General features: G+C 43.0%; 1 protein-coding gene and 1 non-coding gene across 3 annotated transcripts; one reads left to right on the forward strand and one right to left on the reverse strand.

Annotated features, from left to right (window-relative positions):
* Positions 1 to 31,661: 31,661 nt before the first annotated feature.
* Positions 31,662 to 243,561, forward strand: LOC126475315 (facilitated trehalose transporter Tret1-like). 2 transcript variants are annotated; one of them, XM_050103093.1, is made up of 6 exons: positions 31,662 to 31,808; positions 98,182 to 98,337; positions 199,525 to 199,669; positions 209,261 to 209,520; positions 220,180 to 220,701; positions 241,730 to 243,561. In XM_050103093.1, the coding sequence occupies exons 3-6, from the start codon at positions 199,561 to 199,563 to the stop codon at positions 242,309 to 242,311; spliced, it is 1,473 nt and encodes a 490-aa protein (XP_049959050.1). In that variant the 5' UTR covers positions 31,662 to 31,808; positions 98,182 to 98,337; positions 199,525 to 199,560; the 3' UTR covers positions 242,312 to 243,561. The 2 variants fall into 2 exon arrangements, with proteins under 2 accessions (XP_049959050.1, XP_049959051.1); XM_050103094.1 differs by lacking the exon at positions 98,182 to 98,337.
* A 33,418-nt stretch (positions 243,562 to 276,979) lies between these two features.
* Trnaa-agc (transfer RNA alanine (anticodon AGC)) lies at positions 276,980 to 277,052 on the reverse strand. Its single transcript has one exon. It is a non-coding gene; the product is annotated as a tRNA-Ala (tRNA).
* Positions 277,053 to 277,497: the final 445 nt, after the last annotated feature.

Consider the following 277,497-nt stretch of genomic DNA (forward strand, 5'->3'; position numbering starts at 1 on the left):
ATCATTCCAAAGTCTGGCACGCAGCGAAAAACTTTCTGAGGGGCCGATAGTAGGGCTTCCCCAGTTCGTTTCACGAACAGGTTTTGGGCGTTATCTGTGGCTGACGATGTCTTTGAGCCGGATGCAGTTCTCCACCCTGTTCCAGAGGAACAAGGTCTGGGAATTCACAGAGGGTGGGTTTGCTGGTAGTTGGGAGCTCCAATGTTAGGCGTGTAATGGGGCCCCTTAGGAACATGGCTGCCAAGGAGGGGAAGGAAGACAGTGTGCACTCCATGTGCATTCTGGGGGAAGTAATTCCGGATGTGGAAAGGGTGCTTCCAGATGCCATGAAGAGTACAGGGTGCAGCCAACTGCAGGTGGTGGCTCATGTTGGTACCAGTGACGTGTGTCACTTTGGATTGGAGCAGATTCTGTCTGGTTTTGGGTGGCTAGCGGAAATGGTAAAGACTGCCAGTCTTGCTTCCGAGATTAAGGCAGAGCTCACCATCTGCAGCATCGCCGATTGAACCGACTGTGGTCCTTTGGTGCAGAGCTGAGTGGAGGGTCTGAATCAGAGGCTGTGACCGTGTAGGCTGCAGATTCCTTGACTTGCCCCATCAGGTGGTGGGTTTCTGGGTTCTGCTTAATAGGTAAGGAGTCCGCTACGCACAGGAGGCGGCTACACGGGTAACGGGGACTGTGTGGAAGGGACTGGGCGGTCTTTTAGGTTAGAGGGTATAAGAGAACCACAGAAGGGACGTCCGTCTAAAAGTGGGCAGGTAAAACAGAGTAAGGTAGTTATAGAAACGATTGGTATTGTAGTTGTAAATTGTTGTAGCTGTGTTGGGAAAGAACCAGAACTCCAAGCCCTAATAGAAAACACTGAAGCTCAAATACTTGTAGGTACAGAGAGCTGGCCTAAAGCAGGAAATACGTTCAGACGAAATTTTTTCAAACGATCTAACAGTGTTCAGAAAGGATAGATTAAATACAGTTGGTGGTGGAGTAATTATTGCTGTCAGAAGTAGTTTGCCTTGTAGCGACATTGAAGTAGATAGTTCGTGTGAAATTGTATGGGCAGAGGTTATACCTGACAATCGGACTAAACTATTAATTGGATCGTTTTACCGACCCCCCGACTCAGAAGATATAGCTGCTGAACAGTTCAAAGAAAACTGGAGTCTCATTTCAAATAAGTACCCCGCTCATACAATTATAGTCGGTGGTGACTTTAATCTACCTTTGACATGCTGGAAAAATTATACGTTTAAAGCCGGCGGCAGGCATAAAACGTCATCCGAATTTGTACTGAATGCTTTCTCAGAAAATTATTTTGAACAATTAGTTCATGAGCCCACTCGAAGCGTAAATGGTTGCGAAAGCATACTTGAGGGTTTAGCAACAAATAATCCTGGACAAATAGTGAGTTTTGTGACGAATACATGGATTAGCGTCCACAAGGCAGGTGCTGCTAGGCCGAATTCCGTAACACCTACAACCATCGAAAAGAAACGCAAAGTATGTCTATTTAAAAAAGCTGATAAAAATGATCTTAACGCCTTTTTAAGAGACAGTCTTCACTGCTTCCGATATGATCATGTAAGTGTAGAAAAGTTGAGGAATGTTTTCAAAGAGATAGCATCGACAGCAATTAAGAGATATATACCACATAAATTAATAAGGCCGGCCGCCGTGGTCTCGCGGTTCTAGGCGCGCAGTCCGGAACCGTGCGACTGCTACGGTCGCAGGTTCGAATCCTGTCTCGGGCATGGATGTGTGTGATGTTCTTAGGTTAGTTAGGTTTAAGTAGTTCTAAGTTCTAGGGGACTGATGACCACAGCAGTTGAGTCCCATAGTGCTCAGAGCCGTTGGAACCAAATTAATAAGTAATGGTACTGATTCCCCATGGAACACAAAACGGGTCAGATCGCTGTTGCAGAAGCAGCGAAAAAAGCATGCCAAATTTAAAAGAACACAATATCCCCAAGATTGGCAAAGTTTTACAGAAGTTCTAAATATGGCGCTTACTTCAATGCGAGATGCTTTTAATAATTTCCACACCGAAATTCTGTCTCGAAATCTGGCAGAAAACCCAAATAGATTTTGGTCATACATAAAGCACACCAGTGGCAAGACGCAATCAATACCTTCACTGCGCGATAACAAAGGTGAAGTCACTAATGACAGTGCCACTAAAGCAGAGTTATTAAACATGGTTTCCAGAAACTCCTTCACAAAAGAAGACGAAGTAAATATTCCTGAATTCCAGTCAAGAATAACTGCCAAAATGACAAACATAGAAGTAGGTATCCTCGGGTAACGAAGCAGCTTCAATCACTTAATAGAGGCAAGGCCTACGGTCCAGATTGTATACCAGTCAGGTTCCTCTTAGAGTATGCTCCATATTTAGCAATTATATACAACCACTCGCTCACAGAAAGATCCGTACCTAAAGACTGGAAAATTACTCAAGTAACACCAATACCCAAAAAGGCAAGTAGGACTAATCCGCTGAATTACAGGCCTATACCACTAACGTCGATTTGTAGTAGAGTTTTAGAACATATACTGTATTCGAGCATTATGAAGTACCTCGAAGAAAACGATTTATTGCCGGCCGAAGTGGCCGTGCGGTTCTAGGCGCTGCAGTCTGGAACCGCGAGACCGCTACGGTCGCAGGTTCGAATCCTGCCTCGGGCATGGATGTGTGTGATGTCCTTAGGTTAGTTAGGTTTAACTAGTTCTAAGTTCTAGGGGACTAATGACCTCTGGAGTTGAGTCCCATAGTGCTCAGAGCCATTTGAACCAATTTTGAAAACGATTTATTGACACATAGTCAGCACGGTTTCAGAAAATTTCGTTCTTGTGAAACACAACTAGCTCTTTATACTCATGAAGTAGTAAGTGCTATCGACAGGGGATGTCAAATTGATTCCATATTTTTAGATTTCCAGAAGGCTTTCGACACCGTCACAAGCGTCTTCTAACCAAACTGCGTGCCTACGGAGTATCGCCTTAGTTGTGCGACTGGATTCGTGATTTCCTGTCAGAAAGGTCACAGTTGGTACTAATAGACGGAAAATCAGCGAGTAAAACAGAAGTAATATCCGGCGTTCCCCAAGGAAGCGTTATAGGCCCTCTACTGTTCCTGATCTATATTAACGACATAGGAGACAATCTGAGTAGCCGTCTTAGATTGTTTGCAGATGATGCTGTCATTTACCATCTTGTAAAGTCATCAGATGATCAAAACGACTTGGAAAATGATTTAGATAAGATATGTGTGTGGTGCGAATAGTGGCAATTGACCCTGAATAAGGAAAAGTGTGAAGTTATTCACATGTGTACTAAAAGAAATCAGCTAAATTTCGATTACGCGATAAGTCACACAAATCTGAAGGCTGTAAATTCAAATAAATACTTAGGGATTGCACTTACAAATAATCTAAATTGGAACGATCACATAGACAATATTGTGGGTGGAGCAAACGAAAAGACTGCGATTCATTGGCAGAACACTTAGAAGGTGCAACAGGTCTACTAATGAGACTGCTTACACCACGCTTGTCCGCCTTATTCTGGAGTATTGCTGTGCGGTGTGGGATCCGCATCAGGTGGGACTGACGAATGACATCGAAAAAGTACAAAGAAGGGCAGCTCGTTTTGCATTATCGCGAAATAGGGGAGATAGTGTCACAGACATGATACGTGAATTGGAGTGGCAATCATTAAAACAAAGGCGTTTTTCGTTGCGACGCGATCTTCTCATGAAATTTCAATCACCAGTTTTCTCCTCTGATTGCGAAAACATTCTGTTGGCACCCACCGACATAGAGAGAAATGATCATCCCAATAAAATAAGAGAGATCAGGGCTCGCACAGAAAAATTTAAGTGCTCGTTTTTCCCGAGTGCCGTTCGGGAGTGGAACGGTAGAGAGACAGCTTGAAGGTGGTTCATTGAACCCTCTGCCAGGCACTTTATTGTGAATAGCGGAGTAATCACGTAGATGTAGAGGTAGATGCAGCTGCAATCTGAGCACAAGAGTGACACAACGAACTGTTAAAATTCGGTTACATCATGCACAACTCCGAGCCAAACGCACTGCATTCCACTTTCCCCAACCATTGACATTTGTGACTTCGCTGGTGTCAACCGAGAGCTCATTGGAGGTCAGGATGGAGGTCTCTTCCGTTTTATGACGAAACTGGTTCTGTTTCGGTGCCAGCACTGGCGAAGTGTTGGTTAGAAAGACGCTAGTTGAGGGCCTACAACCCACCTGCCTGCGTGCTACACACACTGGACCTACTCCTGGAGTTATTGTCTGGGGTGCGATTGCGATTTCGCATGACAAGCAGGAGCACCCTCGTGGTTACCCCACGCATCTTGACTGAAAAATTGTACGTCAAACAGGTGATTCGACCTGTTGTGCTGCCATACATGAACAGCATTAGAGGGTGTGTTTTGCAAGAGGATAACGCTATCCTACGTAGCGCTATTGTAAGCCAATCCGCTCTACAGGGTGTCGACATGTTGCCTTGGTGTAATCGATCATGAGAACTGTCACCAATAGCGCACATATGCGACATCGTTGGAGGACACTCCAGCACCATCCACAAACAGCATTAACCGTTCCTGTACTGATCGACCAAGTGCAACAGGCATTGAACTCCATCCCACAAACTGACAGCCACCAGCTGTACAACACAATGCAGGCACGTTTGCATGCTTGCATTCAACTTTCTGGTTGTTACATCAGTTCTTAATGTATCAAAATTTCAAATTTATTATATATTATCTCGCACTTACATTAACTTCTGATCCTGCAATGGTAATCGTTTAAATATGTTACCTAGACTAACGCATTCCCAAAATTTCGTTACTCTACATTAATTATATTTTGCTGATGCTTTGTTTCTCCGTCTGATTATAATAGCAGATTACTGTTCCTCCTAGGTATAGCAGTTTTATATGAACAGCACAACCATCAACCTTCGCAGATCTAGGATGCCCAGAAAAAGGCTTCTGAAATATTGAAAACCACCCTTCTATCTTACAGAAGTCAATATCTACGAGAGCTATCACTGCGGAAAAAGGATCATTTTTTTGTGACACATAATGTAAATTTTTAAAATACAATTTCCTCTTTGTAGAGACGGAAACATTGACAAAGGTATTCTTCAATGTTATGTTCACATAAACTAATTACGAAAATTACATGTGACGTTCAGAACTTGGCCTTGACCTAAGATGGTCGATGTCATCTGAAACAGGCAATATTGGTTAAATATTTTTGTTGTCAAATATTTTTTATTGCTCGATATTTTCACTCAACCTTGTTTTTATATGAGACTGGTAAATTATCAACATACTGTCGGAAGAATATCATCCACATAGTTCCGAAGATAGCAAGGGTAGATAAATGCGAGAATTTTCACATAATAAGCTTAACAGATCCTGTTGATGACAAGAATAGTATACAAAAGAATGGAAAAGTAAACTGAGGGCCTATTCGTTGGCGATTAGTATCGCTTGAGGTAAGGTAAAAAAAAAAAAAAAATAAAGGCGCAGTTCTGGAGGTGCGCTTGGTAATAGAGGTAAGACTGAACAGTTTCAGAGTGCTTGGCCGAGCACTGTTGGCAAGCGGGGTGTACTCAGCCCATGTGAAGAAAACTGAGGAGCTACTTGATTGAAAAGTAGCGGCTCCGGTCGCGTAAACTAAGGTACGGCCGGGAGAGCGATGTACTGACCACATGCCCCTCCATATCCGCATCCAGTGAGGCCTGTGGGCTGAGGATGACATGGTGGCCGGTCGGTATCGTTGGGCCTTCATTAACAGTTCGGGCGGAGTTTAGTTTTAGTTTTTAAATGCTCGCCAACGTGAAGTTCGAACACAAAATAAAAGAAAGATTCAGAAGTCGGATTAAAATTCAGAGTGAAAGGATGTAAATAACATTCTCTGATGGCATTGTCATATTGCTTGAAACTGACGGATATTTAGACGTGATAAACAGAAGGTACTGGCTACCGAGTACAGATGTATATTCAGAGGAAACCGTGGAAGCCGAAAGTATTAAGCCGCGGCAGAAATGAGGTAAGTGACAAACTATATATGAACCCTGAGGACCACTTAGAGAGGAGTACCTCATCATGACGCAGAGAGCTCATGGAGACAGGTGTCATGAGTGGAAAATCATTGTCTTGTTTTATAAATAGCTCCACGAAGCAGTCGCATGAGAAGTAACACATGAGGACGCAGGATGTTCGCTGCTCCGTCAGTGTTCCCTCAATCACCATCATCCGTGACCGGAAGTCGTACGTGGGAGCTTGTCACACCATGATGCCAGGAGCAACCAAAACTTTGGAAGAATGAGACTTCTCCCAGGTCACCGCCATACTTGGCGACGCTGGCCATTCGGAGTAGTGCAGAACAAGGATTCATCGCCGAAAATGCGACACCATTCATCAGCAGTCCACGACTTCCAACACAGCCGTTAGTGTTGTGCTGTGATCGGCAGCCCACGCATTGGACAGCAGTTCCAAAGTCAAGCTGATGTCAAGGTGTCACCAACGGTACGGGATGACACGGAACGTTGCACTGAGTCAGCTACTTGTTCTCGGACGGCAGGCAAAGGAGTGGAGGTGTTATGATGTGCTTGGTGCACAATACGAGGAACCTCCCTTGTGGTGGTCAGACGTGATCGACGGGAATCTTGATAATGAGTTGGCCGTACAATACAGTACAATACTGGGCCAATCCAAATGCCCCACAAACTTCAGTACTGCACGATTCGACCGCCGGCCAAATGGAGACCCACAATGAGAACCCTTTCAAACTGTCAGCAGCTGATACAGGTACCTTACACGAGTAAGAGGCACCTCGGTGTCCTTGACAGTGACCATTCAATATGTATTCACAAAAAAAAATGGTTCAAATGGCTCCAAGGACTATGGGACTTAACGGCTGACGTCCTCAGTCCCCTAGAACTCAGAACTACTTAAACCTAACTAAGCTAAGGACATCACACACATCCATGCCCGAGGCAGGATTCGAACCTGCGACCGTAGTGGTCTCGCGGTTCCAGACTGACGCGCCTAGAACCGCACGGCCACACCGGCCGGCAATATGTATTCACGCCCCTTATATTTTACCAGGCCTGGTAACAACACTGAACACTATCAACGTTATTACACTCTGGTGGTCTTCCTAACTCTCACAATGAACTACAACTCGAATCATTTTCACAATCGCCGATGGAGTGTACGTGCTCAAAGTTACAGTGACAGCTGCCCATTTCTTGTGGGTGCTTCAATTTTATTTTGTCGGGCAGTGTATAATTAGAAATTTGTAATAATTATCTATTAAATATATATGAAGATAGTAACTGCTCTCGAAAGAGTAGAAACCATTGATGACCGTTCAGCTTCTCTAGAATAAATGATAATTAATTGAAACCCTCAGCTGCCGACAGGTGTTGTTGACAAAACTCGATGGGGACAGATGAAAATGTTTGCCCCGACTGGGACTCGAACCCGGGATCTCCTGGTTATATGGTATTCGCTCCATTCATCTTTTTCTTTATTATTCTCATTTTGTTCGTTTTTTTTCGTTGTATCTGCTCGGGGCGGACGTCGCAAGACACTCGTTTCAGTTCGTTGTTGATCCATTAACTCAGTTTTTTTAATACAGAGGGCAGCTAACCCTCTGACCGAAATCTATCTGAGCCACTGAGGACACAGATGAATAGGGCGACTGCAGGCACTTATCCCTTGCACACTTCCCGTGAGACCCAACATTCCCAACTGTCCACCATCTAAATACGTAATGTACCTAATAGATATTTGCCCTCCGCTCACAGATCGTCTGCCATGTAAGCAGGAGATTCCGGGTTCGAGTCCCGGTCGGGGCAAACATTTTCATCTGTCCCCATGGAGGTATATCAACAACACCTGTCGGCAACTGAGGGTTTCAATTAATTATCATCTATTTAAAAAAACTTCTTGTCCTTCGATGATATCGATTTTCATCCGCAGCAAGAACAGTTCAGCTCCATTGCTGTTACTGATAAAGAAATATATATAAACAGAACAAATGTAAGTGTAATATTCAAGTTTCGGCCTTAGGACAAAATGTAAACTACAATGTCAGACCGATTTCATGTGATTATTGAGGTTTGATATTGACGACATGCGCAGTATTCTGTAGCTGAAAACTAAGTGAACTGATAATATACGAGGATATTTTCCTTAGAGAGGGCGTGAAGAGGAATACGTGAAAAATAATAACTAGGCCAAGGAGGGGACGGGGGGGGGGGGATATAAGAGCTTAAGGTCGCCTCTACAGTGCGGCTACGGCCAATAGAGACGGAGCAAAAGCTTAAATTGCCAAAGGATGTGGAACGAAATCGGCAAGGCCCTTCTTAAAGGAATCATCGCGGCATCTGCCTGGAGTTATTTTGGGAAGTCACGGAAAACCTAAATCTGGATGTCCAGGCAGGGATTTGATCCGCCGTCCTCCCAGGTGCGAGACCAGGTGTTAACCCCTGCACCACCCCACTCGGTAGGACTAGGTCAAGGGAATAACGTCAGCGCCACTGACGAGACTCGAAGAGAGAAAATTCTCGGGGAAGACAGAGATTGGCATATAAGTTCAAATGGCTCTGAGCACTATGGCACTTAACATCTGAGGTCGTCAGTCCCCTAGAACTTAGAACTACTTAAACCTAACTACCCCAAGGACATCACACACATCCATGCCCGAGGCAGGATTCGAACCTGCGACCGTAGTGGTAGAGCGGTTCCAGACTGAAACGCCTAGAACCTCTCGGCCACTACGGCCGGCGCCATATAAGTGACAAATAATTGAGGACATTAGTAATATACAAGGTGTTTCTGTAAAATAACGGGACTGATGCTGTCACCGAGTAAGTAGCCATGCGCCAAAAGTGACGACCAATAGCTGCGAAGCGTGAAGCTTTCTCAATCGAACGCGGCGTCTCTGATGTTCGAAGACGAATAATTGTGGCTGTGGCCTTCGTTTCTCTAAGGGCTGTTATTTTGTAGTCCCAGGAAAATGGTAAGAGTAATAAGAGATCTACTAATTGTCGTGAAGCTTCACACTAAACTTGGAAAAACTGTTGCTGAAACCTATATTTTACAAAAAGAAGTATGCGGCGAAGACTGTCTACCGTGTATGCAAGTTTTTTTAGTGGTTCGAGCGTTTCCAAGATGGCTGAGAAGACGCTGAAGATGACTATGTCCAGGACGCCCTTCAACATCAAAAAACGGTTGGAAACGTCGAAAAAGTAGGTAATCTACTTCGATTTGACCATCGGTCGAGTATTCAACCGATTGGTGATACTGTAGGAATAGACAAAGAATGTGTCAGACAAATTTTACGTATCCAATTAACATGAAAAAACATTGGAACAAAAAAGGAGCTCGTGAAAATGTTTGAGCTGACACTAAGAGTACCACTGAAAATGATCCCAAGTTCTTGGAAAGAGTGATGAGGTATGACGGTTTTTTTTTATTTTTTTTATTTATTTATGTTTCGTTCAAATGGCTCTGAGTACTATGCGACTTAACTTCTGAGGTCATCAGTCGCCTAGAACTTAGAACTAATTAAACCTAACTAACCTAAGGACATCACACACATCCATGCCCGAGGCAGGATTCGAATCTGCGACCGTAGCGGTCGCTCGGCTCCAGACTGTAGCGCCTAGAACCGCACAGCCACTCCGGCAGGCGATTTGTGTTTGTCATCAGACATCCGCCTGTTTTGATGCGGCCCGCAACGAATTTCTCTCTATGCTAACCTCCATGAATTCCTCTCCTCAGCTTGCCTCTTCAGCTCACAGTAGCACTTGCAGCCTGTTTCCTCAGTTATTTGCTGCTTGTGTTCCAATATCTGTCTTGCGCTACAGTTTTTACTCGCTGCAGCTCCCTCTAGTACCTTTGAAGTCCTATCATCCTGTCCCTTCTTATCGTCAGCGTTTTTCATATATTCCTTTCCTCCCCTATTCTGTCTAGAACCTGCTCATTCCTTTTCCTATCACTCCACCAAATTTTCGCATTCGTCTGTAGCATTTCAATTGCATGAATTCTCATCTTTTCCTGTTTCCTCACAGTCCATGCTTCACTATCATATAATGCTGTGCTCCAAACGTTCATTCTCAGAAATTTCTTCCTCAAATTAGAGCTTATATTTGATACTAGTAGACTTCTTTTGGCCAGGAACTAGCAATAGTACTAGTCTGCTTTTGACGTCCTCCTTGCTCGGTCCGTCATGGGTTCTTTTGCTACCTAGATAACAGAATTCCTTAACTTCATCTACATCATGACCATCAAGCCTGACGTGAAGTTTCTCGCTGTTCTCATTTCTGATTCTTTTCATGACGTTCGTCTTTCTGCGATTTACTCTCAATCCACATACTGTATTCATCAGATGGTTCATTCCATTCAGCAGATCATGTAATTCTTCTTTACTTTCACTCAGGATAGCAATGTCATCAGCAAATCTTATCACAAATATTGTTTCACATTGAATTTTAATTCCACTCTTGAACCTTTCTTATTTTTCCATTATTGCTTCTTTGGTGTACAGATTGATCAGAGGGGCGAAATACTACATCCGCGCCCTACATTATTTTCAAGCCGAGCACTTCGTTCTTGGTCTTCTACTCTTATTTTTTCCTCGTGGCTGCTGCACATGTTATGTATTATCCGTTCAAAACAAAATGATTCAAGTGGCTCTGAGCACCATGGGACTTAACATCTGAGGTCATCAGTCCCCTAGAACTTAGAACTACTTAAACCTAACTAACCTAAGGACATCACACACATCCATGCCTGAAGCAGGATTCGAACCTGCGACCGTAGCGGCCGCGCGGTTCCAGACATAAGCGCCTAGAACCACTCAGCCACACCGGCCGGTCTATGTATTATCCGTCTCTCCCTATAACTTACCCTTATTTTCATCAAAATTTCGAACACCATGTGACGTTGTTGATTGCTTTTTCCAATTCGACAGATCCTGTGAATGTGTCTTGATTTTTCTTTAGTCTTGGATTCATTATCAACCGCAACGACAGAATGGCATCTCTGGTGCCTTTATCTTTCCTAAAGCCAAATTACTCGTCATCTAACACATCCTCAATTTTCTTTCCTGTCCTTCTGTATATTATTCTTGTCAGCTGCTCGGCTGCATGAACTGTAAGCTGCTTGTGCGATAATTCTTGCACTTCCGTCATCTCTTGCAGTCTTTGGAATTGTGTGGATGATATTTTTCGGTAAGTCGGATGCTATATCTCCAGACTCAAACATTCTGCACACCAAGGTGAATAGCCGTTTTGTTGCCACTTCTCCCGGTGATTTTAGAAATTCAGGTGTAATCTTATCTATTCATCGTGCCTTATTTGTTCTTAAGTTTTCCAATGCTCTGTTAAATTCCGATTTTCGCTTATTATCCAGAAACTGAGCGCCAATCCATGCAATGGAAGGGCCCAACTTCACCGAGCGAAAAAGGCTGGAATGAGCAAATAAAGATTGAAAGCGATGACGACTGTTTATTTCGATATTCGAGGAATTACCTTTCTACACTGGGTTCCTGAAGGTCAGACTATTACTGCCTTGAGGTTCTTGCTCAACTCCGTAGAAAATAAGAAAAAAAGGCGCCCTGGATTGTGGAAGAACAAATCATGGGTTCTACCACAAGATATCGCACTGGCCCGTACAGCGTTGTCTTTTAAGAGGTTTTTAGCAAAGTACAGCATCCGAATGTCAGAGTACATACCTTATTTGCTTGGCCTATCGCCACGGCACTTACCTACTGCGTTAAGAGGAACAGGATTTCAGACCGTTGAAGCAGTGAAAGGAAAAGCGGTACGCATCATCAAGGAGCTCACAGAGGAAAACTCCCAGCACCGTTTGCGTCAATGAAAAATTCTCATGGAGTGTTGTAGGGATAGCAGGCGAGTATATTGAAAGTGACAATAAATATGCATGTTTTAGAAATAAAACTTTATGCAGCAGAAGTCCCCTTGTTTAATAGCTACTCCTCGTATGCAGCTCTTGAAATGAGATTCGCACTACATAGGAAATACTAAGTGGCCACAACAAATCAATCAGAAAAATAATAACAAAATACAGAAGGCTATAGTACCACTAAATAAATATTTTTAAAAGGTTTCACATCTCCTTGCGCAGACGTACAGGTTTCAAACAGCGTCGTGCTCCTAAGATACTTACTCTCGCCGAAACTGAGAAACTTACACCGAAGCTTCATATATCTTGGAGGTTCCCTAAAATACGAGCTTTAGCTGCCAGACCTTGCCGCGAAGCGGCCTAGAACCAACCGATATCCGTTGTCGATCCACTTGTTGATCGTTGAGTTTACAGCGAGTGAGTTACTGAACTACTGAAGCACTGACCTCGTGTTAGAGTGGAGTAGGTTTCGAGTTCGGGTCCTGTTAACTTGATTTACTTACACTGTTGAGCCAAAGCATAGTGACCACTGCCAACCGCGTGGCTGAATGGAGCCTAATGGCGATGTGGGCACGTGACGCATCAAAGAAGATTTATAAGCGGGGTAAATACGAATAGGGACGGTACAGGCCGCGAGATCCACTGACAGAAGCGATCTTGATAAACGATTGATATGGACCAACGCCTCAGAACGAGCATTTCGGAAACGGCGAAGCTGCTCGGCTGTTGGTGTGCTACAGTAGTCAGTATCTACGGAAAGCAGTTGAAAGGCAGGAAAATCAGGAATAGGTGACAAAGCGTTGGACCTCTACCCTACACCACAGAACATGAGGATCAGAGTCTTTCCCGCTCAGGAAAGCAAGTTAGACACCAGATATGACGACAGAGTGCAATACAGATGCAGGCACAAGTGTTCCGGAGCATGCTATCCAGCACACATTTTTGAACATGGGACTCCGCAGCAGATGACACCCACGTTTTCCCATATTGACTCAACGAAATTGTCAGTAAGGATTGTCGAGATTAGTCGGTAGCTCAGTCGAAACGTTTCGCGTGGTCGGATGAATCACATTTTGTTACACCAGGTCGATGGTCATGTTTGGATACGCCACTGTCCAGGCGACCGGCTGTCTGAAACACGCACTGCTCCATTGACACGGGCCGCTGGGAGGCAATGTTATGTTTTGGAAGACTTTCTCCTGGGCTGCACGGTATCCGTAGTATTAATACGTGAACACCTGCATTCCTTCTTACTTGTTGTCTTCCCCAACGGGCCGGCCGAAGTGGCCGTGCGGTTAAAGGCGCTGCAGTCTGGAACCGCAAGACCGCTACGGTCGCAGGTTCGAATCCTGCCTCGGGCATGGATGTTTGTGATGTCCTTAGGTTAGTTAGGTTTAACTAGTTCTAAGTTCTAGGGGACTAATGACCTCAGCAGTTGAGTCCCATCGTGCTCAGAGCCATTTGAACCATTTTTTTTTCTTCCCCAACGACCATTGTATACTCCAGAAGGACATGTGTGACACAGGGCAAGAATCGTGTTAGAGTGGTTTGAGGATCGTTAATGTCTTGGCCAATAAATTCTCCTAGTCTGAACCCGATGCAACGCATTTGTTACGCTATTTTGCATCATCTCCGCTTCCAGAAATCACTGGCCAGTAATTTACGGGAACTGCGTTACCTGCACGTAGACATCTGGTGCCGCATGGTTCCGCAAACCTCCCAAGGACTTATGGAATCCATGCTACGCAGAATCGCTGATGCGTTGTATTTGAAAGGCGGAACAACACGTTGTTAACCAGCTGACCATAAAGTTTTGGCTCTTCAGTGTAGATTTCGCCATTGATTTAATAAATCAATGTTGGGATGGGACCTTTGGAGACGCCGTGTCCTATTTTATATCTCTTCATTACGCATGCGTGATTAGGTTCCTTCTACGATGGCTTCCCTGTGTACGAGTATGGTACGTTTCGAAACACTTTTACCATTTTGCTTGGTATTTATTAGTTTTCTTGTACTATCATACAGCTTAAACGAGAATAATTTCTGAAATGTAATATTAAATGGCCGCCGGTGATCACAAATGATTAGTATTATCACATTCCAGTGATACCGTCATAAAACCCGCTTAGAAACTGGTGAACAGGCACTGTAGGATTTTTGCTGATTCGAGGCCTGCTGCTTCGGGGATGGTAGGTATGCAGATCTATAGTACTGAAGAAAATTTAATAATTTTTATTTTCAGAATGAGGATTCACTCTGCAGCGGAGTGTGCGTTGATATGAAACTTCCTGGCAGATTAAAACTGTGTGCCGGACCGAGACTCGAACTCGGGACCTTTGCCTTTCGCGGGCAAGCACGACTCACGCCCCGTCCTCACAGGTTTACTACTGCCAGTACCTCGTCTCCTAGCTTCCAAACTTTGCAGAAGCTCTCCTCCGAACCTTGCAGAACTAGCACTCCTGAAAGAAGGGATATTGCGGAGACAGAATTCTGGAAACATCCCCCAGGCTGTGGCTAAGCCATGTCTCCACAATATCATTTCTTTCAGGAGTGCTAGTTCTGCTAGGTTCGCAGGAGAACTTCTGTAAAGTTTGGAAGGTAGGAGACGAGGTACTAAAGCCGGGCACGGTAGCTCAGCGTGTTCGGTCAGAGGGTTTAGCTACCCTCTGTAATAAAAAACTGAGTAAACGGATCAACGAACAACCTGAACGAGTGTCATCGGACGTCGCCACGAACAAATTAAACGAACAATATAGAACAAAATGAGATTTAAAAAAAGATGTTAGAGCACTTGCCCGCGAAAGGCAAAGGTCCCGAGTTCGAGTCTCCGTCCGGCACACAGTTTTAATCTGCCAGGAAGTTTCAATTTTTATTTTGTCCGTCAGCAACAATAAGTTGTACATTCATGCAACTGAGACAGACAAAATGAAAACATATTAGAATTTCCCCACAGAATATTGCTCCCCACATCACCACACCAGGTTGGTGGGTTGTGCGACAGGATACCACAAACCGTCTTCATGGCGCTCTCCACTGATCCTCCAGGCATGGACCCGGTGGTTGTCGCCTGAAAGACAAACGAGACTCGTCCGCACGATGAGCCGCTGCCAGTCTGCAGGGCCCCACGCGCGTCGCTGCCGACTCCAGACTTGTCGGGTGCGAAGCTGCAGAGGTCTGAGTGGCAGGTGCCGAAACTGTCGGCGGGCCGTAAGTCCTGCGTCGTGCAACCGCCTGCCAATGGTACTAGCACTAACGGGATGTTGCAGAGAAGGTAGACCAGCCTGCTTAACGCCCGCTACCATAGCTGTTGGATCCGTTCGTTGGTGTCGGACAATTAATCGGCGCTCTCTTCTTGAGGGACGTCTATACCCTGCCTGTGCACGTTTGCCTTGCGGTGTCCACAGCCGCGAATAACAGGCAGTGGTGGTGTCCAGCGAACGGTGTGGTGCACAGTACAATGAAAGGACCAGCCTTCTACAGCCCCATGATTCGGGCCCTCTCGAACTCGTCTAGCTGGGGAAATTGCTTTCGAACGTGTCACTAAGCACAGTACTCGTACACGCTCAGGTGATATTCTAATGATATCAATATCATACTGGCTGATACAGCTGTTTGGAGCTCTCTTGTATCAATCAATGGGCTTGACATCATGGCCCAACTCACTATGCACGAGTGCACACCAAAACCATAGCTCATGGTGCCCAGCGTACCAATGCAGTTTGCAGTGGATCGGTCAAGTGCTGGTCGTAAGATTTCACGGTCCTCCTCAGTCCCTGAGACTGAATTAGCGAGGCCCTCCCAGCCGTAAAAACCTAAGGAGCAGCGAGAGAAACCTAAAAAGTAGAAGGCCCCCAATAACCCGGAAACTGCTGTGGCAGCCATACCACAGCTACCTACCAGCTCTGCATTTGAGGATGAAGTGGAGATTCTGGCTTCCGCTGAGGACTTTGTTCTCCCTGGGCCCACAGACCCAATGGATATTGATCGCATATATACTCAATCGGTGGCTGCAAGTGATCCTGAGGCGTAAATTGCCTCGTTCAGCGTTTCATGCCTTCCCTGACTCACGATAATGTCATTCACCAGTAGAATTGCGGCGTTTTTTTTCCACCACCTGGCTGTGTTACGGCAACTCTTAAGCTTTACATCTGCTTTCTGCATTGCCCTCCCGGAAACCTGCTTCCCGACAATGTGGACACCTGCCCTCTGCGACTATAGGGGACATCACAAATCGTAGCGAGTATAATAGAGTGTCAGGTGGAGTTTGTGCCTATATCCTGAACTCAGTATGCAGTGCACCTGTGCCCCTTCACATTCCTCTTTAAGCTGTGGCTGTCAGGATGAGAATGACGCAGGAAATAACTGTCTGCAACCTATATCTTTCTTCAGATGGTGCAGTACCCCTGAACGAATTAGCTGCACTGTTTCATCAATTCACTAAACCTTTCCTACTTTCGGGAGATTTTAACGCCCATAACCCCTTCTGGGGTGGCACCATGCTTACTGGCAGAGGTAGAGATGTCGAAAATTTACTGTCCCAGCTTTCCGGTGCAGCTTTGTTTAGGACGATGAATGTTGAGAGGCTAAATCCATATAATTGTGACCAGAAATTTTAAAAAACAGATGTGTCTGTGAGCGTGTGCTCAGTTGTGATGCAGTAGAGCTGACGCGAGTGTGTTCACGACTGAGGTTGTGTGGAAGCCAAGATGGGCAGATCTGAGTAGCTGCACAAGTATCACTTTGTCATCAATAGAAGGCGGCAACCTCAGTGATTGGGGGGAACTCGTGGTATGAGAATCACCAACAATGCAAGATATCGGCTAGCAGGTGAAACCATTCTTTGTCTTTGTGGTCGGGAAAATCGGGCGTCCACCCGATGGAGAGGTACATGTTTTGGTAAACGCTGTCGCTGAATTGAGTGTCCAGAATACATATACCACATAAGATCAAATCCAACGAAAACTGAACCTGACTATGACAGAAAAGCCAGTAACATGGATGAAAAGACATAAATAAGGCAACGGCGTGGATGAAAATGCGCCCTTGATCCGAAGAGGAATTTACCTCATGTTAAATTTTTTCGTGCAAATTTATATCTCGACAGCACCTCGAGTGATTTTTACATATAAAGTGTCTATGTATAGATCTCTCTGAGCACTATCGCACCAGCATATTGGATTTTTTATAAACATTATTTATTTTAAATTACAGCCTGAAATGTGCATTCAGCACTTAAAAATGTGAACTTTCACATGATGAATGGCAGGCAGTATTACTAGGTACACACAGACAGGAATGAAAGGAGGTACTTAGTTTTAATTTTTTATATACTATTAATATCTACACAATGTAAAATAATGTTTCTCTGGAGAAAATCATTATTTGTGAACAAACAATATAGCTTAGAGAAAAACAAAGAACAGCAATACATAGCTGAGGCAATTTATGTGTTTAATTGATGTAAGATACATGTATATATCATTGATGTAAGATACATGTATATCTCATTAAATTTGTAGTTTTTAAGTATGTTGCGGAAGTCGCAAATGCTTGCGTTCTACTCATAACAAGGGCTTAAATAGGGGCAGCCATCTCGCACGGGGCTCTCTTTGGTGGGCACTCGTTCAGTGGTTGTGATTGAAAGAAGACAGTAAGTACGTGCAGGAGACGGTCGTGTTTCGAGTGAGCCGAAATTATTCTAAATGATGAATCGTGGACTTGTGACATTCGCGTGTGTCGATAGCGAATACTTTGAGATATTTTCAAATTGTGGACTTGAAATATTTCAGGATGTGAAATTAAACACCTTTCGGTCGTTTAGTTTCCAAACTTATTTTATTTGGCTACCAATTTTAGCGCTTTACTACGCCATCTTCAGGCCTCTGACCGACGTTTAGGAAGATGTAGGAAGATTCTACCTCGATTCTGGTCAAAACAGGGGCCAGAATTCTGGTATTAGTAGATATTATGTTTGCTATAGATGATGCTTGAAGTGATCATATAGCAAGCGGAATATCTACTAATACCAGTATTGCTGGCCCCTGTTTTGATCAGAATCGAGGCAGAATCTTCCTACATCTTCCTAAACGTCCGTCAGAGGCCTGAAGATGGGGTAGTAAAACGTTAAAACTGGTAGCCAAATAAAACAACTTTGGAAACTGGACACCTGAAAGGTGTTTCATTTGACATCCTCTATCGAACAGCAGAGTCCCGCAACCATCTCTGAAAAGATGGACATACAGAGTCAAATAATGCACGTTAGGTGAACTAGTCGGAGCTCTGAAATTATAATGCGGATATTTTTGTCAGTCGTCTGCACTAGGATTTTAGTTAGTTTGTAGTTGTGGTATGTTAACTTTCAACTTGTGCTAAACGAACTTTGATCATTCTCCAAGATTTTTCCGGAGGTACTGTTCCGTTTCGTCTAAGCCCACGCTCAAACATTCATTTGTACAATATCATAACAAACAGCTATAAACCTGTCATGAAACTTACAGTAAATTGAATGAATTCAGTTTTATTAAAACTTTAAGGCACTGTGTGTAGTTAAAATTAATTTTCACCGCACTCTCCTGCCTACATTGATTTGAACTTTGTGATTAGATTTTTTCCGGTCTAATGCAACAAATGCTAGACAGCACTTAAAAACCAAACCACGCATTTGAAGGCCTTATAAAGAGTGTTCACCTGACTTACAATTTATTATTCACGTAGATGAACGTACGGGATAGCAAGCTAAAGTTTCTTCTTCTTTCATTATACCTGTCCTCAGACAGATATCAATTGGATGTCCTCCGTACCTCTCTTTCCCAGCCATTCTCTTTTATTTGCTTCTAACTTCGCCCTTTCTTCACATCTGTTAGCATTACAAACCAGCTTCTTTCTCATCCTCTTTTTCCTTCTACTTTTCTCTCCATGTTTCTCTACAGTAGACAATTCCTACCTAACACGTGTCCCATTCGAGAGATTTCCCTGTTTTGTATCATCATAAAGTTCCTCTCGTCTCCTACCCTGCTCAGTACCTCCATATTTCTCAATCTGTCCACCCATATCACGTTCTCCTTTCTTCTCGTACCGATATTTCAAAACTTCCTAAATATTTTTGTTCTTTCTGTCTGACTGTCAATGTTTCAGAACCATACGACACCACACTCCACACAAAATATTTAGCGAACCTCTTCCTAAGTGTAATAGGGATGCTTCTTGCACTTCACTCTGCCGAAAGCTCTCTTTCCTGTGGGGATTGTGCGTCTCACATCCCCTGCACAGTTCCCGCTGGAAGAATCAAGCTTGCCAAGTACTGGAATGAATGAACTTTTTCTAATACCATTCCATCTAGTGATATACACTGAAGAGCCAAAGAAATTGGTACACCTGCCTAATATCGTCTAGGACCCCCGCGAGCACGCAGGAGTGCCGCAACACGACGTGGCGTTGACTCGACTAATGTCCGAAGTAGTGCTGGAGGGAATTGACACCATGAATCCGTAAGATTGCGAGGAGGTAGAGATCTCTTCTGAACTGCTGGTTGAAAGGCAATCCAGATAAGCTCAATAATATTCATGTCTGGGGAGTTTGGTGGCCAGCGGAAGTGTTTAAACTCAGAAGAGTGTTCCTGGAGCCACTCTGTAGCAATTCTGGGCGTGTGGAGTGTCGCTTTGTCCTGCTGGAATTGCCCAAGTCCGTCGGAATGCACAATACATAAATAGATGCAAGTGATCAGACAGGACACTTACGTCCATGTCACCTGACAGAGTCGTTTCTACGCGTATCGCCGGCCGGGGTGGCCGAGCGGTTCTAGGCGCTACAGTCTGGAACCGCGCGACCGCTACGGTCGCAGGTTAGAATCCTGCCTCGGGCTTGGATGTGTGTGATGTCGTTAGGTTAGTTAGGTTTAATTAGTTCTAAGTTCTAGGGGACTGATGACCTCAGAAGTTAAGTTCCATAGTGCTCAGAGCCATTTGAACCATTTTTCTACGCGTATCAGCGGCCCCATATCACTCTAACTGCACACGCTCCACACCATTTCAGAGCCTCCAGCGGCTTGAACAGTTCCCTACTGACATGCAGGGTCCATGCATTCATGAGGTTGTCTCCATCCCCGCAGACGCCCATCCGCTCGACACAATTTCAAACGAGACTCGTCCGACCAGGCAACATGTTTCCAGTCATCAACAGTCCAGTGTCGGTGTTGACGTGCCCAGGCGAGGCGTCAAGCTTTGTGTCGTGCGGTCATCAAGGGTATACGAGTGCGCCTTCGGCTCCACAAGCCCGTATCGAAGATGTTTCGTTGAATGATTCGCACGCTGACACTTGGTGATGTCCCAGCATTGAAATCTGCAGCAGTTTGCGGGAGGGTTGCCCTTCTGCCACGTTGAACGATTCTCTTCAGTAGACATTGGTCCCGTTCTTGCAAGATCTTTTTCCGGCCGCAACGATGTTGGAGATTTGATGTTTCACCGGATTCTTGAAAGTCACGGCCTAGTCGTGAAATTGTCGTAAGGGAAAATCGCGACCTCGGAGGTGCTGTGTCCGATCCCTCGTGCGCCGGCTATAATACTACGTTCAAACTCACTTAAATCTTGATAACTTGTCACTCTAGCAGCAGTAGCCGATCTAACAACTGCGCCATACACTTCTTGTCTGAAATGGGCGTTGACAACCGCAGCGCCGTATTCTGCCTGTTTACATATCTCTGTATTTGAATACGCATGTCTGTACCAGTTTCTTTGGCACTTCAGTGTATTAATCATCTTGTCTTGTTTTCCGATTCTCATCACTTTGATCTTGTCAGTGTTCAGTTTCAATCCAGACTCTTTTTCCACACTTAACAATATTCTCCATCATTACCTGGAGCTCCTCCTCCATCTCTGCTAGCACAGTCATACTCTGTTATCATCGAACTTGATGGTTATTATTCTTCCTCCTCGCACTACTACAAGACCTTTTGATTTTCCAAAGCCTTATTGATTAGCTTTTCAGCACATATACTGAAAATTTTACTGAGCAGTTATTTTGTGGAATCAACAAAATAGCCACAAGCGTCATCTTCTCCATTTTTATCCGTACAGTCGCACTATACTATGACTACTGTGCGTCAAGGATCGTAGTCAATCCGTTTTACTCCTTGGAGCACCGCAATAAATTTTTAATTGAAACGAGAAAAGAATATTCCGTTCGTGTTTAGGAAGAGTCGTCGACTACGAACTTACGTGACACGTGAGACTCTGTTCCATCTCTGATATTGTGCCTATGTCGAAGGGCTACGCTGCTCCCCAGAGAGAATTATCAGACGTCTGAAGCTTAAAAGCAAGATATCTCTTTGCGAGTGATCTCAGCTGCCATTGCTGATAGCAAAATTTCCATTGTGTCGCAGAAGTACATGTAATCAGAGTAGGAAAAAATCAAGTGTTGACAAGAAAACCAGCGAACTCCGATGACGAGCATTCCTAGCTTTTTAGCTGGTTTATTGCCTCTGCATAGAGGTCACACTGGAATCCAGGAATAAGGAAAACGTACATTACATTCGTGGTATTACAAGGATGTGTTCAAAAGTAATGCCTACGAATTTTTAGTTGAAAACTCTTAAAACCTTTTAAATAAAATAAACTTTATTAACATTCTACATCTTTATTCTTCATATCTGTATACTTGCAGCACTCTGCCGATAGAGAGCTCCGAATCGTAGCGTGTAATATGGCCGTGTGTAACGCAAATGTGTCGGTGCCTCAGAAACAGCGTGCAATAATCGAGTTTCCAATTCGAAGAATGCGTCCATGCGTGGGGAACGCTTTCCTTCAACATGACAATACCAGGGCACACGCGAGTGTGGCGACATCTGCGACAGTCCGACGGCTTGGGTTCACAGTCCCTCCATACAGTCTCGACTTGGCCCCCTCTCCTTCCTAAAGTTGAAGAACACCTTTGAGGACTTCACTTTCATAGAAACGAAGCAGTGCAAGCAGAGGTGAGTTTGTGACTCCATCAACCAAGTCAAACAATCTGCACAAAAGGTATCAACAAACTGGTCTTTCGTTGTGAGAAATGTGTTCGCAACCAGGGCCACTAAGTAGAGAAAGAAATATGAAGACATGAAGAACAGAGATGTAGAGTGTAAATAACGTTCGATTTATTTAATAAGCTTCAAGAGTTTTCACATAAAAAATTCGTAGGCATTACTATTCCAGCACAACCTCGTAAATTTGCAGAATAAAATTACAGTACTAAAACACTTTGCTTATATTTCAGGCTAAATAAAGGAGCACACTGAAGATAATTTATCAACAGTTACAAAGATTAGCGCATAGAAGAAAACTCCAAACACACTAAATTCGTTGGAATAATAACCGATTAATATGTAAATTGGAATAAGCAAGTAGAAATGGTTCAAATGGCTCTGAGCACTATGGGACTCAAGTGCTGTGGTCATAAGTCCCCTACAACTTAGAACTACTTAAACCTAACTAACCTAAAGACATCACACACATCCATGCCCGAGGCAGGATTCGAACCTGCGACCGTAGCGGTCGCGCGGTTCCAGACTGTAGCGCCCATAACCGCTCGGCCACTCCGGCCGGCTAAGCAAGTAGATATTGTAAGTGGAAAACTCAGTTCAAATCAATATTTCCTGCGTAAGCTCAGCTACATAAAAGAAAGAAATAATATGTAAATGACGTACTATGCTCTAATTCATTCTACATGATGAAGAAGAGGTCCCATACTCCGAGGAGCCTAGGGAACGATGCGGGAGATCCGCACCGCCGACTAGGCGAGGTTCTAGCGGAGGTGGTTTGCCATTGCCTTCCTCCGACCGTAATAGGGATGAATGATGATGATGAAGACGACACAACAACACCCAGTCATCTCGAGGCAGGGAAAATTCCTCACCCCGCCGGGAATCGAACCCGGGACCCCGTGCGCGGGAAGCGAGAACGCTACTGCAAGATCATGAAGATGTGGAAAAAATTTGTGTGTGTGTGAGGGGGGGGGGGGGGGGGGTGGCACCTTCAAAACAAGCAGTAATAGAATTTGAAACCATAGAAAATAGCAATAAGAATGATAGCCGACCATATATGGAGAGAATCTTGTAGATCAGCATTTAGAGCATTTAACATACGAACACTTCTAAGCATATATCTATATGAGCTCTTATGCTGGACAAAATTCAAAAAAAGTTTTCGTTACTTAGGCACAACACAACCATGAAACAAGAAAACTTAAATTCTGTCACCCATGAGCCCATGCAAAAATGGTTCAAATGGCTCTAAGCACTATGGGACTTAACATCTGAGGTCATCAGTCCCCTAGACTTAGAACTACTTAAACCTAACTAACCTAAGGACAGCACACACATCCATGCCCGAGGCAGAATTCGAACCTGCGACCGTAGTAGCCGTGTGGTTCCGGACTGAAGCGCCTAGAACCGCTCGATCACAGCGGCCGGCCCGAACCCATGCACAATACTACGAAATTCGAATCAAAGCCATCCTATTCTGAACCAAAAACCCTAGAAAATCTCCCTTCAAACTTTCGAAAGATAAATAACAAAAATATTTTCGAAAAATCTTTCAAAATAGTTTTGATTGAAAACTGTCACTATACCGCAAATGATTACATGTGCATTGCAGTGCAAGACAAACTGCAATGTAATACCACGTGTAAAATGAGATATAGCTTACATAACGCACAAAATATGTTCTTAAATAAAGACAGAGGGGGTAACTCTCAAGCCACACAGACACATACAGGTTGATTTTGCTAAACGGAGACACATGCAGGAAATTATCCCTAAAAAGATAAGGAGCAAAATAGGTCATATGGACGTACGGCCGGATATGTGCTGCAAGGGAGGTACATCCTCTTGAGGGTGGAGATCTTTGACAGTTTAAGTTTAAAAGACTCAAAGCACGTGTGAGAATACACCAGGAAATTGCAAATGTTCTTCTTGTACTAGTATTCTAGTAGTATGGTGACAGCAAACCATCAACACTAGTGTAGCCTCAATGTGTGGGCGGGGATTATTGGTGACCGTCTCGTGCTACGTCATCCTTCCACATCGTCTCACAGGCGAGGTGTATCTGACTTCCTGTGGGTGACTCTGTCTCATCAGCGGAAGTCGTAACTTCGGTGGCACGAGCGGTAATGGGGCTACTACACTAATGGTGCTCCAGCTAACACCCCCATTTCCGTGAGGAGGCAGCTCGAAAACATGTACGGCGACCACTTATTGAAGCTACATCGGAGCTTATGGTTCACTGCCACCATACCACTAAAACATTAGTACAGACAGAAAATTAACACTTTCGATGTGTTCTCATGAGTGTACTCGAACTACTTTGTTAGAAATCGTTTATGTCCACCTTCAACTGGGAATATTTCACTTGAAACACATATCTGACCGTACGTCCTAAAGACCTTTTTTGCTCGTTTTCCTCTCAGGGATCATGTCATGCAGCTTGTCCATATTTAGCAAAATCACCCTGTATGTACGTATAACATAAATGACCTAATCATACTTGTAATTAAAATGATTTGGACTTAGAATATTGATGTACACAATCACAATGCTAATTATTAGACACATATATACTTTTCAGTGCTTGTGATACGAATTTGACGTGGCTCATAGAATGTACGTTGTCACGGATCCAATAAATGTAAACAAATAAAATAAACCAATAAATGTCAGCCAGTATTTGTTTCTGATACGTTTCTGGACTGTTTCCTTTTCTTCGATGAGTCCTGTATTTCGACGCACAATTTGTTTCATTATATCTTTCGAAGGTAGCGGCCGTTACTGATATTGATACCATCTAGGCCTTGAAATTAATTGTAAAGAGCAGTATTCGTTACAACTTAACTACGATGTTCAACGCATTCTACACCCGTCCCCAAGCAGTTAAAAATTGTAGCTGATATACAATGCTTACGCGAAGAAAAATACATGCTCATAAGCAGATCAGTTATAGATATCTACTCAGTAATGTATGATGCGTCATTTAGCATGAGATTTAAGATTTAGCTGAGTATCGCAGACACCGAAAGCGTTCGGCAGCCACTCTAATCCTTGACTGGTTTGATATGGGCGCTAGGTTGCGGGCATCTCGGTCGATGGTGCCCCAAGATGCTCACCTGGACTAAGACAGGGTGTCTTGGATGATCACACTGCAATCCGTGAACTGCGCCTCAACCCATTCTGACAGACGTCAGAGTGAGATACCTGGACCGGTTGAGATATCTCAATGACTGCAGAGATCAAGCGAAAGAACTTGCTCTACTTCTAGCAGAAGTTTATCGGTTGTCACTGGAACAACAGAAGGGTACCAAGCTAGTAGGAAAAAGCGAAAGTAATTCCTGTTTCCAAGAACGATCGTCAAACATACAGGCCCGCGTCGCTCACGTCTACCCGTTGTGGAATTTTGGAAAATACCTATCTCTGGATGAGTGGCAACTCTGAGAGGTGGTAGTAACTTTAATAAATTACTGTCCAACAGAAGCAGAACGCAGACAAAACAACAGACAACTCGACATCCCACCACACATAAACATGCAGCATTTAGTGCCTTGCTACACGGAGCACACTCACTTCATTTAGAATAATACAGCCTTAAGACAGAATTGGACACAATAAAAAGTGTTGCCATTAACACTGCCTACACAATCAATGCCGGCCGGGGGGTGGCCGAGCGGTTCTAGGCGCTACAGTCTGGAACCGCGCGACCGCTACGGCCGCAGGTTCGAATCTTGCATCGGGCATGGATGTGTGTGATGTCCTTAGGTTAGTTAGGTTTAAGTAGTTCTAGGTTCTAGGGGACTGATGACCTCAGAAATTAAGTCCCATAGTGCTCAGAGCCATTTGAACCATTTGAACCACAACCAAAACAATGGCTAATTTAGACACAGAAATACACAAAAATTAGACAAAATCTTGCCACACTAAGAAAGAAGACAAAATTTTTGCTAGTATCCCCTAACTAGACCCGATTTCACAAAAGTATTGCTATCGCATCTAAAAAAAAAAAAATAAAATAAAATAAAACTTTAAAAAAGCAGAGTTGCACTCTCTAGCAACAGTCAGTTGGAATACTTACTAGTCCACAACATAAAAACATATTGCCAAAAATAAGATAACAGTGCAGCATATAAAGTACCGTGTCCCAATTGTCCTGCCTACATTTAGGGGAAAACAGGCAGGAGTCTCAAAATACGTTTTCACGAACACGTGAATGCCTTCAGACATAACCACTTCAAAAGTTTGCCATACTAAGGGAGAAAACAAAATATTTGCTTGTATCTCTTACCTAGACCCCATTTCACAAAAATATCGCTGCCCTGTCTAAAAATAAAAAAAAAAAAAAAAACACAGTTGCATTCTCTAGCAACAGTAAGCTGGAGCACATACTAGTCCACAACATAAACACAATCTACGCTGGAACTAAATATATAATTAACGGGGCAGAAAACAGTTTTGTAGTACTATACAATAAAGCTACTGGTAAGAACCTAGATCTGTTACAGGAACTGTAAATGTAGCTCCATAAAATTAGAAAGGCTGATTTCATGTTAACTGAACAGCCAGATTTCGATAGCCATAGCTATTTTAGTAATTATTTTAAATTTAGTACCTTGCCTATAACAGTTTATTTTAAAACTCTGATATCTGACACTAAATAATTAACTTTATCTTTGCTCAAATCAGATTAAACAATAAACTTTATCTCTGAAGTGTTTTGAAATGTACGAACAAGTGTGCACAATGATAATAGATGTGCTATTACGGAATGGATAAATCAACGTTTACAAACATTTGCTCGTTAAAAAATATTCTTTCTGGATCTTCCGGTGAGTTCTTTTATTGTTACTCATCATCTTTTCCGTTACTTGACACGTGAATTTCGAAATTTAAATTTACATTTCTGTCCTGAACTGAGAAAGCTGTCTTTAGGTAATTTATTAACATTTAAATTTTTTTACCAAATATTTTAATGCCTAGATCGCATTTACATAAAAAAATTAAAATAAGACGATTAGCTAGTTTCGATTGTAAGTAACAACCAATTCAAATCATGCATGTACAGAATGTCGGTTGATCACTGGATATACCAGTAGTAATCATCATATTGTGACAGTGTTCGTGTAGAAAGCAACATAAATAACGATTTTTTTTTTTTTGACAGCAACAACGAGACTGAACAAGTTCATCGAAACAAGGTTTTCATGCAACGGCAAAAAACTTGAAGAAGGTTCAACATGATGGTTGCCTTTCATACAGTCACAAATTAACAGCTGGTTTGTTCAATCTGCGTCTTGCAAGAATATGGTGTGCAGTCTGGCTCACAATTAACTCCTTGACTGCAAGGTCGCAAATTCAATCTATAGTAAGGCTCATTTGTAAGTGTTGTGTTAACAAGTACGACAGAAAAAATGTTAGGTGCTAATGACTCACCGTGTGCATCAGGAGGGTGACAGAAAATGAGTGTGCGGGAGGTGCAGAGATCAGTCTTCTTTGGGACGTATCGTGACATTCAAGAAATATTCAAAACAAACCAATAACTTGTTCCATGAACACCGAATGAAAAATATCGCGTCACAGTGATCACAAAGGCTGCACCATCAAGACTGAAGGTAAGCTCCTTGGGAGTTACAAATCGAGCAGAACGTTCAGTTAGGTGTCTCGTCTTAAAGAATGCATACTGGTGTAATGGAGTGATGAGAGCTGATGGGATGTAATGGTATGCAACCGAATGTGAAACAGTCTGTAGTGCTGCAGATAGTGCGATAATATGTTTTATAGGCACGTAATAAACAAACATTCAAAGTCTGAATTTGTCCAGTGGTTCCAAGTGGTATGAATTGCAATGTCACACACTTTTCCGGAATGATAGTTTGCTCTAAAGGAGTATGACTTTTATACGCAGACCAGAAATTAAGCAAAAGCAAGTTATTTTGACCAGCTACTGGCTATTGGCCAAAAGCAATGCTGATACCACAGCTGTAGTTCTCTTACGCCCATTTTCACACTCTCGCTTTCTGTCATGTGAATATATCACGTGCAGGAGAAAGAATCTCTGAGTTCTCGTAACACAATCAATAACTTTCCAGCCAATCTACCATCCAGATTAACAGGTTGGTTGGTTGTTTTGGGGAAGGAGACCAGACAGCGAGGTCATCGATCTCATCGGATTAGGGAAGGACGCGGAAGGAAGTTGGCCGTGCTCTTTCAAAGGAACCATCGCGGCATTTCCCTGGAGCGATTTAGGGAAATCACGGAAAACCTAAATCAGGATGGCCGGACGCGGGATTGAACCGTCGTCCTCCCGAATGCGAGTCCAGTGTCTAACCACTGCGCCACCTCGCTCGGTCCCAGCTTAACAGTCGGCATAATTGTACACGAAAGCGTCAAGGCATTGATGTTAGCTGATCTTGATACAGCTTTCCCGGTACCACTATTTTCCAGCGTTCCTTTCAGGTGCGTTTCTTCTTCAAATCCCGACTGATTAAAGTTGAAAACAAATTCCTTACTGAACGATGGAATAAAACTGTTTGCCGGCCGAAGTGGCCGTGCGGTTAAAGGCGCTGCAGTCTGGAACCGCAAGACCGCTACGGTCGCAGGTTCGAATCCTGCCTCGGGCATGGATGTTTGTGATGTCCTTAGGTTAGTTAGGTTTAACTAGTTCTAAGTTCTAGGGGACTAATGACCGCAGCAGTTGAGTCCCATAGTGCTCAGAGCCATTTGACCCAACCAATAAAACTGTTTATCTCACCTACAAATTTTCGGGCCGATTCTGCAGTTTGCTACGCATCGTCAAGTTGGCGCTTTGTTTGAAATGTCGTTATCTTACATCTTCCTATTCTGTAGCAGTGTTTGCAGTTGTGTAAGCACCCGTGCTTCCCTTGATCTATGTCGCGCGCAGTTGCATGTGCACGGGCAAACATTGGCTTTTGTAACAAGTGCGCCTTGTCCTCCCTTGTATAACTGACGACCTCAGATGTTAAGTCCCATAGTGCTTAGAGCCGTTTGAACCTCCCTCGAATATCCGTAGTTTTTATTATGCTCTGCATGGTCATATTTCTGCGAACTTGTTCGAAATCTGTTCATGATTTTTATCTTTGGTTTGCTGTGGATGATCTACCATGTACGTAATTATGTTTAGTACCCTCTCCTTGGATAACGATTGTCCTTTACTACGTTTTCACAGGAGACGGGATTTGTGGCTCTCTGACCGACAGGGCTTGACACCTGTTTCACTATTAATTTGACTTGTTAAGCGCGTATCTTCATCATTGTATTCCTCATGTACATTGTCTGCACAGTCGAGGGTATACGACACCACACATTCCACTGACTGATCTTGCAGAAACGTTAATATTTCATCTGACATTTATTTCTCTTTCTCTGTGAAATTTCTTGGGATCCTTTCTGACAAAATGTGAACTCCTGCAACTGTTGTTGTAGACATAATGCATTTTTTGCTGTTTATCATTCCCATATTTCTTCTTTGTATCGACACCACTAGCACTGTAACATTGTTGTGAGTTACTCACCGACTAAGCAGTTCAGCTACGCCCCGAAGCCTCATGCTGTGCTCACCGTTGAATATCTCCAGTCCCATCCCCCGTTGTCATTAGCAGCCTGTATTATGGTTGCCAGTATTGGCCTTTTGCGACCTCGCACTCAAGGGATTTCTTGTCAGTCTTGTTATTCTGTCCGAAAACATTTTACTTGTTCACGTTGCTTTCTACACTAACAGACGTCGCAGCATGATGAATACTACTGATATATCCAGTTCGTGATCAACCCACATTTGCTATACGCAATATCTGAAAATGGTTGTTAGCTAGTCATCCTATGTTAATTTTTTTTTTTTTTTTTTTTGTTGTTTTGATAATGTAACATTCTAAGAAACAGGAACATATACTTCGCATCCTCGCTCAAGATTATAGGCGAAAAGTGTATTAAAACGATATGCATCTGATGATTGACCCATAGTGTCCGAAATGCATCGTGCAATTTAATGAAATGAGAAAATTTGTGGCTGAAGGCGTTATTATTCATTTTCCGTGTACACTGCTGGCCATTAAAATTGCTACACCAAGAAGAAATGCAGATGATAAACGGGTATTCATTGGACAAATATATTATACTAGAACTGACATGTGATTACATTTTCACGCAATTTGGGTGCATAGATCCCGAGAAATCAGTACCCAGAACAACCACCTCTGGCCATAGTAACGGCCTTGATACGCCTGGGCATTGAGTCAAACAGAGCTTGGATGAAGTGTACAGGTACAGCTGCCTATGCAGCTTCAACACGATACCACAGTTCATCAAGAGTAGTGACTGGCTTATTGTGACGAGCCAGTTGCTCGGCCACCATTGACCAGACGTTTTCAATTGGTGAGAGATCTGGAGAACATTTTCTGTATCCAGAAAGGACCGTACACGACCTGCAACATGCGGTCGTGCATTATCCTGCTGAAATGTAGGGTTTCGCAGAGGTCAAATGAGGGGTAGAGCCACGGGTTGTAACACATCTGAAATGTAACGTCCACTGTTCAAAGTGCCGTCAACGCGAACAAGAGGTGACCGAGACGTGTATGGCACCCCATACCAACACGCCGGGTGATACGCCAATATGGCGATGATGAATACACGCTTCCAATGTGCTTTCACAACGATGTCGCCAAACACGGATGCGACCATCACAATGCTGTAAACAGAACCTGGATTCATCCGAAAAAATGACGTTTTGCCATTCGTGCACCCAGGTTCGTCAATGAGTACACCATACAGGCGCTCCTGCCTGTGATGCAGCTGATAGTCCATGCTGCTGCAAACGTCGTCGAACTGTTCGTGTAGATGGCTGTTGTCTTGCAAACGTCCCCATCTGTTGACTGAGGGATCGAGACGTGGCTGCACGATCCGTTACAGCCATGCGGATGAGATGCCTGTCATCCGACTGCTAGTGATACGAGGGCGTTGGGATCCAGCACGGCGTTCCGTATTACCCTCCTGAACCCACCGATTCCATATTCTGATAACGGTCATTTCATCTCGACCAACGCGAGCAGCAATGTCGCGATACGATAAACCGCAATCGCGATAGGCTACAATCCGAACTTTATCGAAGTCGGAAACGTGATGGTACGCATTTCTCCTCCTTACAAGAGGCATCACAACAAATTTTCACCAAGCAACGCCGGTCAACTGCTGTTTGTGTATGAGAAATCGGTTGGAAACTTTCCTCATGTCAACACGTTGTAGATGTCGCCACCGGCGCCAACCTTGTGTGAATGCTCAGAAAAGCTAATCATTTGGATATCACAGCATCTTCTTCCTGTCGGTAAATTTCGCGTCTGTAGCACGTCATCTTCGTGGTGTAGCAATTTTAATGGACAGTGGTGTATATTCAATAAGTTCCGGTCCACAACCGCAAAACTTCGATTAAAGTTTTGTTTCTTTCTTTTTTTTTTAGCAAACCGGTCATGGTGACACGGAGTGGGACAGCGTGGCGCTTGATTTGACAGCCGCCGGCTGCTCGGCGCGGTGCCCGTCTGTTCGCGAGTATCGGGCCGCCGCGCGGCGAGGTGCGGGTCACGTGACCGCTGCGGACGTCGCGTGGCTTGGGAGCGCTGGAGGGGGAGGGAGGGAGGGGGCTGCTATAGCGGCCGCGCGCCTCGCTCTCGTGGACACAGTGCAGCTCGGCCATCCAGTTCTGCGCACAGCCGGTTCCGCAGCAGCAGGTAGTTTCGCTGACCGCCGCCGACCCCGAGAACGCCGCCGTTGCCGCCGCCGCCGCCGCCCACATCCCCGACATACGGTGCGCCGCCCCTCTGCCCTAGGGTGAGTGCCAGCCGCTGCTGCTCTCCTGACCACTGTCTTCCGCCGGCGCCGCGCAGAAGAACAGCGAAGTGCTGGGCACATTCCGTTGTCGCCGGCGAAGCAAACAGTGCGACGACAGAGTGCGACTTCTGTTCGAGACATCGCATAGCTTACAGTGTACCTATCGTTTCCCATTCCTTTTCCTATTACATTCCGCGCGTTTATTAGCGAGATTCGGCTGCATTCTCAGGTACTAAGGTCCTTCGGGTGTTCGTAGTAGTGTTGCTATGTTCTTTCTACATCTACAATGTATACTATGATCTGCATAGCAGACTGTACTTCCATTGTGTCAGGTACTAAAGTTTCTTACCATTTCACTTGCATATGGAGCGCTGGAAGAATGGTAAGCGTCTGTGTGTTCTGTGATTGGCCTAACGTTGCCTTCGCGGACCCTACCAGATCAATAAGCAGGTTTTTTTTAGTATGTTCCTAAACTCCTCGCTCAGTACTGTTTCTTGAAACGAAAGTAGGCCTTCACGGAATAGTCGGCGTCAATTTTAAAGCGTCTGGGAGTTCAGTCTTTTCAGCATCTCAGTGGTGCTACCCGTGGACTAAATAAACGTGTGACCATTAATTCTGCTTCTTGTACTACGTAGGTGCATAACGTAGTGTTTTTCCATATGTTTCATAAACACAACATATTCACATAACACAGATTTCAGTCATCAGTAATATATCCTCCTTCACACCTGACTTCGGTGTTACCGTACTCAGTCTGCTGGCCACTATGCGATTCTGCGGCAGTAGAAAACACTTAATTGTTGAGACGAAGAACTCGTCGAACCATGTTTGGAGAGCATTTTTATCCGCAAAGAACGTTCCTTGAAGGCTGTTCGATTGAGAGAGGAAAAGGTGAAAATCTGAGGGCGCAAGATCAGGTGAATAGCATTGGCGCCCAATGACTTCCCAACTCAACTCCTGTGTAGCGTTTTTTGTCAGTCTAGCAGAATGCAGGCCAGCGGTATCGTGATGTAGCGTCACTTCAAGGAGTCTTCCTGGTCGTTGTTCTTGGTTTTCATCTGTAACACGTCTCAGTTGTTGACAATAAATGCCGGCAGTGATAGTTATACCTCGGACAATCAGTTCGCAGTACACCACACCGTCACTGTTCCACCAGTTGCATAACGTTACCTTTCGTGGATGGGCGCAGGTTTTAGTACTGGGATTTGCTGCTTTGTTTGGGCTCAAGCATTCCATTCTTTTCCTTTTGTCAGTAAAGACGCCACTTCTCGTCACCAGTAACGATACGGGATAAGAATGATAGGTGTTGTTCACGAGCCAATTGACGACAAACAAGTAGAAATGCGCATATGGACAACCGCTCATTTCTGTGGTTTCTGTTTAGAGCACACCCAATTTTTGAACATTTTCCGGTGTATACAAATGTCGCACGATCGTGGACTGACCACAGTTCATCAATTTTCCAGTTCTCTGGTACATTGATGTGGATCGTTTTGGATTAATGCGTTTGCAGGATCTTCGTCAAACCCTGAAGGTCTTCCCGAGCGTGATGACTCACTAATGTCAAAACAATCCTCCTTAAGACGAGAAAACCAATATCTTGTCCGTGCTCTGTCCAATGGCATTATCCCCGTACACGGTGCAAATGTTCCAGGGTGCCTCCACTGCATTCACCCCTCTACTGAACTCAAACAGACGAATATGTTGGAATGTTGCAATTTCTCCACTTGGCACTCCATTTTTTAGCCTCTACAGATCAACTCACTATCTCTAAACGACAAAATGAGAATACATAAACTCACATAGCAACAGTGAACTAAAAATAATTACCATTTATAAATAAACCCATAGCAACCGGAATACCAACATGCAAAACATAAACTTTACGAACTTATGCACCAACACGATATGTAGTATCGACGATACCATTACCTTTCTTTTTTTGTGCCGGTTTTCCCGCGGAGACGCAGGTTCGGCATGGTTGATCGGATGTGGCAATGTTAGTTGAAGGGGTGGCCGGATGCCCTTCCTGCCGCCACCCCGTACTCCCCCGGGAAGGAATTAGTGTATCTCAGCTGTCTGCGACGAGTGTAATCCATGGAATAGTGCGAAAGTGTTCAGATGTCTGCGAACCGTGTAACTGAGGTGGACGTGGGGACCAGCCAGGTATTCACCTAAGGGGATGTGGAAAACCGCCTAAAAACGACATCACCTTTATATGCTGTTATATTTAACCTGTTTCGACGATACAGTACGCCAGCTTCAGGCCCCTCTGTGATTCTGGGTGATCACGTTGATGTCGGGAATCATCACAATGCTTTATGTAGAAGGTGCAGAAAGATATTGGCGTCCAGAAAACTTCTTATCGTCTGTATTGCGACTGATTCTTGATGCTGACCTTTTCAAGCAGAATCGTAGAGTGGCCAGGAGACGCAGGAAACTGTGTACGGTAACACCGAAATCGATTCCATAATAAGTAAAACCAGCAAATACATGTGATGAAGTTGTAGTTGCTACATATAAGGTACGATATCAGCTATTGTCCGAGTATCCACCAGGAGATGGATGTACGGAAATTAATTCAGTCCTTCTTTGTATGCGACCAATATTAATCCTGTTTGGTATGTATTCTTAATAAGCATCCCACAGACTTGAGCTTTATTCTAGGATGGTTCGCGCGGGTATTTTGTAAGCACTCCCTTTAGCGTAGTGACTGCCCTTCGCCAGTATCTCACCAATGAATCGCGCGTACTTGACAAACGACTGAACATATGCGATACGTCCGTTTCAGATACATTCTAGTTTTTGCACCCGGGTAGTCGTTTGAGTTGACTGATTCCGATTGACACCGTAATCGTGGAATACTTGGTTTTTGCGTTTTGTGAAGTGCACAGTTTTACATTTCTGAATATTTAAAACGAAAACGCCAATATTTGTTCACTTTGAAATCTTGTCACAGTGAATTTCTGTGCAGCATTTTTCAGAGAGTAGATCATCATAGTTAATTTCATCATCAGCCAAATATCCGAGATTCAGTCTTAACGTAGGCCGTAGTGTCCGGGCGGCTCTAGCCGCTACAGTCTGGAACCGCGCGACCGCTACGAACGCAGGTTCGAATCCTGCCTCTGGCATGGATGTGTGTGATGTCTTTAGGTTAGTTAGGTTTAAGTAGTTCTAAGTTATAGGGGACTGATGACCTCAGCAGTTAAGTCCCATAGTGCTCAGAGCCATTTGAACCTGCCGTTCCATTCAGTGACGGTATATCATCAAATTTGATACGCTTAACATACAGGCCGAGAAAGGTGATAGTAAAAGACTATTAGCGTTGTAAAGAACATATCGCGAAAACTGAAAACCTGTGTCAGGCCTGCTCTCGAACCTGTATTCATGCTTTCTGCGAGAAACCTTCTTAATCATTTGGCTACCTGAGCACCTCCATATCTGATTCAAACTCACATTGATACTAATTTTCGTTAGACACAATACGTTCATTACATTACAGGTCCAGAAATTCTTACGGGTTCTCGCTGATATAATTTCACGTCACTTCATCTTCACTGATTTCATCATCAACAATCCAGTCACTGCACTTCACTGTATTTGATTCGGGGCGTATTAGCGATGTAATACACAAGTAGTGCGAGAATAAGAGTCCGTGGTTGTGGTCAGTTTCAGTAAAATCCGTCTGGGTGTGTGATGGTGTCATGCTAAAATGTGAACGTATCCGCCAAGACTAGGACTTCGTCTCTGGAGATGTTTTAGAGTATAATTATCAACTGCGCCGAAATACTGGCTCATGTAAAACCACAATGAACAATCCAGAAGACTTTTATCGAAATTCAATTAGTGTGTCGCATTTGGCGACAGTCGCATCATAAAAATAGTGTATTGTTAAATACGTTGACCTAAAATGTATTGCTCATTTAGTAGGATCACTGAACTGGAACATCAACAATCAGTCTTTAAATTGTTTTTCATTTAATTTGGGAGGCAGCTAGGTCGCAGTACCACATGTGTCTTATGACCTGTTTCACCTGCGTCAAGTCATCTTTAGATATGCAATTATTTGATTTATATATACAAAAAACGAGACTAACTGCATTAGCGTCACGCACGCCTCGACATGTCGGTAGCAAGTGACGGAGCACCAACGATGCTAATGCGATTGGCCATACATAAATTACAAAATCAAAATTCAGTACATGGTTTCATCCAGCCAATACTAGTCGGAAAATAAAATACTGTTACGATCTATAGCGTTAATCGTTGCAGTGAAAAAAAATCACATAGATTCTCTCGTTGATAAAAAAGTAAGATACTAGAAAACTGTAATCTGTCTAATGGACATACTGGTTATAAAACTCACTCTAGAATAAAAAGTTAGAATGGTCATATGGTTAACTCGTAGCAAGTGTAACCGAAATGTTGCGACTTCTGAACTGACAAGCAAGTGTAGAGTAACGTCTAAGGTATCGCCAAAATTCGACATAGAAAACACAAAAAAATCTTGTATTCACAACCATGGGAATTGAGAAGATAAAAAAAGTTCAGTGCCACCTTGCCACCCTTATTATCACTCTCCACTTTTAATGTAGCCTCCAATAAAAATTATAGAGCTTTACTAATTGAAAAGACAGATTATATGGAAGTTGGAATTTGAACAGTACAGAGGACCTATCAGGTTTGTTGTCTTCCTTTTATTTTAGCAAGCTATCTTTGGTCTATATATGCGTATTGTGTTTTGTAATCTAGTTCATTCCATCAGCTTGTGCAGAATTAAAACCGAATTGTTTTCAAACACGAGACTTATTTGGGAGGTGTTTGTTTCAGACTGCAAATTGACAATGACCGTTATGAATTTCTATTGTTTTCATATCGCCTTAGTGGTTACACAGTGTAGAATCATTATTATTATTACTCGTCGACAACGAGGACGTAAGTGTTGTTTAAAGCAGGAATCGTTTGTGCCTTTGTTTTGATGAGGCCGTTTTCAGAGGTTTCTTAATATTTTATGGAGACTTTGACAAAACATTCGATGGCATAGCAGCTGAATACTGGTCTCGTGATCTGCTGGTGCGCGAGTAACCTCGACAAAGAAAACGAGGTATGGCTGTTACATTTTCGACCACTAGGTATCTCGCTGGAACTTATTGGTAATATTTGGAAACATAGCCTGTTAGGTTTGTGAGTAGCAGCAGAGACGTTGCTCCGCAAAGAGGTAATTCCCCGCCCGACAGACGAGCATGCATTGGCGGCTGCTTGCAGACCAATCACGACCCGAGACTACGGCCATCTGCTTCCCGACTGCGCGAAACCCTGAAAGTGGCCGCCTCCGATTTACGTAACTTGTGCGTGCGTCTTCAATGCCAGCGAATTCAGATTTAGCGCTCGCTGCGTGCGCGTTTATTTTTGAGAGGCGGGGACAGTTCACGCAGCCTACTGTTTCGGATTGCGTACGCTTGCTTCACTTATATATGACTCCAAAATAATACGCGTCTTAATATAGTAGACATGAGTATAATCTGAATAACATTTATGTATTTTTTCACACTGCTGGCCATTGAAGTTGCAACAACATGTGGGTGGCATGCTACAAACAACTGTCAACATACTTGGTTATTCAAATGATTAGCACTTCAGCGTAACCACACAATGTAGGCAAGGGTAACGCCATCCAGATTATTTGTATAAGCAAAGATTACGCAGTGGGTTTCTTATTCAGTAACAACAATTGATTGTTGGCTACTTGTGAGAAGATCATGTTATGCCTCATACACACATCAACAGAAGTTTTGTATCACCCCGATACGTCGTTCGGTGGTGTTGCTATTGTGACTATTCCTGTACCAATGGGAAGGTCATCCCTGGCGTTTGTAAACACACACACACGGTTAACATGATTGCTACATCGAGGGTTCGAACTTAAATAGTGGCAACTATTTATTCACAACCCATACAAAAGAGATACATGTTTGCACCTGTTACTGTCCTTCAAAGTAGTCACCAGCGTTGTGTAGAACCCGTTGCCAGCAATGTGGAAGGCGCAGTATACCGTTAGCAGAGCCTGTTCTGTTGGTGGTGCGAATGGAGTGGTCTATTGCCTGTCGAATCTCTGGAACAGTTCTGAAGCGAATGCCACCATCAGTGCACAATATTGATGTCCGTTTTTGGAGCATCTCCTGCGACCAGCTTTGCGGAAGATGCGGCGACACTTTCTGCCCAACCCACCCACCATTTTTCAGGAAAAGGCACGCGCGCATACAGCGCAAGCTGTGGCTGCTCTGTTCGGTCGATGGGCCTGGGAAGTAGTGTACCATCCACCATACCCCCCCCCCCCCCCGGACTTACGTCCTTCTGATTTTGGTCAGAAGATTACGAAGATAAAGGAACCACGTCGTGGCATTCGCTTCAGAACTGTTCCTGAGATTCGACAGGCAGTAGACCGCTCCATTCGCACCATCAACAGAACAGGCCCTGCTAACGGTATACTACGCCTTCCACATCGCTGGCAACGGATTCTACACAACTATGGTGACTACTCTGAAGGACAGTAACAGGTGCAAACATGTAACTCCTTTGTATCGGTTGTGAATAAATAGTTGCCACTATTTAAGTTCCAACCCTCGTACATACAGGCAGAACGCCGCACTCGAATGGATTGCAGCGTTTCAGTTGAAAGTAAAGCAACTGTAGGGACGCTTTAGAGATATCTGTGGAACAGGAGATTGAATGTCCGTCATGCCACGAAGGAGAGTCGCGACCAATTATGGGGTACGAATAAACACTTTGCGCGCAGAACGCATGTCAACCAGGGAATTTGCTCGATGTGTGCACCAGAATCAAAGTGACGTAGTGCGGACATGGAATCGGTTCCAAGAGACAGGTGGTTTTGAAGACTCGCACCGCACAGGCTGTCCACATTCGACAGGTGCAAAAGATGATCGATACCTACGAATGTAGTAGAGTCAATAGAACCGTGGGTTGAGTGCTCCAGAACTGGATTCGGTGTTTAAAGAGTCTACAGGACGTCATGTATCGCTCCAAATTGTTAGAAGACGTTTGTTTGATGTGAATCTCCATTCCCGAGGACGATGGTGAACATCACGTTGTGCACAACACATTGGACTCCGTTAAAATGAACAAGAAATCGCACAGAATAGACTCTCCAGGGTTGGCTTCGCGCAATGTTTAAGGACGAAGTTAGAGTCTATTTGTATTCTGAAAAACTTATCAGCGTGTTTGGAGATTACTCGGTAACGTCTAACGCCTCAGACATTGTTCCACACATGCAACAAGGTGGTGGCGGGGTGATGTTCTTGGTTGGCATTACACGGGGTCATCACACACTTCTCGGGGTTGTTTAGGGTAGCACACTGATGTGCGGTATAGGGACAAGTTTCTGCAACCTATAGTGGGACTGTATGGCAAACATTGTGGTGAAAATTTCATCTTGGTGGACGATAACTCGCTTGCTCATTGTATTGTGCTCGTGGACACGTTGATTCAGCGTGCTAGGGTCACCAGACGGGGTGGTATGCCTGTTCCCTAGACCTTCTCCGGACATGAACTCAATCGAACGTATGTAGAATCGATTGGCATAAGCTGTTTTCGGATGGCCACGTATTCTGCACGGCTTTGCAGAATCGCGACTGAAGAGTGGGAGCATTTGGATCAGGGATGGTTTGACGATCTCATCGATGGTGTGTCACGACGGATTCAAGCCTGCATCCTTGCAAAGGGACGTTTCACCACGTATTGACGTTGTTCAGGACTGCTGTGAAAAACCCCCCGTGGGAAACAGACGATTTTTCGTTACGCAGTGTTTTTAGTCGTATTATCCTTTTACTATTTGGCGATCTGGACACGTTGCAGATGAATATATATACACGCTCAGAGTCAATTCACCTTTCTTGTGCCTTGAATTTCGAAATAAAGGGGTGATGCAAAACTTTTGTTGATGCCTGTAAGACAAGGAGAAACTTCTATCGGTATTTGTCAGAAATCGACAGCGTCAGGACCTCTGCCTATTGAGGCTGCGGTTTTATTGTTCCTCAACTCTGCTGTATTCCCCAACCGTTATATGAATGTAGAATCGATAGGTTCAAGATGAGCATACTCACCACCACACAGGATCATATAGGCACCACGCGATTAGGGTCTGAGAGGACGGACAAACTGCTCGCTCGGCCATGCAGGATCGTGCAACCATGTCAGGCACCTTGAGTCGAGAAATGGGCTTCTTTGCAGAAAAAAAACAAGAATCCACACAAACAGAGCTCTGACGTCTGCAGCACCACTGATGTTAACAAGACGGAGATTGTTGAGGAGTCCCTTCACCAAGCAGTAGACGCTTGCCGACAGTGGCACTGCGCCCAAAGCCAACAATGGTCACAGGGTCAGCACCGCTTCGAATTTCCAGACAAGTTCCCTGTGTGGAGGCCCGAGGCCCCGAGAAGAACACCACCTTCATCACTATGATAAGGACCAGATTCTGGCGTTCTTGTTCGCAAAGCCGGTAATTTGGTCAGTAACAGTTACATTTCTAATGTGTTAAGATTGGTGGCTGTAGCTTACCTTAGAGGTCACAGTGACCTTATCTTCCAGCAACATAAAAAAAGACCAACTTAATTAAGAACCGAACGTTTCCTGTGTTGACCTATCTCGATACAGAAGATGTTCGAGTGCTACCCGCCCAGAACATTCACGAGGACCTTCACCCATTGAACTGGTCATGAGACACTGGCACGCCTCCACTCGCCAGCCACTAAGACTGAGGGCTGAAGGAGTAAGGAGTGATGTATATATATCGTCTAAGCTCAGTTTGACTCGACACCTAGTCGGGTTAGAGCCACTGTTGACACTAAAGGTGCCAGCTCTGTGTACTAACTTTCACACATTGTACATCTCCAACTACATACAAATTTGATCATCTTTTCTTCCTACTATATACTCACTATAAGTAAAATCTCAAACCGAATAGCAAGAACACTACAAGCAGCGAAGTGTGTAATTCAGCATGCTCTGTAATTCCCAATGTCCAGCAGTCTGTACACAGTGGATCAAAGACTTTTATCGTCTCCTTATACTAAAATTGCCTAGTTCTCACTTTCTTTCTTCAAATAACGCGTTTCGGCAGGCTGTCGTCATCAGATCAATAACTCAAAAAATCAATACATCGTATTACGTCATATACTATCTGACGTACTATTTGGCGTAATTTTTGGTCTGATGATGGCAGTCGGCCGTCTAGTCGGAACAATTTACAATCTGATGTAACACGATATATCGATTTGTTAACTTTTTGATCTGCTGATGGCATTATGCTGAAACTGGTTATCCGTTTAAAGAAATAAAGTGCCATCTAAACAGACAATTTTTATTTAAGTGTATCAGGGTCACCGAACTCTACGATGAGTTCCTGTTTTCCAATATCATGATATCTTGTGCCTTGGATTTCCGGTTTAACTCTCACCAGAAGTGTGTTACACCTTTGGGGGGAAAAGAGGAAATTATTTTTTTGAAGTTTTCTATTCGAAAGAATCAACAGTTATGCGACTGAAATGCAAATTAAATAAAACAACCCAGCTTGGCTCTCTTAATGGGATGATACTGGTTGGTTGGTTTTTTTGGGGGAAGGAGACCAGACAGAGTGGTCATCGGTCTCATCGAATTAGGGAAGGAAGTCGGCCATGCCCTTTCAGAGGAACCATCCCGACATTTCCCTGGAATGATTTAGGGAAATCACGGAAAACCTAAATCAGGATGGCCGGACGCGGGATTGAACCGTCGTCCTCCCGAATGCGAGTCCAGTGTCTAACCACTGCGCCACCTCGCTCGGTGGACGATACTGACAGAAGACGAATGGTCGTCTGGTGTATTTCAAATAAGAGCTATGGCATAATTACTGTGTACGAAGTATGCAGATCGGCCTAAGACTTTAGGGTCTAAATTACACAGACAGTAAAACTGAATATTATTTGAAAATGAATACTTTAGGCGATGAGAGGTCTTGACTGGGTAAGGTACGTGTTTCTAAACTAATTTTATCTGACAGCAGCCGGCCGGTGTGGCCGTGCGGTTCTAGGCGCTTCAGTCTGGAACCGCGTGACCGCTACGGTCGCAGGTTCGAATCCTGCCTCGGGCATGGATGTGTGTGATGTCCTTAGGTTAGTTAGGTTTAAGTAGTTCTAAGTTCTAGGGGACTGATGACCACAGATGTTAAGTCCCATAGTGCTCAGAGCCATTTGAACCACTTATCTGACAGCAAACAGTACCAGCCAAATCGGCATTAGTAGTGGTACCTTCAAAAACAAGCAATCAGACGTGTTATTCTCCAACTTATCCCGCCGCCATTCATGACGAAATATATTTGGGCAAGCGACAGTGTTGCTATCAGCACGTACCCTGATCATTTCGTCAAGCATTCAGTCTCCTGTAACGTCTCCATGGTAAATTTTATCACTGTCTCACGACTCTTTAAGGAAACGCTAAAATTAATTAACGTACGGAGTGCCCGGGAAACTGTCTACAAGTACAGAAAGAAATTCCAAACAGGTGTCATTCTAACTGGAACGAATTTATAGTCTTGGGAAGACACGTAAGAGGAACTGGGTTGTTCCAGCCACGGAGAACTGGCCTAGATTTTCGTAAACAATTACTTATTCATTATAATTTGAGGAGATGTTACACCAAAAAGCACTCGACAATTTGACAGTAAAATGCGCGCTTCTTAGAAAGGAGACCAACATGGAAAGCACTGGTATAGCAGTATTTAGTAACTCACTACCCAGTTCGGGGAGTGTCACTCAGTAGTTTCTGAGCACATGGCAAGTGGCCGAAAGGACATAGTGATCGACAGCGGAAACAGTACAGAAATCCGAAAGGACAAACCGAGAGGAATCCAAAACACGAAAGCCAAGAATGGTCAACAGTGTATGATCAAAACCGCAATAGGAAACAGAGAGAAATAGCCATCAGCACGCGAGTGTGTGTGTGTGTGTGTGTGTGTGTGTGTGTGTGTGTGTGTGTGTGTGTGTGTGTGTGTGCGAATAGTGATGACGACGACCGGCAAGCTTGGCATACTTCAACAGAACTGAACGAGGAAAGTCTGTCCACTTTCTTCCCAGATTACGCCACCAGAGGGACTTGCCAACTGACGCCAAGTCCACTCTGCCCGCAGTACGGCCTTGAAACCAAACACAACTTTAGACGCCCATCGCGGCCCAACGCTGTAAATTCATCTCGACATCACAGCGACGATACTAAACAGTAGTTGCATACCTACAGTAAAGAACGTTTGCAAGCAACTGGTGCAAATGATTTCGAAGCCAGTGTTCAGTTCTATAAACTGAATATGCAGTACAGTATCACAGCGATAAACTTCGTACAGTTTCTATTGTTGACGTGTAAGAGAACATTTCACTATTATGATGTTCTCAACAGCCACAATAACCGAACTTGTAGGGGTTAAAATCCAACGCCACTCTCTTCTCGTGCTGTCGCCGAATACTTTCTATTAATCTGTGGTCTTGGCTTGTTCAAAGTTAACTAAACGAACCGTGTTATACCACTGAACGGTGCAAATTAACTGGAGTTCATTCGAATTCTGCTGCCACAGAGGTTGGAGGTTGTACTTCTTTCTACATAAAAATTCGTCGTCTCTGAACTGTTCCTCTACTGTACGTAGTACACGCTGCTCTAAAATGTGTTCATATCCTTTCGCATTTAGCGTTTTCTTAATTTAAATAATGGGATCATACTATAACCACGAAAAACACGCCCCTACCGTAACACCACCTCCTCCGTACTTCGCTGTCGGCAGGTGACGTTCTTCAGGCAATCTCCAAACGCATCTGACTATCACAGGACAAAGCGTGATCAATCACTCCTATAACTCGTTTCCAGTCGTCCGCTGTCCAACGACGTAGCTCGTTGCTCCACTTCGAACGCCACATAGCGTTGATCACAGAAACGTCTGGCTTATTAGAATCTGTTCGAGGACAGTTGTATCCCATTTTTTTTAACTACCTACGCACTTTCATTGCGCTGGTTGGACTGTTGGTAGCACTTTGGAACTCATGAGTGATTCCTTTTGCTGATGTCATGCGATTTCTTTTTTACAACGAGTCTCCACAACGCTCGATGGTTTGTTCTCGTCAGTACACGAGATGCGCCTAGTATTGGTTTAGCTGTCGTTGTTCCTTCGATTTTGCACCCCACAGTCACATCGGCAACAATCGACTTCGGCAGCTTGGGAAGAGCTGAAATGTCTCTGGTTTGTTACTCAGGTGACATCCAATGACTATTAAACAGTAGAAGCGACTGACCTCTTTCAGGCGACCAATGCTGCTGTTACTGCTTCTCTGATAACTACACAGTACTCCCCTACTTCTTTTTTACTGCCCTGACGTCTAGTGGTTCATTCCGTATTACATATTGGTGTCCGGATAATTCTGATTAAATAGTATATATGCAACATATTCCGAAGCTAAGGCTCTTCATCAGGTTCCCTTGACTAAATCGAGTTCAAAGCTAGTCCAGAGTAGTAGCAGTATTCTCGATTTATTTGACTGGTTTCTCACGTCACACGCAAGTTTTCTTACATGTTATTGCCATGGTGGCGTCCATTAGTGCGTCTACATCTGCATTTGTATCCACATCTATGAACAGACGCCAGCCGACGGTGTGTGGCCATGTTCCATTGTCGAATGTCATCTGCGAAGAATAATTATCGGTGAATCTCCTTATTAGCTTTAACTGTGTGTGTTGACGATGACGTCATGCGGTGTTGGATATATGAGGGTACTCGCGTCTAATTGGTGATACTAGTCAAATAAATCAAATAGCATGCGTCAGTGGCGATTCATCAGTACGTTAGTTCAGTATCAGTTTGAAGAAAGAACCTGTAATAGATACCAACTAGAAGCAAATTTACCTGGGGCCATCGGTATGAAATCTCATAATTATTTCCAACGCGGAACGAACGAGCTCTTTCCCCGCCCCCCTCCCCTCCCCTTCAGCTCAGGCTCCGAGTAGGCTAATTCCACGTGTACATGGGCATGCATTTCAATCATTTTTGCATCCCAATCTAACGAACTGTGTCGACATACATTATATGATACTAAATGCTGCCAATTATTATATCACTCACTGTTAATAGCATTTTACTTGGTTCAGGTTTTAGCTGTCGATGCTGGCAGGTCCAGATTTAATACGTACTGTAAATTTATTTGATATTCGTCTGCCTTCCACTGTACAACGAATTTCGTCACTAATTCTGCTTCTGTCGATCGCTATGAGTCAAGAATTTATCCAGATAGTAAAATACAGAGAAAGATAGTAAACACGGCAGCATTTGATGTTACTCAAGCCACTGTGAACACGCTTGGTCTTCATTCTCAAACAGCTTAAAGTGGTCCAGAGTCTGCTCTGGACTAGCCACTTCACTGAGCTTTTTTGCATCGCACTGCTGAGCGGCAAATTAGATCCCAGTCCACTCCACAAATCGCCCGCGGCGTCTCTTATCAGTCAACACAATTGGCTTCATTATCACTCCTTGTCGGCTCTGACGGAGCAATTACCATCGCTTCTTCTGTCGGGCGCCGATAAGAGTCAAAGTTTCATCGTTTTTTTTTATCAGGAGACTCTTGAGAAGTCACATTTGAAGGGCGGCGGCATGTGTCAAAGTTCGTTACACATACAGCGTTTGTATTCAGGGGGAGAAATTGTTATACAGCTTCCCGTACCACAGCAGTTACCACTTAACACTATCAGTGAAAATTCGAAACTGCTGCCAGACTGAGGTTCGAACCTGGTAACTTTGCCTTTCGCAGTCAAATGCTCTATTGACTGAACTGTGAACCTTCCCTCATAGCTTTTCTTCCGCCAGTAGCTCATCTCTTGCCTTCGAAACTAATTTAGCTGTCAATCCGCTACAAAGTAAAAATTATTCTGAAAATAATCTCCCATCTGTGGCTAATCCATTTGTCCTCAGTATCCTTTCTTCCAAAAGTGCTAGTCCCGCAAGATACGCGAGAGAACTACTGTGAAATTTATAAGATAGGAGGTAAGTTACAGGCAGAAGTAAAGCTGTTATGGTGGACTCGTGAGTTGTTGGTGGATAGCTGAGTCGGTAGGTTTTAGTTCCCGCCCGACTCACTGTTTTGATCTGCCACGAAGTTTCATATCAGCGCAAACTCTGCTTCAGAGTGAAAATTTGTTCTGGAATTTCAGGCAACATGACATGGAGGAAAGAAATGTATGTCTGGAGAACAGGGGAGCGGAATGCAGACTTCAATGAACTCAATTAATTTTTCAGGTCTTTTATGCATAAAAGATCGTTCTCCGTTAAAACAGACAAATGACCCTCATAATCAATTGATTTCCTTTCTTCATCTTTATTGTCACCAGGAAAGGAAATCATTTCTTGCAATTTTTTATGCTACCGTGTCATTTGTACTATACAAATGCAAGGATTTGAATTGTTCTCTTCTGCTAAGCAATGATTTGAATGTACCATAGTAGCTGTACATTTCCGGGAGACTAATGGGATGCGGTTGAAATATAATAGAGCAAAATACACGTCAGCCCTTTCTGTTCTTGGAGCGGAGGTTTGTGTTTAACCTACTGCTGATGGATATGAAGCACCCCTTCATCTAGAGACTGCCTGTGGTGTGACTTTATTTGAAGTATCCTGCCCAACAACAGCATCAAATGTATTAGAGGAACCACGGTAAACCTGAGGAACTTAGGACGGGGTATCGAACTCGTGTTCAGTGCTCGCAACATTGCGGCACCTGGCTCGATGTTTTGCTCTTATTTCTATCGGTTTTCAACAGCGCGATGTAAATACATCTTTCTTTAAAGACTCAAGAGTATACGATATTTTCAGTCTGGAGTCGAACAAATGCAATCCACTGTACTATTCTACTAGCTTATCCGCATGGCACAAGTTAATGAATAACTGCGTTGAATGAGGAACTGGCATTGAAAGAGACAATCACCTACATCTGATGGAACATTTCACGATAACGGCGATGTGTAGATCTACTATATAATAATGGCGTGTGACGAGGGCCTCCCGTCGGGTAGACCGCTCGCCTGGTGCAAGTCTTTCGATTTAACACCACTTCGGCGACCTGCGCCTCGATGGGGATGAAATGATGATGATCAGGACAACACAACACCCAGTGCGCTTCAGAGACTTGGAGCTCCATATCCGGTCCATCCCTTGGTGCAACGGATCCAGCAATCCCTCCATTCTTTTGCTGATAATGGCTCTCCTGTTAGCTTTATGTGGGTTCCAGGCCATGTAGGAGTGCCTGGGATGAGGCTGCTGATGCTGCGGTCAAGGCTGCAGTCCTCCTGCCTCGCCCAGCCTCCCTTTGTGTCCTATCGTCTGACATTAGTGGGGTTGTTTGTAAGAGAATTGTGTCATTATGGTGGGATACTTGCTCGTCACTTCAAGAAAATAAGCTCCGGGCCATAAAACCGTTCCCAACAGCTTGGACAACCTCCTCCCGACCATCTCAGTGAGAGGAGGTCCTTTTGGCCAGGTTGCGGATTGGGCATTGCCTGTTTAGCCACTGCTACCTGCTATCCGGTGACCCCGCCCCGCAGTGCCCTTGTGGTCATGCATTGACAGTGCGCCATGTTTTATTGTCGTGTCCCCGTTTTAATCAATCTCGTGTTGTCCTGTCACTGCCATCTACTTTACAGGAAATTTTAGCTGATGACGCTCGAGCAGCTGCTCGTGTTCTTCGTTTTATTACTTTGACGGACTTGTCCAAAGACATCTAACTCTTTTAATTATTTTATGTGCGTCTTTGTAAGAACTTTCTGGTGTTCCTCCCCCCCCCCCCCCCCTTGCGTTTCACCAGATTATATGTGCACTTACATTTGTGACTGGGCGCTAATGACCTCAGTAGTTGAGCGCCCTAAACCCCACAAAAAAACTATCATATGTGTGAAAATAGCAGCAAGATTCATGACACGTCACGAAATTAAAGATACGCGTCATTCATAATAATAACGCACGTCAACTACAGAAGCACCGTCACATTACTCATAAGCAACGGTATCGATTTAACACCGAAATGTCACATTGGTTAAAGCAGAAGGTGTCAGTGGTTCAATCACTGTGCTCTTTCAGCAAGGTTTCCGGTTGCTTCCCCAAACCATTTAATGCGAATGCCCAGATGGTTCCTCTAATAAGCGGCACAGATTTATTGCACTGTTCTGTCACATTAATATGACCACCCATCAATAACCTGAATGACCACTTTTTCTACCGCACACCACTGCGAGACTTACCGGAAGAGAATCAGTGCTGTTCTGGAAAGTACCGACAGGTATGTGGACTCTAGCGCCGTGGCCAGGTGCGACAGATTTCTCCGTTGAGGAACCATGTTGCGAACAGCCCGATCGACATGGTACCACAATGAGGCGTAGCGCCGTATAAAGATCCTGCCTTGGAGGCGGTTAAGTGGGAGATGTGTCTCAGAGCTGGAGAGTGACAGATGGTGACGCGAGACTGGACGCGCACGTAGTTTACGTGTCAGCCGATAGAGGACAATATTGGCTAGGGGGACTGTGATTTTAGTTTCGATTGTGCCCATTAGATTGCACTAAAGTAATAGAATGTTTTTCATAAACTATTGTAATATTTTCATAGAGTGTTATTATGTCTTTTTGTGTATGTAAAATGTTATAAATGTGTTGAGCAACATGAATGATGTGTGAGTGTGGTTTAAGGTTAATATGAAGATAATTTTTTAACGAGTTGTATTGTAGGATTTAGTGTGGGAACATTTCGAAGAAGTATGGATATGGATAAAAGGGATTTTTGTAGAATAGGTTTGTAAAGTAAGTTTATGGTAAAGGGAAAGTTAATTCAGGTATAAATAACAATAGTAAATAACTTTATGCATAAGCAAAACTTCAGGACACTAGATAATTACGTCGGTAAAAAGTGCAATTGTTAGGTTTACTATTTTGCGATTGGTTATTGATGAAAATGGCGGACTGACGCGGGAGAATGTTGTTTTGCTATTGGCTGTTGAGTAAACTGACCAATGGTAAAGCAATATTCTTCGCGCGCCTTTCTCTGCTGGAAAAGAAGACTGAGAGTATTCTAGAGAAGGGTCGGAGCCTAGCCATGAAACAGTTCGGACGTGGGTAGTAGTAGTTCCGATGGAAACGATAAGTTGCCCGATCTAGCAGTGTTTCATACATCAAAAGTGTTGTAAAGTGACGGCATAATTATTCTGATGTGTGTGTAGAAATTTCGGAATTTTTGAGTGAATTTTGTGACGAGAAAAGACATATATTCCGCGTGGCGTATTGAGCAGGTCGGTGGCTAAAAAACTGTGACTGCATTTGGTACCGACAGACTTAATATTTGGCGAGTATCATCAATCAAAAACAATCAGTATTTTTGTAGCTATTAAGTTTTCGGGAAATGCAACACCATAAACTTGCTAACGTGAGTGAAAGGGATTATGTGTGCTGTGTTAAGATTAGCACGGGCTTGGCAGTGATACTTGTTCACCTAAGTTTCAGAATATATTAATTGAGGACAAAATTTCCAGCCTTTCATTTGTGTGAAAACTTTCTCCCGAAACGTAGATTAGTGACTTAAATTGCAGCCTCGTTTACGTCGAGGTACAGTAGGTTTCACTCGGCTTTCCTGCTGATGATCTGCTGAGACAATGTTCACAGGTAGGTGCAGATCCGTCGTAAAGGGACAGAAAGAACCGCGCCACCGCACGGGATTGTGTTTAAATCTTGGAAATTTGGTTCCCAGAGGCGTACGGCAAACTCATCATGGTACTTATCGAACCACGCAAGTGTACTGCGAGTTGTGTGACACATTACATTGTCCTGCTGGAAATGACATCGTTCCGAGGATGAAGAAACTGCATGTAGGGATGGACATGGTGCACAAAGATAGATGCGTACTTCTGTTGATACATTCTGCCTTTCGCGATGACGGTATCACCCAGGGAATGCCAAGAAGAGATTCACCAGACCATAATGCCCCTCCTTCCCACACTGGACTCGCATTTGGGAGGACGACGGTTCAATCCCGCGTCTGGCCTAATTTACGTTTTCCGTGATTTCACTAAATCACTCCAGGCAAATGCTGGGATGGTTCCTTTGAAAGGCCACAGCCGACGTCCTTCCCTAATCCGATGAGAACGATAACCTCGCTGTTGGGTCTCTTCCCCCAAACAATCCAATCCAATCCCCTCCCTCCAGCATGGACCCTTCTGCTGATTGTTACGGGGTCCTTTCCCGTCCTTCCCTATTCCGATGAGAACAATGACCTCGCTGTTTGGTCTCTTCCCCCAAACAATCCAATCCAATCCCCTCTCTCCAACATGGATCCTTCTGCCGATTGTTACGGGGTCCTTCCCCATCCTTCCATAATCCGATGAGAACGATGACCTCGCTGTTGGGTCTCTTCCCCCAAACAATCCAATCCAATCCCCTACCTCCAGCATGGACCCTTCTGATGATTATTACGGGGTCCTTCCCCGTCCTTCCCTAATCCAATGATAACGATGACCTTGCTGTTTGGTCTCTTCCCCCATACAATCCAATCCAATCCCCTCTCTCCAGCGTGGACCCTTCTGACAATTGTTACGGGGTGTTTGTTTTCAGTCCGATGGAGCATAAAACGTGCTTCACCTGAAAAGGTCAAATGCCGCCAATCAGTGGACGTCCAGTTGCAGTATCGTCGTCGGTGAACAGCAGTCATAATGGGTGCACGAAACAGGCGTCCGCTGCGAAGGTCCATACGCAGCAACGTTCACTGAACGGTCGTTGAGGATACATTGTTGCTAGCCTAGGTTCATCTGGGTGGTCAGTTGTTGAACAGTTGCACGTCTATTCGGCGGTACACATTACATTTCCGCAGGGGGCGATTCTAGAAGTCGGCCAAGGGCTGGCGGGATGGGGGGGGGGGGGGTGAATGGAATATGGCTTATCATAAGGAGAGTTGGGCTCCTCCACCGACAAATTGGTAAAATGTGATGTTGCCTAAAATAGTTTTTGGTAACTGTTTTGGAGTCCAGGGTAAACACGTGTCTACAGAATGTGTGTGCCCGGGAAAATAATACGATTTGATCCACATGTGCGGCGATTTCGAAGTTTTTGTCTGGGGTCAGCAATTTAAGTGTTGGTAGGCATACCAGGCAAAATTGTTAAGTCTTTCGTGGCCACTTGTTGACAAACTGGCTATTGGCTCCTGTGTCGGGTTCCTAGGCCGACGTTCACCTAATGATTTTACTGACGTTTCGCCAGCACGGGTGGCTGACATTGCAAAAGCTTTACCCTCAGATCACCACTAGCAATGGAGGGTGAAGCTTTGATAATTCCAGCCACTCGCGCTAGCGAAACGTCAGTAAAATCATTAGATGAACGTCGGCCGAAGAACTCGAGACAGAAGACAATAGGCAGTTTGTCATATTTAGATTGTGGTACTCGTACATTAATATACATCCAATGGATATTAATAAATAATAAGACGCCCATTTTAAGTTAAATGATATTTATTGGTTGAGATGGTAAGCTATTTGCCGCTCTTATTCTTTTGTTAAAATGTATTTGAAATACATTTCAGCCTATATCGCTATATAAAAAAATGAGTGAATCTGTTGAAGTAATATATTCGCTTATTTCTGAAGTCATTTTATCCAGTGTAGGCCACAGTTCTCTCCGCACTGGTTTCGTTTAGCGCCTTGTTGCTATGAACGGTATGCTTTAACCATAGTTGGATGCGAACAGTTTACAAACTTAGCCGTTTTGGAAATGCTTCCACCGGATAAATCGCTCTGTTTCGGCATTACGAGATTTTCCGTGCTCCCCTGACTCCCTCCATATACCCTCCTCTGCTAGTGCTCCCACCTTCCGTCTGTGAGTGGATATCGCAGTTATCGTACCTTGACATCGAACATAGCCGGTGGTCACATTAATGTGACTGGAATGTGTATACTATCCCTTATGTCGATGGATCACTGAGCTCTTAATTTACTTTCCTTTGAATCAGGAAGGTACCATCAAATGTGTCTCTTCACTGGGGGGGGAGGGGGGGGGGACTGAAGAACAGACCAATATTTGAATAAGAATTCATTATTTTCACGAAACTAAGTGTTAGTCTCTCTAAAATTCCAATGGACAGATGTTTGATACATCTACGAGAGATATATATGGACGAAAGTTTCTAGAATTGTCTCCGTCGGTCAAGTCATGCGGTTTCAAGAAGGAGCCTTTCTGTGATGCAGAACGAGTTTTCCTGCACTATTTCATTCTAAATTTCTTTGGCACTGTCACACAGACTAGAAAATATCGTGCAGAAATACATAACTAATCTCTGAGCATTCTGTATCTCTTTTGCTATATATGTATATGTTTTTTTACTCCAGCTTCCTAGTGGTCCCAGAATGACGACTAACAGTCGGTCAGCTTTAGTCAGTTGTTGCCTAGCTGGAAGTAACAGAAGATGTACACTGCTGGAAATGGAAAAAAGAACACATTGACACCGGTGTGTCAGACCCACCATACTTGCTCCGGACACTGCAAGAGGGCTGTACAAGCAATGATCACACGCACGGCACAGCGGACACACCAGGAACCGCGGTGTTGGCCGTCGAATGGCGCTAGCTGCGCAGCATTTGTGAACCGCCGCCGTCAGTGTCAGCCAGTTTGCCGTGGCATACGGAGCTCCATCGCAGTCTCTAACACTGGTAGCATGCCGCGACAGCGTGGACGTGAACCGTATGTGCAGTTGACGGACTTTGAGCGAGGGCGTATAGTGGGCATGCGGGAGGCCGGGTGGACGTACCGCCGAATTGCTCAACACGTGGGGCGTGAGGTCTCCACAGTACATCGATGTTGTCGCCAGTGGTCGGCGGAAGGTGCACGTGCCCGTCGACCTGGGACCGGACCGCAGTGACGCACGGATGCACGCCAAGACCGTAGGATCCTACGCAGTGCCGTAGGGGACCGCACCGCCACTTCCCAGCAAATTAGGGACACTGTTGCTCCTGGGGTATCGGCGAGGACCATTCGCAACCGTCTCCATGAAGCTGGGCTACGGTCCCGCACACCGTTAGGCCGTCTTCCGCTCACGCCCCAACATCGTGCAGCCCGCCTCCAGTGGTGTCGCGACAGGCGTGAATGGGGGGACGAATGGAGACGTGTCGTCTTCAGCGATGAGAGTCGCTTCTGCCTTGGTGCCAATGATGGTCGTATGCGTGTTTGGCGCCGTGCAGGTGAGCGCCACAATCAGGACTGCATACGACCGAGGCACACAGGGCCAACACCCGGCATCATGGTGTGGGGAGCGATCTCCTACACTGGCCGTACACCACTGGTGATCGTCGAGGGGACACAGAATAGTGCACGGTACATCCAAACCGTCATCGAACCCATCGTTCTACCATTCCTAGACCGGCAAGGGAAGTTGCTGTTCCAACAGGACAATGCACGTCCGCATGTATCCCGTGCCACCCAACGTGCTCTAGAAGGTGTAAGTCAACTACCCTGGCCAGCAAGATCTCCGGATCTGTCCCCCATTGAGCATGTTTGGGACTGGATGAAGCGTCGTCTCACGCGGTCTGCACGTCCAGCACGAACGCTGTTCCAACTGAGGCGCCAGGTGGAAATGGCATGGCAAGCCGTTCCACAGGACTACATCCAGTATCTCTACGATCGTCTCCATGGGAGAATAGCAGCCTGCATTGCTGCGAAAGGTGGATATACACTGTACTAGTGCCGACATTGTGCATGCTCTGTTGCCTGTGTCTATGTGCCTGTGGTTCTGTCAGTGTGATCATGTGATGTATCTGACCCCAGGAATGTGTCAATAAAGTTTCCCCTTCCTGGGACAATGAATTCACGGTGTTCTTATTTCAATTTCCAGGAGTGTATATGCTGGAGTAGCAGTTGAGACTACCGATAATACTATCAGCGAGTCATGTTGGTTTTAGTTATATGGACATTAGACCGTGGCCTAAGGCGTGTTTGCGTGACTAGAGATTCGTCTCTAATGGCGAAGACATCCTCAGAGGCACTTTAAAGGCCTTTATAGGCTTCACCATTATAGACGAAACGTTAAGCACAGAAATATACCATAGACCACAGCGTAATGCCCATGCAACTGAAATCATCACGAATTTTAATACCGGCCGTGAAAGCCTGCTTTGTGTTACTGTCAGCTGTTGTTTAGCAGTAGGACTCACTAAAACGTATCCTTCATTTCTGCATCAATTAATGCTTGTACAGGTGAATTATACGTCTGGGTTTGCGAACCCGAGAAACACCCGTAATTGATATCGAACTTAGACGCCCAAAAGCAAACGTACTTCGCGTAATTTGTTAACGATGTTTGACTCACGCGTACCGTCATATGTTGTAACATTGATTATTGTCAACACTCGCTGCGGATTAGGATGAGAAGAGATTCATTTCCCAAGATAACACCCCTCATCAGATTGAAATAATATGTCACCAAATTAATACCATATTTTTCTTTTTTAAAGAAAAAAAGAAGTAACCTCTGTCACTACCTGATGAATTTTGTGGTGGAGAATGCTTTCGTTACATCTTACGAATACCTTAAGTTGATGACAGAGTATGCTTTTGAAATATTTTAACAGCTGCATGTCAACGGAGAAACCAGGATAACAAATCCGTGTCTGCTATTATGTTTTGTCTTACATGACTCTTTGATACCGTTTTTTAAACACAGTTAATCATCTGTAGAGTAGATTCAGGGTAAAGGGCATACCGTCTGTCATGACACTTCACGAGGATTTTCTGATTACAGTTTTATCGTGGAAAAAATTACATGAAGAGAAACAGTGTCACAATGGCAAAATTATCTGGTCTTGAACGGCCATCAACTGTCGTCTTATCTGCAGGCTTGCTTTTCCATCCGACACCGGTTTTAAAGTTGAAACGCAAAATTAAATGTGTGTGGCAGGTCTCCTCATCGACAAGTTAAAGTCTGTATGTAACACGTAATTACGAAATTCGATCCAGTTTTGTGTATCTGTACAGGTTTGTGCATTACACACACTGACAACGGAACGGCTCGTGGAGCAAGCTAGCACTTACCAGGAATGGTTCATGAATGTCAAGCAGTGTTTCAAAACAGTCAAGGGCTGCTGATAAAATAATTATTTATTTACTACCAATTTCCATCTTCTGGGCTTCTTCAGGTACCATAAAAACTTACTTACTGTGATGCAAAAAAATAAAAAAAAGCTGTCTTGTGTCACTGCACGAAGCAACGCAAAATGACTCTTGTTTTATGTGAGATCACAGTAAGAATATCTCCATGATACCTGAAGATTACCAGAAGCTCAAAACTGTTATTAATAAAATTTTATCAGCAGATTTTAGAGATTTTGAAATACGACTTATTTAAAATACTTAAGAACTGTGATACATTACCTTCACTAAATACAAGAAGTGTGCTCGTTTCACATCATAAAGTCATGTCTTTTCGCGCTAATTGACGTAGACCGTCTGCTAATGAGCACAAATGCTTATCCGGACACTATTGGTTACGTGCCGTACGTATCACGACGTTCACGGTCACTACCTCCTTGTCTGCATTCCTCTGTTACGCAAGCCGAAATCACGAATGCCGAAAGCTGTGACACTGGACGGGTTCGCTCCAGAAGTTTCTGGGAGGTACGTAAGCACCAAGACTGTTAATAAAGAGGGCTGTGTGTGGGGGGGGGGGGGGAATAGTGATAACGGGACAGTATGCACAATTTACGAGTAATGGCTTGCTTCGACTTCTAGACGAGTTGGAGTTTCCATGCTTCTGCAAAATATTTCGACAATTAATCATCTATTTCAGGCGCTTCAGATAATGGTCTTACAAGTGGTGCCTAGATAACTTTCAGCTGGACCCTGAGGTAAAGACAGTTCGGGTACAAACTCAAAAATGTGTCACCAACGCCGAGAAAACGATAATTTATCAGGGATTGTCCGTCCAACGGGATTTGTCCGAATATCGAAGCTATGTCATTATGCTCCATTCGATCTTAACCATCGACGCAAGCAGAGGGCCTTACATGTTAAACGTGTATATTTGTCTGTGGCATCGTAGATCCCAAACTAAAGGTTCGATTTAAATGCAGATTTTCTTTATTTAAAATCAGGTTTAATCGAGATGGTTCTTAGCTACGTTCCTTGAAGGTCTGTTCGGCCGTTTAAGTTTCTTCAGCGAAATTAAATAAAAATACTCTCTTGATATATGCTTTGTAATATGTAAAAGGCACATCAAGCTACATAGTACCTGACTGTAGAGCTCAGAAACATTAAATCAAAGTTCGTGAGTACATATTTTTATCTTTTACGGTTGACTAACAACTATAATTTTTTTCTTTTGAAGTCGGCTGTTTTTAGTACCTACAAAGCAGGAAGAGGTTGACTGTGACTCAAATGACATAGGTAAACATATTCTCACGGAGACCTTTTTTGTAGTTCTTTTTGAGGTCTAAAATTCAGTACTAAATCAAATGACTTTTCCGTAGTAGTTTAGGCTGCCTATTGCAAGAGAGTGCAATGACAGCTCACTTTCTTCCGACTTGATTTACGGTTATCACCACTGTTTATTGATTATGTTACCCAATTTAGCTAAATATATACTAAAACAGTCAATGAATATATGTGTGGTTTTAAAAAAGAAACGCATAAATCACGCAAGTCATAAAGACCTCGCGTCTCAGTTTCGTTTTTCGTCCCGGAAAGTACAGGATGATTCAGAAATAACTGTACACGCTTCGTGGGTGTAATGTATGCATCAAAATAAGACTAAAACGTTAAATAATGTTTTGTCCGAAATTATTTTATTTCAGAGTTATGCAACAGAGTAGAGATCACAAGCGCAACACAAACAACACAGAATTGATTCTTCTCAAAAAGCAACTACACGAAGGGACCCGACATTCAACTCACCTACATACTGTACATTTACTCCAGGATATGTTGAAAATGATGTCCATGTAGACGAAGACAGTGACATGTTCCACGTGTTAGCGCTCTAGAAATATTGCAGGCTCCGTTCATCTCATTCCGCACGGCGGGCTGCGTCGAATCCAAGTAACCAAAGGAGTTTCTTGCCAGGATCAACGGATCAGTGTAGAGGGATGTACAAAGCAACATCAGTCGATATGCAGGTGAACACGACAAGCCGAAAGCCTCACTGGCCCATCATGTAATGCCTACCACAAATGACATTATGAATCATATCTCGGAAATAAAGCAGTTTCAGACAAAACTTCCTTTAACATATTGCTCTTATTTTGATCCATACATTATACTCACGAAGCGTGTACAGTTACTTTTGAATCACCCTGTATTTTTGTGATTGTGGTGATAGAGTGTCGATCGTACTGTATCTACTACTAAAATATAAAGTTCAAAAAGTATGAAATAAAACTCATAGTAAAATTTTAAAAAGTACACAAAAACCCTCCAGAAAGTAAAAAAAATAAAAGTAGCAATATTTTGATCCAAGCCTCGTCACGTCGGGAGACCGCTAACTAAATAAAATAAAAACGGAATATATCTAAAAATGATAAAGTATGAAATTAAAATACAAGTAGCCTACCTAGGCAACGTACATAGTAATCAAAATCGTTGAGTATAAGTATTAATTAATTTACTCCAAAAAATTTGCGGTATAGACACAAACGTCAACGACGCCTACCCTCACACGCGACTTCTCCTTCGGATTGCCACACTTGGGTCACGTCCCGCGCACCGCCCACCGAGCGACATGCGCTCGCGGTTTAATGATGCGTGAGTCAGTGAGCTATCGTCAGACCACAGTAGGACACATGCCTCGTACGATAGATTAATACATGAAACTAAGTGCGCACGTAATTGTGTAAAAAAATATGATATAAAATAAACACGTAGCTGTTCTTCAACAACGTTAGGCTAACTAAAGACGAATTGGTATTCATAATTTATATAGTAAGTAATTATAACTTCACTAGCTGTTTTGAGGTATGGACGCGGGACACGCAGCTGGAAGAGATTACACCAAACAGAAGAGGCTTATACCCTGCAATAATGAAAGAATGCTGTTCTAATTTACTTAGCGGTCCCCCCGACGCGACGACGCTTGGATCATAATATTAATACTTATATTAAAATGTCAATACATACATTTTTTTTGCTTGTTAGATGTTATTGTGTCGAGCTTTGCTTTAATTTTTGATTCAAGTTTTATATATCGTCGTCGTGGAGTTCCAAATGAAACAGGAACCTTGTACAGCGAACCAGCACACCAAACATGCGCCTTTAGCAAGCAATGTCCTTAAGATGGGACCTCGTGGTCAGATTCGGAGTTTCCGCTTGCCGCTAAAGGAGAAAAAGGAACATTTACGTTCCGTGGTAGCAAAAGGTCATATTGAATATGGGGAAGGAAATGAGTCGTGTACTTCCCAAAGGAACCACCCTGAAATTCGCCTGAAGCGATTTAGGGAAACCACGGAAAACCTAAATCAAACTGGGGGGATGGAGGATTTCAGTCGCCATCCTCGGTTGTCACTAGTTCCTTCCCAAATCTTTTCGGTCCGAGTAACGCTAAGCCACACAATTTTAAGGTTTACAACGCATCACATGATCAGCTAAGTGTGAAACTATGTTTTATGTTCGAAAATTTCGCGTACTGCAGCATAAAAACCGGAATTTCTTTCTTAAGAGCTTACCAACACGTCGGCATATTGACGATTAGGGACGGATGTATAGATCAGTCCTCTATAGGAGTTTAGTACTCCACTTCGACATCTGCCTATTTTGAATCAACCACTGGAGACATAAATGGTGTTATCATGATTTTGGTCAGGTTCTTTCCGAATAGAAAGGAAAAAGAACAGGCTAAAATAAATATTAGTTGTTGGCACACGCAGAGTGCTGTAAAGACTCTTATAGTTGCTACTAGATTTTCTGCCAAGATAGTTGTACAAACGAGATATTTGTTGCTAATAGAGAAGCAAATACGAAGCAAATACGAATGGTACACAAAATAATTTGTTCGAAAAAAGGAGAGGGGTAATGGCAAACTGAAGCCTTCATTGAGATTGTGTGACGCTGGAAGATTGCTTATATGGTACAACATTGGCTGTGAGACAAAGAGAAAGAAGTTGAAGCTGCGGTCAACACGCACTTCTCATTTTCCAGAAATGTTCATTCTAGTGCACTCGCTGCTACACGGCAGGTGTTTGACATCCTAGTAGTGCAATGTGGTTATAACTAACTTAGGTGGTCACATGCAGTGTGATTCTAGTATGTTTCCGTAACTGAGTTTGGCTTCAGTAATGATAGGGATTTGGAAGCATTACAGCTCACAGTTCTAATTTTTAAGCTATTTTCGACAATATCGCCGTATACAGTTGTATATATACGTTTACGTAAAAATAACGAATTAATGCCAGTAACTTTCAGAGTGTGACACACTACAGATACAATGTCAAGCTGTTTCCCTATTCGTGAAACAGTGAAGCAGAAATCAGGCGGAAATAGCGATGCGATTATGAAATAAAAGAGGCTCACGATGGAATCTATATCGTTGAGAACGCCAGATCTTGCCGATATTGCAGTGAAGTGTTTGTGGCGAATTTGTGAATAAACATTCGGGGTACTGTCTACGAATATATATTTTTATCATGCTGACAAATTACTTTCCTAATAACCAACAGTAACACTGTGCCAGAATACGTCTGGTCTGCAAGCCCTAATAGCTCAAATGTCGGTATAAAGTGTGTCGTCGAGATCAATACATCCCAATAATCGAACAAGTTAGCTGTAGTAGCTGTATTAAAATCAGATAATGGACATAAGTTTAATTACCAAAATACTGTGCTCCAACTCTATAATTGGGTCAAACAGTAGTTCAGGAAAAATCGTTCAGATTAGAAGCAGCTTATTAATATGGTCACTACATCAACCCACTTAAGTGCTTCACAAAGTGTCTAAAATGGGTCACGTGACTACAATTAAGGCAAAGACAGACATATGAAATGACCACACCATTTCAGCTCAACAATTGAATGTATCTCCGAGACTGAAATTCCCCAAAGAAATAGCAAATTGTATCTCGATAACACTCCCAAAACTGTAAGTACAAACTACCGAGATGTTCTCTGAGTCCATTGATTACTCTCGTGAAATTTCACAGTGCTGGTGAAATTTCCAAATCATGAGAGATACGTACTCGACACGTTGCTTAAGCTAATACACGTCCTCCCGTTACAACTTTCATAAACAGGGTGATAATTTTGTTTTAAATTTGGGGTTTTAAAGTCCTCGATCTGCAAAACGATATATGTTTATATTTTCTATTTATCCAAACATGTTTCGACACCTTTGTGTCTTCTGTTGGTTTCGATCTACTTCTGAAATTGCATTAATTGTGAACGTGGATTTGTATAATCAGCTTGCGTTTATATCTTTTTACCTCATATTTTCCGTTCCTGCTGTGCATCTTTGGTGTGTTTCCTTTTTGTATGGTTACTAAATACACTGTTACTCACACCCTTTACCCTTCACACTCACCTCGTGTACCTCAATTCCACTCACAGAAACAGATTTGTGAGAAAACTTATGTCACCATACTCATCGAGATGCGTTATGGTGTTGTTCATTATTGATTTGTGACTTTCCCCAATTAAAGCCACAGTAAAAGTCATTTATAAATAAAATACCGAAATATAATTGGGACAGCCCACTTCTGGGATATAATGTGCACCCTCATGTTGTGTTGCTTGAATTACGGTAACCAGCTCTGTTCAGAACTAGCCTACACAAGTTAATTAACTAAAAATGTGGAAGAGTCGTAATTATGGTACGTTCGTCATACAGTGTTATCTTATCCTATACACTGGACTCTCGTTACGTGGTGTTGTGCTAGGTAGTTTGCATGGATCATTCTAGGTGAAAAATAAATTGGTCTAATAAGTACTTTTCCGCCTTCGTGACTATCTAAATAATTGCACATTGCTGGAATGCAGCTCAGCTGCTAGCACTGCTCGGTGACTCACAACTGCCATGTTGTTTATCACTGTAGCACTTAGTCCATTTTAGTTTCGCAGTGATTCAGGTAACTATTTTATTTTTTTCTCTTTTATTGTTGTTTCATCCCCATCGCTTCAAATGGGTAGGGAATACGTTGTTCGCAACACAAATTTTCAGATATTAACCCAAAAAATATACATTTAAAAACTTGTGCAGGGTTTAAGAATTACTTAAAAATGTGATTTTTATTGGACACGCGTATAAAAGTAGCTATCAACCTTTTTCGAGTTTTTAAATAAAAAATTATGGAAAACCAAATTGAAGAGATGCCCCAGATGGGGAAGGTTTTGAGAACAAGCTGTGTAGAGTCCTAGACAACTGAAGAACCTTGACTCGAAAAGGATATTTATGAGACAGAAGTTTAGGGGTTCCGTGCGGTCGGTTAGTTGTAAATGTGGAAACGAGGAAACAGAAATGAAATAGTGGACTGGGGTGTGGGCTGCGCCTTGTGAAGATGGAAACGGAGGAAGCCATGATGTGGAACAGAACAGGGAGGAAAGGGAGCTGATGATGACTGAATGTCTAGATTTAATTGTGTGGGAGACAGCTGAAGTGTGGTTGAGAGGACAGTATGGAATGTGTGTGTGTGTGTGTGTGTGTGTGTGTGTGTGTGTGTGTGTGTGTGTGTGTGTGTGTGTGCGCGCGCGTGTGCGTAGGTGTAGGGCTGATGAGTGGCTTCGGGATATGTACGGTAGCATGTGAAGGTTCAATATCGGTGACTAGGGGTTAGAAAGCATTTGCACTGAATAAGAGAGATTTTTTTGGCTGGATATCCGAGAAACATTGGCGTAGAGGAAAATAGGCCCAATCATGGTTTTGCAGATGACGACTGCGGTACGAGGGGTAGGAAGTAGGTTGTTTTTAAGTATTTGGAAGCTGTAAGGCAAGAAATGCACACATTGAATCAATACACTGCTAAATTTGGCTTACAAAGAGCATTCTTGTAGTGTATCCCTTCCTGTGTGTCGTTACATTAGTTATTTTTTCCTGTGTGTAGAATATTCAGTGATTTATCGCCAGCTTCCATCGGCAACAAGTCTGCTACAGCATGGCATTCCTGTTTATACACGAGCCGGCCGAAGTGGCCGTGCGGTTAAAGGCGCTGCAGTCTGGAACCGCGAGACCGCTACGGTCGCAGGTTCGAATCCTGCCTCGGGCATGGATGTTTGTGATGTCCTTAGGTTAGTTAGGTTTAACTAGTTCTAAGTTCTAGGGGACTAATGACCTCAGCAGTTGAGTCCCATAGTGCTCAGAGCCATTTGAACCATTTTGTTTATACACGTAAGTAAAACACACCCAATACCAATGATATTTAAAACAGAAATGCCTAACGATTCAAGACGACACATGCCTTGCGTTGTTGCTTAACATGTACCAACAGAACAAAAACAAAAATTTATTGATATCATACAACGTAAGCGGTCGTGGGAGGTGTTAATTCTCTTTGCTGGCAGAGGAAGCCTTGATACGTTGTCCGCTAACAGTAGATTGTTGCCAGTACGCAGCTGCGATCGGGTGAGAGGTCCACTGACGTCTTCACTTCCTCTGGGTGAAAATAACAGCGTCCGTTTCTGGGAAGGCGCCCATCAGGCAGGCTTCTGTGAGGGGGCGGCAATTGGCTGCCATTCCTGGGGAGAAAGCGAGGCCGGGTTGCGCGGGCGGCCTACCCGCGAACAACGCAAGGCGCACTCCGCGATGCGTTGTAAACAAACGGGCTGTGGAATCCCTACCCAGCCATCTCACAACTGCTACGACGCGTGTTGGTCGCTACAGACTATCACTTTCTGATCGTTCGCACTATCATCGCTATGGTGCGGTCGTTAGGACCGTGGAGCAGTATTCTTGATGAGCCGTATTCATTCCCTGACCAGCTATCCAGATTTTGGTTTTCCATGTTTCTTTAAATCGCTGCAGGAGTGATTTACCTGGGTTGTTTAGGAAAAATGTCTCATTTGCTATACTGCTCCATTTGTCGTTGTTTTCTTCTATCAAACATAAGGACCCATCTGAACCCAGTTCCCAATTTCAGACCCCATCTTTGTCTAATTCGAGCTTAGGTTTCGTCTATAAGGACATAATCGTCCTGGGGGTAGGACAGAAGAGCATAACGTTCCGTCGACGATGAGGTCTTTAGAGACTGAGCATTCAACACTCTCCCATCTAAATAAAATGAATAATAAATTTAACTAATACAAAGGAAAAACAGCCATAGTTGCAAATTTTACTTTTATTTACTTGATGAGTATTTTCGGGTCGTAACCCATTTTCAGATCATCAAGATAGTCAAAATGGTACTTCCCAAAGTATAAGAACCATGCAACAGTAACAAATGAGCCGTTACAGAGCATACTGATAAGTGCCCAGCTGCACTTATACTGTTTGTTAGCTTGATAAGATTCTCATATTTTGGGAAATACCATTTTGACTATCTGGATGATTTGAAAATGGGTCCCGACTCAAAACTAGTCATCAAGTAAATGAAAATCAAATTTGCAACTTACCGTTGTTTTCCCGTTGTACTGGTTACCACAGGTTGCTGGCCTGCAATTGCTCCAGCATGTTGAAAGTTCGAAAATAATGTTAATGTCAGTAGAGGAATCTGGGGCGTGTTTATGAATTATGACCTCCAGAACAGCATCACACGCCACAGGTGTTAACAGTTCCTCTTTTCTTGTGTCCTTCTGTCCCGCATGGGGGCAGGGTCGACATGGTTATTAACAGATTTGGCATGTTTAGTTTAAAGGGTAGTCGGATTCCCTTCCTGTCACCACCACGCAGGACGAAATATGTGTACCCTAATAGTCTACGTGTAGTGTTGTTCATGTCAACGTGAGAGAAACTTTTCTAAATGTTTACGAATCGTATAGCTGACGTGGGACTTCGGCGCCTGCCTAGTATTCGCCTAGTCGCGTGTGTGAAACCGCCTAAAAACCACACCCAGACTGGTCGGCACACCGGCCCTCGTCGTTAATCCTCAGGGCGGATTCGCTTCGGGATCGCCGCGCCTCCCCGTCCCAGAAGCGGCGTTTTAACACAACGACTTTCCTGGAGGCTCAGAGCTGTTAACAGTTACGTTAAATTACAAGTAATTGCGATACTTACTTGCCGTATGTGCTCGTTTACGTTTTTCTTTCTTTTTCCAATCAACTTGATACTAATACTCTAATTTCATGGCGGAAACGTACAGTCCATACTTCAAACCATACTTGACATGACCGTACCCCCCTCGCCCCCCCCCCCCCAAATCTCCCTGCTCCACGGCTTCAGCCTGTAAACGATGAATATTTTTGCAGCAGTCCGCCCGCTAAGCTGAGTGGTAATGTGCTTGCTTACCATGAAGCGGGCGCGGGTTCGATTCCCGACCAGGTAGGAGATTTTCTCCGCTCGTGGACTGGATGTTGTGTTGTCATCATCATTTCATCCTCATCACCGGCACACAAGTAGCCCAATGTGGTGTCGACGGCAAAAAGACTTGAACTCGGCGGCCGAACTTCCCGGATGGGGCCTCCCGGCCAACAATGCCATACGTTCATTTCTTTTTTTTTTTTTTTTTTACAAAAATAACAGTATGACTTTTCATTGTTAGTATTTTACACAGTAATTTTATATTATTTATCGCCTTGCAAATTTATTTCCTCTTTAACGTTCCAAACGCCCTGTTTCAAAAATGGTTCAAATGGTTCTGAGCACTATGCGACTTAACTTCTGAGGTCATCAGTCGCCTAGACTTAGAACTAATTAAACCTAACTAACCTAAGGACATCACACACATCCATGCCCGAGGCAGGATTCGAACCTGCGACCGTAGCGGTCGCTCGGCTCCAGACGCCCTGTTTACTGTTACAAAATCATATTGGGTATACAGCGAAGGAGTCCCTGATTTCAAGATAAAAATATCTCGAAAACTACGATAGATAGACGAGTGCGACAAGCGGTATGTTCATTGTGAAAGCTGAAATAATTTTATACAGAAGTTTCGAAATAGATCAAAAAGTTGCTAACAGATGACGCTGTATCTACATCTTCATCTACATCCATACTCCGCTAGCCACCTGATGGTGTGTGGCGGAGGGTACTTTGAGTACCTCTATCGATTCTCCCTCCTATTCCAGTCTCGTATTGTTCGTGGAAAGAAAGACTGTCGGTATGCCTATGTGTGGGCTCTAATCTCTCTGATTTTATCCTCATGGTCTCTTCGCGAGATATACGGAGGAAGGAGCAATATACTGCTTGACTCCTCGGTGAAGGCATGTTCTCTAAACTTCAACAAAAGCCCGTGCCGAGCTACTGAGCGTCTCTCTTGCAGAGTCTCTCATTGGAGTTTATCTATCATCTCCGTAACGCTTTCGCGATAACTAAATGATCCTGTAACGAAGCGCGCTGCTCTCCGTTGGATCTTCTCTATCTCTTCTATCAACCCTATCTGGTACGGATCCAACACTGGTGAGCAGAATTCAAACAGTGGGCGAACAAGTGTACTGCAACCTATATCCTTTGTTTTCGGATTGCATTTTCTTAGGATTCTTCCACCGAATCTCAGTCTGGCATCTGCTTTACTGACGATCAACTTTATATGATCATTCTATTTTAAATCACTCCTAATGTCTACTCGCAGATAATTTATGGAAGTAACTGCTTCCTGTTGCTGACCAGCTACATTGTAACTAAATGATAAAAGATCTTTCTTTCTATGTATTCGCAGCACATTACACTTGTCTACATTGAGATTCAACTGCCATTCCCTGCACCATGCGTCAATTCGCTGCAGATCCTCCTGCATTTCAGTACAGTTTTCCATTGTTACAACCTCTCGATATACTACAGCATCATCCGCAAAAAGGCTCAGTGAACTTCCGATGTTATTCACAAGGTCATTTATGTATATTGTGAATAGCAACGGTCCTACGACACTCCCCTGCGGCACACCTGAAATCACTCTTACTTCGGAAGACTTCTCTCCATTGAGAACGACATGCTGCGTTGTGTTACCTAGGAATTGTTCAATCCAATCACATAATTGGTCTAATAGTCCATATACTCTTACATTGTTCATCAAAAGACTGTGGGGAACTGTATCGAACGCCTTGCGGAAGTCAAGAAACACGGCATCTACCTGTGAACTCGTGTCTATGGCCCTCTATAATAGCAATACTGAGTGCCTAAAAATAATGCGCCGCAGGTCAGACTGGTCGGTTTCACCGTTGAAATGAGTTTAGCACACCGAACGAAGAAGTTGAAATTGTGTATTCCATTGAATGTCGTATTTTTTATGAGAATGGAATATCCATAGCCCTACGGCAACAAGGCGCAGTTTTCAAATTTCAAAACACTAAAATAAATGTGCGATAGTGTTACAGCGCCCCAAAGCGCGGTAAAAGACAGTTGCAATACACCTACATTGAACTCTGCAGACCGCTGTGAAGTGCACGGTAGACATTACTTCGACATTACTTCCCATTGTAGAAAAATGATTGCTTAAATGCCTCGGTAGGCGCTGGAATTAATCTAATCTTGTCCTCACGATTCCTACTGGAGTGATACGTAGGGGCTTGAAACTTTATAAGCAGTTTTTTCTGGGGATTGTTTACGTCTGTCTTAAAGTGTCAGCCCACTGAGTTCCTCCACCATCTCTGTGACACTCTTACGTAGGTCACACAAACTTGTGGCCATTCGTTTTGCCTTCTCTGCATACGTTCGACATCCCCTGTTGGACCTGTTTGTTGCGGCAGGGTTTCCCAAACTGCGTTTCGCGGAACGAATGAGTTCCGCGGGAAGCGAGGAAGTATTCCGCAAAAAAACTATTAAGAGCATGCCTTTTTTCGACATTTTGACGGCTGTAATCATATTTAAAATTTTATTATGATTTCTGTGTTATTAGTTACTAATTAAAATTGACATAATCAATGAATAAATCAAATTTTCACATTTCTTAAAATTTTACAAACCCTTAAAATAACTAAGGAGTTCTACCACAGTACCAGCATTCACAAAGTGTTCCGTCAGAGGAAAGGTTTGGAAACACCTGTGCTACGGGTCCCACACACTTGAGCAATTTTCTAAGATGGGTCGCACAAGTGTTTTCTAAGCACACGCCACAGAATAGTGTTCAGTGTCCCAGTTCGACTACGCATCGTACAAGTCTCTGTCCTGCGGTATGGTGTCAGCGGTGGTACCTCGATGTCTCAACTCAACAATGTGTTCCCACGGTTCGTATGACACGCTGACACGCTGCCTCTGCCCTCTGCCCGCACTGCAGCTGTTGACATCTGTCTATTCGTCAGAACCACTCGAACAATCGTGTGCTTTTGTCGTGCGTGGTCCTACTGGAAGGACTTGTGACCACTCTTTTCCTTTTTTCCTGTTTTCCGTCTTCTGAGTGGTTTGATGCAGCCCACTACGAATTCCTCTCCTTTGCCAATCTCATCATCTCAGAGTAGTAGTCGCACCATACAGCCTCAAGTGTTTGTCGGATGTCTTGCAGTCTTCGTCTGGTGTAGCCGAGCGGTTCTAGGCGCTTCAGTCTGGAACCACGTGACCGCGACGGTCGCAGGTTCAAATCCTGCCTCGGGTATGGATGTGTGTGATGTTCTTAGGTTAGTTAAGTTTAAGAAGTTCTAAGTTCTAGGGGACTGGTGACCTCAGATGTTAAGTCACGTAGTTCTCAGAGACATTTGAACCATTGTTCTTCGTCTTCCTCCATAGCTTTGGCACGGCAGCTATTCCCTGATGTCTTAACAGATGTCCTGTCAACCTGTCCCTTCTGCTTCCAGTGCTTTCCATCTGCTCCTCGTGGAAAATCTCCTGATTCGTTACTTCATCAGTCCATTTTCTTCTTCTCTAGCATCGTATCTAAAACACTTTGAATCTCTTCCATTCCGCCTTTAAGCATTGTCCATGATCAGCTACTATACAATACTGTGTTCCAAAAGTACATTCTCAGATATTTCTTCCTCAAATTAAGGCCTGTCGGCCCTGGAACTTTACATCAGAGAGGGCTGTGCGACGACGTCAGTCAATAGTACGCTGACTAGGACTACACCAAGACAGGAGCGGCATCTACACGAAGAGAATATAAGCGCCGCGGCGCTTAGGCGCGGCCGCAATGGAAGACGAGGCGTCATACGAACGCTATAGCAGTGGCTTATGAACTATTTTGTTTTGCTTGCACTGAAATTTTATATGCCGAAGGACGTTGATTGTTATTTGTCTGTCGCCATTTGCTTGCAACTCACCTTGTGAATACGCAAAGTTAAGTATTGTCAGTTTAACTTACTGTAATAAACTCCATTAATAAGTTTTGCTTGAATTGCTGTCTAGCGATCCGAGAACACAGCTTCCTAGGCGCCCCATATTAGACGAGTGGGCAGGATACTACACTATTTGTCGCTGTGATGCTGCCACGTCTTTCACGCCAGCTATTCGAGCATTTGCGAAGACAGATATAAGTTATAGGTGCACGTCCTTTGCGCACCCTGCTTTGAGATCTCCAAATGAAAAGCTCCAGTGAAGTCAGACACAACCAATAACCATCGCGTAGTCTACTACCACGCTTCTTAATCTCTACTGAAAATACTAGCACAAAAGTGAAATTTGAGTCAGCCTATGCCACAGGCATGGAGATACTTGAACTCAGTTTGGTATCGTTCACCCAAAGTGTCTATGGTGTAACAGTACAATTTAATACGACTAAACCCATTGTGAGAGGAAGAAAGTTTTTATTTTGAAGCAATGAGTATCATTAACTGGATTTCTTATTAATGGTACGAATACGTCACTGGTTTCATTCGTGCGCGCTCGAAAATGTATTGACTATGTCGGGCACTTTACAAAAATCTAGGCGAAGAGTTGCTCCACATTTTTGGGTTACTAGAAATCAAAGGTTCAAGAGTGGAATTAAAAATGAAGGTGAAAGGATTTAACATTGCTACCATCAGTCAAAATGAAGGAGAATTACAGTTTCTGCTGAGTGGAGTTAACAGTTTAATGAGTACAGAATATGGATTGAGAGGAAATCGAAGTAAATTGAAAGTAACATGAAGTAGCAGAATTGATAACAAGGAGAAAGATAATATCAAAACTGGGGATCATGAAGTAGATGAAGTTAAGGAATTCTGCAACCTTGGCTGCAAAACAACCCGTGACAGAGGACATAAAAACTAGACTAGCACTGGCAATAAGGCAATCTCTGGCCAAGACAAATCTACTACTGTCAAATATAGGTCTTAATTTGAGAGAATTTCTGAGAAAGTACGTTTGGAGCACAGCATTGTATGGTAGTGAAATATGGACTGTAGGAAAACCGGAACAGAAGAGAATCGAAGCATTTGAATGGTGGTGCTACAGAAGAATATTAGGTAGACTGATAAGTAAGGAGATTCTCTGTAGAATTGCCGAGGAAAGGAATATATGGAAAACACTGACAAGAAGGGAGGACAGAAGAATAGGACATTTGTTAAGACATCACCGAACAACTTCCATGGTGCTAGAGGTAACTGTCGAGGGTAAAAATTGTAGAGGAAGACAGAGATTGGAATAAATCCAGCAAATAACTGAGGATGTTGTTTGCAATTGCTACTCTGAGATGGAGAGGTTGGCACAGGAGATAGGTTCGTGGTGGGGTGCAACAAACCATTCAGGAGACTGTCGTCTCAAAAAGGGAATCAAATGGTTCAAATGGCTCTGAGCACTATGGGACCTAACATCTGAGGTCATCAGTCCCCTAGAACTTAGAACTACTTAAACCTAACTAACCTAAGTACATCACACACATCCATCCCCGAGGCAGGATTCTAACCTGCGACCGTAGCGGTCGCGTGGTTCCAGACTGAAGCGCCTAGAACAGCTCGGCCACACCGACCGGCTCAAAAAGGGAATCAAAACCACCTCACGTACGGTATATCAGTTGCACGATTTGCAGTTCTCCGTCTGACAACAGATCGTGCATGGTTCTGTCGCGATGTTTGTATACACGCTACTCGCCTGTGTTTACGCCATCGCTCGGTCGAACTGAGAATGTTGCTGTGTAACGTGTCACGTAGCGCTGGCCGCTGAGGTTGCGTTCACGCGACGCCTCTTCATCGTTAGCTGTACATTGCAAAATCGATTACGTCCTGGCCCTTCTAAGTAGTAAAAAAAATGATAGTATGAGATTTCATTCACCTGACAGTGAGACGTGCTCTTTTATTTTAGTTCCCTGTCTCACTGAGTCACCTCGATATTATCAACACTCGCCCGATTCACGGTTAGTCGACAGCGTAACGCACGTCTGTATCGTCAGGCGTGGACTCGCATTCCAGAGGACGGTGGTTTGAATTCCCGTCCGATTATGCATATTACCAGCCAGACTGCCAATTCCAAGCGAGCCGAGCGAACTACACACAGTCGGCCGCGTACCCCTTCCTCTTTCCTTATACCCAACAGCGTCATTTTACGGGCGATAAAATCCAATAAATGTGAAGTCGGTGGTCTAGTGACACCGTCAGATGCACCCGCACCCCAGCAAATCGGTCTCTACCCTGCGGAAGACCGTTGCAATTCAACCGAAACGTCTGCACATTTTAGTATTTTAAGTAATTTATAAGAAGATGCGGCAATATATACAGAATGCCTTTAGTGATATTGCCACCGACCACAGAAGCCAACGCTTTTATACCCAGTTTTAGTTTTTTCCATGATTTCCCCAAGTCACTCAAAGGTACCTTTGAAAGAGATGGGCGATTCTCTTCCCCGTTCTTCCTCAACTCGAGCTTGGGATCCGTTTCCAGTGTCCTCGTCGCGATGGGACGTCAGCCCTAACCTTCCTTCCTTTACTTTCGGATCGGTGACCATTTTACTTTTGTCATTTACTTATTTACGTTATGTTTTAAATCTGAATAACGTAACTAGCTGCAGTACATTCTGCAGCAAACTTGCAGTGCAACGGAATAGTAGGTGACTTCACGGCGCCTTCCTTTTGTGACTGTAGCCCTCTAGGATAGGACCAGCGCGCTGCTCAGACAATAAATGCCACGTGTTGCCTTTTGCCTCACTTGCCTCGGTACTGAACGCCCATTTGCGCTGGGGGTCCATACGAGCAATTATTGCCGTGACGGCGAGCGTCACTAAAGTGTCAATAATATCTTTCGTGACGAATGTAAGAGACAGAGCTTTCTGAAGGACATGCGCAAGCACGTACCATCGTAACAAATGCTCCCTCTTCTTTCTGTTTGGAAAGCCAGAGAGCCCTTACAAACTGCTTCGTCAGCCCCAGTGTGATATGTAGTGGTGGAAGCAGTATTTTTTTCCCTACAAGCGTTTCATGCAAAACGCTAAGGCATAAATTTATACAATTTGGCCAAACCTTTACACTCCACTGCTTCTGATTTGCCCGGTTACGCTATCAAACTACAAGGGAGGGCATTTTCGTGTGCCAAACTTGTTGTAATAAAATTCACGTAATTGTTGTGAATGTAGTAACTGAACGCTACTGTTAATTCGGCTCAAACAGCCACAATAGCAGAAAATTGTATCCTTACGCTGGATACTTAAAGGTGGCTGATTTGCACATTTGCAAATAAACACTTAATCGATAAGCCGCACTATAACAAAGATGTGGCACACAATAAGGAATAACAACTTACATCTATTAATAATATAGTACCTTGGTACTATTTTGTGCACGGTGCATGATATCCTCAACCAGATACGGCGATATCTAAAATAACTTGGCTGTCTATTTGCAGTCCTTGATCTTGTCATTACAACTAAATGTAATATTGCAGACACTCTTGCAAGCGATACAAGTTCTCCATCAATAGAGACTGCTGAGTCAGAAGGTAGTTTCCAAGGTACTTTATTTAACTTGCTGAATTAACTCAATATACACTACTGGCCATTAAAATTGCTACACCACGAAGATGACGAGCTACAGACCAGAAATTTAACCTACAGGAAGAAGATGTTGTGATATGCAAATGATTAGCTTTTCAGAGCATTCACACAACGTGCTAACATGAGGAAAGTTTCCAACCGATTTCTCATACACAAACAACAGTTGGCCGGCGTTGCCTGGTGAAGCGTTGTTGTGATGCCTCGTGTAAGGAGGAGAAATGCATACCATCACGTATCGGACTTTGATAAAGGTCAGATTGTAGCCAATGGCGATTGCGGTTTATCATATCACGACGTCGCGTTGGTCGAGATCCAATGACTGTTAGCAGAATATGGATTCGGTGTGTTCAGGAGGGTAATACGGAACGCCGTGCTGGATCCCAACGCCCTCGAATCACTAACAGTCGATATGACAGGCATCTTATCCGCATGGCTGTAACGGATCGTACAGCCACGTCTCGATCCTTGAGTCAACAGATGAGGACGTTTGCAAGAGAATAACCATCTGCACGAGCAGTTCGACGACGTTTGCAGCAGGATGGACTATCAGCTCGGAGACCATGGCTGCGGTTACCCTTGACGCTGCATCACAGAAAGGAGCGCTTGCGATGGTGTACTCAACGACGAACTTGGGTGCACAAATGGCAAAACGTCATTTTTTCGGATGAATCCAGGTTCGGTTTACAGCATCACGATGGTCGCATCCGTGTTTGGCGACATCACGGTGAACGCACATTGGAAGCGTGTATTCATCATCGCCATACTGGAGTATCACCTGGCGTAATGGTATGGGGTGCCACTGATTACACGTCTCGGTCACCTCTTGTTCGCATTGACGGCAATTTGAACAGTGGACGTTACATTTCAGATGTGTTACGATCCCTGGCTCTACCCTTCATTCGATCCCTGCGAAACCCTACATTTCAGCAGGATAATGCATGTTGCAGGTCCTTTACGGGCCTCTCTGGATACAGAAAATGTTCGACTGCTGCCCTGGCCAGCACATACTCCAGATATCTCACCAATTGAAAACGTCTGGTCAATGGTGGCTGAGCAACTGGCTCGTCACAATACGCCAGTCACGACTGTTGATGAACTGTGGTATCGTGTTGCAGCTGAAAAGGGCAGCTGTACCTGTACACGCCATCCAAGCTCTGTTTGACTCAATGCCCAGGCGTATCAAGGCCGTTATTACGGCCAGAGGTGGTTGTTCTGGGTACTGATTTCTCAGGATCTATGTACCCAAATTGCGTGAAAATTTAGTCACATGTTAGTTCTAGTGTAATATATTTGTCCAATGAATACCCGTTTATCATCTGCATTTCTTCTTGGTGTAGCAGTTTTAATGGCCAGTAGTGTACTTTCTAACAACTGGTTCTAAAGTGTCCGATTACCTGCCCAGAACTCTGTCTGTGTATTGGACACATCGTGTTTTGTGCCTGTAGGCGAAGAATTTCAGTGTCTACTGGTTTGAGGCGGAACCCCAAAAGTCTCCTGTTATCAAAGATCCCTACTGGCTGCTGTCGGTTTAACAGATGAGTTCGACGCTGAAGGGAAAGGTGCGGAAGCAGGAAGAGGTCCTTGTTTGAGAGTGCCATCTGGAGGCTGCTGCATGGAATGGAGAGACGCCAAGTGGGTGGTTGTGTCACTGTGGTGACGGCCTCTTTCAGTATTTGTTATGTAACTCTTGCTTAAAAAACAACAATAACTAAAAATAAAATAGGTATTCCATTGTGAAAAAACTGTACATGATAGAAAAATATTGTGAATGGTTTTGAAATAAGCACAAAAATATTAGTCAAGAAAAATAGCTATTTTCAGTCTTCTAGTATCAGACAGTGATGTCACCCACTGTTCTGCACTTGTGAAGTTGGTGATGTTTCCGGTGACTACACACCACAATAACCATTCCTGAGCAATGGAAATCCATATTCCATGCTTGTTCCTGATCGCCAGCAATGATCCTCTATCTGTTTGTAGGCTTTAAATACACAACTCATACTACCTAATTTATGAAGCCCATTTCAAGGGCGCATCTTACCTTGTATTTATTCTAAATGTGCTCAAAAGTTGTCATGGGCTGTAACTTTTGTTGATTGGTAGAGTATGTCGTTTTAATAGAACGGTGCACCATCCTCACTTCGAAATTAATCTTCGTTGGGATGTGAATAAGGGATATCAGCGTCGTTGATTTCCCATGGCCAGCATGACGACTGGATCTCACCCCAATCTTTTTACTGTAGAGATATGTGGATCGTTGGTGTATGAAACCCAAATAAGAATAGAGGAGAACCTGGTTGGTAACGTCCTGGCAGCCTGTCTCGTTGCACAGAGCACACCACAGAGATATTCGACAGACTGCAATGATATTTAGCGCGCCAAGCGTTTCTGAAGAAGAGAAATTTGTTAACATCGCGCATAGATTTAAGTGTCAGAAAGTCGTTTCTGAAAGTATTTGTATGGAGTGTGGCCACGTATGGAAGTGAAACATGTACGATAAATAGTTTGGACAAGAAGGGAATAGAAGCTTTCGAGATGTGGTGCTACAGAAGAATGCTGAAGATTAGATGGGTAGGTCACATGACGAAGTATTGAACAGAACTGGGGAAAAGAGGAGTTTGTGGCACAACTTGACAAGAAGAAGGGACCGGTTGGTAGGACATGTTCTGAGGCATCAAGGGATCACAAATTTAGCTTTGGAGGGCAGCGTGGAGGGTAAAAATCGTAGAGGGAGACCAAGAGATGAATACACTAAGCAGATTCAGAAGGATGTAGGTTGCAGTAAGTACTGGGAGATGAAGAAGCTTGCACAGGATAGAGTAGCATGGAGAGCTGCATCAAACCAGTCTCAGGACTGAAGACCACAACAAAAACGTAGTAACACACACACTGGGATTGGCTATCGTCACATTGAACAGTTGAGGACTTTTTTTGTTCCTATAGGGTGTACCTTTCTTATGTTAAGAAAAAACTAGGGAATCATTTCCGAACATTTGTCTCAAAGTACTCAGTTTTTTATTCTTGAAGGAAAGAGAAGCAGATGTATGGATATCAAGAGGTCAGGTGGAAACCAGTACTAAGCAAGAAAGGAAAGCTGAAAGGCGTAAGCAGTATATGGAGGGGCCATATAAGGGAAATGAAAGCAATTCTGTAGAAAGGGAAGAGGACGTAGATGATTGTAAAATGGCAGATACGATGTTGCGAGAAGAATATGAGAGAGCAGTGAAAACTCCCCTGGAGTAGATGACATTCCCTCAAAACTACATACATCATTTGCAGAGCGAGCCATAACTTAACTATTCCACCTGGTGTACAAGGTGTATGAGACAGGCGAAACACCTTCAGGCTTCAAGGAGGACATAATAGTTACAATTTCAAGACAGCACTGTTGACTTGTGAAAATATTACGGGACTGTCAGTTTAATAGGTCATGGTTGTAAAATATTGACACGAATTTTTACGGAAGAAAGGGGAAACTGATAGAAACCGATCTCTGGGAAGATCACTTTCGTTTCCGGAGAAAAGCAGCAACATGCGAGGTAATACTGACTACGGCTTATACCAGAAGATAGGTTAAAGAAACACACACCTTTGTTTATAGCCCCTGTAGATTCAGAAACAGCTTTCAAGAATCTTGACTAGCATGCATTAAAATTCTGAAGGTAATTACAGACAACCTGAAACCAGACGGTAATCATAAAAGTCGAGAGGCATGAGAGGTAAGCACTAGTTGAGAAAGAAATGATGTTCTTCAATTTTCACAGGGATTAAGCAGGAATGTAAAACAAAGGAAAAGTTCGATAAATAGTTAAGATTTATGAAGAATAAATAAAAAATTTAGAGGTTTGCCGTGGTCATTTTAATTATGTCAGAGACCGCAAAGGACATGGAAGAGCATTTGAACGGAACGTACAATGTCTTTAAATAAGGATATAAGACGAACATCAACAAAACCAAAACAAAGGGTAATACAATGTCGTCGAATTAAATCATGCTATACTAAGGGAACCGATTAAGAATCGAAACACTAACGGCAGTACAAGAGTTTTTTGTTTGAGCTACAAAATAACTGGAGATGGTTGAAGTAGAGGGGATATAAAACTGACAACGAGAAAAAAAACATCCTGCAGAGGACAAATTGTTAACATTGAATTTATACTACGTGATCAAAAGTATCCGGACACCCCCAAAAACATACGTTTTTCATATTAGGTGCATTGTGCTGCCACCTACTGCCAGGTACTCCATATCAGCGACCTCAGTAGTCATTAGACATTGTGAGAGAGCGGAATTGGGCGCTTCGTAGAACTGACGGACTTCGAACGTGGTCAGGTGATTGGGTGTCATACGTCTGTAAAAGAGAATTCCACACTACCCTAAACATACCTAGGTTCACTGTTTGTGATGTGGTAGTGAAGTGGAATCGTGAATGGACACGTACAGCACAAAAGCATACAGGTCGAGTTCGTCTGTTGACTGACAGAGACCGCCGACAGTTGAAGAGGGTCGTAATGTGTAATAGGCTGACATCTATCCAGACCATCACACAGGAATTGCAAACTGCATCAGGATCTACTGCAAGTACTATGACAGTTAAGCGGGAGATGAGAAAACTTGGATTTCATAGTCGAGCGGCTGCTCATAAGCCACACATCACGCCGGTAAATGCCAAACGACGCCTCGCTTGGTGTAAGGAGCGTAAATATTGGACGATTGAACAGTGGAAAAACGTTGTGTGGAATAACAAATCCGGTGGCAGGGTGTGGGTATGGCGAATGCCCGGTGAAAGTCATCTGCCACCGTGTGTCGTGCCAACAGTAAAATTCGAAGGCGGTTGTGTTATGGTGTGGTCGTGATTTTCATGGAGGGTGCTTGCACCCCTTGTTGTTTTGCGTGGCACTATCACAACACAGACCTACACTGATGTTTTAAACACCTTCTTGCGTCCCACTGTTGAAGAGCCATTCGGGGATGGTGACTGCATCTTTCAACACGATCGAGCATCTGTTCATAATGCACGGCCTGTGGCGACAATAACATTCCTGTAATGGACTAGCTTGCACAAAGTCCTGACCTAAATCCTACAGAACACCTTTGAGATGTTTTGGAACACCGACTTCGTGCCAGGCCTCACCGACTGAACTCTTCTCAGTGCGGGGCTCCGTGAAGAATGTGCTAGCATTCCCCAAGAAACCTTCCAGCACCTTACTTAACGTATGCCTGCGAGAGAGGAAACTGTTATCAAGGCTAAGAGTGGGGCAACACCATATTGAATTCCACCATTACTGATGGAGGGCGCCACCAACTTGTAAGTCATTTTCAGACAGGTGTCCGGTTACTTTTGATCACATAGTGTAGATTTAAGCGTTGGAAAGTAATTTCTGAAAATATTTTTGGGTTGTAGCCTTGTGTGGAAGTGATTCATGGATGAAAAACAGTGCAGATAAGAAGAGAATAGAAGCTTTTGAAAAGTGATTCTAAAGATCAGATGAGTAGCTCATATAACCAATGAGGAGGTAATCAGTAGAATTGCCGAGAAAATAGATATGTGGCACAGCTTGATTAAACGAGAGCTCGGTTCATAGGACACATTCTGAGACATCAAAGCATCATCAATCAGCAGTTTAGTACTGGTGTGACGTGGGAGCGGGGGGGGGGGGGGGGGGGGGGGAGTGGGGTGGCGGGACGAATGAATACAGCAAGAAGGTTCTTCATAAGGATGTAGGATGCAGTAGTTCTTCAGAGATGAAGAGCCTTCCAGAGGATATAGTAGCATGGAGAGCTGCATCAAGCCAGTCTTCGAATGAAGTCCACAGCCCTAAAAGTTTGGGACAGTTTGTAAGCTCACTTGTTTATAAACACAATTGTCACGAGGATATTGAACTTGATTATGCATTACCGTACTTCATACTGAGTTGTCACTTGAGAATACTATAACTGGCTACATTCGCGCTTGTGAATAAATAAATCTAATAACACATCAGGCCGTAAATATCATTTCTAAACTATTGAAGGACTGTGGACGCTAGTAATTACAAAATAATGTCTGTAGATATACATCGAAGAAGCAATGATGGCATAAAAGGAAGGTCCAAGAGTGGAATTAAAACTCAAGGTGACAGGACATCAGTGATAAGATTCGCTGATTACATTACTATCTCCGGCCGTAGTGGCCGAGCGCTTATAGGCACTACAATCTGGAATCGTGCGACCCCTACGGTCGCGGGTTCGAATCCTGCCTCGGGCATGGTTGTGTGCGATGTCCTTAGGTTAGTTAGGTTTAAGTAGTTCTAAGTTCTAGGGGATTGATGACCTCAGATGTTAAGTCCCATAGTGCTCAGAGCCATTTGAACCATTTTTGACATTACTATCCTCAGTGAAAGTGAAGAAGAATTACAGGATCTGCTGAACGGAATGGACAGTCTAGTGAGCACAGAATATGGACTGAGAGTAAATCGGGAGAAAGACAAGTAACGAGAAATAACAGAAATTATGCTAGAGGGAGCTGCAGAAGTTAAAAACTGTAGAGGAAAACAGATTGGAATACACTTATCAATCAATTGAGGATGTAGGTTGCAAGTGTTACTCTGCGATGCAGAGGTTGACACAGGAGAGGAATTCGTAGTAAGCAGAAAAGTGGATGCTCAGAAAAGAAAATAGTTAGTTAACGTTTGGAACATCATTCATATCAAAAAATCAAGCTATTAGCAGTAGTTTTTTCGCTGATATATCTCGGTAGTCGGTGGTAGACTGATAAGGTGACACTGAAGTGCAAGAAGTGCGCTGCACGCTTCAAGTTTGCCACATTAAAAGCCGCTGAAGCGTTCTGTGGTCGCCGTCACCGCTGGTTAGTGAAGACCAGCTGAGGTGTCGTCAGCAATCAACCGACGGTATCTTTTTGCGTGACCTTGCTGCATTTTCCTGTTTAGTTAGCAACAGTCTATCGGAGTGTTAACATGGCGAGGTTCGTTAGTTGAGCATATAAGGTAACTGAAGAATAATTCTTTAGTTCTTTCTTATAGCAGTGGATTCATCACTGAAGTTATGGTTTAAGTTATCGACAAGATAAGGTTATTTAAGATAGAGTATTTAGCGCAGAAAACTGTAAGTCACAAAAATATTCCACATACGTAAACTATGGTTGTTTCTATTCTACCGATGAACCGACGTCTACCACCTGCTTCACCTGCCACTGAACCCGTACAATCATTACATTTCATTTTCGTAGAAATTGTTACACCCAGGTATTTTCGTTAGTTGACTCAGTGATATTGTAGACACAGGATACTACGTCCTTTCGATTAATAAAATCATTATGTTTTGAAAACTGTGACCAATTCAGTGTACCTCTACATGAATATGGATAACGGTATTTGCTATTAACGAGGTTATCCCGTATAGATGTACCTAGATACTGTGATAGCTGAAGCGTTCTTGGCACTGTACATTATTGAGAATAAAGTACGTTTTGCGTGTGGTGTACTGTTTCGCTGCTGAAAAATTACGTACTGTCTCTAAAGGTAGAGGACACCTGACATCCAGACTCTGAGAAATAAAGGAATGTGCAAAATATCTGTCGGTGAACTTTATTAAATACGAGGTATGTGAGAAAAGTAGTGAGATTGACAACACTGTGAGCGATCTGGCAACGCTGTGTTGTTCTATTTGTGTAAATCGTTGTGTTCATCCCTTTCAGATGCTCAGTCCGAGTTTCAGCTCCGTACAGCTATCATGTGATTTTTGAGAGAGCTATCAGTGAAGTTATGTTTTTGTTGAGTGTTACAAATGTGGAACAGCTGAATTTAGAGCACGTTATGCCATCAAGTTTGTTTTAAGCTTAGGGAATCCGCAAGAGCGACCTTTGAAAAGTTGAAACTGGCCTAAGGAGAACATTCCTTATCGAGTTTTTCGCTGGCACAAATCATTTTGGAAGGCCGTGAACACGTTGTAGATGAATCTCGCTCAGTGGGACCTTACACTTATGCCATCAAGTTTGTTTTAATCTTAGGGAATCCGCAAGTTCGACCTTTGAAAAGTTGAAACTGGCCTAAGGAGAACATTCCTTATCGAGTTTTTCGCTGGCACAAATCATTTTGGAAGCCCGAGAACACGTTGTAGATGAACCTCGCTCAGTGGGACCTTAAACTTCGAAAACCGACGAAAACGTCGAATGTGTGCTTTCTTTTGAGAGCAGACCGAAATTTAACAACAGGGAGGATGGGTGATCTATTGAACTTAAACACTTTCACTGTACATCAAATTTTGACCGGAGAAAGATTTGTGCCAACGGCCCATGTCAAATGGCCACTTTGACCTCAGAAGACATTGTTGTTCCACAGCCCGGTATTCACTTGATCTGAGTCCTCTTGACTTTTTTCTTTTCCCGATATCGAAAAACGTCTTAAAAAGACGTCATTTTGGGACCCTGGAGAACATTCAAAAGAATGCGACCCACTTGTTCAAGGCTCTACCAGTTAAAGCCTTCCAATGCGGCTACCAATACTGGGACCAACGACTCTACCGGTATATAGCTGCCGAAGGGAACTGCTTTGAAGGGGAGAGTATAGTTGAAAACGTAAAAATTTTGGTAGATAAAAAATGTCAGTCTCGTTATTTTTCTCACATACCTCGTATCTTCAGCTCATATTTGAAACGGAAATATTGTTGACACGTACGGCGTACGACAGTCGTAGTCATACGATAATTCTCTGTAACACTCTGATTTAAGTGGTCCGAATCATACACACCGACTAATAACTTGCGCCTGGTCTATCTAATGGCTACGATTTACTCGTAGATTAAAAGATTACTTACGGAATCATCTTGTGTCAAGTTACCTGCTGCTTTACAAACAGCTCCAGGTTTCACCCCGTAAAATACAAGTTTATTTGTTCCTATTGCAGTAGCACCGATTATCTACGCAGCCCACAGCCTCCAACAGAGATCTCACCTCTGACGAGACCTAATGTATTGTATGGAAGTTTAAGGCAACTTAACCGCAATGGCACTGTGTATCTCTGCAAAGCTCTGTTCCTTGGCTTTCGAAGCGTTTTCGATGAAGTTCCACGCTGTCTGGACAAAGCAGTGCGTACGGAATATTGGACCAACTTTGTGATTTGGTTCCTAGCAAATGGAGCATCGCTTATTAGAGAAATTACACAATCTGGTGAAAAATCTTCAGATGCAAAAGCAGCTAAGGGCAAGGGTGAATTATGGGATCATTGTTGGACCATTACGTTTCACAACGTAAATGACTTAACAGGTAACATCCGAAGCTCAGTGACTGTTCGCGAATGTTGCTGTTGCTGTTGCACATGGAGAAGTCGCAACGCTAGAAATTGTAGCGAAACGCAAGATGTGCAGAGCATGGACGCTTGGCAGTTGACTCCCAGCATAAACGAATGTAGAATGTTGCTCATGAAGAGGCAGAAAATTCCATTGTTTGCTTATTATATAATTGCGGAAAAATCGCTGGAAACAACCATACCCATAAAACATCTGCGATTATGTGTACGGAGCGATTTAAAGTGGGGCGCTATCATAAATCGTAGTAAAGGCAGAGGCAAGACAGAAATTGATCCCTCAGGAAGCGTAGTGCCCAAGACGGAGCTCACAAAATTCTCGTTCGATAATTACGTATTGCTTTTCAGGCTGTAATCCTTAGCAGGCTGGATCGTCAGTGAATATAGAGAACATACAAATAATAGTAGTACTTTTCTTCCCGGTTTCTATTAGTAAGTGCGAAAGAGTCATAAAGAAACTCATTCGACTCCAGTGGCGGATGTAACAAGAGAGGTGTTGTGCATCGCTGTTTAATGTTGAAATTTTGACAACTTACGTCCCTAGAAGTGTCAGCCGATACGGGGTGATTCGGAGTCTTCGCATCAAACGTCAAGGGGTGATGAGTCACATCATGGGGTACAACTTTTGTTACAGACGAAATGATCTCTGACGATTCCCGGCGACGCTACGCGTCCTTTAGTATTCACCTGCCCTGGGACGACGAGATTTCACCAAAGAAGCAGGGTGTACTGATCAGCCGTACTGCATGCTACCTCTCTCTCAGTAAACTTGCAGTGATTTTCAACAAGAAAACAGTAAGAATGAGTGTCTTCAGGTGGAGAAAGATATTTTTAAAGCAAATCAGGAACTTTAATTTTTCTCAGCCCAGCCACTTTCACACGGAGCAGATGACTGGTAGGAAACACACATTGCATATGTACGCAGCAGTGTGCCTACACCATGCGGCCTCTCAGGGGCATAGCCAGTACAAAAGGACACATAGCGCCTCCGGCAAGCGTCAGCGAACGTTTTGTCTCTAACAAAAGTTGTTCCCCGTGACATGATTCATCACCCCTAAACGTTTGATGTAAAGACTTTGAAACATCCTGTATATTGTATTTAGAGTGTAGCAAAAAATATGTGGGGCCGGCCGCGGTGGTCTCGCGGTTCTAGGCGCGCAGTCCGGAATCGTGCGACTGCTACGGTCGCAGGTTCGAATCCTGCCTCGGGCATGGATGTGTGTGATGTCCTTAGGTTAGTTAGGTTTAAGTAGTTCTAAGTTCTAGGGGACTGATGACCACAGCAGTTGAGTCCCATAGTGCTCAGAGCCGAGCCAAAAAATATGTGGCCCAACTTTTGGGAAACATTCCTCAGATACATAGAGGAATAAAATGTCGTACATGGGCGTGGGTCTGGAAGCACTTTATTTCCCTGTTAGAGTTCATATACTAATTCTCTACATAATTACATTACTCGTGGGAAATATACATAAACAGTGCGTACCAGCATTATGTTACAAGCTGGCCGGTGTGGCCAAGCGGTTCTAGGCGCTACAGTCTGGAACCACGCGACCGCTACGGTCGCAAGTTCGAATCCTGCCTTGGGCATGGATGTGTGTGATCTCCTTAGGTTAGTTAGGTTTAAGTAGTTCTAAGTTCTTGGGGACTAATGACCTGAGCAGTTAAGTCCCATAGTGCTCAGAGCCATTTTTTCTTTTTTTGTTACATTGTTGAAAGTACCCCTATGTTTGGTTAGAATGTAAGGCTACAGTAAGTTGTAATGCTTAGGCTCATTGTCTACAATAAGCTTGTAATGCTTAGGCTCACTGGCTGTGTTTATTGTTCTATCTGAATGAATGTAATGTTGACATATGACACTTCGTTCCTCTACTGACATCGAACATGTAGCATCAACTGCTTAGTGCTCCTCACGGACTTGGTTTCTGGTACAATGCAACGAAAGTGTACTGAAATGAGGAGTTGGCAGATGCCCATTTGCCGTACGTATGGGCAGATGGTCCGTGGCACCAATGTGTGTATTGGAAGAGATTTCCAGAACGACGGTCCTCCAACAAGAGGACATATGAAGCAACTGATCGTCGTCTTAGGGAGTATGGGACTTTAAGCCCACTATTCGCTACAGAGAGAGGCCTAGAAGGATGAGGACACCTCAATTAGAGGGGAACAACCTTAGTGACAGCGTAAGACGATTAGCAGCAAGAAGTAATGTTGACCACACGAAGTACCAACCACCCTACAGTGCCGGGTGACCTGTAAAGCACACAGGGCGTTTCAGCTGTCACTACCTATGAGATTTTATGTAGCCAGAAATTTTACATGTGTCCTTCAAAAACCAAGCGCGAGATTTCCACATTCTGTCGCTCACTGTGCGCAAACTTATTACTACTGAAAAAATTAACAGCACCTTTTTGTAGGAAATTTAATGTACTCGTAGTTAAATTTTGTACCGCGATACGTTTTCGATAATGGCCGTAGTTATTGAATTATACAATAAAAACGTACAAAAGTGACTTTCAAACCTACTACCACCCTTAGCCCGCCCCCCACCCCCCACGGTCAGGATTTGTGGTAAGTTGTTGATGGCACTCCCTCCTACCACTGTACAAAAATTTGCGAATGCATGAATTATTTCCCACATTCGACCTGTATGGTCTTCAATGACTGGACTTAGTAGTCATCGGCTTAGTCCAGCACGTAGTGTTTGTAAAATTGACGGTTTTGTAAATTTTACCTAACAATTTAGTAAATTTTAAGAGCATAAACAATTACATCGTTGCCGGCCATGGTGGCTGAGCGGTTCTAGGCGCTTCAGTCCGGAACCGCGCAGCTGCTACGGTCGCAGGTTCGAACCCTGCCTCGGGAATGCATGTGTGTGATGTCCTTAGGTCAGTTAGGATTAAGCAGTTCTAAGTCTAGGGGACTGATGACCTCAGATGTTGAGTCCTATAGTGCTTAGAGCCATTTGAGCCAATTACATCGTTGCATTCGTCAGGCCTTCTGACTACGAAACTATTGTAAAAAATGGCTCTGAGCACTATGGGACTCAACTGCTGTGGTCATAAGTCCCCTATAACTATTTAAACCTAACTAACCTAAGGACAGCACACAACACCCAGCCATCACGAGGCAGAGAAAATCCCTGACCCCGCCGGGAATCGAACCCGGGAACCCGGGCGTGGGAAGCGAGAACGCTACCGCACGACCACGAGATGCGGGCAAAACTATTGTAACTGTAAGGGTTAAGTTGGATCGAAATGTCAACATAATTAGTTTAGAGTAACTTTTACAACACTCGTTTTCGTTTTATTGCCCTCAGGGCACGTTTAAATAAGTAATGTTAACGAAGTAGCCAACTATGCCGGTGGAGTAACAGCTCAATCAATAGAGACCGAAAAAGGTCGAATATCGAAAACAGTTCGTGTAGTTGGAAATTTTTGTGCAGTGGCAGGAGAGATGGCCGCAAACAACATACTAGAAATCCTGACCGATGAGGAGTGAGTGTTGAGTGTGAGGGTAGAGATGCGTTTGGTCACTTTTGTACATTTTTCTTGATAAATCGAAAAGTGTGGCGAATCCCAGTACAAAATTTGACTATAATGAATTTCCTACAAGAAGGCCTCGTTAACTTTTTTTCTTTGGACTAATAGTTTACATCTACATCTACATTTATACTCCGCAAGCCACCCAACGGTGTGTGGCGGAGGGCACTTTACGTGCCACTGTCATTACCTCCGTTTCCTGTTCCAGTCGCGTATGGTTCGCGGGAAGAACGACTGCCGGAAAGCCTCCGTGCGAGCTCGAATCTCTCTAATTTTACATTCGTGATCTCCTCGGGAGGTATAAGTAGGGGGAAGCAATATATTCGATACCTCATCCAGAAACGCACCCTCTCGAAACCTGGACAGCAAGCTACATCGCGATGCAGAGCGCCTCTCTTGCAGAGTCTGCCACTTGAGTTTGCTAAACATCTCCGAAGCGCTATCACGCTTACCAAATAACCCCGTGACGAAACGCGCCGCTCTTCTTTGGATCTTCTCTATCTCCTCTGTCAACCCGACCTGGTACGGATCCCACACTGATGAGCAATACTCAAGTATGTCGAACGAGTGTTTTGTAAGCCACCTCCTTTGTTGACGGACTACATTTTCTAAGTACTCTCTCAATGAATCTCAACCTGGCACCCGCATTACCAACAATTAATGTTATGTGATCACTCCACTTCAAATCGTTCCGTACGCATACTCCCAGATATTTTACAGAAGTAATTGCTACCAGTGTTTGTTCTGCTATCATATAATCATACAATAAAGGATCCTTCTTTCTATGTATTCGCAATACATTACATTTGTCTATGTTAAGGGTCAGTTGCCACTCCCTGCACCAAGTGCCTATCCGCAGCAGATCTTCCTGCATTTCGCTGCAATTTTCTAATGCTGCAACTTCTCTGTATACTACAGCATCATCCGCGAAAAGCCGCATGGAACTTCTGACACTATCTACTAGGTCATTTATATATATTGTGAAAAGCAATGGTCCCATAACACTCCCCTGTGGCACGCCAGAGGTTACTTTAACGTCTGTAGACGTCTCTCCATTGAGAACAACATGCTGTGTTCTGTTTGCTAAAAACTCTTCAATCCAGCCACACAGCTGGTCTGATATTCCGTAGGCTCTTACTTTGTTTATCACGGACAGTGCGGAACTGTATCGAACGCCTTTCGGAAGCCAAGGAAAATAGCATCTACCTGGGAGCCTGTATCTAATATTTTCTGGGTCTCATGAACCCATAAAGCGAGTTGGGTCTCACACGATCGCTGTTTCCGGAATGCGTGTTGATTCCTACAGAGTATATTCCGGGTTTCCACAAATGACATGATACGCGAGCAAAAAACATGTTCTAAAATTCTACAACAGATCGATGTCAGAGATATAGGCCTATAGTTTTGCACGTCTGCACGACGACCGTTCTTGGAAACTAGGACTACCTGTGCTCTTTTTCAATCATTTGGAACCTTCCGTTCCTCTAGAGACTTGCGGTATACGGCTGTTAGAAGGTTAGTTTACGCGTAGCCTGGGAGAGAATATGAATATGTTGCGTGCCAGGTATAACATTGAGGGATGCATTAAACGAAGACGCTAGGTGAAGCTGAGTCACCCTGAACGTAGGAGCAGAAGCCAACTTGGGAAGGTGCCAGGACGGTTTCTGACAAGAAGTAGTGCCTCTAGTTTCACCTCGCACATCAAAAGAGGAATTCGAAGGCGGGTAATCCTCATAACAGCAGGAAGTCTTTGACGGAAGCCGCGCACCGCTGGCCACTGTGCCGCGTCCCTTATCCTACTCAGCCACGCGCGACCTTAATTGGTATGCTAGAACTCTGCGGCTGGTACGTCTCCTGCGCGTCGTTATCATAGGAATTCCTTTCTGTTGACGCTGGCCTCGGTCGGCAGATGACAGGGGGCTCACTTCCTCGGCAACCAGCAGCGGCCAACCCTTAGTCACGGCTGTCACAATCCTTGGCTGGCGAAGTCCTCTGCGCGCCAACGAGTACGACAGACACGCAGCTATTCTGGCAATCTCTAGACTGCAGAACTTCCACGAAATAACAAAAAATTGGAATAATGGCGTCACCAACTTATTACTGACGAAATGTGTAACAAAAATCACGAGACTTTAATCGAGGTCCTCACTGGAACCCGGCCGCTGTGGTCGAGCGGTTCTAGGCGCTTCAGTCCGAAACCACGCAGCTGCTACGGTCGCAGGTTCGAATCCTGCCTCGGGCATGGATGTGTATGATGTCCTTAGGTTAGTTAGGTTTAAGTAGTTCTAAGTTCTAGAGGACTGATGACCACAGTCCAATAAGTACTTACAGCCATTCCAATAGTACTTAGAGCCATTTGAACCATTTTTCCTCACTGGAAAATTTGGCATGTGTCTGTAAATAAATCTGCCCTCAACCCGAATGCTGCTTTCAGCACCACAGTTCTTTACTAACCATCGTGCTATTGAAAGTAGTATGCCCTTGCCCCCTGCTACCTTCGAACTGGCTTACCTTACCAGTTACGGGGGGTCTACATATGGGCGTCAGCAGAAATTTGTCCAAGAGGGGACAAGACTCCCAAAATTCCATTTTTGTAAATGCTGATTAGTTGAGTTTCAGAACGTGTCGTCCACCAAGAAATAAATTTAACCGTAAGTACACAAAGCCTGTTGTATCTTAAACGTTTTATAGTTTCCCAGTCAACATTTTTTGAAGATAAGTTACTGCCTTACCTGAAAGGTAAGAATATTCCATTAAGAATATTTATTATTTATGTCACTGAACTGTTTTCAAGCTGTTACTCATCATCAGCTACAAAAATAAATATATGGTCCTGTGAAACATTTGTACGATTAGAAATTAAAAACTATTGCTTCTACTGAAATATCTCAGTTACGAAAGATGAAAATCGTTAATTTTAGATTTAGGAACAAAATGAGAGGAATTGTTGCCGGGAAAATTCGGTGTAAGGTTATTTAACTAACACAAAATATGTGACACATTAACCAATGAATTATATAACAAATTACTACAATTGTTATTAGTAGAAAATAAATTGAAGGATAAACATTGTTGATATTCTCCAAGGGTGCGGCTGAACAAAATGATCTTGTCATTAACCGATCCTGGAGTACAAACAGATAAGAAGGTAAGTGAACCGGTTTGTGAAATAGATTGACGGAAAAAAATTGCAACATCAAAAAATAATTGATGTACAGTAATGAAATGTGGGGAATACATCTTTCTACGTAACATATTTAAATGAAGTACAATGCATGATCACAGGTCAGTGTAGGAGCGGGATAATCGCAACATCAAAAAATAATTGATGTACAGTAATGAAATGTGGGGAATACATCTTTCTATGTAACATATTTAAATGATGTACAATGCATGATCACAGGTCAATGTAAGAGCGGGATAAGCCATTGCAAATTTTAGATGATGGTACATTAATAACCGCTGTAACCACGAGAATCTTGAATGCAAGCATGTAGACGTGCATGCATTTTGTTATACAGGTGCCGGATGTCAGTTTGTGAGACGGAGTTCCATGTCTGTTGCACTTGGTCGGTCAGTACAAGGACGGTTAAGGCAGTTTGCAGATGATGCTGGAGTTTCCGTCCGATGGCCGGCCGCGGTGGTCTAGCGGTTCTAGGCGCGCAGTCCGGAACCGCGCGACTGCTACGGTCGCAGGTTTGAATCCTGCCTCGGGCATGGATGTGTGTGATGTCCTTAGGTTAGTTAGGTTTAAGTAGTTCTAAGTTCTAGAGGACTGATGACCTCAGATGTTAAGTCCCATAGTGCTCAGAGCCATTTGAACCATTTGAATCCGTCCGATGACATGCCATATGTGCTCGATTGCAGACAGATCTGGTGATCGAGCAAGCCAAGGTAACATTTCGACACTCCGTAGAGCGTGTTGGGTTACAACAGCGGTATGTGGGCTAGCATTATTCAGATGGAATACACTCCCTGGAATGATGTTCATGAATGGTAGCACAGCAGGTTGAATCACTTGTTTGACTTACAATTTTGCAGTCAGGATGAGTGGGATAACCACGAGAGTGTTCCTGCTGTCATATGAAATAATACCACAGACTATATCTCCAGGTGCACGTCCAGTGACTGACACGCACAAAGGTTGGTTGCACGCCCCCAACCGGCCTGCTTCTATCCAACACTCGGCTATCACTGACCCCGAGGCAGAATCAGCTTTCATCAGAAAATACAACAGATCTCCACTCTGCCGTCCAATGTGCCCTCGTTTGACACCACAGAAGTCGAAAATGGAGGTGTCAACGTGGTATCTGGCTCGGAGCCGTCCTTTTAATAAGCAATTTGTAACAGTTCGTTGTGTCACGTTGGTGCGTGGTGCCAACTGCTGCTAAAACTGCTGCCGCAGTTGCAGAAAGGCGTCCCAGAGCCGAAGATTGTTCGTGACGGCAACGATGGTCTTCCCTCTCGGTAGTGCGACGTGGCCGTTCGGAGCCCGGGCTTCTTGCGACCGTGCATTCCCGTGACCACCGCTACCAGCAAACATGTACAGTGGCTGCATTTCTGCCGAGTCCTTCTGCAGTACTGCAGGCGGAACTTCCACCTTCTCATACCCTATTACACCATCTCGTTCAAACTCAGTGATAATGGCGTCTTTGTCGCCCGAAAGGCATTCTTGAACAACATCAACTCGCCACGTCCAGTCTCAAAGGTAGCTATCGCTCGCGACCGTTACAGCGCGTACTTAAGTCAAACATACTAGCGCCACTCTTATGCGACTGGCGCGAAATTTGAATAAATATCATCTATGCATATACACTTCTGGCCATTAAAATTGCTACACCACGAAGATGACGTGCTACAGACGCCAAATTTAACCGACTGGAAGAAGATGCTGTGATATGCAAATGATAACGTGCTGACATGATGAAAGTTTCCAACCGGTTTCTTATACACAATCAGCAGTTGTCCGGCGTTGCCTGGTGAAACGTTGTTGTGATACCTCGTGTAAGGAGGAGAAATGCGTACCATCACGTTTCCGACTTTGATAAAGGTCGGACTGTAGCCTATCGCGATTGCGGTTTATCGTATCGCGACGTTGCTGCTCGCGTGGGTCGAGATCCAATGACTGTTAGCAGAATATGGAATCGGTGCGTTCAGGAGAGTAATACGGAACGCCGTGCTGGATCCCAATGGCCTCGTATCACTAGCAGTCGAAATGACAGGCATCTTATCCGCATGGCTGTAACGGATCGTGCAGCCACGTCTCGATCCCTGAGTCAACAGATGGAGACGTTTGCAAGACAACAACCATCTGCACAAACAGCTCAACGAGGTTAGCAGCAGCATAGACTATCAGCTCGGAGACCATGGCTGCGGTTACCCTTGACGCTGCAGCACAGACTGGAGCGCCTGCGATGGTGTACTCAACGACGAACGTGGGTGCACGAATGGCAAAACGTAATTTTTTCGGATTAATCCATGTTCTGTTTACAGCATCATGATGGTCGCATCCGTGTTTGGCGACATTGCCGTGAACGCACATTGGACTCGTGTATTCGTCATCGCCATATTGGCGTATCACCCGGCGTGATGGTATGGGGTGCCATTGGTTACACCTCTCGGTCACCCCTTGTTCACATTGACAATATTTCGAACAGTGGACGTTACATTCCAGATGTGTTACGACCCGTGGCTCTACCCTTCATTCGATCCCTGCGAAATCCTACATTTCAGCACGATAATGCAAGACCGCATGTTGCAGGTCCTGTACGGGCCTTTCTGTATACAGAAAATGTTCGACTGCTGCCCTAGCCAGCACATTCTCCAGATCTCTTACCAATTGAAAAAGTCCGGTAAATGGTGGCCGAGCAACTGGCTCGTCACAATACGCCAGTCACTACTATTGATGAACTGTGGTATCGTATTGAAGCTGCATGGGCAGCTGTACCTGTACACGCCATCCAAGCTCTGTTTGACTCAATGCCCAGGCGTGTCAAGGCCGTTATTACGGCCAGAGGTGATTGTTCTGGGTACTGATTTCTCAGGCTCTATTCACCCAAATTGCGTGAAAATGTAATCAAAGGTCAGTTATAGTATAATATATTTGTCCAATGAATACCTGTTTATCATCTGCATTTCTTCTTGGTGCAGCAATTTTAATGGCCAATAGTGTCGAAAAACGCCTAACGACTTCCGTTTATGTCGCATAAACCACTACAATCGCTATTGAATGAGTTCTCAGTAAGCCTTGGCGTGTAAAATGCCAACTTACTGTTGAAGTTAAGTAAGAGCAAGGCAAGAGTCTGTTCTTGTTTGAATTGGGTACCGATGTCGGATAGGTATAAGGCAACCATATTTATACTGTGCTGGGTGTTAGAACAGTCCCTTTCTGTAGCTCACTGAGACGTGTACAAGGAAGAAACAGGGGAAGGGGTGGGTATTCTACTTCGGCAAGGTTCTATAAGGATTCACATCCCCGCGATTGCAAAGCGACACCGAATACGGCGCCACGAGAAGAAAACTAGTTGTCCGTAAACAGCCTGATAACCAGCCGCCATGAGAAGGAAACTAATCTCCCGTAAACTGCCTGACAACAAAACAATGTTTACTAAAATCATTGTGTTACCCGTTGGATTTGGATGAGTAGAGTCAGAGACAATGATTTCTAGTTACACATGAAAATACCACAGATTCCAGAAGGGGCAAGTGTCCCCCACTTGCCTTGCCCGTCCTTGCAGGGCCTATGGGCCTACACTTCAATGTGTATTCTAAACCAGGGGCAAGATTTTAGTGCTCACATCCTCAAATCATTTTCAGACATGACAGAAACGTTAAGGGCTCTAGGTTCAGACGTTTGGGCTTTTAGTCTGTCGCTTCATATCTCTTTTACATAATTTTGTTCGTGTTTTAACTGACCTCACCAAACGCGGATCTCGTAGGAGAATATACCTAAATCGGAAAGTCCGATCCGACGTGTTTCTGGATACAGAACAATTGTTGCACTACTGTCTACCGTATTTGACAACTACAGTTATTTTGACCCCAAACTGGAGAAAAATCAACCTGTAGTATATGTGATAAGAAAACTATCAGGTGCTCATGAGGTGTATTATAGATATTTTTGAACAAAATCGTATTAGGCAAACAAATATCAGTGCGTGGCGAATGAAGCTCTCCTAACATTATGCTAAATCTGCGCAGTCTTCTGAACTCTGCAGCGTTCCAAATATGTAAACGCAACTCCGATTATTGTAAATCTAAGTAACCGTTGGAACACAGTGTAGCCGGCCAGTGTGACCGAACGGTTCTAGGCGTTTCCGTCTGGAACCGCGAGACCGCTACGGTCGCAGGTTCGAATCCTGCCTGGGGCATGGATGCGTGTGATGTCCTTAGGTTAGTTAGGTTTAAGTTGTTCTACGTTCTAGGGGACTGATGAACTCAGATGTTAAGTCCCATAGTGCTCAGAGACGTTTGAACCATTTTGAACACAGTGTAGAAATTACAAAAATATCTGTCATGTGTGTTTCCAGTAAGAGAAAGATGAGAGTGTTACATGGTTCGATGTGTAAGAGAATAAACTAGACTTTTGGCTGTCTCTACAGACCCGTTAACCAGGACCCTATCGCTGTTATCGAGCCAGCTGAAGTCATTGGCCGTGAAACGCAGTCCGAGCTTGGCACACGATTTTCGTCTGTCGGAAAGATTCAAAAACTACTCACACGGCGCTGCACAGTGAAAGATTCGCTCTGCACCTCTTTGTTAGTTTAATATGTTAGCCAGACGTCAAGCGCTTGACTCTCACATACACTCCTGGAAATGGAAAAAAGAACACATTGACACCGGTGTGTCAGACCCACCATACTTGCTCCGGACACTGCGAGAGGGCTGTACAAGCAATGATCACACGCACGGCACAGCGGACACACCAGGAACCGCGGTGTTGGCCGTCGAATGGCGCTAGCTGCGCAGCATTTGTGCACCGCCGCCGTCAGTGTCAGCCAGTTTGCCGTGGCATACGGAGCTCCATCGCAGTCTTTAACACTGGTAGCATGCCGCGACAGCGTGGACGTGAACCGTATGTGCAGTTGACGTACTTTGAGCGAGGGCGTACAGTGGGCATGCGGGAGGCCGGGTGGACGTACCGCCGAATTGCTCAACACGTGGGGCGTGAGGTCTCCACAGTACATCGATGTTGTCGCCAGTGGTCGGCGGAAGGTGCACGTTCCCGTCGACCTGGGACCGGACCGCAGCGACGCACGGATGCACGCCAAGACCATAGGATCCTACGCAGTGCCGTAGGGGACCGCACCGCCACTTCCCAGCAAATTAGGGACACTGTTGCTCCTGGGGTATCGGCGAGGACCATTCGCAACCGTCTCCATGAAGCTGGGCTACGGTCCCGCACACCGTTAGGCCGTCTTCCGCTCACGCCCCAACATCGTGCAGCCCGCCTCCAGTGGTGTCGCGACAGGCGTGAATGGAGGGACGAATGGAGACGTGTCGTCTTCAGCGATGAGAGTCGCTTCTGCCTTGGTGCCAATGATGGTCGTATGTGTGTTTGACGCCGTGCAGGTGAGCGCCACAATCAGGACTGCATACGACCGAGGCACACAGGGCCAACACCCGGCATCATGGTGTGGGGAGCGATCTCCTACACTGGCCGTACACCACTGGTGATCGTCGAGGGGACACTGAATAGTGCACGGTACATCCAAACCGTCATCGAACCCATCGTTCTACCATTCCTAGACCGACAAGGGAACTTGCTGTTCCAACAGGACAATGCACGTCCGCATGTATCCCGTGCCACCCAACGTGCTCTAGATGGTGTAAGTCAACTACCCTGGCCAGCAAGATCTCCGGATCTGTCCCCCATTGAGCATGTTTGGGACTGGATGAAGCGTCGTCTCACGTGGTCTGCACGTCCAGCACGAACGCTGGTCCAACTGAGGCGCCAGGTGGAAATGGCATGGCAAGCCGTTCCACAGGAGTGTAGAAGCGGGGTAACCTGGTATACAATCAATTCAGATTAAGCACAATTACATGCACATACACGAAAGGCCGCACCATCCGCTGATCGGCAAGGACAGAACATTATGAGACCCCTACCTTCAACAAATAGTGGAAATGAAACCCCTCTCCTATAATCCAAATATAAATTTTCCGCGATTTTCCTCAATTACTTGCGGTTAATGTCTAGACTGTTCCTCCGAAAAGAACACCACCATTTTCCTCCCCTAATCAATATCTGGTTTTGCTTCCTCTATAATGACTTCATCATTTTCGGAACAGATCCATAGATCTTCCTTCCACCCCCATCCTCTACTGTGCAAGTCAGAATGTACTGGATGCGCGGAAGGTACTTGACGTGATGTGAAATGAATCTAAAAACGTGCCACAGATAAAGTAAATATGGAAAGCTGCTGATTTAGGTGACCTTAACAAAAATTATGTAGTGGTGGTCGCTAAATGGAAACGATACTATGGATGTGGTGAGGCTCTTTGGATGTTCTTATGCAGCCATGAGTATATGTCGATCTTGACGACTGACGTCATACCTTTCAATACACTACAACGTATTTAGATTTGCTCATAAAGTTATATATCGTTGCCATGTAAGTTTTTATAGCAAAACGAGTGGTAGTCTATGGTGTAACCGTCAGTAGAGTATACTTCTACGAAAGATATATCGTCACAAATTCCATGACAGCCAACGCCTCACTCACGGCAAACTAAACGTGCACTGGTGTGCAAAACTTAAAACGAAAGTAACCTTCACATGATTTGTCACTGCTAAGTTACAAAACTCGATGAAACTCCGATCATGCATACGAAGAAGTGGTACAGCATAATATAGAAGGTAAGTAAAAGAAAAACGTAGTAAGACGAAGAGAAATGACTTTTTATTCAAAGGTACACTACCGGCCATTAAAATTGCTACTCCAAGAAGAAGTGCAGATGATTAACGGGTATTCATTGGACAAATATATTATACTAGAACTGACATGTGATTACATTTTCCCACAGTTTGGGTGCATAGATCCTGAGAAATCAGTACCCAGAACAATCACCTCTGACCGTAATAACGGCCTTGATAAGCCTGGGCATTGAGTCAAACAGAGCTTGGATGGCGTGTACAGGTACAGCTGCCCATGCAGATTCAACACGATACCACAGTTCATCACGAGTAGTGACTGGCGTATTGTGACGAGCCAGTTGCTCGGCCACCATTGACCAGACGTTTTCAATTGGTGAGAGATCTGAAGAATGTTCTGGCCAGGGCAGCAGTCGAACATTTTCTGTATCCAGAAAGAGCCGTACAGGACCTGCAACATGCGGTCGTGCATTATCCTGCTGAAATGTAAGGTTTCTCAGGGATCGAATGAAGGGTAGATCCACGGGTCGTAACACATCTGAAATGTAATGTCCACTGTTCAAAGTGCCGTCAATGCGAACAAGAGGTGACCGAGACGTGTAACCAATGGCACCCCACACCGCCGGGTGATACGCCAGTATGGCGATGATGAATACACGCTTCCAATGTGCGTTCACCGCGATGTCTCCAAACACGGATGCGACCATCATGATGCTGTAAACAGAACCTGGATTCATCCGAAAAAATTACGTTTTGCCATTCGTGCACCCAGGTTCGTCGTTGAGTACACCATCGCAAGAGCTCCTTTCTGTGATGCAGCGTCAAGGGTAACCGCAGCCATGGTCTCCGAGCTGATAGTCCATCCTGCTGCAAACGTCGTCGAACTGTTCGTGCAGATGGTTATTCTCTTGCAAACATCCTCATCTGCTAACTCAAGGATCGAGACGTGGCTGTACGATCCGTTACAGCCATGCGGATATGATGCCTGTCATACCGACTGTTAGTGATACGAGGGCGTTGGGATCCAGCACGGCGTTCCGTATTACCCTCCTGAACCCACCGATTCCATATTCTATTAACAGTCATTGGATCTCGACCAACGCGAGCAGCAATGTCGCGATACTATAAACCGCTATCGCGATAGGCTAAAAAGTCGGAAACGTGATGGTACACATTTATCCTCCTTACACGAGGCATCACAACAACGTTTCACCAGGCAACGCCGGTCAACTGCTTTTTGTGTATGAGAAATCGGTTGGAAACTTTCCTCAAGTCAGCACGCTGTAGGTGTCGCCACCGGCACCAACCTTGTGTGAATGCTCTGAAAAGATAATCATTTGCCTATCACAGCATCTTCTTCCTGTCGGTTAAATTTCGCGTCTGTAGCACGTCATCTTCGTGGTGTAGCAATTATAATGGCCAGTAGTGTAATAATTGCAGCGAAGTCACTGTGATTCATCATGACACCCTGTACATTACAAAAAGCGGGGCAAGGTTCTTAACACGATGAGTGAACACCACGGACGGTTGTGTATGCTCTGCGACCTCCTCTCATGATGGCCGCAATGTTGATGAGGCGTGCCGTCCCCCCACAAGCGCGTTTTGTCGTTGGTGATATGGGATCGTGGACGTGCTGCAGTACGTCTCTCCAGTGCGTTCCACAAGTGCTGATGGGATTACGTTGGGGAAGGGCAGGCCAACCCGTTCGCCGAATATCCTCTCGTTCCATGAGCATCTCCACCTGCTCTGTAGGATGCGGTCGCCCACTGTCAACCATAACAATGAAGTCAGGGCCGAATACACCCTGAACAGACGCACACATGTAAGGAGACCTGTTTCCCAAAAATGTAGACCGCCTGAGTGTTCCCACCTCTCGCCATATGTAACATTATTGTGACACTGTACTGCTCCCACTTCACGTCTTTTCACGTGTGCATTCTATCCTGACTTCATTTTCACGTACAATTATAATGTGACACAGCACGAAAGAGCGCAGGTAGATTAGCTCTTGGAAAGAGAGAATAACTGGCGAATGGACTGACCTTCCCACTCACCCAACTTAAATCCCATCGAGCACGTATAGAATGCGTTGAGGAGCAATACAGATGTGCCCAAGGTTGCTGACCAAACGATGATATCGCAGTACCACATTAAAAATACATTTTTAATATCCATTTGAGTACTGATACGCAACTTACTTCATCTACAGTTTAGACGGTATAGTTTTGTTGACTGTTCTGCTAATATGTGACAATTGGAAACAAACTCCAAATCAAAATTTTGTTTTATTGTGAGAGTATCGGTAATGAAAACTATCAACAATGACAGTTTGTTTAATTAGTAACTGTCACAATCTTCATCTGTTAGCTGTTGTTGTGGTCTTCAGTCCCGAGACTGGTTCGATGCAGCTCTCCATGCTACTCTTCCCTGTGCAAGTTGCTTCATCTCCCATTACGTACTGCAGCCTACATCCTTCTGAATCTAAAAATGGCTCTGAGCACTATGGGACTCAACTTCTCAGGTCATTAGTCCCCTAGAACTTAGAACTAGTTAAACCTAACTAACCTAAGGACATCACACACATCCATGCCCGAGGCAGGATTCGAACCTGCGACCGTAGCGGTCTCGCGGTTCCAGACCGCAGCGCCTAGAACCGCACGACCACTTCGGCCGGCTTTCTGAATGTGCTTAGTGTGTTCATCTCTTGGTCTCCCTCTACGATTTTTACCCTCCAAGCTGCCCTCCAATACTAAATTGGTGATCCCTTGATGCCTCAGAATATGTCCTACCAACCGTCCCTTCTTCTAGTCAAGTTGTGCCACAAACTCCTCTTCTCCCCAATTCTGTTCAGAACCTCCTCATTAGTTACGTGATCTACCCATCTAATCTTCAGCATTCTTCTGTAGCACCACATTTCGAAACCTTCTATTCTCTTCTTGTCCAAGCTATTTATCGTCCATGTTTCACTTCCATACATGGCTACACACCATACAAATACTTTCAGAAACGACTTCTGACACTTAAATCTATACTCGATGTTAACAAATTTCTCTTCTTCGGAAACGCTTTCCTTGCCATTGCCAGTCTACATTTTATATCATCTCTACTTCGACCATCATCAGTTATTTTGCTACCCAAATATCGAAACTCCTTTACTACTTTAAGTGTCTAATTTCCTAATCTATTTCCCTCAGCATCACCCGATTTAATTCGATTACATTCCATTATCCTCGTTTTGCTTTTGTTGATGTTCATCTTTTCAAGACACTGACCATTCCGTTCATCTGTTATCCTATTATAAATACACTCGTATATGAGTCATTATATGAATCCCTCTTTAACTTAATTGAATTTACTCAAAAAATTATAAATAATAAAATATATTAAAAATAAAAATGTTTTAGAGACAAACAGCTCAATAAGGAGGTCAAATGAAAGGAATAATGGTTCACGCTTTAGTTTTCTCAATGAGTGGACCGTCTTGTGCAAGTGCAGTGAAATTCATCTTGTTTGTTGACGCACAAGTTCATAACTGCCCAGAGTTTGTCAGTATGCTGACATATAGAATAGGTTCTTGTTATAAAAAAATATCAGAGATAGTAGACAAGACTGTTGCATCTCGTTTAAGCTCTGTATCTAACACCTACAACGTATCTGATGGGAACTTCCTCAATCAACTGCAGGTTCACCTGAGGCGAGAACATCACGCAGGCCGCTATCGGGCGACAGCTTCGCATTTGGGAGATTCCACGCAACGCCTACGTGCGCAGAAGCGCGTAATCTTCCGTTACCGGTGACACTCCACACCCTTCTGTCTCCTAGGACAGCAACAACTGTCGGTAAGCAAATTTCAATCGTCGCACATCAGCTTCTATTTTCTTATGCCTACCATCATACTCTTCTTCTTCCTTCATTCTATGAAAGATTCATCTGTACTTAATTCCATCTTTTTTTGTTCTTACTCTACTGTATCCTCCGTGGAACGATATGTCGTTGCATGCATGCCATTGTCAGTTGAAGAGGACTCTAAGTTTAGATATTATAGTGTGTCTTATTAATAAATAATTCCATATGAGTCTGTCAGTCATTTAATTAAAACTGTAATGATTTAATTTAGAGAGTGTAATGAGCGAAGACTTCGATAATAACATCGACGGCTAACATCAGTTGCTACAACGGACAAAATTTTTGTTGGATTATGACCGTATTCTCAAGAATCCATGAAATGACAATGAGCAGTACTGATACTTTCGTCTGAAGGCTTTCGTGATTCATGCAATATGTTACTTTCAGCGGAATATAATGGTATTTTAATTGTTATTGGCTGTTTTTCATAGAAAGACAAGTGCCCAGAAGTTCACCCACCATGTACTTATGTGTCTTGAGGCATCCTTTACAAACTCTGTAAAAAATGAGGTATGACATCTGATGAACTTTATCGTAAGATCAAAATATCATGGTAAAAGTCTTACTACTAATGGTAAGTAGAGGGATGATCATAACAACAATGTACAGGCTTTTAGAGGCAGGAGCTATAGTTAAGTGCGGAAATAATAGTAATATGATAAGAAGCGTGTGGCACGGCTAACCACGGCACACGAATTGCAGATGGAAACGATGGTTCGAATACAGTAATCAGGTTCATAAATGAATGTTGCAGTAGTGACACAGAGATGAGTGTTGTACAGGAGAGTATACGGAGAGCTGCATCAAACCAGCAAGAACACGAGTACTACACTACATGCTTTAAGTTGTTTCGAGGAATTGCTCAGCCTTAGAAAGAAGACCAGGTTTTAGAATACCCTGAATGACGAGGTCCTCAGAGATGGAGCCCAAAATCGTTTTGGCAAAGAATAGCTACAGTGCTATCTCGGTCAGTTGTACCGCAAGGGAATCTTTTACACTGGAATTCTGAAGTTCATTCACTTTTCCCATTTCTGGAATATGCAGGGTATTGGGAGTACAAATGCAGATATTTTTATTGGTGACTGGGAACAGTGCACTGAACAACATTACGTAAGTATTTACTTCATCTGCAGACTAATAATTACAGCTATGAGGAGTGGTATGTTTTAGGTTGGTTAGTACCTCCCAGTACATGTTGCAAGAGCAAGGCATTAATTGCTATCTCGCCTGAGCAGCAAAGCATGTTTTGAAGTATGGATGCAAAATATTGTACGGACAGGCGTAGTCCGCTTAGTCGTACAGTTACGATCGTGCAGAAAGCACCAGGTAGAAAATTATGAGGTTCACTTCAGTTCTACTAATATTTATTTAAACCATGAACGGTTTCGAGATTTTAAAATCCAGTCTTCAGGTGTATAAATTATAGTATTTGGTGAAACATAACATGCGGTCTGGCCAGTCGTGTAAGAATTCCAATCATTGCACTCTAGAAAGGCCAACCACTACTGTGTGGAGGGCAAAGTCGGAGGTGGCCCTCTACAAAGTAGTGATTGTCCTTTCTAGCGTGAACAAATATTAGTACGAGTGATGCGGATCTCTCTAAATCAATTTTCACGTCCCTCAGCTGCGGATGTCCTACGTACCAAATCTTGTGTAATTAATGAGGGCTGGTCGAGTAGTAAAGTCCGACAGATAGCGAAATGTAAACAACAGTTAAGAAGCTACGAATCTTTGCACAGATGTTTTGGGCAATGTCTCTAGCATGTCTGTAAATTGCGTCACGCCCCTCTCTTCAGTTCTGACAAGGGAAACTCCCCATGCCCCCCCCCCCAAACCCTCCACCATCAGATTTAGCGGTAAGATGGTCCAGCGGATAGCCCATCAAAAACTGAACGCAGATCAAACATGAAAACAGGAAGAAGATGTACTGAACTGTGAAAAAAGGAGCAAAATAGATACAGTGAACGGTCCAGGTTCAAGATGTGCAACATGGATCGAATTTGAGTAGCCCGAGCTTCGTGGTTACGTGTTCACGGTGTTGGACTGCGAACACAGAGATCCATAGAATGAAATTTTCACTCTACAGCGGAATGTGCGCTGATATGAAACTTCCTGGCAGGTAGGAAACGAGGTACTGGCAGAAGTAGAGCTGTGAGGACGGGGCGTGAGTCGTGCTTGGGTAGCTCAGTTGGTAGAGCACTTGCCCGCGAAAGGCAAAGCTCCCGAGTTCGAGTCTCGGTCCGGCACACATTTTTAATCTGCCAGGAAGTTTCAGAGAGATCCATGTTCAAATCTCCCTCGTGTCCCCTTTTTTTCACAAAATTATGAACTGTCCGTCCGGTCAATGACGTGTCTCTTCGCTGTATTCAAATTTGCGTATGTGTCGTTGTGTACCGTCTGGTGATTTGCAAACAGCGAGGTGCAAGGCTGGGACCTCCAGACGTACGTACTTCCTATACTTCCTATTTGTTCTACACAAATACCATATGTTATTACTTTCACTTTCCGTTTTGGAAGCTTTAATTCCTTTGTCGCAACATAGTTTACACCAGTTTATTCGTTGTTTTCATTTCTGTGAGAGATCTATGCGGCATCACGCCTGCTCTCACTATTCATCACGTTTACTTGCGAAAGTAATATACCAAATGACACATTTCTATAACCAATGTATAGTATGACAACTACCAGGACTACAGAAGGAGAACAGACACGTCAATGACCGGGCGGGAAGTTTATAATCTTGAGAAGCAGGGAAAAAAAAAATGACGCGAGGGAGATCTGAACACGGATACCTTCCTTCGCAGTCCAACACCACAACAACACAAACACGACGCGGTGGCTCTTCGAATTCGCTCGATGTTGCACATCTTGAGGTAGGACCGTTCACTGTTACTATTTTGCCTCTTTATTCACAATTCAGTAAATCTTCTTCATGTTTTCATATTTGACCTGTGATTGGTTTCTGACGGGCTATCCATTGGGGCGCTTTACCGCTAAATCCGAAAGCGGTACGCTGGGGCCCTAGCCTTGTGAGCACACAGTGAGCACGTAAAGCTGCCTACAACAGTAGTGTCTCCCGCCAAGTATGGGTGCCCGCTGCGAGGTTTCGCATGATGTCATGCAACCCCTACATAACGTACCTATCGTGCATTTCCTTCTTCATGACAGTCCTCGGTCGCACACTGTAGAGGCAATGAGGACGTCCCTGCACTTTTCTCTATGGAAAGTGTTTGATCAGCCACGATACAGCCCAGACTGGGCTCACTACGATGTTCGTCGCTGCTGACTTGTACCGCTGGCTGTGAACACAACATTTTTGGCACAGACAACGAACTGCAGGCCGACGTGGAGAAGTGGCGGAAGGCACAGGAGGCTGCCTTCTATGACGAGGTATTGGAAAGTTGGTAACGCAACGACCGATGTCTAAATCATAGCCGTGACTGTGCAGAGAAGTAGATGGAACGTGTAGCAAACTGTTGCAAATAAAATATTTTTTATTTTCACTGTCTTTTCCATTTCGCGACCGATCGGAACTTACTTCCCGAACAGCCCACGAGTGTGATGTGTTTGCAAGTAGGCTGTTAGACGCAGAGAAATAATACCAACTAACACACTGAAGCGAGTACATATAAATTTAAAAAAAAAAAAAGGCTCTGAGCACTATGGGACTTAACATCTTAGGTCATCAGTCCCCTAGAACTTAGAACTACTTAAACCTAACTGACCTAAGGACATCACACACATCCATGCCCGAGGCAGGATTCGAATCTGCGACCGTAGCAGTCCCGCGGTTCCGGACTGAGCGCCTAGAACCGCACGGCCACCGCGGCCGGCTATAAATTAAAAATTGAACCGCAGAACTAGGAACACTTTTATATGTAGTGGCTGCTGTCTGATAGCCTATGAATGTTATTTCGTGTTATGAGCAACAAATCCGATCGGGCACTACAAGTTCTGCGACTGAGTCGAGTTCCTACATACTTTTACAGTGGCCTATACGAAGTTAGCCAGCTGACGTCGCAAGTCGCGTCACGCCGCGTAAGCTAGTTGCAGTCGTAACTCTAAAACAATGTTTTACTAACGTCAGCGATATGCCAGCCTTGCTCTCTCGTGCAACGCTACAGAGCAGGATTCGAGATGTTCCAGCATGCATGCAATGGTGGTTGGCTAGTAATTGCACTCACACTTTTCGTAGTTGAGGAAAACCTTACTGATCATGAGTTGACATTCTACAGTTGAACAGTGAAGGAGAAAAGCTGTTAGCTTGCCTTAGGCCCTTTTTTATCAGAACGCATCTCAGTTTATCTTTGATTCTCATAACATTTTCGTAACCACAAAAATTTTTAGAATGAAGAAACAGGTTCTCAATCCTTACTTCACACACTTCTGTGAAGTGAAATTCTTGACTCACTGGGTTTGATCGCATCCCAGCGACAACAATTTTTATAATAAATAACCTATTGAATATTTTTACTCGAAAAGTTTTATGACATCTCGAAAGCTTAATTTTTGTAGTTGTATGAGTCATATAACCAAAACATAAGATCGAACAATTCAAATATCGGAAATATTGAAGAACATTGCTTTTTGAAAACCATAACTTTTTGTCTTTTCATATAATGGCAAAAATTTAACTGAGTTGCTTAAGATATAGCACAATAAGAAAAAAATAGTATATTACTGAACTATGAAAAATTATATTTATTCTGGAAAATAAAAACGGATGACTATCGCGAAAAAGTGATAATTCTGGCATTATCAAAATAAGCAAAGTTTTTGTCTTGTATTTTATAGACTGCAGCAATCAGTCGTCCTTTTTAAATTTTATTATGCGGATCTAGATTTCAGCTAGAAGCTAGCCATTCTCAAAGCACTATTATTTTCGCTCAAAGCACGTAAGTCCCTGTTCATCGGGCTTCACCCACAGTTTATTGAATATTATGCTTTGAGCGAAAATAATAGTGCATTGAGAATGGCTAGCTTCTCGCCGAAATCTAAATCTGCATAATAAAATTTAAAAAGTACGACTGATTGCTGCAGTCTATAATTTACAACTCAATGTAACAGTCGCTGAGTGCAACTGCTTTCCGAATGGAAGGTAACCTGATGAAGCAAAGTTTTTATTGTTGAAACATAATATTCATGCGGTTTTGATTAGAAAATAAAAGAAACATGTTCGTAATAACGAAGTGCTCTTTCAAAGTAGCGTCCTCCATTTTACTATCATCATCTGTATCCTCTTCCTCTCCTGTACTGTAGGTAGATTCTTCTTCTTCATTTGGACCATTCTCCTCACCTCTTTGTTCAACAAACTCCTCATGATTTTAAGCCACTGTCATTCCTCGCATGTACTTCGAGTTCACACATTATACGTCATATAATTATGTGAATAAAATATTATCTATCATACAAAAACTTAGATATGATGAAACATGGAATACTCTCTTTATTTTTCATTCTAGTGCAAAGTATACGTGAAATAAATTGCACTTAAATTTCAGACACTCGACCTTGCTTCAGGGTGGGGTGTAGGCAATCCCAATCGACTGTAAACGGCTGCCGTAGATCGATTGGCGCTTTCAGCATGATGCCACTGATTCCACAAGTCGTGGTACTAACTCATAACAGGTGGCGCCATAAACTTGCTTTTCTCAAGTTTGCAAACGTATTAACGAACAGTGGGCATGAGATGTACTACACCTCCCTGTGTAAAAAAAAAACTGGATCAAATTAATTTTGGAGTGGGCCCGTAATTCATCGACTTACGTGCCCTGAAACTAGCGGGGCGTGGAAGTCTGATGCTGCAGTTCCGACCCTGTTGACGGAATCGGCCGTAATCTCTGTGTTGTGCTGCGGAAAGGGGCGGAGCCGGGAAAACACGAGAGCTTTCCCTGTGGCAGGCGGCGAGTTAATTACGCGCGGCTGCTGTCCGGCGAGCGATACGCTCTCACCGCAGGAGCCGCCGCTGTTTACGCCGAGTAACACACCCAGCGTTATCGACAGTCGTCGACAGCAGCACTGATAACTGCTCCGCAGCCTGATGGTATGGAAGCTGCGGCGCAGTGTCTTTCCTGCCGACACCTGGCGGCGCCCTGTGCGCTCGAACCGCCTGATTGCTCCTCAACTGGTTTCGACACCTTGTTTGTCTCTCTCTCTCTCTCTCTCTCTCCCTCTCTCTCTCTCGCCCTACAACAGAATGCAACATTATGCGAGGTTAAAGCAATGGACACATTAAGTGCCTGACTGTTTTGGAGTGACTGCCGATACGGAACTTGGACAACTTTCCGATTACCCCACTCTTCTGTTTCCTGACATTTCTGTACCACGGTCTACCGAGCGAGGTGGCGCAGTGGCTAGCACACTGGACTCGCATTCGAGAGGACGACGGTTCAATCCCGCGTCCGGCCATCCTGATTTAGGTTTTCCGTGATTTCCCTAAAACGCTCCAGGCAAATGCCGGGATGTTTCCTTTGAAAGGGCACGTCCGACTTCCTTCCCCGTCCTTCCCCAATCCGATGAGACCGATGACCTCGCTGTCTGGTCTTCCCCAAACAACCCAACCCTGTACCACGGTCTACAATTGGATGCATGTTCGTTAGATCCATTGAAGGCACAAGTCCATCATTATTTATTCTAATCGTGTTTCCCTATTACGTCAATATGAAGTTCAAACACTGTAGTCTCCCAGGATACCTTCACCTTGTTGAAGTGGATCCAACTCCCCTCTGTGATACCACAAACACAACAAAATCCGCGAATATTGTTCGCCTGCACAAAATGGGAAAGAAACAACTAAGCATTTTTGTAATGATTACGTCGCTTGAGCATGGAATTTCCCCGCAGTCTCTCTCCTAATCAGCTCTCTTGGCACAATCGGGATACGTAAAGAGATAATTTATTAAAAGTGTTTCCAGCACGTGGTGCCTCACAGCTTATACGTATCAAAAATCGTATTATGCCAACATCAGTTGCTATGCGAGAAATGTTATTATTACTAAGCGTTTTGATTGACACAAATCATCCTCAGGCATAGGAAGTTTTCAGTGGATACTTACGTAAGGCTTAACCACAGTCTATACAATTTTCGTACGTCCATCTTCGGGCAGATCGAAGGACTCGAAATTTTACTACAATTTTTTTGTAATATAAATTAATCCTTCCGCAGTATTGAAAGGTTTTGATTTATTTGCTGCAATGCACTATACTGACGTCTCTGAATACAATAAACACATTTTTGTCGCATCAATATATAAATGCATAATCTATAATTGCTCTAAAAAAATCACACATTAACACATTAAACTGAAATAATTTCACTTTCTATGTGTATCACGAAATCAGCAAAGTGGTGAAAACGAAAATTATGGATCAGTGATTATCACTCACTACATTTATAGATACTGTACTAAAATCATTGGTCTCAAAAACTAACTATATTACTAGGAGGGAGAAACTAAAATGAATTTTAGTGCAAACTCTACAAATATGATGTATTGTAGACACTAAACCATAGCTTTCGCTTTTCGTTTTTACCACTTATGTAAAAACTTATTTTACGATTTTGCTTCAGTCTAGAACCGCGCGACCGCTACGGTCGCAGGTTCGAATCCTGCTTCGGGCATGGATGTGTGTGATGTCCTTAGGTTAGTTAGGTTTAAGTAGTTTTAAGTTCTAAGGGATTGATGACCTCAGATATTAAGTCCTATAGTGCTCAGAGCCATTTGAATCATTTGAACCATTTTGCTTATCTCACAGTGCATATGGAAACTGATTTATTTTAATGAAATTAATATCCAGTCGGTTTTATGAATAATTACAGATAATTTGGTTCAGTGCATTTACAGGTATGACAAAAATGTGCGTTTTGAATTCAGGGGTGTGGACATGCACTGTAGCGCCAGATCACTAAAAAATAAATCAGAACCTTTAATGCAACTGAAGGATTCATGTATATTATAAAAATAAATACATAATCTACGCAATTCCAAAAACGCAAACTGAACACCAAAACTCGATACGTAATAGCTAAACGCTGTTCAGTTAGATCCATTGAATCAAAAATAAAGTAGCAGGCCCTTAGTCCACCAAACTTCTGAATACTTGTGAAACGCAACAGGTCTACAGAAATTGGATGCGTCGTGGTATTTTATAATTAGTAATACTATTCCTATTGCCTTCAGTCAACGCTCTCGAGGCTGTATTCCGATTTCCTCAGTTCTCATTCCCAGAGTACATACTACAACGTACGCCACTAAGGCGTTTTAGCACTGCGCATAGATCGAACGTTCTCTTATATCTTACAAAGCCATGTCGACAACCACTGTTACCAAGCCTCACACGGTAAGCAAAAGCGTGAAGCTTTCCCTTTGTCGATGAACCTCCAAATCTCGCAAACATGATCTTTTAGTGTCCAGTCTGACAGACATTAACTGACCGTAATGAGCAAGCAACAATTTTGTGCAAAATACACACGCATTTGTATATAGGCTGACGTGATTATTATCGCCTGAACAGATCAGCCTGCTCAGACTCAAAACAATTGAAAACGTCTGCCAAAAACGGAATCACATAGTCGGTAGAATGTGCCGAGCTAAAAAATTCCAAGAAAAACGGTGTTTCACTGACTCTAAAGCTAGTCCAGCCACATTAATGTGACCACCCGTCAAAGGCTTGAATAACCACCTTTTGCACAGATGGTAGACGTGGAGGAAGGGAGTCGCTGAGGTTCTGAAAGGTACCGACATGGATGTGGAGCGACGCCGACACCAGTACCATGGCCAGCTGTGCTAAATTTCTACATCTACATCTACATCTACATTTATACTCCGCAAGCCACCCAACGGTGTGTGGAGGAGGGCACTTTACGTGCCACTGTCATTACCTCCCTTTCCTGTTCCAGTCGCGTATGGTTCGCGGGAAGAACGACTGCCGGAAAGCCTCCGTGCGCGCTCGAATCTCACTAATTTTACATTCGTGATCTCCTCGGGTGGTATAAGTACGAGGAAGCAATATATTCGATACCTCACCCAGAAACGCACCCTCTTGAAACCTGGACAGCAAGCTACATCGCGATGCAGAGCGCCTCTCTTGCAGAGTCCGCCACTTGAGTTTGCTAAACATCTCCGTAACGCTATCACGCTTACCAAATAACCCTGTGACGAAACGCGGCGCTCTTCTTTGGATCTTCTCTATCTCCTCCGTCAACCCGATCTGGTACGGATCCCACACTGATGAGCAATACTCAAGTATAGGTCGAACGAGTGTTTTGTAAGCCACCTCCTTTGTTGATGGACTACATTTTCTAAGGACTCTCCCAATGAATCTCAACCTGGTACCCGCATTACCAACAATTAATTTTATATGATCATTCCACTTCAAATCGTTCCGTACGCATACTCCCAGATATTTTACAGAAGTAACTGCTACCAGTGTTTGTTCCGCTATCATATAATCATACAATAAAGGATCCTTCTTTCTATGTATTCGCAATACATTACATTTGTCTATGTTAAGGGTCAGTTGCCACTCCCTGCACCAAGTGCCTATCCGCTGCAGATCTTCTTGCATGTCGCTGCAGTTTTCTAATGCTGCAACTTCTCTGTATACTACAGCATCATCCGCGAAAAGCCGCGTGGAACTTCCGACACTATCTACTAGGTCATTTATATATATTGTGAAAAGCAATGGTCCCATAACACTCCCCTGTGGCACGCCAAAGGTTACTTTAACGTCTGTAGACGTCTCTCCATTGATAACAACATGCTGTGTTCTGTTTGCTAAAAACTCTTCAATCCATCCACACAGCTGGTCTGATATTCCGTAGGCTCTTACTTTGTTTATCAGGCGACAGTGCGGAACTGTATCAAAAGCCTTCCGGAAGCCAAGGAAAATGGCATCTACCTGGGAGCCTGGAAAACCTCGGTTAAGGATCCATGGCACGAATATCACGACTGAGGTTGTCCAACAGATTCTCGATTGCTTTAAATCAGTGGAGTCTGGTGGCCAAGGGAGTACGGTAAAATCGTCTTGGTGCTCTGCGAACCACGCATGCACACTGCGAGCTGTGTGACACGTTGCACTGTCTTGATGGCAGATGACATCGTGCCGAGGAAAAAAACAAACTGCATGTAGGGCTGGTTGTGGGCCTTGAGGATAGAAGCACGCTTGTGTTGATCCACTGTGTCTTCCAGAAAGAAGAGATCGCCCAGAGAATGCCATTCCTCAAACCGTAACACAAGCTGGGATTTGCTTCCAGAGTTTCACGCGGCGTATGCCAATGGCCATCTGTCCGATAGAGCTTTAAATTGATTCATCTTAAAACGCCATTTGTTGCCATTCAGGGCACATACAGTTGCGATACTGGCGTGCAAGGTGCCGGCCGAAGTGGCCGTGCGGTTAAAGGCGCTGCAGTCTGGAACCGCAAGACCGCTACGGTCGCAGGTTCGAATCCTGCCTCGGGCATGGATGTTTGTGATGTCCTTAGGTTAGTTAGGTTTCACTAGTTCTAAGTTCTAGGGGACTAATGACCTCAGCAGTTGAGTCCCATAGTGCTCAGAGCCATTTGAACCATTTGGCGTGCAAATTCCAGCCTTGTCTCCGATGGAAAACATCTATCATGGATGCATCAGCCGCCTGCTCCATACACGGCAATGTTCGATGAATGTTAGTTGAGAAGACACTGTTGGTAGCTTCGTGGTTCATCTGGGCGGCCAGATGTCAATAGTTGCACGACTATTCGTCCGAATTCATCTCCGCAACCGTCTTTCACCTCTATCATCTGTGGCCCGTGGTGCACCAAGTTGACTCGGTGCCAGTTTTGGGTAGTGCCATTTTGCCAATCACGGTTTACTTTAACCACGGCAGCAGTTTACAGACTTAGCCGTTTCGGAATTCTTCCACCCTTGGCCGAATGCCAATGATAATACCGTTCTGTTTCCGCTTCACGACAGCGACTGCACTGTTTCCCGCTTCCCTGCGACACGCCTTATATACCCTCCGCTGTTAGTGATGCCATCTGCCGTCTATGTGTGGTTACTCCATGTTGACGTCGAACATAAGCAGTGGTCACATTAATGTGGCTGGTCCGTTGTACAATCATTATCTGCTGAGCAGTTCAACCTACTCAGACTCAAAGCAACTTTCGAAGTATGTAAATAAACGAATGACACACCCCATGGAACATGTCGAACAGCCGGCCGGAGTGGCCGAGCGGTTCTAGGCACTTCAGTCTGGAACCGCGGGACCGCTGCGGTCGCAGGTTCGAATCCTACCTCGGGCATGGGTGTGTGTGATGTCCTTAGGTTAGTTAGGTTTAATTAGTCCTAAGTTCTAGGGGACTGATGACCACAGCAGTGGTGTATCGGTTCTGACTGGCCGACGTGTCTTCAAGGAATGGTGCACCAGTCGCAGCTACGTAATGCGGCCTTTGAACAGTGATAGTAAAAAGATCCTAACCTATAAGGACCGGAGACGAGCGCAATGCACAGTCAATGTCAACGATTTGAAAACCGACGGGAATTGTCGTTATGAGTCAATGCAGGACCATCTCAACCAGTTTCCGAGTGAAATGGACGCCGATTGTAAAAGCTACTGGAAACTGTCACCAAACCCTTTTTGTGGAACTGCTGGAAGCACAGTGGTCACGCGTTGTGGGATATCCTAATCATTAGACGAGAAGAGACCGTTTACTACCAATGCTATCCGGAGGGTAAGCGACAGTCTGTGACATAGCGTTCGTCGGCTTCCTCACTTCCTAAAATGTCGCCTGACGAAATCCAAGTTTAAGGCCAACTTTATGGCCTTTTTTGACACCGAGGGCTTAATTTGTCATAAATTTCTACCGAAGGGAGGCAGGGAAGACGATGAACACCATGCCATTGACCGTAGCTTGGTCTCCGATCGTATTAGTGGCACCTTTAATGATGCAAATATGCAACAATGCGTGACCACGGTGCTTGCAGCGATTCCACAAAATGTGTTACAACCAGTGTCAGAAGTGTGTTGTAGCTAATGGTGACAGAAGGGGCCAGTAAAGGTATTTTGGTTGTAACTCTTATTTCCCTTATTTTATGAGACCAGTCGACGGAGTTTTCAGAAGCACCATGTTTATTCTGTGTGTATGCATATTTTGAGCGATCTGTTTTCATTGTGTTATTATGACAAATGCTATTGTGAGATGATCCCTGGATGAAGAAATAAAGAAACATTAGCGTGATGTCACCTGAGGGTGCTTATTTATAGACTTTGCGAACTGACGCAGTGGTTCAGGCACTGGATTCTAATTAGGGAGGAGCGAATTTAAATCCCCATCCGGCCTCCCTGATTTATGTTTTCTGTGGTGTTCCTAAATTGGTTGAGATAGATGTCAGGAGAGTCGTCCAAATAGATAAAAGCAGCAGCTAGCAAATGCTCTTTCTCGAATAACCACGCTATCGACCGCAAGCACAGCTCTTCCAGGCCTTCTTCCATGAGTTCTGTATACATTCAAGATTTCTGTGAGTGTTATACTGACATATTATTAAAAGACAAAGTTAGACAAAGCAGCTGCCCGTCAAGTTGGCACCTGCTACTATCGCGATCGGCTCACACACGCGGACGGTCGGCGCCCTCGCTGATTCCGCCTGCAGCTTCCGGCCGCGAACAAATGAGACGCGGCGTTCCGTTCCGCTAGTGCATGGGTGGTGGCCGCACAGAACAACCGCTTCGGCTATAGTAGTGAAGTCTAGCAGTGTGCGACACCTGAACTGAAGCCGGATTTCCCGCTGGCGTGTTGCAAAAGCGTGTAGCTACAGCTTCCCACGCCTTCATGCGCTGCCACTAAAACATCACATGCGTCTGATTGGTCGTCCTTCTGACGTACGTTACCCTACTTTCCGACAAAGTATAGCAGAAATTTTACGTAGAGCTTATGAGATTCTGTTCACTTGTGCAACAATATTCTCTGATTTTTTTAGAGTTCCGTACTACCTCAATCGGTAAAAACGGAACCTTTATAGGATCACTGTGCTGTCCGTCTGTTAAGACCACTTGTTCACAGGGACTGGTAGAGCATCAAAGTGAAAATTACGTCATATACAAATGTCTACTGTGCCTTGGCAGCGTAAAAAATGTAAGCATCTGAGTCAAAGCAATCAAAATAAACAGGCCAGTCACATTAGTCATATCACTGCCTCTGGTGCAAGGTGTAATGACCACTCACAGACGGTAGGTGGCAACACTAGCAGTGGAGGGTAAACAAAGCATGCCTTGGGGACGCGGAAAACAGTACAGTCGTTGTTGTAATATGGAAACGGAGCAATCTGCGTAACGTCCAAAAGGGCACGATCATTGGCTTTCGGACCAAGGGTGGGAAAACTTCCGAAACGGCTAAGTTTGAAAACTGTTCGCGTTCCGCCATCCTGAAGTATACAGTGGATGGCAAAATGCGCTTTACAAAACCAGCCCCGAGGTAACTATGATGCACCACTGGGCATAGATGACCAGTGTGAAGCAAGGCTGTGGAGATTTGTACGGGCGAACAGACGTGGAGCTGTTTAGCAGCTGACCGCCCAGATGATGCACGGAGGCACCAACAATGTCTCCTCAACGAGCGTTCAGCGAAGCGTTGCTGCGTATGGGTCTCCGCAGCAATCGGCTAGTTTCATGTACTCATGCAGACTGCTGTTCATACGGGACAGAGGTTGGAATTTGCGCCAATACAGCAACTAGATGTCCACTGAGTGGAGATAGATGGATTTTTCAGATGAACCACGTTTTATGCTCAATCAGACAGAGATCATTTGGCATGTACAGCGTGAAACGTCTGAAGGTAAACACTCTGCATGCACTATGGTCTGGGAAATGTTCTTGTGCAATTTCCTGGGAAATCTCGTCATTCTGGGATGCACAATAGGTCAACACAAGTGTGCTATCTGTCCCTGCGGACCAAGTCCACCCCAACATGAAGTTTGTTTTCCTCGGCACTATGGCATCTACCAGCAGGATCACGCAACGTGTCACACAGCTCGCAGTGGTGCGTGGTTCGAAGGACACCAAGCTGTCAAACTTCCGAATTTAAACCCAGTCGAGAATCTGTGGGACCACCTCGGTCAAGCTCTTCCCTCCATGGATCCTCAACCGAGAAATCTAGCCGAGCTGGCCATGGCATTGGAGTCGCCTTGGCTCCTCAGACCTGTCGGTACCTTTCAGAAGTTCATTGACTCTTATTGCACGTATCGTAGCGGTCTGCACTGTAAAAGGTGGTTATTCAGGCTTTGGACAGGTAGTCCTATTACTTTGACTAGACATTGTACACGTCATTCTGTTAAGATCATTTTTCTCAGGAACACGTAGCGGAAGCTAGTTGAAATTTATATCAAAGGGTCTACAGTCCCTTGGCGGACTATCTCTGTATGCCTCACGGCCGATCCACTCTCCACCGAGGAACAGACACCTCGCATTCACATAGCTGATAAGCCTGACTGGGCTATGGATCCACTTTACTCAGTGCGAATGCACGAAAAGACGTCCAATCTCCTGTTTGCACAGAAAACTCATAGCGTGTGTCCTACTAACAATTATATTGTGTTTTTTTTATTTATTTCGGTCTGATCTCAGTACAGCCGTCACTGGGTGATAAGCTCACAAGGCTCGGTGTCTTTCACTGGAAGAATGTTTCGTATGGCCGGCCGGTGTGACCGGGCGGTTCTCGGCGCTACAGTCTGGAACCGCGTGACCGCTACGGTCGCAAGTGCGAATTCTGCCTCGGGCATAGATGTGTGTGATCTCCTTAGGTTAGTTAGGTTTAAGTAGTTCTAAGTTCTAGGGGACTGTTGACCTCAGAAGTTAAGTCCCATAGTGCTCAGAGCCATTTGAACCGTTTGTTTCGTATGCTTCTTTTTTGTGATTTCAAGCAGTATGTCACTCGCCTGTTCCGATCTCAGTCTAGTCATCTTCCTTGGTCTACCTGGATCTCATTTTCCTTGTAATTTGTGGTTAAATACAAACTTTCGCGTTTCGAATGCCCTTTTCGAACTTAAACGTGACGCACAGTGGTCTGTTTGGAGGTACCTGGCTCCTCAAGGACAGTTGCTAAGGACTGTGGAACCAAACGTGAAAACACTGTTTTTCTTTCTTTCAGAGTTTTGTTTCACTTAATTCCTAAATTTTGTTCTAAAATAATCACTCTAATCAGTTTGCCTTGTAGGGGGTCCCAGTGTATACTTAATTTGAGATCCCGAGATAGGAAGAGCATTTGAAAATTTTGTATGTATGGGCTCCGCAACTTGTAAGCATTTATTTAAGTCTGGTGTCCGAAAGAACAGATACCACACATATATAAACATATACGGCTTGACGGTCATTAAGATCATTTCCGTGCGGATGCACTCTTTCTTTCCCACGAACTTTTCTGATAATGAGCATGAGGCTGCGAGCAATGGGTATGGTCGACAGGGGGGCGCTAGCTGAGTAGTGTTGCAACAAGTTGGGAATGTGGGTTAGATGGGAAGCGTGCTCGGATAGCCGAAGCGGTTAAGACGACCGCTCTCTTAATGGGGAAATCCGATTTCGAGTCTCGCTCTGGCAGGAATTTTCGCTTGTCGCCATTGAGTTCATTTCAATGCCCAATTGCGGCCGTTGTCAGAATTTCTATTTCATTTCATCATTGCAAGTATTTATTGAAGACGTTTTGCTGTACACTATCATCTACACGTAAAACGATAATTAAATGTTTTACATGAAGCTCACGGTGTATGTCAAGCCTTCTTTAACAGCAAGAGAATTTGTATGCCGGTGTGCATTTTTCCCCCTCTTGACAACATCCTCCTAGAGAATCCCTCTCCGGCGATCCGAATGGAGAGTACTTTACTTGCGAATATTTTACCCAAGACGATGTGTGATCATAAAGCTACAAGTCGTCGGGAAATAAAGCAGCTGTAGTTTCGCACTGCGCTCAGCTGTACACAGTACCAGAGGCACAAGACCATCACGCGAGACCAGATCCGTCAACCACCCAGAGTGATCCCCGTGCAACTACTGAAAAGGCTGCTGCCCCTCTTCAGGAACCACTTGTTACTTTTAGCTCTCCGATGTCCTTGCACCTACTGATCTTCCTTTATTGTTGAAACGTACAGGCTACTCCACTCGTACAAGCATTTAGCGCTTTATCAAACCACTCTTTGAACTGAATAACACAACAACAAAATGCAAATATCGTCACATTTTCAGATCTACCTCAGCTAGTCTGCCGACCTATTGGGCATTTCATAGGAAATGCTGTAATGTGTGGCTTAATAAATGAAATGAAGTATACAGGAAACCTAGAAATTACGACGCAAAAGGGCTCTCATTAAAAAAAAACATTCGACCTGAAAAGCACTCTCGTCTTGCGATACAACGCAGTCTTGGACCACGTCTCAGTTTGATAATATTACTTCATAAGCACTGACAATAATGACCGAGCAACAAGTGCTTAATTAAGAAAACATTCGTTTCAGTTATCTGTATCGAGTGTGAATATGTGCCACTTATCAGTAGAAAACAAACGGAAAAACAAATGGTGTGCAAAGTCTGAAGGGAAAAAACCTCGACTCGTTGAATCCCACCTTACACTACTTGTGAGTTGTGTAACATCCTTTATTACAACCTACTGCTGCACTTTCTCCTCTTTAATAACTGATTTTGTTCGGTTACGGAACATCTTCAGATCAATATTAGTTGCAGAGCAATCTTGGGTTCCGGTGCTGTACATTGTTCGGGGAGTTATTTACACTAGGCTATCCCGTGCCCCAGAGCTCCCTCTCCCCATTTCCCCACAAGAGTATTGAGTAAAAAAAGTCTTTGTTTTAATACTATGATGAAGACTCCCTCATAATGGTGAACGACGTACAGGTAATTAGCCTATATCGTAGGGGATTATTAGGCTGAATTTTCCTGAATTTTCTAGTGAATAGGTCATGTGAATTAAGCCAACATTCACCTCTCAATCTTCTCGGTCCGTCGCGTCAAATTCCCAGTGGCGCTCGGACGGATGCGTGGCACACTAGTCAGCATAGCCGCCAAGACTGTTGAAAGAGTGGTTAATAGACTTTTTTCAGTTTGAAATTATTTCGGTTGCATTGAAGACCGATACGTTCCATTCCTATTTTCATCCAGTCCATGTCTGATAAAATGTGAAAGCTTCTCTTTCCAATATCGAGATCACGCTAAACAGCGTGTTTGCCTCTTCAAACAGCAGTGAAAAAGGTCGAATTCAAAACTGAATTTGATCAAACACAGGCTTAGAAGTTCCATGTTAAAAGAGAGGCTGTGCGTTTTGGTTTCGCTCAGTACTGAAAGTGATATTTCAAGACAAGTTACGAAGACATTATAATTAGCTTCGTTTGCATGAAGTCTAGGCGCAAACCAATTAGCTAATAAGATTTTTTTAAACTTTCCTTTTGGAAACTGATTATTTCGGAAAGTACTGAATTTGAATTACACAAAGCAAAATTTGCTTGGTTGATACATTTCTGTTTTTATCTAAATTTGTCTAACAGATACATTTACTTCTACTTAAAATAGGTTTTTTGTAAATCTAACGTACTGATTTTTGTGTGGTCAAGGATCAATTCTTTGTTCTTTTTTTAAATATAGTTATTCATAACGTGGTTTAGAAATCGTGTTAAGTACCTCACGATTTCAATTATGTATTTTATTTTAGCACCTCATTCAGCCATAAATTGTGTAGTAAAATTTTATTCGATTAAAAATATATTTTTAATCCTTCTTTATATGTTTCTTGTTGGCAAAACACACAAAAGTTCAACACTGCCCAAAGAAGTATCAGTTTTTCGAAACCTCGTAATTGCGAGTTTCAAAAGCCCCTACAACCTTCTTCTGCAAGGGTATAAAAGCGAGGCGCCCTGTGACGTCACCCTCGGTCTCAGTGACGCTTCAAACAGCAAGGTGTCGTCGAAACATGCGACAAATAAGGCCACAGCTCATAAGATCGTGCGACCTGTAAGGTGGGTTAATGATGTCACCTGGGCACGAAATTTACAACTACTCTGTCCAGCACCGTCGTGGACATTCACGCGGTGGCACCTCCTCTTACCCACATTCCATCCCTTCATTGCCGCGATGGACTTCAGAGCCGCGACAGCCAGCGTTGACATGACGCGGTATTGTTATGGGTGTCCGAGGAAAGCATTTCAGACACACCACCACTCAGAATCGACACAGAGAGCCCTCACTAAGTGGCATAAAGGGCGTCAATGGGGCCACACTTTCCCTTTGGGCGTTGATTTCGCCGTCGAAAACCACAGTTCGCACTGTGCTGAGCTGCAGGGCCAACATTCGACGCGTCTGACAGCTCCTCTGGACGATTCAATCCTACACTGAGGACATAGTGGGGCTGCAGCCCCAATGAACGCAATCTGACGCCTCTGGAGTGTGATGAGACCGCGGTTTTTGTTCTGGTATGGAGGGTGAAACTACTAGGGACCGTTCAAAATCATTCGACGAAATCTGAACGTGACCCGAAGCGACAAAGGGTGTTTATTCTTTTTCAGCTTCCTGCGGCGTTATCACGAAGGGATGCAAGATTGACATGTTGCATGGGGCCTTAATTAAAAATATTAATTAATAAATGCAATAACTTTAGTAGCTGTGTGACTGGTTACAAAGTCTCGTAACCGGTTGGCCCTGACTAGTATTAGCACGCAGTCTGACTGCATAAAATAAAAATAAAGAATGACAAGGAATTTCCATTAACACAATAGATTAATTAAGTCCCCTGCAACTATAAAAGCTACGAAACAACAAAGCACAAGTGTAACTGTTCTGTGTGTGGTAGTGTGACTCAACGTACATGTATCTGGCGCGGTTCTTTCTCAATACGACAAAATATTTTAAACACCATTTACAATGAACTAGTTGAAAAACCAGAAATACTATAATTGCACATAGAAACCAGAACTACAAGTCTAATAAATGAACACGAGCCAGATGCTTTGTTGACTGTACCTGTGAGCAAGAGGCATTGTCATTAAAGAAAACTGTAATACCTTTTTACCTCATTATAGATTGACGAAAATTTTCCATTACACCAGCATCATAAATCAAAAGCCCATCTCCTTTCTCAGATACACTGTGACAATTGCAACTTCTTCCATCTATACATTACACCAACCGAACAGCATCTACTCTCTCCCCCAATGGAACAACAGCAGCCCTCGACATCCTCTCAACTACTACTGCACCGGTGGAGGCGACGGAATAATAATCTTTGGCGCAATCTCTGGCGCTGTGACTCAGTGTAACCACCTTTCAATATGCGTGAGTAAAATGGCAGAGGGTCCGTCTAAGAACCCCCCCCCCTCCCACTCCCAAGTTCAACAACATTCTCAGTGACACCCACTCACCTTTGTTGAGCACGTTAAAAATGTACCTGTCATAGACTTCGACACTCATTCAGCCGATTGCTGCCTCGTGGTTCCTCTAGCGGTAGAGGACAGGCAAGTCCTTCTATACCCCTTAGTTGGGGCTGTACCGTGTAATACGACTACATCTCATTATCCTTCTATTACTTTTGTTGATATTCATCTTGTAACCTGTTTTCAAGACACTTCTTATTCCGTTTCACGGCTGTACCTATCCTTTCTCTGATAGAATTACGGCGTTATTTTGCAGGACAAATAGTGAAAAGAGGAGTTAACTGAAGCGTCAAATACCTCTTCGTTAACTTAAAAGCAAACTGTTGCTTTACAGCGTAACCTATAATTGGGGAATTAACTGAGCGTTCGCTACTGCTTCACCAACTTCAAGCAAACCCGTCATCCTAACCTAGATCTCGCACTATGTTACAGATTAGTATGTGATAATTCACATTATTATTCTGTCATAGTCGCAGATTTTTAATGAAATGACATGTTTCGATCACCCTGGATCATCTTCATATCTAAGTAGTTGCGTCAGCAACCCGCCTTGTCTACTCAGAACCACACATCAGAGTAGCAGTGGCAGTCCAAATAAGAATTATCTTAATTAGATAAACAGTTGCTGGGTCCCACAAGACGATTGTGTCGACTATTATGCAATTTCTTTATTACGTTAATGGACGAAGCTGACATCCGGAATCGGTAGGATCAGTTGACAAGAAAAGTGTTGGTGCTAAACGACACCGTTGTCTAACACGCGTTGGTTAGTTGGTTTGTTACACTATGTGGTCAAAGTGTCCGTACACGCCCAAAACCATACATTTTTCATATTAGGTGCATTGTACTGCCACTTAGTACCAGGTACTCCATATCAGAGGCGTCAGTAATCATTAGACATCGTCAGAGAGCAGATGGGGCGCTCTGCAGAACTCACGGACTTCGAACGTGGTCAGGTGATTGGGTGTCACTTGTATCACACGTCTGTACGCGAGATTCTCACTTTCCTAAATATCTCTAAGTCCACTGTTTGCGATGTGGCAGTGAAGTGGAAACGTGAAGGGACACGTACAGCACAAAAGCATACCGGCCGACCTCGTCTGTTGATTGACAGAGACCGCGGACGTTAAAGAGAGTCGTGATGTGTAATAGGCTGACATCTGCCCAGCCCATCACGCAGGAATTCCAAACTGCATCAGTATCCACTGCAAGTACTATGAAAGTTAGGCGGGAGATGAGAAAACTTGGATTTCATGGCCGAGCGGCTGCTCATAAGCCACACATCACGCCGGTAAATGCCAAACGACGCCTCGCTTGGTGTAAGGAGCGTACACATTAGACGATTGAATATTGAAAAAACGTCCTCTGAAGTGACGAATCATGGTACACAATTTGGCGATCCGATGGCATGGTGTAGGTATTGTGTCTCACTGTCTAGTGGCACAAAACGCGTGGGTGTTTTCAGCTCGTTACTAAACGCAAATAAGTAGGAGGCCGAGTTGATAGGAGCTGAAGGAGTCCAGATTGCAATAATTTGCGGTACGGACACTGTTAGAGAGAAGGATTGTTATTCAATAAACACATAGTACAATGAAATTATTTATTGTCAGTAGTTTGTAGGAATGCAGCTGCGGCTATGAACTGACAATCTCGTAACATGGAATACCATGAACTAATACAACATATTCTCAGGGACTAAGCATGATGGGCCCTCCTCAGAGAATCAATGCAAACATTACAGAAATGGCTGAGGGCCGATTATGATAGTACGTCTGCCTAGGTTGAAATCTAGCTAAGAAGTGAACGAGGCACACTCCAGTTCCGTCGAGCTGCACAGCCCGCTAGAGTGCGCTGTGCTCGGCAGACGACGGGCTGCCAACCTTGTGTTGGCGCGGCGTTGTACTAGTATCTGTGGTAATGATACTGCAGTGGGTATGGCGAATGCCCGGTAACGTCATCTGGCAACGTATGTAGTGCCAACAGTAAAATTCGGAGGTGGTGGTGTTATGATGTGGTCGTGTTTTTCATGGAGGAGGCTTGCATCCCCTGTTGCTTTGCGTGACACTATCACAGCGTAGGCCTACACTGATGTTTTAAGCACCTTCTTGCTTCCCACTGTTGAAGAGCAATTTGTGGATGGCGATTGCATCATTCAACACGATCGAGTACCTGTTCATAATGCACGGCCTGAGGCGGAGTGGTTACACGAGAGTAACATCCCTGTAATGGACTGGCCCGCACAGGGAGTCCTGACCTGAATCCTATAGAACACCTTTGGGATGTTTTGGAACGCCGACTTCGTGCCAGGCCTCACCGACCGACATCGATACCTCTCCGCACTACAGCACTCCGTGAAGGATGTTCTAATGTTCTGCCATTCCCGAAGAAACCTTCAAGCACCTGATTGAACGTATGCCTGCGAGAGTAGAAGCTGTCATCAGCGCTAATGGTGGGCCAACACCATATTGCATTCAGCGGTACTGATGGAGGATGCCAAGAACTTGTAAATCATTTTGAGCCAAGTGTCCGGATACTTTTGATTAGATTGTGTATTTAAAAGGACTAAACTACTAAGGTCATTCAGTCGCTCATTCGGAAGGACGACGATTCAATCCCGCGTCCGGCCATCCTGATTTAGGTTTCCCGTGATTTTCCTAAATCGTTCGAGGCAAATGCCGGGATGGTTCCTTTGAAAGGGCACGTCCGACTTCCTTCCCCGTCTTTCCCTAGACGAGACTGATGACCTCGCTGTTTGGTCTCTTCCCCCAAACAACCCAACTTCAACCCATTCAGTCGCTTTCACGTCTTCCGACGCTTGTTGCCGAGTCGCCGATCCTTGCCACCCGGATCTGTCTCGAGTAGTCAGTAGACAATGCCTTACAAAAGCGCGGCGGGGCGTGGCAGACGGGTGTTAGAGGTATCACGCGGTCCGTCAGTGAGCGCGGCGAGGCAGCCGAGAGAGTGGGCGTGCGCGCGCTCCGGAAGGCCACCGGCAGGGGTACGGCACGGCTCGGCGCGGCGCAGCAGACGGCGCGGCGGCCGTCCTTTCCCGGTGCCAAACGGCGGCACGAGCGCCGGCAGGCCGCGCGCGGCGCGCATTACGATGGCGACCACAGCCCGCCACAGCGGCCGCGCCGACGGTCACGGCTCGCTGGCCGGGAGGCCTCGCAGCGTGGGCTAAGCGCCGCCTTAACCTTCCGACGGCTCTCGCGCTTATCGCACGGTCACCAGCCGGCGTAACAACTGTTTACGTAAACCTTGCGTAGACTGCGTAATAACTGCTTCTTCTCGTTACCACGTCACTTGCTGGCCTCACCGATGGGACTTTTTTTCTATTTTCTTATTTCCTTACAAAAACGGAACAGGGTACCTCATTCGTTCACTACTGTAAGCAATAACACCACATTCATCATCATACACTGCCGGCAGAATAAAAGCAACAAAGAACTGTGCTCAGTGATTGTATTGTATGTTGTGGTGTCACCACCAGACACCACACTTGCTAGGTGGTAGCCTTTAAATCGGCCGCGGTCCGTTAGTATACGTCGGACCCGCGTGTCGCCACTATCAGTGATGGCAGACCGAGCGCCGCCACACGGCAGGTCTAGAGAGACTTCCAAGCACTCGCCCCAGTTGTACAACCGACTTTGCTAGCGATGGTTCCCTGACAAAATACGCTCTCATTTGCCGAGACGATAGTTAGCATAGCCTTCAGCTACGTCATTTGCTACGACATAGCAAGGCGCCATTACCAGTTACTATTGATGCTGTAAAACATGTACCGTCAAGAGCTATGTTCACCAATTATGGATTAAAGTTAAGTATTCCAGCAGCTACGTACGTTTTTTGTTAGTCTCATTTCCTTGACCTGTTCCAGACCTCACGCCAGTCTGCGTGAGCTAAAACGCGTGCTTTTCGGCTTCCTCTCATAGTGGGTTGGCTGTCTTGCCAATCCACAACATATGTATTGTATGCTAACCGGGGACCTAGAAACGACGGAGAGACTCCGTCCCCGCCGCAGCCGCAGTGGTCCACAACCCCACGACGACTACTGCAGTCCACTTCACCCCTCCGCCGCCCCACACCGAACCCAAGGTTATTGTGAGGTTCGGCCCCCGGTGGACCCCCCCGCGGAACGTCTCACACCAGACGAGTGTAACCCCTATGTTTGTGTGGTAGAGTAATGGTGGTGTACGCGTACGTGGAGAATTTGATTGCGCAGCAATCGCCGACATAGTGTAACTGAGGCGGAATAAGGGGAACCAGCCCGCATTAGCCGAGGCAGATGCAAAACCGCCTAAAAACCATCCACAGACTGCCCGGATCACCGGACCTCGACAGAAATCCGCCGGGTGGATTCGTGCCGGGGACCAGGCGCTCCTTCCCCAGCCCGCATCTCGTGGTCGTGCGGTAGCGTTCTCTCTTCCCACGCCCGGGTTCCCGGGTTCGATTCCCGGCGGGGTCAGGGATTTTCTCTGCCTCGTGATGACTGGGTGTTGTGTGATGTCCTTAGGTTAGTTAGGTTTAACTAGTTCTAAGTTCTAGGGGACTGCTGACCATAGATGTTAAGTCCCATAGTGCTCAGAGCCATTTTGAAGCTCCTTCCCACCCGGAAAGCCGTGCGTTAGACCGCACGGCCAACAGGGCGGACGTGCTCAGTGATACTTGTGTCTAATACAGGGATGGAAAAAAAATTGCAGCATCAAAAAAAAAAAAAAAAAAAAAAAAAAGTTGAGTAATAAAATTTCGGGAATACGTTTGTCTAGGTAACATATTTAAGTGATCAGCATATCAAGTTCACAGGTTAATGCAAGCACGAGATAACCCATTGCAAATATTAAGCGCTGGTACATTAATAACCGGTGTAACCGTCAGAATGTTGAATGCGAGCATGCAAATGCGCATGCCTTGTGTTGCTCTTGACTGGTCAAAACAGAGACGATTAATGCTGTTTGTGGATGACGCTGAAATTATCGTCCGATGAGTGCTTCATTGCTGACACATCTAATTAATTTTAATTTAGAGATGGGGCCCCTCCACGCCCGCACCCACGTGGTGACCAAACCAAAAGTTCTACTGTCACCTCCGTCAACATGTTAGTTATCTAATAGGTGGATCTCAGGATGCTGGGCTGTGATGTTATCCGTGCGTCTGGGTAAGACTACGCATTAGCACGGTCCATCAGGTGATAGATAGCGGACGAAACGCGAATGAGGGTAGCAATTTGAAGAGCAGAGGGAAAAAAGTGCCAAGGCTCGTGCATAGGGAAAAAAACCTCTGCGACAGCGGGATAGGTAGTAAGAGCAGTAGTGGCTTACTAGCTGCGATAGTTCATGCAAGGTTGGGTTTGTTAGTATGGGTATCATTCATCATTACCCTGGCAGGCGATGGCGATGTATCCGAGTTTGCTGCAGCCGCAGCATTCCTGGAACTTTCAGGATCGTTATATGTTAGTGGGAGATCGGCCATAGATCATCTCACTGTGTGGGGGGGGGGGGGGGGTGTGGAGATTGTCTGCATGTAGTGTACGGTACGGCTTCCCTGTGTGATGCCAGTTATTCGGCAAGTGTGTTCCAAGCTGACATATCTGGTGATCTAGCGGGCCAAAGTAACATATCGACACTCTGTAAAGCATTTTGGGTTGCAACAACGGTATGTGGGCGAGTGTTATCAAATCAAATGTCTCTGAGCACTATGGGACTTAACATCGGAGGTCATCAGTCCATTAAAACTTAGAACTACTTAAACCTGACTAACCTAAGGACATCACACACACCCATGCCCGAGGCAGGATTCGAACCTGCGACCGTAGCAGTCGCGCGGTTCCGGACTGAAGCGCCTAGAACCGCTCGGCCACCGCGACAGGCCGAGCGTTATCCTGTTGGAAAACACCCCATATCACTCCCCAGACTATAACTCCAGGTGTATGTCCAGTTTGTCTATCAAGCAGATAGCTTGGTTGCAGGCCCTCAGCTGGCCTTCTCCTAACCAACGCACGGCCATCAAAGGCAGAGAGGCAGAACCAGCTTTCATCAGAAAACACAACAGATCTCCCTCTTGCCCTCCAGTGAGCTCTCGCTTGACACTACTTAAGTCGCAAATGGTGGAGATATGATGTCAGTGGCGAGCACGCTACGGGGCGTCTGCCTCAGGGCTCTCCTTGATGTAATCGGTTCATCGATCTGTAACAGTTCGTTGAGTCACTGTGGTGCAAAATACTGCTCAAATTGCTGCTGCAGATCCATTCGCCAAAAACGATGGTCTTCCCTCTCGGTAAAGCCACGTGGCCGTTAGGAACCCGGTCTTCTTTCGAGGTGAAATTCTGATGACCACAGCTGCCAGCAGTCATTTACAGTGGCTACATTCTTGCCAAGGCTTTCTGCAAGATCGCAGAAGAAACATCCAGCACCTAGTAGGCCTGTTACACGAACTCCTTCATACGCAGTAAGGTGGTGATAGTACCGTCTTTTTCGCCTTAAAGGCATTCTTCACTAACATCAACTCACCACAACCAATCTCAACGGTAACTAATTCTCACGACCCTTACAGCATGTAATTAAAGGAAACTTGATTCACATCCTCAAAATGGCGATACTAACACGACCTTTATGCGACTGGCGCAAAGTTTGAATAGACATCACCTTTCCCATATATAGAAACACGCCTACCAACTTTCGTTTGTGTCGCACATTTTTCCCGTCAATATATGTGCATACTGAGGGATTTTAGTGTTAGTGACTCATTTGTCACGATCGTCGGCGATCAGATGGCGATCAGGGGGCCTGTCTGTGCACTCTCTGTTTTGTCTCTGCTGGCAGTAACTGTGCTTAGAGGTGAACAGAATTTGTAATATTCATTGTACACTACAACCACGACTCACCAACAAGTGCGTACTTCTATTGAACAGCTTCATCCGTTTGAACGAGGTCACACTGTGGACCCGAAAGAAACTGGATGCACTTTTCGACGGATTGCTTCACATGTTGGGTGCAGTGTATCGTTGGTGTGTTGCTGCTTTCATCAGTAGTCTGTGGAACGTTCCCACACCCGTAGATCAGGTTTCGCACGTCCACATACTTCAGGCTCACGTCTGGATCGACACATGCGAGCAGCGGTGGTCGACGAACATTACGATATGGCGTGTTTCTGGACAGGCTGCCTTTATACCACGACACCACCAAGTATGGATACTCTGATGTCATGAAGGAATCGACTAGAGAATGGAATGACGCTCTGTTGTCGTCAGTGATGAAAATAGGTTCTGCCTGCATGCGAGTAATAGACGCATACGTATCGGGTGTTGACCTCGTAAGCTCCCTATTACGGAGTGCAATCGCTAACGAGCTGCAGGTCACGTCACAGCTTTCATGGTGAGGGAAGCTATCAGTTAAACACGACACGAAATTTGATATCTTTGCAGGGTAAAATAAGCAGTGGCCGCTACAGCGCACAGACTGATATACCTCTGCTGCCGCAATTTCTTCGACACGACGATAATGTGCTTTTTGCTTTGCACCTCACATCCGGCTTCAGTGACGCAGCATGCCCTTTGTGGTGTACAACAACTGCAGATATCTCACCAATTCAATACGTATGGGACTTGACGAAGCATGGGCTTAGTCGTCCTGCGAGAGACACTACCGAAACGCAAGAAAAGGCGCAATGTGCGTGGAACAACCTATCGCAGGATGCCATTAGGCACCTTTGCGATCATTTTCAGGTGGGAATATGCCCTACGAAGCCTCCAGGGAGAGAGGGGGTGTACTATACGTATTGATGCGAGTGTCTGCTGGAAACACTCTACTGTTATACCTGTGTTTCATTTGGTCTACATTTATTATCATACACTCCCACAGTTATGAATTACCTGTCAAACCACGTATCAGTAAAATGACCTAGTCCTTGAGGGTGCTGCATTTTTACCGGCAGTGTATTTGGCTAACTAATTACAGATTAAGTGAAGCACAGGGTACCGCTCCGCCAGCTCACAACCAGTCACTTTTCAACCTAAAATAGAACTCGGGCTAAGCTATAGACCAGTTTGTCATCACAACCTACAGTCTAGAAACTGGTATAGACGCAAATGTTACTGTTCTGTCTTCTTTATTTTTCCGCACATATGACGTCACACATCATCATTATATTACGGTAAGAAATCAACATCCGGTATCGGTAGGTTCAGTTGACCCACTAAGATTATATAAGTGGCGTCACCAGCAACGCTGCGTCACAAGCGGTTAAAGCATTATGGAGTGGCACACTGTCACACGTTCTCTGGAAAAAAAAAAAAAAACAATATTGTTCAGGCTGCGGAGAAAATGGAATATCCCGATTCCCGTAAAGTTCGGAACGCCTTTCGGAAACCCCGCAACGACTCAGGGCCCTCTGTCCTCTATGTGCCACCCTATAATGTAAGCAAGAATAATTAATTCCCGATTTGAGTAAGTACACGTGCCTCGCCTTCTCCTCTGACAGCTCACCCATATCGGCATGGGAAGATACGTTACGGTATTAACGGTCTGTTTATTGTTTCTTGGGATCAATTCATACTTACAGTCTCATGCCCACATTAAATATAATGTTGAACGAGACGTCCAGAAAATTTCACATGTGTTGAAATTCTGTTAGGGGGCTATTTCCAATGCTACAGAAAAGAAGTGTGTAGCTTTTTTTTTTTTTAATTGTTAGCTATACATATTGAAAATAACATGTCTACCTTCGTAAATTTTCCACATTTTCCGCAGTAATTTAGTGAAAACCACACCTCAATGTATTTATTTTTTCTTGATGTATTTGTGGTTCTCTGATTCACTAGCCTCACACTGTGTGAAACAGGTTTTTATAGCTCTCAAGTCTGTTACCTGTATCATGTAGTTCTGCTGCAGAATGATTCCCATTACCTGCAATGTGTGTAGTTTCGAGAAAGATTGATTTCACCATCTTCGTGCCAGAGGCGTGATGCAACGTCTTACGGTACTATAAGTATAGCTGTTTCTGCTATTACGTTCAATAACACAAGTCACAGGCACATTAACATTCGTCCCAGCGACAAAATAGCTTCTGTCCGCCATGCCGTGCAACGTCAAACCTTCCCAGGCATTACTTCCTTAATACGTGAAATTAGCGTTGAGTAGGTTTCTGCAGTAACCTTCAAATAACTCTCTAAAACACGTGCGTAATTTCCCAGTTGATTTTTATATTTTCTGTCGTGTCCCCACGTTATCTTAATTTCTTAAGCGTCACATCTGCGAGTAACTCGAGGAACGCATTACGACACGAGGGGTGAGATAAATTCAGAGAATGATCTACTGATGGGAGATAACGACAGACTGATCGCAATTTTTAAATCGCTGAACAGTATCTGATTCGAATAACATTCTTATCTGAATACGGCGGCATTGGGACAGTAGCAAAAGATTGCGAAGCACCTGTATGTCTGCGCTCTGTCACAACTACGAACATATCGAAAATCGAACACCAGGCCGAAGAGAAACTAATTGCAAGAAGTGGGAAATATTTGTGATACAACTGGAAAAATAAAGTTACGAAATCAATCTTTTTGTTTGTTTTCTATATCTACATCTAAGTCTATAGTCCTCAAGCCATCTTGTGTGGCGGAGTGTACTTCGTGCACGAGTGTCACTTCCCCCTTTTCTGTTCCATCAGCGGACAGTTCGCGGAAAAGAACGACTGCCCGTAAGCCTCCGCTTGGGCTCGAATCTCTCTTATGTTATCTTCGTGGCCTTTTAGCGAGATATACGCAGGAGGAAGCATGAACGTAGCTCCCGGAACTTTAACAATAAAGCACACCGTGAAGCAGAACGCCTCTCTTTCAGCGCCTGCCACTGGAGTTGGGTGATCATCTTTGCGACGCTTTCGTGCTTGCTAAATGAACCTGTAACGAAACGCGCTGCTCTTCTTTGAATCTTCTATTTCCTCTCTGGTATAGATCCCATACTGACGAGCAGTATTCAAGTACTGATCGAACGAGTGATCCGTAAGCTACTTCCTTTATTCATGGACTACATTACCTGCGGCTTCCGCCTACGAATCTCGGTCTGGCATCTGCCTTATTCGCGATTAATTTTATGTGGCCGTTTCATTTCAAATCACATCCTCCTAGATTTTTTACGGTTGTAACTTTTTCTTGTGATTGTCCCGCAACTGTGTAATCATACAATAAAGAGTCTTTCTGTCTGTGTATTCGCAATACGTTCCATTTGTTTACTATTAAATACAGTGCTTGTGTTATTCCGAATCACGATGCAATGTTCCCTTAGACAAGCATGCATAACACAGGCTCTGCAAATCGTATTTATCTGTCGACACCAGGCAAGCGAGTTTCAAGTAAAAATGTCTTGTCCGTACAGGAATATACATAATGGGTGTACGAGTACAGGTTGTAGACGCATGATCAATTGTTCAAAATGACAGTCACAATCACATTATTTATTTTGCCGCCAACTGGTTTCAACCCGCGATGGGGTCATCTTCAAGCAATTTACACTGTAAAGTTATAATATTAGTAAGTAATCATGTACGTAATCTGCAAGCAATTAGTCGAAGTTAATAAATAAACAGATTTTATACCCATTTGGTCGCTCGCTGGAGTCGTGCACGGTTGGTAACTATGCGTGGTTGGTTCTCTGCATGAGCTTAAATAACGGCCAACTACACGTGGGCACACGGTAACGCCCTCCACGGTGACCAACGGTAGTTACATTCTTAAGCAAGAAATCGTAAATTTTACAGTTTGTTCCAGTTGTAATATAAAACATAATAAACAATAAATAATAATTATAACTAATTAAATCTCGAGAAATTTACAATTATTTAAAATTCAGGTAACTGTTGTCCCATTCATGTTTTACATTATTTGTGGATGGAGTAGAGCCCTCTATCTTTTGTGGTAGGGACGCCGTTGCCATCGGCGATAGTATATATCAAACGCCCGCTAGCCTGTGTGGTTGGGACACTGTCGTCATGGTAGCCACTTCGTACAAGTCGTCTGCTATAATATCATCTTTGCGCGGCGTTCGTTGAACTATTCTTCCGCCATGTTGTTGTCAATCCATATGGTCTACTGCTGCGGCGTTATCTTTGAACAGCATGCTCATGCAGAGAACCAACCAGTCGTCGACTGGCGATCAATCTTACTTTTTAGAACTCGTCTTCAGGTATTACACAGAAGAAAATGAGGGGTCCATACCAAAGGAATACACGAACCGCAACATTTCTGCTACAGTCGAGAGTGAACGACGAATTGCATCGCCGGTCGCGGTTCTGGGCGCTTCAGTCTAGAATCGCGCTGCTGCTGCGGTAGCAGGTTCGAATCCTGCCTCGGGCATGGATGTGTGTGATGTCCTTAGGTTAGTTAGGTTTAAGTAGTTCTAAGTCAAGGGGACTGATGACTTCAGATATTAAGTCCCATAGTGCTCAGAGCCATTTGAACGAATTGCATCGGCTGGGTCCCTACCATTTTGGAACCACGCATTCTCCTCTGATTTATCCAGATCTGCTGCAAAACTTTCTGCAGCACGTCACAATTCTGATCGGAAGCGTGAATTACTGCTAACGTACTCTCGAATGAGTACAGACCTTGCGCTCCAGTTTCGCCTAGCACAGCGCCTAATCATACAGTGAAATGTCAAAATGTTTCACAAGCGTCAGCTACCACCAGTGTCGGCAGTTCTGTTTGTTTCTGGTGCTACAGAAGTTAAATTGCACCTCACTAAGTAACAACGCACTGGTTACACTAGTGGAGCGTTGCCAAAATTGCTGAGAAAAACCCAGAAGCCATTATTGATTTCCCTCTCTTGCTGCTTGGACGCGTGTACCCCAAGATCACATCTCAGAATTCTTCTCACGCATCGATCGGAAAACCCAAGGACAGTTCCCTCTTTCCTTGCATAGCATCTTCCAGATTTCTTAACAGATGACCTCATCGTCTTGAACATTGTCTTGCGTACTAGCCCTCTGTATCGGGATGAGATTGTTGAAGAAATTCTCTCGGCTTTATATGTACAGCACTGTGAAAATGGTCTTATGACTGAAACCGGTCGTGAATAAATTGATGTACAGAACAGCATTGTGTTCGTCTGGCATTTCAACAAATAAATTGAAGCTGTAACAATTGCCTGTAGAAAATGTTCGATTGTACTTCATTTTAGACTTCTTAAACGTTAATCTTTCCGCCGAAGGAAAATATTCCTCTTACATCTGTAACATTCGAGTGCGCCACTGTCAAACGTGCTCGACCTGAAACACACATCGGCGATCCCAGCTGTGGTGTCCGATTGAAGAAACTATCGTAAGCGACACTGAAAATTGCCCACCCCCGTTTCTCGATTGATGTTTTTAGGCCATGTGTTATTCTAGAGTGCTACAATTTTCTCCTGTATTCGTGGATGCTTCATGATTTAAAGTGATTAGCAACTGACGTTTCAGTTACTGTAGCCGACACCTTTAATCAGGAATTTCGTTTCAGGCAGCAGAGAAAATAAGAGTTAAGAGTCTTTTCATGCGAGCTCCAATAGTTAAGCGATTATTTTAACAGTACGGATGAACCTGTGCCTAAAGTGCGGTTCGGAATAACACACTTCTCTTCAGAACTTATTCACTATGAGCTGTATTCAAGCTCTGAAATGTCAAATGCTGTAACGGAACTGCCAGCTGTTACTTCTCTCTCTTACGCAGTTAGCAGCGAAGTTTCGACTTTTAACCTTACACACACCACTTCTTGTCACGAGAATAACACCATTCAGCGTCAAACATGTCGCCAAGAGCTTAAATTTACACAATGGACGGATTACAACATCGACGTGAAGTTATCGCGTTGTAAAAGCAGTTCCCATTAAGAACTGGTATAAAATGCCATTGTTAGCACACAAATCGGTCGTTTTCTTTCGTTTTATCACGATATAAATGTAGGGCTTTTGCACCACTGTCATTCTCAGAAACCTGTGGTCATTGAAAATGAGCGTTAATTCCAGGTACCTAAATGTACTGTGTGGTAGCTCAACGGCACATTCTCTTCCAGATTATATTCGACTGCAGTTTGCATGACCCTTCCTTGTGACTTTCCCGCAAGGGCAACAGGTTCATAGTTGACTAGACTAGCACGAAGTGATACATTGCTCCTTGTGTGTCTTACAATAGCTATGTATCACATATAGAGCTGTTTACCAACATACTGGAGAAAGAATAAAACCCCTCTCTCTGTTTCTCCAAGTTGCCTGTCCTCTAATAGCTGCTTGTCCAGGCATGAAGATATGGGGAGCCGTAACCGCAATGATCACACAACCAAGATCTTTGTTGGGAGAACAACAGATAGCATAGATGGGGGGGGCAAAAACCTTTTTTTACCTACCGCTCGCATTTGAATATCTGTTAGTAGTAAAATTTTCTAACTGCCCATTTGTTTTACAGTAACCGTTATTTATAAAGTATGGAAGTAACTTTACCTTATAAAATTTACGGAGCAAAGTTATAGCAAGTTAAAACATATAATGATAATTAAATGCTAAATATTTTCTGTCCAAATTTTATGATAATTTAAAAAAAAAAATATAATACCGATCTGCCTATCGCGCACCACAAAAGCTGAAACGCCCGTAGTGGGGGGTAGGGCCCAGTTTGACTACCGCTAGCACAGAGGACATCGAAAACATTTTACACTCCTCCTATCGCATCTATAAGATAAGAATAAACACTATGCACACACTTCACCCAGCGCGTTCCACAAGGTTTTCTATCCCACACCATTCCATCCTCCAGTGAGGATGTGTGGTATGTGGTAGGAAAGCGTGTACTCCGATATGCAGCAGCAGCAATGTCCTATTAGAAGTCTCCGTAATATGGGGAAATAGCGTAAATCGCTACGACTCACTAACTCCTAACATGACATACCACGCCATTATGATCGTCTGCATCCGTGGTATGGTCGTATACAATTTATAATCTGTGAGATCCGAGAATGACAACCTCTTTGATGTGAAATCATTACTTCAAATAGCTCACATTCTTATTGAATGAATGGCTCTGAGCACTATGGGACTCAACTTCTGAGGTCAGCAGTCCCCTAGAACTTAGAACTAGTTAAACCTAACTAACCTAAGGACATCACAAACATCCATGCCCGAGGCAGGATTCGAACCTGCGACCGTAGCGGTCTTGCGGTTCCAGACTGCAGCGCCTTTAACCGCACGGCCACTTCGGCCGGCTCACATTCTTATTCTCCACCTGTAGACAATTCTCTAGTACCGAGCTGAAGTGATTTAGTTCTTTACCTGACAAGCTTCAGCTTAGTTTATTAATATAAATTTTCCGTGACTCATACTCGTGACATAATGAAGAACGTGTCAATAGGTTTAAAGTAAGATCCATTTTATCTGTGAAAATATCGCCACGTACTAACTATTTTCGTAACTGATTTTTCTTTTTCTTGATCCTCACGTAAAATAAAATTTGATAAATGTAAATCTATCAAATACATACTACACTCAAATATTCATCTATGGAGCAGACAAAATTGTCACGTTGAAATGATTTTAATTTGTTTTTGAAACTTTTGTTGTTTGCCAGCACAATTCACATTGGAGATGGTCAAATATTTTAATTGCTGCATACTTTAGTCTTCTCTGTGAAAGAATGCGGTTAATTTGTCGATAGAGGAGGCAACTTTTTGTTCCCAGTATTATATTTATGAATACCACTAGTATTTTCATAAAACAGTAAAAGTGCTGTGAAGCCGTTGTTTGTATACCTAAATATTTACAAGTTGCATCGAAGAAGCTCGACGATGGACAACAGATATTATCTATAAGTCGCATTGCATGAGATTATTTCGTGAATGTCTTTGCAAATATTTTGAAGTTTCCTTAAGGATTTTCACCTCCCAGGAGAGTCTACTGTACTGTAGGAAAACAGCTACTAGCACAAATCTGGAAAAAGCATATAAAATATCGCTTGTCGCTTTCTTTGCGATACTTTGTGCCTCTTGCGAGGCGCTAACGTGCACCTCCAGTCTACGTGACTAACGACTCTGACGTTAATGAGCGGAATAATACGTCTTTAATGACAGTAGCTCGAGTGCATACTTTTCCTCGTGCGCTTTTCTGTTTACTGTGTATGTTGGCCTCCACAACAGCACAACAGACTAGTAAATTACTATTTTGAAATAAAAGAGAGATCTCTATGAAAATCGAAATAAATATTGTCGTAGTATATACACTCCTGGAAATTGAAATAAGAACACCGTGAATTCATTGTCCCAGGAAGGGGAAACTTTATTGACACATTCCTGGGGTCAGATACATCACATGATCACACTGACAGAACCACAGGCACATAGACACAGGCAACAGAGCATGCACAATGTCGGCACTAGTACAGTGTATATCCACCTTTCGCAGCAATGCAGGCTGCTATTCTCCCATGGAGACGATCGTAGAGATGCTGGATGTAGTCCTGTGGAACGGCTTGCCATGCCATTTCCACCTGGCGCCTCAGTTGGACCAGCGTTCGTGCTGGACGTGCAGACCGCGTGAGACGACGCTTCATCCAGTCCCAAACATGCCCAATGGGGGACAGATCCGGAGATCTTGCTGGCCAGGGTAGTTGACTTACACCTTCTAGAGCACGTTGGGTGGCACGGGATACATGCGGACGTGCATTGTCCTGTTGGAACAGCAAGTTCCCTTGCCGGTCTAGGAATGGTAGAACGATGGGTTCGATGACGGTTTGGATGTACCGTGCACTATTCAGTGTCCCCTCGACGATCACCAGTGGTGTACGGCCAGTGTAGGAGATCGCTCCCCACACCATGATGCCGGGTGTTGGCCCTGTGTGCCTCGGTCGTATGCAGTCCTGATTGTGGCGCTCACCTGCACGGCGCCAAACACGCATACGACCATCATTGGCACCAAGGCAGAAGCGGCTCTCATCGCTGAAGACGACACGTCTCCATTCGTCCCTCCATTCACGCCTGTCGCGACACCACTGGAGGCGGGCTGCACGATGTTGGGGCGTGAGCGGAAGACGGCCTAACGGTGTGCGGGACCGTAGCCCAGCTTCATGGAGACGGTTGCGAGTGGTCCTCGCCGATACCCCAGGAGCAACAGTGTTCCTAATTTGCTGGGAAGTGGCGGTGCGGTCCCCTACGGCACTGCGTAGGATCCTACGGTCTTGGCGTGCATCCGTGCGTCGCTGCGGTCCGGTCCCAGGTCGACGGGCACGTGCACCTTCCGCCGACCACTGGCGACAACATCGATGTACTGTGGAGACCTCACGCCCCACGTGTTGAGCAATTCGGCGGTACGTCCACCCGGCCTCCCGCATGCCCACTATACGCCCTCGCTCAAAGTCCGTCAACTGCACATACGGTTCACGTCCACGCTGTCGCGGCATGCTACCAGTGTTAAAGACTGCGATGGAGCTCCGTATGCCACGGCAAACTGGCTGACACTGACGGCGGCGGTGCACAAATGCTGCGCAGCTAGCGCCATTCGACGGCCAACACAGCGGTTCCTGGTGTGTCCGCTGTGCCGTGCGTGTGATCATTGCTTGTACAGCCCTCTCGCAGTGTCCGGAGCAAGTATGGTGGGTCTGACACACCGGTGTCAATGTGCTTTTTTCCATTTCCAGGAGTGTAGTTCTGCAAGGGCGAAGTTGACATGTTTCTGACGTAGGCCTGTAGTAACTGTCACCGACTATTTGTTGATGTAAATTCTGTACGGCCATTGAAGAAATCTACAACAACCTTTGGAAAGCAACAGTGTGAGTACATGAGATATCAAACAAGCAGGCAACACCTAGTAGAAGTATTCTCGAAGTTGATAACGTACATGATTGAATCAAAATTCAAAAAACGTAGTAGAAGAAATGAAAGAATTATGCTATCTAAGACGCAAAATTACATTAGATTTCCGAAGCGAAGATGACATCAAAAAACAGCACAAGCAAATTGGCAAATTCAAACAAAGCTTCCTCGACAAGAGTATGCCAGTGCTTTCTGATGGTATCTTACAACTCAGCAAACTGTAGCATAGGGCACAACATCGTGTAGGAGTGCCACACGGACCATCGAAGAAAGTGGACTGGGTGGGGTCGGAAGAATCTGTGAAATGGGATATACTACAGGAGGATATTAAAACTGAGATGGGCAGACGAAGTACGAAAAGGTAAAGGCGAGCAAGTAAATCTAAGGCGTGTAAGTGAAACGGTGGGTGAGTGATGCGTTGTGCGCAGGCAAAAGCCGAAAACACTTTGTGGCGTCGAGTCACTAGTGTGCTCTCTGTCGAATATCACACGCCACAGCCGTCGTCTAGAAGACTGCTGGCAACGCTGCGGTAAGCGCTTCATTGGGCCACAGTTTCTGCTTCTCACTCTCCACAGAAAACAGACTTCATGTGTTCGTACAACTGTCACAGCGTTTGCTAACGTAATTGATGTGTATGCCTTATATCCCCCGTAACAAGCACTACAATCGCTACTTACAGAGGTTCTACAAAACTATGGAAACAACGCTAGAGTTGCATGCCTGAACATAAATGCAAATGCTAGCAAACCCTGAAGATGGCACTGTCGTATTTGACACGACCCGCACCTGTGCAATGCTCTCAATACATTATAAGTGTCAGTCGTGATTAGAATTGTGTTCTGTGTAGTTCTGAGTGCATTATGTCGGCGCTAAATAAATTTGGACGTGGGCAAATTATTGGTGTTTGTATGGTGGGTGTTTCCGTAAGCAAGTAAGCCCAACTGTTTGGTGTTTCAAGAGGCACCTTATGGAATATGTATATCGCGTACAGTGGAAACGGGAAACAGCATCCGCTAAATCACAACGTGGACGAAAGTTTGTATGATTCACCGCTGAACTGAATGTTGCACTCGCAAAACCTGACAACAGCAAAGCAACACGAAGGGAAATCCGTAAGCTGGGAATTCCAGGAAGAGCAGGGACTCCTAAGTGATGCAAATGCCTATAACAGGAAAACGTGGTGCTGAAGCCATAAAACCTGGACCATGGAATAATGGAAGACAGTCATTTTGTCGGATGAGTCTTGTTTCACATAATTTCTAACTTCTGGCCGATAAAATGGCTCAAATGGCTCTGAGCACTATGAAACTTAACATCTGAGGTCATCAGTCCCCTTGACTTAGAACTACTTCAACCTAACTAACCTAAGGACATCACACACATCCATGCCCGAGGCAGGATTCTAACCTGCGACCGTAGCTTCTGGTCGAGTTTACGTTCCAAGTGTGATGATCTGGGCAGCCATACGGTTAGATTCCGTGAGTCTCATAGTTACTCTATATAGTCGCGTTACTGCCAGAGACTAAGTGACCATTTTGGGTGGTTAGGTCCATCCCACGGTGTCTGTTCTCAAATGGTGATGGCGTGTACCAAGACGACAGGGCCCCTGTTCACACAGTTCACATCGTCCATGATTTGTTTGGTTAGTACGATGGTGAATTTTGCATCTTCCCTGGCCATCACAGTCACCACATCTCATTATTTTGGAGCCCTTGTGATCTACGAGGGTTGGAACTTCAATAGTGGCAACTATTTATTCACAGCTCGTACAAAACAGATACCTGCTTCAAAGTTTTACTGACCTTCAGAGTAGTCACCAGGATTGTGTATAACCCGTTGCCAGCGACTTGGAAGTCGTAGCATACTCTTAGCAGTGCCAGTTGTGTTGACAGTTCGAGCGGCGTGGTCTATTGCCCGACGAATTTGTAGCAGTTCTGAAGCGAATGCCGTGAAGTGTTTCCTTCAGTTTAGAAAGAGAGTTGAACTTACGAGGGGTTAAGTCAGTGGAGTGCAGTAGGTGGTATAACACTTAGCAGCCCATCAGTCAAACAAATCAGTAACAGCTTGCACTGTGCTTTCTTGACCGTTGTTCTGCAAAATGATGGTCGAGTCCTGCAGGAAGTGTCATCACTTCTGTCTCTAAGCTGGTCATATGTTGTGTTGCAAAAATGAACAGCATAGAGACAGAAGTAATGACACTCCCTGCAGGACCTGACCATCATTTTGCAGGACAATAGTCAAGCACGTACAGTGCATGCTGTTAGTGATTTGTTTGACGGATGGGGCTGCTAAGTGCTATACCACATACTGCACTCCCCTGTCGTAAGCCCTCTTAAGTTCAACTCGATTTCTAAACTGAAGGAAACACTTCATGGCATTCGCTTCAGAAATGCTACAAATTCATCGGGCAATAGACCACGCCGCTCGAACTGTCAACACAACTGGCACTGCTAAGAGCATGCTACGACCTACAAATCGCTGGCAACGGGTTATACATAATGCTGGTGACTACTTTGAAGGTCAGTAAAACTTTGAAGCTCGTATCTACACTCCTGGAAATGGAAAAAAGAACACATTGACACCGGTGTGTCAGACCCACCATACTTGCTCCGGACACTGCGAGAGGGCTGTACAAGCAATGATCACACGCACGGCACAGTGGACACACCAGGAACCGCGGTGTTGGCCGTCGAATGGCGCTAGCTGCGCAGCATTTGTGCACCGCCGCCGTCAGTGTCAGCCAGTTTGCCGTGGCATACGGAGCTCCATCGCAGTCTTTAACACTGGTAGCATGCCGCGACAGCGTGGACGTGAACCGTATGTGCAGTTGACGGACTTTGAGCGAGGGCGTATAGTGGGCATGCGGGAGGCCGGGTGGACGTACCGCCGAATTGCTCAACACGTGGGGCGTGAGGTCTCCACAGTACATCGATGTTGTCGCCAGTGGTCGGTGGAAGGTGCACGTGCCCGTCGACCTGGGACCGGACCGCAGCGACGCACGGATGCACGCCAAGACCGTAGGATCCTACGCAGTGCCGTAGGGGACCGCACCGCCACTTCCCAGCAAATTAGGGACACTGTTGCTCCTGGGGTATCGGCGAGGACCATTCGCAACCGTCTCCATGAAGCTGGGCTACGGTCCCGCACACCGTTAGGCCGTCTTCCGCTCACGCCCCAACATCGTGCAGCCCGCCTCCAGTGGTGTCGCGACAGGCGTGAATGGAGGGACGAATGGAGACGTGTCGTCTTCAGCGATGAGAGTCGCTTCTGCCTTGGTGCCAATGATGGTCGTATGCGTGTTTGGCACCGTGCAGGTGAGCGCCACAATCAGGACTGCATACGACCGAGGCACACAGGGCCAACACCCGGCATCATGGTGTGGGGAGCGATCTCCTACACTGGCCGTACACCACTGGTGATCGTCGAGGGGACACCGAATAGTGCACGGTACATCCAAACCGTCATCGAACCCATCGTTCTACCATTCCTAGACCGGCAAGGGAACTTGCTGTTCCAACAGGACAATGCACGTCCGCATGTATCCCGTGCCACCCAACGTGCTCTAGAAGGTGTAAGTCAACTACCCTGGCCAGCAAGATCTCCGGATCTGTCCCCCATTGAGCATGTTTGGGACTGGATGAAGCGTCGTCTCACGCGATCTGCACGTCCAGCACGAACGCTGGTCCAACTGAGGCGCCAGGTGGAAATGGCATGGCAAGCCGTTCCACAGGACTACATCCACCATCTCTACGGTCGTCTCCATGGGAGAATAGCAGCCTACATTGCTGCGAAAGGTGGATATACACTGTATTAGTGCCGACATTGTGCATGCTCTGTTGCCTGTGTCTATGTGCCTGTGGTTCTGTCAGTGTGATCATGTGATGTATCTGACCCCAGGAATGTGTCAATAAAGTTTCCCCTTTCTGGGACAATGAATTCACGGTGTTCTTATTTCAATTTCCAGGAGTGTATTTTGTACGAGCTGCGAATAAATAGTTGCCACTATTAAAGTTCCAGCCCTCGTATTTGGAGGGAATGGTGCGTGATCGCTATCAACCTCCGTTATCGTTACCTGTGCTTGTCACAATTTTGCAGGAATAATAGTATAGGAGTGAAAACGACACAGATACTGTCCTTATCCATTCCTAATCGACAGAAACTGATTTCAAAACTAACAGGTTTACTGTATCGTATTCGGCATGGTAAAGTGTTTTGCTTGTGGTGTTGTCACATTTTTGCCTTCCCCTTGCATCTTCACCACACCTAAACTAATATTAAATTAAAAGCAAGCCACAGACAGAGGCGGCAAAGTAACGCTTTTGGCTGCTTACGTCACGTGTTACACTGGCCCTGTTGCTACGCTTCGCTCCATCAGTTGCCTTCTTACGGGCAAGTCACTATAGAAGCAGGACATGCCAGTGGGACATGATGTCCAACAATCTTCATGAGATTGGAAATTGAGCATATTTCTAAATAGAGTACCTAATCTAGGATGCCATTATTTTTCGCGGTGATCAATAGCGGAGACGTGAATTTGCCTATGGAAAGAGCTTTGTCACGGTCAAGTTACCAATTCTGGAAGAGCTAATGACCTGTTCCGCCCAAGAAATACTTCATTAGATGATTAGTGCAGCTGGTGGGAACTTTTGTTGCTTTTATTAGTGATATTAGTAATCTCGTCTCTTAGGAACTGTCATGTGATGAACGTTCGCCAGTCAATTTGCAGAGTGGGAAATCAGACCGCGTGCAAAGACTCTTTGACTGTCCGAATTTTGACGATAAATTGTCGAAGTAATCGTAGCAAAGTTCCTGAATTTACTGCCCTCCGGGAAATGTATCACGGATGATGCACGTAGAGGAATTATGGGCAAAGTTTAAATGGATCGTAAATTGCCCTCCGGAGAAGAAAGTGCGGAGTAAGTGGATTATGGACTTAGAAGACCTAGCCTGATTTAATAACAAAATTCAGAAAAAGCTGAGGAAGTAAAGACAGATTATGGACTTAAAAGACCTAGCCTGATTTAATAACAAAATTCAGAAATTGCTGAGGAAGTAAAGACAGTTGCACTCTCGGTTCAAATAAGAACGCGTGAATGACGACGGGTTAAGGTTAGTAGAAATTCGTGCGTCTGTAAAAGGATCAGTGGGGAAAGCAAACAACATCTACCGTCGTCATACTTGAGTAAAAGATCTTGCCAAGAACCTGAGAAAATTCTGGTCCTACGGAAAATCGCTAAGCTGATCGGAGGCTTCTGTCCAGTCACTCGTTGACCAGTCTGGTCTGTCAATAGAAGACAACAAAAGAAAAGACGAAGTTTTATATTTCGCATTTAAGAAATCATTCACGTAGGAGGACCGTAAAAACGTTCCATTAATTGACCATCGTAAAGACTCCCATATGGAGGACGTAATAATAGGTGTCCCTGACTAGAGAAGCAATTGGAAGAGCTAAAAACAAATGAGTCGCCAAGACCAGATGGAATTCCAGTTCAATTTTCCAGAGAGTACTCTACAACATTGGCCCCTTATCAACTTGCATTTATGGCACATCTCTCGCCCAGCGACTGGAAAAAGGCACAGGTTACTCCTGTGTATAAAAAAGGTACGAGAACGGACCAGCAAGATTACACAGACAGTGCGAGCAGCAATCTGCGGCTATTTGCTGATGATGCTGCGATGTGTGGGAAGGTGTTGAAATTGAGTGATTATAGGGGGATACAAGATGACTTAGGCAAAACTTGTAGTTGGTGTGGTGAACCGCAGCTTGTTCGAACTGTAGAAAAATTGTAAGTTAGCGCAGATGAATAGGGAAAGCAATCCTGAAATGTTCGAACACAGCATTAGTAATGTGTTGCTCGACACAGTCACATCCATTCTAGGCGTAACGTTGCAAAGTGATATGAAATGGAACAAGCACATAAGGACAGTAATAGGGAAGACGAATGGAAAGTTTGGTTCATCTGTAAAGGAGATTGCATATAGAACACTAGTACGATCCACGCTTGAGTACTTTGGTATCCTCACCACGTCGGTTTAAGGAAGACGTCGAAGCGTTTCAGAGGGGGTTACTAAATTTGTTACCGGTAGGTTCGATCAACACGCGTGTATCATGGAGATGCTTCGTGAACTCAAATGTGTATCCCCGGCGGCAAGATGATGGTTTTTGTCGAAAAACCGTTAAGAACAATTAAAGAACTGGGATCTAAAGCGGACGGCCGAACAATGTATATTACGTGTGAGAACCACGAAGATAATAGAAATTAGAGCTCGCGTGGAAGCAAATAGACAGTACTTTTTCACTCGCTCCATTTGCGAGTGCCGGCCGCGGTGGTCTAGCGGTTCTAGGCGCTCAGTCCGGAGCCGCGCGACTGCTACGGTCGCAGGTTCGAATCCTGCCTCGGGCATGGATGTGTGTGATGTCCTTAGGTTAATTAGGTTTAAGTAGTTCTAAGTTCTCGGGGACTGATGACCATAGATGTTAAGTCCCATAGTGCTCAGAGTCATTTGCGAGTGGAAAACGAAAAGAAATGGCTGGTAGTGATACAAGACACTCTCTGCCACGCACTATACGGTGTCTTGCGAAGCATGTGTGTGGATTCAGATGTATTAGCATTTGTAAGTTTCAGCTTTTGCCATGTTCTCTCTCTCTCTCTCTCTCTCTCTTTGCGCGCGCGCGCGCGCGCGCGCGCGCGTGTGTGTGTGTGTGTGTGTGTGTGTGTGTGTGTGTGAGTGAGTGAGAGAGAGAGAGAGAGAGAGAGAGAGAAATCGACATGATCTATGGTCAAATGTAGATCATCCTATACCTGGATGGATGATCTGGATCACAAGTTGCAAGTTAAGGACTATGCCTATTAAATCGCTGGTGTTCTCAAAGCACCTTTCGATTGATTACATATTTACTTTATTTTGTTAACACTAGATGAGATATCAATTACGTACCTTTATATTTTCGCCGTATTCACTCAATGGGACTTAAAACTTGGGCGCAGAGGCGCTTGTATTTAACGTGCTATCCGGGCAGTACACTCCCGCAGCGAGGGAAACATAAAAATCTCGGGTATGATGCAAGTCAGGTTCATTGCAGCTTGCCGTCCACACTATCGTAGGCGGAGGAAATAGCCCCCACACTAAAAAGCTTGCCTTTACTGCTCTTCATACTGTTGGCACACACTTAAAAACGCGCATTATAAGGCAGCACCATTCCTGTCTGATGGGGCCATGAAGGGGCTTTAGTGTCCAAGCAGAAAATGCTCTTTTTGATTGCCCTGCATTCATCCGGTATGTTCTCCGTTCGATCTTTCTGTGACATTTCTGTGACTTGTACTTTCGTCTGGATATCGGCGATGAGTCTGCAGTAGAGCAATTAATACTGTTACATTACATTAGATGGTATTAATTTTTACCATGTTTAAAATGGTCACAATGGGCTGCAATGCAAGCATTCATACGTCACATCATGGACTGCCTCAGTCTTTCGAATATTCCAGTCTGTAGCCGAATAGCGTACAAAACACTTCTCAGATGTTCCTACAAGTAAAAATCAGGTGGTTTATATCAGGCGATCAAGGTGGCCTGTTGTTCCAGAAATGATGTACTAACATCCCGCGGGCCTCCAAGTTGTTCATCTCCTTGACAGGACCCATACCCACGCAAAAGCCGAAAAATGAATGCAAATGTTTTGCGACTTGTCTGTCATGGAAGTGGCTCGATAAATCTGTATAGCCATTCAATCGTTTCCAGCTTTTTGATCGTAGAAGAAAAAGCATCTCGGCTTTCCCGTGGAATGATTAATGGGCCATTGTGTTCCGACATCTGAGATCACACAACCTGCGACACGGAGAATAACATCTTTCATCAGAGACATCTGCGTTGGCAAATATGTATTAATTAAACAATACATTAATTCATTAATAATGAGTAATATAATGTACCAGTGCTAATTACTTTACTACAAACTTACCGTCCATTCCCGGACATACGTTAATGTGAAATTTTTTGTTCCTTTTGCTGTCAGGAATCTCCTCCTGAAGTTTGACCCCATACTTAGCACTGACTGTGTGTACTGTGTTTCAGTGGGTAGGGATCCTCAGTGACGATGAAAAACGATCGCATTGCAAAGGTGTTGATAAGCGCTACACTCACTGTTCTTCGTAAAAATCTCGTGCTCAAAAGATCGTCCACACGGTCCAGAATATGCGCTACGTCCACGACTTCGCTACGTGATGTAACTGAACCGCAATCGTTGAATCAAACATGGCTGACCCAGATCAACACCCTGCACTAATATACTGTAAGTGTTTTGATAAGGCTCCCCAACCTCGCTAGTACCTGACACACAAGAGTATATGTTCAGAACTCTAACATCTCTGAGATGAGCCATGCAGTAGTGCTATTGCTCTCAGATAGACGCCTGGTCTGATTACTCGGCCGGAAAAAACACCTCGCGATCAAGCTTTGGCTACAAGCTTCATCTTTGCAAACGTGTCAAAACCTTTCAGAAACCTTGTCTCTGGTAAGAGAGTCGAAGAGTCACCATAAGCTAACTCTTCAGATTCTATGGATACTTATTCCCGCTTTAACAAGCCTGGTCCAGTATCATATACTACCGTGTCTTCTAATCAGCATTGCGCCCGGGAGGCTGCAATTTGAAAACCCGGTCCGGTCACCCGGATTTATGTTTTCCGCAGTTTCCCAAAAATCGCTGAAGTTAAATGGTGGTAACGTTCCTTAAAAACGGAATGAGTGATTTCCCTCTCAAATCTGAGATTGTGCTCCATCTTAATGACCCTGTCGTCAACGGGACATTAAACCCGAATCTTCCTTTCTTCCATCCAATTAGCCATTATTTCCACAATGCAAGATTTTCATCTGCGCTAAACCACAATGCGCTGGTCTTGAAGAGAATCTGACAATTCATCTCTGCAACGGAAAAGGATATCTATCCCTGATTCCACGGTAATTCTCTCTATCTAAACTGCACGTTTGCAAATCGCTATGGATTACGACTTCACAAAACAAACAACTATCGAGAAATTATGTCGTTACTTTGCGCCTTGAAAGACATCAGAAACCAACTCTCCACCCTCCAAAAGGTTTCACGGCCTACTCCTTCATTTTTAGAGTTCAGAGAAACTCCAGACGTTCATCTTATATCCCCCACTCAAGACGCTGTCCATTCCGTTCAACGACTTTTCCAAGTCCTCTGCTGTCTCTGACGGAATTACAATGTCATCGGCAAACTTCAAATTTTTTATTTATTCTCCCTGAACTTTAATTCCTACACTAAATTCAATTTGAATAATGTCAGGGATAAGCTACAACCTTTTCTCACTTCCTTTTTCAATAACTGATTCCCTTTCGTGCCCCCCCCCCCCCCCCCCCCCCCCCGATTCTTATAACTGCCGCCTGTTTTCTGTACAGATTGTATGTACCCTTTCACTGCTTGTATTTTAACCCCTGCTACCTAAAGAATTTCGAAGAGAGTATTCCAGTTAACATCGTCAATGGCTTTGTTTAAATCTACAAATGCTACAAACGTACGTTTGCCTTTCTTTAATCTTTCTTCTAAGATAAACCGTAGGGTCAGTATTGCCTCGCATGTTCCTACATTTCTCTGGAATCCAAACTTATCTTCCCCGAGGTAGGCTATGCCATGATTATAGATTCATTGGCTTTTACCCAAATAACGGGCATCTCCTCTAATTCTGCTCCCTCGTCTACCAGTTTTAACCCCGTTTTTGACATCTCAAAGGCTTTTACTGGCCTCATGGGTATCCGTCGTGCATCGTAATATTGAGGAACCTCCCAAAAGCCGGCCGCGGTGGTCTCGCGGTTCTAGGCGCGCAGTCCGGAACCGCGCGACTGCTACGGTCGCAGGTTCGAATCCTGCCTCGGGCATGGATGTGTGTGATGTCCTTAGGTTAGTTAGGTTTAAGTAGTTCTAAGTTCTAGGGGACTGATGACCACAGCTGTTAAGTCCCATAGTGCTCAGAGCCAGAACCTCCCAAAAGCCAATACTGCCAGGTTTTGTGAAATTTGACACTCTTCGCTGTTTGCTGAAGAAAGTACATGCACATCACTGAAAGCGGCGGACGAGGAATGTGCTGCGGAAATACTCGCCGCGATCTCGTGTCAGTGAAGACGAAATACGCCGGACTAAAGCGGTCTGTCGCGCCACGCATTCTCCTGAAGTAAGACCACTCCCTGAACTGGAATCCGGATCTGACGACTTACTGCTGTAAAAGCATGTTGCTACAGCAACGGCAATGAAACAGTACATACTATCGAAGACGATCCACAATCAGATGAGGATTAGCATGGCCTCTCTGAAATTATTTTGAAGAATTTACAGGCGTGTAGCATTACTGCGCTAGTTCCATGACGTTCATGTGACTATTACTCTTCCTCCGTGTCGTTTTGTATACCATTATTATTGAGTTTTGATGCGCTAGGTGTAGACGCAAAAGCGTTTTAGTCGTTTATAATTAGTGTGTATATGTTCACATCTCCTGTAAACAACGCCCAATGAAATTTGTGCCCAGAAAAGGTTGAGAAGAGGGCCACTAATACCCACGTCCTAACTTCGCAATATACGCTGTAATATTTATTACGTAGCTGTCCCTGACCTTTGGTCTTTGATTCTTGCTCTTTTGCAAATGTACATGTAGAAAAGTCACATATTTCCTTACGGAATGTATTACTCTTGTCATACCCGTCCGAGATGAAAGATAATCGCTTCGTAGAGTTTCTGCAGAGTGCGTAATTCATGTGCCGCATTGCTTAAAGCAGAATAACAAGTGACGTTAAATGAGAATGAAGGAGACATAAAACTTTCGTTGACTGTTACCTCGCGGAAAATAAAAGTCTTTTAATTATAAAAAAAAAAGTTAGCTTATTTTACGAGGGTGATTAAGTCCATCTTGTCGGTCTCCCACTTTTACATCATAAGCATATGAATGAAATGAAGTGGCTACAGAGTTTATGCTAACGAAGGTAAGCTGTTCACATCTTTGGCTCAGTAGGTCAGTTAAACTGACTGGCTTCGGCGGTACATTTATTAAAAATTGGGATGATATAGATTAGCATGGTCACTTTTCAGAATCAGTTTGGTAAAATGGAGTCTTCATACGACTGCGTAGGCTTTCCCGGCGTAATAATTCCTGGAAGTCTCCTCGGGTTTGCTGCTGGGCTCTAAAAACAACATTACACGATATTTCAGCGATCAATCTCTCAACAATCTCCGGGAGAGGTTTTGCTGCTGCTGAATCCTGCTGAGAACTGATGCCAAGACTGGAAATCGTCGTTCTATACAGGGCCCCGTACCGTACACGGCACATGCGCTGTTCACTACCAGTGCTTCCCCCAAGACTAAGCTTATGGCGTCTCCGGTAATACGCACCGGCGACCACGGTGTATTTCAAACAAAGAGTGTACTCAAAGACACGGGCCGATCATACCAAGGAACGGTGTGCCTTGATGCGGATAATACAGGTTTTCACGTCCACTTAAGCGGAAAACTCCTGCCTCTGTTAGTCAATCGTCTGTCAACCTAATTTCATTGTAATCATAAACACTATCCCAAAAACCTTACGTACCGGCAACTATCAACGTCTCTTCAGAATTCATCCTGCGTTCTTCGTTTAGACAATACTCCGCTATCGCCGATTTTTTTCTGCTGTTGCAGTGTCGTGTGATGGTGGTTCCACGCAGCTGCTCTGAACAGACATCCCACACTGTCACGGAATTGTGTAGACCAAGTTTCCTGAGTCCCAAATCACTCCGGACAGAACCAAATAATTCCCTAATGTTGGTCAAATGGTATCTGCTCTCCTGTAAACAACGCCCAATGAAATTTGTGCCCAGAAAAGGTTGAGAAGAGGGCCACTAATACCCACCTCCTAACTTCGCAATATACGCTGCAGGTAGATGTGCAGACGATTCTTATGAAATGTACTGATTAAGAGACTGGAGATGCTCTAACGAGACATGTAGTGCCAAAATTTTTACAACCGTAAATGGTAATATTTTATTTTCTGTCAGACGCACTCAGAAAAATTTTATTTGTGACCACTCTTCACCAAATGCAATGGAAAATACTTACAAAGCACACTCCAAAATAAGTAGAAAATAAAATGTGGTACATACCTATGGATCAGCATATGGCACATGTATTATACGTAAGATGCACCGTCATGTTAATTAAAATGCTACGATTATGCACATACACAGGTTGGTCAGAAACAGTTTGAAATGCATGTAAGGATGATACAGCATAAATTGTGCTGAAAAATTATCGTTAAGAAAAAAAAATCGATAGGTTGACCTGTTTCCGAGTTAAATAGCGCTAAGGATGGCCCATAAGGCCGTTGCGTGCACAAGTTAAACCCTTTTGTGGGAACATTTTTTGTAGCAACTCAGTGAAGATAATTCTTTTGCTATCCTATGGAATTGTGATCAACTGTCTAATTTAATTTTTGATAATTTTAGTTTTGTGATTTAGGATCAAAACCTATGGTGATACACATATCACCACGGCACTGTTATGTGTTGCCATTACACGTATTTTTTCAAAAATGGTTCAAATGGCTCTAAGCACTATGGGACTTAACATCTGAGGTCATCAGTCCCCCTAGACTTAGAACTACTTAAACCTAACTAACCTACGGACATCACACACATCCATGGCCGAAGCAGGATTCGAACCTGCGACCGTAACAGCCACGTCGTTCCGGAAAGAAGCGCCTAGAACCCCTCGGCCACAGCGGCCGGCCCGTATGTTTTCTTTTACTTTATTTAAAAAATATTTGCTATCGATATTAAAGTTTACTTACCACAATGTGAAAACAGTCCTAGAAACTTTACCACGTAATAAAGGTATGAGCTGGTACAGGTCACAATAATGTATATTGCAGAAGAGAAGTAATGTCTTCCGAACAGTTGATCCCACGACAAACAGAAACTGATTGTTGCAGCAGCTTTCATACGCCTGGTGCAGTGTACTACACAAGATGTCAGGCACAGACAGAGGTGGCAGGGCGTATTCCCAAAAGCTATGTGATACCCCTCAGTCGGTGGTAAGAATTCTTCCCAAGGACCATAAATGGCAGATTAATTTTGTAGTAAGTGTATTTCCCAAGTCCCTTCCAGAAATTACTTTGGTGGTAACCATACTTCCCGAGAACCATTAAAAGACCATTATTTGGTGGAATACATACTTCCCACAGTATTGAAAGCTGTATTTCACAACAAACAGAAACTACAGCTGGTGCAGCGGACAGGCACTTGATGCCAGGAGCATACAGACATGGTAACACATATTCCCTTAAACGCTGTAAAGAAATATACTTAGTGGGAAGTATGTCCCCCACGGCCCGCGAAATGGTAAAGGGGTTCGGCAGAGACGGTGTCGCCGAACGTGTTCTTCGTTTGGTTCCTGAAACCGAACAACACAGCGATACAGTAATTGATTGGACATGGGACGGTAGTAAGGGTCGAACCAGAGCCAAAGGCTGAGCAGTATCGTGAGGCATCATCCGTGCTATGAACAATTGACTCTAATTGTACCTCTCGAGCCGCTTGAATTTGTGCGCACAGCTGCCTGATTGGCTGATTTCAGTGCTAATTAACTCGGAAACGGAGCAGCATACTAAATTTTTTTCTTAACAATTATTTCTCAGCTCAACCTGCTCTGTGAAATCCTTACAAACTTTTCAGACTGTTTCCGGCAACCCTGTGTTTGTAACGTAAAACTCTACACATCTTCTGCTTCCCCTCCTATCATTACTAGCGCGCATTCTCTGTATGTGACATGAAAACACGAAAACAACCTACTTTATGTTCATGATTCTACACATTATTGTCATTATTGCCAAGTGGAAGATGTATCAGCATTATAGAATGGTATGTTAAGTAAAAGTTGGTTTAAGAGGACAGAGTGCGTGTCACAATACAATTTACGTAATAACCAACAAAAATATTTTTTAAGGTAACAATGCATAACATGAATTTTAGGGTTCCCTACCTCGACCGGTAAATGCGGAACTCTTATACACTACTGGACATTAAAATTGCTACACCACGAAGATGACGTGCTACAGACGCGAAATTTAACCGACAGGAAGAAGAGGCTGTGATATGCAAATGATTAGCTTTTTAAAGCATTCACACAAGGTTGTCGCCGGTGGCGACACCTACAATGTGCTGACATGAGGAAAGTTTCCAACCGATTTCTCATACATAAACAGCAGTTGACCGGTTTTGCTGGTGAAACGTTGTTTTGATGCCTCGTGTAAGGAGGAGAAATGCGTACCATCACGTTTCTGACTTTGATAAATGTCAGATTGCAGCCTATCGCGATTACGGTTTATCGTATCGCGACATTGCTGCTCGCTTTGGTCGAGATCCAATGACTGTTAGCAGAATATGGAATCGGTGGATTCAGGAGGGTAATACGGAACGCCGTGCTGGATCCCGATGGCCTCGTATCACTAGCAGTCGAGATGACAGGCATCTTATCCGCATGGCTGTAACGGATCGTGCAGCCACGTCTCGATCCCTGAGTTAACAGATGGGGACATTTACAAGACAATAACCATCTGCACGAACAGTTCGACGACGTTTACAGCAACATGGATTATCAGCTCGGAGACCATGGCTGCGGTTACCCTTGATGCCGCATCACAGACAGGAGCACCTGCGATGGTGTACTCAACGACGAACCTGGGTGCACTAATGGCAAAACGTCATTTTTTCGGATGAACCCATGTTCTGTTTACAGCATCATGATGATCGCATCCGTGTTTGGTGGCATCGCGGTGAACGCACATTGGAAGCGTGTATTCGTCATCGCCATACTGGTGTATTACCCGGCGTGATGGTATGGGGTGCCACTGGTTACACGTCTCGGTCACCTCTTGTTCGCATTGACGGCACTTTGAACAATGGACGTTACATTTCAGATGTGTTACGACCCGTGGCTCTACTCTTCATTCGATTCCTGCGAAATCCTACATTTCAGCAGGATAATGCACGACTGAATGTTGGAGGTCCTGTACGGGCCTTTCTGGATACAGAAAATGTTCGACTGCTGCCCTGGCCAGCACATTCTCCAGATCTCTCACCAATTGAAAACGTCTGGTCAATGGTGGCCGAGCAACTGGCTCGTCACAATACGCCAGTCACTACTCTTGATGAACTGTGGTATCGTGTTGAAGCTGCATGGGCAGCCGTACCTGTACACGCCATCCAAGCTCTATTTGATCAATGTCCAGGCGTATCAAGGCCGTTATTACGGCCAGAGGTGGTTGTTATGGGTACTTATTTCTCAGGATCTATGCACCTAAATTGCGTGAAAATGTAATCACATGTCAGTTATAGTATAATATATTTGTCCAATGAATACCCGTCTATCATCTGCATTTCTCCTTGGCGTAGCAATTTTAATATGCCATTAGTGTACGATCACTTTATTATGCATCTGTCTGTCCATCTGTCAAGATGCCCTTTTCTCGGAAACGGGTATATATTGAAATATATGGCTGCAGGAAGCCAAGAAGAAAAATCATTTTGAGCTTTCTTAGTTATAGATGCTAAAACAATTAACATATGCAGTATCAAGCTTTATCGCAATATCCACTTTCCGTTGGTGGTGCAAAGAAATTAAGGTTCTAAGTCAGTGTAATCAAAAGACACAGTTATTTATATCATATATTTTGATACTCGCAAACTCACTCATCAAAACTACGCAATAGCTATCTAACAACCGGTACATAATTTAGGTTGTACGGAACCATCAGCGCACCTGTCCTGCTCGCACTTGTCCGATCTTTCATATTAGAACAGCGTACGCATAGTACGCATAATCAAAGAAGGGATTGAATGATTTCAGCGTTAAAACAGCTGGAACCAGTGCAACATGCATATATAAGAGGCCGTATCGCAAAGAGTCGTGTCGACCATTGGTGCCGCTCCTCTTCCGGCAGCAGGATGTTAACGTTGCTGGCCACTTGCGCGCCGGACAGGTTGCCACAGCCCTTCATTGCGGGTGAACGGAGCGTTTCCTGTGAGCAAGGCCTCTCGGGTGGAATTAGGCCGTGGCTTATTGAGCTGTTAGTTCAAAAAAATGTTCAAATGTGTGTGAAATCTTATGGGACTAAACTGCTAAGGTCATCAGTCCCTAAACTTATACACTACTAAGGACAAACACACACACCCATGCCCGAGAGTGGACTCGAACCTCCGCCGGGACCAACCACACAGTCCATGACTGCAGCGCCCCAGACCGCTCGGCTAATCCCGCGCGGCTGAGCTGTTAGCTCCCAGGAATAATGGGCGAAAATTTCAACCTTTTTTGCCCAAATTTCTCGGTTTCCGTGCAGCCCGTATCTCCAGTCTCCGGGTGGGTATTATTTGGTACATTTGTCACTAAAATGACATCTAGGGAACACTTAAGTAAAAACGCGAAGACCCACATCGGTTCAGAGGCTACTTTACCCTGTATACAAGTAGCTGGAGTAAAGGACGGTGACCGAACCATCCTTAAGTTTGTGGTATACTGGAGTCAGATGATTGATAGATTTAGAGGTGAACATATTAATGTGAAATAAAAATCTCGGAGGGCATGAACGAAAATGTGGCTATTTTCTGGATACTAAGCATTCCACCAAAGAGCGATGAAAAATCTGATCACAATTTTCTCATTTGAGTAAAATTCGCCTCGGGCATGGATGTGTGTGATGTCCTTAGGTTAGTTAGGTTTACGTAGTTCTAAGTCTAGGGGACTGATGACTTCAGATGTTAAGTCCCATGCCGGCCGGGGTGGCCGAGCGGTTCTAGGCGCTTCAGTCTGGAACCGTGCGACCGCTACGGTCGCAGGTTCGAATCCTGCCTCGGGCATGCATGTGTGTGATGTCCTTAGGTTAATTAGGTTTAAGTAGTTCTACGTTCTAGGGGACTGGTGACCTCAGATGTTAAGTCCCATAGTGCTCAGAGCCATTTGAACCATTTGAGTAAAATTCGTGTGGTGGAATTTTTAGTGAAGTTCAGGGAAAGGAAATAAAAACTGCGAGGTTTGCCGATGACAGTGAAATTCTGACAGAGATAGCAAATGTCTCTGAAGGGGAGCTGGACGGAATGGATAGTGTCTCAAAAAGAGGTTATAAAATGAACGTCAGCAAACGTCATAGGACCGTAAAGGAATGTAGCCGATTCAAGTCATACGATGCTGGGGGAATCAGAATAGGAAATGAGACACTTCAAGGTTGTGGTGTTAACTGGACAGCAAAATAACCCATCACTTGAAAAAGAGAAATTTCCTGACATCGAATGAAATTTAAGTGTTAGGAAAACTTGCTCTGCAGGTAAATGTCTTGAGTGTAGGCTTTACGGAAGTGAAACGTAGACTAAATATTTGAGACAAGAGGAGAAAGAAATTCTCGAAGTGCGGTGCAGCAAAAGAATGCCGTAGCTTAGATTTATGGATCGGATAACTGATGAAGTACTTAATTGAATCTGGGAGATGGAGGCAAGAAACAGAACTGAAAATTGTAACGACCCGTGCCTGCGTCTCAAAGAAGCTAGACGCACTCTCGTTGTCTGTTCCACGTGCATTGCCGCATTGCGCAGCGAGACTCGCTATTTGCATGCCGCCCTGAAGGTCAAGACGCCGCAAGGTGCTGACCGCCGCGCGTTTGCGTGCGCTGATCGGCGTGCTCGCAGAACAAGTTCTCGGTTCTCCCAGACCACGAGCATTGCGCGTGATCTCTCCAGAGAGAGCCCTGGGGGAGGGGGGGGGGGGCTTATCAACAGCTTCACTACGCTGTTTTGAGAGACTCGTACGCAAAAGATACGAGTCTCAATTGTACTTATGAGAAACAGATCACTTTTACTCTGATTCCAATCAATGGATCGTGGATCTTACTAACCACTCTCTCAAGACTTGAAAAATTCCAGAGATGTAGAGATAGGCAAAGATAGTAGCATTATTGAACTCTGGGAAAGACCCGGAAATCCCAAAGAACTACCATCCGATAGCACTCTTAGATCATGTACATACACTGTATGAACGACTGACGTGGACCCTAAAGTTGATCCCTCAACTGGCCAGTCCAGGAAGATCTTGCCCCAGTAAAACATTATCCCTTCCTTTAATAACAGTAAAATGGCAGGTAGCACGAAGCTGGGAGTGGTAAGGTGCTCCACCCAACATGCCCAGATAGAAGAAGAAATTTTAAATATTTATTTACCTCAGCAGCGTTCAAACCATATTGAAAATAATTAACAATTGAATTTCTGATAAGCTAAACTCACAATAAGAATGAGGGCTCAAGTTATTCTCTTAAGCAGTTAAGAAAATTTTAAAGTACGGGGTGTTTCATTTATCTGATGACCGCACGCCAGGCGCAGTAGATGGTGGGTAGCGAGCGCTCCGTTGCCTGGCGAATCAGATGCCTTGCCGCCCTTGTACTATCGCAGGCCTAAATTTAAAATATATGCAGACAAACGTTGTACTCACCCGTGTCATGCAAGTAGACCCTGGAACTGCCTGCCGTTTTTTCCCATGCATTTCTGACGTGTAATCAAGGAATTATTCAGCACACGATGAAATTCTCTTCGAGAAATTGAGTTAATTAACCCGCGGATACTATTTTTGAATTCCTGTAACGTGTGCGGATTTGTTACGTACACTTTACCCTTTCGTGCTCCCCACAAATAGGTATCCAGCGGGGATGAATCGAGAGTTCGAGTGGGCCACATCTTGTTGAGAATGACTCTGTCATAGAACACATCGTTAATTACGTGCAAACAAACACTGGCCGTATGAGCTCTTGCTGCATCCTATAAAAAAAGTGTAGCTTCGTTCTCTTTCACTCAATTCTTTAAAAAACTGCTGCATAATGTTTTATACATATCTTTCACTGTTAACTGTATCGTTAAAAAATTAGGCCCATTTTTCTGTCACCACTAACTGCGTAGCACACTCCTGTTTTCTTATCATGGGGGGGGGGGGGGGGGGTTCCTCTATCCTAATGGTGCAGAATAAGTCTATCAGCGCTCCGCTTCCAGTAATTAAGAAAATTAACATACCTGCGTAAACAGAACCATGCCTCGTATGAAAACAGGATGAGGGAAGGATTCATTCCACCATCATGCACTTGTTTGAAAAAACTGTGTGGGGGATCTCCAGGTTAAAATTCCTGCACTACTGTTACTTTATAGCGCCTTAGCCTTAGGAACTCTTTTACAGAGGTGAAAAATATTTGCATTTGCTGTGAAAGACGTTTTATGGAAATTTTCCAGGCGGTATGCAACGTCATCGCGATGAGCTTCTGTGAGCACTGCACGTTGGTGTTTACGCTTCTTGTCATGAGCACTTCTCGTTTCGAGAAATTTACTCACTAATTTGTGAATTGCATCACGAACTCGGAATTCGAACAATTGGAAACTTCTGTTCAGTCTCCGGACAATACGAGCGGACTCTGTACGCACGTACAGATCGTAAATAAACACTCGTTGTGGAATGGAATAATACTGTCTTGCCAGTGTTGCGTTGGCAGTCTTCACTGTTAACACTCGAGATGTTTGTTTCAATGTTCGAATGACACTGGCCAAAAAGGCGCGCAGTGCGGCAACAACAGGGAGAGGAGACTCAACCAGCCTGGGCGGCTTCGGTGGCCTGCAAACACAAATCCGAGCGTGTGGTCATCTGATAAAATGGAACATCCTGTATTTTGAACATATAAGTTTTAAATCCCATAAACAGTCAGAGAAGCAGTATTTAAAAGTTTCACTGCAATTTTCCGTTATTCAACAAATAGTTTAATAAAATGCCCATTTCATAATTATGTAAACAATGAAAGCATTAACAGAATTAAACTACAATTCAAAGAGTTGAAAAAATACATTTGGTTAATAATCAGATGTTGACATAAGGACCCAGGTGGAGGCCAGGCATCGCTCAGTCCCTTCATTCAGCTCAGATTAAGTACTTCAAAACATACACAGGGTATAAATTAAAACCACAAAGCCACAAGGTGACAACAACAGAAATAAATTAAAGATCGCACGCCGAGAGATCTCATAAGGCTCTTTCGGGGTTTACCTGTTCAAATGGTTCAAATGGCTCTGAGCACTATGGGACTCAACTGCTGAGGTCATTAGTCCCCTAGAACTTAGAACTAGTTAAACCTAACTAACCTAAGGACATCACAAACATCCATGCCCGAGGCAGGATTCGAACCTGCGACCGTAGCGGTCTTGCGGTTCCAGACTGCAGCGCCTTTAACCGCACGGCCACTTCGGCCGGCTGGGGTTTACCTGTGAACAATATAAGTTTTATACTTAGATCCATTAACAATTGTGACAAATTAACATGTAAGTGCTTGAAGGGGAACAAACAATTAACACAGTACTCTTCATGAATGTTCTAACACACGGGTCTTTAAAAGGAAACACTCAGTTTAAAAACGATATAATTTTTCATAACTAGCAATGGTTGTACCAAACAGTAAAAGAGTTTCAGTTTGCAAACTATTGCTTTTTACAAGCGGGCTTAACAATAATTTGAAATTTTCTGATAACTTGTAATGCTGATCTGCACAAAGGATTAAGACCAATATGACAGTCGCTAAAGAAAACTATAGAGCATTATATGCGAGAACCCAAATCAAATTTCAGTAACAAAGCCTTGCTCAAAGAATAGAGGTTTTCACGAATCACTACCAGTACTTTGGTGACACGTACCAAAAGGTGCTCACCGTTTTCTTGCTACGCTGGTCCTTGTCTGTATAATAAAAAATTTTCTCTCTGTATCTGATTTTCTTGATAATAAAAAAAATTCCTCTGTTTTTAGAGGGAATATTGTTATTATAACGACGAAACTTTTAAATTAAAAAGCTGAAACAATCGGCGTAGCTGGTTTTCGCGGACAGTCATTAATAGGATGGCGCTAGACCGTGTATCAGTAATAAAGGTTTGGATTGCCAGTGCTGGAGTGCATAAAAGTGCATTCAAGAAATCGTAATCTGACTTCGTAAATCACGAAAAAGTGATGAATAGAGGTTCTTTGGTTGATCATGCAAATTTGCGGCTATAATAGTGGCCGATGAATCGCATCATCATATCAAGACTGCGTTCGCAGGAGAGCTTCTGTAAAGTTTGGAAGGTAGGAGACGAGGTACTGCCAACAGTAAAGCTGTGAGGACGGGGCGTGAGTCGTGCTTGGGTAGCTCAGATGGTAGAGCACTTGCTCGCGAAAGGCAAAGGTCCCGAGTTCGAGTCTCGGTCCGACACACAGCTTTAATCTATCAGGAAGTTTCAGTTAATTTTTAACTGTCAACTGCGCATAGTACTATTCCCTCCAGAAACTCTACGAATGTTTCATATACTCTACAATTCGTAAATTTCCTTTCCTATTTTATCCGTCCATTTTGTCTGGGACTCATTTTACTCTGATTATCAGTGCATTCTGTATTACTAAATAGCTTCACTACCTGCATCTTAACTGCTGTTATATGTAATTATTTCTTTTTATTTTTATAAATCAGTCACATTTTGTTACAGTGAGTAAATCCTTAGTTACGAGTTTCGATTTCATTATAGCTTGCATTTAAACCACAAAATAACTTGCTCACATTTTGCACTCATTCTTTCCCGCTTCATTTCCCTTAGTAAATGCATTGATTTTGAATTTTTTCATGTATGTCGACTAAACTATAAAACGCGAGTTTTAACCGTCGAATTGCAACGCAACAGTCGGTTGTAACGTCTTGTCCAAAGATCTTCACTAACAAGTTATCATCTTTGAAGATAATAGTCAGTTATTACCTGACATGATTTGTAAGCCTAAAACTGGTTAGCAAGTAAATACTACAGAACATTCACAGTTTTCTATTTACATTGATCGAGATAAGCTTGCCTACCAAGCAGCGATGAATGAACCCATTAATGCGAAGAGCAAAAGTTTTCTGCCTGCTGGGTAAATAGGTTGCGCACTCTCTGACTCAGGATGATATGAGATCACAGCACAGAAGTACGGACTGTACGGCGTAGAACCAACCAGAAGCGAAGACGGCGACAGAGTGTGGATAAATGCCAACCGCCGGGACAAGAAAAATGGTTCAAATGGCTCTGAGCACTATGGGACTCAACTGCTGAGGTCATTAGTCCCCTAGAACTTAAAACTAGTTAAACCTAACTAACCTAAGGACATCACAAACATCCATGCCCGAGGCAGGATTCGAACCTGCGACCGTAGCGGTCTTGCGGTTCCAGACTGCAGCGCCTTTAACCGCACGGCCACTTCGGCCGGCCGCCGGGACAAGAGCGTGGACGTTGTAAACAGTTCGCCTTGTGAACTGACGGTACAGGAAACATTACGTGAATTTTGTTCATAATGCATCCTGCTGAACTCACCCCTTTATGGAGTGTAGAATACGATCCGCTACCAGTCACTGTTGTGAATTGTGTCAGATCTTATTCAACACCCTATAAACTACGTTACGGTACAGTTTTCTATTATGCTTGAGCACTGTCTCATCTATAAGTTTTACTAATAAACAGGAGACATTGTGATCTGAACGAAGTGCTAGAATCTGTAACCGATTTCCCACATCCAGCCAACGTGAAGAGTTCCTGTAAAGGGCAGTCAAATGAAAACAAGGGGCATCGAAAAAAGTAAGTAAACTGTTTATTATTTCAAAAATAACCGCCATAACTGTTAATACGTATCCTACTGTGAGACAAGACGGTCAATGCTTTTACGGAAAAATGTTCGTGATTACGTACGGAAACATGAATGAATCTAGGCGTGCACCTATTCGTCCGAAACAAATCGACGGCACGAATGTCTTTCTTCAGGGTTCCAAAAATATAGAAATCGCATGGGGAAACCACGGGACTGTATCGAGAATGTGTAAGGACTTCCCAGCGTAACTTCTGCGGCGTAGTCGAAACAACCTTGGCAACATGTGGGCGGGCCCGCAAACATTTTTCTATGAAGACACTGACTGTCTTATTTCACAAATGGGATAAACGTATTAACAGTCACGACGAAATAAATAATAAACAGTTCACTCATTTTTCCATCTGGCTTGTTTTCACTTGACTGCCCCTTGTTCGAGTTATAGCTACTGCAGGTGAACTACTTCGCTCGTGACGTGAGTTATCTAGTGAAACATAGGAAAGCGATATATTGATCACCCACTCCCTAAGGAAGGCAGCTGTAACTCGGACGAAACGTCGGTTTATTTCATTATTTTTTGTTCACACAGGGAGGATTTTAATGAGAATGACAACGGCCACAGAAGCCTACAGATTTACATCAATAACTCATCCGCTTTACAACGTTTTTCGAAGTATCTCTCACGATTTATAGTAAATCGTTTAGAAGAGAGACGTCATTAATAGCTTTTTCACTGTATCTCAAGCAAACGACGGATTATAGTTGCACGTACAAGGTACCAGGTAGTGATGACGTCTGCAACAAGTCTCTAAGACTGTTACCACGGTGGCACCGACGTCTGTGGATTCCGTCGGCGACAGACAGCAGACGAAGACGGCCAATCTTTTCAGATCACCACGCCGCTACGCATGCGGTCACTGTGCAGCAGATTCATCGCCCAAACGCACGGCCTTCGTAGGACGAACGGTGAAATTAAAATTTGTTTGTTTTCCTCAGTTGAATCGGCCGACGTTCTCACACACGAAATATGGGCTGTAGGAACCTGAAAATTTAAGTCCGAGAAAGAAGGAGTTGTGGCATCCAGAGAATGGAAATTATCACAATCTGGATACAGCTCGGAATCTATGGACTGCAATCGCATTTTTATTGGAAACCAGTAGTGGGAAAAACCTTTATCAGAAATTTTAGGCACAGACATAAATTATCACCTCAAAAAATAATTTAATGGCGAGAAGGGAGGCATAGCTTACGCTTAATGTTACTGTAGTTGATCTTTTTTAGGTTGTGGTATGTAAACATTGGCTATCTGCGAATTTTCAAAACACCTTACCGATGTTTTTATGCCAGTAGGGTGGCGATTCTGATATATTAAATGGTTTGCAAACGTGGTGTATGTGTTTGCGCTTTACAGTGCTTTATGTGTTCAGTGTGTCTTGCTATAAAAATTTTTTTGTCTTCCACACATATGCTGAATGACGATCATTGGAGGATAATTGAAATGCGTCTGTTTTGTTATGCAGAGTGTTTGTAATCTTTCTTTTCAGCCAGTACGAATCATCTCGAGTATGTAATAGAACGTTTCCCTCTCCATACCATATATTCGTGAAACGTGTCTAGTTATTTCAGTAACTGAGGAAAGAGTATACAACACTTGGTACGTGCATTCGGCGTCTTTTTAATAGCGAAAGCCGCAATGCACAGAGACGTCGCGGCATCCATCCTGGTGAAGCTGGTTAAAATACGTTCTAACCTCCCTAATAGAACACATTTTATCCTAACCTAACATAAACTAAACCAACCTTGATTCCATCCAAAACCGACGTAGCAGAGCGGACGCTCTGTGACCAAGTTGTTGGCCGATGTTATCGGGCGGCCTCTGGCGACTGCGTCTGCCGAAGTTACCGGCACCACTCTAAACAAGGCCTAATCCGGCGCCACCGTGCTGCACATGTCCCTGTACGGTGCACGATCTCCCGCCTCCACCCACGCACATCAAATTATCCATTCGACCTCCACCTAGATCCATGCGAGTGGTAACTGCTGTCGAGAAGCGCGAGGCTGTTTCTGAAGAGTGGCTCCAGGCAACTAACTGACCGCTCATTACGCTCGCTCTTCCAGATGGTTGCTCCGCAGGATGACTCGACGCGACTGCGCAGCGGTAGCGGCACTCGGCCTGTACAAAAAGACTGCAGGTTCGATGCACTTCGCGTGCAAGTCATCTCCATCAGGTGCCGCAACAGGTGCGCTCCACGACCTTGACCTACAGAGCCCAACAGCTGGTCTGTGACCCAGCAAACGCGGCATCTGCTGAGGGCGGCCGTTCTAAAGCCAGTGGGAACGAGTCACGGCCGCTGCTGCGTCACACTAACGGTTACTTCACGTATTTGTGCTCACGGTCGATCAGGCACACCCGACTGAAACGGCTCAAAGTAATGAAGCCGTTAACGTCCCCCGTTTCAGTTAACGAATTGACGCGTCTCTTTCAAAATGAAACGTTGTAAAATTGTATCAGCTACATGAGTGAAGTTATGAATTTAAAGATAGGACAAAATATCTCGAAATGGACGCATCGCACGAAAAAAGTTCTAGATGAAAAGTTGATATCAGTAAAGGGGACATCTGGTCACCTTACAACCACACCTCTCAACCACACCTTCTGTGACGGTGGGTATTTTCAAATGGGAATCCCCATTTCATTAATCATTTTGATTATTCGCCAAAAAATACTTACGGTTTATTCAAATCATTGTTTCGCGTTTGTGGTAGATGGCGCTGTAATCGAGAAATAGCAAGTGCGCCTGTTTCCGCAATTAAGAACCGTCGCATTTGATTCTACGTTACATTTACGATGTAAATGTAAACATTTGTGTTCTAGCGGTTGAGACTCTTGTACAAACGTCATTTGAGTATTGCAAATGCAGTTGTACAGTGTAAATAACATGGCGAGACATCGACATCTGGCAAATAAGCTGCTTGCATAGTAACGTGGTTTTCTGTTCCCTGCGGGTCTGATTGTGGTGAGTCCCTAAACCATAGGAATGTTTGATTTCGGTGGCCGCCCTCGAACCGCGCCATCATGTGTTCCCATCCATTCATCAGTAACTCTCGTGTTGGCCGCTATGTGACTACGTGTGGAATACAAGCCACAACCGTTGTAGTAATGTAAAATGTCCATGAAGTAATAGTGACCGGTGTACCTGCTGCACACTGAGGTTGTAAGCAGGCTGTTTAGGTTTTTATGTTGGTAATGCCACGTAGCGCTCAGTATGAAAATCACTGACTGTGCTGTGTGCAGTCTGTGTCTGATTTGCATTGTTGGAATATTTGCTATTGTAGTGTTGGGCAGTTGGATGTGAACAGCGCGTAGCGTTGCGCAGTTCGAGGTGAGCCGCCAGTAGTGGTGGATGTGGGGAGAGAGATGGAAGAGTTTTGAGAGCGGACGACCTGGACGTGTTTCCGCCAGAAAAACGAAATTTGTAAGACCGGATGTCATGAACCGATATATATATTATGACTTTTGAACACTATTAAGGTAAATACATTGTTTGTTCTCTAGAAAAATCTTTCATTTGCTAACTATGCCTATCAGTAGTTAGTGCCTTCAGCAGTTAGAATCTTTTATTTAGCTGGCAGTATTGGCGCACACTGTATTGCAGTAGTTCGAATAACGAAGATTTTTGTGAGGTAAGTTATTCATTTAAGGTATAGGTTATTGTTAGTCAGGGCCATTCTTTCGTAGGGATTATTGAAAGTCCGATTGTGTTGGGCTAAAAAAATATTGTGTGTCAGTTTAGTGTTGGTCAGAATAAGTAAAGAGAGAAATGTCTGAGTACGTTCAGTTTTGCTCAGCTGTTTGAAAATCAAATGACGTAAGAGATTTACCAGCACTGTCATTCATAATTTTTCTAAGAGGAAGTTTCAATGTGCCAAAACATAATTACCGCTGCCCACCGCGAAATTGTATGGTGCCTGGTGGCGTTGAGGATACGTGACGCGGCAAGAGAGGTATATGAGCGGAGCAGAGACGAATGCAGAATCATCCTAGCGACGATAAGTGGCGCAGAGGCGGATTTTCGCCGCCTTCAGCGAGTTTGACAGCAGCCAGATTGTTGTGGCCCAGTGTGTGTGGGAGCGAGCATCTCGGAAACGGCGAAGCTGGTCGGCTTTTCGCGTGCCGCTGCCGTGAGCATCTGTGGAAATTGGTTGGAGGATGGTGAAACCACGAGTAGGCGACAAGAATTTGGACGTCCATACCTCTTCACAGAACATAGGGATCGGAGGCTTGCCCGCTCTCTAAAGCAGGATAGGCGGCGATCTGTGACAGATCTGACGGCACAGTGCTGGCCCAGGCACAAGTGTTTTGGAGCTCATTGTTCAACGCAAAGTGTTGAATACGCTGTCCCACAGCAGAGGATCCGTACGTGTCCCCAAGTTGACCCAACAACATCGTCAATTATGATTACAGTGGGCATGGGATCATCGAGACTGCACCGCGGATCAATGTAATCGTGCCACCTGCCCGGATGAATCCCGTTTATTGTCAAACCACGTCGATGGTCGAGTCCAGATACGCTGCCATCCAGAGGAGCGGCTGCTCGAAACATGCAACGCGCCACGGACGCAGGTCGGTGGGAGCAGTATTATACACACGTCAAAAACAGTTTTGCATTACCTCGGCTCCGCGGGTTCCGGAACCTTTACAGAAAATTGGAATAGAGGTCAACATAAACATCATTTCCTCCATTTTATTGCTTATGGAAACCACACGTTGCATGTTGTACCACCATACAGCGTATTCTTCAGAGCTGATGGACCAGATTGCTGTATATACTGGTGCCTCTAATACCCCGTAACACGTCCTCTTGAATTGATGTATGCCTGTATTCGTCGTGGTATACTATCCACAAGTTCATCTAAGCACTGTTGGTCCAGATTGTCCCACTCCTCGACGGCGATTCGGCGTAAATCCCTCAGAGTGGTTGGTGGTTCACGTCGTCCATAAACAACCCTTTTAATCTATCCCACGCATGTTCAATAGGGTTCATTTCTGGAGAATATGCTGGCCACTCTAGTCGAGCGATGCCGTTATCCTGAATGAAGTCATTCACAAGATGTGCACGATGGGGGCGCGAATTGTCATCCATGAAGACGAATGCCTCGACAATATGTTGCCGATATGGTTGCACTATCGGTTGGAGGATGGTATCCACGTATCGTACAGCCGTTACGGCGCTTCCATGACCACCAACAGCGTACGTCGGCCCCACATAATGCCACCCCAAAACAGCAGGGAACCTCCACCTCCTGCACTCGCTGGACAGTGTGTCTAAGGCGTTCAGCCTGACACGGTTGCCTCCAAACACATCTAAGACGATTGTCTGGTTGAAGACATATGCGACAGTCATCGATGAAGAGAACGTGATGCCAATCCTCAGCGGTCCATTCGGCATGTTGTTCGGCCCATCCTACCGCGCTGCATGGTGTCGTGGTTGCAAAGATGGACCTCGCCATGGACGTCGGGAGTTGCGCATCATGCAGCCTATTGCGCACAGTTTGAGTCGTAACACGACGTCCTGTGGCTGCACGAAAAACGTTATTGTCAGGGTTCCTCCGAACCATAATCAGTAGGTAGTGGTCACCCAGTGCAGTAATAGCCCTTGGGCGGCTTGAGCGAGGCATATCATCGACAGTTCCTGTCTCTCTGCATATCCTCCATGTTCGAACAACATCGCTTTGGTTCGCTCCGAGACGCCTCCCTTGTTGAGAGCCCTTCCTGACACAAAGTAACAATGCACACGCGATCGAACCGCGGTATTGACCGTCTAGGCATGGTTGAGCTACAGACAACACGAGCCGTGTACCTCTTTCCTGCCGGAACCACTGGAACTGATCGGCTGTCGGATCCCCTTAGGTCTGCCGGCCGCGGTGGCCGTGCGGTTCTGGCGCTGCAGTCCGGAACCGCGGGACTGCTACGGTCGCAGCTTCGAATCCTGCCTCGGGCATGGGTGTATGTGATGTCCTTAGGTTAGTTAGGTTTAAGTAGTTCTAAGTTCTAGGGGACTTATGACCTAAGATGTTGAGTCCCATAGTGCTCAGAGCCATTTGAACCATTTGATCCCTTAGGTCTATTATGCTCTGCTCATGCATGGTTGGCCGGCCGAAGTGGCCGTGCGGTTAAAGGCGCTGCAGTCTGGAACCGCAAGACCGCTACGGTCGCAGGTTCGAATCCTGCCTCGGGCATGGATGTTTGTGATGTCCTTAGGTTAGTTAGGTTTAACTAGTTCTAAGTTCTAGGGGACTAATGACCTCAGCAGTTGAGTCCCATAGTGCTCAGAGCCATTTTGAACCATGCATGGTTGTTTACATCTTTGACCAGGTTTAGTGACATCTCTGAACAGTCAAAGGGGCTGTATCTGTGATACAATATCTACAGTCAACATCTATCTGTAGGAGTTCTGGAAACCATGGTGATGCAAAACTTTTTTTGATGTGTGTGTTTTGGGGACATTCACCTGGGCTTCCAGGGGCTCTGCGGTACTAATCGAAGGCACCTTCACAGCTGTGGACTACGTGAACATTATTGTAAACCAACAGTAATCCCTTATGCCTGATGTCTTCCTCAACAGCTATGGCATCTTCCAGTAGGACGACTGTGCGTGTCGTAAGGCTGAAATCGTCCTGCAATGGTTTGAGTACCACGACAGTGAACTCGCGTTGAAGTACTGGATGTCAGATTCGGCTTATCTGAATCCGATGAAACCCAATTGGGACGATCCGCGCTCACACACCAACTGCCCATGAATTACGGGAGTGTATGACTTGTGCGTATGCGTCTGGTGCCACAATCCGCTGGGAACCTGTCAAGTACTTGTCGAATTGATGGCACTCAGAATCACTGTTAAATTGCTTTCCAGAGGTGGAGCAACACGCTTTTAAGTAAGTAGCCATTATGTTCTGGCGAGATGACTCGCCGATATCAAGCATCTCCATAGGAACAGAAAACTATTACATACAAGCCGTTGTTCACGAATCACGCTAAACGTAGTTTCTAACCAGACACTGAAACGGCTAACCATATTGTACTTTAAGATCAAATTTGGAACACTAAAGTAAATTTCTAACATAAATATCAACGGTCAGAACACAAAGGTTTACATTTGCATCCTAAATGAAATGTGTAATCAAATGCATCGATTCTTAATTTCACAAAAATGGACTTCTGATATATGGCGATTACAGCGCCATCTAATGGTTTGAGTAAACCGCACATATTTGTTGGGGTAGAATCCGAATAGGCCATAAAATAGCGGGTTACCATTTGGAAATACAAAGTTGACCCTACACAACCAGTAGGAGTTATTAAGAGGTGACCAGCCGTAATACAGACAGATGTCCCGTTCACTAATATTGAATTTTCACCTAGAAATTTTTTCGTACGTTGTGTATTTTACACTGAGGCGCCAAAGAAACTGACATGGCCGCGCGGTATTAGCCGAGCGGTCTCAGGCGCTGCAGTCATGGACTGTGCGGCTGATCCCGGCTGAGGTTCGAGTCCTCCCTCGGGCATGGGTGTGTGTGTTTGTCCTTACGATAATTTAGGTTAAGTAGTGTGTAACCTTAGAGACTGATGACCTTAGCAGTTAAGTCCCATAAGATTTCACACACATTTGAGCAAACTGACATATATATATGCACATTCAAATACAGAGATACGTAAACAGGTAGAATACGTCGCTGCGGTCGGCAACGCCTATACAAGGGAAGAAGTGTCTGGCGCAGTTGTTAGATCTGTTACTGCTCTACAATGCAGGTTATCAAGATTTAAGTGAGTCTGAACGTGATGTTATAGTCGGCGCACGATCGATGGGATACAGCATCTACGAGGTAGCGATGAAGTGGGGATTTTCCCGTTCGACCATTTCACAAGTGTACCGTGAATATCACGAATCCGGAAAAGCATCAGATCTCCGATATCGCTGTGGCCGAAAAAAGATCCTGCAAGAACGGGACTAACGACGACTGAAGAGAATCGTTCAACGCGACAGAAGTCCACCCCTTACGCAAATTGCTGCAGATTTCAATGCTGGGCCACCAACATGTACCAATGTGCTAACCATTAAACGAAATATCATCGATATGGGCTTTCGGGCCTGAAGGCCCACTCGTGTACCCATGATAACAGCACGACATAAAGCTTTATGCCTCACCTGGACCCGTCAGCACCGACATTTCACAGTACGACTGGAACATGTTCCCGGTCGGACATAACTCGTTTCAAATTGTATCTAGCGGATATAGAGACAACCTCATGAATCCATGGACCTTGCATGTGAACAGGGGACTGTTCAAGCTGGCGCAGGCTCTGTATTGTTGAGGGACGTGAGCAGTCCGAATGATATGGGATCCCTGACACGAATGACATGGGACCCCTGATACGTCTAGATACGACTCTTATAGGTGATATTTACGTAAGTGTCCTGTCTGATCACTTGCATCCAATCATGTCCAGTGTGCATTCCGACGGACTTGAGCAATTCCAGCAGGACAATGCGACACCTCACACGTCCAAAACTGTTACAGAGTGGCCCCAGGAACGCTCTTGTGTGTTTCAAAACTTCCGCTCGCCAGCAAACTCCCCAGACATGAACATTATTGAGCATATCTGGGATGGTTTGGAGCGTGCTGTTGAGAAGAGATCTCCACCCTCTCGTATTCTTACGGATTTCTGGACAGCTCTGAAGGATGGTGTCAGTTCCCTCCAGCACTACTTCAGACATTGTACGACTCCATGCCACTTCGTGTTGTGGCACTTCTGCGCGCTCTACATGATATTAGGCAGCTGTACCAGTTTCTTTGACTCTACGCTGTATATCCTAGATGCGAAGGCCGGCCAGTGACAGTGTTCCCTCATATGGCAAAGCTCTCCGTGTACCAAATTCCACATGCTGAAGATCACTAAAATACCTAAAAATTAATTGTAAATCACGTATTCTCCCTACTACACTATTTACTCACAATAAGTAAAATTTCTTCATTCAACATCCTTCCCGGTATTTCATTTTTGATAACCAACAGAGTAAATGGTCTACTGTGGCATCCTAACATTAGCGGCAATTGTCGTCCCCGCCCATGAAAACAAGTTTTATGATAGAGTCATTTACTTATAGGCGGCATACCGCGGAACGACAATACACGCTTTTTCTGGTATAAATGCGGCTGCGCGGAGTGACGTGACCAAGGTACTGGAATGGCTTTACCAAAAAATACTTGATATTGATGTTGCATACCTGACGCTAACTTCAGTTACTGCAAGATTATCGACACAATATAGACCTACACAATTATTTGCAGTCTGCCTTGCTGCCTGACGAAAATTTGTCGATTACTCAGAACGGCGGATAAAGCTGAAAAAATTATACTGTATTTATCCCTCTTCCGTAGACAAACAGACTGTGTACATGGCTTTCGCGTTGAGTGAATCTGCTAGACGAATGAGTATAATATGATCAAAAATGTCCGGACTTTTTTTTGCTCATCAGTCCTCTGACTGGTTTGATGCTATCCGCCACGAATTCCACAATGTCGTCCATATTTCACTGTTGGCATTACACGTAATGGTAGGTAACGTTCTCCAGCCATTCGTCTCACCCAAACCCGGCCAGCGGATTGCCACAGGGTTAAAAAGTGATTCATCACTCCACACGTTCGCTCTGTACACCATCTCAAGTGTCCCTTAGCATTGACTGCAAAAGCGTTTTTCAACCTTTCACTAATCGCGATCCTATTTTCAGTCATAATGTTCAGTTCCCACCGCTCCCTTTCGTCACACGATATATGTAACGTATTTGTAGCCAAAGTTACAAACCTAAAAATCATCAACAATTAGCAAATTTATTGCTATCTCGCAACAAAGAGCCACTACATTGACAAAACGAGAACTGAGGCATGCTATGGCTCTCTAGTAGCGTCACTACGAGAAAGCAAATTAGGTTTGCTTCAAATACATCCTGTAACGATCGTGAGCTACCTTTGAGACTTGGACGTGGTGAGTTGACGTTTTTCAAGAATGCCTTTTAAGGCGACAAAGACGCCTCTATCAGCACCTCACTGAGTTTGAACGAGATCGTTTAATAGGGCTACGAGAAACTGGATATTCTTTGTGTGATACTGCAGAAAGCCTTGGCAGGAATGCAGCTACTGCCTCTGATTGCTAGCAGCTGTGGTCACGGGAATGTACGGTCGCAATATCTGACTCCGGACGGTCACGTGGCACTACCGAGAGGGAAGACTTTCGCGTTCAGTGTATGGCTCTGGCGCATCTCACTGCATTTGCGTCAACAATTTGAGCAGCAGTTGGCACTACACTGATACAGCCAACTGTTACAAATCGCTTACTTCAGGGACAGCTCCGAATCAGACGCTCTCTAGATTGCTTTTCACTGCCCCCAACCACCGCCATTTGCGTCTTCAGTGGTGTCAAGCTAAAGCTGATTGGAGGGCAGGGTGAAGATCTGTTGTATTTTCTTGTGAAAGCCGTTTCTGCCTCGGTGCCAGTGATGGCCGCGTATTGGTTAGAAGGATGCCCGTGGAGGACCTGCAGCCGACCTGTCGGGGTGCCAGATACGCTGGACCTAATAGTTACAAAGGCACTAATAATTATAAAAATTGTTTTTAATTTAGTATTGAAAAGTTAATAATTAAATGCATTTTGAAGTACTGTTACAGTCCTATTTTCAAGCGTATTATATCATTGTAAATGTTAATTTTATTTTTTTGTATTAGAATCTACACTACTGGCCATTAAAATTGCTACACCACGAAGATGACGTGCTACAGACGCGAAATTTAACCGACAGGAAGAAGATGCTGTGATACGCAAATGATTAGCTTTTCAGAGCATTCACACAAGGTTGGCGCCGGTGGCGACATCTACAACGTGCTGACATGAGGAAAGTTTCCAACCGATTTCTCATATACAAACAGCACTTGACCGGCGTTGCCTGGTGAAACGTTGTTGTGATGCCTCGTGTAAGGAGGAGAAATGCGTACCATCACGTTTACGACTTTGATAAAGGTCGGATTGTTGCCTATCGCGATAGCTGTTTATCGTATCGCGACATTGTCGCTCGCGTTGGTCGAGATCCAATGACAAGCAGGATATGGAATCGGTGGGTTCAGGAGGGTGATACGGAACGCCGTGCTGGATCCCAACAGCCTCGTGTCTCTAGCAGTAGAGATGACAGTCATCCGCATGGCTGTAACCGATAGTGCAGCCACATCTCGATCTCTGAGGCAATAGATGGAGACGTTTGCAAGAGAACAACCATCTGCACGAACAGTTCGATGACGTTTGCTGCAGCATGAACTATCAGCTCGGAGACCATGGCTGCGGTTACCCTTTACGCTGCATCGCAGACAGGAGCGCCTGCGATGGTGGACTCAACGACGAACCTGTGTGCACGAATGGCAAAACCTCATTTTTTCGGATGAATCCAGGTTCTGTTTACAGCATCATGATGGCCGCATCCGTATCACCCGGCGTGATGGTATGGGGTGCCATTGGTTAGACGTCTCGGTCACCTCTTGTTCGCACTGACGCCACTTTGAACTGTGGACGTTACATTTCAGATGTGTTACGACCCTTGTCTCTACCCTTCATTCGATCCCTGGAAAAGCCTACATTTCAGCAGGATAATGCACGACCGCATGTTGCAGGTCCTGTACGGGTCTTTCTGGATACAGAAAATGTTCGACTGCTGCCCTGGCCAGCACATTTTCCAGATCTCACACCAACTGAAAACGTCTGGTCAATGGTGGCCGAGCAACTGGCTCGTCACAATATGCCAGTCACTACTCTTAATGAACTGTGGTGTCGTGTTGAAGCTTCATGGGCAGCTGTACCTGTACACGCCATCCAAGCTCTGTTTGACTCAATGCCCAGGCGTATCAAGTCCGTTGTTACGGCCAGAGGTGGTTGTTCTGGGCACTGATTTCTCGGGATCTTTGTACCCAAATTGCGTGAAAACGTAATCACATGTCAGTTCTAGTATAATATTTTTGTCCAATGGATACCCGTTTATCATCTGCATGTCCTATTGGTGTAGCAATTTTAATGGCCAGTAGTGTATTTTGCTTTGTTTTTTTTTTTTTTTTTCAGCAAATTCTGCGACTCCTTACGATATACCGGCCTCTAGGGACGTATGGTGTTTAATACTGAATTACATAGGGCAGTCTAGATGCTTTTGATCGGATAGTTTATGTGCAACTTGTGTAACGCACAGACGATGTAGACACGGACTCCTCCGCACAAAAGCACACAGGATGTCACACACACACACACACACACACATACACACACATACGACGCGCTGGCTTGCCGTGAGCAAGCCGCTGATTCGGCCCGCTACACGTGCAGCCGGAGGGGAATTTGTTGAATGTGTCGCAAGAGCGGCGCGCTGCAGCTTTCTACGCCGACCTATATAGAGGCCGTTGTGTCTCGCCGCCAGCTGGGTCTGAACTCCGACCCCGAGCGGAGGAGGCTGCGGCTCCTTAGAGAACTGGCAGCGGGCGCGTTTCCCAGAGGCCACGCCCTGAAGTCACGCGCTGTAGCTCAGTTATCGCTGTCTACGTAGACGAACGTTGGACTAGATCATGTGCTATACAACCGTCTCAGCAGGCTTACTACTACGCCGCTATCTAGACCAGGGGTATCCAACAGGCTGCCCGCGGGCCGCACGCAATCCAAAGCAATTATCAAAGCGGACCAAGACGTGGGCATCTATCACACGATCGGTAAAAGAAAATCCACAAAATTCCCTTTTTGGAAAGTTATGATGAACTGAATATTTCCAACATTGAATTTCCGCTGAAAATGCTATTCTCTCATTGGTCAATACTCTGTTTTTGCTGTTATTATTATTGTTAAGCACATTACGTGCGGCCAAAACAATGCTCGTCCTCTTTCATTGTGGCCTAGGTAAATAAAATGCTGGGCACCCCAGGTGTAGACGAACATTCGACTAAATCATGTTCTATGCTAGCGTATGAGTATCCTTGTAGGCTCACGTATTGTAACATTTCTGTAGACCGAAAATCTCCTTTGTAGAAACCAATATGGTTTCAGAAAACAGGTCGCTCTCTTCGTCTACGCGACACACAAAGCAGTAGAAACAGCCGCACAGGTAGATGCAGTGTTCCTTGACTTTCGAAAGGCGTTCGACGCAATTTCGCTCTGCTGCTTAATGAACAGAATACGAGAGTATGGAGTATCAGACCAACTGTGTGAGTGGACTGAAGAGGTTCTAGCAAATAGAACACTTCGTGTCATTCTAAACGGAGGAAAGACGTCAGTCGTAAAAGTAACTTCTGGCGTGTCCCAGGGAAGTATTATAGGGCCATTACGCTCAACAGTATACGTAAGTGGCATATTAGGTGACGTCTGAAGTTACATAAGGCTTTTCGCGGATGATGTTGTTGTATACAAAGAAGTTGCGACGTAGAAAATTGTAAAGAAATGCAAGAATTCCTGCAGAGAACCGACGCTTGGTGCAGAGAATGACAATTGACTGTCATCATAAACAAATGCACTGTATTGCGAATATATAGACAGAAAAGTCTTTAAATTGTAGAAGATTCCTTTCTAGGAGGATGCGTACGGAAAGATTTGACGTGGAACGACCACATAAAATAGATGGCGAGTGAAGCGGATGCCAGACTGAGATTCGCTGGATGAATCCTCAGGAAATGTAGTCCTTCAACAAAAGAAGTAGCTTTCAAAACACCCGGTCGACTTTATTTGAATATTGCTCGTCAGGAGGGGATCTGTACAAGATAGGACTTGCAGAGATCCAAAGAGGAGCAGCTTTTTTCGTTACAGGGTTATTTAGCAGGCGCGAAAGATTTTCAGCCAACTCAAGTGACAGACACTGCAAGAGAGATGTTTTGCATGACGTTATGGTCTACCGTTACAGTTCTGAGAGCGAACATTCCTAGAAGAGTCAATCAATATATTGTTTCCTCCTACGTGTAGCTCGCGAGAAGACTATGAATAAAAATTTGGAGAGACTCGAGCTCACACGGAAACTAAACAGCAATTGTCCTTCCCGGGATAACATGCGAGACTGGAAAGGAAAATGTGGCAGTGACTCTGACAGGCAAAGTACTCTCCGCCACACACCGTAAGGTGACTTCCGGAGTATAGACGTAGATGCAGATCCACACCAAGATTGCAAGAATATTAGATTTCGGGCGAGAAGCTGCAGGAACTTCAGGTCTACAACTGGAATTTCGGTCATATTTTCAGATTGAGCCGAGAACCTGAAGCTACAGTATCTTTCGTCATTCGTTTCAAGCCCTCGGGCACCACTGCGCAAGCGGCCACAGATGTTCGGCTTCAAAGAATTTTGTATGAACTGAATCTGTGGTGAGACGTTCGATTCATGCTTAGGTATCGATGCATCAGCAGGGGACACACTGCAGCGATGTCTTTGAGATTCGATCAAAGAAACACCCATATTACTTTTTTTTATCAGGCACAGATCGCTGTCTTTGTGAATTACATACTTTTCCAAACGAATATCCAATCCCTCATTCACCACCCGAGTCCCAGGATGATGAAGTTGACGTTAGGCTTTCTGCCTTGCAACTTTGTATAGCGGTGTAAGTGTTGATGCAGCGCTTTCCGTATCTGTTGTAGAGAGTATCCATGTGCTTCAAAAATTTCTTTTTAAGCGTAAGAACTCATAATGGAATCTGTTGCTTGTCAGGAGTAGTATGTGCCCTATGAACTAAAGTCCTAAGAGCACCCATCGTCTGAGAACGGTCCTCCTTCTCTTCCTCCCCTCATCATCATCATCATCAACATCACCATCATCATCACCATCACCATCACCATCACCATCACCATCGTCGTCGTCGTTGTGAAGCAAAACCTCCTGGCCCAGAGAAGCAGCAAGTGTGACTGTGTGTGGTGCATAACGAGCTAAGTTATTGGAACAAAACCACTTTGGACAGATTCCCGTCACGCTTACTCTTAACAGCCTCCAGTAATCTCTTAAGGAGATTTCGGTGTTATGTCCTTGTGACGGACTGTCCCCTACGAGCATTATGTCTTAGCATCAGACCGTGGCAGTACCAAAAACTACTCAGCATCACCTTGCCCGATGATGGCTAGTTCTCCACCTTTATCCGCAGTGGCGAATCACATGTTTCCCATTGCTTGCTGTGGTCCTTTGTAACGCGGTCATAATGATACAACCAGAACTAGTCTGTGATGGTTATTGTGTGTGACTTTTTTTATCTGGCTCGTGTGTGTGTGTGTGTGTGTGTGTGTGTGTGTCTGTGTGTGTGTATGTGTGTGTGTGTTTGCGTGCGCGTGTGCTCGTGCGCTTTCTTGATAGTGTTTATATATTCTGTGTCACTGGGTAGCTCAGTTACACTGTTCTCTTCAAAGAATTTTATTTTTCCTGAAATGTAGTGTCTAAGCAAGCGTCACCTTCATGAAACGTTTCTAGGTGTATGCGATTCTGCTGTTGCGAGTAGCCAGAACTTTGACTTATACAACATGTCAGTGCTTTCACATATCTCAAATAGTTCCTCCAAAAAAGTCTATCACCCTCACATTATGAACAAGGCATTTTCTTTCTCTTCTTTAGTGATGCATGTCTTTTGTATTAGCTTTTTGTTGTTCACTGTTTATGAGATTCTCATCAGATGTTTCATTTTCAAAAATCATGGATTTTTGCTGTCCCTGATTACCAGTTTAATATTCTCTACAGTCAGTTGCTTCAGTAGACATGTATTAAAATCGTGGTTGTTATTGTTTCCAACCTGATCTATAATGTGCTCTCTCCCTTCGTATCTGGGTTTTCTATTTTTCTGATGTATAATATCAGTGTCCAAACTGCATTTGTGGCCTTTGCGACTGTTCTGCTCGTTTTTAGAATATAAGTCCATGGAAAGTAAGTTGTATGTTCCGTCCGAAAATTTATATATGTCAGTTACTGATGCGTTTATATTCGTACATATGTTTAGCTTCTATGCCATTTTGTCCCATTTACTTGTTAGTGTGATTCTCGTGTGGGATTGTGCCCCCACCACATCATGCTGTAAAAGCCTTATCGCCGGCCGTTATGGCCGAGCGATTCTAGGCGCTTCAGTCCGGAACCGCGCTGCCGTTACGGTCGCAGGTTCGAATCCTGCCTAGGGCATGGATGGGTGTGTTGTCCTTAGGTTAGTTAGCTTTAAGTACAGGGTGGCGCACGAAATGTGTTACCATTTTGTTTTTGAATATAAACTTTATTCTCAATACAATCTGAAAGGAACATATACTACAATGAAGAGCCGTCGATGGAGATTTGTTCTAACTTAGCACATTCTCAATATATCCACCATTTCGTTTCCTAACTTCCTTCAAACGAACACTGAAATTAGTGATTACCCTACGGCACATGTCTTCCGTAATTTCACTGCAAGCTTGAAGAATAAGTCTTCTGAACTCCATTAAATCACGTGGACGTTTCGGGAAAATTTTTTTTCCTTTAGATACCCGCAAAGAAAAAAGTCACATGGATTGAGGCCTGGACTATTGGGGGGCAAATTTTGTCCGTCATTGATGCGACCTGGAAACCTGAGTGAAATGATCCGCATGTCTAAATGCTCGTGTAGAAACTCCAAAACAGTGTTTGCAGTATGTGGCCTTGCTCCATCTTGCATGAACCACTGCGTGTTGAAGGGCAAGGCAGTAGCAAGAAGCTGTGGAATTTAATGGAGCTCAGAAGAGATATTCTTCAAGCTTGCAGTGAAATTACGGAAGACATGTGCCGTAGGGTAATCACTAACTTCAGTGTTCGTTTGAAGGAAGTTAGGAAACGAAATGGTGGACATATTGAGCATGTGCTGAGTTACAACAAATCTCCACGGACGGTCTTCATTGTAGTATATGTTCCTTCCAGATTGTATCGACAGTAAAGTTTATATTCAAAAACAAAATGGTAACACATTTCGTGCGCTACCCTATAGTTCTAAGTCTAGGGGACTGATGACCTCAGATGTTAAGTCCCATAGTGCTAAGAGCCATTTGAACCATTTTTTGAAACCTTATCAACTATAAATATAAAATCAAATAACAACGCCCATAATTCTACAGGAAATTTATGATCACTGCCGAGTGCACCTCCCATCTTCTGCACCAGCTCTCAATGACAATTCACGTGGATGACGTGGCCGTTAGTTACATTGTCCAGTCACATTAACGTGACCACCCGTGAAAACCCCGAATAACGACCTTCCGCGACGTGGACCGTTGCGAGACGTGCAGCAAGAGAGTCAGTGAGGTGCTGGTAGGTACCGAGAAGAATGTGGAGCCATGCTGACTCCATTGCCATGGCCAGCTGTTCGGGGTTTCTCGGTTGAGGATCCTTGGCGCAAATAGCCCGATCGACATTGTCCCGCACATTCTCGACTGGGTTTAAATCTGGGAAGTCTGGTGGTCAGGGGAGAACGAGAGACTCATCATGATGCTCTTCGAACTACCCACGTTCACTGCTGGCTGATTAACACATTGCATTGTCCTGCTGGCACATGCCATCGTGCCGAGGAAAAACGAACTGCATGTAGGGGTGGACTTGGTCGCCTAGGATAAGTCCCTTGTTAGGATCCATTGTGCCTTCGAGAATGAAAATGCAACGAAAGCATTCCCCAAACCATAACACAAGGAAAGTGTCTTCTGTTTTGTTTTTGTTTTGTTTTGTTTTGCAGACGTTTGACAGCGTACACACCAACGGCCATATGTCCAATTGAGTATAAAATGCGATTCATTTGAGAAAGCCTTACGCCGCCACTTAGTGTAGGTCCAGTTGTGGTATTGGCGTGAACATTCCAGGCTTAGTCACCAATTAACAACAGTTAGCATAGGTGCATCATCCACGCCCCTGCTGCGGTGGTCCATACGAAACAGCAATCGCTGAATCGTCGTCGAGGAGACATTGTTGGTAGATTAGATTAGATTAGTTTTTTGTTCCATAGATCCGTACTGAGGAGATCCTCGTGGATGTGGAAGATGTCACTTTTTTTTAAGCTGAAATAACAATTCTAATAGTATGAGTATATACAATACATCATTTTTACACTGAAATAACAATACTAATAGTATGAGTATATACAATACATCATTTGTTTCTAGTAGATTAAAACTGAAGAAACTGCAAAAAGGTGGGATTTTAAGGAGATGGGACCTGGATAAACTGAAAGAACCTGAGGTTGTACAGAGTTTCAAGGATAGCGTAAGGGAACAATTGACAGGAATGGCGGAAAGAAATACAGTAGAAGACGAATGGGTAGCTCTGAGGGATGAAGTAGTGAAGGCGGCAGAGGATCAAGTAGGTAAAAAGACGACGGCTAGTAGAAATCCTTGGGTAACAGAAGAAATATTGAATTTAATTCATGAAAGGAGAAAATATAAAAATGCAGTAAGTGAAACAGGCAAAAAGGAATACAAACGTCTCAAAAATGAGATCGACAGGAAGTGCAAAATGGCTAAGCAGGGATGGCTAGAGGACAAATGTAAGGATGTAGAGGCCTATCTCATTAGGGGTAAGATAGATACCGCCTACAGGAAAATTAAAGAGACCTTTGGAGATAAGAAAACGACTTGTATGAATATCAAGAGCTCAGGTGGAAACCCAGTTCTAAGCAAAGAGGGGAAAGCAGAAAGGTGGAAGGTGTATATAGAGGGTCTATACAAGGGCGAAGTACTTGAGGACAATATTATGGAAATGGAAGAGGATGTAGATGAAGATGAAATGGGAGATACGATACTGCGTGAAGAGTTTGACAGAGCACTGAAAGACCTGAGTCGAAACAAAGCCCCGGGAGTAGACAACATTCCATTAGAACTACTGACGGCCTTGGGAGGGCCAGTCCTGACAAAACTCTGCCATCTGGTGAGCAAGATGTACGAGACAGGCGAAATACCCTCAGACTTCAAGAAGAATATAATAATTCCAATCCCAAAGAAAACAGGTGTTGACAGATGTGAAAATTACCAAACTACCAGTTTAATAAGTCACAGCTGCAAAATACTAACGCGAATTATTTACAGACGAATGGAAAAACTGGCAGAAGCCGACCTCGGGGAAGATCAGTTTCGATTCCGTAGAAATGTTGGAACACGTGAGGCAATACTGACCTTACGACTTATCTTAGAAGGAAGATTAAGGAAAGGTAAACCTACGTTTCTAGCACTTGTAGACTTAGAGAAAGCTTTCGACAATGTTGACTGGAATACTCTCTTTCAAATTCTAAAGGTGGCAGGGGTAAAATACAGGGAGCGAAAGGCTATTTACAATTTGTACAGAAAGCAGATGGCAGTTATAAGAGTCGAGGGGCATGAAAGGGAAGCAGTGGGTTGGGAAGGGAGTGAGACAAGGTTGTAGCCTCTCCCCGATGTTGTTCAATCTGTATATTGAGCAAGCAGTAAAGGAAACAAAAGAAAAATTTGGAGTAGGTATTAAAATCCAGGGAGAAGAAATAAAAACTTTGAGGTTCGCCGATGGCATTGTAATTCTGTCAGAGACAGCAAAGGACTTGGAAGAGCAGTTGAACGGAATGGACAGTGTCTTGAAAGGAGGATATAAGATGAACATCAACAAAAGCAAAACGAGGATAATGGAATGTAGTCGAATTAAATCGGGTGATGCTGAGGGAATTAGATTAGGAAATGAGACACTTAAAATAGTAAAGGAGTTTTGCTATTTGGGGAGCAAAAGAACTGATGATGGTTGAAGTAGAGAGGATATAAAATGTAGACTGGCAATGGCAAGGAAAGCGTTTCTGAAGAGGAGAAATTTGTTAACATCGAGTATAAATGTAAGTGTCAGGAAGTCGTTTCTGAAAGTATTTGTATGGAGTGTAACCATGTATGGAAGTGAAACATGGACAATAAATAGTTTGGACAAGAAGAGAATAGAAGCTTTTGAAATGTGGTGCTACAGAAGAATGTTGAAGATTGGGTGGGTAGATCACGTAACTAATGAGGAGGTATTGAATAGCATTGGGGAGAAGAGAAGTTTGTGGTACAACTTGACTAGAAGAAGGGATCGGTTGGTAGGACATGTCCTGAGGCATTCAAGGGATCACAAATTTAGCATTGGAGGGCAGTGTGGAGGGTAAAAATCGCAGAGGGAGACCAAGAGATGAATACACTAAGCAGATTCAGAAGGATGTAGGTCGCAGTAGGTACTGGAAGATGAAGGAGCTTGCACAGGATAGATTAGCATGGAGAGCTGCATCAAACCAGTCGTAGGACTGAAGACCACAACAACAACAACATTTGTTTCTATTAAAAAATTTGTCAATGGAGTAGAAGGAGTTGGCCACTAGTAAGTCTTTCAGGCTTCTTTTAAACTGATATTTATTTGTAACTAAATTTTTTATGTGTGCTGGCAAATTATTGAAGATGAGTGTTCCTCAGTAGTCGACCCCTATTTGAACTAAAGTAAATGCTTTTAAGTCGTTGTACAGATCATTTTTGTTCCTGGTATTGTATGTATGAACTGAGCTGTTTGTTGGAAAAAGAGATATATTATTTAGGACAAATTTCATCAAGGAGTAAATATACTGAGAGGCAGTAGTTAGTATTCCCAGTTCTTTGAAGAGGTTTCTACAGGACGTCCGTGAATTTACTCCACAAATAATACGTATTACACGCTTTTGGACTCTGAAAACTTTTGTTTGACTTGAAGAGTTACCCCAAAATATTATACCATATGACATTATGGAATGAAAGTAGGCAAAGTATGCAAGCTTTTTCATTCTTATGTCGTCTGTGTCTGCTAACACTCGAATTGCAAATACAGGTTTGTTAAAGCGTTTCTGCAGTTCTGTGGTGTGCTCCTCCCATCTGTTGTTGTAATCCCAGGAATTTAAGACTGTCAACCTCTTCTATCTGCTCTTCTTCATACTGGGTGGAAACCTCTAACAGGTTCTGAATTGCGTATAGTGAGTCTTTTCCAAGTTTAATGTCAGTGAGTTGGCTTTAAACCATTTATTAATATCCATGAAAATATCATTAGCAGATCTTTCTAGAACTACACTCGACATACTATTTATTGCAATACTTGTGTCATCTGCAAACAAAACGAACTCTGCTTCTGGCAGTGTAACTGATGAGAGATCATTAATGTACACAAGAAAAAGCAATGGCCCTAAAATGGATCCTTGTGGGACACCACATGTAATTTCTTCCCACTCTGATGATGACTGATGACTTAATTCACTAGTCTCTTGCACTGACACCCTTTGTTTCCTGTTAGCGAGGTATGACTTGAACCATTTTGCAGCACTGCCCATGACACCATAGAATTCTAATTTATTTAAAAGAATGTTTTGGTTCACACAATCAAATGCCTTTGACAAATCACAGAAAATACCTGCCGCTTGTAATTTGTTATTTAATGAATTAAGAACATTTTCACTGTAGGTGCAAATAGCCTTCTCGATATCAGAACCCTTCAGAAATCCAAACTGTGTTCTTGATAATATGTTATTTGTGGTCAGATTGTTGAGAAGCTGTCTGTACATCACTTTTTCCAAAATTTTTGAGAATGCTGGCAAAAGTGAAATCGGTCTGTAGTTTGATGGTAGCCTCTTGGTTCATCTGGGCGGACACTTACTCAACAGATGCACGTCTAACCTCCCGTGCACATCTCCGTAGCCCCTTTAATCAACGGCCCGTTTTGCATTATACTTGCCTCGGCTCCGGTTTTGGCTAGCGCCATTTTGCTGTGCACGGTATAACTACGACGGCAAGCGAAGAGTTCATAAACTTAGCCGTAACGAAAATGCTTCCACACTTGGCCCAAAAGCCAATGTTCATGCCCTTCTGGACGTCAGATAAATCGCTCTGTTTTCGCATTACGACAACGACTGCAGTTTTTTTCCGCGTCTCCTCGAACGCTTTGTACTCGTATATTGTCCAATGCTAGTGCCGCCACATGCCGTATGAGAGTGGTTATTGCACGTCGAAGTCGAACATAAGCGGTGGTCACATTAATATAACTGGATTGTGCAGTTGGTAAGAACGTTCGACTCTACAGCCCTAGACCAACAGAGTCTGGAAAACACATTGTGTAGAAACGGAGTGGTTGGTTCCGCACTCTTTGAGGGCTGTTTTTGCATGACGGGCAGTTTTACTTGTGAATAACTTCAACTTTCGCTGCCACTTTCTGAAGCGGAGACATCTCTGCAAGCCAGAGGGGAAAATGACACAGTTATAAAACTTCCGTAATGAAAAAGGTGCCTAGCCGTTCTCCCGATTTCTCTTCTCGTCGCTCTTGCTTCCTGCACTTATACTGGCGATTATGTCGTTGCTGAATATATTTTTCTTCCCACGCGATTAATATCGGCAGAGATCTACTATGTCGGCAGTGTTTTTAATCGTGGTCTATGAGGCCTGGCACTCGACTAGCAACTTTCAGTGTCAACCGTTATTAATTTTCGTAACCAAAATTAAGCATTTGTTCCATGAGGTTTTGAATTGTAGCTGGATGACGTCGACATCTTGCCGTGATATTTTGGCTGACAACCATTAAACCATCTTCAGGTGAGTGTTTTACGTTGGAGCCTGCTTGTGCACGTCGGTAACCATACATCAAAAGTAGGTGCTGAGGCGCATGCGCAAAGGTTTGCCGCTACATTACTGCAGTCTGTGTAGTTTCAACACTCTCTGTTGAATACTGCCCCGAATAAGGAGAGCAACCTCAGGTGTAATGGTGATACTGCATGCAGAGTCGAATTGTGGCCTGCGGGTTAAAATTCAGGTGGCACAAAAATGTCGCTAGACGTGTCATTAGCGGTATGGTTCCGTTATCTCATGCGGTAAAAACGAAACCCTTACAGGATTACTCTGTAGTCCGTCTGTCCCTCAGTCTGGTAAGACTCCTTTTTCTTAGGGACGGGAGGAGGTATTAAGTCGAAATTTATGTCAAATGCTAAGGCCTACGTTTCCTTGGTGGTGTAAAAAATTTAAGCTTCTAAATCCATTAAATCAAAATACGGGCATTTGTGTCATAGATGTATTATCGTAAACTCACTCATTGAACCAAATGGATGAATTATTTGTATACATTATTAAGCTTGTGCGGAACTCTCGAGTGTGAGTCCTACTCGCATTTGTCCGGTTTCGTTTATCTTTCTAAGGATATTAAAGAAATCCCACCCTTTGTCAAATTGAATCTGCCATCACGATTAATAACATCTTCAGCAAAGTGTATTCCCACACATGCCTTAACAATTGTTACTCAGAAGGTTCTCGTCGTGACCCAGATTTCCGTGGCAGAATAATCCGTAGAATGTCCTGTGGAGATACTGCGCTCGACTGCTTGCCAGGCGAGTGTGACAATCGTGTTCCACGCACCTTCCACGTACTGTGCATGTGTTCTGACCAATGTACGGTTTGCCACACTGACAAGGTATTCTGTAGAGCCCAGAATTTCGCAATCGAGAAATATCCTTTACCGAACGGAAAAGAACACAGGTCTTTGTAGGTGGCAGAAGATTACTTTCACGTAATGTTTCTTTAGGAATCTGTCTAATTTCTGCATAATATTGCCGATTTGCAGGAGTAGCCCCCTGGACTTGGACAGCTCTTTCTGCTCTTGATACTGTGAGTGGTCACGTTTCTTCCTCGTTAAAGCTGTGGTAATCTGTTGGGAAAGATGACTGTTATTTCAGGAATGAATTTTCACTCTTCAACAGAGTGTGCTTTGATCTAAAAACCTCCTAGTAAATTAAAACGATGTGCCAAGCAGGGACTCGAACTAGGAACCTTTGCTTTCGTGGGCAATTGCTCTATCGAAAGAGCTGTCCAAGCACGACTGACGACGACCCGCCCTCACAGCCTTACTTCCGCCAATACCTCATCTCCTACGTTCCAAACTTCCTTTCTTCTGTGGAAGTTTAGAATATAAGAGATGAGATATTGGCGGAAATAAGGCTGTGAGGGCTGGTTGCCGTTAGTCGTACTTGGACAGCTCTGTCGACAGAGCAATTACCCGTGAAAGGCAAATGCCACGTTTGGGTCTCGGTGCGACGTAGATTTTTAAGCGGCGATGAAGTTTCGATATCCATTATCTTTGAACGCAGATTATAGATGTTCCAGCATCTTTGGAAAGCTGTCTCTATTAGATACAACTTGTGTCCGGTTTACCAACGTTCGAAGGACTGCGTAATCTGCGAAGGGTGGTGGCGGCTAGACGCCTGTAAATATAAGTGGGCTTTCGGTAAATGGAAATCCCTAACGACCCATCCACTTTCCGACTGCCAAAGACATCTAGAAACGGTAGACGTCCGCCTTTTCTCCGCTACCATTGTAAACTGGGCATTCTTGTGGATTAAATTTAGATGAAACAATCATGACAGCTTTTCTTCACCGTATGACCACACTACAAAAGTGTCATCTACATATCGCCAGAAGACTTTTAATTTAAGCCCTGCCAAATCGCGTGAGCACTCCCCAAAGTCTTTCATAAAGTAAAATTTTACTACCAGAGAGGCGAATGGGCAACTGGTAGTACACCGTAATATCAAAATATTCACTGTTGAATAAAAAATGAGTTGGGGGAAGGGCTTGTTGGAACAGCGCTGTGATATCGGCTTTAGTGTTACTTATGATGAGTAGCAAAGAATTCAAGAGATAGATCCCAGTGAAAAGCCGTAGTAACATTTGTCTACTTATAAAGTCGGCAGAATTGTGTATACGATGAGAGTATTTTTTTTTCCACAAAACACTCCCGATCTCTTGATGGCTCATACGATGGTGCGGCGATATTGCTCAAACGCTTGCGGCAACAAACTCCAATGAAAAATATTCGTCTGAATATGGTTGAATGATTGTCTGCCAAAGCATCATGGCAAGATGTCGACGTCATCCGACTCCAATCCCGAAACCAAATGGAATACTAATTACGTCGTGAGAACTTCAAGAATCACCTTAAGTTAAAGATTTAATACGTATGTATGCTTTGTCAGGAGCTCCTTCAGTGACGATTTTCTGAATTGTGCAAATCCTCATGATCATACTCAGTTAAAAGATTAGAATTTAGCGCATCCCCCAATGTCAGAGATCAAAACAATGGGTTGCAGAAAGCTAGAGTAAGGAAGTATCCGTCAAATATTTAAGGGCCCAGCCTGCCATTCGCTTGAAGTAATTTTAGTAAACAATGAAACTCAAAACAAGTAGCGGAGGACATAGATTATAAACTCATACGGTTTTCAAATTATCGATAGATCATGCTGAATGTTTTCTTTTGGTTCCCGAATTAAATGAAGCGAATACCGACACAGTTTATACAAAATTCCGTGGGTGATTTCTTTCTCCATCCTCGCCAGCCTTTCAGTTATTAAAAAAGTAAAATTGGATAACATCATCGTAATGTTATATAACATGTAATTCTTAAATTCATACACTCGATTATCAATACCTCGTCCGTCCGAAAAGTTCGCTGACGGATTTTATTCCTGGGGTATAAGCGGCGTCAGTGCACTGGCTACGGTGGCAGCCTGAACTAACAACTGTGAACAGCGGATGTGCATTCGACCAGTCAGCTGCGAGTAGGCAGTGTTACGTAGAGGACGTGCAGCCGTAATGCGCTAACGCCGTTGTGTCACAATTCACAGTGGAACAACGTCTCTAAATCAAAAGTTCAAGACGTTCTCCAGAATGTTTTGAAGGAGAGAAAATTGTGTGTAAAGTTTTTTTCGCACACCTTGATTCCCGAATAAAAACAACGGTTAGTGGACCCCTGCTGCATCTCGATTGAAATGCAAAATGCGTACAATTCATTTCTGGAAAAAATCATGAAAGGTTACGAGACTTGGTATTATCAGTACGAACCTACCAGAAAGTGAGAAAGTGCAGAAATTCGCGTGAAGGGTCAACGCTTTGATGACATAACCAACAATCAAGCCAGTGTGATGCACAAGTTGAACAACATCCCAAAGAAGGTCTGTGCTGACAGATTCACGTGGTTATATGGACCTCATTGCGTTATACTCAAGTGCGTAGGAGACCATATAGAACACCTGAACATTAAAACCACAACATAACTTTTCTCTATTTTTCATTAATCAAGGCTAGAAGCTTATTGGACTGAGGGGGTATAAGCCATCCTATGTATTAGAGCAAAAGCACCAAGTTCTAACTCTTATTAACCATGCCGCCCTTCATACGAGACTGCTTCACGTTTTGCCTACGAAGTAGGCTCTTTGGGCAAGCCTACTACTGCTCAGCGAGAAACGAGCTGCAAAGTGTTACTCACTCGATGTTTATCTTGTCAAAGATCTGGTCACTAAGCTTCAAAGATGCTTGTTTCTCGCCCATCCCCTTTTTTTCTCATTCGCTTCGAGTACATTAAGCCACATATCGAAAGCAGTACAAGAGACTTGGAGATTAACGCGTACACAGAAACAGCCTCAGAAGATTTCCAGAAATTGTTTTCTGTTACATAAAACCTAAGATTTAGTCATCGTCATCAACAACAACATTAAGGATTAAATTACATCTCCGACTTCATGTCCGCAGAAGTCTTGAGTCAATCAACTTTTCTTCAATCGACCAACCTTCATTTTTCTGTAATTTAGCTATTTAGTATTCTGGCTCCGATCATTTTAGCCGCGTATTACTTCAACTTATGAGTTATCATCCACAATGACGAACGAAAAATTTAAAGTGTCGCAATGAATGAATAATATCGCAGCAACTGCGCGTTAACCGATTTCATATGCACCTTTGATGTCAGTGTCTACTATGTTGTGTTTTTACAACGTTCAAATTAAATCGTTTGTTCCTTGTTTGATGCCTCTGTTTCTGTACATTTATATCCATCACTCTGTGTAACCCGAACCTTCCTCTATAACATTTAAGCAGTGCTTCATTTGATTTTTGTAAAGCTCCTCTTCGTTGTTCCAAGGACATATTGAAATGTTGGAAGCTTTCTAGTAGTATCATCATAGATGAGAATTAATGTTGCAACTTGATATCATAATTTGTTGAACTATTCTGTTTGTTATTAACTATCATAGTTTGGACTAACTGACTTCATTTGGTTGTCAAAAATTTACTCTGCGCTGTAGAAACATTGAAATTACATCCTCGTGCCACTCTTATAAGCGAGTCATTTAATTTCATTTCTAATTGGTGAAAAATAGAAACGTTGATACTGAAAAGCACATGACTTCGAATTTGTTTTTCTTTTTCTCTTCCTCTTAATCACTAGTTATACAAGATTGGTATGTTCGTATTTGTGAATGTACTACCAAAGAAATAACAGTGGGTCTAATTACAACCGTAACAGAACAGTGTAACAAATTATCATAAATTGAACAAAGAACCATAGAAACTCAGCTGAGATATCGTGATCCATTCAAGATTCGTTCACACTCCTCATAACTATCTTATGGAGCGTACAGAATGAGTATGTCATGTTAAACATGATAACTATTTCTTTTTTAATGAGGGGTTCGACCATCTCTTAATCTAACAGCATGCGTTCGTCTCAGCACAGATTAATAAATTGCTTCTAGTCTCGAGTGGAGTTCTACACAGTTCTTCGCGACGTACGAGTATATCGCTAACTCGATGCAACGAAAAGCAATGCAGAAAATCCTGCTTCTTACAATGGTTTGTCAAACTTACTACAATATCTTCGTAATGCAGTGTCGAACTACGGTGTCTCTTGGGAAAGATGTTTAATTTCGTTGTCATGTTCTTCGAGGCCTCTGTCAATGGGTTCTATTTTATTTTCGTCTGGGACACTATACCCTTGTTTGATAACAGTATCTATACCATTCGCTCACCTTATAGTCCAGTATAAGAAGCATCAAACGAAAGCGGGACAGATGTAAAAAAAAAGTAAACTCTTGGTCCTTTACAGTATATACTTTTCGATTGCTGTGTCAGGGCTTGCAGTCAACCTGCATAACAGGATAGTTAGGCGGGTGGCCGAAGCGTTGGCCTCTAGGCGTCACGATATTTTGTCTAATAAAATTTCAGCCAAATAGCCACATACAGTTACTTTGCTTAAAGCTTACATTTTACATTTACATTTTACATATTTGCTAATTCATTTATAGATTTCACTCTTTTGCTGCACAGTTCTATGTGGTATCGTTCACAGGCTTCGTTACACAGTTCACACACACATGTTGTGTTTGGGTCGTGATAAGTTTTGTTTTTGCAAATTAGATCATGAAAGCCATGAATAGATAATCCTGTTACGACATGTCGCAGTTCAAAGTTTGGTGCTGTCCATGAGCGGTTCGTCATTGCTTCGGTGCCATAGAACTCCGACCACACTTTTTCTCGTTTATCCTTCATGATCTTCAGTTGATTTCTGGAAGCCTTGGTGTGTGGCATCATATATCGAAGTGTGATGTCTTCAATTAGAAATGTCTTTCTCGCTAGAAAGTACACTAGTCTAGATCTTGTTGTCTTTGAGAGACCTAGTGCTCTTTTTAGATAAGTCGATTTCACCTTTTCTAGTGTTTCTAGATTTTTTTTCTGTTAGGTGGTCCCATATAACCTCCATCCCCTAGGTCAGGATTGGCAAGATTTTTGAGTTGAATAATTTCATGGCCGCTTCTAGACTGAGTAGGAGGATGTTTTTGATGTCCTGTATTGCTATTATTGCTTGGGCTGTACGTTCTGTTGTATGTTTTGTGAAGCATTTGGCTGTTGGTTGCAATGTTACTCCTGGCTATTTGAAGTCTGATGAGATTTTTATTTTTTGTCCTTTGATGTTGATTTCCGCATTCTTGGGCGTTTTGCCTCCTTTTCTGAAAATCACCATTTCTGTCTTTGTTATGTTTATGTGTAGTTTGTGTTCACTGCACCATTTACCTGTTTTCTCAAAGACTTTCTGCAGCTTCTGTATATCTGTTGACCGTTCGGCTATGTCGTCAGTGTATGCGTATATGTATACATCTTCTTCATTTTCTCCAGTTCGCGGTACTTCTTCAGTGGCAAGAATGTACAGCAAACGGCTCATTGGGTCACCCTGTAAGACGCCGTTCGATTGCAAAATGAGGTTCGAAAAAGAGGGGTCGTCTGATATTGTGATTAAGTTGTATTCGAGGATTGACTTGATTATTCTTGCCCATACGCTATATCCTCCCATTGTGTTTTCCAGTTTTCGGACTATGAGATCTCTTTCCAGTAGTTCAAAGTCTATGAACACTGTGCAGAACATTTGTTTCTTTTGTAGCACTTCGTCGATGTTGTGTAGAAGAAGCCTGATTGCTGTGAGTGTTGATCTTCCAGATAGGAAGTCGATTCGTGGTTCTGGGAGGTGACTGTCCACGCAGGCTTTGATTTTTTGTGTGATTATCTTTGAAAATATGTTGAACTCAGTATTTTCTAAGACTATGCCTCTGTACTTGTTTGTGTCCGTTGGGAACTTTTATTATCGAGTGTCTCCATTGAGTCGGCATTCTTCCAAGTTCCAGGCATTTGTTGAATAGTTTGATCCATATGTGTTACAGAGCCAACTTCGCATCTTATATATATAAAGGGTGTCCCAGCTATCTTGTCCACCCAAAATATCTCTGGAACAATAACAGCTATTGGAAAACGACTTTCACCGGTATCAATGTAGGGCTGGGGCCCATGAATGTACATATTTGGAAACATTCTAAAACGAAAGCATATGTGTTTTTTAACACAAACTTATGTTTTTTTAAATGGACCTCCTATATTTTTTCTTCAGCAATCCGTAGCATGACAAAGCACATGCACAGTGGCGTTGATTGCTTCGCAATATTCCCATTACATCCCGAGATATTGAGACGCGAAGTTGACGCTTGAAACACCCGACATGCGCTGCTAGCGCACGTCCTGAGGCTCAGGCGTGAACCCCATGCTGCCCGTAATCGCGATGTGATTGACATGCGTAATCACACTTCCATACTTATCAAGAGGTCCGAAACGAATAATACGGTCTGCTGCGATTACGGGCAGCATGGGGTTCACGCCTGAGCCTCAGGACGTGCGCTAGCAGCGCATGTAGGGTGTTTCAAGCGTCAACTTCGCGTCTCAATATCTCGGGATGTAATGGGAATATTGCGATGCAATCAACGCCACTGTGTATGTGCTTTGTCATGCTACGGATTGCTGAAGAAAAAATATAGGAGGTCCATTTAAAAAAACATAAGTTTGTGTTAAAAAACACATATGCTTTCGTTTTAGAATGTTTCCAAATATGTACATTCATGGGCCCCAGCCCTACATTGATACCAGTGAAAGTCGTTTTCCAATAGCTGTTATTGTTCCAGAGATATTTTGGGTGGACAAGATAGCTGGGACACCCTATATATATATATATATATATATGTGTGTGTGTGTGTGTGTGTGTGTGTGTGTGTGTGTGTGTGTGTGGTCCTGCTCCTTTCTTGTTCTTCAGTGCTTTTGTTACTTTGTTTACATCTTCTTCATTTAGAAGTTCCCATACATTTTTTCCTTTGTTTGATGTTGTTTCTCTTTCTCTGGAGATGTTTGGATTCCTCGTTTATTCAGTACCTTAGAGAAGTGGTCTTCCCATTCCTTCATGTCTATATTTGGTCTGTCTTCTTGGCCTTACTGCTATGTATAGGTCTTTCGCTGCTTCATCTGCTTCTCTTTTTGCCTCTCTTTCTATGTATTCTTTTTTCTCTTCTATTAGTTTTTTGTAGATTTTTCTCTCTTCTGCGTATAATTTGCATGTTTCCTCATCCTACTGGTTTCTTAATCTGTGGAGCGTTCATAGAATAGTGTTCCTTTTGCTATAGAATTCAGCATCGAACCACTTTTTGACGTTCTTCTTTTTGGGTTTGTTTGTATCACTTAATTTTTTAGGGGTTCTTCTATTTTGTTTGTTACTTTTTCAAAGTCTCTTTTCTCTACTAAAGTTTCTATTTGTGTTATTTGTTCTTGTTGGTCTGTTATTTTTTCCTTATCGATTTTTCTTTGTGTGATTTGATGGGTCTTTTTGATGGTGGTGAGGTGACGTTATTTATTTTTACCTTCATTGGAATGTGTTTTCGCATAGGAGTGATGGAGTCATACCATATTGGTTGAATACTTCCTTTTATTTCTCCTCTTGTTAATGCGATATCAATGGTGCTTTTCCATTATGACATGTATATGTAGGTATTTGTCTATCGTTCAGTAGGGTGAAACCGTCTTCTTCTAGGATTTCAATGACTAGTCTTGTTTTATAGTTCTCCGTGTCTATTCTGCAGTTGAGATCGCCTGCATTAATAGTGGGTTTGCAGTCGCATTGTTTGATGAGTGTGACTATTTCGTCAATTATTTCTACTGCATTTGTGTGCGGCTGGAAATGGGCTGCAATTATATTTATGTTCGATGCTTCTACTAGCATACTATTTTCTGTTTTACGATTTTTTTGGTGGGGGTCATCTAGGGTTTCAGTAGGATAGATATTCCTCCCACGCGTCGTCCTCATTCTCCCTTCTTTGCCATTAGGTGAAAATTGTAGGCGTCACGATATTGTAAGCCATAAAAAACTGTTCCGAGGAATGACAAAAAGAACTGTTTGTTGTCACTTGGAACTACAACAGCCGTCGCTACGATCCAAGGCACTCGCTTCGTCAACAGGCGGCATCCCCATTGCCATTAGGGTGGGTTACTATCGCATAAGCGAGGTCACGTGGCAGCATTTAGTCCGGACGATATGTTTTTCTTTTCTTTACTGTTATTTCATTCATACACGCCTCATACGGGGAGGGGGATGGATTGTCAAGGTACAGGCAACCTACTCTTCAGCCAACTGACAACAAAAAATTAAAGGAGACAACAAAAAGAAGAAGCAGATGACAGAGCTATTTACATTGAATCCAAAACTTTTTAAAGGTGAAAAGTAAAATGGAAGTTTTTGATGTACGACAGACGACTTCTTTCAGAAGTAATCGAAAACAGCAATAATAAAAGGTAAAATGAAACACAATAAGTGCACATTTAAAACAAGATTGGGGTGGAGTGGACCTATAACTGGTAGGATGGGTAAATGTTGGAGTAGAGTTCATGTTCTGCGAGGGGGAGATGGATGAAGTTTCTTTGGGAGGGTATGTGGAGGCTGTAGGTGGAGTGTTAGTGGGGTGTGAAGGGTTAGTGGGATTTGTTGTAAAGTTGCGGCAGCATGTGAGGATTGGAAAGTAGAGGGGAAACGTTAGGATTATTGGAGTCGAGTTTGTGGATGGTGTAGAGTGTTCAAAAGTGTTCAGTGTGAGTGAAAAGAGGTGGGTGGAGGTAAACGGATGCAGAAAGGGAGTCAGAGTACATGTCGTTCCAGGGTCTGGAGGGACTGCTTGAACTTGGGTGGGGTCGAGATCCGTGCAACATTCGAATAACAAAGGATGGGATGCATCAAGGGTTTATAGGACAGTCGAGGGGTGCAATACTAAAAAACGGTCATTTAGTAGTTTTAGCATATTGTAGTCTTTCTTTTGGATGGTTAGAAGGTGAGGTTTCCACATTAGTTGTCAGGTGATTGTCAGCCCAAAACATTTTGTTGTATTAGTTAGCTAGATGGGATGGTCATGAATGGTAAGACAGAAGTCATGGAGATGGAAATTGTGAGTGGTGCATCCAATAATTATTACCTGCGTTTTGGAAGGGCTGACCTTGAGGAGCCATTGACAACACCAGGAAGTTAACTGACTGCGGTGTATTTGGAGGGATTGTTGAGATTCTGTACATCATCCATCTGCTGCGACTGTATTTAGAATGCAGCACAGTGACAGTGCACTAGAACAAGTCAAGAGAAGACCACTACCATGCCAATGCGTGCCAAGGCAGCCACACAGACTGAGCAGCCACCCACCATTTCAGTCTCTGCAGTAATGCAGACAACTGAGGAGACTGAGCTGGCGATCTCACAGGTGGCCACTCAGATGACTCATCAAATAGTCACTATGACAGAAAAGGAGTTGCACGACATCAAAGGGATGATCAAGGAACACAGTTCAAGAACTCAGTCTCTCTCGCTAGAAGCAAGGGGCTACGAAGCAGCAGCCATCCTGTGCAAGTTGGGGTGTCTCGTCCATTTTCCGTCTGCAGCTCGTGGTCTAGTGGTTAGCATTGCTACCTCTGAATCACGGGGTCGCGGTTTCGATTCCTGGCTGGGTCTGGGATTTTCTCTGCCTGGGGGCTGGGTATCTGTGTTGTCCTCGTCGTTTCATCGTCATTGGGAAAAATGGAATTGGGGATTTGTATGGGCGCTGACTACTGCGTCGATGATCGCCCCACAAACCAAACGTCATCATCGTCGTCATCATCGCCCAATTCCCAAAGAAAGTCGAACTACAGACGACGCCTGAAAGATAGTAGACTCCCTACCCCAACCTGCTCGGCTGTGATCGCCTTCCCAAGACAATAATGATTCATCAATCGATTCTTTCATCTTGCTCACTTGCTCCCTCAAGTTCCTTGAGTGTATTTGTCCATATGTTCTTCAATAACTCTCCAACGATGCCCTCTTTCTAGATGCCCAGTTGTTTTTGAGTATAAGGATATGTTTTCAGACTTCATCTTTGGTGGTCCGTTGAGATTCTGGGCGCATGTGTACAGGGATCTCCATGGTAAATCTTGAAGGTGATGCTGGACACGTGTGTAGCTCAGAGAATTATCGAAATTCTTCCCTACAGTTCTCGTGATTTGTCAGAGCGAGTTTACCGTCCAGCTTTCTGAAACATACATTTCGCTGTGTGTATCAACGGATCTTCCCACTGAACGTCCTGTAAAAGTCACGTGAGTTGTTTTCCCTAAAGTTATTTTCAATAATTTAATAACATTTTCGCATAAGTGTCGTGTTTATTTGTCTGGTTAACGTTGTCATCTATTTTGTATCAGGTGATATTTTGCTGTTACTTTTCTGAAAGGCTCTCTTTCGTTCTTCCAAAGTTTCTTTTCATACCTGGTTCCACCAAGGTTATTTCGCTTTCCTCTTCTACGAGTTAGCTTCTTAGCTTCCTTTATAAAGTTGGTTCAGAACAGTTCCCAAGTGACAGCCTTTTCTTTCTTCCATTCCTCTTTTGTATTAGTTTCTTAGCTCCTTTTTGAGTCAATTTTCTAAGATGTGTTCTCTTGCTGTGTAATCATTTTGGGTAAATTTAACTTTGGTGCAGACAAAAAAAGTGATCAAGTCTACGTTTCCACCTCTGCGGATTTATACCTCGTGAACTTCGTTCTGAGAGTGGTATGTGATACTCATCAAGCAGTTGTATGGGTTTTTTGCATTCGAAAATTTTTCCTCTGGCATATCGATGTGATTTTCAAATTCTTTTCTTAACATAATGAAATAAATCTGGCCCCATTCCTGGTGGTGAATTTTTTTTTTTTTTTTAGTACACCTCGTCTCCACCAAATTATGTGATGACACTGTGTTGTAGAATTCTTACATCAGTTCTTTTTTATACACCTTACTAAGACCAATGTGAAGTAGCTCCTTAAACAATACAATACCACTTTCCTTAGATTGTTCTGGAAAGTGTGTATTACTAGTGATTTATTTACAACAATGATTCATTTAACTTGTTGTCTGCAGTATTTTATATAAATATATATCAATAAAACCATTTTTTTAGTTATAAGAGTAGCTAAACATATGTAGAAAGATGCAGATATGTAGTTTTGTAGAGAAGGGGTGAGGGCGGGGGAATTGATTTGCCAGTTCTACCAAGGTCGCAAGATCACCTCTGTATGGATCTGTCTCTGTTTACCACTACACCGTGCGCTGTCTTCCTCTCTGTGTTACTGCAATTAATATTATCAGCTGCAACGAGTCCTATTAGTTCATTTGTTCAAGTTACTCACAAGGACTTGTAGTGTAGCTGGATTGAAGTTTTTTGTTAATTTCAAACAAAGTAAACAATTTTAATCATTTGTCAGGCTCATCAACATATTTATTTTTTAATTTGTTCTGTCCAATACACGTTTGAATTTCAATGCGATTTTGTGGGGAGCCATTCACTGCAAATGCGGCACAGGGTCATTAACCGTTACAGATAACTGAATCATTGCGATATTTACTCGTAGTTACCAGTTCTATTTTTTGTCAGTTCTTTTGATTTTTTGAAAACACAATTCAGTGCTCCGCAACTTTTCTGCTATTTGTCGATTTTCAGAATCTGCATGTTTCACAGTGATGAAAAGTGTATTTTTCGAAAATTGTGAAGGATTATCGTTTTCTCAAGTAGTTTTTGTATAGGAAAATTTAATCAAATAGCAAAGTTTTGGCAGAATTTAATGCCCTACATTTAAATAACTTTGGCTTTTTCTATTAAACGCTTAATTTTGAAGAAATTTGAACATTATTTTTAAAAAAGCTGAAAATTCCAACATTTCGGCGGTTTTCATTTCATTGCGACTGAAGCCCCTCTCAGAAATAGGAGCAAATTCGGATTGTTCATGTCACAGGCCTAATTGAGTGATTAAAACAGTTTTCAGAATTACACTCACTTTTGGAAGGCAAATCACAATATTTTTTGGCCTATAAATCAATTACCTTCAGTACCATTCAATATTCGATTACTACTTTTCGTCTCATTATAATCGATCACACTCAGTCGCTGTGCTGATACTTGACGAATCTCACGTATACAGCATTCACTTTCTCTATTGAAAAACCATAAAATAAACAGCCACTAAGAAATTCTAATTCTAAATGCACTCCAATACTTGCCATGCTCACCAGCGCCGCTATGCTGTGTTGAAGCTGTATAGAGTTCATGCTTCTTGTGTGGCAGTGCCACACGCCTGCTGCCCTGCTCTCACCGAGTGCGCGCCTCGGGATATCGAATGAGGAAAATGCTGGGCGCGTGCTCCTGTGGACGCGAGCGAAGCGAGTGATGGGCAGCGAGCGCTACTCACGCGGTTTCGCCATGCAGATGCAGTGCTCTTGTCAAAACGATGCCTCTTTCCTCGTGCACAGTCGCTGACGCACGGGAACAGAAGCACATGCTCAAAAATTAGTAGAAAGAACGCATGTAAGCAAGTGTGTTCCCATATCCACACGGCGCATCACTGTTCGCCCGATTCTTGACTATTGTCGATCAGTCTGGGATACCTATCAGGTAGGACTAATAGACGAGATAGAGAAGATCCAAGCAAGAGCGACGCGTTTCGTCACGGGATCGTTTAGCTGACGAGAGAGCGTAACGGAGGTGCTAAACAAACTCCACTGGCAGACGTTACAAGAGAGACGTTGTGCATCACGGAGAGATTTACTACTGAAATTTCGGGACAGCACTTTTCAGGAGGAGTCAGACAACATATTACTTCCCCCCACAAATATCTCGCGCATTGACCACGAGGACAAAATGCGAGAAATTAGAGCCAGTACAGAGATGTACCGACAATCGTTCTTCCCATGCACAATTCGCGAGTGGAACAGGGTTGCAGGTATCAGATAGTGGTACCGAAGGTACCCTCCGGCCCACACTATTAGGTGGCTTGCGGAGTATGATGTAGATTAGATTAGATTAGCTTTACTTGCATTCCAATTGATCCGTAGGGAGGAGGTCCTCCAGGATGTAGAACATCTCAGAAAAACAATAATACATGACAAATATTTACAACTGAAACAAATAAGCTAATGTACCTTCCACAGGTCCCAAGTGGAACGATCGTCATTTTTTTTTAATGAACACTATATGAAAGAATCATTTTACAAACACTAATGCACTGGATTTAAAATAAAAAAAGTTTTTATTTATTTATAAGGTAATAAACATGTAATAGAACTACTGTAATACTTATTCACAAAGAACACATTACTGCACTGAAATTGTGCAGAAGTTATATTACACACACAAATCAGTTGGTTCTACTGAGAAATTCAGCAATGGAGTAGAAGGACCTGGCGACCAATACATCCTTTAGGTTTCTCTTAAACTGAATTTCATTGGTTATTAAGCTTTTTATGGCTGCTGGCAAGTTATTGAAAATGTGTGTTCCTGAATAATGCACACCTTTTTGTACAAGACTAAGTGACTTTAAATCCTTGTGAAGATTATTCTTATTTCTAGTACTGATTCCATGAATTGAGCTGTTGGTTTGAAAAAGTGATATATTTTTAATGACAAATTTCATTAAAGAATAAATATATTGGGAAGCAGTAGTTAATATCCCTAGTTCCTTAAGCAGGCTTCTGCAGGATGTTCTTGAGTTTACACCACATATAACTCTTACTGCTCGTTTTTGTGCCTGGAATACTGTAGCTTGGCTTGATCCCATATGACATTAAGGAATGAAAGTAAGCATAGTATGCCAGCTTTTTCATTTTTATATCCCCTATGTCTGACACAATTAGCATTGCAAATAGAGATTTGTTAAGACGCTTCAGCAGTTCTGTGGTGTGCTCCTCCCAGTTGAATTTATTATCAAGCTGTAGATGTAGATGAGCAAGCAGTCTGCTGTCCATCCCTTTCTTTGTTAGGCAATTTGTGCTTCTTTTATTGCGGTGAAAAGCGATGGAAAAAGAAAACACAAGGCGGCTAAGCGCAAAACTGTAAACAACAGAGGTACAAGGGAATACAAAGCGACAGTGACGTTCCGTTCGCATAGACCTATGCCATGAGGGGATCACAGCACAATTTGATACGTCCTGTCTGGGAAAATGCAACGATAAGGCTGACAATAACATTTCGTCAGCTGGAAACCGGCGACTTATATACCAGTTGCAGCTATTAATGTCACATTTCAAAACAAAGCATTTCAGTGATTATTCCTAAAATTGAGAAACACTTAAGGGAGGTTCTTAGTCGTTCTGCGAAAGTTAATTGACATCCAATACGTTATTTGTATTTTATTTTATAAAAAAATTGTTTACACAACTTGTATGCAAAGAGGCTATGGTATATAGATTAACATCTTTGTACTCGACAAATTCGGTAGCATCATAGGACCCAGAATCCACTTTAACAGCGGTTGTGCTGCTCGATTCTTTTTTTTTTTTTTAATTTTTTTGGATCATCAGTATCCTTCAGTTCAGTTTCTAGTAGTCTATTGAGGAGCTCGACCCATCCCATCCTTATGCTCAGATGTCAAGTTCTTCAGTTTTTGTGTATTAAGTCGCCATAGCACGAACATTCGTCCACAGTTCCCCATTCACTTTTCATCAATTTGTTTAATTCTTCTTCTCCGTTTTCCTACGTTGAGACTTATTCTTTACAGTGATACGTTCGGAGACTTTTTATCTAATGGCGCTCAGGGCATCGTATCTCAAATTTTTATTTAGACAATCTGTAGAAGCGACATTCCCTACGACTTCTCTTAGTCTGTGAAATCATTTATAAATTTCAGCGTGCTTTCTTTGCAGTCAACAGACATTACTGCACACAATTCGCTTTAAGGCACAACCATTGCGCACAATACAACGAAACAAACGTCAGCTCGAAGATGCAGTCGTCTGCTAAACATGCAAAAGATTCCTAGCGCACATGGGACGCAATGCACTCCTACACACTGCTTCCATTTACAATTAATTACGCATGCACAAATGAGCATTGGCAGTTGCACTTTTGTAAATACTAGGGCACGCACGAAGTTGAACAGGGTAAAGGCATCGAGTGGTCACACCTTGATGCGATCTGACGCTTTGGTTCTTCAACCTTTGGGCACGTCAACAGACAGGCGATTAATCCCATCATCTATCTTTCATGCACTTTAGAGTAATTTTCTTGGTATGTATGTAGACACAGATTTAGATTAATTTTATGGCTCGGCTGTCTCGTTTACAAAGTGGTAACATTTAAGGCCACTACACATGCACCAATTTATCGGCCGACCGACCGACTGACCAATTTCGTGGCAGTGTGCGCACATCCCGACAGACTGCACGCCGCGATTACAGCGCCGTCCTGCTGTTGCGATTTGTTTATCTGAAGATAATTGAGTTTACGGTATGTTTGGTTCCATAAAGAAACAAAAACAATGGTTCGTCTTGTTGTAGAGGTACCAAGACCAATAAAGCCGAGACAAAGCTGTGGGCAAAGAACTGGCTAATGCAAGGAAATAAAATTCACCCACGTTCTGTTCCTCAAGCAGCTGAGAGCCATGATTTTCGTAATTTTCTAAGAATGGATGAATCAGGCAGTTCGGAGTTGCGGAAGATCATCAAGCCATTCTTGAGGGAAAATAATACATATATGAGAGTGACTGTAAGCTGCGATGAGAGGCTGTTCGCTACATGACGATTTCTAGCCACTGGAAAAAGTTAAGAGGGCCTCATATTCAATGCTGTTGTATCCCCACAATTATTAACTAAAATGCTTGCTGAACCTGGAACGTTATTTATACTTCACTGATGAAATACATCATGGTAAAGCAAATTTAAACGTTATTAATTTTTTTATATATGTAACATGAAAGATGGCCACAAGTTTTAGAAACTCATTTCAAATTCGAAGAAGAAAGACTAAACATGGCGGTGGCGCACGTAATCTAATAAATACAACTGATATTTAACGGCTTGGATATGGGCTGGAGCTTTTACCTCATATAACAATGAAGCAAGTATATTTTACGAATTAACGTCCACTGAATGTCGATATTTCGGTTTTTAGATTTCATTTCCGATAAGTATAGGAAATAAAACCCAAAAACAGGAATATCGAATGTCCACGGACGTTTATTCTAGATGCCACATGAAACCATAATGGATTCGCTAAAAAATGAAGAAAGTGCTTCATTTCTTGCACATACATTGTTGTACTCCTAGCACGACGTGTCCCACAAACGTATACAGTGTTTAAGTTTCTCCAGAAACAGCGACAAAAGACGAACTTTTCTCGGGAAGTTGGCACGGCACAATTTGTTGGGTCGAGTGGTGATGGAGCCCGGGTGATTCTGTCCGCCCGACATATCGACAAGGAAAGTCCGTCGGTCGGTCGAGATGCCGACACGCGTCCAGTTTGTCGGTCGATCAGTTTGTCGTTGCTGCCTGTAGTTCAGACATCTGACCAAACTTTGCTGCTGTACTTTACATCAGAGGGCGCGCCGATTACAAGCTGGTATTTATCAAATAAACATGGTTCCATGTGAGTTCGCACAGCTGTCACTGCCGGTACACGTATAATGGCTACTGAAGACAAATAAACAAGATGAAACTAAAGAGGCTTTTCAAGAAAGGAAGCAATGCTGTCATTACAGTGCTTGTAAGTTTTGTCCCCTAGTTTTTTATTAAATAAAAACTTAACTAAAAAAGTTAACCGAAATTGTGTTGCAATACTTTCTGAATAATCTCATTAACAATGGAGGGCTATTAAAATTATATATAACAAATGGTTCAAATGGCTCTGAGCACTATGGGACTTAACATCCGTGGTCATCAGTCCCCTAGAACTTAGAACTACTTAAACCTAACTAACCTAAGGACATCACACACATCCATGCCCGAGGCAGGATTCGAACCTGGGACCATAGCGGTCACGCGGTTCCAGACTGAAGCGCCTAGAACCGCACGGCCACAACGGCCGGCCCTATGTATAACAGAAGTGGAAAGGATAAAATAAGAAAACAGAAGGAGATGGTACTTTAGTCACTTTCCTGTTCCATAGATCAAATTAACGATAAACGTTGTGATGTGGAATTCGTCAACAGAACAAATATACAACACTTGTTTACAACTTACAACAAAAAATAACAATTACTTGGATAGATGCTTACCGTTAAGTTTTTTTTATTATTTATAAGTGACTAATTATCTCCATTCAAGAATTGCTCTGTGGTATAGGAGGAGTTGTCAAGAAGAAACATCTTTAATCTATATTTTAAAACACTCCCACCATCAGACTTTCGTTTCCATTAGTAGTTTATCGAAGCTTTTATAGCTGCATATTTCACCTAACTCTGTGCCAAAGTTAAATCGCTCAAATGGGTAGTCTTGTACTTGTGAATATCTCTGTTCCTCTCAAACGTAGATGGCTTGTTGATGGCAACTTTCATACGTTAATAAATGTGCTGTGAGGCTGTAGTGAATATGCACAGCTGCTCAAAGAGATTCCTGCAAGATGGGCTATATGTCTGTGAACTACTCATATAATTCTAATTACTTTCTTCTGCTTGATGAATATTTTTTGTCTTAAGTGTGGAGTTACTCCAGTATATTATCCCATAAGATCTCTGTGAATAAAAATGTGCAAAATACATTAACTTACTGACTTCTACCTCCCTAAAGTTGGCATTTATTCTTATGAACCAAAAGATAAGGGAAATAAGAGCTCGCACTGAGGCATTCAGACAGTCGTTTTTCCCCTCGCGCAATCCGCGAGTGAAAGGGGGGGGGGGGGGGGGGGAATATGACTCTGGCGCGAATTGTGCCCTCCGCCACACACCGGTTGGTGGCTAGCGGAGTATGTATGTAGACGTGGAAATGTTTTAGTAGATGATTTTTCGAATTTCAATTTTCATCAATATTCACACCTAAGAACTTACAATTTTCTACCTTGTTTATTCTGTCTTGTTGATATACTAGATTAAATGGAGATGGGATATTTTGGACAGTCCAAAACTTGATGAACTGCATTTTTTCAAAGCTTAAAAGTAACCAATTTGTGTACAACCATCCAGTAACTTTCACAAAAATGTAACTGACTGTATCCTCTGTTGATGCTTCTTTGACTGGTTTCACAACAATCCTGGTATCATCTTTAAACCTGACTAGTTCTGCCGCCTGTTTAATAAAGTGGCAGATCAGTAACTCAAAGCAAGAACAGTAGTGCACCAATGATCAAACTCTGTGGGACTCCCATTGTCATTTCTCTACATCTAGATGATGTGGCATCGTTCTTTGTATTACTTGTTCAGCTTAGGATGACTTTCTGCATTTTGTTTCTAAAACAGGAACTAATCCAGGGGTTTGCTGAACTACATATCCCAAAAAACTTAACTTCCCTAATAGTTTAGCAGTCATCTGTAATTGCTTAATACCATAACATTCGTCATTTTGTGCTTATTACAGTGGTAATAATTCCTGAATATACAAAGAGCGAGGAGAAAAAGGAGAATTATTTTGTGTATAGCTGAAAGAAAGTGATGGTACTGCTTCTCATTATCTGTGACAAAATTACAGCATCCATGCAGTTATTGTCCTGTTCACAAACAAAGTTTTATAGAAAGTATTAAGTATAATGTAACAGGACTTTTGAACGTATTAAACATCCTTTTCTCTTTTGTTTGCAGTTTCCGCCCAACAGTACCAACACAAGTATACGCAGGATGGATGACACAAGGATGGGAGTCAGTACACAGACATTGGTGTCTGTGGGAGGGAGCACTTCTTCTGCACCTGCCAAGAAATTACCACAGTATATAGCTGCCATATTTGGTAAAAATAATCAACATTTCTAATTATTTGATTGTATTGAAGCCAGGAGCTACATACTGATTCATAACAGTTCATGTCTGTTAACTCATATCAATTATATTTAGAGGAAATAATACAACTGTTAGACATATATTAATCTAAAAAAAAACCATTGCTACTTGCTGTTTGAGATCATATTCTCTGTGTGAAGTTACTGTTATCAACAATCAAAATATAAAAAAAATATTATAATGCTACACTTGATATCATTTCCATCATGATTCATCATGTAATCACATTTTGTTACACTGTTTATTCCAAAGGCAGCAGAAGTAATGAATAAATTTGTAACAGGTTTAACACAAGTAGAAAGGTCTGGATGTTCAGTAAACTAGATAAAGAGGCAGCAGCATCATAGGATTTGAAACCTATAGCTCTGCAGTAGCAGGCAGAGAAACTGTGACTTGAGTTTAGAATAGCTGACTAATCACTGGATAGATAAGTTTGGTAGCTAGTAAAAGTGTTTGTGATGGAAGGAACCCTATGTATCTGAAGTCACTGTTAAGAAAACCTTCTAAACAGACAGTGACTGCTATACAGAGAGTATAAAACAAAGGATACAGCTGTAGATAAAGAAAGATCCTTGATCTTTTATGCCTCCACAGCTGAATGCTGTAAATGATGATAAAAATCACGCTGCTATATTTTGGGTATGTGTACAATGCCACAACAAGTTTGTTAATAAATGAACATATTTAGGTGATTAAAATTTGCCAACAGTCTTCATAAATAACCTGAAATTTTCTGATGGTGATTAGACATTCTTGAGCCTTGCTATCAGTAGATTTCTGCCACTTTGTGAGAATTACTAAGATTCTTGCCAATTTTTCAGTGTCATTTGATGATGATCATTTAACATTAAAATTTCTTGTTGCTTAGTGAAGGTACCTGAAATACAGGCATGGTGACTTTTATGAGGCTTATAGACAATGAGATACTGAATGAAACACATTCAGCTGTCAACTGTCAGTGTGCAAATAAATAACATAACAGGATCATGACATTAGTCTCAGTGGCATTGAGAAACAGCTCAAATTGGTAATTTTTACCACGGCATCAGAATGAGATGGAATCCCCATCATACAGAATCCCCATAGCTCATACAGAATGACTTTCTCCCATACTATCAGGCTTAGATCCCAAAAAAACATTTGTCATGCTCCATGAACCTGGCTCAAGGTATATATTATCATAACACAGAAGCATCATAGAAATATAATCTGTATACCTTATTAACAATAAATATAATGGAAGGAAACATTCCACGTGGGAAAAATTATATATAAAAACAAAGATGAGGTGACTTACCGAACAAAAGCGCTGGCAGGTCGATAGACACACAAACATACACACAAAATTCAAGCTTTCGCAACAAACTGTTGCCTCATCAGGAAAGAGGGAAGGAGAGGGGAAGACGAAAGGAAGTGGGTTTTAAGGGAGAGGGTAAGGAGTCATTCCAATCCCGGGAGCGGAAAGACTTACCTTAGGGGGAAAAAAGGACAGGTATACACTCGCACACACGCACATATCCATCCACACCTCTTAACACTGTACTGATTAATGCTGTTTATGTTTGTGCTATCTCAGTTTAGTTGATTAATGTAGTAAGAAAACTACTAATTAGAGAAAATGTTGCCTCCTCAATTATACTTTTTAGCTACTGTTCATAGCTTAAAATACACTTGCTGCAATGATGTTTTTCAAAGAAAATATTTTTTTGAGTTTATAGGTACTGAATACTATTTATGAATGAAAGTAATCAATTTTTGAACATAAAATGTAATTGGATAAATAAATAAAAAAACCTACTAGCCAAGCAGCAGCAGGAGAACACACATATAAAAGTATTTAAGTCTGTAAGCTTTCAGTCAGTAGCTCCTTCTTCTGGCAAAAGGGTTGAAGGGGAAAGAAGAAGGGTGTAGGAAAATGGCTTATGAGATTGAGGAAATGGGGAGAGTCCAGAAAAGTCACCAAGAACTCAGGTCAGGGTAGATTTACCAAACAGTTATAGAAGGAAAGTGATTGTTGGGGACTGCACCAGACAAAATTTGAAAGCCTGAGAGCTTAAAGCTGGAAAATAGGTTAATGTGTAAGACAGAGATTACTGACAAAACATTGTGCAAGATTTAATAATTGTGGACATCTAAGTGCATTTTATGTGTTGGAGATTGGGATTGGAGAAAAAGAAAGATCTATAAAACTAAAAGGGAGTGAAGAAATGAATAGTTACTGTGAACAAATTCTCAGGCAGAAGAAATTAATGGAAATTAAGGCATAGTGGTTAGCAAGAATTGAGAGCACATTGTAGCACCTGTTCCCACCTGCAGAGTCCTGAGAAATAGGTATCTGAGGGAAAAATCGAGATGGCAGGTGTGGTGTGCTCACAACAGTCATGGTGCAGTGTGTGCTCTGCAACAGAATATTGTGTGTTGCTGGTATATACCCTCTGCTTATGCCCAGTCTTCCAACTGATAACTTGTTAGAAGTCATGCTGACATAAAAGGTCAAACAGTATTTACATAACGGCTGGTACATGACATGTATTGTTTCACAGGAGACTCTCCCTTTGACAGTATATGTTTTGCCAGTTATGGGTCTGGTATAGGGCAGATATTACAACAGGGATTGTCACAGAGGTAGGAGCCATGGGATGGGGAAATGGGTGCAGAAGAAGTGTAGGATCTGACGAGGATGTTGTGGAGATTGGGAAGGTGACAAACAGCTATTCTAGATGTCTCTCTTGACCCATTGTGAATGCAGGACAGCAGCTGGTCAAATATTGGCTAAGGAATCACCAAACAGCCATACATTTTGAGGAGTTATTTTATTTTGACAACCAATTTTAGCATTCAATATGCCATCTTCAGGCCCCATGTGCACTTCATTGACAACAATATTTGCAGTTGTTGACAGGTCTTCAAAGGAAGCACTTGAGTAATGAATTCACGGTACTGAGATACTGATGATGGCTCCAGTATGCCAATATTAATACAACTGAATGTCTGTACATGAAGTGCATATGGGGCCTGAAGATGGCATATTGAAATGTCAAAACTAGTTGTCAAAATAAAATAACTTCTCAAAACACACAGCTGTTTGGTGATTCCTCGGTAAATATTCTAGGTGTGGTGGGCAAAATTTTGGGCAGAATGGACCTCATTTCAGGTAATGATATTAGGAAGTCAGAGCTCTGTCAAAGTAGCTGGGTAACACATTCAAGACTAGGATAATACTGAGTGACATGTGAGTTTTGTTTATGGTAACTTGTCATACATTTTTATAACAATTACTGCTCATTGCTATGAAACTAACAGAAATTTTCAGACACTGAATCTAGATGTTCAGATAATTTGTATGAGGTGGCAGGATGAGACACAATTTGTTTCAAATGGGCAGAGATTCACAACTTCTCACTTTGTTAGATGGGGGGGGGGGGGGGGGGGGGGGTTGTTGGTATCTAACCACCAAAATAAATACAGTAATTCCATTGTGACTCTGGACAAGGATGCAAAGTCTACATGAAAAATATTTGTGTCTTGTATTGACTGTGTACAACACAGTGCAATTGAAACATTTTTATTACCAGCAACAAAACAATTAAATCAGTCAGGTAGATGCAGTACTCTTTTTTTTTTTTTTTTTTTTTTTTCGAAAACCATTTGCCTCTGTACCACAGCAACACTTCCTAAGGAAAGAATGATCAATCATATGTGGTATCAAATGGAATTTGTGACTGGAGTGAATATTTCATTTTAGGAAGGACACAGCGTGATGTTATGGGAGAAGACTCGTATACCATTGTAGAAGTAACATCAAGCATGCCTCAGAGAAGTGTTTTGGAACCTTTACTGGTTGTAACATAATTTATTGATGTGGCAGGTAATACTGATATTAACCTCAAACTTTTTACAAATGAGGATTTTTATCCATAATGAACTACTGCCTGGAAAAAGCTGCACAAATTTTCGGGCAGATAGCCCGGGTTGTTGATTTGTTTGGAATATTCAGAAGTGTAAAGTTCTGTACGCTTCACAAAACTCAGAAATGTAGTATCCTGTGACTAGTATCTGTGAGTCAAAACTGGAATTAGCTGATTTATACCTGTAGGTAAAGCAGGTGGCAGACATTGGTTCATTGATAGGATACTGGGAAAATGCAGTTTGTCTACAACAGTTACTGCTTATAAAACATTTGTGTCCTTGAATATTGCTAAAGTGCATATGATTCATATAAAATATTATTATCTGGTTGAGGGGCAGGGGGGTTGGGGGGGGGGGATGGTAATTGAATGATTGAATAATTACAAAGGAGGGCAGCAAAAAGGGTCATATGTTTGGTTCATACATAGGAGAGAATCCTAAAAACTCTGAAAAACCTGAATTGACAGACGCTTCAAGATAGATATGAAGTATTCCACAAGATCCCACCAACAGAATTTGAAGAACTAGTAATAGGAGTCTAGGAATATACTGCATGTGTCTCTGTCACTTTCTTAGGAACCACAAAAACAATATTAGACTAATTCACAGCACTCATAGGCATTTAAACAATTATTCATCCTGCACTCCATATGCAAATGGAATGTGAAGAAAGTAGGAAGTAACTCTCTATCATAAACTTCACAAGTGGTTTCCAGAGTATGGATTTAGATGTAGATGAGTGGGTAAATGTCCAACTACAGACTGCAACTCAACATAAATATAACATGTTGTGTTGCAGAAAGGCACAACAAGAGACTGTTACATGTTGAGTTTTTGGCCAAGCCATCAAATGGAAGCAGCAATCTATAGTGGAGTGAGGAAGGGGGGGATAGGAGGGTATGGTATGAGGAGGGGGGGGGGGTGAGTGCTGTCTGGCAGAGCATCCAGGGACTGATGGTGGCAGGACAAGGCTGCCAGCTGCAGTGTCAGGAGGCTTTGGTACAGAAGGGGGGGAGGGGGTAATGAAGAAGGAGAACAACAGAGAAGTGGAAAATACCCATGGGTGTGATGGCAGAGTGTGGCACACAATGAGGGGGGACAAATCAGGAGGATGTGATAGGAGAGGGGGGGGCATTAGGTTACTGTAGGTTGAAACTGGGATGATTTTGGGAGCAGAGGATGGGTTGTAAGGATAACTTCTGTATGCACAGTTCAGCAACGCCAATAGTGGGGGGAGATGGCCCAGGTTGTGAAGCAGCCATTGAAATCAGTCATGTTACGTTCAGCTGCATGTTGTGGCCTGGGAGGTCCACTTTGCTTTTGGCCACAGTTTGGCATAGGTGGCCTGATCTCTGATGGGATGGGATAAGCCTGTGACAGGACTAGAATAGAAAATGGTTGGTGGATGAGTTGGGAAGGTCTTGCCCCTGGTTTTTCCACAGGGATATGATCCAAGTGGTGAGGGGCTAGGATTGGGAGTTTCATAGGGATGGACTGGGATATTGTGGAGGTTGGGTGAGGGATGGAACACCACTGTAGGACAGGTGGAAAGGATTCTGAGCAGGATGGATGTCCCTCATTTTAGGGCATGATGACAGATAATCAAAGCCCTGTCAATGGATGAGATTCAGCTGTTCCAGTCTGAGATGTTATTGAGTGACGAGGAGGGTGCTCATTTGTAGCTGGTTCTTGGAGATGGTGGGAGGATTGGCAGTGTGTGGGGACACAGGACAGGAAATCTTTTTGGGGGATATGTCTGGGGGCATTGCTTACCGGTGAATGCCTTTGTGAGAGTGTGGAGGAATGACGATAGGGTGTCTTGGCCCGAGTCCAGACCATGGAGATATTTCAGTGAACCTAAAAAAGAGCAGGGGTTTGGGGTTTCAGGAGGCTGGGAAGGATTCCTCTAGATGCTCTATTATCACGTCAGCTCAGGAAGGTTACCTGAGGGTGGCCCTGGCTGTCCTATGGATTTGTTACCCTTTGAAGGAGAGGTAATTTTGTGTTAGGATGAGGTTATTACGGTGTATGAGAAATGAGGTAGTGAGTTTGGAGTGTGAAGGACGTGGAAGAGGTGGTATTCAACAGCTGCAAGACTATGGGCAGAGGGATACTGGTGTATAGGGATGGGCGACAAGCAGCGATGTGTTGGGATCCTCCACCCACCCTTAACAACCAGCAAAGAGCGTACACCCGTTTCATGACCCAGTACCACCTCGGACTGAAACAACTGAAACATATCCTTCACCAGGGGTTTGGTTGTCTACCTTGATGCCCTCAAATGAGGGACACCCTACCAAAGATCCTTCCCAACCCTCCTGCACTGGTGTTGTCACCTGCCCAACCTCCACAATATCCTAGTCCATCCCTATGCAACTCCAAAACTACAGTTCCAACCCCTTGCCATAGGGTGGTGATATGAATATCACCATGAAAGACCCACGTGCAAGACCTGCCCAATCCACCAACACATCACTCACTATCCTACTCTGTCAGAGACTGTGCCACCTGTGAAAGCAGCTGTGTCATGTACCAACTGTGCTGCAATCATTGAATGGCTTTTCATATTGGTATGGCTATTCTGAGAACATACATCTGTACAGTGCTGAATGGTGATGAGTCGTGGACTGTGGGAAAACCAGAACAGAAGAGAATTGAAGCATTTGAGATATGGTGCTACAGACAAATGTTGAAAATTAGTTGAACTGATAAGGAATGAGAAGGTTCTGCACCGAATCAGAGAGGAAAGGAATATGGAGAAAACATGATAAGGAGAAGGAACAGGATGATAGGACATCTGTGAAGACATGAGGGGAATGGCTTCCATGATACTAAAGGGAACTGTAGATGGAAAGAACTGTAAAGGAAGACAGAGATATGAATACATCCAGCAAATAATTGAGGAAGTTGGTCACAAGCACTACTCTGAGATGAAGAGGTTGGCACAGGGGAGGAATTTATGGCGGCCACATCAAACCAGTCAGAAGACAGGTGACAAAAAAAGACTACTAACTGCCCACCAGCATGAATGGCCACCGCCAAACTGTGACCAAGAACAAAGTGGACCACTCTGTGGCACAATGTGCACCTGAACATAACACGATTGATTTCAATAGCTGCTTCACAACCTGGGCCATCTGCCTCCACCACCAGCTTTTCTGAACTGCACAGATGGGAGTTATCTTTACAACACATTCTCTGCTCCTGAAATCGCCCTGGCCTCCGCCTACAGTAACACAGTGTGCCCACACCATCCACTCAACAGTTTGCACCCCCTGTCCTATCACACTCACCAGTCTTTTCCCTTTCTCTGCTCCCCCCCCCCCCCCCTCTTACTCTGATGAATGGCTGAATGCTTGCTCCCACCCCCTCCTCTCTCTCTCTCTCTCTCTCTCTCTCTCTCTCTCTCTCTCTCTCTCTCTCTCTCCAGCCTCCTGATGCTGCACCTGAAATCCTTGTCCTGTCCATTAAACCTATCTTGTTTGCTCTTTTATATCTACAGGGTAGTCCATTGATCGTGGCGGGACCAAATATCTCACGAAATAAGCGTCAAAAGAAAAAACTACAAAGAACGAAACTTGTCTAGCTTGAAGGGGGAAACCAGATGGCACTATGGTTGGCCTGCTAGATGATGCTGCCATAGGTCAAACAGATATCAACAGCATTTTTTTGAATAGGAACCCTCATTTTTTTATTACATATTTGTGTAGTATGTAAAGAAATATGAATGTTTTAGTTGGACCACTTTTACACTTTGTGATAGGTAGCGCTGTAATAGTCACAAACATATGGCTCACAATTTTAGACAAACAGTTGGTAACAGGTAGGTTTTTTAAATTAAAATATACAGAATGTAGGTACGTTTGAACATTTTATTTCGGTTGTTCCAATGTGATACATGTACCTTTTGTGAACTTATCATTTCTGAGAACACATGCTGTTACAGTGTGATTACCTGTAAATACCACATTAATGCAATAAATGCCCAAAATGATGTCCATCAACTTCAATGCATTTGGCAATATGTGTAACGACATTCCTCTCAACAGTGAGTAGTTCGCCTTCCGTAATGTTCGCACATGCATTGACAATGCGCTGACGCATGTTGTCAGGCGTTGTCTGTGGATCACGATAGCAAACATCCTTCAACTTTCCCCACAGAAAGAAATCTGGGGATGTCAGATCCGGTGAACGTGCGGGCCATGGTACGGTGCTTTGACGACCAATCCACCTGTCATGAAATATGCTATTCAATACCACTTCAACCACACGTGAGCTATGTGCCGGACATCCATCATGTTGGAAGTACATCGCCATTCTGTCATACAGTGAAACATCTTGTAGTAACATCGGTAGAACAATACATAGGAAATCAGCATACATTGCATTATTTAGATTGCCATCGATAAAATTGGGGCCAATTATCCTTCCTCCCATAATGCCGCACCATTCATTAACCCGCCAAGGTCACTGATGTTCTACTTGTCACAGCCACCGTGGATTTTCCATTGCTCGATAGTGCATATTATGCCGTTTTACCTTACCATTGTTGGTGAATGACGCTTCATCGCTAAATAGAATGCGTGCAAAAAATCAGTCATCATCCTGTAATTTCTCTTGTGCCCAGTGGCAGAACTGTACACGACATTCAGATTCATCACCATGCAATTCCTGGTGCATAGAAATATGGTATGGGTGCAGTCAGTGTTGATGTAGCATTCTCAACACCAACGTTTTTGAGATTCCCGATTCTCGCGCAATTTGTGTGCTACTGATGTGTGGATTAGCCGTGACAGCAGCTAAAACACCTACTTGGGCATCATCATTTGTTGCAGGTCTTGGTTGATGTTTCACATGTGGCTGAACATTTCCTGTTTCCTTAAATAATGTAAATATCTGGCGAATGGTCCAGACACTTGGTTGATGTCATCCAGGATACTGAGCAGCATACCTAGCACACGCCCGTTGGGCATTTTGATCACAATAGCCATACATCAACACGATATCAACCTTTTCCATAATTGGTAAACAGTCTATTTTAACACAGGTGATGTATCACAAAGCAAATACCGTCTGCATTGGCGGAATGTTGCATGATACCACGTACTTATACATTTGTGACTATTACAGCGCCAGCTATCACAATGCAAAAAAAGTGGTCCAACTAAAACATTCATATTTCTTTATGTACTAAACGAATATCTAATAAAAAATGGGTGTTCCTATTTAAAAAACGCAGTTGATATCTGTTTGACCTTTGGTAGCGCCATCTATCAGGCCAACCATAGCGCCATCTGGTTTCCCCCTTCAGGCCAGACGAGTTTTGTTCTTTGTAGTTTTTTTTGTTTGATGCTTATTTCATGAGATATTTGGCCCATTCACTATCAATGGACCGCCCTGTATAGTGGAACACCAGTAAATGTACAGTATTTTGCATCAAATTCAGATTCAACAGAGTAATGAATACATGAATGTGCTCACCTATCCTTCACGCTTTTCGCTTTGACAGACACTATTTTTTAAATCTTATCTTTATCGAGTTGTGCAGATAAACAGTTTGCATGGGGTTTGTGAGTAAGAGAACATAACCAATTACACCCAAGTGACAATAAGAGGTTTTTTTATGTTTCAGTGACTCTTGGAGCAATGGCAGCTGGTACTACCCTTGCCTGGACCAGCCCAGCCAATGCAGAACTTGACTGTGCTACAAATAGTGGACATTGTTACACTGCTAATGAACTTTCATGGATTGGTGCTTGTATGCCACTTGGAGCTTTTGCAATGGTCTTACCAATTGGTTACCTCCTCGATCTGGTGGGAAGAAAACTTACTATGCTTTGTCTTGTTCCTCCATTTGTTGCTGGATGGGCATGCATTGTGTGGGGAGATACAGTAAGTGTTTCTACAATTTTTTTTCATTTGTTCATTCATTCACCCTCTCACCACCACCACCCCCCCCCCCCACCCCACCCCCACCCCTCCCCTCCCCGATACACCCACCCACCCACACATCATGTTCCATAGATTCCATCCAGGAGGCAAACCTTTGAGGATGTGGAATGAGTCAAGGTATACACTAACATGAGACAAACACATCATAGAAAATGAAGCTGTATACTGTAGGTCTGTTAACAATAAACTTTCACTATACTGCTAAGTGCAGATTACAGTTACGCCAACTGAAGCTGTTGCATTGAGTAAAACTCTGCCTTCCCCATTTTGTTATATAATGACATTCATTACTTGACATTAAGGTTGGCTTTAGAACAAAAAGGTGTGTACAATGCCACAACTAAATTGTCTGATCACTTACCCAGTGGTGTAAAATGTCAGACAGCAGAGTAAAGTTTGAAAACAAATTGAAAAAGTTTCTCCTTCACAATCTTTTCTATTCCAAAGAAGAATTTCTATTATTGGAATACATGAACGATGATGGGTTGGAATTACTAACTCACATTTGCATATTTAAAAAATAAAAAGTTATTTTCAGACTGTAGCCATATTTACTAATTATTTTGTAATGTGAATGTAAAATGACATCTATAATCAGTTACTTTCACATTCCATGGATCACTTGCATGACCATACATTAGTGGTCAAATATGGTACAACAGATTACCGAGCTCTATAAGGTGCCACAAAGGGAGCTTATTCAAAGTGAAACTGAAATATTTCTTGATTGACAAGTGTTCAAATTCTTTAAGTGAATATTAATATTAAACTAAAATAAATTATAATATACAATGGTACATTTGTATCACGTATATGTAATCACATATGTTTATATGACTGTACTAAACTTGAAAAAAAATGCTATGACGTTTGCAAAAGACACCAGTTGGTGTCTCCATGCAAAAAAAAAAAAAAAAAAAAAAAAAAAAAAAAAAAAAAAAAAAAAAAAAAAAAAAAAAATACAATAAACAATAAACAATGACTCATTCCACATCATTACAATGTATCATGCAAGTGATCCATGGAATGTGAAAATAACTAATTATAGATGTTATTTATCTGCTATTATTAGCTAAATATTTACTTGATTACAGTGATATTTTTCAGAGAAAATTTTGTAACAAATGTAAATTTTGAGTCCTGTTTATTAAATTGTTACTTGTCATACAGCATTATAACAAACACACCACATACCATGTAACTAATAGAAATTTTCACTCTGCATTTAGATGTTAAGGTAATTTGTAGAAAGAGTTACTAACTTGGAAATTTTTTAAAAATTTTATTTTGAATTGTTAGGATTTCCCAATTTCTTGTTTTATGGTAGCTGGGATGTATGCCCTTGAGTTTGTTGAGCATCTCCATAATGCTCTTATGCAAACTAAACAATCTTGTGATTAAATATTCCACTCTTCCTTGAATCTTGTCTACCTTTTCTATTAACTGAACCTGGTAAGGGTTCCAGACTAATGAGCTGTGCTCAAGAATTATTCAAACAAGTGTTTTATTGTGAACGCTACACAATATTTCGACAAGACAACTGCTCATCATCCTCAGGTGCTTACTGATGTGTTGCTGCAATGGCTCACCAATATATACACTGGCTCGCAAGAAAAGCACAGGAACCAAGGATTGAGTCTCTCATTCGTGATGCGGGAAAGGCACGGCCGCAAATAGCAGCCCAGAGAGCATGTGGGCAGAGTGTTGGCACCCAATTTAAGTGTGCAGACTGTTTCTCTGTATGTGTTGAATCAGTTTTGTTCATCTGCAGCTGACAATGCCTTAGTACAGCCAGTACTGGTTCCTATGCCGTGGGAAACTCAGAAGATTTTATACAATGACTGAAGACTTTGCGCCTTGAACCAGCTGAGATATTAGCGAGTTTTGATGTGGTCTCTTTGTTCACATGAGTACCTTTGGTGGACTCATTACAACTTGTAGGAACTAAGTTGGAGGAGGACATCATACTTCTAATCAAACATTTGCTTACCTTGGCATACCTTTTATTTAAAGAAAACTGTTTTTATCAGACTGACAGTGTTGCTATGGGTAGCCCTTTGTCTCCCATTGTAGCTAATCTTTTTATGGGAGACTTCAAGGAAAAAGTACTTCATTCAGTGGTGTTGAAACCTAAATATTATGGAGATAAGTGGACAACACTTTTGTAGTTTGGTCACACGGAGCACCAAAGCTTGCTGCATTTCTGGAACACCTTGACACCCTCCATCCCAGCATTTGCTTCATCATGGAAGTGGAGAAAAATGGAGACCTCCAGTTTCTTGATGTCTTGGTCCACAAAAAAGATGATGTTTCCCTGGGTTGCAGTGTGTTTCACAAACTGACTCACACTGACCCATATCTATGAGCTTCAAGCTGCCATCACCCATCTCAATGCAGAGCCGCGTTGTGGACTCTCGTTCATAGGGCCAGAATTATCTCTGATGCAGGGAGTTTATCAGCAGGGCTTAGCCCTCTTCGCATCTGCAGCTCATGGCCTAGTGGCTAGCATTGCTGTCTCTGGACCACGTGGTCCCGGGTTCAATTACTGGCCGGATTGGTGATTTTCTCTTCCCAGGAACTGGGTGTTTGTATTGTCCTCATCATTTCATCTTTGTCATCATCATTCATGATAGTGGCTAGATTGAACTATGTAAAAAAACTGGACTGTGACAAAATTGGGACTTTGTATGGGTGCTGATGACCACGCAGTTGAGAGCCCCACAAACCAATCATCACCACCATTAGCCCTCTTCACACTCTGTTTGTACAAAATGGGTACACTGATAAACAGACCTGTAAATCATATAAATCTACACCCTCTAAACCTCAAGAACAGCCAGAAGAAACAGAGAACTCCACGAGAATGGTTTTTCTATGTTGGTGGCATGTCCTTTAAGATTGGCAGGCTCTTCGAAAAACATCAAATAAAATGTCTTCCACTCTCCGGCACGAGTGCAAACTATGTTGGGTTCTGTTAGAGAGAGCCTAGGTCTAACGAGACCAGGGATATATATAAAATCCCATGCCAGCATGGGAAATCATACACTGCAAGATGCGTCGCACTATTAAGGATAAATGGGCTGAATATAGGCATCAGACCAGACTGGGCCAGCCAGAAAAGTCTTCTGTGGCTGAACACTGTCTTGACATGGGACACAGCATGAACTGTGGAGAGACAAAGATCCTTTCATTTGCTTCCACATTCCAGGGTGCCATAATTAAAGAAGCAGTCAAAATTTATGTAAGTAATGACCTGATCAATAGGGACATGGGATTTCAACTCGGCAAGGCATGGGAACCAGCACTGGCAATACTAAGGCATCATCAGCTGCAGACAAATGAATCTGAGTCAACACAGACAGAGAAACATAGTCTGCACACTTAAACTGGGTGCCAGCACTCCGCGTGCACGTGATTGCTCTAGGCCACTACTTGCAGCCATGTTTTTCCCGCGTCGCAAATGAGAAGCCTGAGACCCATTTGTATGGCAGGGGGCACTGGATGTTGCCATGCTCTATGATTAATCTACAATGACATTATAGTCTCAATCCTTGGCGCCTGCACTTTTCTTGTGAGTCAGAATATATATTGGCAAGCCATTGCAGAAACACGTAAGCACCTCAGGATGATGAGCAGTTGTCTCATCAAAATATTGTGCAGCTTCCACAACACTATCTGACATGATGCCCATGAACCAATGGAGCAGTTATTACAACAGGAAAGTCTTAAATGGCACAAGTGTTTTGTAAGTCAGATCATTCATGGATGAATTACAGTTCCTGGGGATTTTTTATATGAATCTCAGTAGGGCATCTGATTTTCTTACTGTTTGTTTCATGTGATTATTCCAAGTAATGTTGCTCCAGATGGCTACTTCTGTGTGTTTCATGATAGTTACCAGTCTCAACAATTTGTAATCAATAACGCAATTGTACAGTACCTATTTCTTCACCTATGTATGTGCAATATGTTACATTTATTTATTTCAGGGTCAACTACCATTATCTGCACCATTCATCAATTGTCTGCAGGTCTTCATGCTAAGTGCTAGTCTTCTGGCATTGCTACCTTCTTATAGACAACTACATAATCTGTGAATAGCCTTGTGCAGCTTCCAACATTATCTGCTGGATCATTTACATGTATTGTGAACAGTAGTGACTGTGACACATTTCCTTGAACTGTTTCTGAATTACTTTTTACACCTTTCAATTTTTCTCCTGTTAATTGCAACATGTTGAGTTTTATCTGTGAGGAAACATTGAATCCAATCATTACTCTCGTCCAGCACTCAGTAAGTTCATATGGCAGCACAGGACTCTCCAAATGCCTTCCTGAATTAATGGAACAGGGCATCAACTGATGTCTACAACATTGTGAATCTCTCGTCAGAGCAAGCTGAGTTTTGCAAGATCTCTGTTTGCAGAATCCATGTTGGTTTCTTAATGAGGTGATTTTTGTTCTCCAAAATGAGCATAAAACAAATTCCATAATTCTACAACTGACTGACATCAGTGATATAGGCCCATAATTATGTACATCTGTCCAATGACCCTTCATGATAACAGGAATGACCTGCACTTTTTTTGACTCACTAGATACCTTTCCTTGCTCCAGTGATCTATGGTAAACTTCTGCTAGAAGGGGAGCAAGTTTTTTGCATAACTTCTGTAGAATCTTACAGGTATATCATTTGGCTGCTTTTCCACTACCAAGCAATTGTAGTTGCTTTTCTATTTCATGACAACATATCTCAATATCCGCCATTTGCCATATGGTGATTGAATGGAGGAACTGTATTAAGATCTTCTGACATGAAACAATTTCAAAGGACCAAAAATTAGTATTTTGGTCTTCTCTCTGTCATCTTCTGTTTTCATGCCAGTATCATCACTCAGTGATTGAATAGATGATTTTGTTCCACTTGCTGATTTTATGTAAGACAAAAACCTCTTAGAGTTTTTAGTCAGACTGATTGGCAAAATTTTATTTTCAAATTCATTGAGCACTTTTCTCACTGCTCTCCTTAATACGCATTTTCACTTCATTTAGCTTTTGTTTGTCAGCTGGGTTTTGGACATCTCTTAAGTCTGTAATGAAGATGTCTTGTTCATTCAACAGTTATGCTTAGCTATCATCTGACCTGTGTTTGCTAGTGTTGAATTTGGACGCTTTATTAGAGTGCCTGTGTCATTAGCAAACATTTCAGTTTTTGAATGCATTGGAAGATCATTTATACAAGTTACAAACAAAAATGGGTCTAAAACTGAGCTCTGTGGCACTAGATGTTATGTTGCATTGTTCTGAGGTTATTTTCATGCACAATTTACAGTCTGTTACTGAGCCCTCTGCTATTTATGGAAGTAAGATTCCAACCATGCAAGAGGAATGTCATTAACTTTAGTTTTCTAGAATTTTGTGATCCTCATGCAAATTAAAGTCTTTGATAAGGTCACAAAGTAGATCTATATGAATAGGATAATTTTTGTTTACTTGTGCCAGGACTCCAATTTTGAGGCCTTGTGCTGCTTTCTCTGTGAAGAATACTTAACAAAATCCCAGCTGAGAGGGAGTTAACAAGTTTAATTCAGATAAATGACTCAGTTATATATCATAGGTCACTTTCTCAAAAGCTTTTGGAATGACTGGAAAGAGTGAAATGTGGTTATTATGAGAGGTGGTTTGCTTATCTCCAGTTTAGAGATGGGTATTGCCACAGCCTGTTTAAGGTTATTAGAAAGTATATGCTGAGTCACTTATTGTTTACAAAGATAGCTTAAGGGTAGTCATATCATTACAGTACAAAGTTTTAAAATTCTTTACAAAAACCCCTTCACAGTCAGTATAATTACTACTTTTTAGTAATGTGATGAATTATGTAATCTCTGTAGTGGATGTATTTTTTTTTTAACTGATGTATATTGGAAATGCATGCAGTGTCTGCACCAGTAATTCAAATGCATATGTATTTTGTTGTTTATTAGTGGGTGCAATGTTTGCTGTCATAGTGAAGAACTAATCACTGAATTCGGTGACAAATTATTTGAGTGTGTGACCATTTCTGCCAGATCTATTTCCTGGGGGATCAGTTTTATTTGGATTGCTACTTTTTTGTTTCTTTTAATGAATGGAAGCTATTATTGTTCCCTTCCTAAAACCAGCAAAGACAGTACTTTCTCAAGCAGTTACTGTAGTGTTACTCTAATTTTTTGTGTATGGAAGTAGATGGTAAACTGCCACATAGAGTACCTGTTACAGAAGAAGAACCTCATTAACTACTTACTGTGTGTTCAGATGTATCATTGTACGCTAAATAACCTGGTGGTGACTGAACCAGAAGCTTTCTTACGCAGACAATCCCTCGTAGAGGTGTTCTTTGACACTGAAAATGCTTACTGTGCTTTTTGTAATAGATTGCCAATTTCATTAAAATCATTTCTTGCAGAGTAGTTATTTCATTGCCAGACACAAGACACATTTTCAAGCAGTTTTATGCAAGTGAATGAGATTTTATTATTTAATGGTCCTCCTCCTCAGTCCATAATTCATCACTTCCAGATGATACTTCAGAGACTGAAGTATCAGGCACAAAAGACAGTTTTCACATTTCAGACAATTAAAACAGGGTATACTGTTTTTTAATCGTTAAATGTACTTGCAGTTACAAATATGGATAACAATGAGCTGTATAATGGAATGTTGAAAATGAAAATTTATGCCTGACTGAGACTCAAACCTGGATTTCCAGCTTATCGTGAGTGGTCGCCTTAGCATTTGGCTATCCAAGCATGACTAACGGCCAGACCCAAACTTTCATGTCATCAATCACCTGTCTACAACCTTTAATCATACACTCAATATGTATATTGCCATACAGAGGAGACAGTTTACTTGAAAGTTGCTTGCCAGGCGTTGACGGATAAATGCAATATTGCGAAGAATGATGCAAAGCGTGTCCGAAGGAACTTTGCATCTTATTTGAGAACAACCAAAGCACTGCAATACTGTATTTTTAATCATGTCTGTCCCAGTCTTAATGTAACAGCACTACATTTTAATGACATCATTATCCATTTCAGTATGTCAGTCAAGCCCACAGGCCTCGCATATGATCAAAGGCTGTCATGGCTACCATGTTTGTAAAACCTTAAAGTATGATCGTGTTTAGCCTTAAACATTTGAAAATGTTTCATTGTCAGTTGAAAGATAGAGGCTGCAGGATTGGTCCTATCAACAATAATTCTACAAAGCATTCATCTGGTCCAGCTAGACTACAGGTATACCATCTATCTTGCAGTAGAGAAAGCCATAGAAAATACAAAGTCTTCCAACTTCGTCGGCTGATAAAGAAAAAGAGAATTACTTGCATTCAATAACTGAAATGGAAGCATAGTCTGCTGTTGCCAACTGTAGTGTCACTAGAGTGTGCAGCAATGAAGCTATAGAAGTCGCTAGGCAAGCAGGCAAGGAGAGTGCCAGAGTGAGTCAGCAGACCAGCTGAGTAATGGCAAGGTTGAATAACAGCTACCAAGACATCATGTTACTAAGAGCAATTTACAGCAACTGGTCGGAGGCCATAACACCTCTAACGCTGGCTTGCTAGTAGTCAGAGACACCATATTCTCTTCTGGTGCCTTGTGTGGACTGGACTGTAAGATGATGATTCAGACACTACTAATGTGTCTGCTTCCAAGTCCAAATTGATATAAGCATGATACAATACTAAATCCCCTCCTTCTTTAGTGGGTATTTAGGGCTGAAAATGGCTGTGGCAATGGGAGTGCAAGCACAGTGATGATGAATGAACACTGATATTGCCATCCATTGCTTTCTGTGTAGTATTGTTAGAGGTAGGACCAGGCAGTAGCAGCATCTGCACAATGGAAGGGCCTGGCTGGTCTGTTGATTGCAAGGTGCTATTTGGGCTAACGTCTGATGGAGATTGTGTTCAGAAAGATAGAGGATGATGTAAGTGTTCTCTCTCTATTGGCACCCATTTTTGGTTTGTGATCACTTCAAACACCTGTTGAAGATTCTAGTGTGGTCTCAGATCATACAACTGCTAGTGGAAGGGAACTGGTAGGTTCAGGATTGGCATTTGTTCTCAAGTGGGTGTCCTGCCTACCTCTGTCCCTGACTGACTGACTAATTGGTCTGTGGGTGCATCCTGCGATGTATATCATAGCAAAATCTGATTCCCATGATGAATCAGTCACTCTTGCGTGGATATGAGTTCAAAAATTTGGTGCCCTCTGTTGCTGGTCATGGCACCTCGGGATCTATGTGAAGTGCAAGTTCTGATTTGCAGCCCACACAGTAATAGGATGAATGCAGGCTTGGAACCTGTGTTTGCTTATCAGGCACATAAAGTCAAATAATGTTTGGGGTCTGCACCCATTAAAAACTTTGGCCATGTCACACCTGTTGAGGTGGACAGATCAGTGAGAAGTGAGGAAGCTAGTGGGGCTGTTGATACTATGACCTTCTGTGTTTGTGTTTTGAAGTTCCTGATCATCCATTCCACTCAGAATGAAGGGATGGTAATTAGATGTTCTATGCTGTTACAGAGACAGAACTGCTTAATTGCAGTGGTACCAACTGGGGATGGTAGTCCAACACAATAAAGGAGAAGGACCTTCTACAGTGAAAAAAGTTTCCAGAGGTTGGCTTGTGGCTGTCATGAGTTGGTTGGTATTTGTACCATGAATGGAAAGCTAGAGGGAGCATCATCCAGTAGTAACCCCATGGCACCTTGGAGTGGACCTGCAAAATAAACATAGTCTCTCCCTTGGGCATTCGGGTTTAAGCTGGGGAGAAGTGTTCTGTCAGGGCTGACGGGTTATGAGTGCAAGCGTGACAGGCTGAAACCACACAGTCTTCTACAGCATTGACTATGAGCCAGTAAACATGGCAACAAGCCTAGCTGTCACATCCTTGTGTCATCCAGAATGATGTATGAAGCTGCTGAGGAAAGTGGGCTTGGAGAGAGGACAGAATTACATTCCTCTTCATCTGTAGCTAATAATATGACCCCTGCATTACATTGAGATGATGGCACAAAGAAAGAAGTGTCCTGCATGGTGGAACAGTCATTTCTGGCATTACCATGGCCACATTTGTGGTGTTGATGACAGTACCCGACAAGTTTTTTGCCCTGTAGCTGTGGCTGCCTCATTAGCAGTAACTGGGAATTTGTCCATAGCTAGATGCAGGTTATGACTGAGCAGAAAGCACATTATCTTTTTATTGTAATTTTTATCTGGAGCCCTAGACATATGGATTAGAGAGTTTGCATTATGCTGGTACATAATGAGTAGTGTTTTTGTTTTTCGTGTTGGTATTCCGCTTGCTGAGGGTTTATTTATCAATTATCATGTCTTATTTGTAGTTTATGGTTGATGTCTGAATTTACATATGGTCATTTTGATATGGCGAGGGGAGCTGTGTATGCTAAAAAATGGAGTGCCAAGTGGAGAAATCAGGATATTTATGATCTATTCTTTTGTTTGAATTCTACAGAGAGGTAACAGCAGCAGAGGCAGCCAGAAACATATTTGTCATGTATGGGGACAATGTCATTGAACAGAGCATGGTGTGTACAGTGACAGGTTGCCTTGTATGCATAGCCTTTGATTTTGAGGCACAGGGTCATGCATTGATAGGAGGAAGAGTGGTTGGAAGTGTAGGATAACATGCTATGGTTGATTAAGCCAGCCACCCAGCTGTAGCATAGCTCTTTCCAGCCACAGAGGTAAAACAGAGTCTTGTTAACACACCTCCTGGTTGGAGTTTGTCCTATGCTACATAGATTCTTTCTTCAGCAAGAGGACACATTAGTGTGTCAAGCCTATGGTGTAAAGATTTATATATACTGCATTTTAACAGAGTTTGTGTAAATCCTAACAAGTGTAAAGCTAACCTTCCTCTAGTTTATCTGCCCTCTCTTTTGGCAACTGAAGACAAGTTTGAGAAGACTTTTAAGGATTTGTGATATCACTGATTTTGTTCCTGCATTATTAGGAAAGAGATTGTAATATGTCATCAGGATGGCTGGCTGCATGTGCCCCCCCACCCCTGCCCCCTTCTTGCCCTCATATCCTATTTAAGCCTTTTCCCTGTTAACTTTTTAGCAGGTTTTAGGACTGGACCTATGTTTCTGGTTTTAAATTATAAGTGTTTGAGTTAATGATTGCTAGTGCAAATAGAAGAGCGTGATTGCAAATTTAAATGAACTTTTATCTTGTGCAGTTTTTCAGTTTTAAAGTTTCAACTACATTGTCTCTGGCAACTTTTGCAAGGGTGCTGTTGTGCAGCCCAATGTAATAACAAGGTTCTTTCCTTTCATCTGACTATACTAGAAATTGTAAAGAGTTCAGTGCAACAGTCTGTTTTTTTAGTGTCATATTAATTACCATTTCATTCATAAACAGTAAAAATATGTAGTATATGTTGTTGCTGTTAAATCTGCTAGTTATGTTTCTTTCAATCAGCAGTAATCTGTTTTATTCCTTTTATAATTTTACTGAAACATTTCCTTTGTTCCAGTTAATGACTTGACAGGATCTTTTAAATTGATTATTATCTTTATTTGTTTCACAGGTTGTTTGGCTGTGTGTAGGACGCTTGCTGACAGGAGGAATGGGAGGTGCATTCAGTTTAACAGCACCTGTCTACACAAGTGAGATTGCGCAAAAGGAAATTCGGGGAACACTAGGAGGCTATTACCAACTTATGCTTACTGTGGGAATACTGTTTGTGTATTTGTTGGGACTAGGTGTGGAGCTGTTTTGGATATCCATTGCATGTGGTGTCATGCCCATCCTATTTGCAGCAGCTTTTATCTTCATGCCTGAGACTCCATTGTATCGCCTGAAGCAAGGACGTGGTGATGAGGCACGTAAAGCACTGCAGTGGTTCAGAGGCCCACACTATGATGTCGAACCTGAGCTGGCTGAAATGAGAGAATCTGTAGAGAGTTCAGCGAAGGAAAAGGTCTCTTTGTGGAAGGCCTTCAATACACCAGCTGCACGAAAAGGAGTTCTTGTTGCTTTTGGCCTCATGATTTTCCAACAACTAAGTGGAGTAAATGCCGTGATATTTTACACCTCCGACATTTTTAAGGTGCGTTACATTTATGTTTTAATTCTTTTTAATGAATTACACATGCATATTAAAAGTACTTAAAGAAGCAGTGGGAAACCAAATTATGAATATAATTTTTCAAAAGTGATCTGAGGAGTCATATCCATTATTTAAAGTCAATGCAATAACAGGTTACACGTCAGCAATGAAACTAAACGCTGTGTATGTTTCAGTTCCATATGGGAACATAAGTTATACTGACATTGTTGTTGAGATCACACTGAGCTGAAATTTGCACATTGATGCTTTTGGGGTTTTTAGGCATGTCATAAAATTAATGATTAGGTTGAAGCTGTCAAGGTACAAATATTAACCTATCTGTTACATGCATGAGACATTCAAATTTCTTTTTTGTAATTCTTTCAGTGGCTCAATCTTGTTCTCCATGACTTGTTGTTTTGTTGCTAATCTTTTCGCCTCTGTAGACCTGGTATATCCAATATGCTAGGAAAAACTTTTTTACCTTTTCTGTTTTTGTAGACAGCAATTGACATTTATTTCTAGGTAAAATTCAGTACAAATTGCAGTTCTAGTTAAAATAACTTTATCTCCTCATTTTTTTAATACAGAACTACAGAACAACAACACAAAACTATGATGCTCAATTGTACATATATTTTAAAATGATGTTACAGTGGAAATAGTAAACAGAAACAAAAGACTGTCTAATCCTATGTGTACCAATACTTTTAACAGAGTTTATATTTCATTACACCAGTTACAACCACGTACTAATCCCTCCTCAGTGATAACATTAAAGTACTTTTTTGGAAATGCTCTGTATGGCCAGAATGTGAATTCATTAGATTGGTTGATGACACTCCAAAGGTTTTATGGCTGGAGTTGGTTGGTTGATTGTGTGAATCTGACATGAGTGGTCCATGCTCCATATTCTTCAGCAGGAAGGCTTGAGTCTATTGATCGAGACAGTCTTCTGACCATGAAGTGTTTCAACATCAAAGTGTTTTTCAGAGCATGAACCTACCAGATAGTTAGGGAAGTTTCCTCTCTGTGTATAATGTCTTATGAACAAATGTGAAAAGTCATAAGTTCAAAATGGATGAAGACAAATGGTGTAGGGTGATAGTGAACATTTATTGTTTTATGTGACTGCATGTGCTGCTTCAGGTTGAAAATTAAATTGGAATGTCGCACACTCCATTGGTGTAGGCTCAAAGAATTTCTGCAGTATCTAACGGTCCTGTTCCCACAGTCCAATCAAACAGCAATTATTGAAATGGTTTAATTTTAGCATTAACATTTCTTTGTCTGTACTGTCATACATGTAAATTTATATCAATATATGATGGGAAATGGCACTGTAGAATAGATATTACAGTGTTGGTTGTTTCATAAACAAGAACACAGTAATAAACCTCATCTGGGTAATTTGAAGATGTTCACAGCTCAGCTCATTGTCCATTATATTCTCGGGCATCATTCTTCAGGGGGGACCAGGTTTTAAATGTTTTTGTGAAGATGTTAATTTGTTGAAAGTAAAGCATTATCATTTTTAGTCAAGCTCAATGTCTGCAACAAATTGTATCTTTTTCCCGTACTTCACTTTCAAATAGCCACTGACTTTGTAATTGGTAATATTCCATTTCATTTAATCATTGTAGAAATACTCATATAAAAGTTGATAGTTTTTGTTAGGCATGGTTTCCACAAAATAATACTTCACTCCATATTACAAGACTCAAGTTCAGCACTTGACTTTTTATGACTGGCCTCTTGTTGGTGAAGAGTATCAAAGATGCATTCTTACAATATTAACATTATGATGTTTCTCGGTGTTTGTGAAAAGTTGTAAGAGTTTGTATTTTTATGGTGTGTGAAATGTTATGATGGATTTTCCATAATTAAATATTTCACAATGTGAAATAACATGCCAGTTTCAGTCAATCAAAACAACTAAAATTTATGGGATAATTAAAATTTTTAAAAGTCAAAAATGAAAATGGATGTCCAAAATATTACAGGAAATATGAAAAAGAAAAAAAATTGAATAAATATCCTTATGTAGCACACTTTATCTCAAAGGTTCCGGTGCTGAATTTTGGGTTTTCATTTATAAAAAAAAGTAGTTGAAAAATGGATTGAATCACAAATTTTGTTAATCAGATTATTAATCACAATCTACCACTCAACAGATATCCCTGTAGTGCTGATTTGTTATAAACAGTGATTTTATATTCTGGAGTCACAAAAGCACAGAGACTCATTAAAATTGTTGGTAAGTTGTTAACCAGTCATCTGAGAGTCAGGCTCATAATGCTGCCTTGACATTGCAGTGTCACTGTTCAACTTTGTCTTTTGAGGCCAGATGATTAGCAGTAGCTCGTATCTTGAGACTTTGTGACATGAGTGAACAACAGGCAAAGAAACTGTCATCACATATCAGTGGGTATAATCCAAAACATGCCATCCATGACGATAACAGAGTGCTGGGAACACTTTCTGCAGAGATGTCCGTTAGTGATACTGCCACCGGTCAATGTGTAGATCTGTCAATCATTGTTAAGAGGTAAATGGAGCCTGGATAGCAAGGTAATGGCACCTCAAGATCAATATAAATATGTGGGACATGACCGTCAACTTTGCTGAAAGGTCCGTAAGTGCTGGTTGTTTTGAAACGTACACTTGTCGACAAAAAATGTATGTTTTTTTCTCCACTCAGCTTTACTTCCTGTTTCAGTGAAGGTCAAATGAAGTGCTGTTGAATCAGTCCATTGTGCCTTTGATGACAGGATGAGCCAAGTCATATAGTGCATGGCATCGACCCCCCCCCCCCCCCCCCCCCCCAATCCCCCAGGGGGCTCGGCCGCTCTTTGACGGGTTCATGTTTGGCTACCATGGGGCCCCATCCTTTTCAGCTTCTTTTACCTTCCATGATACATGTCTGTCCTCTTGCCATTCTTTTTCCCTTCCCTTGGGGAACATGTCTGAGGTTTGTTGGGAATGTTCTGCATTGTCCATAGCTTACAGACAAAGTGTCTCAACACTGTTTTTCATTCCTTTTTCATTTCTTTGTTCACTTTCTCCTACCCTTCCTCTGCTTCAGTGTTTGAGGCTCCTCTTTTCTTCTTCCTCCCTGTGCTCTCCTGAAGGCTGGCCCATGTGTCTGATGCATAATGGTACTGGGTAACATGTAATTCCCAGCCCTGGGATGACAGGTAGGGTTCACATGTACCCTCTCGTGCACACCAGGCCTAGGGAGGGGTGACTGCCTGAGCTGCTACCTTCCCAAATTGCCAAGTGCCCTCTGACAGGTGTTTGGGAGGTGCGACCTGAGGTGTGAACAATCGGCTAAGATGGATGTGCCCCCTTGTGAATGGGGCCCCCACTTGGAAGGAGCACGCCATCAGAGATGCTGGCAATCATGGGGAATTTTCTCACAATGAGCCAATCATCATCTTTGCACTCTACATCTACCAGACGTAGACGGAATGACGCTCCTGATTCAAAGACCCTCCCAGCTGCATCACAGTTTCTCATGGTTTCAAGTACTGAAGTTCCCCCCTGCGGGTCTGGGGGTTAGAATAGGCCCGAGGTCTTCCTGCCTGTCATAAGAGGCGACTATAAGGAGTCCATCCCCCTCAAGGGGGTAGTTAGCGCCTGCGTCCGGAGACGGACGGTCCCACGACCTATATTTGTGGTCTTTTTGGTTTTTCACTTCTCGTTTCTTCCTTCTTTGGTTGGTTCCTTTCTTTGTTCTTCTCCATCTCACTGTCTTCCTTACTCTTCCTTTGCCTTCTTCTCCTTGCCTTCTCTGGTCTCCGCCTCAGCGTTTGAGACAGTCTGTCCTCTCTCTCCCTCTCTCTCTTCTTTTTCTTCTTCTTCCTTCCTCCCTGTGCATGCCTGAAGGCCGACCCACGCGTTCGCACACGTAGCCGGTGACGGGGTAAGGCGTAATTCCCCACCCTGGGTAGACAAGAAAGGCACGCACGTACCTCCTGGTAAAGGCCAGGCCCAGGGAGGGGTGATTGCCTGAGCTGATACCTTCTGACCATGCCGATTGGTCCCTCCGTCTGTTTCTCGGGAGGTGTGACCTGAGGTGTAAACATTCACCTAAGGCGGGAGTGCCCTCTGAGAGGGTCCCCATAAGGAAGGAGCGCGCCATCGGAGACGCTGGCAATCATGGGGGATTCCTCCGCAATGGATTTCTCTTCTTCTCTCTCGACTTCTGCCCACAAATGGAAACATGACCAGCCCCCAGTGACAAAAGTACTACCTCCTACCCCACAGTTCCTCGTCATTTCTCGAACTGAGGACGGAAAGGATTTTTCCTCTGTCAACCCTTTCGTTATCCAGAAGGGCGTAGATGCCATAGCCGGTACTGTCAAGTCTTGTACGAGGTTGCGTAATGGTACCTTGTTACTAGAAACTGAGAGCGCCTTTCAGGCACAGAAACTGCTTCGAGCCACACTCCTGTACACATTCCCTGTCCGAGTGGAGGCTCACCGAACTTTGAATTCGTCTCGTGGTGTGGTCTATACTAGATCCCTCGACGGATTGACTGACGAGGAGATTCAATCTTTCCTCGCTGAGCAGGGCGTGACGGCTGTCCATAGGGTCATGAAAAAGGTCAACAATGACCTTGTACTGACCCGGACACTTTTCTTGACCTTTGATAGTGTTAAGCTGCCATCGCGCATCAAAGCGGGCTACGAGGTTATTTCTGTTCGCCCCTATGTCCCGACACCTACGCGCTGCTACCAGTGTCAGCGTTTCAATCACACTCGACAGTCTTGTTTCAATGTGGCTAAATGTGTCACTTGTGGCAGGGATGCCCATGAGGGTGACTGTCCACCTCCGTCTCCTCATTGTGTGAACTGTCAGGGTGACCATGCAGCATCCTCCCGTGACTGTCCCGTCTATAAGGAAGAACGCTGTATCCAAGAAATTCGGGTCAAAGAGAAAGTGTCCACCTCGGCTGCTCGCAAGCTATTGGCTAGTAGCAATTACTCTCCCCACTTTTACATTTTCCATTTGTACCGTTTACACTCCATCATCGTCTGCCGTTACCAGGGCAGACATGATGCAACTTATTGCTCAGCTACCTGCACCATTTTTGTTAACTGGAGACTTCAATGCCCACCATCCCCTTTGGGGCTCTCCAGCATCCTGCCCGAGGAGCTCTCTGTTAGCAGACCTTTTCAACCAGCTCAATCTTGTCTGCCTCAATACTGGCGACCCTACTTTTCTTTCGGACACATCTCACACCTATTCCCATTTAGACCTCTCTATATGTACTCCCCAACTTGCACGCCGGTTTGAGTGGTATGCACTTTCTGATATATATTCGAGCGACCACTTCCCATGTGTTATCCATATCCTGCAGCATACCCCCTCTCCGTGCTCATCTAGTTGGACCATCTCCAAAGCAGACTGGGGGCTCTTCTCTTCCAGGGCGACCTTTCAGGATCAAACCTTCACAAGCTGCGATCGTCAGGTCGCACACCTCACGGAAGTCATTCTAACTGCTGCTGAATATTCCATCCCTCACCCTACTTCTTCTCCACATCGCGTACCGGTCCCCTCATGGACCGCAGCATGTAGAGACGCTTTACGTGCTCGTCGACATGCTTTACGCACCTTTAAACGCCACCCTACAGTGGCGAATTGTATCAATTATAAACGATTACGTGCACAGTGTCGTCGTATTATTAAAGAAAGCAAGAAAGCCAACTGGGCTGCTTTCACAAGCACCTTCAACAGTTTTACTCCTTCTTCTGTTGTCTGGGGTAGCCTGCGCCGGCTATCTGGCACTAAGGTCCACTCACCAGTTTCTGGCTTGACGGTCGCGAATGACATCCTTGTGGCCCCTGAGGCTGTCTCCAATCCCTTTGGCCGCTTTTTCGCAGAGGTTTCGAGCTCCGCTCATTACCGCCCTGCCTTCCTCCCCCGCAAACAGGCAGAGGAGGCTAGGCCACCTAACTTCCGCTCCTCGAATCGTGAAAGTTATAATGCCCCATTCACCATGAGGGAACTCGAAAACGCACTTGGCCGATCATGGTCCTCCGCTCCAGGGCCTGATTCTATTCATATTCAGATGCTGAAGAACCGTTCTCCTGCGGGTAAAGGTTTTCTTCTTCGTACTTACAATCGCATCTGGATTGAGGGACATGTTCCCGCATGCTGGTGCGAGTCTATTGTTGTCCCGATCCCTAAGCCGGGGAAGGACAAGCACTTGCCTTCCAATTATCGGCCCATCTCGCTTACCAGCTGTGTCTGTAAAGTGATGGAGCAAATGGTTAACTCCCGTTTGGTTTGGCTGCTCGAGTCTCGACGCCTACTTACCAATGTACAATGTGGATTTCGTAGGCGCCGCTCTGCTGTTGACCATCTGGTTACTTTGTCGACCTTCAGTATGAATAACTTCTTGCGGAAGCGCCCGACCGCGGCTGTGTTCTTTGATTTGGAGAAGGCTTACGACGCCTGTTGGAGGGCGGGCATTCTCCGCACCATGCATACGTGGGGCCTTCGCGGTCGCCTCCCTCTTTTTATTCGTTCCTTTTTAATGGATCGACAGTTCAGGGTATGTGTGGGTTCTGTCCTGTCAGACACCTTTCGCCAGGAGAATGGGGTGCCACAGGGCTCAGTTTTGAGCATCGCTCTCTTCGCCATAGCGATCAATCCAATAATGGATTGCCTCCCAGCTGATGTATCAGGCTCCCTTTTCGTGGGCGATTTTACCATCTATTGCAGCGCGCAGCATACGTGTTTCCTGGAGCGCTGTCTTCAGCGTTCTCTTGACCGTCTTTACTCCTGGAGTGTCGCCAATGGCTTCCGTTTTTCTGCCGAGAAGACGGTCTGTATTAACTTCTGGCGCTACAAAGAGTTTCTCCCACCGTCCTTACGACTCGGTCCCGTTGCTCTCCCATTCGTGGAGACAACAAAATTTTTAGGTCTTACATTTGACTGGAAACTTAGCTGGTCTCCACATGTGTCATATTTGGCTGCCCGTTGTACCCATTCTCTAAATGTCCTTCGTGTTCTGAGTGGTCTGTCCTGGGGAGCGGATCGAACCGTCTTACTTCGCCTATATCGGTCGATTGTCCGCTCCAAGCTGGATTATGGGAGCTTCATATACTCCTCTGCACGGCCATCCATCTTACGCCGCCTCAACTCCATACAACATCGGGGTTTACAACTTGCGATCGGAGCGTTTTATACTAGTCCCATCGAGAGTCTTCATGCTGACGCTGGTGAATCGCCACTCACCTACCGGCGCGATATACTGCTTTGTCGGTATGCCTATCGGCTACTGGCAATGCCCGACCACCCGTCTTATCGTTCCGTTTTTGACGACTCTCTCGACCGTCAATACGGGTTGTATGTCTCTGCCCTGCTACCCCCTGGAGTTCGCTTTCGTCGCCTCCTTCAACACCTTAATTTTTCACTCCCTTTCGAGTGGGCGAGAGCCACACACCACCTTGGCTCCAGGCTCAGGTTCGCGTTCACCTTGACCTCAGCTCGCTCCCAAAGGAGGTTACCCCCGGTTCAGTCTACCACTCCCATTTTGTCGAACTTCGTTCGAAGTTCATTAATATGACCTTCATGTATACAGATGGCTCTAAGACCAATGACGGGGTCGGGTGTTCTTTTATTGTCGGGGCACAAAGTTTCAAATACCGGCTCCATGGCCATTGTTTGGTCTTCACAGCTGAGCTCTTTGCCCTCTACCAGGCTGTTCTTTACATCTGCCGCCACCGACATTCTGCATATGTCATCTGCTCCGATTCCCTGAGCGCCATCCATAGCCTCAGTGATCCGTACCCGGTTCACCCTTTCGTGCACCGGATCCAACGCTCTCTTCAGCAGCTGGTGGACGTCAGTTCTCTGGTTAGCTTTATGTGGGTTCCTGGCCATGTCGGTATCCCTGGGAACGAAGTTGCAGATGCCGTGGCCAAGGCTGCGGTCCTCCAGCCCGGACAGCTTTTTGTTGTGTCCCTTCGTCAGATTGTAGCAGGGTCATTTGTCGGCGCATTTTATCGCTGTGGCATGCCGATTGGGCTGCACTTACAGACAACAAGCTTCGGGCCTTGAAACCTCTTCCCGCAGCTTGGACGTCCTCCTCACACCCTTCTTGGTGGGAGGAGGTAGTTTTGGCCCGGTTACGAATTGGACACTGCCGGTTCAGCCATCGCCATCTGCTGACAGCTGCGCCGGCGCCATTCTGCCCATATGGGCAATTGCTGACGGTCCGCCACATTTTAACGTCCTGTCCGGATTTTAACACACTGCGTCTTGATCTTGGCCTGCCATGTACTCTAGATGCCATTTTAGCGGATGACCCATGAGCAGCTGCTCGCGTTCTTCATTTTATCAACTTGACAACTCTCTCTAAGGACATTTGATTATGCTGTTTTTTTAAATCCTATGCCTGTCAGTCTGTCTTTTATCGTGTTTTCCGTTTCGTTGCTGTTTTAAACTTGTGACTCGCGGTGCATTCCTAACGTAGTCTGGGCGCTAATGACCGTTGAAGTTGTGCAACCTAAAACCACACAAAAAAACAAACCAAAAAAAAAAAAAGTACTTAAGTTGGTCAGTCCTTTGCAATGGTAAATCTCTTTCTAGTTCAGAAAGATGTTGATGGAATTGCCAGCCCTGTGAAATCCTTCTGTTGTTTATGCAACTTTGCTTTTGGAGACTACTTCTGATTCTCAAGCACAACAACTGCTTGCTGTTTCACTGCTCCACAGCTATCCTGGTTGGGTTGACCCCCCATATAACTCTGAATTCTTCCCATAGTGTTATTTACACTGAGGCCAAAATCCAAACATACCTCTCTGATCAGGTTGCCATTGGTGCCCAATGGGTGATGTAAAAGGCAGATACCTCCTTAGTGCCCACACACACTCTTTTTCTCACCTTTAATATAGTGGTGCTTCCATCCAAGAACAAAGCAGGCTATGAAGTTATCACTGTCTGACTGTACATTCCGAATCCGATGTGCTGCTACCGTTGCCATCATTTCAACCAGACTTAAATGTCTTGTCAACATCTTACCAAATGTGTAACCTGTGGTAGGGATGCGCATGAGGGCGAGTGTCTGCCTCCTCCTCCTCGCTGTAACTGTAATGGTGACCATGCCACCTCCTCTTGAGATTGCCCCATGTATCTCAATGGGTGGGCTGTCCAGGAGATCTGGGTAAAGGAAGAAGTATCTTACCTGGTCACTCACAAGTTACTGGCTAGCCGCAAACCCTGTGTATTACCATCTGACACTTACAGTACTGTTCTTCCTACACCTTGCTCCATGAAGGACATGGCAACACAGACATTCAACCTAAAATTCAGCTCTGAGGCTGTGAAATCACTCATTGTAGTATCAACATCTCCTTGTCTAGCTGTGCAACAAGCCATCAAACTCTCGTCCCACAGGGCAAAGTTACCACCTATGCAATCAGCAGGTCAGAAAGGACAGAAAGAATACTCCTGTGAAGATTTCCTATGTACCTCCAGCCAACCAACACCACTGTCTACCTCTGCCAACTGGAAAGGCTTGAAGAAGTCAACCAAAGGCAAATGTCTTCTCCTTTGCTAACTCAAAGATTCTCTTCAATGGTGTCGTCATGTGACACCCTCACCCGGCCAGCCTCCATGTCGCTGGTGTGCAGCGCCAACTGTTTTTCTGCACTGGAATCCACAGGCTGACAGCAGAAGAAAGCTGATGCTTCTGAAGGACTTGTGGAGCAGGATCCTCCTGCCTCTGTTCCCTGTAGCAGCGAGTCTTCACAGGCTGGCACTCGGCAGCCACCGAGGTGACACCCCTTCATTTTTCCCTCATCATGACTCTCCTCCAATGGAACATTTGTGGCATTTGATCAACAAAGAATAGCATCATCCACTTGTTCTGTGCCTTCAGGAAACAAAATTGCATCCTCATGAGTGCTTTGGCCTTCCGCTTTTCTTCCCAGTCTGTTTTGATCTTTCTCCCCCTCCCTCCACTCCCCTGAGATCGGCATTACATCTCATGGGAGAGTCATGCTGCTCATACGGAATGACATTCATAGTCAGCCCCTCTTCCTGACTACCCATCTTCAAGCTGTTTTCCTTCCTCACTTGACCTTTTCCGTTTGTATCGTTTACATCCCTTCATCATTCAATGTCAATAGGATAGACTTCCTCCAGCTTATTCGGCAGCTACCACAACCCTTTCCACTGATCAGTGATTTTAATGTGCACCATCCCCTTTGGAGTTCTCCCAAAATCTTTTTGAGAGGTGATCTATTGGCTGACCTTCTTAATCAACTTAACCTCTTCTGCCTTAACACAGGAGCATCCATGTTCCTTTCAGACTCCTCGGACACCTATTCCCATTTGGATCTATCCTTCTGCACTGCCCAGCTGTTTCATCATCTCTAGTGGTCTGTTCTCTCTGACACATAGTCAAGTGACCTCCTCTTGGCCATCTCACCATGAGGAGATCATTTTAGCTAAGTTGGGTATCAGGCACTGTCGTTTTAGCCATTGACATTAGTTAAGCTGTGTTCTCCCACCACTTTGTGCTCATTGACCTCAACCTTTGACAGTCTGCCATTTCCTGATGGAATTCCTTTTTTTTTTATATTTAAGTTCTCATTTGTGTTTACGATCTGAGTTATTGGCTGTTTTACCAAACAACACGAGGGCTGTCGAGTGCATTTTTGTTTTTATCCATTGTATCAATGTGGTGAAGGACATTTAATCTTTTACCTCCATTTTTATGGCATATTTTATAGACCTTCCTCCCCATCCCTCATTTTTATTGTCTTCTTGTCCATTGATAGAGATTAATGTGTCATCGTTTTTAACTCTTCTCTTTGTCTTCGAGTTCTGCAGTTCTGACATGGGTGCATATGATCCTAGTTGTTTTTGCGCCCTAAAACAAAACAAACCATTTCAAAAATTTGAAAAGTCCTAATGTTATAATCACACCTGAGTTTTGTGGATCATCTGGTGCCGCAGGAATGTGGTGATAAGCTTGAATAAAGTCTATTTTGGATAATACCTTTCTGCTGGAGAGTTGGCAGTTGAAATCATATAAAAAAGTTAATGGAAATCAGTCTGGCACTGTAAAGCTTTCAAAGCTCAGTAATCCTTACAGGTATGCAGATTTCAAATTTTCATGGGAACGAGATGGAGAAGACTACACTAGCAGCTTTTAGAAGGATGACGTATACCAAGCCTGATCATGACTTGAAATTAAAGTTTTACTTAGCCAATTTTCCTGATGATAAGTACCTGCGTACATTGGAGGCTCTGTAGCTGTGATTGTGTATTGAACATTAACCTCAGGAAAAGCATAATTAGGTTTCTCCATGAGAAATTTAGGATATCTCATTAGACAGTCTCAATATTTGAGCTGCGGTTCAATCAAAAGCACTAAAATGTTAATAGGTACATTTATAGAAACTGTATTAGAAATTAAGAGTTTGTCAGTGAAGCAGCTTTCTGTGTGCAACATCAAGCAATAGACCATAATAGCTAAAATAAAAAAAAAATAAAAGAAATTGGCTGGTGAACATTCGCAGTCACAGAAATCTTTTTTGAACAGCTATTGTTAGTTGGAGTTCCCTAACCTTCCTCTTTGTTCTTGCATCTAAGATGATAGAATTAGAGAAATCTGCAGACTTTCCAAATTCCTAACTTTGCCTAGGTTTACATAATAAATGCTTATTAGAATGAGCAGGTGTAGGTAGAATAAACCAAGTTGACAATTTCTACTTAGCTTTGTGATTGTCAAGTTATTGTTTAATAAATAAATAAATAATGAAGAAGAAGAAGAAACAATAAATAAATAATAATAAAATTATTTTTAATGGTCACACTTGTTTCACCTCTATGGTGGCACAAATTAGTAGTCAGCAACATCCTGACATTACAAATATTTTTCACATCTTAACTCTTCTACTATTTTTATCGTTACTATTAACCAGAGCTATGTTTTATCTCAAAAATCATTAGATGCTTTTCTCTTAGCCACCAGAAACACAGTAATTATATAATAAATTGTCAATATATTTCCTGATACAAACATCTACTCTTTGCCGTCGTCAAACATTGCTCTGCAATACAAAGCAAAGTGCATTGCCTACATCATAATCAAAAATTCAGGGTCCACACTGAAAATAAAGGTAGTTTAATTTTGTATTCCACTCTCAATCTTTTCTTTAAATTTGCCTTCACATAAAGAGCACAAGACATTTTTGCACAAATTAACATAGCTCTACTTTTACTGCATACTGTTACTCTTTTTCTCTCATTTTCAGCCCAAAACTGTGATAATTTTTGACAAAATTAGGTATTCTGTGCAAATTACTTGTATCTTTAGCATTGTTACAGCTGTTGCCTTAAAATATTTTTACATAATTTTGATTAGTTATTACAGTCTGCAAGTTAAAATTACAAAATTTTACATCAAAGTTGGGTGCTTATCAGTACTTTCAGCATTACCACAAACATGTAAGCTACTGTTTCTAAACTAACTACAGAATTCATTTTGGTAAATCAACCACCTATTAAACTGTAATCAACTACAAAGTTGCAATAATTTTTCCGAAGTGCCATATTGTTGAATATTTCAGATACTTCTTTGCATATGAATCATTTGCAAGTGATGGATTCCACATGATCTTCAGTGTCTCATGTTGAAACTCCACTTACTTTAGATATAGGTAAATTATTCATTATTCACAATAGGAAAACAATTTGTCTGTACAACAGGATTGTCTACTGTACTTCCAGCATCCCTCCTTCCACAACATTGTCATTTAAAGTTTGTCAGTTTACTAAATTATCTTGAATGCTAATTTCAGTTTTCTGAATTCTGCCAATAAGACTTTTGGTGCTAAAATTCCAGTTTCATTCACAAGTTTATGAACTTCACTATGTAATGTATTTACTGATTCATGTTTGAGATTTTTGTGTCACGATATTTTAAAGTGTAAATTTTTTTTCACTTTTAACCACACTTGAGTGTTTCATTGGCTTTAACCTTTATTAATTTTTTAATGTAGGCTGTTCAACTGTCAAATAACCATAACTGATTGTTCCATTACTTTTAAAGATTGACCAAGTACTAATATCATTCTTTTCAATTGTGAATACTCTTGTTACACTGATTTAAATTATTTGCTCCCGCTCCTTGATTGTTAGGTTCTGATTTGACCTTTGGCTCGAGTATAGTCATTTGTCAAACCTGTTTTTCACACAAAAATACAAGAACAAAAAAAAGTTGTTTTTACTCAAATTTTATGTCAGTCTGCTGCTGCCAGTTTCTCTTATTGTCCAATATCTATCCTGGTTACAATCGTGTTTTTCTAGTTTCCATATAGTTAATTTTGTTCCTGCAACATGCGTATAATTTTAGTACATGTGTGTCTGTTTCCATCGTGGACAAGAGCCCTCAGTTCTAACCGCCCTTCTTGCTCTGTTTACTACAATAATAGTATAAATAAAGAAATTTGCATACTTTTCAAAATCCTACCTTTGCCTATGTTTGCATAAGAAATGCATATTAACATGAGCAAGTGCAGGTAGAATAAACCAAGCTCATAGTTTCTATTTAGCTTTGCGATCAGTGAATTGTTGTTTGGCTGTTAGTCTAATGAGTCGATTTGGCTTCTTATGAGATATAGTAGGTTGTAATTTTGAAATAAGTACGTACAAATAATATAGAGGATGCAGATAACTTTCTTTGCATCATTTATTGAACATCAGACCTCAATAAGAACAATCATAATGCCATGTCTCAGTAACTTTGCAGTTCAAAATCTGAAACGTGATTTCTCTCTAACACATGCCATGAACACTGTGATCCATAAAAATGTTACTTATTTGTGCCAAACAGTTACACAGATCTACAAAAACAAATATACAAACAGTCACAGTACAGTGATTTTATGAAGTATTGATCTCTTACACACAAAGGAATTACACACAAATAATTAATTCTGCTACAAATATTGTCAAGTTATTACTCAGAATAAATTGTAGTGTGACATTAACAATTTCAAATGCAATTATAATTTTGAATTAAATTGGAAGTATGAAAAATAGCTGTGTCTTTGAAAACAAATTTTGTTACTTTCATGTGTTATTTCTGTTTATACATGGAAAAACTAAATGTATCGGTCTCTCCTCTTCATTTTCTACTGTACCTTCCCATTTGATTCTTGACACCTACCTATAGCATTACATTTCAAATGCTTCCACATCATTCACTGGTTTCCTGAAAAGTCTGTTTGACTTCCATATAATGCTGTGATACACGCACACATTTCTGGAAATTTCTTCTTAAAATCTGTGTTATTGTTTGATCCCAGCAGCAAACAAAAAAATAAAAAATAAAAAAAAATAAAAAAAAAATCTTCCTGTGTAGCAATATACTTCTGAAATTTCCCTTCTTTTGTCATCCTGTTTGATTTTGTCTGTTACGCTGGATAGTTCTTTCACTATGCCTACAGTTCTATCTGCACCAAATTTAAGTTTAGCAAATAGTTGTTTTGCTTCCTATTACTCCCTATCATTTTTTGTTTTAGTGTAATGGATTTGTAATCTCTATTCTGTGTTTTGTATTATGTGCATTCCATTCAACAAGTCATCCTGTCTCCTGCCCAGAAGAGGTGTGCTCACTTCCAGCTTTAGTATTTTTACCAGTTCCTTTTGAACTTTCATTTCACTTCATAATTCTCAACATATTGCCAATATGAGCAGCTTACAACATTATACAAGGGATGGTCAAAAAGTAACAGGAATTTTTCGGTTTTGTAGGTTTATACATCTGATTTTCCAAAAAAAAAAAAAAAAAAAAAAAAATCATCTTGTTTGTGTACATGTTCCTGATGTATATTTGCATTTTCACTGTTTTCAATATTTAATTTATTGTTGACAAATGAAAAGATGTGTGTTTATGAGTGCTCAGAAAACTTTACTTTCGAAAAAGATGGACCGAAGAACTTGCATCAAATTCTGCTTGAAAAACAGAATCAAGTACAGCATCACATTTGAATTGTTGACTGTAACTTTTGGCAAATCTGCTATGAGTAACTCAAGAGTTTACAAGTGGTATAAATGTTTCAAAGAGGGTTGAGAACACACTGAAGATGACCGCTCTGGATACTCTAGCACACCAATTGCTGACAAATCTGTGGATGAAGTAAAGATAATGGTCCTGGTAAATCACCAAATCACCATCAGAGGGGTTGCTGATGATGTCAACATATCTTTTGGTTTTTGGTTTATGATATATATATATAAACAAAGATGAGGTGACTTACCGAACAAAAGTGCTGGCAGGTCGATAGACACACAAACAAACACAAACATACACACAAAATTCAAGCTTTCGCAACAAACTGTTGCCTCATCAGGAAAGAGGGAAGGAGAGGGGAAGACGAAAGGAAGTGGGTTTTAAGGGAGAGGGTAAGGAGTCATTCCAATCCCGGGAGCGGAAAGACTTACCTTAGGGGGAAAAAAGGACAGGTATACACTCGGACTCACGCGCATATCCATCCACACATACAGACACAAGCAGACATATTTAAAAGACAAAGAGTTTGGGCAGAGATGTCAGTTGAGGCAGAAGTGTAGAGGCAAAGAAGTTGTTGAAAGACAGGTGAGGTATGAGTGGCGGCAACTTGAAATTAGCAGAGATTGAGGCCTGGTGGATGACGAGAAGAGAGGATATACTGAAGGGCAAGTTCCCATCTCCGGAGTTCGGATAGGTTGGTGTTGGTGGGAAGTATCCAGATAACCCGGACGATGTAACACTGTGCCAAGATGTGCTGGCTGTGCACCAAGGCATGTTTAGCCACAGGGTGATCCTCATTACCAACAAACACTGTCTGCCTGTGTCCATTCATGCGAATGGACAGTTTGTTGCTGGTCATTCCCACATAGAATGCATCACAGTGTAGGCAGGTCAGTTGGTAAATCACGTGGGTGCTTTCACACGTGGCTCTGCCTTTGATCGTGTACACCTTCCAGGTTACAGGACTGGAGTAGGTGGTGGTGGGAGGGTGCATAGGACAGGTTTTGCATCGGGGGCAGTTACAAGGATAGGAGCCAGAGGGTAGGGAAGGTGGTTTGGGGATTTCATAGGGATGAACTAACAGGTTACGAAGGTTAGGTGGGCGGCGGAAAGACACTCTTGGCGGAGTGGGGAGGATTTCATGAAGGATGGATCTCATTTCAGGGCAGGATTTGAGGAAGTCGTATCCCTGCTGGAGAGCCACATTCAGAGTCTGGTCCAGTCCGGGAAAGTATCCTGTCACAAGTGGGGCACTTTTGTGGTTCTTCTGTGGGGGATTCTGGGTTTGAGGGGATGAGGAAATGGCTCTGGTTATTTGCTTCTGTACCAGGTCGGGAGGGTAGTTGCGGGATGCGAAAGCTGTTGTCAGGTTGTTGGTGTAATGATTCAGGGATTCCGGACTGGAGCAGATTCGTTTGCCACGAAGACCTAGGCTGTAGGGAAGGGACAGTTTGATGTGGAATGGGTGGCAGCTGTCATAATGGAGGTACTGTTGCTTGTTGGTGGGTTTGATGTGGACGGACGTGTGAAGTTGGCCATTGGACAGGTGGAGGTCAACGTCAAGGAAAGTGGCATGGGATTTGGAGTAGGACCAGGTGAATCTGATGGAACCAAAGGAGTTGAGGTTGGAGAGGAAATTCTGGAGTTCTTCTTCACTGTGAGTCCAGATCATGAAGATGTCATCAATAAATCTGTACCAAACTTTGGGTTGGCAGACTTGGGTAACCAAGAAGGCTTCCTCTAAGCGACCCATGAATAGGTTGGCGTACGAGGGGGCCATCCTGGTACCCATGGCTGTTCCCTTTAATTGTTGGTATGTCTGGCCTTCAAAAGTGAAGAAGTTGTGGGTCAGGATGAAGCTGGCTAAAGTAATGAGGAAAGAGGTTTTAGGTAGGGTGGCAGGTGATCGGCGTGAAAGGAAATGCTCCATCGCAGCGAGGCCCTGGACGTGCGGAATATTTGTGTATAAGGACGTGGCATCGATGGTTACAAGGATGGTTTCCGGGGGTAACAGATTGGGTAAGGATTCCAGGCGTTCAAGGAAGTGGTTGGTGTCTTTGATGAAGGATGGGAGACTGCATGTAATGGGTTGAAGATGTTGATCTACGTAGGCAGAGATACGTTCTGTGGGGGCTTGGTAACCAGCTACAATGGGGTGGCCGGAATGATTGGGTTTGTGGATTTTAGGAAGAAGGTAGAAGGTAGGGGTGCGGGGTGTCGGTGGGGTCAGGAGGTTGATGGAGTCAGGTGAAAGGTTTTGCAGGGGGCCTAAGGTTCTGAGGATTCCTTGAAGCTCCGCCTGGACATCGGGGATGGGGTTACCTTGGCAAACTTTGTATGTGGTGTTGTCTGAAAGCTGACGCAGTCCCTCAGCCACATACTCCCGACGATCAAGTACCACGGTCGTGGAACCCATGTCCGCCGGAAGAATGACGATGGATCGGTCAGCCTTCAGATCACGGATAGCCTGGGCTTCAGCAGTGGTGATGTTGGGTGTAGGATTAAGGTTTTTTAAGAAGGATTGAGATGCAAGGCTGGAAGTCAGTAATTCCTGGAAGGTTTGGAGAGGGTGATTTTGAGGAAGAGGAGGTGGGTCCCGCTGTGACGGAGGACGGAACTGTTCCAGGCAGGGTTCAATTTGGATGGTGTCTTGGGGAGTAGGATCATTAGGAGTAGGATCATTTTTCTTCGTGGCAAAGTGATACTTCCAGCAGAGAGTACGAGTGTAGGACAGTAAATCTTTGACGAGGGCTGTCTGGTTGAATCTGGGAGTGGGGCTGAAGGTGAGGCCTTTGGATAGGACAGAGGTTTCGGATTGGGAGAGAGGTTTGGAGGAAAGGTTAACTACTGAATTAGGGTGTTGTGGTTCCAGATTGTGTTGATCGGAATTTTGAGGTTTTGGAGGGAGTGGAGCTGGAAGTGGGAGATTGAGTAGATGGGAGAGACTGGGTTTGTGTGCAATGAGAGGAGGTTGAGGTTTGCTGGAAAGGTTGTGAAGGGTGAGTGAGTTGCCTTTCCGGAGGTGGGAAACCAGGAGATTGGATAGTTTTTTGAGGTGGAGGGTGGCATGCTGTTCTAATTTATGGTTGGCCTGTAGGAGGATGCTCTGAACAGCCGGTGTGGATGCGGGAGAGGAAAGATTAAGGACTTTTATTAAGGATAGGAGTTGACGGGTGTGTTCATTGGCTGAGTTGATGTGTAGGTGAAGGATTAGGTGGTGAGGGCAATGGATCGTTCAGTTTGGAACTGGTATAGGGACTGATGGAAGGAAGGGTTGCAGCCAGAGATGGGAACTTTAAGTGTGAGGCCTTTGGGGGTGATGCCAAATGTCAGACAAGCCTGAGAAAATAGAATATGGGAGCGTAATCTGGCTAGGGCGAAGGCATGTTTGCGGAGGGAATGTAAATAAAACTTAAAGGGGTCGTTGTGGGGGTGTTGTGAGGGTGACATGGTATTAGAAGGTGGAAAGTGTAACATGAGGTGAAATGAAAATGAAAATAAAAATATATGGGAAGAGATAAAGGTGAACCGGAAAGTAACTGGAGATCTGAAATGAAAAAAGGCGAAAAGGTGTTGGTTACAGCTGGGCTATGCTGGACTTGGGTTGATAGACAACGATGTGCATAAAGGTTAGGTGGTTGTGTTGCCGCCAAAACACGTTAAAGGACGGAGAAATTCGGGAAAATTTCGAAAAAACTGCGTGTAGTATATTAAAAGGAGTGGTATTGTGGTGGCAGATTATGAAAATGAGGCTAACAATTGTCTGACGAAGAAATAATGACGTTAAAACCTGTGGGAAGCGACTAAAAATTATAAGTGATGTGGGAAAAACGGAAATGGAAATAAAGCGAAAGTTATTAGAACTGGCCGAAATGGTTGTTTAAAAGGTGAAAGGAGCTGTTTGTGAACTAGAAACGGTGGATATTCTAGCGGCCCTACCCTCTGGCTCCTATCCTTGTAACCGCCCCCGATGCAAAACCTGTCCTATGCACCCTCCCACCACCACCTACTCCAGTCCTGTAACCTGGAAGGTGTACACGATCAAAGGCAGAGCCACGTGTGAAAGCACCCACGTGATTTACCAACTGACCTGCCTACACTGTGATGCATTCTATGTGGGAATGACCAGCAACAAACTGTCCATTCGCATGAATGGACACAGGCAGACAGTGTTTGTTGGTAATGAGGATCACCCTGTGGCTAAACATGCCTTGGTGCACAGCCAGCACATCTTGGCACAGTGTTACACCGTCCGGGTTATCTGGATACTTCCCACCAACACCAACCTATCCGAACTCCGGAGATGGGAACTTGCCCTTCAGTATATCCTCTCTTCTCGTCATCCACCAGGCCTCAATCTCCGCTAATTTCAAGTTGCCGCCACTCATACCTCACCTGTCTTTCAACAACTTCTTTGCCTCTACACTTCTGCCTCAACTGACATCTCTGCCCAAACTCTTTGTCTTTTAAATATGTCTGCTTGTGTCTGTATGTGTGGATGGATATGTGCGTGAGTCCGAGTGTATACCTGTCCTTTTTTCCCCCTAAGGTAAGTCTTTCCGCTCCCGGGATTGGAATGACTCCTTACCCTCTCCCTTAAAACCCACTTCCTTTCGTCTTCCCCTCTCCTTCCCTCTTTCCTGATGAGGCAACAGTTTGTTGCGAAAGCTTGAATTTTGTGTGTATGTTTGTGTTTGTTTGTGTGTCTATCGACCTGCCAGCGCTTTCGTTCGGTAAGTCACCTCATCTTTGTTTGTTTTTTTATATATATATATTTTATTTTATTTATTTATTTTTTTTTTTTTTTTTGTTTGGGCATGAAACATGTAGCAGCAAAATTTGCTTCAAAATTGTTGAATTTCAACCAAAAATGATGACACATAGACATCACCCAGGACTTGCTGAATGAAGTTGAAAATGATCCAGGACTTCTAGAGAAGGTTATAACGGATGATGAAACATTGGCACAGGCATTTGAGGTTGTAACCAAGGCCCAGTGGTCCCAATAGGAACTGCCTGAAGAACAAAGACCGGAAAGAAACTTGACAAGCTTGACCACATGTGAAGGTTCTTCTGACTGTTTTCTTTGATTACAGTGGTGCATCATGAGTTCCTGTCTTATGGTTGTGTGGTCAGCAAGGAATACTACCTGGAAGTTATGTGCTGCTTGCATGAAGCAGTCAGAAGATGATGACCAGAATTGTGGCAAAACCACTTGTAGAAATTTCATCATGATAATGCTCCTGTTTGTGTGTCCTTTTTTTTACAATAAACAAAACCATTATATTGCCTCAGCCATGTATTCACTGGATATGGCCCTGGCAACTTCTTTATATTCCCAAGCTCAAAAAGAACCTCACTGACATTGTTTTGCTATCATTGATGAGGTAAAAACGGAATCACTGAAGGAGCTGAACATCATAATGAAAAGTGAGTCCCCAAAGTGCTTCGAAGATTGGCAAAAGCACCATCACTCCAAAAATTCTCATGCCTCATATCATATTCTTTTTAAGATTAAATTTAGTGTTTTAGTTGCTTGCTCTATTGTACAACATGAAATATACAAAAACTGTACCACCACCATATGATACACACTTTGTTAGTAAGTATGCCTTCAGATTAAACCATGCATTGAACAAAACACAAAGAGAAATGGAAAAAATTATAATCTTCTGATCTTATGTTTCCTTCATGTATGATCATCTTGAACTGCTTTTCGGGCTTCTTATGATTACCATCAGAACCACTTAAAGATGGCAAAATTATTGCAAAACCCAGATGATGTTACTCAGCAGAATATCCAAGAACAAAACAAAAATTTGTAACTGTACTTTATTATTTTTTTGTTCTGTTGCTTGCTCTACATAATAGAGGAAAAATGAAACATTTGTGAACAGCAATACAATAAATTTCCTGTATTAAACTGTTAAGAAGCTATAGTATCCAAATATATTGAATTAACATTGTACAAATTTCTCTTTACAGAGCGCTGGGAGCGATATCGAACCTGCAGTATCAACAGTCATTGTGGGAGTTATGCAAGTAGCAGCAACATTTGTCTCTTCTCTAGTCGTGGACAAGCTAGGCAGGCGAATTCTGTTGCTTGTCTCAGACAGTGTTATGGCGTTGTGCTCATTATTGCTCGGTATATTTTTTCTCTTGCAAGATCAGAAGCAAGCTGACCAGATAGGATGGCTCCCACTCGTTTCCATGTGTCTTTTCATTGTTGTATTTTCACTTGGGTTTGGTCCCATCCCATGGATGATGATGAGTGAGCTTTTTGCCCCAACTATTAAGGGTGTTGCAAGTTCAGTTGCATGTCTGCTGAACTGGTTTCTTGCATTTATTGTCACAAAATTCTTTTCTGACATGAAAGATGCATTTGGTTCTGATGTTACCTTCTTTATCTTTGCTGCCATTTCTGCTCTTGGTACAGTCTTTGTTTTCTTCATAGTACCAGAAACCAAGGGAAAGTCTTTGGAAGAAGTGCAGAGAGTACTTGGCGGAGAAGCTACTGAAGACAAAAGACAACAAGTTGAAGAGACAACTGCAGTAGAAAAATTTTAAATTTTTTATTACAAACAATTATTTACCACAGAGCTCACCTTTTTGTACTATAGTAATAGTGTATGGTGAATAACATGACTACTAGAAAGAAAGTATGTCAGCTTTGCAGCAGTGAAACACAGCTGCAGCAGAACAAGACTGCATGTGTACATGTGCATGTGTGCGTGTGTATGTGTGCACGCGCCCACCCACGTGTGATAAAGAAGAGAGAAAAGGATAAGAATTCTTATTCAGAAGCATTATATAGCTAATAGTGCTGAAAGCGTGACACATGAACTCAAATAATTATTGTGTCAAGTCTTACACTACAATTTCTTTTATTTTGAATTTTTAGCTCAAAGACTGCTGAATTCCACTTGTGATAAAGAGTGCTTATTCATTGTCTGTTTACTCATCCTAAGTAATTACTTTTGTAAGAAATGCTGTTGCAGGCAGCCTTTTATACACTGTTTGTAGACTCTGTTTGAGAGTTAAAAATAATGTGGGAAGATTTTAAAATAATGACTCTGACCATCAGAATATTTATAACTCAATACAGAAAAGCTGTTCGCTAGGGCAAGGAATGTTACTTTCATGAAACTACATTTTTTGCTTTATAAATTTTTGCTGGAAAAGCAAAGAATTTGACCAATTTGGTAGCAATTAAGAAAGAAGACAACCTTACGTACCAGACGAAATCTAGAGCTGCACTTACTACTTACTTTTCAATCACAGAAAAATATATTTATATATAATGTATTTACTGTTTCAGAGCTGTCATTTTTAAAACGTTGCACTTCTTTAAAGCTACATGTAAAATTCTAAGAATTAGGTAGGAATCAATGTATATATTTATTAGTGCCATTATTTTGTGATAAACAACAATTTTTGTGAAGCTCTTTGTTGAAAGTAACAGTGATGATGTAACGTTTATTGATTAATATTAATTTTGGCAGCAAGAACTTAAGCTTCATGGCCTTCATCCCAATTATTATTTGTGAAAACACAGGAACCTGAAAAATAACACTTTATCTGTGTGGTGGTATTAAATTCTCCTCAAACTGCTCACTATAGTGTGTTCAGTTTCTGGTATGGTGACTGAGCTTATGATATTTTGCAGTATTAACAAATCTGAAAATGCACAATACAGTTTTAAAAAGATTTTAAGTATGCAGTTACTTGTTACTGCAGAAAATGTGATTTTTTCCTATTTATCAAAAAGAGTGATAAACATTTTATCTTGTTTTATACCAAATGCAACTTTGTACATATTATCAGTAAATGTATATTTTATTTATATTTGAATTGTATGTGTAAATCTATATGTATTAATAAATTAAGACATTATGCTGTTAGTGATTCTTTAATATCAGAAACATTCACAGAGAAGCTAAATGAACCAGCCAACCTTTCCTGAGATGACCATAACCAACAGTTTTGACCATCTAATAATGCAATAATTTGTCTAGCTGTATAAATGTTTCTCTTGGAATCTACAGAAAATTAAACCCTCCATTAGTAAATATGTTTTCTCTACAGATAATTAAATAAAGTGAATTACAATCTGTATTCTGGACAACCTGACCATCTTCGCAGAAAAAGTGAAATAAAAAGTAGGTAGGACAGGAAGTGGCCAGGATGGTTGAAGGAAGACTGGTGGTTATGATGATGTAGTGCACAGCTGCAGAACTATCAAAACAAGTCAGTGCAGTCAAAAATGTAGTTTGGACAGAGAGTAGTGTTGCAAAAGAATGGGTGAAGAAGACATCATCATCATCATCATCATCATCATCATCATCTGCTGGTAAAAACCAAGGTTAAAACTGAATGCATCGATGTGACTTGCAGTTTTCTTTGTAGTACATCACATACAGGAGGCAAGGGCGGAGACAAAGGAGCGGACAGAGATTTCTGTTAAATGGGATGAAAATTTGTTTCCTGTTTAGTTTATTTTTGGTTTTTCCATGTCAGTCTGTAACATGCAGACTCTGGCAGAAAAATTTTATACATCGATATTTCGTGGTGGTGGGAGATGGCGGGTGGTTGGTTGATTTGGGAAAGAGACCAAACACAGAGGTCATTAGGAATAATTACAGCATTTGCTTGAAGCAATATAGGGAAATCATGGAAAACATAAATCAGGATGCGTGGACGTGGGTTTGAATCGTCACTCTCCTGAATGCGAGTCCAGCATGCTAACTGCTGCGCTGTGTCGCTCAGTGTACGAGGGGGGAGGGGGGGGGTGGTATGTAATGTTACATACTAGCATATAATCATTCCTTAACCCTGATGAAAAACCATGTAATTTCTTTTAAAAGTAATAAATCACTGTATTCAAATCAATGTAGTTATAGTGTAGATGGCACCAGTCAGAGGCACTAAATAAGCATATTTTTATTTCTGCTGCACTTCAATTACTCCTTGGCTGCTGCTTTGAAAGAACCAATACAGTTTTTACTTAGGTCTTGTTACAACTGAAGAAAGGATGTATTATTAAAACTGGTTGAGACAACCATCTTGTAATGATGAATTGGTACTTGGATATAGTAATAGATTGTCTGAAAACCAATAAATGTTACTTCATTGGTGAGAAGTCTGAACATTATACTTAGTATTCTAGGTAGTGAACTAACTTCTCACATTATCATCATTTCTGTTCTGCGTAATTTAGAAGTGGTTTGGATGTTGTTTGTTCAGTTGATGGTAACGCAAAAACAGGATCTGCAGTCTTAAGAGTTATAATCAAAGATACAGATTAAAGCAAACAAATATCATCAGCTGGGCCCATCAAGGGGCTCATGGTACTTTTGCAAGTTTGTGCATGGTGCCTAAGAGGCCCCGAGCTGTTGCATCCCATTCTTCCTCCCTGGGCCACATTTCTTCCCCCATGGCTCTCCATCCCCATTCTCACTCCTTCCCAATGCCCCCTATCTTGGCGTTCTTAGTTATGTTCACGTGTCTATACATCTGGTTTCCTATATTCCTTGCTGGTTTGTTTCTCTTGCCTTTTCTCTTCAATTCTCTCTGGCATTTTTGGTCACCTTTGGAGTTTGACCTATACTTCTAAATTTTTTGTCTTTAGTGTAAGCCTTCTGGGGAAGAACTCCCTCCCTAGTGTCTACGACATAGATTCCTCACCCCCCCCCTTCCTGCCCCCACCCCTCCACCCCACACTGTGACAAGCACACATAGCCAGTCTGTGTGGTGGGACCATTATGTACTCACCTGGCTGCGCTCCCAGACGATATAAAGATCACACTTCTGATACCTGAGCTGTTGCCTTCTCACCAAGTACACCTAGAAATGATTGCTTGTTATTCTGGGGCACCAGAACTCCCAGCAATGGCTGCCATGCCAGAAGCCTGCGCCGAGGTGGCGCCAACAAGGAGAGTCCCTAATTGGAGTGGGTGGTATCAGGGTGGATGTTTTGTTCATGAAGCATATCAAGCTCCAAAAATCTGGCTATTCTCCTACAGCCATCTCTTCAAGTGGTAACAGATCATTGACTGATTCTTATAACCCTGTGGCCTTCCCTTCTCTGGCTACACCCTGGAAGGAGGACCAGGCTCACCAGCTCAGAGTGAAACACTTTCTCCACTGCCTGGTCTGTACTAGATGGATGGGGAAACATTCACCACCACAAAGCCACTGTTTTTTGTGGAAAATATTGAAGACAAGTTTGGCAAAGTGGAGAGTCTCAGTAAGATGCAGTCGGGTTCCCTGTTGGTCAAATCATCTTATGCTGCCCAATCTGCAGCTCATTGTGCTTGTGATCATCTTTGCCATGTCCTAGTGTCTGCTACACCTCACTAATCTCTGAATATGGTTCAGAGAGTAATTTTTCGTCCTTCAAACTGATGAGAAACTCTGGGCTAATCTGGAATGATGGAGCATTCATTTTGTTTGGCGTATGCAGGAAGGTCTTAAGGACAAATCCACTGAAACCACCACCTTTCTTCTGTCTTTCAAGTGAGATACCCTCCCAGAGAAGATAAAGGTTGTGTTTTATCAGTGTGGCACGTATCTCCCTGATGTATGGTGGACACTCCATGAGGGAACCCATGTTCTGCTACCAGTGTGTGTAAATTGTCACGACCATCACTCTCCATGCTCACCAGATTGCCCCGTTACAAGATAGAAAAGAAAATAAAAGACTATAAATCCCTGGAATGACTGACTCCACCCTGTTTTGATGACTTCTGATTTTACCTCTGTTACAGCCTTTCCCCCTCCTCCCACCTCCTTACCCGTCCTGTCCCCCTCTCCTCTCCTATCCCATGTGGTTTCCTCCTGGAGCCGCTCCCCTTCCCCAGCCAAAGGAGTGCCCCCCTTCATCAGCACCCACCAGTGACAGGACTCCCTCTGGGGACCCCTCCCCCCAGAGTGTCTCAGGGTGGAAGCCGGTTATCACAACTCGGCTGTGGGACACGCACCCCAAGGTCGCACGCTCTCTTTCAGTTTCAGATCATGCAGAAGCCTGCTCTCCCTCTATGCCCTGCCCTCTTGACCTATGAAACAGAATAATAATAATAATAAACCCCGTGGAGGCCCGGGAAAACAATAGGCCTCCGCTATGTTCTGCCAGTCGTAAAAGGCGACAAAAAGAACAAACCACTAACAGGGCTAACCCCCCTTTTAGTGGTTGATTACTTGGTTCAGGACAGAACTAAAGAAGCCTCGGACAAGTGCCGTCATGGTCGGGGACGACGCTTGAACCCTATGCCCGGCCACAATGGTAACGACACTGCTAGCCACACAGAAAATGATTTAAATCCAAATAGAGGTGTTTTGCAGGATATGCTTCCTGCAACCACCCTAGAAGGAAAACAGAGGATGAGATGGTCGGATGAAGTTAATCGACACCTCATGTTCTGTTATTACCAAGCAACAAACCTAGGAACCAACACAGCTGGATACAGATCACTAGTATACACAACATTTATTACCAGATACCCAGAATTAAAATTTTTAATAGAACGACGACTAACTGATCAGATAGGTGTAATAATAAAAAATAACAGGATACCCCAGTCAGAATTAGTAAACATCAAACAACAAATACTGGAACAAAATAATGTGCAAACGGAAGAAGAAGAAAATACAGTAATGGACTGAAACATCCCAGAGCAAACAAAAAAAGAACACGCATCAATTAAACAATCAGAGGAAAACGAAATCTTAAGACAGCCACCAGAACAAGCACAAATAGAACACGAAGTGACACACATATTAGATATAGAAGAAAAATTTCAGCTGACATATATAGAATACAAAGACATAAATACAGACATTAGGCCACTCTTGCATAGACCGCCAAATAACCCACAAGTCGAAACAACAATAAAAACTATCAACACAATCATACACAACAAAATAAATGAAAACACAACTATGGAAGAGTTACAACTACTGGTTTATATAGGAGCACTCACTACACTAAATATACACACTAGGCAGAGATCAGAACCAACCAACACACAGAAGAAACCCACAAACCAGCATGGCAACACAGGCTACAGATCAGAATAGAAAAACTGAGAAAAGACATCGGACAGCTAACACAATTTATAAGAAATGAAATGTCAGAAAAAAAAATGAAAAAGGTTAGGTAAAATCTCACAACAAGAAGCGATAGAGCAATTAGATGAAAAGAACCAGAAATTACAAGCATTGGCCAAACGACTTAGAGGATACAAAAAAAGTGAAAATAGAGGGAAACAAAACCAAACATTCAACACAAAACAAAAGAAATTTTACCAGACAATAGATAACACACACATTAAAATAGACAATCCACCAAACATAACAGACATGGAACACTTCTGGAGCAACATATGGTCAAACCCAGTACAACATAACAGGCATGCACGGTGGATACAAGTAGAAACAGACATGTACAAGATACCACAAATGTCTGAAGTGATAATTTTGCAACATGAAGTCACCCAAGCAATTAATTCTACTCACAATTGGAAAGCCCCTGGAAAAGATAAAATAGCAAATTTCTAGCTAAAGAAGTTCACCTCAACACATTCACATCTATCTAAATTATTTAACATGAATATAATAGGGAAACATTCCACATGGGAAAAATATATTTAAAAACAAAGATGATGAGACTTACCATACGAAAATGCTGGAAGGTCGATAGAAATACAAAAAAACACATACATACATACACACACACAAAATTCTAGCTTTCGCAACCAAGGGTTGCTTCGTCAGGAAAGAGGGAAGGAGAGGGAAAGACGAAAGGATGTGGGTTTTAAGGGAGAAGGTAAGGAGTCATTCCAGTCCTGGGAGAGGAAAGACTTACCTTAGGGGGGAAAAAGGACAGGTGTACACTCACACACACACACACGTATCCATCCGCACATACACAAACACAAGCAGACATTTGTAAAGGCAAAGAGTTTGGGCAGAGAAGTCAGGCGAGGCGGAAGTAAAGAGGCAAAGATGTTGTTGAAAGACAGGTGAGGTATGAGCGCCGGCAACTTGAAATTAGCGGAGGTTGAGGCCTGGCAGGATAACGAGAAGAGAGGATATACTGAAGGGCAAGTTCCCATCTCCGGAGTTCTGACAGGTTGGTGTTAGTGGGAAGTATCCAGGTAACCCGGACGGTGTAACACTGTGCCAAGATGTGCTGGCCGTGCACCAAGGCATGTTTAGCCACAGGGTGATCCTCATTACCAACAAACACTGTCTGCCAGTGTCCATTCATGCGAATGGACAGTTTGTTGCTGGTCATTCCCACATAGAAAGCTTCACAATGTAGGCAGGTCAGTTGGTAAATCACGTGGGTACTTTCACACGTGGCTCTGCCTTTGATCGTGTACACCTACCGGGTTACAGGACTGGAGTAGGTGGTGGTGGGAGGGTGCATAGGACAGGTTTTACACCGGGGGTGGTTACAAGGGTAGGAGCCAGAGGGTAAGGAAGGTGGTTTGGGGATTTCATAGGGATGAACTAAGAGGTTACGAAGGTTAGGTGGACGGCGGAAAGACAATCTTGGGGAGTGGGGAGGATTTCATGAAGGATGGATCTCATTTCAGGGCAGGATTTGAGGAAGTTGTATCCCTGCTGGAGAGCCACATTCAGAGTCTGATCCAGTCCCGGAAAGTATCCTGTCACAAGTGGGGCACTTTTGTGGTTCTTCTGTGGGGGATTCTGGGTTTGAGGGGATGAGGAAGTGGCTCTGGTTATTTGCTTCTGTACCAGGTCGGTAGGGTAGTTGGGGGATATGAAAGCTGTTTTCAGGTTGTTGGTGTAATGGTTCAGATATTCCGGACTGGAGCAGATTCGTTTGCCACGAAGACCTAGGCTGTAGGGAAGGGACCATTTGATGTGGAATGGGTGGCAGCTGTCATAATGGAGGTACTGTTGCTTGTTGGTGGGTTTGATGTGGACGGACGTGTGAAGCTGGCCATTGGACAGATGGAGGTCAACGTCAAGGAAAGTGGCATGGGATTTGGAGTAGGACCAGGTGAATCTGATGGAACCAAAGGAGTTGAGGTTGGAGAGGAAATTCTGGAGTTCTTCTTCACTGTGAGTCCAGATCATGAAGATGTCATCAATAAATCTGTACCAAACTTTGGGCTGGCAGGCCTGGGTAACCAAGAAGGCTTCCTCTAAGCGACCCATGAATAGGTTGGCGTACGAGGGGGCCATCCTGGTACCCATGGCTGTTCCCTTTAATTGTTGGTATGTCTGGCCTTCAAAAGTGAAGAAGTTGTGGGTCAGGATGAAGCTGGCTAAGGTAATGAGGAAAGAGGTTTCAGGTAGGGTGGCAGGTGATCGGCGTGAAAGGAAGTGCTCCATCGCAGCGAGGCCATGGACGTGCGGAATATTTGTGTATAAGGAAGTGGCATCAATGGTTACAAGGATGGTTTCCGGGGGTAATAGATTGGGTAAGGATTCCAGGCGTTCGAGAAAGTGGTTGGTGTCTTTGATGAAGGATGGGAGACTGCATTTAATGGGTTGAAGGTGTTGATCTACGTAGGCAGAGATACGTTGTGTGGGGACTTGGTAACCAGCTACAATGGGACGGCCGGGATGATTGGGTTTGTGAATTTTAGGAAGAAGGTAGAAGGTGCAGGGAGTGGCAACTGACCCTTAACATAGACAAATGTAATTTTATTGTATGATTATATGATAGCAGAACAAACACTGGTAGCAGTTACTTCTGTAAAATATCTGGGAGTATGCGTACGGAACGATTTGAAGTGGAATGATCATATAAAATTAATTGTTGGTAAGGCGGGTACCAGGTTGAGATTCATTGGGAGAGTGCTTAGAAAATGTAGTCCATCAACAAAGGAGGTGGCTTACAAAACACTCGTTCGACCTACACTTGAGTATTGCTCATCAGTGTGGGATCCGTACCAGATCGGGTTGACAGAGGAGATAGAGAAGATCCAAAGAAGAGCGGCGCGTTTCGTCACAGGGTTATCTGGTACGCGTGATAGCGTTACGGAAATGTTTAGCAAACTCAAGTGGCAGACTCTGCAAGAGAGGCGCTCTGCATCGCGGTGTAGCTTGCTGTCCAGGTTTCGAGAGGGTGCGTTTCTGGATGAGGTATCGAATATATTGCTTCCCCCTACTTATACCTCCCGAGGAGATCACGAATGTAAAATTAGAGAGATTAGAGCGCGCACGGAGGCTTTCAGACAGTCGTTCTTCCCGCGAACCATACGCGACTGGAACAGGAAAGGGAGGTAATGACAGTGGCACGTAAAGTGCCCTCCGCCACACACCGTTGGGTGGCTTGTGGAGTATCAATGTAGATGTAGATGTAGATGTGAAGGTAGGGGTGCGGGGCGTCGGTGGGGTCAGGAGGTTGATGGAGTCAGGTGAAAGGTTTTGTAGGGGGCCTAAGGTTCTGAGGATTCCTTGAAGCTCCACCTGGACATCAGGAATGGGATTACCTTGGCAAACTTTGTATGTGGTGTTGTCTGAAAGCTGACGCAGTCCCTCAGCCACATACTCCCGACGATCAAGTACCACGGTCGTGGAACCCTTGTCTGCCGGAAGAATGACGATGGATCGGTCAGCCTTCAGATCACGGATAGCTTGGGCTTCAGCAGTGGTGATGTTGGGAGTAGGATTAAGGTTTTTTAAGAAGGATTGAGAAGCAAGGCTGGAAGTCAGAAATTCCTGGAAGGTTTGGAGAGGGTGATTTTGAGGAAGAGAAGGTGGGTCCCGCTGTGACGGAGGACGGAACTGTTCCAGACAGGGTTCAATTTGGATAGTGTCTTGGGGAGTTGGATCATTAGGAGTAGGATTAGGATCATTTTTCTTCGTGGCAAAGTGATATTTCCAGCAGAGAGCACGAGTGTAGGACAGTAAATCTTTGACGAGGGCTGTTTTGTTGAATCTGGGAGTGGGGCTGAAGGTGAGGCCTTTGGATAGGATAGAGGTTTCGGATTGGGAGAGAGGTTTGGAGGAAAGGTTAACTACTGAATTGGGGTGTTGTGGTTCCAGATTGCGTAGATTGGGATTTTGAGGTTTTGGAGGGAGTGGAGCTGGAAGTGGGAGATTGAGTAGATGGGAGAGACTGGGTATGTGTGCAATTAGAGGAGGTTGAGGTTTGCTGGAAAGCTTGTGAAGGGTGAGTGAGTTGCCTTTCCGGAGGTGGGAAACCAGGAGATTGGATAATTTTTTGAGGTGGAGGGTGGCATGCTGTTCTAATTTGCGGTTAGCCTGTAGGAGGATGCTTTGAACAGCCGGCGTGGATGCGGGAGAGGAAAGATTCAGGACTTTTATTAAGGATAGGAGTTGACGGGTGTGTTCATTGGCTGAGTTGATGTGTAGGTGAAGGATTAGGTGGGTGAGGGCAATGGATTGTTCAGTTTGGAACTGGTATAGGAACTGATGGAAAGAAACCTACATTATTTAACAGTTACATTGCAGACCCATACACATTCCCTGATACACTTACACATGGAATAACTTATCTGAAACCTAAAGATCAAGCAGACACAGCAAACCCAGCTAAATATCGCCCCATAACATGCCTACCAACAATATACAAAATATTAACTTCAGTCATTACACAAAAATTAATGACACATACAACACAGAACAAAATTATAAATGAAGAACAAAAAGGCTGTTGCAAAGGAGCACGAGGATGTAAAGAGCAACTGATAATAGATGTAGAGGTGACATATCGAGCTAAAACTAAACAAAGGTCGCTACACTACGCATACATTGATTACCAAAAAGCTTTTGATAGTATACGCCACTCATGGTTACTACAAATATTGGAAATATATAAAGTAGATCCTAAATTGATACAGTTCCTAAACATAGTAATGAAAAATTGGAAAACCACACTTAATATCCAAACAAATTCAAATAATATCACATCACAGCCAATACCGATTAAGCGTGGAATATACCAAGGAGACTCATTAAGTCCTTTCTGGTTCTGCCTTGCTCTGAACCCACTATCCAGCATGCTAAATAATACAAATTATGGATACAATATTACTGGAACATACCCACACAAAATCACACATTTGCTATACATGGATGATTTAAAACTACTGGCAGCAACAAATCAACAACTCAACCAATTACTAAAGATAACAGAAGTATTCAGCAATGATATAAATATGGCTTTTGGAACAGACAAATGTAAGAAAAATAGCATAGTCAAGGGAAAACACACTAAACAATATGATTACATATTGGATAACCACGGCGACTGCATAGAAGCGATGGAAAAAACAGATGCCTATAAATATCTAGGATACAGACAAAAAATAGGAATAGGTAATACAAATATTAAAGAAGAACTAAAAGAAAAATATAGACAAAGACTAACAAAAATACTGAAAACAGAACTGACAGCAATAAACAAGACAAAAGCTATAAATACTTACGCTATACCAATATTGACCTACTCATTTGGAGTAGTGAAATGGAGTAACACAGACCTAGAAGCACTCAATACACTTACACGATCACAATGCCACAAATATAGAATACATCACATACATTCAGCAACAGAAAGATTCACATTAAGCAGAAAGGAAGGAGGAAGGGGATTTATCGACATAAAAAACCTACATTATGGACAGGTAGACAATTCAAGAAAATTCTTTCTAGAACGAGCAGAAACTAGCAAAATACACAAGGCAATCACTCATATAAATACATCGGCTACACCACTGCAATTTCATAACCACTTCTACAACCCTTTAGATCACATAACATCAACAGATACGAAGAAAGTAAATTGGAAAAAGAAAACACTACATGGCAAGCACCCATATCATCTAACACAGCCACACATCGATCAAGACGCATCCAACACATGGCTAAGAAAAGGCAATATATACAGTGAGATGGAAGGATTCATGATTGCAATACAGGATCAAACAATAAACACCAGATATTACAGCAAGCATATTATTAAAGATCCCAATACCACAACAGATAAATGCAGACTTTGCAAACAACAAATAGAAACAGTAGATCACATCACAAGCGGATGTACAATACTAGCAAATACAGAATACCCCAGAAGACATGACAATGTAGCAAAAATAATACATCAACAACTTGCCATACAACATAAACTAATAAAACAACACATTCCCACATACAAGTATGCACCACAAAATGTACTGGAGAATGATGAATACAAATTATACTGGAACAGAACCATTATAACAGATAAAACAACACCACATAACAAACCTGACATCATACTCACCAATAAAAAGAATAAATTAACACAACTAATCGAAATATCCATACCCAATACAACAAATATACAAAAGAAAACCGGAGAAAAAATTGAAAAATACATCCAACTGGCTGAGGAAGTCAAGGACATGTGGCATCAGGATAAAGTTGACATAATACCAATTATACTATCAACTACAAGAGTCATACCACACAATATCCACCAGTACATCAATGCAATACAGCTACATCCAAACTTATATATACAACTACAGAAATCCGTAATTATTGATACATGTTCAATTACCCGTAAGTTCCTAAATGCAATATAACGTATACCATACAGTTAAAAGGAAGTCACGCTTGATCAAGGTCCACGTCACTTTCCATTTTTGACCAGACATAACGTCTGAGAAAAGAAAGAAACAATAATAATAATAATAAGAAGAAGAAGAAGAAGAAGAAGAAAAAGAAGTCCCAGGACAATCTCATTCTCCCCCTCCCCATCCTAGTGGCCCCAGAAGTGTCATCTCCTCCCTCACAAACTGAGTCCGATATCATCGGTGACAGATGGTAATCTGGCAGCATGATTGGTTCCAGCATGTTTGCCTCCCATTTGGATACTCACTCTGCAATTATTGAATGGAACTGTAATGGATACTATCACCACCTTCCTGAGTCCCAATCCCTTATTGCCTTTTCCTTGGCAGCTCATGTCATTTTCCAGGAATCTCATTTTACTGATGCTCACTCACCAACCCTTCACGGGTTTTGTGCTTTCTGTGGGAAATAGGTCAAACCTTCGGGGGCTTCCGGTGACATCTGCATTTTAGTCCATTGTTAGTACATGGATCCCACTTCAGACCACATTAGTACACTTGGACTCTGCCATCACAATTTATAACCTCTATCTCCCTCCTGACAGGCCACCTACATCAGCTGCCCTAAGCAATTTTCTGAACTTATTGCTCAACACAATCAGAAAAAAGACCAATTAATGGAATTATTCTGAAAAATGGAAATTTTTATCAGTGACAATGCCTGTGACGCTTAACCAAACAGGTGTTATGTACGAAAAAGAGAAATCTATGCCGACAGAGTAGGAAATTTCCAAAACCCATGCTGCATTAGCAAAGGAAATTTCTGAAATGCAAGCCAATGAGTTAAACAAACTTTCAAAAGACAGGATCAGATTTCTAATGAGTTTACCAAGTCAAGAAAAGCTAAGGATGGCTTACCTGATGCTATACTCAAATTAACTGACAAAGTATGAAAGAAAAAAACCACTCGAAAGTTCCTATCTGAAACTGTTCACCAGTTGTGAGAATGAGCTGCTAGTGTCTTATTTCTTGAGCTAGAAAGAGACTTTAAATGAACATTTTGAACTGCAAAGAGCAATTTGCAGGTTAATTTACAGTTTGGACAGCTGTAAAGGATGAACAAATTGCCAAGCAAACAGATAGTAAAGTTCAGGCTGTGATTAATCATACCTCAAAGGAATGAGATGGTTTGCCAAAAACAGTGAAAAATAAGCTGTGCAAAATAAAAGAACAAATGGGGAAAGATTTCTCACAACTGAATGAAGCCATTAGTAAATGAATCAACCCAGTAAGTGAAGAATCAGCCAAGGTTAGAGAGGTTGTGAATGACACAGTCAGCAGTACAGGAACTTGAAAAGACGCAAGAGTCTGATCCATTGTTGGACTGGGAGCAGCAGGAGCACTGTGAGCTGGCCCCTTAATTGTTGCCAAAAACACAGTAAGCAGTGGGGGCTGCACCAAATTCAGTTTCAGACCTTTTTGCCAGATAACAAGAGTTACATTCCTCTGTATTTATTCAGACATCCTGTGGTGTGTTGCCATTCTTGTGGAATGATGATCAAAAATAGGTTTTGTACTAGATATATAGACAAAGATGCTTCACTCTATGCTACCAATGCAACAATGTACTATCATATGTATGAAGAGTCTGAAAGATCATTTCTGGCCAAATATTGGTCAAACAGTATTCAAGAATACCTCAGGAAAGAAGTGTTTAATCTGGAAACTTTCAGTTTTTGGCATGAGATTGTGAGACAGTAATTTGAGAAATGTATTAATAATACACAATACAGGAATGATCCAAAGAGACATCATAACATTTTGTGAACCTTAAAGGCAAAGTTGCCTATTGGTGTGCAAGAAAAGTTGATCCACATACTGAGTTGAACCTGAAGGAATTTATCTAGGTCCTTGACGCAGTTTATCTGGTATGTGAAGGTGCTCAAGCAAGGACAAGTCAAACAAAAAGTTGGCTGACAGTTGTTGGCAATAGCAATAGTTGCAGATACAACATGTCGACAGTTATCATGTGGACTGATAAGAGCATCAACTGACAGCTCAGCATGAGCAATGAGGCAGTGGTTATGGTAACAATCAGAATGAGCAAAAGCAACAAAAAACTAGGTATAACTGTGGTTAGGTGTCAAGAAACAGTGACAGCTACTGGCACAATAGCCAGTAGGAAAGGCTAAATAATCAGGACTGGAGAAATCAACCACCGGGACTCACAGCAGTCATCGATGATAACAATTGTTCTCCTAGCACCAGACAAGAAAACTAGATATGACCACATAGAGCCCAAAGATATTGGTTGTGGAGTGGAGTAGGGCTGTGAAGGAAATTTAAATATGTTACCTTACAATGGCAGCACAGACGTTAGGCAGGAGGTATGCTCATATTAGTAACCATAGTACTGACTAATCAACTGTTTTGCAGTCAACAATCAATGTGTGAATAGCCAATTTACCTGTTATAATAATGTTAAACACAAACTCAGCTGTAACTGTGGTGGGCACAGATTTATTTAAAAGAATTTGTAAAAGAGCAAAAGTACCAATTTTTACTGTAGAGTAATTGTAGAATCCTGTGAGCTGTTGGCAACCCGCATCCTCAATTATTTGTTGGATGTATTCCAATTTATGTCTCCACCCATAGTTTTTGCCTTCTATAGCTCCCTTTAGTACCATGGAAGTCACTCTCTGATGTCTTAACATATGACCTATCATCCTGTCTCTTCTTCTTTTCGGTGTTTTCCATATATATTCCTTTCCTTGATGATTCTGTGGAGCATTCCTTATCTTACCAGTCTATCTAATTTTCAATATTCTTCTGTAACACGACATCTCAAATGCTTCAATTTTCTTCTGTTCCAGTTTTCCCACAGTACATGTTGTGGTCCAGACATACATTCTCAGAAATTTCTTCCTCAAATTAAGGCCTATGTTTGATACTAGTAGACTTATCTTGGCCAGGAATACCATTTTTGCCATTGCTCATCTGCTTTTTATGTTCTTACTCTGTCCATTATGTATTATTTTGCTGCCTAGAGAGCACTATTGCTTGACTTCATCTAACTCATGATCCCCAATTCAGTAAGTTTCTCGCTGTTGTCGTTTCTGCTGCTTCTCATGACTTTCATCTTTTTTTTCAATTTACTCCCAATTCATATTCTGTACCCATTAGACCGTTCATTCCATTCAACAGATTCCATAATTCTCCTTCACTTTCACTGAGGATAGCAATGTCACCAGCAAATCTTATCATTGATATAGTTCACCCTGAATTTTAATCCTGCACTTGAACCTTTTTTTTATTATCATCATTGCTTCTTTGATGATAGACTGAACAATAGGGGTGAAAGACTACATTCCTCTGTCACATCCTTTTTAAGCTAAGCATTTTGTTCTTGGTATTCCAGTCTTATTGTTCCCTCTGGGTTCATCTACACATGATAGGAGTCTGGTACCAGACCCTTACAGTCATCAGAAGAGAATGGGGCAGAATGTGGTGGTGAGAACCTAGTTACACTCAACAGTGCCAAGAAAACATTGACAATAGCACACCTATTAGGCAGTAATACAGGATTGTCTTCCAAAGTGCTGCACTGCAGCTGGGCCGGCAGAATATCACTTCTTCAGTGGCTTGTCTCACAGTATTGCCAGCACAGCAAAGTGTTGAGTGGCAGCTGCTACATCATCAGTGGCCATCTACCGCAGAATCTGGCAGTCTCCAGCTCTGCATATCAGTCTCCTAAGTGCAATCAGGAATCTCACCCCAATATTGGCTGACTCACAGGGCCTTGGATCTCTGCCCTCATTTAGAAAACAGGAGCCAGCACCATTGGTGTCTGCCACAAGAACAGGATGAGAAGCAGCAGCATCCACACACACAAAATCAGATGATGGACAGTGTCATGCAGGTCAAGCTTCCAGCAGACCTGCAGGGTGATGGTGGCCACTGCATCCCAGTAGTGTGGCCTCAAAAGTTGCAGCAGCAGCAGCAGCAGCAGCAGCAGCACCCTTCCAGACGGACTTATGGTTCCATAGATGACTGATGACAGGAAGCTGACCTGCACAGCCTCCCCTACCACTGGATGGCTGCAACGGACACAAGGGGCACTGGGCAGTCAGCAATCAGCACTAATCAATCAAACATTTTTTAAGAAGAGTGGGGTTTTTATGTTGGCACTTTCCATGCACTCTGAGGTGGTGGGAATGGATATGGGATCAGGTGTCATTTTTGCTCGCTGTCAGTTTTCCTAGTTACCTTTCAGAGGCTCTTTTCTGCTGCCTCAGCACCTGCATACTTAAGTTGGATTGTACCTAGCCTTCCTTACAAAATCCTGCTTTGCCACAAGTATGATGGTATCTCTGAGCTTCCATGATGTCATTATGCTTCACCTGCAGGCCTGGGCACTTGCTCATCCCGCCTTTGGGGGTCTGTGTTTGCTGCAACTCACTCAGCATTTCCCTTCAATTGGAAGTCTACTGGTCATTGACATAGGCATTTCACATTCTAGGAGCTGCCAAGGTAGAGCTTGGATGAATTTTTAGTGTTCATTGGGGATACTATCCTTGGGTATAACATCCCCCACTTCCTTCGGAAAATTTGTCTTCAGTTTTCAGTTTAGAGTACCCTTAATAAACTTTACCAGTAGTTACACATTATACAACTTAAGTTATTCTACCATTACCCTCATACAGCTAGTTTACATGAGTCTCAATGGTTGATGTAGCAAAACGATAACATAGGTCTTTGCAGATGTTATTTCTTATACACTAACATGGTTATTGATATACTTATAGTTCATCTATTAGTTTACACATAATTCCCTCACTATGTCTGAGTTTGTTGAATCCTGCCTAGTTGTTGAAGATGGGGTGTCTAGGAAACCTGCTTTTTAGGGACTGATGACCTTAGCAGTTAAGTCCCAAACGATTTCACACATTTTTCTTTGAAACCTGCTTTCTCGGATAGCTATACAACAATTCAAGCAAATTGTATTAATGAGTTTTATTACAAAAATAAATGACAATAATTAACTTTGAAAAATAATGATGTGTTGTGAGCAAAGAGCAATATACAAAATAAACAAGTTTCTTCAGTCTAACAATTCCACGATTGAGTTACATAGAATGTACAAGCAAGTAATGAGTTTTGATGCTTCTTTTCAGGTTGCTAGTCTTGATGCTTTTCTTGGACTGGACTGCTATCAGTTGGGCAAGGCACTTATGCCCTCTTCACATAGAGGATGCTGCTGTCACATTGTTGTCCTCGAGAGGGGTCGATCAGCGTGAAATTGGCCGACGTCTTGACACAGCCCAATTCACTCCATCATTGCCAACTAGTGTGCCAACACTGACTTTATGCTGTAACATTCCTTCCTCCCAAAGCAACAGACTATCGTTGTGTAGGGAGTGTGACAACGGGTGGAGAGGCAGGAGTGTGAATGCTGTGATGGACTGGAAGCTGTGGCTGCAGGGGACATCAAGCTTCCAGTCATACCCTGCCATCTGGCCTGCACTCTAGTGTAAGCGTCCTGCAGTAAATGACCAGAAGGGTACGCATCCTCCTTCTGAGGCCCATAACATGATGTAGAAGGCCTCGGCTGCTGCAGTGTGGTAGGACGAGCAGAGGCGGAGGAGGCAAAGGGTCCATCTCCATGGGGTCATCCTGCAGTGTTGTGATGACATCCTCTGGTGGCTGCTGTGGCTGCACTGTCCTGGGGATCCATGAATCTGGGAGAAGAGATACAGAAGGATCACTGTACACATGACAGTGGTGAATTTGGATGTGATGTTGATGCTACATTCCATTGGGGTCTGAAATGAGATACATGCATGTGCCAAGTTTACAAAGGACCTTGTGTCACACCCACCATCCGCTGCCACTAAAAACCCTGTAAAACACAATATCATGCAGCATGAAGTGATTCTTGCAGCCTTTCATTGGAGCTGTATGCTGAGGAGGGTGGAGCCGGTGGAGCAGTGTCTGATGTCAGTGGCTATGAACTAATTCTGCTGGTAATGGTCCATTTCATGGACATAAACGATAAGTGTTGAGAAACAGTTGCAATGCTTGATCCCTGGTGTGTCTGGTGTGAAGTTTTGTCATCTGCTGCTTGAATGTTCTGACAAAACGTTCTGCTTTGCCGATTGACCGTGGATGGAATGGTGCACTAGTTAGATGCTATATGCCACTGCATGTTTCAAATTCATTTGACGTGAACTGTCATTTTGAACAAGAATCACAGTGTCGTGTATAGCGAGGCTATGCTGACATGCAAAGAATCTGTGAACTACAGAGTTCTTTATGCTCTGCAGTGAGTGAGGCCAAAATGTTCAAATCTGAACCAGCTTCCATGGCCTGTGAAATTTTCTATGGTTCAGACAAAAGGATTGAAGCAATTGAGAATTGTGAACATCGATGTTACAACAAGACGCAGGAGAAATGTCAAAGTCTGTGTCAGGGCCAATCAGAAGATGTGAAAGGGCATCCCTATTACCATGTTGAGCTGTTGGATGATAAATAATCTCATACTGGTATTGAGACAACAACAAAGCCCATCTTTGCAACTTTTGGGCAGTTCATACAGGAACTGGCTTCATCAGATGAAACAAGGACTGCAATCACTTGTGATCCATTACTAAGTAGAATTTTCTGCCAAACAAATAATGGTGGAATTTGGCGACACCATACACTATAGCCAATGCCTCTTTCTCTATATGTGATTAGTTAGATTGAGTTTTGGACAACACTTTTGATATGAAAGCAATAGGCCTGTCTTTATCACCAAATCTGTGCAAAAGCACTGCACCAATTTCGTAAGAGGAAGAGTCAATTTGGATCACAACTGGTTTGTCAGGATCAAAATGATCACTGAGCAATGCATCTTTAAGTTTTTGAAAAGCTTCTTGGCACCCATCTGTCCAAACAAAAGGAATATTCTGGCAATGCAAGCGATGCAATGGAGCTGTGATTTGTGCAGCATTCAGCACGAACTAAATATAATAGTTCATTTTCTCTAAGACTGACTGCAATGTGGTGACATTGCAAGAAACTGGCAGGTCACATACAGCTAACAAATGTGACTGAAGAGGATGTACACCTTGACTGTTTATGGCGTGACCAAGATATTGCAACTCAGGTTAAATAAAATCACAGTTGTTCAGTCTATGCTTTAGTCCCACATCAGATAATACACGAAACAAAGCATGCAAATTTGTCAATGTGTTCTTCAGGTGCACGTCCAAATAGTTTGAACAGTTTGGTACTTAAGCAGTCAGCTGTTTCAAATACTGCTAGAAAATGGTGGGTGTGGAAGCACTGCCAGAAAGCAAATGCAAATATTTAAACAAGCCCAAATGAGTGTTCACAACACACACTTTTTGAGATTCTTCATCTAGTGGTATTTGAAGATATGCGTCAGGCAAATCAATTTTTGAAAAATAATGACCAGTGTCTAATCTTCTACGAGATTCTCTGGGCACAGCAATTGATAAGTATCAATCACAGTTTGTGGGTTGACTGTAGACTTAAAGTCAATACAGAGGCGAACACGACTTGAAAGTTTGGGAAGCAAAACCAGTGGACTTGCTCATTGATTGGCTTGTATGGGTGCAATAGCTCTGCTATCTTGCAGTTCTTTAAGTTCAGCAGCGACTTTGTCCCTTAATGCAATTGGAACAATTACAGCGCAGAAAAATTTCAGCTGAGAATTGCCTTTCATAGTAATATGTCCAACAAAATTGTTAGCCTTACCTAAACCTTCAGAAAAAAGGTCAGGGAATTCTTTCAGCAAGCTAGCTACACTGTCTTTTGCACTAAATGCAGTCACTGACTGACAACATATTGTCCTGAATTTTAAAGCCAAATAAATCAAATGGATCGTGTCAAAATATGTTCTCATGCTCGCATATTGCAACACAGTGAAACTCACAGTTTCCTTATGCAAGTGATACATGGCAGGCAAAGTACATTTTCTGAGAATGGGAATGTCTTGTCCATTATAAGCCATCAGATGCATGCTAATTTTAGACAGGCATGGGGAGCCTAACAGTTCATATGTGTTATGATTCAGCAATGTAATAGAGGCACCCATATCCAACTGAAATTTCACACATTTTCCACTAACATGCAAATGAACAAAAAGTTTGTTGGACTGGTGTAGCACTGAAGAAACCATTTGATTGTTAGTTTTTCTAATAACTGCAGCAGTCTTTGAATACACTGCATTGATTACATGGGCATTGTGCCCAGATTTTTGTGAGTGGGCAGAATACTGAAGTTTATTCCATTGCGAACACATGGATTTTACGTGACCTTTCTTACCATAAGCATAGCACTGTGCTTGTCTGGATGGTAAGTCTTGGCATTTGTGCCATGAATAGCACCAAAGGCATGACTTAATTCCGTTCACCTGCGTAGGGAACTGTTTACGCAGTGTGGCACGTGCATGCTGTTGCTGCCAACTGGGCCGGTCGTAAGCAAGGGGAGACTCTACCTGACAAATTGGTGGCCGCTCAGATTCATTGACTGACACGACACCTGACTCCTACTGATCTAGTATTTGCACTACATGCTGAAATGATGGATCTGACTGTTTCAAAATCTGTTCTCCAAGTCTGACATCAGTTACATTATACATGATCACATCACGCAACATAACATATGAATATAAGTTTGCATTTCCTTGTCATACCCTGCAAATATGTTACCCACTCACAATAAGTTTGTTCTGATGTATTTTTGCAATTAAAGAATTTATACCTAGCTGTCACCACATTCACTTGTTGGTCATAATAGTTAGTTAGTGAATCTACAACCCAATCATAGAAAAGTTCACTCGGAGTGGTGTTAAGGAACAATTTCTGAATGAGGTGAAACACCACACTTCCTACTGTTGACAAAAAGTAGTGTAGTTTCATAGTACCTGGTACGTTGTGAGCAATGACGTGTGCTGAAAACTGTTGCAGCTTCTCGAGCCACTCCTTAGGTTTTTTGTTAAAGTGGCGAGATAGCGGTATAGCATTCAGAGCTAAAGTAGTTGTATTTTGCACATATTGGTCGCTTGAGTTATCAGGAGCTGCTGTACTGTGTTTAGCAACAAAGCAATTTACTTGGTCTGGAACTGAAACATCTGTATTAACTGCATTGCATTTATCGCTTGCAGCTGAGGCGCCTGAGCAGGGGGTGGGAGAGGTGGGTTGCTCATTTTGGACTATGCAAATGCAATAAACAGACAAGACAAGCAATAAAAATAAGCACACAAGCAAGGAAAATTTTTGCAATGCCCACCTGAAAACACTGATTAGCAAAAACACTATAAGAGGCAATATTACAGCAAGTAAACATATTCCTGCAACGAAGAAGGGGAGGAGAAAAAAAAAAGTAGAATTAAGGCACCAACAACCACAAAAGAAAATCCATGGCCACCAGGCACTGGGTTCTTCTTATAACTCACCATCAGATGTTGAATCCTGCCTTGTCATTAAAGATGGAGTGTCTAGGCAACCTGCTTCCTCGGATCGCTAGACGATTCAACCAAATCATATTAATGAGTGTTACAACAAAAAATAAATGACAATACTTGTCTTTGAGAAATACAGATGTGTCATGAGCAAAGGGCGACATGTGAAACAAACAAGATTCTTCAGTATAACAATTCCAAGATTGAGCTACATGGAATGTACAAGCAAGTAAGGAGCTTTGACGCTTCTATTCAGGTCCTTAGCCTTGATGCTTTTCTTTGACTGGGCCATGACCAGTCGGGGGCAGTGCTTATGTCCTCTTTGGATAGAGGCCACTGCTGTCATGTTGTTGTCCTGGAGAGGGGCCAATTAGCATGCAATTGGTCGATGTTTTGTCACAGTCCACTCTGCTCTATCGTTCCCGACAGATGTGCCGACACTTCACTTTACACCGTAACAGAGCTTTATTTACAAACCAATCAATGCTATCTGATGCACAGATAAATCTGAGTGGTGCACTTATTTTTGTTTAAAAGAGAAGTAGATTACACAAAGTACAATCAAAACCACTACAGCACTGTTAGATATCATGCTTATGGTTGTGATACTATGTCGTCATCTATCACAGTATTCATGTAGGTGTCAGAACATTTGTTTAGATGTCATTCTCCCTTTTTGCATTGCTACTAGTTCATCTATTGAGCATAGAAGTCTGGATTTAGGGTAGTATTTTGGGAGGTTAAGTTTTAAGTAGTGTAATAAAACATGGCAAAAATGTTTATGTGAAGTTTGGGATGTGTGTCATAGTTTAACACAAGGAAAATACTGTTCAGTCACTATCTGATTATTTTATACCACCTTTTGCAACACATTACCAGCATTCAAATAACTCTCCATCAATTTTATACATATTTTGTGTAATCCTAGGTGCTGCTTTTTGATGCTGCCACACGCTCATTCTGATGTTACTGCATCATTACATAGATGTTATGAAATAGTCAAAATAAGTTTTAGTGGTTCTTCTCTCCAAAGGTTTTTATTTTGCATGCTAGATGTTCAGCAGCAAATGTGTTTTACGTTGTAGAACTCACATCTTCCAGTTATAAAACAGTTTACATTGTGACGGAGTCTGACTACATGCTGTTGATGCAAACTTTGGCCTAACACTGAAGTATGGTGGTGTACAAATCGCCTCTGTTTATATGGTTCTAACAGTTACTATCATTGTTACATATTGAACTTCACGTTAGAACAATCAGAGTTTTTTCATAGATCATGGCAAATATACAGATTGAATAACATCGGGGGTAGGTTAAAGCCCTGTCTCACTCCCTTCCCAACCACTGCTTCCCTTTCATGCCCCTCAACTCTTATAACTGCCATCTGGTTTCTGTACAATTAGTAAATAGCCTTTTGCTCCCTGTATTTGACCCTTGCCACCTTCATAATTTGAAAGAGAGTATTCCAGTCAAAATTGTCAAAAGCTTTTTCTAAGTCTACAAAAGCTAGAAACATAGGTTTGCGTTTCCTTAATCTAGCTTCTAAGACAAGTCATAGGATCAGTATTGCCTCATGTGTTCCAACATTTCTACATAATCCAAACTGATCATCCCTGAGGTCGGATTCTACCAGTTTTTCCATTCATCTGTAAAGAATTCATGTTAGTATTTTGCAGCCGTGACTTATTAAACTGATAGTTTGGTAATTTTCACATCTGTCAACACCTGCTTTCTTTGGGATTGGAATTATTATATTCTTCTTGAAGTCTGAGGGTATTTCACCTGTCTTGTACATCTTGCTCACCAGATGGTAGAGTTTTGTCAGGGCTGGCTCTCCCAAGGCTGTCAGTAGTTCTAATGGAATGTTGTCCTGGGGCCTTGTTTCCACTTAGATCTTTCAGTGCTCTGTCAAACTCTTCAAGCAGTATCCTATCTCCCATTTCATTTTCATCTACATGCTCTTCCATTTCCATAATATTGTCCTCACGTACATTGCCCTTCTATAGACCCTTTATATACTCCTTCCACCTTTCTGCTTTTCCTTCTTTGCTTAGAACTGGGTTTCCATCTGAGCTCTTGATATTCATATAAGTGGTTCTCTTTTCTCAAAAGGTCGCTTTAATTTTCCTGTAGGCAGTACCTATCTTACCCCTCGTGATATATGCCTCTACATCCTTACATTTGTGCTCTAGCCATCCCTGCTTAACCATTTTGCACTTACCGTCTATATCATTTTTGAGACGTTTGTATTCCTTTTTGCCTGCTTCATTTACTGCATTTTTATGTTTTCTCCTTTCATCAATTAAATTCAATATTTCTTCTGTTACCCAAGGATTTCTACAACCCTCATCTTTTTACCTACTTGGTCCTCTGCTGCCTTCACTACTTCATCCCTCAGAGCTACCCATTCTTCTTCTACTGTACTTCTTTCCCCAATTCCTGTCAATTGTTCCATTATGCTCTCCCTGAAACTCTGCACAACCTCTGGTTCTTTCAGTTTATCCAGGTCCCATCTCCTTAAATTCTCACCTTTTTGCAGTTTTTTTCAGTTTTAATCCATAGTTCATAACCAATAGATTGTGATCAGAGTCCATATCCGCCCATAGAAATGTCTTACAATTTAAAACTTGGTTCCTAAATCTGTCTTGCCATTATATAATCTATCTGAAACCTTCTAGTATCTCCAGGCCTCTTCCATGTATACAACCTTCTTTTATGATTCTTGAACCAAGTGTTAGCTGTGATTAAGTTATGCTCTGTGCAAAATTCTACCAGGTGGCTTCCTCCTTCATTCCTTACCCCCATTCCATATTCACCTACTACGTTTCCTTCTCTTCCTTTTCCTACTATCGAATTCCAGTCATCCATGACTATTAAATTTTCGTCTCCCTTCACTATCTCAATAATTTCTTTTATCTCATCATGCATTTCATCAATATCTTCGTCATCTGTGGAGCTAGTTGGCATATAAACTTGTACTACTGTGGTAGGCATGGGATTCATGTCTATCTTGTCCATAATAATGCATTCACTATGCTGTTTGTAGTAGCTTACCTGCACTCCTATATTTTTATTCATTATTAAACCTACTCCTGCATTACACCTATTTGATTTTGTGTTTATAGCCCTGTATCCATCCACATCCGAGGCATCTCTGAGGATGATCAACTTAGCTATCTCAAAGAACTTGAGAGTAAGTTCGACTTACTTCAAACACAAGAGAATACATAAGAGAACATGGTGTTCACCAGATGGCAGAACCACCAACCAGATACATCACATCTTAGTGGACCAGCACTATAGCCATAGAGTCATGGACGTCAGGTCGTATAGAGAAGTTGACTGTGTGTCAGACCACTCGCTCATTGTGTACAAGCTTAAACTCATTTTCACCTATGTCCATAAGAAGAAGACGACACTAGAACCTGCTTTGAATGATGAGAAACTATGAGAAAATGCGATTAAAGAACAATATTCTATAGAAGTCAAAAACCGTTTTGAGGTCCTAGAGACCCTTGAACCAAGAGAGAACGTGGAGGAAAGGTGGAAAGAAATAACGTCCATGGTACTAAGTGTAGTGGAGGATATATTGGGAAGAAAGAAGATAATAAAGAAGAGGAAATGGTTCAATGAGACATGCCAGAAGGCTACAGAAAAGAGGAGGAAGACAAGACAGAAGTGGCTAGCTGACAGGGAGAATGAGCAGAAAAGGGAACATTTTATCAACATCAGAAGAGAGACAAAGCGAATCCTAAGAGCAGAAAAGAGAATATATCTAACCAGTTTGCTAGAACAAGTTGAGGCAGAGAGCCAAAACAAGAACTCAAGGCAATTCTTCCAATACATAAAAAATCGGAAACGTGGATTTCAGAGTCCAACTTTTTTCATTAGAGATAAGAATGGCAACTTGATAAATGACAAGGAAAGAACTTTAGAAAGATGGAAAGAATATTTCTCAGAACTGTTGAATCGCCCAGACCAAGATGAGATATTACCTGCAAACACTAGGGAGGAAAGGAAAGATGAAGAAGAATGGGAAGTTAGTGAAGAAGATGTGAAAATCGCAATCAAAGGACTCAGAAACAACAAAGCCCCAGGGGAGGACGGAATAACATCAGAATTAATCAAGGAGGGAGGTGAGAGCTTACACTTAGAGATATATAAACTGATCCAGTTGATATGGGAGAAGGAGACACTGCCAGAAGAATGGAAATTGGCTATCATATGCCCAATATACAAGAGGGGAAGCAAAATGGAATGCGGTAACTACAGAGGAATCAGCTTGTTGAATGTAACATATAAGGTGCTGTCCATCATTATCCTCAGAAAATTGCAACCATTCATAGAGAACAACATACAGGAGTACCAAGTTGGCTTTCGACCAAACCAATCAACAATAGATCACATTTTCACACTAAGACAATTGCTTGAAAAACATTGCGAGTACGATAAATATAGCTGCAGCCTGTTTGTTGATTTTCAACGTCCATATGACAGCACCCACAGGAATAGCCTATACAATACAATGCAATGCGGGACTTCAGAATCCCTAAGAAGCTAGTGAGAATGGTTCAAGTTTGTGTGGCAGGGTCAACGGCAGCAGTACATTTCCGAGGAGCCACATCAGAAACATTCGAGATTGAGACAGCACTCAGACAAGGGGATGCTCTCTCTTGTGTTCTGTTCAATGTCATGTTAGAGAAAGTAATAAAAGACTGTAGGCAACAGGAGTGGGCTGGAGTAGAGATGAACAGTAACTTCAATTGTCTCGCATATACAGATGACATAGTACTATTAAGTGAATCAAAGCACGAATTGAAAGAAATGTACCAGCAAATGGACAATTATGCACAGAAGGTAGAGCTCAAAGTGAATTGAGACAAAACAGAGTTCATGCACTTAGGAAGAAGACAAGAGCAGATAGAATTTCTTGAGATAGATGGCAAGAGGTTCAAGAGAGTAGACCAGTTCAAATACTTGGGATCGTGGTTTACCATGGACAACAACATAAAAATGGACAACAAGGAAAGAATAGCAATGGGAACGAAATGCGTGCATACCCTCAGTGAGACGCTTGGCTCTAAATTGGTCTCAGTCAACCCGAAGATGAAAATTCACAACACAGTGATATGCCCAGCAGTAATGTATGATTCAGAAACATGGAGCATGACTAAGCGAGAAAGGGAAAAACTATTAATATTTGAAAGAAGAGTAATGAGGAAGATATGGGGACCAGTTTTAGATAATGGAGAATGGAGGAGGAGGAGAAACGAGGAAATCTATCTTCTGATGCGACAACCAGCTATCCTACAGAAGATAAAGAGCAAAAGAATACAATGGGTCAGCCATGTAGCCCATATGCCAGATGGAAGACAGGCAAAGATGGCAATAGTGGGGAAACCAAAAACCAAACGCTCCATTGAACGACCAAGGCAGCGCTGGATGGACGACCTGGTGAAGGACCTAGTAACCCTGTGAACTGAAGACATCTGGTGGAACTGGGCACAAAACAGAAAGGAATGGAAGCAGTTTGTGGAAGCAGCATGTGGTCTGCAGGGCCTGTGATCACTGAATATCTATCTATTTATATATTTATAGCCCTGTAGTCACCTGACCAGAAGTATTGTTCCTCCTGCCACCGAACTTCACTGATTCCCACTGTATATAACTTTAATGTATCCATTTCTCTTTTAAAATTTTCTAACTTACCTGCCTGATTAAGTGACCTGACATTCCACACTCCGATCCGTAGAATGCCAGTTTTGTTTCTCCTGGTGACGACGCCCTCCTGAGTAGTCCCTGCCTGCAGATCCAAATGGGGGACTATTTTACCTCCGGAATATTTTACCCAATCATTTAACCATACAGTAAAGCTGCTTGTCCTCGGGAAAAATTATGGCTGTAGTTTCCCCTTGCTTTCAGCCATTCACAGTACCAGCACAGTAAGGCCATTTTTGTTAATGTTACAAGGTCAGATCAGTCAATATCCACACTGTTACCCTGCAGCTACTGAAAAGGCTGCTGCCCCTCTTCAGGAACCACATGTTTGTCTGACCTCTCAACACATACCCTTCCGTTGTGATTGCACCCATGGTATGGCTATCTGTATCGCTGAGGCATGCACACCTCCCCACCAATGGCAAGGTCCATGGTTCCTGGAGGGGGGGGGGGGGGGGGGAGGGGAGATATATCTACTACCATAAAGAAATTTTACAAGGCACATATGATTTTTTTTTCATTATAATAGGAAAAAAATGCAAGTGTATACAATTTCACAGTTATATCATTGTTGTGCTCTTTTGATGCACTCCACTGAATGTTCTATGAGATTTCTTATCACTATGTTCAATGTTCATATATTGCTACCTAAGAAATTGTGTCTTACCTCTAAAAGAAAAATGTTAATGTGAGTTGGTTTCTCACAAGTCTCTGTTTAGTTGGGTGTCAAGATATGGATATAGTATCACATAAATTATTTATTAAATATGCAGTCACAAGTAAATTGTGATCATACTTTCATTTTTACAGACAAGAACTTGCCTCAACCAGAATGACAGACATTTGATGCTGTATCAAACTCATTTCAAAGTAGAAATTTCAGTGGACCAAAAAAATGTATCATCATCCAAATTTAGTGGTCAGAATGATCACATCTAGATCAGTGTCCTGAGATAAGTGTGAATGTGCATCACTAAACAAAATTAATTGTTTCTCAGAGTAACCCATCAGATGTCGCAACTACTTTGCTTCTTACCTTTATGAGTTTTCCAAGTGGAGTAAACAGTATTTCAGAATAAAGTGTTATGTTTTTATTATACTCTATTTCACATCATTTTATTCCATCTCCTTCTTCAGTGCATTTCAAACTTGTATCAGCACAAAAATAATTTTTAATTAATCTAATCACAGTGTAACTTCCAATTCAGAAGTATGGTGAACTGTACAATGTAAGGGGTTATTTTGTGTATATAATACAGTGTGACTAAACAATATTCAAGTAGATAGCATAAAATCTAACCTACTATACCAGACAAAATTTAGATTTCTGTCCATGAATGACATATCAGAATCAAGAGTTATCCTACACTAAATCATAGAAAAACACTAATTTAAAGTATATTCAAGAACATTCAAAGGAAAATTCCCTCCAGTCTGTTAATTGAGACTGAAGTAATGCACAGAATGATGCAGAAGTCATCCACTCATAGAAAATGTGATTGCAACAAGAGTTAACCTACAATGCACCTCTGATATATATATGACCGACCTGAAAAATCCAAACCACCAGGAATAAGTATGCATGTATGCGAATCAATACGATGTGGAACTTCAAGTTCCAGACAAACATCACCTACTACCAAATGACAAACAGAAGTTAGTATTAGGAGCACAAAGGCTGTGCACAAAGGGTTAATGCCTCCCTTTGACATTCACTTGCTTTGGTTTTTCCCAGGAATAACTGGATCCCACATGCTTCTACATCAGGCTGTATCATCCTACTTGGGCAGATTGTAACACTTCCCCTCTGACATCTCTATAGGTCTGAAATTCTTACTACATCTTGGTCTATATCTGTACACATTTCAGTGTGTGACCTGAAAGAAAGAAACCTTTATTACTACCTCCCCCTTCCTTCAGAAGGTGAGATTACCCAGACAAAACTATAATGCAATGCACAAAAACAACATTGTACTGATCCCTCGATAATGAAGGACAAAATACTTTAAAACATACTATAAACAGAACAAAATAAAACAGGATGACTTCCTAAAAAGCTACTCAAGAACAGATGAAGTGCAATATATTCCCTCAGGTAGAAATTCCTTGTGGAAAATGCCTTGACTATCGAAAAAGGTGATGAGCATTGTTTTGATGTGTGATTTTTCAACTCTGACCTTTCTCCAACAAGGTGATGTCGGAGAACGCCATTCCATGCTTTGCCGTTTCTTTTCAGGATCATACTGGAGACACCAAGTTTCATCCTCAGTGACAATAAGGTTCAATAAATTGGGTGTTGCATCCACAGTTTTGACAAAATTCTGTGAAGCCTCTAAATGTGACTACTTCAGATTGTCATTCAAGTGATGTGGCACAAGACAACACGTTTTCCTCTTTCCTAAATCCCGGGTAAGGATTTGTCGCATGGAGTCATGGTTCACCTGCAGTTCATCTGCTATCATGCTCACAGTTAATTGACAGTCATTCATGATTAATATCCTCACTTTCTCAATGATTTCGTTACTGGTGGCAGTCGCCGGTTGTCCACTATGAGGATTGTCATAAACACTTTCTCTGCCTCCTCGAAAATGGGCAAACCACTCGTACACACACTACATGGACAGTGCTTGATCCCCATAAACATGTGCCAGCATTGCATGCATTTCGTTTGGTTTCTTGTCAAGATTAAAACAAAATTTTAAATTCATCCTTTGCTCATTCATTATCCTGTTCTCAGTTCAGAACCAGTGCACTAAACAAGCACTTTGTCCAACAGGTCTATCATGGAACACACATGATGCTCGACTGAACTACAGTGGGGGTAGGTTTTCAACACCGTCCCCTACGCAGGTGCAGTGTTGTGAGTCACCAGTTTCGCCCGATCGACCGTTCTGACTTTATTCACCGAACTTTATTGTCAGAGGTTGTATTATGGCTGAATTTTAAATATTGCAAAATTCTGTATAAGTTAGCTTTAGTCTTTCTGCATTCAAAGCTATAGGCAGTCATGAGGTCCTCTAGAGGAAATATTGTAAGTTTTCCTCTGATAACTATGGCATATTTGTTTCAAGAGAAACTAAAAGTTTCCATTGGCTCTTTTTACGTGTTGACATTTTCATAACTTTAATGTAAAATGATAAAAATTGTTTTATTGATTTCATTTCTTAAACTTTTGAAACATCATACAATACATAACATTAATTGAAAGTTAGATTAAGTGTCTCACAAATGAGTTAAGTTATTTTGTGTCCATTCAAGAGAAAAACTTAAGAGTATGCATTTAGCTGAACATCAGTGTAGAGATTTTCTAAAAGAATTCTCAGCAAATAAGTATAAAAATTAAAAATAACTTCCAATTTACCTGAATTCTGTACAGTTCAGGTTGCACAGGTTATCATGGACTAGGCTGATTTATTCCATCTATGTTAGTGAGATTGCATCGGTGACATTTTTGTGTTACTTAAAAACACTGTAATTTTTAGATTTACTGAACTTGGTAGAAGCACTGATGGTTATCCATGGAGATAAGTAATGTCGTATTGAAGAAATCTGTCAATACCAACACCACTTGCTAGAAGAAATGTGCTTGTGTTTAGAGACCACACGTGTGTGTGTCAGGGAACCAAGTTTATTGATATTTATTTAAGAGTAAGCAGATATTTGTCAGTACCTTTATTGTCATTAGTAATACTGTTTCATATGTACAAACTGAATTCTTGTGTGATTTGGTGGCAGTGTGAACTGTTATCTAGTAAGGATATGATGGAAATCATATTGCTTTTAAGTGAAAAAAGTAACTATTTTCATGTTCTGCAGTAATGGAGTGAATCATTTATAAACAAAGTATTATTTAAAATGTTACAATTTTTTGGTAATTTTCGTCATCACAGTAATACATTACTTTACAGTGCAGCCTGTGCATAGTGCTGAGGCAACAAGAGCAGTGTTCACAAAGTTTAGGAGCCCTGCCTGTCATCTAGGTCCAGGTGTTCTGATGGGCTCTCAAACTCATCAGGCTGGGAAAACCACAAAAATTATACCAGACTGCAATGTTGACACATCTTCATAATGAAGTGTAACAAGTCAATGATAAAAGTTAAAAGTTGGTTAAAATTTTGTTTGTCTCCATTTGTAACCATCTAAAGATCTGTTGAAAACTTCGTATAACTCCACTCCTGTGTAAGGGGAAATGATGGTGTGGGTGGCTACCTGTTTGAAGGGACTCAGAAGTATTTTATTACAAATATTGAATCTGAAAACTTTTCTTTCTTTCTCATTGAGAACTGTTGCTTGTCACAAGACCACTCCTATGGCTTGTGCTCTGAAATGGCTGATGCCATGGGGCCAAGCATAGTTCTCATAATTGGAAAATGCTGCCAAGAGATGCCTTGTGAATGTTACCTACATCCCTTGGCCAATGAAAGTGTGTGAGAATGAACATGTGAGTTACCCATGTATGGGAGCAGAGTGTGGTTTCCAGACTTCTGGCTCTCACTGTGATTATATCCTACCTAGCACCGTCCATTCTCCCACAGCCAACCTCTCCTATTCCACTTAGCTGCAGTGGTCTCTTCAACGATTGGCACCTTCCCTTGGTGTCAAAGATTCAATAATATTGCTAAAACTGACTGTCTACTAATATTAACTAGATGCTAGTACATAGAATATGGTAACAGATTAATGGCTAATTACAAATATACACTTTTGTAATTCATAAAGGAAAATGTATTATTTAAGTACTCCCTAATTAATGTCTCTGCCATAATTTATTTTTAATTAATATTTCCATATGATCAATAAAATTGACCTTACCATTTCTCACATTACATAACTGTACATTCCAATTTGTATCTGTAAACAAGAATTTCTATATCTTTAAATGCAAACATTTTAGGTTCGACTACACCATGGCTGTTACTGATATCACATGAAACAACAAGTTTACTATTACTAGTCAGTGTTTAATTTGTTTCCACAATGTGTTTCAAAGGTTTAACTCACCATCATGAGGTGGATTTCTTTGTATTAATGTGACGTATGTTGTGCTGCGACTTTGGGGCAACCTATGGCACTGCCTAGTGGAGAAACAAAACACTATTTCAGAACATGGATCTGTGGAGGTCTTTGACTAAAAATTGATGGTGACTGTGAACGTGCAATTACAAGAACTAAAATAGAACCCCCCCCCCGCCCCCCCCCCCCCCACAGTTGTCACAGGTTCCTTCCCACACTTTGAAAACCAAAGATGGTGTCTAGAAACTGATAGGTGCAAGTAACATATATAGGAAAAGCAGGGACACTATTTCAAAGTACAAAAAAAACATATAGCAAAAACAAAACCATTATTTTGCAGTAAGTATTGTGGAGATCTCTGGCTGAGTAGATGAACAGATATGTTACATTAAATATATCAAGTGGAACAAAATTCTTTCCTGATCATATAGATTAAAATTTATACTCATTTCTGTGATCAGAGGACAGGTTAAAAACATTAAGCATATTAATTGTGTTGCCAACTGTAGTCAATTTATACATAAATAACCATTTAGGTTGGGATTCAGAGATAGGGAATGAAAGGAGTGACAAAAGTAGAGCAAAGATTTGGTTGTGCCAGAGCTGTGGGTTGCTAGGCTTACATCTGTTACATTTTATAACTAAGTAAATGTTGAGGTAATACACTGATTATGCTTTAAAATAATATGCAGACAGATAAACTGTTTATATAATTGAATGTTAACTCATCCCTTTTTCAGTGGGAATACTGCACACCTTACCTGATCTCTTAACAGGAATCAAGGGCTTCGGGTAATAAGGGGGTTCATAGGTTCATGGGTAGGTGACGCTACACTAGTAATGTATAACAGGCTGCGAATTTTGGTCGGAAGGTAAGCATGCTCAATTGTCTGAGGCAGTTAAGGCAAACACATTAAGTGTGAAATTCAGGTTTGATTCCTGGTCCAGCACAAATTTTCACCTTTTTACCGTTGATTCACTTCAGTATCCAAATGAAGTTAATATCATTATAAAACCTTTGAAGAAATCATATTGTTTGCAAGATTTTATTTTCTGTTTGCTTTTTGTGCCACCATTGAGAGTTTCAGATTGTGAACTATGGAGCTATTACAGTCATTTGCAATGGCTGTTTGTTTTATTATTTCAATTACTTTTTTACATTTATCTCCAGAGAATGGTAATTGGGCACATCTGTTGGTCATATGCTGGAAAGCTGCCATTTTAAGGGCTCTGGAGTGACAAGAGGAATTGTGGGTAGCAGTTTGTGTCATGGTTGCTTTCCAGTAAATTTCAAATTAGTGTCCAGTATTCACTATTCTAATTTCAGGTCTAGAAAGTTTATGTTGTCACCTACTTGGTGCTGAACTGTGAACTTTATATTTTCATGGGATCTGCTGAACAATTTATTTAACTCATTGATATCATCTTTTGTGCCAATGGCCTTGCAGCAGTGGTAACAATGGTTCTCATCAGATCACCGAAGTTACATGCTGTGGGGCTGTGCTAGCACTTGGCTGGGTGACCATGCAGTCTGCTGAGTGCTGTTGGCAAGTGGGGTGCACTTACAATTAGCCCTTGTGAGGTATATTCAGGAGCTACTTGATTCAGAAGTAGAGGCTCTTGTCTCATAACCTGACAAAATGGCTGGGAGGGCTGTGTGCTGACCACATGCCCCTCCATATCTGCATCCAGTGATGCCTGTGGGCTGGGATGACACAGTCAGTACCACTGGGCCTTCATGGTCTGTTCGGGCGGACTTTAGTTTAGAGTTATATCAGCTTTTGTGCCACTGATTAGAATGATGGTATCATCTACATCTGTAGTAGTAGATAGTGCTTCTGAGCATGTGGTGGTTGAAATCCAGATTATTGTCTTCTTAGCTGTTTATAAATATTTCAGCTAACAGTCCAAAAAGTTCTGATCCCATTGTTAGGTCATGTACTTGTATGCAAAGTTTCTTGTTGAATTTGAAATAGTTGGGTAAGAATGTGAATTCTAATATGTCTGTTAGTGTCAGTAATGCAAGTTGAAGGGATTTTTTTGTGTTTTTGTAGGTTGGCATTAATTATCTGTAGTGTGAGATCTATTGGTACAGAGGAATACAGATTTTGTATGTCAAGTGAGGCAAATGTGGCTCTGTCAGGAACTTCTATGTTTTTGACATGTTGCATAAATTCTGTTGTGTTTCTAAGTGTTCTATTACTATTAAATGTGTATATTCCTTTAAGAATTTTTAAGAGCTTTTTCTAAGTTTGAATGTTGGACTGTTCCTACAATTCACTGTAGGCCTTATTGAGTTCTGTTCTTGTGTATCTTTGGTTGTGACCAAAGGCAACGTGCTTGTGGTCTCATAGTTACAGTGTTTCTTGCTTCTTGAATGGTGAGTAGAAAGTTTATGTTATTTAAGATGAATTTATTTAATGCCTTTTTGTATTCACAATGATGATTGAAGCAGAAGAAATGAATTAAAATTTGTGCTGTGGCCGGGACTCAAACCCGGGGCTTCTTGCTTGCTGGGCAGAAATGCTAACCATTACACCATCACAGCACTATAGTTAACATTGCTGCATGAATTACCCAAGTTGAGTGCCCTCCCCAAAACAAACTTCAAATCATATATTCTGCTTATTTTCCCTTACAATGTCACTATTGCCAGGGCTCTATGGCATCGGAATAGCACCCCAGTGCTGGATGTAATGAGAAAGTCTGGTACCATAAGTGATCTTCTAGATCTTATAATTACATTTTTCCCTGAGACATTCAAGTCTCTTCTTTATCTATGATAACGATTGTACTTTGTATTCTGTTTGTTGGATTTTTAGGTATTTCTGTTATGTCACTGACCTGAAAGAAGTCATTCCAAATTATCAAAGGAAACAATGGATAATGCATGAAAACTATGGGGGGGGGGGGGGGGGGGGTAAACTGAAGGAATTTTATGAGTAAAAGCAAATGTACAATAAACTGCTGTATAATGCAGAAGAACTGTTGGG

Source organism: Schistocerca serialis, chromosome 4 (assembly GCF_023864345.2).
Source record: "Schistocerca serialis cubense isolate TAMUIC-IGC-003099 chromosome 4, iqSchSeri2.2, whole genome shotgun sequence".
In the NCBI taxonomy this organism is placed as follows: Eukaryota; Metazoa; Arthropoda; class Insecta; order Orthoptera; family Acrididae; genus Schistocerca; species Schistocerca serialis.

What these genes read in the sequence shown, in the direction of transcription:
- LOC126475315 (XM_050103093.1), top strand. Translation starts at nt 199,561, where the DNA reads ATGGATGACACAAGGATGGGAGTCAGTACACAGACATTGGTGTCTGTG. An exon ending in GCATTGTGTGGGGAGATACA is followed by an intron (nt 209,521 to 220,179) that starts GTAAGTGTTTCT and finishes TTTGTTTCACAG; the next exon opens with GTTGTTTGGCTGTGTGTAGG. An exon ending in ACACCTCCGACATTTTTAAG is followed by an intron (nt 220,702 to 241,729) that starts GTGCGTTACATT and finishes TTCTCTTTACAG; the next exon opens with AGCGCTGGGAGCGATATCGA.